Genomic DNA, 288,358 nt, shown 5'->3' with positions numbered 1-288,358 from the left:
AAATAAAAATGCAAGCCTAACACTAGAGAATTCTTGCCTCTCACTTTTATTGTCACATTGTATTTGGAACTTATCAAAATCAGGGATGATTCCTATCTCTAGGCAAGACTTAATTCTGTTTAGATAAATTAAGTTTGCTTGTTTGTTTTGGTGATATGCAATGAAGCTAAAATGTTTAGGAAAATTATTTAGATCACATCTAGTGACATTTACAAAAAAAACTTGATGGAAATTAAAGAGATATATTTAACTTTAGGGTACTTAAAGAATTAAATGTAAAAGATTAAAATTAAGCTAAAGAGAATGGCATTAATGAACAGAAGAATTAGAAAAAGTTACATCATTGGTTCAAAAATATATTGACCAAAGGAATAAAACATATATAACTTTGACTATTATGAAATAAATGAAATGAAATGGAATCTAACAGATGGTAAATAAGGACTAATACCAACATTATACAGATTATTATATCAATCATACAAAAAAAAAGATTCAAATAGTTAAAAGAACAAAGAACATTAAAGTCTATTCAAAAGAAGGGGAAATCCAATTTTAAGTAAATATTTAAGGAAATGTATAACCACATGTTGACTAAAATAATTAAAGTTTATTTATTATCTGATAAGTTACTAAAAGTTAGTGATAATATCTCATACTAACCAGGATGTCATGTCATCACCAAGATGTGACTGAACTTGGTTATATTTGCAATGTACAGTGTGAAAAAAACTTTACATTGGTACTTTTTTGAAAACAAAATGACAGTATTTACCCAGAATCACAACCAAGTGTTTACTCTTTGACCTAATAATCCTAAGGAAATCATAGTTTTTTAAAAAATTTATTATATACATTCATTTTAAAAAATTTTAGATTGCACATATAAGTGATAACATAGAGTTGTCTTTCTCTGACTTATTTCACTAAGCATAAAGTCTCTAGGTCCTAAGACATATAAACTACTATGTATAAAATAGATGAGAACAAGGATCTATATTGTATACCACAGGGAAATACAGCCAGTATTTTGTATTATATTTAGGTTAGATGTCACATTAAAAGGGAAAAAAAAAACCTATCCTAAAAATTAAAAAAATACATACAGAGAGGTAAATTATGAAGTAGACCAATGAACAGCCATGCAACAATTTTAAATATTGAAAATAGTGACACAGAAAATAAAATCCAAGGTCAGCATATACATATGTATGCATATATGCATGTATGCATATATATTCAAGCAACAGAGGGAAACATGATAAGATTAAAAGCAGTTTTTTTAATTAGGTGAAATGTAGAGAGAAAATTTTTATAGTCTCTTTATTTTTATAATAGTCATATGAGAAAAAAAGTATTTTTAGGGAAGAAGAGGGCATACTGAATAAGGCACAGGTATATCTCCTGCTTTCTTAAGTTATGTCATTTCACTGTTGACAGATCCCATTATCTTCATCAATTAAAAGAAAAAGAAAGCTATACTATTTGCTCCAAATCTTTACTTTCTTTACCTAATAGAGAAAACATTCTAAACAATAACAATTTCTTGGAAGTAAGGTTTCTGCCAGCAATAGAGAGAGATACAGCCCTGGTTAAGCATCAACACCAACACTGAAAATGAAAATAATTTATTCTAAGGTGAATTGAGACTTGCCTTGGTATTACTAACTCACCTTTTTGAGTTACAAATGTTAACAGATTTTCTAATGTTTCACTTGTTTATATATTGAAGTTATATTATTTGCACCCAGCAAACTGAGTTATAAGTGTTTCACATTTTTTTCCTATACAATATTATTTGAATTTTTCATTTTGGTCATTCTGATAGGTTTCTAGTGGTATAACATTGTGGCACCAGGTATTATTTTAGGTGCTTTTTTGGTAATACCTACTGAATCTCTAATAAACCCATATGGAAACTGAGGCATTAAGAAATGTCCAACTAGCATTAGAAGGTGAGGTGTCAGACTGCAGAGCCTAGGCTCCTGACCTTTGTGATAGGACTACCTCTACAAGCACCACATCAATTCTCTACTTGATAATTTTGCAGGTTGTTGCACCAGCATGGTTGTTTTAGTGAAGGAGATTAAAATCAATCATTATTTTCCCATTAGCTCCAAATATTAATCAAACTGATGTTGCATTTTCCACCTTTAACCTATGACATTCATACAGCTGTCTTTTGAGCACTAAGAAATCAGCATCCAAGCTGAAATATCAGTTAACATGACTGATAAAGCAAACAAAGAGAAATTCTAGAGCTGTCACCCAACTATAATTATATACAATTTAAAGTTTTAAATCATAACTGTGTGATGAATGCCCTCCTTAACACACCTAAAAATATGATTGTGGTAAAGCTGAGAATTTAACCAGTCTTTATGGCATATTAACATCTTTTAGGTGTTCTCTATAGAATCAGTCTTAAAGTTGCAGTTTTATTAGGGGCAGTGTACGTAAATGCAGTCAATTAACTCCTTCCCCTGACTTCTTACTGATTTCTCTTTTTCCATTAAATGAAACTGAAAAGGTTAAAATTTTCAAACTTTATAATGAATTATTAATATATTAAACACAGTTTCTTTTAACCTTTAGGTATCTTCTCCTAACTACTAATGACTTGTTGCTTTTTTCTGCCATTTAAGTAAGTCTACCACACCAGATAGTAGTTGGAGTCTAAGGAACATGTTTCAGTTTACATTCTAGAGGTTAAAAATTAATTTCGTATCTAATTTATAATCTACAGACAGAGCAAAATGTAATAATTTATTTTGCAATTTCTATTTTGAATTTTGGTTGGCAGGGTCAGGTTTGGGAGGAAGTGGTATTCAAGAATGCAGAGTTCTACAAATATGTTTAAGTAAAAGTAAGGGGAAGGGAGGTATGGAAGCAAGCAATTCAAGGAAAATAATTTAATTTGGGAAAGGAAAACATTTTCATTAAGTCTTAAAACTCATATATCAAAAACACTGCAGTATTTTTACTGCACATTATTCCAAGTACACATATATTAATAGAATTTTCCTTTGTAAGCAATAAACATTTGTGAAAAGTTTATCTCTATTGCACAACACTGTGACTCTTTTCATGACTTAGTCAAAAAACTGACCTTGTACATGAGCTTGAATAGATATCTTCATGAGCTGCTTAAGGTGATGAATAATAATATTCATGTAGCTCATTTCCCCCATGCTAGTTTCACAAAGCTCTAAGTGTTACTAAGAGTAGTACCTCAAACAAAGAAATTACAAGCTAAAATTAACATGATTTTAATGAAGAATACTGTATTTGTTCTCTAAGTGCAATGAAAAATATTGGTATTTTGCAGTGTTGAAAATCTAGAGAAAGACAGGGAAAGCTAAGTTTCATTACAGAAACATTAGTCTAAAATGGTCTGATATGATGTTGAGATCACCATAAACAGAATAGATTATTTAAATTGAATTTTCAAGGCTCTATTTCGGGTTTTGTTTTCTGCTTTATTTCATAGGAAACTTATATGGGCAATTGAACCTAATTTCCTAACTTGTTCCACAGTTACATATTGAATGGGAAATTTTGTACACTAAAGTCTTCTATAATATTTTTTCATGTTTGCAAAAAATTGAACTATCAAAACTAAACTCTAATGTTTGCAGAGCTTTCAGAAATTGGTCCTCAATCAATCTGATTGCTATCAAGTAGAAATAATCCTAATGCTATGATGTTAAACAAAATTATTGCTAAGTTTTAGAGAAATGCAGATCAAAACTACAATGGGATATCATCTCACGCTGATCAGAATGGCCATCATTAAAAAACCTACAAGTGACAAATGCTGGAGAAGGTGTGGAGAAAAGGGAACCCTCCTACACTGTTGGTAGGAATGTAAACTGGTGCAGGCACTATGATAAACAGTGTGGAGGTTCCTTTAAAATTAAAAATACAGTTGCCATATGATCCAATAGTCCAACTCTTGGGCATCTATCTGAAGAAAACTCTGATTCGAAAAGATACATGCACCCTAATGTTCACAGCAGCATTGTTTACAATAACCAAGACACGGGAGCAACCTAAATGACCAATAACAGAGGAATGGATAAAGAAGTTTCTTAACACAGGCTTCCCTGGTGGCTCAGACTGTAAAGAATCTGCCCGCAATGCAGGACACCTGGGTTCGATCCCTGAGTTGAGAAGATCCCCTAGAGAAGGGAATGGCAACCCACTACAGTATTCTTGCCTGGAGAATTCTATGGACAGAGGAGCCTGGCAGGCTACAGTCCATGGGGTCGCAAAGAGTCAGACATGACTGAGCAACTAACACTTTCACTTGTAATACTGTTCAGCTATAAAAAAAAAAAAATGAAATAATGCCATTTGCAACAACATGGGTGGACCTAGAGATTATCATACTAAGTGAAGTAAATCAGAAAGACAGCCGTTGTATGATATCATTTATATTTGGAATCTAAAATATGATACAAATGAACTTATTTACAAGACAGAATCAGACTCATAGACATAGAAAACAAACTTATGGTTACCAAAGGAGAAGAGGGTAGGGGAAGGATAAATTCAGATTTGGGATTAGCAGACACTAACTACTGTATATAAAATAGATAAACAACAAGGTCCTGTACAGCATAGGGAACTATACCCAGTACTGTGTAAAAACCCATAAGGGAAAATAATCTGAGTAAGAGTATATATATATACATATATGTGTGTGTGTGTGTGTGTGTGTGTGTGCATATATATATGTATAACTGAATCATTGTGCTGTACAACTGAAGCTTACACAATATTATAAATCAACTATACTTCAATTTAAAAGTTTAAAAATAGATTTTAAAAACCCTGACCTCTAAAACAAACAGAAAATATAAAATTTTTCTAGAAATTTTCATTTAACAGAGGAGAGTTTTAGGAGTAAAAAGAACATTTTGGACTGAATTAGGTGAGCATTTTCAAGTGAGATGTAAAATGAGAAAAAAATGATTTCCCACCAGAGCTTAAATCATAAATCATTTTCAAGGAAATCAATGTACATTTTCTTCTGTCTGGGATTTCAGTCCCTTATATAATGCATCTTTCTAAAACAAATGGAACTCTTTCATACCCTTGCTAATAGAAAACTAATAGTAGGCTATACATCAGATACTTCATTTATAATAATTTTATGCTTATCATTTTATATCTCTATAAAGCTTCATTTTTATGTTCCACTGGGTAATTTTTAGGAAAGAAATCTGCTTTATATCATTAGCTTGTGCATTAGAAAACATACATTTACTGTATATGATGGCATGTTTTTAAAGTCAAATAAAATCAGTCAGTAAAGTATTGCATTAGATTTGCAATACCTGAACTAGTCTTTAATAATAATCTTTAAAAATCATTCACATAGATCTAAGCAGCTTTCATAACTTCTTTCAGGGTTGGAGTTATCTAGAAAGAGAAATAACAGGATAGGATTAGATGACTATTGTACTTTCATCTTTAGCTTTCAACATGAATAAACTAATCATGTTATTTATATTAACAAGTGGGATTATGCTTTATCAAGTGGGATTATGCAGTATCAAGACACTGACGTCAAAAAGCCTAGAATCTAAGAGTAAAGATAAAATGTCATCAAATAACTCCAACACAAGATAAAAGTTAAAAGCAGCCATAAATTGGGAATCCTGTGAAGAGCAATGAAGGCGCAGGGGCTCCTTTCTGCTTGGGAGGGGCAGGGGCCGGAAAGATAGCCCTGAAGGAAGTGACATTTGAGCTAAACCTTGAAGGATAAGTACAAGAACAGAGTGTCAAAGAGCATGGAACTATCCTTTCATAGTACACTCATTAATTCCTAGTAGCATTTTTGGAATAGAGTACCGAGGAAGATCAGCTTGGGAAATGCGTGTGTGCGTGCTAAGTCGCTTCAGTCATGTCCAACTTTTTGTGACACTGTGGACTGTAGCCCGTCATGCTCCTCTGTCCATGAGATTCTCCAGGCAAGAATACTGGAGTGGGTTGTCATACCCTCCTACTGAGGATCTTCCTAATCCAGGGATCAAACCTGCATCTCTTATGTCTCCTGCATTGGCAGGTGGGTTCTCTACCCCTAGGGCCACCTGGGAAGCCCATCTTGGGAAATATCACTGTACAAAACTGGTAGCTGTGATCTCTGTGAAGCAAGTAGGGGCCATACTCTGAACAGTGTTCTCTTATTTTAATACCAATTTAATTATATGATACCGATATAGTCATTAATTAATATGGTAATATTTAACTCTTGTTTGCAATCTAGGATAAACCATATTTGTCTATGATATGTTATTTATATATTTAAACCATTCCCTAAAATGCTTTTTGACATTTTTACATCTATATTGAAAAGTAAGATGGATATGACTTACTATTTTGTGACATCTTTACCAGATTGGGTTTCAGGGTTGGGTTAACTCTGTGAAACAAGATGGGAGCATACTCCACCTACACACAGACTGGGAATGTTAGATGCACATACAAATTACCTAGGGCAAAAAGTTCAAGAGTTCACCAATTCGATATTCTGATTACAGAATATTCAGCAGTGTTTCTTGATGATTTTTCAAGTTTTACCTATTACTTTCTACTACCTATGTAAGAAAATTCTGGAACGTATATATACATACATGTATGTTACAGGTAAAGAGTCTGCCTGCCAATGCAGAAGACGTGGGTTTGATCCCTGGGTCAGGAAGGTCCCCTGGAGAAGGAAATGGCAACCCACTCCAGTATTCTTGCCTGGGAAATCCCATGGACAAAGGAGCCTGGTGGGCTACAGTCTATTGAGTTGCAAAGAGCTGGACATGACTTTGCATGTCAGAGCAACTGAGCACACATGCACATGTAGGCTAAGGCTAAGATATAAAACATATAGATATTTTCTAAGTATACTAACACAAAACATAGCCTATTCAGTGTAGCTTGGTGTTAAGAGCATATCTGAGTCATGTACCTGGGTTTGAATCCCAGAACTTCAATTCCAGCTCTACCACTGAACATGCATGATTTAGCAAGTAAGTTTACTTCTTTATGCATCAGGTTTTCTAGCAGTAAGAGAGGGTAAGTAATAGTACACATCTTTTTGGTTTGTTCTGAGTGATTTGACACATACAAAGCATATGTGGAATTGAAACACAGTATTCAATATTTCAACTTCCTTTTGGCTAAAATGAAAAGAAAACCACCCCATGAGTTATAGACCTTTTTCTATAATGATTGAGATTGGTTTTATTTAAATTTCTGGTTTATGCTTACACATAAAGGAACTGTGGAATCCTTCAGCTTTTTGAGTCTCTCTCTGCAAGAATTTAATGATATGTAACTAACACTTGATCAGGTGCTACACAAAAGGAACCTATGATAATTTTGTGGTGTGAGGAATTCACTGTTGATGTGAATGGTTTTACCTGCTAATATATATGTTAATCAGAAAAGTGTTTAAGTTGCATTAAGCATTCTGTTTGATAATATGATCAGCAGCCTACGGGGTTCACCACATCTGTATTTTCCGGAGAACAATCCGCATATCTTAAACATCAATAATTTCACAAATGAAAATGATTTCTCACACCCCTTTTTAGTGATTAGCAAACTATCTAGTTCTAACAAAAGATAGTTGATTTACTTGTAACTATTGCCTTTGGAGTCATGCGTGTGCTAAGTTACTTCAGTCGTGTCCAACTCTGTGGGACCCTATGGAATGTAGCCTGCCAGGTTCCTCTGCCCATGTGATTTCCCAGGCCAGAATATTGGAGTGGGTTGCCATTTCCTCCTCCAGGGGATCTTTCTGACCCAGGGATCAAACTCATGTCTCTTATATCTCCTGCATTGGCAGGCAGGTTCTTTAAAACTAGCACCACCTGGGAAGCCCTTGGAGTCATGAATGATGACTTTAAAGGAAGTCTTTCAAATTATGATTACTCTCCTACCCACTCACCCACCCACCTCATGTTAGCCATTTTGGGGTGTATATAAATCAAAGCTCACATACACAACAGTTTTAATACTGGAACATTTTAAAGTAAATTAAAGAAATGTATTGTATTTGCTGGCTTCCCAGGTGGCGCTTGTGGTAAAGAATCTGCCTGCCGGTGCAGGAGACATGAGAGACAAGAGTTCAACCCCTGGGTCAGGAAGACCCCCCCTGAGGAGGGCATGGCAACCCACTCCAGTATTCTTGCCTGGAGAATTCCATGGACAGAGGAGCCTGGCGGGCTACAGTCCATGGGGTTGCAAAGAGTCAGACATGACTGAAGCGACTTAGCATTATATTTGCTGTATGCAGGTCAGGAAGCAACAGTTAGAACTGGACATGGAACAACAGACTGGTTCCAAATAGAAAAAGGAGTACGTCAAGGCTGTATATTGTCACCCTGCTTATTTAACTTATATGCAGAGTACATCATGAGAAACGCTGGGCTAGAAGAAACAAGCTGGAATCAAGATTGCCGGGAGAAATATCAATAACCTCAGATATGTGGATGACACCACCCTTATGGCAGAAAGTGAAGAAGAACTAAAGAGCCTCTTGATGAAGGTGAAAGAGGAGAGTGAAAAAGTTGGCTTAAAGCTCAACGTTCAGAAAACTAAGATCATGGCGTCCCATCACTTCATGGGAAATAGATGGGGAAACAGTGGAAACAGTGTCAGACTTTATTTTTTTGGGCTCCAGAATCACTGCTGATGGTGATTGCAGCCATGAAATTAAAAGACGCTTACTCCTTGGAAGGAAGGTTATGGCCAACCTAGATAGCATATTTAAAAGCAGAGACATTACTTTGCCAACAAAAGTCCGTCTAGTCAAGGCTATGGTTTTTCCAGTGGTCGTGTATGGTTGTGAGAGTTGGACGGTGAAGAAAGCTGAGCGCCGAAGAATTGATGCTTTTGAACTGTGGTGTTGGAGAAGACTCTTGAGAGTCCCTTGGACTGCAAGGAGATCCAATCAGTCCATCCTAAAAGAGATCAATCCTGGGTGTTCATTGGAAGGTCTGATGTTGAAGCTGAAACTCCAATACTTTGGCCACCTCATGCGAAGGGTTGACTCATTGGAAAAGACCCTAATGCTGGGTAGGATTGGGGGCGGGAGGAGAAGGGGACGACAGAGGATGAGATGGTTGGATGGCATCACCGACTCGATGGACATGGGTTTGGGTGGACTCCGGGAGTTGGTGATGGACAGAGAGGCCTGGTGTGCTGCAATTCATGGGGTCGCAGAGAGTCAGACACGACTGAGCGACTGAACTGAACTGAACTGAACTGATTTTACATTTAACTCTTTGCATCCTAGAAATATTTATATACCCTCTCTGTGCCTCAGTTTACATCTATAAAATGAAAACAATGGTAGCAATTTCCTTACAGGACTGATATGAATTATAAATAAGTTAATACTTATTAAGCATCTAGAACAGTGTCTGGCATACACTGAAGTTCAATAGATTCTGATAGCAGCTGCTGCTACTACTGCTATTACCATTTTATAGTGATTACTATTTACTGGTATTATAAGCAGATTTAAACAAATTCTTTGACTTCTAGTTTGTAGTTCTTTGGGGCATAATTTTTTTTTCTGAGTTCTCAGAATCCTGCTCCAGTTTTGTTTGTGGAGGTTTTGTTTGTTTTGTTTATATCAATTCTTTCTTGGTTCCTATATTTATTTTTCCCATTTACCCATTTATGAGTAAAAAGAAATCTCTCTGGAGAATATGGTCCACATGTGTGGGTAACCAGCAGCTTCCCCACAAGTCCTTCTTGGACTGCTCAGGCAAGTCCTCAGGAAACTAGGGATTCTTTGCTGCTGCTGCTAAGTCACTTCAGTCATGTCCAACTCTGTGCGACCCCAGAGAAAGCAGCCCACCAGGCTCCCCTGTCTCTGGAATTATCCAGGCAAGAATACTGGAGTGGGTTGCCATTTCCTTCTCCAGTGCGTGAAAGTGAAGTCGCTGAGTCGTTTCCAACTCTTAGCGACCCAATGGACTGCAGCCTACTAGGCTCCTCCGTCCATGGGATTCTCCAGGCAAGGGATTCTTTAGGAAGTCAAATTTCCCCTCTCAGAATGGAAGCAAGAGTGAGGGTTGGTATGTACTGTTCTTTGCCTGACTTCTGGTTCCTCTGAATCAATGAACAGATGCCAACTGCCCTTATAGGTGTGAGACCAGGTTTTGAGCCTCCAGAACAAAAGCTCCCAACTCACAGCCCCTAGGCTAGATTTAGATATCAGAAGTAATTGCTTGTCATATACAGTGCTTTTGTCGTTGCTCTTATTTGCCTTGTTTTATAGAATTTAAGTCAACATTTTAAAATTGAGAGATATTCCATTAAAACCCACATTTCAGTGAACTATCCTAAGATAAGGCAACAAACAAACAAATAAAAAACTGTGTAGAACCAAGTAGCAGCTGCCCCCACACCAAGGGCATGTCCTTTCTGTTTGTCCACAAGCTTCCACTGTACATGGACTCCCCACCACAAGGTCAAGGGGTTCACATCTATGGCTCTGTTCTTTTACTTTTTTTAATACAGATATATTTCCTGTACTTGATCTACCTGTATCTGTGCCCATGTTTTCTGCCTTCCTTAGTGTTAAAAGGGATAAAATGTGAGGCTTCCAATGGTCAACCCATCACTTGTGCTCTGAATCCCATTCTCTTTTTGTATATTCAAAGATTTTGCACTCTCAGTTTTTCCTTCTCAACTGGCTTATTCTTATCACATTGCAAAAATGCAGTGATATCTTCTATCTTTAAAATACTCCATTATTTTCACATCCCATATCAAACCACTGCCTCATTTCCCTTTCATAACAAAATTGCAACTAGTTGATGCATGAGTTGTATCTCCTCCCTCTCTTACTCTGTTCAAAGCCACTTAAATCGGGCATTTATTACCTCTACACCTCTGAAACATCACTTGTCAAAGTCATCAGTAACCTCCATCTTCCTAAATCCCAAAACCAACTCTTTGTTGTTACCTTAATTAGATATCTCATTGGGATTTGAAAAGTTCTCCCAAAATCCTTGTTTAAATACTTTTATCTGTTGGTTGCCATAACACTACACTGTCATGCTTTCCTCCTGACTCACTTATGCTTTTCAGGCTTCCTTGAAGGGTTCTCTTCAGCTTATTTGTACCCTATTGCTTATATTTAATGTCCTACATCTAATTCTTCACATATCTTCTCTTCCTTGACCTTACTCATGTTGTAGGCTTTAACTATTTCTCTATATACTGATGACTCTAAGAATTCTCTAGTTACAATCATGACCCAGACCAATTTAATATCTCCACTTGAATAAAGATTAGGCTCTCAAGCATACATGTCTGAACCCAAACTCTTGAATTTTTTCTTCAAAGCTGCTCTTGCCTCAACTTTCCCCACCTTAGTAAAAGGAACCACAATTATCCAATTGTTCATGCTTATCTCATCTCTTTCCTTCTCACCTGGTATGTAATCTATCAACGTCTACTCACATTTCTTTCAAGATATTTGTCCGAATCTGACCTCATCTCACTGTGGATCATCACTAAAACTTTAGTAAAGACTACAGTCATCTTTCACTTAGATTATAGCAATTATTACCTGCTTCTACTCTCACCTTTCTAGTCAGTTCTTCACCATAGTGATCTTTATAACAGTTAAGTCATGTCACGTTATGGCCCTTGCTTAAAAACACCAGATTATTTCCCATCACTAGCTTGACCAGATCATTTTCATTTACCTGGGCCACTCTTAGATTTAAGATGAAATTCCTATGTCCCAGGAACTCCCTTGGTCCTAGGAAATTTGAGGTAGCAGGTCATCCTATTATATACAGAATAAAATAAAATCAGATAAAATTAAAATCCCTACTATGCAGTAGGTCAACTATACAATATTGCCTCTACCATCATCTCCCATTACTCTTAACCTTAATCTTTCTACTCTAGCCACATTGGCCTTCTGTTCTCATTTAAAAATGTGAAGCTTCAATGCTATTCTCCCAGAACGTCCCACCCTCACCCTCTCCCTCAGAGTCCATAAAATTGTTCCATGCATCTGTGTCTCTTATTCTGTCTCGCATATAGGGTTATCGTTACCATCTTTCAAATTCCATATATATGCATTAGTATACTGTATTGTTGTTTTTCTTTCTGGCCTACTTCACTCTGTATAATGGGCTCCAGTTTCATCCATCTCAGTAGAACCGATTCAAATGTATTTTTTTTAATGGCTGAGTAATATTCCATTGTGTATATGTACCACAGCTTCCTTATCCATTCGTCTGCTGATGGACATCTAGGTTGCTTCCATGTCCTGGCTATTGTAAACAGTGCTGCGATGAACATTGAGGTACACGCGTCTCTTTCAATAGCATTGAAACATGTATATTATCATATGTGAAACAGAACACCATTCCATGTTCGATGCATGAGACAAGGGCTCAGGGCCGGGGCAATGGGATGACGCAGAGGGATGGGATGGGGAGGGAGGTGGGTGGGGGGTCCAGGAAGGGGAACACATGTAAACCCATGGCTGATTCATGTCAATGTATGGCAAAAACTATTACAATATTGTAAAGTAATTAGCCCCCAACTAAAATTAAAAAAAAAAAAATGTGAAGCTTGTTTCTGCCTTAAATATTTGTTGAATGATCAATATAAAGTAGAAAAGCAAAAGAAAATAATGATCCTGATATATTTTAAGAAAATAAGGTATATATTTCTTTAAAGTAAATGAGAATTATTTCTATTCACTTGATATTGAAATGTCTATCTTCTTTGTTAATTTATATTACCAGTATAGACCCAGTAGCATCTGATTTTTAAGCTTCTGCTCTAAGCCATTCTGGAGAAGGCAATGGCACCCCACTCCAGTACTCTTGCCTGGAAAATCCCATGGACAGAGGAGCCTGGTAGGCTGTAGTCCATGGGGTCGCTAAGAGTCAGACACGACTGAGTGACTTCATTTTCACTTTTCACTTTCATGCATTGGAGAAGGAAATGGCAACCCACTCCAGTGTCCTTGCCTGGAGAATCCCAGGGACGGTGGATCCTGGTGGGCTGTCGTCGATGGGATCGCACAGATTCGGACACGGCTGAAGTGATTTAGCAGCAGTAGCAGCTAAGCCATTCTAAGGAGTTCAGGCCATGGAGACATGCTGTATTAGGTAGATTAAGTTAAGGAAGCTATGAGGCTTCATCTGTGCCTAGCATCCGGGTACTAAGCAGTTGATGGACACTCTTAATCAGCTAGGGAGTATGATCAGAAAGAAAACTTCAGTTCAGTTCAGTCACTCAGAGGTGTCCAACTCATTGCGACCCCATGGACTGCAGCACACCAGGCTTCCCTGTCCATCATCAACTCCCGGAAGAAAGAAAACTAGATTGTCTATCAAGAAATATGGGTCCTTGTCTTGGCTTTACCAGTCTAATCATATGACCTTCAATGAGTCACTTATTCTCAGGCATTAGGTTTTTGGATTTTTTTCTGTTGTTTTTGTGGTTGTTGTCGTTTATTTGGTTGGTTGGTTAGGTTGTTCTTTAATGCAAAATGACAAGTTGAGTTGTAAATTTGTCTCTTTAGGCTTTTCCAGCTCTGTAATTTTTAAATGATTGACTCTTTTTGGCTATTCCCTATGTGCCATACATTCATATTTCCAGATACAATAGTAATAAGTGCACAATATATGTGATCCTAATCTATTAAGGATGCAATAAATTAGAGAAAAATAATGCTAGCTACATGGTGCCTCTTCCACGAAGCCTAGACAGCTATTTTTTGCATGATTTTCAAAAAGATTATTCAATGAAATGCAGACATTGCAATTATTCACATCATCAAGGTTTTAACACATCTTTGGGGCTCTGTTTCCCTATCATTGTTGAGCAATTTTTTGGATAGTAATATAAAATGACTTTGCTTAATTTCCTCATATTTCTTTTCATTTTTCTCTTTCAGATCAGACATCATTCTCCTTCCCCTTTTGGTGCTTACAACCTTCAAATATTTTGTAGTAATGTACCATGCCCTAGTAGCTTTCTAAGCTAATTTCAAATACCTGGAGTATCTTGAAAATTCAGTTGCTTCCATTTTTCCATAAAGGTAGACTGTAAACCAGGTTATTAATATTTCAAATCTCACTTCATGATCCCATATTTAAAATTCTATTTTTGTTTCAAATAGAATAAATTTCCTCACATATTCCTTTCCTAAATGGCAAAAATCCTAGGGGAAGTGAAAAGTTGTATCTCCTGCTGTGTCATTTTCACTGCAGAATGGAAAGGAACTGTCACCTAGCTGTTTCATAGTTTGATGCTTCAGAAAACCTACTCCAACTTAAATTTTCTTTCTATTCTATTTCCCATTATGCATGCTCTCCTAACTTCCCCTTAACTATGAAACTTGCTTATTTTTATGCTCCCTGAAATATAATTTTCCTTGCTATTTAATGTTAATATACTCCTTTCTCCTCCTAGGTGTTTCGCTCTTCATGGATATTTCATTACATTTTACTCATTTTATAAACTCTGCTCATTCATCTGTATGAGACTCACTTTTCTTCTCCTTCCAGTGAAGAATAGATGATAGTTGTCTGTCACCAGTAAACTTTATGAATTTATGTCTTATCTGTTTTGTTTTTTAGGAAGACATTTAATAATTCTCAGTATCACTGCAGCATTTATCATCTTACAACTCTGTATTTTAAAATTTATAAAATAGGCATTTCTATAGTAACTATTGGAAGTAACTAAATGTTGGTGCACAATTTGCAAATATTTAGAAATTGGGATTGTAAATAATTATATGCAGCAATTGAAGTTAATCATTCTCCTTCCTTGAAATGGTTAATCTGGTTATGGCATGGCCCACTCATCAGTATCTCACCATTTGGTCTGCCTTTGTTGTTATTGGATGGAAGGGATCTTCAAATTGGCTTACTTTTCATTCAGCTTCCTTTTAGGACAGAGGTGGGTTCAAGTGTATCTGAAACGTGGAGTGTGTGCTCAGTCATGTCCAACTCTTTGAGATTTCATGGACTATAGCCTGCTAGACTCCCCTATCCCTGGAATTTTTCAGGTAAGAATACTGGAGTGGGTTGCCATTTCCTCTTCCAGGGGATCTTCCTGACCCTGGGAATCCAATCCAAGTCTTTTGCATCTCCTGCATTGGCAGGCAGATTCTTTACTCTGAGACACCAGGGAAGCCCTATCTGAAAATATTATAAATATTAGTTTCCCATCTATTCTGAACAGAAACTGAATTGCATTCTATCCCCTAGGACTGACTCTTTTGGGTAGAATTATAAAAATCATATACAACTTTATAGGTCATAGGATGAAGATAAATTTCTCATACGATGCCACTGTGTGTAATTATCGATGATGCTCATTCTGTTTGTGTTCAGTCAAATGAGGGAAAAAAACATATACACAAATGATTACCATCCAGTGGGAATATTGGTTCTAAAAGTATGAGTGAATGAGTGAAGTGCAGTGAAATCGCTAGAGATAAAATCATAAATTGTGCCTTGGGAATTCAATATTTACACAAAAGGCCAAGAATTGATCACTATAGTTTGAATCCCAGAGAAAGAAAACAGTGAGTAAAATCAGTTCTGAACTACTGAAGCATAAGATTTTAGTAAAGTCAAGAATTGTTAGCAGCAAAAAAAGAAAAAGAAAGAAAGAAAATGAAAGTATCTTAAGTTAATACACGCAAACTACAATAATCATACATATGCTACTAAACCTAAGGAAAACCTAAACATCTAGAACATAAAAACATGTGGAAACTAGAGAGGACTGATGGTTCTTAGGAGTCAAAGGAGTTTTTTTTTTCCCCCATGGTTTTGAGAACAGAGGGATATAAAAAAGCCTCTGAGGTCTCAGGGGGAAATGATTAGCATTTTAAAAGCCTATAGGAAAAGTATGTAAAGTACTTCAATCAAGTAAATAAATCTAGTCTGCTGAAGCATTCAGAGATAAATCAGTGAGTTCTAGTTGAAGGAAACTATGGTTTAGAAAGTGGGAAAGACATGATACACACCTTTGAGATGGATTTTATACAGCATATGGATTAGACCCAAAGCCTTAAACCCAGACTTAGAAAGAGACCTAGAACTTGGCTTTTCAGGATTTTTTTTTTAACTTAAGGCTACCCAAGAATTGCCAACATCCGCTGGATCATCAAAAAAGCAAAAGAGTATCAGAAAAACATCTATTTCTTCCTTATTGACTATGTCAAACCTTTGACTGTGTGGATCAAAATAAACTGTGGAAAATTCTGAAAGAGATGGGAATACCAGACCATCTTACCTGTCTCTTGAGAAACCTGTATGCAGGTCAGGAAGCAACAGTTAGAACTGGACGTGGAACAACAGACTGGTTCTAAATAGGAAAAGGAGTATGTCAAGGCTGTATATTGTCACCCTGCTTGTTTAACTTCTATGCAGAGTACATCATGAGAAATGCTGGGCTGGAAGAAACACAAGCTGGAATCAAGATTGCCGGGAGAAATATCAATAACCTCAGATATGCAGATGACACCACCCTTATGGCAGAAAGTGAAGAAGGACTAAAGAGCCTCTTGATGAAAGTGAAAGAGGAGAGTGAAAAAGTTGGCTTAAAGCTCAATGTTCAGAAAACTAAGATCATGGCATCTGGTCCCATCACTTTATGGCAAATAGATGGGGAAACAGTGGAAAGAGTGTCAGACTTTATTTTTTTGGGCTCCAGAATCACTGCTGATGGTGATTGCAGCCATGAAATTAAAAGACGTTTACTCCTTGGAAGGAAGGTTATGACCAACCTAGATAGCATATTTAAAAGCAGAGACATTACTTTGCCAACAAAGGTCCGTCTAGTCAAGACTATGGTTTTTCCAGTGGTCATGTATGGATGTGAGAGTTGGACGGTGAAGAAAGCTGAGCACCGAAGAATTGATGCTTTTGAACTGTGGTGTTGGAGAAGACTCTTGAGAGTCCCTTGGCCTGCAAGGAGATCCAACCAGTCCATCCTAAAGGAGATCAATCCTGGGTGTTCATTGGAAGGACTGATGTTGAAGCTGACACTCCAATACTTTGGCCACCTAATGTTAAGAGTTGACTCATTGGAAAAGACCCTAATGCTGGGAAGGATTGGGGGCAGGAGGAGAAGGGGACGACAGAGGATGAGATGGTTGGATGGCATCACCGACTCGATGGACATGGGTTTGGGTAAACTCCAGGAGTTGGTGATGGACAGGGAGGCCTGGCGTGCTGCAATTCATGGGGTCCCAAAGAGTCGGACACGACTGAGTGACTGAACTGAGCTGATACAAGAATTTTTCCACCCTTAGGTAATGGAAAGGGAAATATTCTGTGTTCATGAATTGGAAGTTTCAATATTGTTAAGATGTCAAGTCTTCCCAACTTGATCTATAGATTAAATGTAATCCCACTCAAAATCCCAGCAAGCCATCTTGTAAATACAGAGAAAGTGATTCTGATTCTAGCATTCATATAGAAAGGCAAAACCCTTAGAATAGCTAATACTGAAGAAGCAAAAAAAAGAAAAAATATGTAGAACTCACCCTACTTCAAGATTTACTATAAATCTACAGCAATCAAGGCACAGTATTAGCTGACTCCTCTGGTGTTGCAGTGGATAAGAATCCGCCTGCCAATGCAGGGGACATGGGCTTGATCCCTGGTCTGGGAGGATTCCACTTGCTACTAAGCCGTTTAGCCACAGCTACTGAGCCCACACTCTAGAGCCTGGGAACAACTATTGAGCCCGCATGCCATTACTACTGAAGCCTGCGCCCTCTAGGGTCCATGAGCCGCAACTGCCGAAGCCCGCCACCTACATACAGCCCATGCTCTGCAGCAAGAGAAGCCCCTGCAAAGAGAAGCTCCCACACTGCAAGGAAGAGTAGCCCCGACTTGCCGCAACTAGAGAAAGCCTGTGCAAAGCAATGAAGAATCAGTACAACCAAAAATAAAAGTAAAGAATTTTTTGAAAGATGCAGTATTAGCTAAAGGACAGACACACAGATCAGTGGGATAGAAAAGAGTGACAAAAAGTAGATCTACAAATATAGTAAATTTCTTTTCAACAAAGGTACAAAAGCATTTCAATGGACAAAGAATGGTATTTTCAACAAACAGTGAGGGAACACTTGAATGTTTGTATGCATGGGGATGAGACCCAAATTCACAAGATCCCTGAGGTACAGAAACCTCACCTAAGAACTGCTATATAAGCATAGTCCTCAACTGGTGACCCAATAGGCCCTGGTTAACATTGAAAGTGCAACATAGAGACTCTTGAAAAAATCTAAGAAATGTCCAGGCCTTTTAGAGAGAAAATAAAAGGAAAAAACTCCCACTGGAGACAAGTTCAGGAAAAGCCGTAATGGGATCATTCATACTAAGGAAATAGAGATCAACGAAATTAGATGTTTTAAAATAAGCATATTTTGAATATTCAGAGAGATCAAGGCAGCAAAAGAATTCACAAGGAATAAAGATTTTATAAAGAAAAAACTCAGATGTTTTTGAAAAGGAACAAAATAGAGATTTTGGAAATAAGATAGTCTTGAAAAGTTAAAAATAAATACATAAGTATGTTAAACATCAGGCTACTGAAAATTAAACCATTTAAGAACTGAAAATGTCTGCTTCATTAATCCAGCAAAAAAAAAAGGATGACTGCTTGAATAGGGTTTTAGCAATAGGAGTAGAAAGTGGAGAAACTTAAGAAGTATTTAGAAAGTAGAATTAGCAACATTTGGTACATAAGCCTCCAACAAATACATCCCTGACCCTAAAGAGAGGCACTGTGGCTGTGATTTAAGCTGACATATGGTAGCTTCTTCACAATTCCTTTCCCATTGTAAACGCTCAACAGATTCTTGTATTGTTCTTGTCCTATTATTAATGTTGATGAACAAGGCTGAAAGGTAAAGAAGGAGGTGGTGGGCCTCATAGGAAACAGGGATCCTATCTTTTGTCATCTTCCAATGTCAAGCTATTTTATGGACAGCTTGGCACACCAGAGCTGCCTTATTTCAGTCACATTACCCTCTAAAATAGACTGAAATATTTATATTTCAGATAGTTCAGAAAACATATATCAATGTATGTAATAATGTACTAAATGATTAAGGAAGCAACTCAAATTAGCATTGGAGAGACAGGATAGTTAAATCAATGATGCTGGCCCAGCAGTAGCAACAAGGAGCAACAATGTACTATTATTACCTCATGCTGATGTGATTCAAAAAGCACACAGAAAAAATTTTTATTAAATTAAAGAGATGTAGTTCTAAAGATTTCTTATAAAAATACACAGATGTTATTTTTGTGGACAACTCTCCTCAAAATAAGAAATAATTTTTATGGGACTATGCAATGCTCAATGGTATGCAGTAAAATAAGCACATTCTTTCATTGCTTGTGAAAGAATAATATGTATGGATTTAAAACACTGCTAGCAAGTTTTAAAAGGCCTAAAGACGTTTGTACTTTTTAATGTAATAATTCAACACCCAAGAATTTCTCTAAGAAAATTATAGAAGTAAAGAAATATATGAATTGCTATGTTGTTTATAGTAGCAAAAACACCTGATACAATCTAAGTAGTTAATCAAAAGGTAGTAGTTGTAACACATGGTATGATTATATTGGAATATTATGTGGCCATAAAAATCTATTAACAAGAAATTTTTAACACTGGTATGCTGATTATTGTCCACTTGGCTCCCTACTCTGCCAGATCCATTCTCTTCCATTTTGTTCCCTGATCTGTCTTTGAGAGATCAACTGTTAAAGACTGCATCACACAGTTAACTTAAGTTCCCACTGGGCTCCAGAAAAAACATGTCTTTATTCTGCCCATTGAGCCCCATAACTTCCTTTATTGCAAGTGTCTGATGATCCAGCATCACCTGTTTTGTTTCTAATTCTTAATTTGTTGCTTCATAAAAGTCTCTTCATTTAAACCTTCTTGCACGCATGCTAAGTTACCTCATTCGTGTCCCATTCTTTGTGACCCTATGGACTGTAGCCCTCCAGGCTCCACTGTTCATGAGATTCTCCAGGCAAGAATATTGGAGTGATTGCCACGTCCTCCTCCAGGGGATCTTCCTGACCCAGGGATTGAACTTGGGTCTCCTGTATTGCAGGCAGATTCTTTACTGACCAAACCACCTCCATAGCCAGAGATGCTTATGAATTTATTACATCATAAAACTGCATAGTCTACATGATCTAATGAGAAAACATAGAGAAAAACTTGTAATGAAACACATAAACATGAAGAGTAATTGCTTTTGAGAAGTATCAATAAGATCCTTTTCCTTCCATTTTCGATTTTCTAAATAATTTACAGTAAACGTAATTCCTAACAACTCTAAAAATTAGATGAATGTATTTTAAATATACCCCTCCTTTTAAAATATAAATTAAGTTGCATTTTTTTACAACTTTCAATTGATTTTCAGTAGTTCAATATTTTTTTCACGGAAAATTTCCTAGACCTATTGTCTACATCAAAATAAATATCTGGCCAGAAATTTCTACAACTTTTCACTTTCAATTGAGGTCTTTTTCTTGAAAGACCTCAAGAATATTTTATCCCTCCTTTTTTTGAGATAGGAATGTAAGTATATTGTCACTAAAGACATCTTCACGTTTATTGGGCAAGCTTCCATCTACTCTTAGTTTTCCTTGTGTTGAGATAGATCAACTAATATACTTTTGGAACGTTTGTACTTGTTAGTCACTTTCTTCTTTGGAAGATGGAGTGCTTTTTCTGCATGAAAACATAGAAACAATAACTAGACATGCTCCACCCTCCAGTTTTCTCTTGAAGCCAGCTTCACACAGAGACTATTGGTTTGCACTTTCGCACTAGAAGTCAGGTAGGAGCTGGGTCTGGGGAGTGTCATGAAAGAAGACCTTCCTCAGTCCATGCTTGCTGTAAGTGAGTGAAGTCCCCTAATTCTAGGATCCCAGTATCAGGCCCATTTGACTAATGGACCTAATGCCATAATTTGCATCTTTATCTCAAAAAATGATAAACGTGCTATTTCAGCTCACATATTTGTTTGTTTGTTTTATTTCTCACATCGTTTAGTGATCATGTAGAAAAGATGTATGTATGTCCATAATAAAGAATATCATCCTCAAAAATTTCATCAATGAAGTTGCAGTGATAAGTGCACATGTTTAACATTTACATAACAAGACAGATGTTCTGTTTGGTTCAAGTTTTGCTCTATGTTGTCACAATTTTGTATACCAGGGCCTCATATCATTCTTAAACTGGCCATGGTAATCTCTTGAGAATGCAGCAAGTCTAACAGCAAAGGAAGCAGAGTGGAGATCATTTGGGGAGCTGGTTCCTCCCATACATCAGGACTATGAAAGCAGTTACTGAGCTATATATTGGTTTTCTCTTTCCTCTTATCCTTTTAGTCCTGGAGTTCCAAAAATGCTGGCAAAATAACTATTCAGGACCTAAATTATTCTCCCTAAAACTTTATTTTTTTATATGAATCAATAATGCATCATTTAAGAGTTAGGCAATGAGGCTGCCTTAATCTAACAGATATTTCTTCTAAATATCAAGATAGTAAATTAGATCACTATTGCCTTTTTAGTTTCCCTTATCTTAAGCATTAGTCATTTAAATAATTTTGAAATCTTTTATTAGTAATTCTATTAATTCCACTTGAATAGATCTTCATTCAATGAGTCACTGTACACTTTTATTTTCCTCTAAATGAAATATTTTAATGCAATCATTCTGTGCAAATTTATACTTTGTTATTAATAATGCTATATTTTAAAGTTATATTCATTATGTGATCTATTAATAAAATCTGATGAAAGTAACCCATTAATTCATTTCCTTCAGACTTTATGAAAAATGTATTATGTAGACTATGTAGCAACAAGAGATTATTGATCATGGGACATACTTCATACCATATAACAAAGTATGATTATTGTACTTGTGTGAGATCAATGAAAGATTGTTCATTAATCAAACAAAAGTGTATTGAGTACTTAGCATGTATCAGATACTGTACTAGTTAATGGGGATATATTGTCTCTGTCTTAATGGGCCTCTGTCTAATGAGACTTCCCTGGTGGCTCAGATGGTAAAACATCTGCCTACAACGCGGGAGGCTACAGTCCATGGGGTCGCAAAAAGTTGGACACGACTGAGCGACTTCACTTCACTAATGGGCCAAAAAGGATAATGATACAAGTGACAGACATTAATGGCATGACCACACCAATAATTATGAAAAACTATGAAAAATGCCAAACATAAAAATGTATAATATGACCAGAGTTGGCAGAGAAATGTAGGAAAACTTGGTAGATATCTTAAGGATCCCATTGTTGTTCAGTCACTGAGTTGTGTCTGACTCTTTGAGGCCCCGTGGACTGCAGCACGCCAGTCTTCCCTGTCTTTTACTATCTCACAGAGTCTGCTCAAACTCACATCCATTGATGCTATCTGACTATCTCATCCTCTGTCACTCCCTTCTCCTTTTGCCTCTTTCCTAACATTAGGGTCTTTTCTGATTAGTCAGCTCTTTGTATCAGTTGGCCTAAGTAATGGAGCTTCAGGTTCAGCTTCAGCACCAGTCCTTCCAATGAATATTCAGGGCTGATTTCCTTTAGGATTGATTGGTTTGATCTCCTTACTATCCAAGGGACTCTCAAGAGTCTTCTCCAACACCACAGTTCAAAAGCATCAATCCTTTGGCACTCAGCCTTCTTTATGGTCCAACTCTCTTATCCATACATGACTACTGGAAAAAACCATAGCTTTGACTATACAGACGTTTGTTGGCAAAGTGATGTCCCTGTTTTTTAGTATGCTGTCTAGGTTGGTCATAACTTTTCTTCCAAGGAGCAAGCATTTTTTAATTTCATGGCTGCAGTTACTATCCACAGTGATTTTGGAGCCCAAGAAAATAAAATCTATCACTGTTTCCATTGTTTCCCCATCTATTTGCCATGAAGTGTGGGATTGTATGTCATGATGTTAGTTTTTTGAATGTTGAGGTTTAAGCCAACTTTCTCACTTTCCTCTTTTATACTCACCAAGAGGCTTTTTAGTTCCTCTTCACTTTTTGCCATTAGAGTGGCATCATCTGCATACCTGAGGTTGTTGATATTTCCCTCAGCAGATTTGATTCCAGCTTGAGCTTCATCCAGCCTGGCATTTCACATGATGTACTCTACATAGAAGTTAAATAAACAGGGTGATAATAGGCAGCCTTGTCGTACTCCTTTCACAGTTTTGAACCAGTCTGTTGTTCCATGTCCAGTTCTAACTTTTTCTCCTTGACCTGCATACAAGTTTCTCAGGAGACAGGTAAGGTAGTCTGGTATTCCTGTCTCTTGAAGAATTTTCCACAGTTTGTTGTGATGCACACAGTCAAAAGCTTTAGTATAGTTAATGAAGCAGAAGGAAATGTTTGTCTGGAATTCCTTTGCTTTTTCTATGTCCAACAGATGTTGGCCATTTGATCCTGATTCCTCTGCCTTTTCTAAACCCAGCTTGTACATCTGGAAGTTCTCGGTTCACATACTGCTGAACCCTAGCTTGAAGGATTTTGAACAGAACCTTATTAGCATGAGAAATGAGCGCAATTATTTGACAGTTTGAACATTTTTTTGGCATGGCCCTTCTTTGGGATTGGAGTGAAAACTGACATTTTCCTGTACTGTGGCCTCTGCTGAGTTTTCCAAATGTGCTGACATATTGAGTGCAGCACTTTAACAGCATCATCTTTTAGGAGGAGCATCATCCAGCTCAGCTGGATCCCACTGGCCTACAGTTACTCAAAATTTTCACCCTCTAAAATTTACCTCTTGTCTCTAAGTTGAATCACCACAGAAATTTGCAATATTTATAATTAATTTTTCCTTAAAATTCATCCAAAGACAATTATATGGAGAAACATTTTTTTCAAAGTTAAAAGGTTGTGATCCACATGTCAGAGCTCCTGACCTCAACATCTGACCCTTCCCAAACTCCAGTGGGAGCCCTAGGAAAGTAATTTTGCATCTGTGGACTCCAGTTGCTTGGCTTGCAAAATGAAGTTGTTTGCCAGGTCATCTCAAGGCCTACACCAGTCTACATAGTCTATAGTCTATAACTTAAAAGAAATAGTCTCCATTACTAGAATAAGCTTGTTCCTATAGAGGTTACTTTTCATCTAGAAGCCACAAGTATATTGATCTTAGTGAAAATACAGAACTGGATCCTTTTAGTCCTTCATTAAAATAATTCATAATTATGCAGAACTACTATATGAGGTAAAAGGGACAACAACTTTCTGTTGTGAATATTGCATCTGATTTTTCTGGAAAATTGTTTCCGAAAGATGCATCTGTTCCCTAGCAGCAGTTGCTGTGGGATATACTAAGTAATGCTGCCACTGCTGCTGCTAAGTCGCTTCAGTCATGTCTGACTCTGTACGACCCCACAGATGGCAGCCACCAGGCTCCCCCGTCCCTGGGATTCTCCAGGCAAGAACACTGGAGTGGGTTGCCATTTCCTTCTCCAATGCATGAAAGTGAAAAGTGAAAGTGAAGTTGCTTAGTCATGTCCGACCCTTGGCGACCCCATGGACTGCAGCCTACCAGGCTCCTCCCGCCATGGATTCTCCAGGCAAGAATACTGGAGTGGGTTGCCAGTGACTTCTCCGACTAAGTAATGACTAGACGCTAAATTAAATTGAATTATATATAAGTAGTAGCCACCCCAGAAGATATTCCTTTTCCCCAGAATAATGTAAGTCCACTTACTATACACATGTGTAGGAACACTCCATTTTCCCAAAACACAAAAAACATTGATAACTATCTGTTCGGCGATATCTTTCTTTCCCAGTAGACATAATACCTACATCATTTAATTTTTGCTGCATTGACAACCAAATTTAGAGTATTAGAACAACAAATCTATTTCTTCTTTATGATTTTGTGATGGCAGCTTGGCCCAACTGGACTCTTCTGAGCTTGCCTATGCATAACTCTAGGCTGCTGTCTGGGTTTGTATCTGCTCCATTTCTTATTCTGTAACCAAAATCAGAACCAGGAAACAGTGACTACATGGGGCATGTATGTCAAATGTCAATAGGGCAAAAGGAAACAGAAACTATGATCCTTAAGCCTCATATTGCACTGGTCAAAGCAATCACAGGGACAGGACCAAAATCAATGGAATGGGGAGGTATAGGCTGCCGATGTGTTGGGGGAGAGGACAATGAATAACCAAACAGTAATAAATTTTACAACAGCTGCCCTACATTCACTGCATAACACAGTCAATGGCACATAGTAGATGTTTAGGTGTGGGTTTTTTTTTTGAGGAATTCATAGAATTTGATAACATGTCATTCATCTTCCCCAAACAGTCCATGTTCTCTTGTTTATCTTTGCAATACAAATGTTCTTTTCCCTCTGTAGGATAATACTACCTTAATACTTTAATTTTCACCAATTCATGGGCCAGGAATGCTTCACCATCCTAGCCCTAGTTCTGAGTTCAGTGACTTTTACATAGTCAATTCTCAATAACCATTTTTAGATAAATGAAAAAATAAATTAATGAATCCATAAAACAAATATTATAGAGTTATTTTGTTTCCTTGTTTTTGAAGTGCTTTTTTTTTGTTTTTTACAAACAGTAAAGCTAAGGTTGACCTAGTAACTGGTAAATCCTAAGGTGCTCTAATATCTCTTTTTATATAAATTAAGAACCTAATTACTCTCTTTTATAAACTCAATTAAATCTATAGTATGCTGGTTGGAAATAGTTTTGAAAGGCAAATATACACTATTGAAATTATATGGGCACCATGGAAATATTCTAATAGAGCAGTGAATTTCAACCCTCATGCTTTAAGGGTGATCATCATTGTCTTAAAAATTAATATTTACTATCTCCAAGACAGTATCTTATTTTGATATAGTAGCCATTATTTTATATTAAAAATATTTCCCATGTACCTATTAGATCCAAGCCTCAGTTTGAAATACAAAGATACATAAGAAAGAGTTTCCTTTGTTCAGGATTTGCTTTCTGGTTGAGTAGATATGCTATGTTCCAAAATAGCTCCAGTAATATCTGTGAGCATCAAATGAATAAAACATAAACCTATAGAAATTCAGATAAAAGAGATAACTTCATATGAAAATGATGGAAAAATCTCATGGAAGAGAAAGAATTTAATGGAAACTTAAAGAATGAGTAGGATTTTCATAACTGAATTAGAGAGGGAGAGTATTTCAGGGAGAATGTGTGTGTGTGTCAGTTATGTCCAACTCTTTGCTACTCCATGGACTATAGCCTGCCAGGCTCCTCTGTCCATGGAATTTTCCAGGCAGGAATACTGAAGTAGGTTACCATTTCCTTCTCCAGGAGATCTTCCTTACCCAGGGATCAAACCCACATCTCTTGCATCTCCTGCACTGGCAGTTGGATTCTTCGCCACTGTGCCACCTGGGAGAAAGAATCCAATAAATTAGAAAGTAAAAAGTCTCATCCAGCTTTCTCATCCAATATCAAGAAAGTGATACTAAAAGCTATACATAGGAAAATAACTAGAGACAAGGCTGGAAAAATACAGAATAGATTGTGGATGAAGGCATAAAATGATGAACTAAGGAATATCAATTTGATTTTGTAAGCATTGTAGAGTCACTGAAGTTTTTCATTAGGAAATGTATCACAGAGAAATACATATTTAGGACTATTAATTTGGTAATATTATAAACAACCAATTTGAGGAGGAGAACCATAGAGGCAATTTAGAAGAATGTCTCCATTATCAAAGTATGAGGTAATTACACCTAAATGAAGGTAGATAGCTACAACGTGAGAAAGGATTACATAGTGAGTACAAAGTCAGATGCCTTGGGACTAAAACAAAGAGCAGTATGGCCATGGTTTCATTCATGGTCCCAGAATTCAGATCAGAGACCGCTGGGGTCAGAGCACTGAAAGCACAAGTTGTGCTAAGGCTCAGAATCAGAAAATAGAAACAAGGGCAAGGGTTAGTTACTCCAGAGATGGGCATGATTCCTAAAGTAGCAATGTATCCAAGAGACATAGCTCAGGGGCAGGGTATTAGCATCATTAGCCAGAGTTCAAACTGAACTGGGCATCTAGATTTTGGATTTTATAAGAGAGAGGCCATACATTCATTTAAAACTCTAATTTTGGACAGAATTTATTAAGTGAATCAATTGAACTAATGTTGAGTATTCTGACCCAAACCTAAGAGAAATTTCTCTCACTGAGAAATACAATTCAAAATAATACTTGTCAGAGTAACTGAATGGTCATGTTTGTTGTTGTCATTCAGTCCAGCCTGAACAAGGGCAGTTCATGTACCTGGACACAAGGACTAGAAGCAGAAGGGATGAGATGATGGTGATTCCCTTCAGGGAGATGAAACTTACATGGTCCATGTTGAAACTTAATTCATGTATTTTCATCAAGTAAAGAATAACTTGCATGATTTTTACATCCAGTCATTTATTCTTCATCAAACAAAGGCATGTTCCATATTCTAAATCTTATTTGGGTTATGCAATTCTGAGTTTTTTCCTTCTAGTTTTTTCTGTAGTAAGATCTCTAACATAAAGGATTAAGGATGCTAATGAGCCTATATGCACAGAGAAACAAAAAAAGAGTGCTAAGGTGGTACAGGAGAAAGAGAGAGAGGAGAAGAAGGAGAGAGAGAGAGCCTTTGTATTAGGTTAAACAGAAATCATTAATAAAGATATAATAGAAGCACATTTTGTGAATATAAAAATATATCTAAGATATAGTTTCTTCTCAAAAGGAAACTTAAAAATTTTTTCATTGCTTATGGATTAGTATATCACCATGCAGAATATTATCAAGTGATGATTTTCTTCATCCATGAGTGTGTTCATTTGTTGTATGATTCATAACTCCAATATACAGAAGCCTGACTTCTAAGTCACTAAGGGGAGATTTTAGATGCAACACTGTGCCTTTGTTCCTTGAAAACTGTCAGCAGATAGTGAAGAAAATAATATATTCTCTACTTACCTCCAGGTACCAAGATACCAAAAACAAGATTCCTTTTTCTTTGTGAACTGAAATTTCAATGTGGGAAATGTAACAGCACAGGAGTTCAGTGCCAAGAAAATTCATTGATTACTAACGGATCACAGAGATACCAAAAAAAAAAAAAAAAAACACAAGGTAACTATGGCAGTAGGCTTCAAATATGTGGGCATCAATCATATGTCTAATTCGATCACAAGCAGAACACTACCTTTCTAGTCATCATCAGCACATCTCTGTCTCTTTCTGAACTGAAATTCTTACTTGCCTATCTATTCTTTACACCTATCCAATCTCTATTCACCTTTTACTTGGAATCATCTCTATTGTTTGGAATCTTTTGGTCAAGCTTCTTAATTTTATAAATCTTTTCCACTTTCACCTGTACCTTGGCTTTGCTTTACCAAATGCGTTTGGTGTTGATGTCAACAGAGGATGGAGATATGATACATGTGTTGGGAGGGCCAGGTTGTATGTAAGGATGAAATTTTAAAAAGGTACTAATTTCAAGATTAAATTGTTGCTTTCTTTGCCTCTCCATCCCAATGTCAAAATCCACAAGCTTCAGCATTATTGTTCAGTAAATAGGAGTTAACAGCAAAAAACATACTGAGTATGAATTGATAAATTAAAGGAAAAGAATCTGTCTTGTTGAAACTGTCTTCTCCTAAAATAGTCACATGAGTCAGAATCTCCTGTAGAGTTTCTCAAAAATGCAGATTCCTCAGAATCTACTCCCACAGAGATCCTGATTAAATGAGTCTGGTGTAAAGGCCATAAATATAAATTTTCAACACGCTCTCCAGGTGATTCTGATGCATGGCCCTGCACTCATTATTCTAGAAATTAAAGAAATAAATACTTCTCTGTTCTAATCTGACTAAGAGCAAGTGATAGCAGAATTGATGGTGATGTAGACACAAGGAAAGAAAGTCCAAGTAATCAGAAAGCTCACAGAACCTGAGAGGAAACACAAGGCCAGTCTTACACTTAAGATTGTTTTAGGGGTTGATGCAAATTTAGTGAACATTTGAAAAAATATAGGATAGTCATGAAAATATTCAGGGGAATGTACAATGAAGAAAGAGGTAGATAAGAATGAAAATAAATAAAAGTAATGAGACAGTCAGGAAGACTGTCTCTTCCTTAAGACATTAAGATCTCAGATTTCCTAAAAAGTAAGAGAAGAAAATAAATTAAATCATGTGAGCTAAAACATTTCACATTCCTTTTAGGTTGCTGCTGTGTAACTAAAACACATTAGACCCCACTCATTCCCATTTTCATCCCACAACTGCCTACTTTTCCAGTTCCTTCACCACTTTTACCATTTACTTCTTTACCATCTCTTTAAAACTCAATTTTTAGCCCTTTTCTCCATGTCTGTAGGCCTCTACTAGCCTTACTGTTTTCCCTAAACTTCCAGTTCCAGAGACCTTCATTTCACAAAGCCTACTGTCAATGCTTTTAAGCATGTTTCACTGTTGCTCATACCACTTGTTTTATTAAATCCCTAAGTTAAAATGACCCCAGTCCTACTTCTGCTTCTACCACTGAACACCACTGAATAAAAGCCGTACAATGAAACTATTACAATGTATGATCTTTTCTCTCAGCTGGGTGTTTAACCCCACAGCAATCCTTTATATCTATTTCTAGAATTCTGCCTCTATTTCCTCACAGTAGCTATCCTAAATCTTTATTAGTTCATTTGAAGACCCTATTAATTTTCCCAACACAAAAAATAAAATCCATCACATAGGAACTACTTTAACTTCCCATCTCCCTGCACATAAATGCCCATGACTGTACCACTAGTCAAATACCTAGATCTACATCCACAGCTGCCTTCACATTTCCCAGAAAAATAAGTGTTTCTGTACAAAGCTAACAGATCTATCCCATCTTCTCCAAGACTGTCTCATTACTTTCATTTATTTTCATTCTTATCTACCTCTTTCTTCATTGTACATTCCCCTGAATATTTTCATGACTATCCTATATTTTTTCAAATGTTCACTAAATTTGCATCAACCCCTAAAACAATTTTCTTTATTTTCTTACTTTTTGTTGGAAATTCAATAAATGGGGATTTAACTCTCTATTTTTTTTACATCTTCCATTCATTCTTTAACTCCCAATATCCTTACTACTCCCATCTGCTCACTCAAGTTGATCTTGCTCAGATCAACAATGACCTCCTCATTTACAAATCAGGGAACACTTCTCACAACCTAGCTCACTTAATTCTGAGGAACTGACGTCGTCTGCTCCTGATGTGCTCTCTTCCTGTAGGCTCTATGAAAGCAGTCTCCCTGGCTTTCCTTTTATTTGACTGCCTCTTTCATGCATTGTGGACATATGCTGTTTCCAGCACTTACCAACTATGCAACTTCTCTGATTCTAGTTCCCTCCTCACATAAAAGGGAGGTGATAATTATATATATTTCATTAGGTGGTTGTGAGACTCAAGTGACAAAATATGTCATCAGTGCTTAACACACAATACCTGACAAATGGTAAGGTGGTGCAGTAACTGGGAGGCAGTGTGGTATTGATCCATATGTTGTATAGTTGTTGTATTATTATTATTATCACTATTACTATTATTATCTTAACTGTTCCTTATCTCAAAATGTTTTCAAATGAATGCTTTTTTGTGTGTTTCTTAAAATACATATTCCTGGGTCTTACCCCAAACCTAACAAAATGGACCCTTTGAAGTTTATCTCAGTAATATGTATTTTAAAGAGTCCCTTGGGTAACTTTTCTGCTCATTAAAGTTGGAGATCCACTATCTCATCCTCTTCTATTAGACCTTGGAATCAGAAAGGCTTCAGATCAAGTTTAAGGATAATGACAGCTTAGTTTTAGCTTTCTTAGCTTTAGCTGTCATATCTATGAATATTGTTTAGTAGCACTGACTACATAGGCTTGTTAAGAAGATAAAATTAGGTGGTATATATAAAGGGTCTAACATAATGTTCTTCATATAAGCCACTCAACAATATTTATAATATATTTCATTTCCATTCTCAGTCAAAAGATGAAAAATAGTATGAATGCAGTAGAGAGAGCAAGTTTTATCCCACCCTGTGTACCTTGCCTCCAAGATATATCTAAATCTTCTCCAAAGATACAGCTTTAGTTGCCGTACTTAGTAAGAAGTCCAGTAAGTGTCATAGTAAATTGGAAAGCAAGATACCAGGAAAAAAAAACTTTTAGGTATGCAGTAATTTAGAACCAATAGTCCAGGAAAAAATGGAATGAAGTTAGAGTGTCATGTATTGCAAAATAAGTATAAAGTGAACCAGGCTATTTTGGCAGGTAGGTCTCATTTAACAATGAATACTGTTCACATGATAAAAATGTCCAGTATGATTATCACTATGCTTGCTAATGTGAGAAATTCAAAGGAAGTTCCAGATTTGACCTCTGCCCTGAAAGGTTTAGTATCTAATGGGTTGAAAGACTAAAACACATGAAAAATTAAGATACAAATTTAAATTGTATTTTTCTATTGAATTAAAACATCATCAGCACTTGCTAAATGAAAAGTCATACTATTTAGACAGTGATTCAGTTGCTTAAATATCCTACAAACAAGTAGCCAAGAATGATATCTGCATAAATAACACAGGGGTAACCCTGGAAGGAGAAAAATGAAATTTCAAAGGGTTAATTAATATGGAAATAGTCATTCTAAAGTTTCCATGTCAGAATTTCTGTAGTGCCCTACTTTTAAATTCTCTTCCAGTTTCACTGTTCTGGGCAAGGGGGTTTCTTTGTATGATTAAGTTGTATGATTGTTAAATTCAGTGTATTACTTTCTCTTTTCAATAGTAAAAGAGAAGAAATGTTGCAGAAGTTATCACAGAGTGCTCTATGGAGAATTTAGGAACTGAGATGGAACTTTAAATAAGGTTTTTGTCACAAAGAAGACAAGACTGTGCTCAGACAGAGAAAACATTAGTGGAAGGATGGGGTAAGATTGCATATGGTTTGTCCATGGAATAATGAGAAGGCCTATATGGCTTCAGCAGCTACCTAAAGTTACGTTAGATAGAGAGGATGTGATTGTGCTTGCAGAGACTGAGAAGCCTCATAAGCAATGTAGATTTGCTTCTACGGAAATAGGATAGTTCTTTTTTTAAAAAGAATCATAACAAAACAATGGATAATATTAGTCTGTTAGTCATATTCATGTAGTCAACAACTAGCTACAGGCAGCTAACAAAGCAAATGCTAGGCATTGTAGGAAATAAAATTGAGTAAGATATAGTACACTGCTCTGAAATATATTTAAAAATTAGGACATAAAATCATGACAAAAATCATTAGAATCACAGCAGAATATAAGTGCTACCAGATAGATACATGACAGTACTGTGAGAAGAAGTAGGTAGCTTATGAATTGTGGTAACATGATATTTGGATAGGACCTTGGAGGGTAGATATGGGTAAAGATAAGAGAGGATAAGAGATACAGGTAAACATAATGAGTATCTTTTGGAGAAAACAGTATGAGTAGAAGCAGTTTATTTCAACAACAGTTGCATACCCACTATGTGCCAGGTCCTGGATTGATGAGGTATAAAAACTCATCACAGCCTCTGCCCTTAATTGCTTAACACAGGTGAGCAGAACACTTGTTCTCAGGGACATTTGCGAATTGCATTCAGGCAGAGCATTTCTATATGAGAAAGAAATAGAATGAAGCTGGGAAGATAAATTGAACCAATAGATTAATGAGAGCTTTAAATGCCAGGCTAATTTATATTCAATTCTACTGGGTATAGGTTCATTGAAATCTGTTGCCATAGTTCTTAGCAGGGGAGTGAAATTATGACAATTGTGTTTTAGGCAGTTTAAACTGGAAGAAACGTATAGAATGGACTTTAAGAAAGAGACTTGAAAATGAAGAGGTTATTGTTACACTAATAAAGAATAGGGTGACAATAGAGTCAGATAGCTGGTGACAGTAAAAGCTGACACATACCAGGAATATGTTAATGCTCTAGTCATTTGTTCAGGGCTTAAGTGAGTTACAGCATTTAATCTTCACAATATCCCTATGTGATGGGTGCTGTTATTATTCCCAAGTGACAGATCAGTAAACTGAGCACAAAGACGTTAAGGAGCACGCCCATGACCCATAACTAGCAAATTATGAGGCAAATCGAAGCATAGGCCATCTCTAGAAAATGTACTTTTTAACCGCTGGCTATAGAGTTGAAAAAAGACATAAATTTTGAAGTTGCATGTCTGAGTTAAAAAATAGCTCAATTAACAAATACAAGGAAGTTTAAATACTTTTTTCACTTAACTTTACCAGCTTAAAAAAAAGTTATATCATCCCTTTCCTAAATCAGACTCACTGAAAAGGTTAGTGGTTTTCAAATTCAATAATAGAATTTTAATAGCAGAATATATCTCAGAGAATAGTTGCTCCCACCTTACAACTTTATGGAAGAGGGAGCTGAGACCAAGATTAAGGGAATTGCCCAAAGTCAAAAAGCTAGCTAGGGATTGAACTCAGATTAAAATCCATACTTCCTGTTTTCTGGCCTACTGTAATATAGTACTTTTATTTTATTATATAAAAAAGGACATAACTCTTTATTAGGTCTTCCATAGCAAACATGAGAGATCATAATATTGAGTCATAGAGAGAGAACAGTTTTTACTTATAAATTCTGGAAATATATGTGATTGGTTGCATACCTACTAACTCAAAATCAAAACCGTAAGAATATTAACCACTTAGCCCATTTATCATTTTAGTAGTTTTAACAGATAAGTTTATCAGCAACAGTGGATTTTCAGGCAATGATGTTCAGCAAGTCGACTTCCATATTATACCAAATTCTTAGTGAACAAGTAAATCAAACTCCTTGTACTGCTTGTTACCTCATGATGATAAATGAGTAACAGAATATTTTTTATGGGGGTAGGGGTCACCAAAATGTGCCCAAGTTTGAAATGCATCGCTCTCTTGAGTGTACATCTTCCTAGGAGTACTTGGGCCTTTTTCTGGTCATATTACCAGGTTTTTCTCCCCTTGCAGCAGCAGAGTCATCACTTATAGTAAAAGCATATCCAGATCAATTCACTCTCATTTATTCCATGAATCATTGCCAGACTCAGAGATAAAAAACAAAAGGAAGCACATCTTTTTCATGCCTTTTTCAGTTGAATGGCACTCAATGAAATATCTTTATAATATTAAGTCCATAAGAGAATGTCTCACATTAATGTAGGACCAAAATACTTGGACAGCTCCGTGGGTTCAAGGCTACTGGAAGGTGCCAAGAAGGCCACCATACAAACAGAGAGGCCACACTGTGAGGCTCAAAGAGCAATGGTTCAGGTTTCTCTGTCAGGAACAAGACAAGTCCAAACAACAACTGGGAATACTTTGTCAGCTCTTTCCCCTTAAGTCTCCCCAGCCACAGATATAATAGTAATAGTAATAATAATAATAAAAGGAGTTCAGAAGCAAGAAGAAAATATAAACCAGTGAGTTTGTAAAGAAAAGCTTGATTTGCTTCAAATGTATGGGATTAGCAATTGATTAAAGATGAACGCATTAATAACACAGAGTTCATGTTACTGGAGAGCATAAGAGAGAGATAAAAGAAGCATGTTGCAGTGGGGTGGAGTGAAGAAAAAAAGAGAGGAAAGCCAATGAAAAATATTTAAAGCAAAAGAAGAGGAGAAGAAAGAAAATGAAAGAAATTAAGCTGACAAGAAGGAACATATGAGATGCAGCTGTGATGCTCGTGTGCTCTTCTTTTAAAATGTAAATTACTTCTGATTTTGAAGTCAAGATCTTGATATTTTCCTGTAGAAATATAGCCATATACACTTTAAATAATCTCTTCTACAAAGGAGAGAAAATGAGAAAAGATAAAGTAGTTTTACTGTAAGGAATTAAAAAATAGTCCTAAAAACCTAAAGGCATTTCAGTGTAACTTGTCTGCAGCAGACAACCGCTTTGAAAACCTCCAAATTTCCTAGCCTGATGTAGGCACAAAGAGAGCCTGAGACTTGGTTGCCTGGCAACCGCGCTCATCACAGCCAGCTGGGGTAAAAGGAACCGGCTGGTGCCAAATGGCCTTTCACCTGCTTCGTTAAAGCGAAATCAGTGAAAGAGTTACCTCGAAAGTCCCAAAGTCCCCCTTGAGAAACAGAGGCTTGAGAAACCTTTCTGTAGCTTCACTTTCTTTGCCAAATCACTTGAAGTGGGGTTTCTAATGCCTAAGTAATCAGGGGCGCTTTTTTCTCTCCTCCCTCTCCTCTGGGTGCCATTCTGGATAGAGCAGGCTGCAAGCTTGGTATTCAGACTTAGTATGCAAGGGATAGGAAATCACTTTTTTCTTCATTCCACCCCTACTTCGATGTAGAAACAGAATATTTTTATATTTATTCCTAAATTCTGTATAAACTTATATAAACTTATTAATCCTAGTTTTATCAGAAAGCAAATCTAATGGAAATAAATGAAGAGATGTTCACGAAATACAGTAGAGTGTGTGTTCTCAATCCTGTCCAACTCTTTGCAACCCTATGGACTATAGCCCGCCAGGCTCCTCTGTCCTTGGGATTCTCCAGGCAAGAATACTGGAGTGGGTTACCATTTCCTCTTCCAGGGGATCTTCCTGACGCAGGAATTGAACTCACATCCTGCACTGCACGCAGATTTTCTATCGCTAAGCCAGGGAAGCTCTGTGTATATGTGTGTGTGTGTGTGTGTGTGTGTGTGTGTGTGTGTACACACTTCCCCCATTCCACCTCCAGAGTTAAAGATGAAATACATTTTTGTTCTCAACATGACTTCCACAAGGCAGTCTTTTGTGATTGTCAGTAGCTATAGCATCATCCAGAAGACTGGTCAATGAAGGTGAAGAAGTGTCAAATAGCTAAAAAGAAACATGAAACAGCTTATAAACACTCCTAATACTTCTCCCAGAGGTCAAATCAATTACTAAAGACTTGGGTCAAAGAAGATAGAAGAAATGTAATTTTGCTTTAAGTTGAAAATATATCTGACCCCAAGTTTATGGCTTTCACCTTCTCAGGAATGGTTGTGAGGATTTTCACTGACATTATGCATCTAACCTTATCTTAGAAGTAAAACTTCCCAGAAAATGTATTATGTGTCAAAATGTGATGTATTTGGTCAACCAGCTGTTCCTAAGTAATTAAATGTTTAAGCAGATTCTTTGCTCTTCCAGGACAGTTGAGTGTTTCTGTAATTATATATTATTAAATAGCTTTTTTAAAGTAGTCTTCATTTACAAAGCTAAAAATGGAAGACGGCTTTTTTCTTTAAAAAGCTGGCAATATAATTCTTTTGGTGAAAAGCAATTTAGGATTGAAAGTGAGACCTTGAGGCCATAGGTTAGCACACAAGTCCTTAACCTTGGCTGTACATTAGAAGTACCTGGGCAACTTTTTTAAATCACTGATTTACTACTCAAACCTCCCTTCTCCATCAGGGCTGTAATCTTGATTTCACATCTGAGTCAATTATGTATGAGACAGCATCAATATGTGCCCATGAATTAAGTTAACTTAGATTTTTAAAAGTTTTAGAACTGTCTTACTGTCTTATTTTCTGGGAGACTGACTTTAAAAGACTAGTTAAAATACTGTGGAAAAAATAAGGAGTGGTTTTTGTTGTTGTTGTTGTTGTTTTTGGCTGGGTTTGGATCTTCGTTGGTATGTATGGGTTTTCTCTAGTTGCAATGAGCAGGGGCTACTCTTTGTTGTGGTGCTCAGGCTTCTCATTGCTGTGGCTTCTCTTGTTGCAGAGCACAGGCTCTAGGCGTGTGGGCTTCAGCATTTGCAGCACTTAGACTCAGTAATTGCAGCTCCTGGGCCCTAGAGCACTGGCTCAGTAGTTGCGGCACACTAGCTTAGCTGCTCCACAGCAAGTGGAATCTTCCTGGACTAGGGATCAAACAAGTGTCTCCTGCATTGGCAGGCTGATTCTTATCCACTGCACCACTAGCGAAGCCCAAGCACAGGATTTAATGTTATTTATGCCTAATTGCTTTTCCCAATACCTGTGTCTCTCTAGTTACATGCTACTGTACCCTTCCATTCTATGCTGTACCTTAATAATGTACTAAAAAAGCTGAAGAGGCAATTAATGTTCATAAAAATATTCTACATTTTGTGGAAGTATAAGTAGTAAAGCAAATGGTAGCTCTTACTATTAGCATCCAGCCAGGTTATGCTTTGGTCGCAGAGGGCCATAACCACTAGCCTTCCACTGTACAACTCCAAGTTGTGTGTGTATATGTATATAAATATAAATATATATATACATATATATAGAGAGAGAGTGGAATATATATATATACACATGTGTGTGTGTGTGTTAGTTGTTCAGTCGTGTCCAACTCTTTGTGACCTCATGAACTCTAGCTCACCAGGCTCCTCTGTCCATGGAATTCTCTAGATAAGAATACTGGAGTGGTTTGCCGTTCCCTTCTCCAGGGCATCTTCCCAACCCAGGGATCAAACTTGGGTCTCCAGTATTGAAGGCAGATTCTTTACCATCTGAGCCACCAGTCAATCATAGGCTGAGCTATATTTTCCCGAAGACCAATATATATTTTCTTAACATGTAGCATTGTTTTCTGATAGAATTATTAGAGTGTTTGTAATATTATACTATCCTATGAAAGAAATAGATCCATATTGTTAATAATTCTCTACTTCTAATATTAATGATGAAAACAGTGATTTGTGGGTAAGAATTAGGATCCATCTTTTGTCATTTTCAGATCTTGTTTTATAAATTCTGTTCTCCACTAAAGTGAACCAGGAATCCTAGGAGAAATAGACAATACCACTGCTAAGACATGGAAAGTACAAGACAAGCCTGTTGTGACAAAAAGTAAGGAGTAAAGAATAAAGGGACATGTCAAACAAACACAAAATTCAGCTCAAAAAGACTCCCCCTGGCTAAATCTGGGACAATTTTACCACCAAAATAAATATTGGTAGTAATGGATTATAAGCTGGTGAGTGAAATCAGTTCAATTCAGTTCAGTCCAGTTCAGTCACTCAGTAGTGTCCGACTCTTTGCGACCCATGAATCGCAGCGCGCCAGGCCTCCCTGTCCATCACCAGCTCCCGGAGTCTACCCAAACTCATGTCCATCGAGTCGGTGATGCCATCCAGCCATCTCATCCTCTGTCGTCCCCTTCTTCTCCTGCCCCCAATCCTTCCCAGCATGAGGGTCGTTTCCAATGAGTCAACTCTTTGCATGAGGTGGCCAAAGTATTGGAGTTTCAGCTTCAGCATCAGTTCTTCCAATGAATATTCAGGAATGATTTCCTTTAGAATGGACTGGTTGGATCTCCTTGCAGTCCAAAAGACTCTCAAGAATCTTCTCCAGCACCACAGTTCAAAAGCATCAATTCTTCAGCGCTCAGCTTTCTTTATAGTCCAGCTCTCATATCCATACATGACTACTGGAAAAACCATAGCTTTGACTACATGGACTTTTGTTGGCAAAGTAATGTCTCTCCTTTTTTAATATGCTGTTTAGGTTGGTCATAACTTTCCTTCCAAGGAGCAAGCATCTTTTAATTTCATGATTGCAGTCACCATCTGCAGTGATTTTGGAGCCCAAGAAAATAACACTATTTCCACTGTTTCGTCATCTATTTACCATGAAGTGATGGGACCAGATGCCATGATCTTGGTTTTCTGAATGCTGAGTTTTAAGCTAACTTTTTCACTCCTCTCTTTCACTTTCATCAAGAAGCTTTTTAGTTCTTTGTTTCCTGCCATAATGGTGGTATCATCAGCATATCTGAGGTTATTGATATTTCTCCTGGCAATCTTGATTCCAGCTTGTGCTTCATCCAGCCCAGCATTTCACATGATATACTCTGCATATAAGTGAAATAAACAGGGTGACCATATACAGCCTTGATGTACTCCTTTTCCGATTTGGAACCAGTCTGTTGTTCCATGTCCAGTTTTAACTGTTGCTTCCTTACCTGCATATATATTTCTCAGGAGGCAGGTCAGGTGGCCTGGTATTCCCATCTCTTTAAGAATTTTCCACAGTATTTTGTGGTCCACACAGTCAAAGACTTTGGCATGGTCAATAAAGCAGAAGTAGATGTTTTTCTGTAACTCTTGCTGTTTCAATGATCCAGTGGATGTTGGCCATTTGATCTCTGGTTCCTCTGTCTTTTCTAAATCCACCTTGAACATCTAGAAATTCACGGTTCACATATTGTTGAAGTCTTTAAGTGTCTCCTGTGGAGGTACAGGTCAGCAGTGGACTGCTGTGGGGGCAGGGGCTCTGGGTGCAGCAGACTTAGGTTGGGCATAAGCCTTCTTGGAGGAGGTTGCCATTAACCCCACCATACAGCCACCAGAACTTACACAGGACTGGGAAACAGACTCTTGGTGGGCACAAATAGAAACTTGTGCGCACCAGGACCCAGGAGAAAGGAGCAGTGACACAGGCTTGTCCGTAAGTGTCTAGGAGTCTCCGGCGAAGGCATTGGTCGCTGATGGCCTGCTGCAGGGCTAGGGGCACTGAGTGTAGCAGTGCATGCATGGGACCTTTTGAAGGAGGTCGCCATTATCTTCGTTACCTCCACCATAGTTTGGCCCAGATAAATAACAGGGAGGGAACACAGCCCCACCCATCAACAGAAAATTGTAGTAAAGATTTACTGAACATGGCCCCTCCCATCAGAACAAGACCCAATTTCCCCCTCAGTCTGTCTCTCCCATCAGAAACTTTCATAAGCCTCTTATCCTTCTCCATCAGAGGGCAGACAGACTGAAAAGCACAATCACAGAAAACTAACCATTCTGATCAAATGGATCACAGCCTGTCTAACTCAATGAAACTATGAGCCATGCCATGTAGGGCCACCCAAAGCGGACGGGTCATGGTGGAGAGTTCTTACAAAATATGGTCCACTGGAGAAGGGAATGGCAAACCACTTCAGTATTCTTGCCTTGAGAACCCTGTGGTGATTGAAATAAACATCTATAACTCCACACTGATATAAATAAATGAATAAATTAAAAATAAAATAAATGAAGGGGAAAGGAAATGAACTTTTTATGGTAGAATGGAGATCAATAAATGAAGAAAGAATGATGGAGTTAGAAAAACCATGAGCAGACAGCAAATCTAGTGGATAAAAGTTTGGTTAACAGGATATTTACTTAATCTCAAAGTACTTCTTTGCAATTACCTATTGATTGGGAAAGGAAAATAGTGACTTTATCATGGAGAAAGCTCTTTGACACCACTTTACCCAAGCAATCAAAACTAATATCACTAATATTAGTGCAGTCTGAATCATGTGCACCAATACGATTCACTAAGAAGGGTAAAATATCATTTCAGTGGATTTCCAGACAAAAACGTATAACCTGAAACTAACAACAATGAATCATCAGATAAATTCAAATTGAGGGGTATTCTGCGAAAAAAAAAAAAAAAACTGATATGTACCATTAAAATATTTAAGGCAAAAACTATTATGTATGGCTGAGGATCTGTCCCAAATGGTGGCTCATATGATCAACAATCTGCCTGCAATTCAAGAGAGCTGGATTAGATCCCTGGGTCAGGAAGATCCCCTGGAGAAAAGAATGGCTACCCACTCCAGTATTCTTGTTTGGAGAATTCCATGGTCAGAGGAGCCTGGCACCCTACAATCCGTGGGGTCGCTACAATCCATGGGGTCACAAAGAGTCGGACACAACTGAGCGAATAACATTTTTATTTTCAAAGAAACATAAAACTATAAATATGATCCATATTCCTGGTGAACATTGAACAGTGAGAGACTTTATTTTTTTAGGCTCCAAAATCACTGCAGATGGACTGTAGCCATGAAATTAAAAGACACTTGCTCCTTGGAAGAAAAGCTATTACCAACCTAGACAGCATATTAAAAAGCAGAGATATTACTTTGCCAAAAAAAGTCCATCTAGTCAAAGCTCTGTTTTTTCCAGTAGTCATGTATGGATGTGAGAGCTGGACTATAAAGAAAGCTGAACACTAAAGAATCGATTCTTTTGAACTGTGGTGTTGGAGAAGACTCTTGAGAGTCCCTTGGACTGCAAGGAGATCCAACCAGTTCATCCTAAAGGAAATCATTCGTAAATATTCATTGGAAGGACTGATGCTGAAGTTGAAATTTCAATACTTTGGCCACTTCATGTGAAGAATTGACTCATTTGAAAAGACCCTGATGCTGGGAAAGATTGAAGGCAGGAGGAGAAGGGGACGACAGAGGATGAGATGGCTGGATGGCATCACTGACTGGATGGACATGAGTAATCTCCAGGAGTTGGTGATGGACAGGGAAGCCTGGCATGCTGCAGTCCATGGAGTCACAAAGAGTCAGACATGACTGAGGGACTGAAATGAACTGATGTTCCTGGTTTGGTTCTTGAAGAGAGAAACTATAAGAAAATATCTTCATTTTGATAACTATGTTAACTATAGGTAAGAGAATAAACATGTTCTTAGGAAACAGTGCATTATTTAGGGGTTAAAATTCATCTTTCTGGTTTACCTTCAAATGATTCACAAAAATAATAATATGCAAGTATATATAGAGAAACCAATGGGACAAAATGTAAAGAGTTGAATCCGGGTATAATATAGGTTATGTGGGTATTCCTAGTTCCTTGTACTATTCCTGAAAACCTTCTGTGAGTTTAAAAGCATAACAAAATAGAAAGTTACAAACAAATTGATAAATATATATAAGGCCCTCTTCCCACTCTTCCTCCAAAAAAGTTGTCCCCTGGAGAGTATTGAGTCAAAAAAAAATACTGCAAAATTCCAGTGTTTCTAGCTCCAGGGTCTTTGAAGTATAGCTCCAAAACACAGGTTGGAGAAAAGCTCCAATCTCACTCTACTAGGAAAAGTTCCCAAAGGTAATACACGACTTCATCTCAAGTCTGGTTCTCTCGTTTGATTGTAAGAATAGGAGTAAGGAAGCAAGAATCACACTGATTATTCTTTTACCTTAGGGAAAAAAAATCTTTTATTGTTGGTGAAAGATTTTTGATGCATTTTTTATAAATGATAAAGAAAACTTTTTCTAAAGTAGCTGGATATTTGTAAGCCTACAGCTATTCTGAAGACTCGAAACACACACAGCAGTTTGAGCACTGTCTATCACTATCTGTGTGAGGTTTAAACATTCTGTTTAATGAGATCAAGATTCTTTTTGTTTGAGAAGAAAACGGACTGAGTTTTCTAGGAGTGCAATCCCAGGACATTTGCATCCTTTTCCTTGCTAGAAAGTTTCTTCTATTTATTTATATCTTGTAGTCTACAGCCTTTATCTGTTAAATTACAGCAAATTTTTCACTCACTAATTAACTCTGATTAGAATTCAATCCTTGAAGGTAATATTTATGACAGCCACATTAAAAAGGATATATATTTCAGATAAACTCTCAGTAACTCTTAGAAAAAAATCCAAAATAATAAATTATCCATTCTTTTCCAAATTTTCAATGTTTATTAGAAGTGACACTTTCTGTCATTCATTAGATATAAATTGCCTGAGATATAAACTTATCATAAGAAAATATTCACATACTCTTGACATTAGCTCAGGCTTGTCTAGTGGAATGAAACACACCCTCACTCATATGAGTCTATTTTCTTATAGTTAATTAAACTTTTTTGAAGTTAAATACAATTTTCACTGAAATCATTATACCATCCTTTATTATCTCTCTGATGGTCGGCTTTCTCATGTGTAAAGTGAAAATTATGAATGCTACATGAAATAAAGTGCTTAGTACAATGTCTGCTACCTAAGTGCTCAGTAAATGATGTCCATATATATATAGTTTATCTTATATAAGACAGCTTCAAGTTGAGAATACCATATTGAACACATGTTTATCAGCTCCAAGATTAAAAAACAAGAGATCTCAGAAAAATTTTAGGAGTTAGAGCAGCAAAATGACATTGGTAGTTAGAATCTCAGGCTCCTGCCATGCAGAGGGAGATGTTGATAAAAAGTGAGCTGGTCTCCACACCAGTCATTTCAGTATCCCAGCAGAGGTCAAGATTTGGGAGGATTTGATAGAGGAGGACAGAAAATTATGGAGAAGAAAAGAGGTGTGTGGAGGGAGTGGGTGGAGAAGGGAGATGGAAGGTAGTTTGAAAGTCGATGTTCAGCACCTTCACTTCTCCTCCGCCACTCCCACACACTGAACGCAAGTAATCTCTGAGGCCAGAAACTGAACATTGAATCACTGATAACAGGTGAAGATAAAGTCACTGGAACAAAAGGCACATAGTAGAGCAAGAAAGAGGCGCATACTTGAAAGTAAGAGTAATTGTTGACCCACAGTAGACATGACAGTGTGACTCTAAGACCTGTCCCCCCACCCACTACACAGATTACTAGAAACCAATGGTCAGGCTCCAGGTAGAATATCAGAGAATTTTTTTCTGTAGAAAAAGATTTGCAAGATAGAATTTCCTGCATTGAAATTTGGGGGCTGACTGGCCGTCATTCAGGCCCATTCCACAAGAGTGAGGAGTGCTTTACAACCACAGATATTATAGAGCTTTCAATCAAAATTTGAAAGCCTTGTTGCTAATTAAGAATGGTCACCAACCAATCAAAAAAATGGGCCAAAGAACAGATATTTCTCCAAAGAAGACATACAGATGGCTAACAAACACATGAAAAGATGCTCAACATCACTCATTATCAGAGAAATGCAAATCAAAACCACAATGAGATATCATCTCACACCAGTCAGAATGGCTGCTATCCAAAAGTCTACAAACAATAAATGCTGGAGAAGGTGTGGAGAAAAGAGAACCCTCTTACACTGTTGGTGGGAATGCAAACTAGTACAGCCACTATGGAGAACGGTGTGGAGATTCCTTTAAAAACTGGAAATAGAACTGCCATACGACCCAGCAATCCCACTGCTGGGCATAAACACCGAGGAAACCAGAATTGAAAGAGACACATGTACCCCAATGTTCATCGCAGCACTATTTACAATAGTCAGGACATGGAAGCAACCTAGATGTCCATCAGCAGAAGAATGGGTAAGAAAGCTGTGGTACATATACACAATAGAATATTACTCAGCTATTAAAAAGAATGCATTTGAATCAGTTCTAATGAGATGGACAGAACTGAGCCTATTATACAGAGCAAAGTAAGTCAGAAAGAAAAATACCAATATAGTATATTAATGCATATATATTGAATTTAGAAAGATGGTGATGATAATCCTATATGCGAGACAGTGAAAGAGACACAGATGTAAAGAACAGACTTTTGGACTTTATGGGAGAAGGCAGGGTGGGATTATTTGAGAGAATAGCATTGAAACATGTATACTATCATATGTGAAATAGATCTCCAGTCCAGGTTCGATGCATGAGACAAGGTGCTCAGGGCTGGTGCACTGGGATGACCCTGAGGGATGGCATGAGGAGGGAGGTATGAGGGAGGATCAGGGTAGGGAACACATGTACACCCATGGCTGATTCATGTGAATGTATGGCAAAAACCACCACAATACTGTAAAGTAATTAGCCTCCAATTAAAAAAAAAAAAAAAGAATGGTCACCAAGAATCATGAAAATATGCAGAAAGCCACAAGATGGAGGCCAAGTAAGCAAATCCAAAAAAGAAATTCAGAGGAAAGATAATGCAGGAAATGCAAGAATTTCTCAAAATTAAACAAAAATTCAAATTAATACATCAGATAGATAAAAGGTTTTGCGTCAATAAAAAAAGGATGATATTTAGAAGGAAGAACTCTTTGTTAAGATAGGATTGTTGAAGCAAAATTTCTACAGAAACTTAAAAGTAAACAAAAATGTCAAGAAGATGGAAAATGTGAGAGAAAAGCTAAGAACTAACAGCATCAAACCAAGATCTCAAATAACCAATTAATAAAAGTTTCATAAGAGAATAGGAGGAAGATCATGAACATAAAAAATATTTTTTTACCAAGAAAGTTTTTCCAAACTAAAGACTGTGCTTTTCCAAATTGAAAAAATTACCAGTACACTTAATTTCTTTAAACATTCAAAACAAAGTATAGTTTGTCATGACATTTAGAATGCTATGTTAAAGAGGCAATCTTAAACAATTAATAATAAAGAGATCACATCCAAAGATGGAGAATCAGAAATACTTCAAGATTTTCAAAACCAACACCCGATGATTCAGAGAGGAAATGATTTTCAACCTAGATTTTTTTTTCATTTAAGTATAAAGGTGAAATAAAGATATTTGCAGTCATGCAAAGATTTACAAAATTTCCCTTCGTTTCTTAGGCAGCTGTTGGAAAGGAGTACATAATGAAAAATAAAATTCTATACAAGTATTCATACCAAATTTTGACAAATAAACTGTTTCCTTGTAATTTAAGTAATAGATCATCTGTATAGAAAGGAGAAAGGGAGGCAGTCTATAAAAGATAAATCAACAAATTTTAAGTATTATTATTTAAAATTATACAGCAATAAATAAGTAAAATAAAAAGGGATAAAATTATATTGAAAGCAGGAAAAGAGAAGGAGATTGGTATAAGTGAAATGAAATTTTATCACTGAGAAAGGTCATAGATCATATTTGAAATCAATACTCAAAAACAGTTTTATAAACATATCTTCTTATGCTTACACCTGAAATTTGGATCTATAATGATGTACTCGAAGAAACTGCTCGTTTCCCATTTTCTCATGGAAGCAAAGTTCTAAGAGATGAGTAGATTAAGAGAGATGTTTCAAGTTACACTGACTTGTCAGAGGGTGTCCATTAAGTGTCACGTCTTAAATATTAGGAGCAAGGTTCCAGGGGCAATGGAAGCCTGCACTTGACATAGACCATTCTGAATCTCTGGCTGCCAACACTGGTAGCATCTTGGGCAGGATATGGAAGAGAATACAGTATACCCATTGACTCTAGAGTATTGTGAGCAAAGCAGAACTAGAGTAAATATCAAGAAAATGCTAACACTTAAGAGCATATGATACTAAGTATGATTCAGCTCAACCCCATGCGTAGCCCAGTGGAGCATCCACAGGGATAGAGCAGCCATGTCTTTCTCTTCCAGAGGCATGAATCACTAGCTGGGTCAAAGGAGAGCTGATCGTGATTATAGGTGTCATGTCCAGCACTTCGCAGTCAAATCTCTTTTGGAAAACCTGAGATATATAGGAAGCGGTGTGTGCTGAGAGCTTGCCAGTCAGTTAGATGAAGCTATTTGCTCTGTAGGCCTAGACACAATCTGTTAAACAAGTCTTCCTGATAAATCCTCCAATTCAAAAGATGAAATGGTAGGTAATTTCAAAGAGGGCTGATGGGACCAAATCCAGTTGCTCTTAAGGCTATGCCCAAAGAATTAGTTCACCATTGGATGTAATAGTCATTTGATAGTGCTATGTATTCCTGATGGAGATTTGCAGTACGAAAAGGCAAAAAGATGGAGGTAAAAGCCACCCATATCCCTGATTGGTGATGTGGGAAAGTAAAAATAAATGTAAATGTCTTCCAAGTTAAAAAAAAGAAAAAAAAAAGACCTAAGGGAATATTTTTCTATCTAAGATTATCACTCACCATATTCCTGAAACAGTTCTCTTAACAGTCCCTGATGGAACTGTGAGAATTCTCTGAATCCCACCTTGAATGACAATTGCAGAAAGCTCTTTGCTGTTATCAGCCAAGCCACAGATAACTGTGGAAGCATGCCTTTTTTGTAGGTGACACACCTTGCAAACTCCAAGCTTTGTGAGTGAGAAGCATCTCAGCAGGGACGGCTGCAGTCAGTGGTCTCAGATAGCACATGACAGTGCACTTTCCTTGGGTGACATTACACACACATCCCACCCACACCGTCCTGTAACATCTATATGAATCAGAGAAAGAAGAAAACGCTATAATCAAATATGAAATATGAGGTATATAATTTGTGATTCATAAATCTAAGTCCTGTTTGTCCTGCAACAGTAAACATTTTTAAATAGAGGATATTGTGGCAAGATCTATCATGAACATAGTGAATTTTACTTCCCTTATTGTGATTCCTCGAATCTGCGGTAACCTGTGAGGAGGAGGAGATCCTGTGACAGGCTCCACTCTGAGTGCCAAGGTTTTTTCTGGTTTCAGATGATGTTCTTGTGGTCCTTGTTTCCAGTTTAAACACTGACCCCTGAGTGAGATTATGCTTTATATTTCTCTTTTTATTTATCTCACTCTCTTTCCCTTTGTCTCTTCCTGATTGTGTCCCCAGATGTTGACCTGCCTGCATGGCAAGGGTATCCTTCCCTTCCATATTCCAATCCTTTCCAGCTTGCCCTCCACATGGCTCAATTGTATAGCTGTTTCAGAGTCTGGTTGTGATATTTATCTATTGCTGTGTAACAAATAATCTATAATTTGGTGGCTTAAAATTACAATAGCAATTAACTCACAATTTCTATGGATCATGAGTGCAGGTATGGCTTAACTTTCATGCTCATCTGGAAGGATTATTTTTAAAGCTTACTCCTGGTATTGTTGGAAAGATTCAGATCTACACAGAGCCTGGACTGAGGTCCTTCTGCCTACTGAGCTGTTGGCTGAAAGGCCTCCCTTGATTCTCACTATGTGGACCTCGCCATAGAGCATCTCACAGCACAACACTGCAGCTCATCATAACAGTTCAGTTCAATCCAGTCGCTCAGTCATGTCCAACTCTTTGGGACACCAGGGACTGCAGCACGCCAGGCTTCACTGTCCATTACCAACTCCCAGAGCTTGCTCGAACTCATGTCCATTGAGTCGGTGATGCCATCCAACCATCTCATCCTCTGTTGCCCCTTTCTCCTCCTGCCTTCAATCTTTCCCAGCATCAGGATCTTTTCAAATGAGTCAGCCCTTCTCATCAGATGTTCAAAGTGTTGGAGCTTCAGTTTCAGCATCAGTCCTCCAGTGAATATTCAAGAATTATTTCCTTTATGATAGACTGGTTGGATCTCCTTGCAGTCCAAGGGACTCTCAAAAGTCTTCTCTAGCAACACATTTCAATAGCATCAATCCTTCAGTGTTCAGCTTTCTTTATAGTCCAACCCTCACACCTATACACAGACTGCTGGAAAAACCATAGCTTTGATGAGTTGGACCTTTGTTGGCAAGGTAACGTCTCTGCTTTTAATATGTTGTCTAGGTTGTTCGTAGCTTTTCTTCCAAGGAGCAAGCGTATTAATTTCATAGCTGCAGTCACCATCTGCAGTGATTTTGGAGCCCAAGAAAATAAAGTCCCTCACTGTTTCCATTGTTTCCCCATCTATTTCCCATGAAGTGGTAGGACTAGATGCCATGATCTTCATTTTTTGAATGTTGAGTTTTAAGCCAGCTTTTTCACTCTCCTCTTTCACTTTCATCAAGAGGCTCTTTAGTTCCTCTTCACTTTCTGCCAGAGGGGTGGTGTCATCTGAATATCCAAGGTTATTGATATTTGTCCTGGCAATCTTGATTCCAGCTTGTGCTTCATTCAGCCCAGCATTTCACATGATGTACTAGCATATAAGTTAAATAAGCAGGGTGACAATATATAGCCTCGACATACTCCTTTCCCAATTTGGAACCAGTCTGTTGTTCCATGTCCAGTTTTAACTGTTGCTTCTGTACATGCAAATAGATTTCTCAGGAGGCAGTAAGGTGGTCTGGTATTCCCATCTCTTTAAGAATTTTCCACAGTTTGTTGTGATCCACACAGTCAAAGGCTTTGGCGTAGTCAATAAAGCAGATGTTTTTCTGGAACTCTCTTGCTTTTCTATGATCCAATGGATGTTTGCAATTTAATCTCTGGTTCCTCTGCCTTTTCTAAAACCAGCTTGAACATCTGGAAGTTCTCAGTTCACCAATTGTCAAAGCCTTATTGGAAAATTTTGAGCATTATTTTGCTCGTGTGTGAGATGAGTGTAATTGTGCAGTGGTTTGAACATTTTTGGCATTGCCTTTCTTAGGGATTGGAATGAAAACTGACCTTTTCTAGTCCTGTGGCCACTGCTGAGTTTTCCAAATTTGCTGACATATTGAATGCAGCACTTTCACAGCATCATCTTTTAGGATTTGAACTAGCTCACTGGAATTCCATCACCTCCACTAGCTTTGTTCACAGTGATGCTTCCTAAGGCCCACTTGACTTCGCATTCCAGGATGTCTGGCTCTAGGTGAGTGATCTCACCATCGTGATTATCTGGGTCATGAAGATCTTTTTTGTATAGTCCTTCTGTGTATTCTTGCCACCTCTTCTTAATATCTTCTGTTTCTGTTAGGTCCATACCATTTCTGTCCTTTATTGAGCCCATCTTTGCATGAAATGTTTCCTTGGTATCTCTAATTTTCTTGAAGAGATCTCTAGTCTTTCCCATTCTGCTGTTTTCCTCTATTTCTTTGCACTGATCACTGAGGAAGGCTTTCTTATCTCTCCTTGCTATTCTTTGGAACTCTGCATTCAGATGGGCATATCTTTCCTCTTCTTTGTCTTTAGCGTCTCTTCTTTTCTCAGCTATTTGTAAGGCCTCCTCAGACAACCACTTTGGCTTTTTGCATTTCTTTTTCTTGGGGATAGTCTTGATCACTGTCTCCTGTACAATGTCACGAACCTCCATTAATAGTTCTTCAGGCACTCTGTCTATCAGATCTAATCTCTCGAATCTATTTGTCACTTCACTGTATAATCATAAAGGATTTGATTTAGGTCATACCTGAATGGTCTAGTGGTTTTCCCTACTTCAAGTCTGAATTTTGCAATAAGGAGCTCATGATCTGAGCCAAAGTCAGCTCCCCATCTTGTTTTTGCTGACTGGATAGAGCTTCTCCATATTTGGCTGCAAAGAATATAATCAATCTGATATCAGTATTGAACATCTAGTGATGTCCATGTGTAGAGTTGTCTCTTGGACAACTGTTGTTGGAAGTGGGTGTTTTCTATGACCAGTTTGTTCTCTTGGCAAAACTCTATTAGTCTTTGCCCTGCTTCATTTTGTATTCCAAAGCCAAACTTGCCTGTTACTCCAGATATCTCTTGACTTCCTACTTATGCATTCCAGTCCCCTATGATGAAAAGGACATCTTTTTGGTGTTAGTTCTAGAAGGTCTTCTAGGTCTTCATAGAACCGTTCTACTTCAGCTTCTTCAGCATTACTGGTTGGGGCATAGACTTGATATTGGATGGTTTGCCTTGGAAGCACACCAAGATCATTCCTTTGTTTTTGAGATTGCACCCAAGTACTGAATTTTGGACTCTTTTGTTGACTATGAGGCCTACTCCATTTCTTCTAAGGGATTCTTGCCCACAGTAGTAGATGTAATGGTCATCTGAATTAAATTGACCCATTCCAGTCCATTTTAGTTCACTGGTTCCTAAAATTTCAGTGTTCACTTTTGCCACCTCCTGTTTGACCACTTCCAATTTGCCTTGATTCATGGACCTAACATTCCAGGTTCCTATGCAATATTGTTCTTTACAGCATTGGACTTTACTTCTATCGGCCGTCACATCCACAACTGGGTGCTTTTTTTCCTTTGGCTCCATCTCTTCATTCTTTCTGAAGTTATTTCTCCACTCTTCTCCAGTAGCATATTGGGCACCTATGGGCCTAGGGAGTTCTTCTCTCAGTGCCATACTTTTTTGCCTTTTCATACTGTTCACGGGGTTCTCAAGGCAAGAATACTGAAGTGGTTTACCATTTCCTTCTCCAGTGGACCATGTTTTATCAGAACTGTCCACCATAACCGTCCGTCTTGGGTGGCCCTACAGGGCATGGCTCATAGTTTCATTGAGTAAGACAGGGCTGTGGTCCATGTAATAAGCTTGGTTAGTTTTCTGTGATTGTGGTTTTCATTCTACCTACCCTCTGATGGATAAGGGTAAGAGGCTTATGGAAGCTTCCTGATGGGAGCAGACTGACTGTGAGGGAAACTGGATCTTGTTCTGATGGGCAGGGCAATGCTCAGTAAATCTATAATACAATTTTCTGTTGATGGGTGGGGCTGTGTTCCCTCCCTGTTGTTTGACCTGAGACCAAACTATGCTAGAAGTAATTAAGATAATGGTTACCTCTTTCAAAAGGACTTGAAGTATTCGGTGCCCCAGAACCTGCAGCAGGACACTGTTGACCCACGCCACCACTGGAGACTTCTGGACACTCACAGGCAAGTCTGGGTCATTCTCTTCTGGGGTCACTGCTCCTTTCTCCTGGGTCCTGGTGCACGCAAGATTTTGTTTATGTCCTCCTAGAGTCTGCTTCCCCATTCCTCTGTCAGTTCTGTAATCAAATCCCACTGGCCTCCAAATCAAATTCCCTGAGGGTTTTAGTCCCTTTGCCAGATCCCCAGGTTGGGAAATCTGTGGTAGGTCCTAGAATTTTCGTAACAGTGAGCAAGCTAAAAAATGAGAAAGTGCTGGTAAGATGAATGTCACTGTCTTTTGGAATCAAATCACAGAAGTCATAACCAATTAATTTTGCTGTATTCAATTCATCAGTTGCCAGTCACTAAATGCATTAGAGAAGAAGATGAATACCAACAGGTGGGGATCATCATCATTGGGGGTCATTACAGAGACTGCCTATCACTCATGCTTATGATGAGAGGACGGGAAGTGTTTTCAGAGGTTGGAGGAGAGAACCAAAGACTGGAATACATGTCACAGCTGCCTGACTCTATGGCTCACCCACTGTAAATCCACATCTGTTCTTTTCTGTCTCTTTTTATCCAATATTCTAGATTCTCACTTTGTCCTAAGAAGGACAAAGTATAGGTTCTATACTCATTGAACTCTTGGGCTTTAACCATTGGCCTGACTGTCTAATTTTCTGTCGAGACCAATAGCACAAACTAACATTTATATCTTGTATGTGTACAGATTACAAAGCATTTCCCTGTAAGGAACTGGGTTTCAGGAAGAACCATAACCAAAAGGCAGAAAAGTGGTGGTCAGAGAAGTAGGAGCTTCCAGGTAGTGTATGATAATAGCAATGAATAGTTTCAAGCATTCAGTGGTAACCCTTGTTTTTCCCTCTTAAAATTAGAGCCACCAAATCAACACTGAAGATCCAGACTGTTATTTGCAAAATGCAAAGTTTTATCATTTTGTTCTTTTACTAAGTACAATAAATTTGATATAGTTGATTACTATAATAAACAGAGAGTTGTGAGAGTTGTAAATTTTAAATAGGAAAATGCCACATTTGCTTTTAATATAACCATAGAAACTGAATTAATATCAGTCTTCTTTGCTTATTAAGGTCAGGTTCTGACAGTGGTTGCTATGGTTATATTTGATGGTTTTCATTGACTGCATAACAATTAGAAACATTGTTTTCTCAAAACTGATTTTTCTAGTAATAGGGAACTGAAGTGAATTCAGGGTCCAGCCACATTTTGTGCTTTGATTCAGCACTTCTTTCACAGTCATAGTCATAGCAACACATGAAATCAATCAGCAGAAAATGCTTATTTATATCACATATGGATTTTCTAACAAATAGCTTATAAAAACACCTTTCATGTAAATAATAACTAAGAATAAAAGTGGACTGTCTGATTCCCAGGAATTACAGCCTGATGTTGCTTTAATCATGAATAACTAGTCTATCTTTAAGAAACTAACAAGTGCAAAGCAAGTCAGGACACCAATTGTGGCTCACATGACAAGATAAATAGGAAAAAGAAGAGAGAGTTATTTAATTCTGTTTTGTGTATTTCCCCATCCACCATACCATACTGTATTGATCTGGATGTCTTTTCATTTCGATAAAAGTATTTAAGTGACAGCTGATGAACAGTGTTTGTATTCCATGAGCACCCTCTCACAGATTTGGATTACATGCAGATGAAAAATAGCCCATATGGCTTTTGAACAAAATGAATGGCTGCAAGCCCTGAAAAAATCCAGTGGAAAGGTTAGCATGCTAAAAGGTTAATTAAAATTTGACTCTGCAGAATGGATACTTTTATTTATAGAACCTTCAGCTAATTTTCAGCAGCCATGTTTTCTTCTAATTCAAATAATATGAACAGCTAATAGCAATCAGCTTTAAAGAACTGAATATTTCAGAGAACGGGATGATTAATAGGCTTTTCAATAACCATTTTATAGTAGGTGTCTCCACTAAAGAGCACATAAAACATTTGTATTCAGCCATTGTCTGGTTCAAATGTCAGGAAATATTAAGTTGGAAAAAATGAGAAGCAAATTATTTAAAGCTGTCTAAAATTAGTCATTGATATTACCATGTAAATTTGGTATTTCCCTAAAGGTTTTGGAATCATTCTCTGACATGACATAACTCATAAACTATGAGAAAGTGGGACATTCGAAGCATTATTTTTTAGTGGGAATTTCCTTATATATTCACATACATAAACATATGCCAGGAAAGCAGCAGCAGTTTGTCATGGAAACATTATGAACACATTCAGACAGATATAGAGATAAGTAGATAAACAACAAAAACCATTTCATCATTATAACTTCTATAGGATTAAGCAATCTTTTCCTCAAACCATTAAGAATGACTCAAGAACTAGATAAAAATATGAAGTGGAAAAATGGAAAACGTCTTTTAAAACTATATGCAAGGGAAGTAAAGCTTTGAAAAGAAAGAAAAGGAACATATCAGAAATAAGTTTCCCAGATAAGTGTCCACTCCCATTGTGGCAGAAGAAACAACTCCATCCCCAACTCCTCACCCAATTTCTCTTTTCCTCTTCTTCCTCAATGATAAAACCCTTGAATTTGAGTTGGGTATGTTACCTTTTTCAATTAAAACCACATATTGCCACCTTCCAGGGAGCTAACAATCACCAATAGCTTGGTCCTGGCCAATGGCATGCAAGTGGCCATGTGTCTGTTTCTCCTGTGCCCAGTCCATTCTCGCCTTTCTGCTGACTGGAATGCAGAGGTATGTGCTCTGGCTGCAGCAAACCTCAGAGGAAATGAGTCAATCTGGGGATGCATGCTTATAAGACTGAGCAATAAAATAAAAGGATCCCTGGGCTCTAATATCATGGAAAGTCAATTTAGGTCTGAATTGTTCTAACTTGTAGTTAAAGAGAGAAAGCAGTTTCTCCCTTTTAAATTCACTGTTGTTTTTGTTGTTGTCTCTTTAGGGTGAACCAAATCCTAATTAAATCACTCTAAGATGTGAATTTATTCTAGAAAAACAAGTCCAGCAACATTTCCACAGTGTAAGATATACTATCAAACTTAAAAAAAAAAACCCAAACATATAGTCTCCATGGAGATACAGAAGTGCACTTAATCAATTATTCTCACTTTTCATATACATCAGAATCTCCTGGAAGGCTTGTTAAAGTACAGATTTCTGGACCCTCACCCCTAAAGATCTGATTCAATAGGTTAGGGTGGGGCTAAGAATTTACATTCTTAATCATGTCCCAAGTGATGCTGATGCTGCCAAACTAAAGGACATATCCTGGGTCTTATTGCTCCAGAATACACCTCCACTTCTAATATATGCAAGAGACAACTGTGCCTTACCCTATCAGGCTATTCTAATTTCTAAATGTCATGCAAGGCCACTTCCAACCTCCAGGAATACCTTACCATTCACCTAACAAGCCCCACATCTTCATTATTTTAAATTGATACAGCTTATAAAAATAGTGAAATGAATATAATGCAATATCATGTCTTTATTCCTTATTTACTTTAATAGATTTAAGTTCCACTTCAGAAATCAGGTAAAATATAAACAAATTATAGAAAGGGAGGGGTTTGGAGCTGCTGCTGCTGCTGCTAAGTCGCTTCAGTCATGTCCGACTGTGAGACCCCATAGACGGCAGCCCACCAGGCTCCGCTGTCCCTGGGATTCTCCAGGCAAGAATACTGGAGTGGGTTGCCATTTCCTTCTGCAGTGCATGAAAGGGAAAAGTGAAAGTAAAGTCGCTCAGTCATGTCCGACTCTTAGCGACCCCATGGACTGTAGCCTACCAGGCTCCTCCGTCCATGGGATTTTCCAGGCAAGAGTATGGAGTTGGGTGCCATTGCCTTCTCCAGGGGTTTGGAGGGAGGTAGTATAATTACCAGACCATTTGTTTCTGAATCACCTAGAGCATTTATTAAAAATGGAGGTTCTGGGTCCCATCTTGTAACGACTGAGACAGAGTATCTGACAGTAGGATATAGGAATATTTTATTTAACAAGCTCCCCAGGGGATTCTTACGAACCCAAATGCTTTCCAATTGTTGATCTTGTTGAAAGGTCGCCAGAGATACTAACTCAGACTCGTGGAGGAAATTTTTTAGCCTGACTGAGCATGAAACCACAGCCAGAATGACTTCCATAATGCTGCAGGCAAAAAGCTTGAGACCCATTTGTAACCAGAGGGTAGTTGGCATGAGATTGCAAGCAATCACCAAAAGAAAATCATCAAAATAATAGAATCCTTCTAGTGAATGCTTGTTTGAAAAATATTCTTCCTACTCAAATTTATACAAATAATATGAAATCTACCCATCTTGTCACAAAAGGTATTCTTCTATAGAACTTTTGCAGAAGCCACTAGCAGAGATGTTCATATTGAGAAGAAAGCAGAGAAACTCTCATTCCCATCTTTTCAACATTCAGTTCAGTTCAGTTGCTCAGTTGTGTCCAACTCTCTGCGACCCTACGGACTGCAGCACGCCAGGCCTCCCTAGCCATCGCCAACTCCCAGAGCTTGCTCAAACTCATGTCCATCAAGTTGGCGATGCCATCCAACCATCTTATCCTCTGTTATCCCCTTCTCCTCCTGCCTTCAATCTTTCCCAGCATCAGGGTCTTTTCCAATGAGTCAGTTCTTCACATGAGGTGGCCAAAGTATTGGAGTTTCAGTATCAGTACTTCCAATGAATATTCAGGTGCAGAGACCTAAATAGATAAGAAACAAGACATATAAATGGCTAACAGGTAGGAATCTGATCATGATTTCCACCACTTAAAATCTTTTTGGGCTCCCCATGCTCATGGGGGGGGGGGAGTTCAAGTTCCCTGGTAGAGCCAGAAAGGACTCTTCATGACCCTTCCCTTTATCATGCTTCCAACTTCATCTTTCACCGCCCTCCTTCTCTCATTAGCAACATATCAAACTACTTGCAGTTTCCTCTAATGTGCCCTATTCTCTCATCTCCAGGCTTTCTCCTCTGCTTGGGAAGTCCTCTCTGCAAATCTCTACCTGCCCACAGCTTTTGTCCCTGAATGACTCCCACTCAGCTGTCAGGACTCATGTCAGTACACCGTTTTGTGGAAGTCTCATCTAAAACCTCCACCCTCCTTCTCTCATTCTTTTTTTTTTTAATTGTAGTACGATTAAAATGTTGTGTTAGTTTTTGCTGTACAACAAAATGAATCAGCTATGTGTACTCATATATGCCTCTCTCTTAACCTTCCCTCCCACCAACCCCATCCCACCTCTCTATGTCACCACAGAGAACTGAGCTGAGCTCCCTGTACTATACAGCAGCTTCACACTCGCTATTTTACACATGGTGGTGTATTTATATCAAACCTAATCTCCCAATTCATCCCCCCACCCCCCAACCTCGCTGGGTCTACATGTCCATTCTCTATGTCTGTGTCTCTATTCCTGCCCTGGAACCAGGTTCATTTATACCCGTTTTTCTAGATTCTACATACATACATTAATATAAGATATTTGTTTTTCTCTTTACTAATGAATAAAACTATTTCCTAGCTCAAAATTATAAACTGTAACTCCTAGCAATGAGAAACATTTCTGAACAATAATTCATCCTTGATATACTTTTCCACCCTATCATGTGGAGTATTAAACAGTGAGTGATATCCTGAGGAAAACTTTAAGGAACAAGGACTTTTCATTGCTGCTCACTCCATCCTGCTTTCCGGAGTGGGAGAAAGTCATTCTTGGAGACTTTGTCACAGACATCTTGGATCCACCCTATCAATCTTTTTGTGGCTCTACTAAGGGTCCAGAAGAACCTGGCTTAGGGACTTTTTGTGGGTAGTGGGCCAGAATGTATAACCAAGTTGGTATGGATTGAGAAGGTATTTGCTGCCTGGAGCCTCAAAAAGGGGCGCGGTGGGGGGGGAGGCTTTACTCAACCAGAATGCTGATATTGCCACGAGACACTAACAGGACTTCATATTCTAGGTGTTTCCTATTGAGCTCTACTTGATTTCAATTCCCTTCAAAGCTTGTCTATTCTAAAGCCAATCTCAAATTCCCTACTGAAAAAAATTGTTCATGCAGATATCAGGAAGCAGCCAGATGAACATGTCATATGGACTTCAGAATCAGAGGCACCAGCAGAGAACAACTTAAACCAGAGGATTCAGGCAGAAAGAGCTGTCCCAGAGGTGTTACTGGACCCAGTTCTATTTATAGTCTCAGCAGTATTCTTGTGTCCAAGTGCCAGTTGGCACCTTCCTGTGCCAGGCATCCGGCCAGCCTACTATAAACAGCCTCAGGCCAGGGAGAGATGCACTTTACCTAACTAACTTAGATGACCTAGCCCCTCTACCTCCTCTAGCTCACCTGCTTTCCGGGGTTCTGTTTTGACAAAGGTGCTGCTCTGGCTTAGCTCTCCATTAAACATTCAATCCTGGTGTGCAGTCTTGGCTCTTTTCTGTGCATAAATACCCTAGGTCTCACATTTGCTACCTGGCTTCCTTGTCTTCCCTCCATTTCCATGACTTCAGAATTTTTATATCTCCTGTCATGCCATGATGAGGGTACCCCAGTTGAAGAGTTTTTTCCTCCTACAACCCTTCTCAGTAGAAGGGTCTGTTCTATGACCATGCCATATTTTCGTTTTGGGTCACCTCTATACATTTCATGCCATTTTGTGGACTCTGTGCCTCTCTAAATGTTCCAGGTTGAAAAAATAACTTCAGGTGCTGAGGAGTAGCAATACCAGAACTGACCAGATGAAACCATCAGATGGAAGAACCCCATAATGTGGGGACTTGGGTAAGGTTCTTCCTGGGATATTATCTCATAAATACCTCATGAATTTCTTGGTCCTCCTGTCATCTCCCCCACTAGGGCCTCTTATATTGTTCTGGCAATATTCATATGATGATATTGATATTACTTATGGTCTTAAATTTCTTTAAGCATTTGATCAATTTGATTTTGAGCTGCTTTTTATTATTATCTGTATTCATTACTTTATAATTATAAAATTCAACTTTGCATTTATTACTGAGATTTATTTCACTGATCCTTGTGCAGAAAGAGTGCTTTTCTCTTTCCTAATCCCACTAGGTAAAATATAAACCTACATGATGAATGAAAATGTTTCTCTCAGCATACTGGTCACCCTCTTAGAAACTTTCATCTCTTTATAGTCTATACTTTGAAAAATCTCTTTGTTTTACAGTTCAAAGTAAATTCATCACAGAGGATGCCAGCTTAGAGCAAAGGGCAATAAATGCTTCTTTATCCAAAGACCAGGAAAGGCATTAATTATAACAGAATGGTGCAAACCTCCCTACTCTGTTTCAGAAATATCTCTCAGTTCTTTTCCATTGGGATACAATCTAATGTTATGCATTCATATTTCGGCCCCACTGTTGAAAAGAAGATGGTAATAGCCAGTGATATTCCTCAGGCTAAATCTATCAAAAGTTTATGCTAGCAGACTTGACATGTGATAGATTTAACTAGCAATACACCCACCTTTCTTTCTGTCTCTCTCTCTTTCTCCCCATCCTCCACCCTGCATCCACCCATCTCCTCTGTCTCTCTCACAAACACACACACACATACACAAAGTAACTATCCAGATCCAAAAGAATATTAAATAATATTAAAATAGATATATATTTTTTTTAATAAATTTATTTATTTTAGTTGGGGGCTAATTACTTTACACTATTGTAATAGTTTTTGCCATACATTGACATGAATCAGCCATGGGTTTACATGTGTTCCCCTTCCTGGACCCCCCACCCACCTCCCTCCCCATCCCATCCCTCTGCGTCATCCCATTGCCCCGGCCCTGAGCCCTTGTCTCATGCATCGAACATGGAATGGTGTTCTGTTTCACATACGATAATATACATGTTTCAATGCTATTCTCCCAAAACGTCCCACCCTCACCTTCTCCCTCAGAGTCCATAAAATTGTTCCATGCATCTGTGTCTCTTATTCTGACTCGCATATAGGGTTATCGCTACCATCTTTCAAATTCCATATATATGCATTAGTATACTGTATTGTTGTTTTTCTTTCTGGCTTACTTCACTCTGTATAATGGGCTCCAGTTTCATCCATCTCAGTAGAACCGATTCAAATGTATTTTTTTTAGTGGCTGAGTAATATTCCATTGTGTATATGTACCACAGCTTCCTTATCCATTCGTCTGCTGATGGACATCTAGGTTGCTTCCATGTCCTGGCTATTGTAAACAGTGCTGCGATGAACACTGGGGTACACGCGTCTCTTTCAATTCTGGTTTCTTCGGTGTGTATGCCCAGCAGTGGGATTGCTGGATCATATGGCAGTTCTATTCCCAGTTTTTTAAGGAATCTCCACACTGTTCTCCATAGTGGCTGTACTAGTTTGCATTCCCACCAACAGTGTAAGAGGGTTCCCTTTTCTCCACACCCTCTCCGCATTTATTGCTTGTAGACTTTTGGATAGTAGCCATTCTGACTGGTGTGAAATGATACCTCATTGAGGTTTTGATTTGCATTTCTCTAATAATGAGTGATGTTGAGCATCTTTTCATGTGTTTGTTAGCCATCTGTATGTCTTCTTTGGAGAAATGTCTGTTTAGTTCTTTGGCCCATTTTTTGATTGGGTCGTTTATTTTTCTGGAATTCAGCTGCAGAAGTTGCTTGTATATTTTTGAGATTAATTGTTTGTCTGTTGCTTCATTTGCTATTATTTTCTCCCATTCTGAAGGCTGTCTTTTCACCTTGCTTATAGTTTCCTTTGTTGTGCAAAAGCTTTTAATTTTAACTAGGTCCCATTTGTTTATTTTTGCTTTTATTTCCAATATTCTCGCAGGTGGGTCATGGAGGATCCTGCTGTGATTTATGTCGGAGAGTGTTTTGCCTATGTTTTCCTCTAGGAGTTTTATAGTTTCTGGTCTTACGTTTAGATCTTTAATCCATTTTGAGTTTATTTTTGTGTACGGTGTTAGGAAGTGTTCTAGATTCATTCTTTTACAAGTGGTTGACCAGTTTTCCCAGCACCACTTGTTAAAGAGATTGTCTTTTCTCCATTGTATATTCTTGCCTCCTTTGTCGAAGATAAGGTGTCCATATATGCGTGGGTTTATCTCTGGGCTTTCTATTTTGTTCCATTGATCTATATTTCTATCTTTGTGCCAGTACCATACTGTCTTGATGACTGTGGCTTTGTAGTAGAGCCTGAAGTCAGGCAGGTTGATTCCTCCAGTTCCATTCTTCTTCCTCAAGATTGCTTTGGCTATTCGAGGTTTCTTATATTTCCATACAAATTGTGAGATGATTTGTTCTAGTTCTGTGAAAAATACCATTGGTAGCTTGATAGGGATTGCATTGAATCTATAGATTGCTTTGGGTAGTATACTCATTTTCACTATATTAATTCTTCCAATCCATGAACACGGTATATTTCTCCATCTGTTTGTGTCCTCTTTGATTTCTTTCATCAGTGTTTTATAGTTTTCTATATATAAGTCTTTTGTTTCTTTAGGTAGATATATTCCTAAGTATTTTATTCTTTTTGTTGCAATGGTGAATGGTATTGTTTCCTTAATTTCTCTTTCTGTTTTCTCATTATTGGAGTATAGGAATGCAAGGGATTTCTGTGTGTTAATTTTATATCCTGCAACTTTACTATATTCATTGATCAACTCTAGTAATTTTCTAGTAGAGTCTTTAGGGTTTTCTATGTAGAGGATCATGTCATCTGCAAACAGTGAGAGTTTTACTTCTTCTTTTCCTATCTGTATTCCTTTTATTTCTTTTTCAGCTCTGATTGCTGTGGCCAAAACTTCCAAAACTATGTTGAATAGTAGTGGTGAAAGTGGGCATCCTTGCCTTGTTCCTGACTTTAGGGGAAATGCTTTCAATTTTTCACCATTGAGGATAATGTTTGCTGTGGGTTTGTCATATATAGCTTTTATTATGTTGAGATACGTTCCTTCTATTCCTGCTTTCTGGAGGGTTTTTATCATAAATGGATGCTGAATTTTGTCAAAGGCTTTTTCTGCATCTATTGAGATAACCATATGGTTTTTTTCTTTCAATTTGTTAATGTGGTGTATTACATTGATTGATTTGCGGATGTTAAAAAAACCTTGCATTCCTGGGATAAAGCCCACTTGGTCATGATGTATGATCTTTTTAATATGATGTTGGATTCTGTTTGCTCGAATTTTATTAAGGATTTTTGCATCTATGTTCATCAGTGATATTGGCCTGTAGTTTTCCTTTTTTGTGACATCTTTGTCTGGTTTTGGAATTAGGGTGATGGTGGCCTCATAGAATGAGTTTGGAAGTTTACCATCTTCTGCAATTTTCTGGAAGAGTTTGAGTAGGATAGGTGTTAGCTCTTCTCTAAATTTTTGGTAGAATTCCGCTGTGAAGCCGTCTGGTCCTGGGCTTTTGTTTGCTGGAAGATTTCTGATTACAGTTTCGATTTCCGTGCTTGTGATGGGTCTGTTAAGATCTTCTATTTCTTCATGGTTCAGTTTTGGAAAGTTATACTTTTCTAAGAATTTGTCCATTTCTTCCAAGTTGTCCATTTTATTGGCATATAGCTGTTGGTAGTAGTCTCTTATGATCCTTTGTATTTCTGTGGAGTCTGTTGTGATCTCTCCATTTTCATTTCTAATTTTGTTGATCTGATTCTTCTCCCGTTGTTTCTTGATGAGTCTGGCTAATGGCTTGTCAATTTTGTTTACCTTCTCGAAAAACCAGCTTTTAGTTTTGTTGATTTTTGCTATGGTCTCTTTTGTTTCTTTTGCATTTATTTCTGCCCTAATTTTTAAGATTTCTTTCCTTCTACTGACCCTGGGGTTTTTCATTTCTTCCTTCTCTAGTTGCTTTAGGTGTAGAGTTAGTTGATTTATTTGATTTTTTTCTTGTTTCTTGAGGTACGCCTGTATTGCTATGAACCTTCCCCTTAGTATTGCTTTTACAGTGTCCCATAGGTTTTGGGTTGTTGTGTTTTCATTTTCATTCGTTTCTATGCATAATTTTATTTCTTTTTTGATTTCTTCTGTGATTTGTTGGTTATTCAGAAGCGTGTTGTTTAGCCTCCATATGTTGGAATTTTTAATAGTTTTTCTCCTGTAATTGAGGTCTAATCTTACTGCATTGTGGTCAGAGAAGATGGCTGGGATGATTTCAATTTTTTTGAATTTACCAAGGCTAGATTTATGGCCCAGGATGTGATCTATCCTGGAGAAAGTTCCATGTGCACTTGAGAAAAAGGTAAAATTGATTGTTTTGGGGTGGAAAGTCCTGTAAATATCAATTAAATCTAATTTGTCTATTGTATCATTTAAAGTTTGTGTTTCCTTGTTAATTTTCTGTTTAGTTGATCTATCCATATGCGTGAGTGGAGTATTAAAGTCTCCCACTATTATTGTGTTATTGTTAATTTCCCCTTTCATACTTGTTAGTATTTGCCTTATATATTGTGGTGCTCCTATGTTGGGTGCATATATATTTATGATTGTTACGTCTTCTTCTTGGATTGAACCTTTGATCTTTATGTAGTGTCCTTCTTTGTCCCTTTTCACATCCTTTATTTTAAAGTCTATTTTATCTGAAATGAGTATTGCGACTCCTGCTTTCTTTTGGTCTCCGTTTGCATGAAATATGTTTTTCCATCCCTTCACTTTCAGCCTGTGTGTGTCCCTAGTTTTGAGGTGGGTCTCTTGTAGACAGCATATATAGGGGTCTTGTTTTTGTATCCATTCAGCAAGCCTTTGTCTTTTGGTTGGGGCATTCAACCCATTTACATTTAAGGTAATTATTGATAAGTATGATCCCGTTGCCATTTACTTTGTTGTTTTGAGTTCGTGTTGAAACATCCTTTCTGTGTTTCCTGTTTAGAGAAGATCCTTTAGCATTTGTTGGAGAGCTGGTTTGGTGGTGCTGAATTCCCTCAGCTCTTGCTTGTCTGTAAAGCTTTTGAATTCTCCTTCATATCTGAATGAGATCCTTGCTGGGTACAGTAATCTGGGTTGTAGATTATTCTCTTTCATTACTTTAAGTATGTCCTGCCATTCCCTTCTAGCCTGAAGGGTTTCTATTGAAAGATCAGCTGTTATCCTTATGGGGATCCCCTTGTGTGTTATTTGTTGTTTTTCCCTTGCTGCTTTTAATATTTGTTCTTTGTGTTTGATCTTTGTTAATTTGATTAATATGTGTCTTGGGGTGTTTCGCCTTGGGTTTATCCTGTTTGGAACTCTCTGGGTTTCTTGGACTTCTGTGACTATTTCTTTCCTCATTTTAGGGAACTTTTCAACTATTATCTCCTCGAGTATTTTTTCATGGCCTTTCCTTTTATCTTCTTCTTCTGGGACTCCTATGATTCGAATGTTGGGGCGTTTCATATTGTCCCAGAGGTCCCGGAGGTTTTCCTCATTTCTTTTGATTCTTTTTTCTTTTTTCCTCTCTGCTTCGTTTATTTCCATCATTCTATCTTCTACCTCACTTATCCTATCTTCTGCCTCCGTTATTCTACTGTTGGTTCCCTCCAGAGTGTCTTTTATCTCCTTTATTTCATTATTCATTCTATATTGACTCCTTTTTATTTCTTCTAAGTCCTTGATAAACATTTCTTGCATCTTCTCAATCTTTGTCTCCAGGCTATTTATCTGTAACTCCACTTTGCTTTCAAGATTTTGGATCATTCTTATTATCATTATTCTAAATTCTTTTTCAGATAGATTCCCTATCTCCTCCTCTTTTGTTTGGCTTTGTGGGCATTTCTCATTTTCCTTTACTTGCTGAGTATATCTCTGCCTTTTCATCTTGTTTAGATTGCTGTGTTAGGCGTGGCCCTTCTGTATTCTGGTAGTATGAAGTTCCTCTTTATTGTGGAGGTTTCTCACTGCGGTTGGGGTTGGACAGGTGGCTTGTCAAGGCTTCCTGGTTGGGGGAGCTTGTGTCGGTGTTCTGGTGGGTGGAGCTGGATTTCTGCTCTTTAGAGTGCAATGGAGTGACCAGTATTAATTTTTGAGATGTCTATGGATTTGGTGTGCCTCTGGGCAGCCTGTATATTGATGCTCAGGGCTATGTTCCTGCGTTGCTGGAGAATTTGCGTGGTATGTCTTGCTCTGGAACTTATTGGCTCTTGGGTGGAGCTTGGTTTCAGTGTATATATGGAGGCTATTGGATGGTCTCTTATTAATTAATGTTTCCCCTGGCTTTCAGTCTTATTCTTGCAGTAGCCTCTAGACTTCTCCTTCCATACAGCCTCAATAATAAAACTTTTAGGTTAATGGTGAAAAGATTCTCCACAGTGAGGGATACCCAGAAGGGTTCACTGAGTTACATGGAGAGATGAGGTGGTGGGGGGGGTTTGGGGTGACCAGGAGGGGAAGAGGGGAATTCAAATGTGGAGAGAGCAATCTAGCCAGTAAGCACTTCCCTCTGTGCTTTCCACAGTTTGGAACCCTCAGAGTGGTTCACAGAGATACATAGAGAGGGGGGAGGAAGGTAATAGAGGTGAGCATGAGTAGAAAGGGAGGAATCAAGAGGGGAGAGAGAGATCTGGGCAGTATCCTGTTCCTGAAGTGTTCTCCGGTACCCAGAACACCCTCAGAGATTCACAGAATTGGGTTGAGAAGAGAAGGAGGAGGGTGGGAGATAGAGGTTCCCTGGGGGAGAAGAAAGAGCATCAATAGGGGGAGAGAGTGATCAGGCCAGTGATCACACTCCTGAGTAAAAATGGGTCCTAAAGATTGGGTTCTTAAATGTACAAAATTGATATCAGATATGTAAAACAAAGATTAAAAATCTAGAGTAGAGGTTAGACTCTTATAAAACTTACAATATAAAAAAAAAGAAAAAAGGAAACAGTGTAAAAAGAAAAAAAAACAGTAAAACAGTAAAAAAAGAAACAGTAAAAAAAAGTAAAACAGGAAAAAAAACATTAAAAAAAGAAAACACAAAAGGTATAAGATATATGTATGTAGTTTGCTTCAAAAATAGGGTGTTTTTTTTTTGCAAGTTAATAGTGGGTTATAAAAATGAAATTTAAAGGTGTAATAGAGGACTTGAAGAAAGGAAAGAAGAGAAAAAAAATTTTTATTTTTTTTTAAATTAAAAAAAAAAATTAAAAAAAAAAAATAATAATAGTAAAAAATATATATATCCCGGACTTTCTCTGGAGCTGTTGTGAGCAGTGTGGGATCTGCTCAGTTTCAGATAGATCCTTATTCCTGCTTATACTTTTCAAGATCTATAGGTCCTTTTCAATGCAGTCGGTATTAACTACAGGGATTTTAATCTGTTTGCCTGTCCCTTCCAAAGCGCTTCCCTCTGTTTATTTGGCTTCTGTTTGGAGATCTCTTCAGTATCTAATTTCCGCCCTGCAACAAAGCGGTGGAGGTGATCTCTTTAGGTTCGCTTGTTCAATCGTGCTGTGGGGAGGAAGTAACACTGCAAATCTGGGGTGTGTGTGGTAAGCTCGCAGTGTCTCGGCCGCACTGGGTTCGCCCCCGCTCACAGCGTGTGTGCTTTCCCCGTCTACCCTGCTCAGGCTTCAGGTTACTCGGCCGGGGAGCGGGCCCTGAGCTGCGTGCACTTCCCAGGTCTAAGCCGCTCAGGTTCAGGCTCCCGGTTACTCCACAAAGGCGCAGACTCGGTTTCGCCCGCGGCTTGTGCCGTTCCCGGTCGGAGCTGCCCCGGCGGCCAGGAGTTTGGCGAGCGCGCTCTCCCCTGTTGGGGCGGTGCGGCTTATCACCTCCCTGGTCCCCGCCTCGGTTTACGGGCGCGCCCGGCTCCGGTGTGCTTTGTGTCGGTTCTGGGGAGCTGGTCTCTGGCTGCGACCCTTCCGGCGGCTGTCGACCCTCCGGGATCTCAGGCAGTCTTTGCTTAGAAACTGGGAGCCTGTTTGCAGTTTGGTAGGGGGTGCCCCCTCTGGAGCCGAGTTTGCCCCTTTCCGGCTCTGGCGGGCCCCGCCTGCCCGCTGTGTCCGGCGGGGGATGGGGCAGTCCGCAGCCGGCTAGCTCTCCTCTGGTATCGCTCAGTCCTTTGTTCTGTGAGCGGGCCGGCAGTGCCTTAGAGTTGGGCTTTTCGCGGGATAGTTCTCTCTCTCTGGCTGTCCCACAGTTTAGGTTACTATCTCACGTTAGCTCCTTCAGATTGCCCTCGGGGCACTCGGGCCCGGTCCTTACCCTAGGCAGTGCCGCCCGCTCCTCTCCGTTCAGCCCCCACTTGCTGGTGGCGGATGATGCGAGCGTCTGGGGTTCTTTGCTGGGAGTTGCTTTAGGCACGTAATCTGTGGATTTTATTTATTTTTTCCTCCCAGTTACGTTGCCCTCCGAGATAAGACATCTTCCCCCACACCCGCCGGTGGGAGGGTTTCCTGGTGCTTGGAAATTCCTCCTCTTTTACGACTCCCTCCCCAGGACGGGTCTCCGTCCCTAGCTCTTTTGTCTCTCTTTTTATCTTTTATAATTTCTCCTACCTGCTTTTGAAGATAATGCGCTGTCTTTGTGGAAGCCTGACGTCCTCTGCCAGCCTTCAGAAGTAGTTTTGTGAAGTTTGGTCAGCGTTCAGATGTTCTTTCGATAAATTTGTGGAGGAGAGAGTGGTCTCCCCGTCCTATTCCTCTGCCATCTTAGCCGGTTTCACCTAAAATAGATATTTAGATGACCCATGTGTGCTTGCATGCTAAGTCGCTTCAGTCATGTCCAACTCATTTTGACCCCATGGACTGCAGCCTGCCAGGCTCCTCTGTCTATGGAATTCTCCGGGCAAGAATACTGGAGTGGGTTGCCATGCCCTCTTCCAGGGAATCTTCCTAACCCAGGGACTGAACCCATGCCTCTCTTTTCTCCTGCATTGGCAGGTGGATTCTTTACCACTGGGCCACCTGGGAAGCTCCAGAATCAAATAATAAAGAAACTCCACTTTCTTCTTAGAATCTAAAAATTTTAAACTTAGAAAATTTAACTTGCTAAAACAATCTAAGTTTCCCGGTGGCATTTTTCCCTTTTCATCTTATTTTTGACACTCAAAATTCCAAGGTAAAAGAAATAAGGCAAAATTCTTAATGGCTCCTTTCTGATATTTGAGAAAGTAGTTTTTAAAACCCAGTTGTCATCCAGCAGTGCAGTGTTCCAATGCTGTCTGTATGTCAGACCAGTTTGATAGTTACTAGTAAAAACTGTTCCTCACTTTTTTTTTTAGCCCTTCTTGTATTTGGAATTATATTGAGTCTTGTTGATTGATAAAGCAAATATTTTTGGCTATATTTCACTAGGAAAAACATAAGCTTATATTGAATTATTGAATCAAAACATGAATTTAAATGATTATTTTCTTACTTTCTCTTCACCTTTATGATTAGAACTACCATCCCTTATGTTTCTCAATCCCACAAATAATCTTGTTTTGTTAATATTTCTTTTTTTCTGCATTTCTGTTAGATTTGCACAAGTTATTTTCAAATTTCAAAATAAATATATGCCTATAAAATCTATGAAAATGAAAAAATGTTTTCAATAATGCCCCTGCTCTGAATATGCTAGTTTAAAAATGTCAAGTCACTTAATCCAAGTCCAAGAAGAAATTTTCTGTTCCGATTTTTAAGTCTTATAGTGAATCCAAGTTTGTGTGAGTTAATTGATATGGGCTGGTAAAGAATCTGCCTGCGATGTGGGAGACCTGGGTTTGATCCCTGGGTTGGGAAGATCCCCTTGAGGAGGGCATGGCAACCCACTGCAGTATTCTTGCCTGGAGAATCCCATGGACAGAGGAGTCTGGCGGGCTACAGTCCATGAGGTCTCAAAGAGTCGGACACAACTGAGCAATTAAGCACAGCACAAAACTCCACAGTCATCAGGGATCATTTGACTAGAATAGAAAGAAAAATCAATCCAGAATAATTAATCAGTGACAATTTTCTAACCAAGGATGACAGGTTATATTTATGTTAAAGCTTTTAGGAAATCTCTTTGCTGTTTTATAATGATGAGATAAGATTGTGAACCTATCTTTTCCTTCCTCCTCATATCTTCTCATTTCCAAGATCAGTTGGTAAATGAGCTCCCATCCTTTGTGTCTGAGGTTACATCTTTGAGTCCTGTATGACAGAATCAGAAAACTTGTGCAAAATAATTACACTCAAAGAGCACTGTCATGATCAATAAATAGACACAGCAAAATTAATCAGTCACACCATGGCAGCAAATTCACCTTAGTTATTTGACTAAGTCAGAGTCATTTATTTAACAAACGTTTGTAGAAGCCCTATTTCATGCCAAGCTATTTGCTAGCTCCTAAGGCTACAAAATCTGATAAGTTTCTTGCCACCATTGAATTTTCCATATATTGGGAGACACAAATGACTTGTCTGACCATCAGGGTCACCCTGTTATCCCTATTGAGTAGTGGGAAAGATGACACTTCTGAAGTCAGATGGAATTAGGTTCAAATTTCCTCTGCCACTCACTGACTGTGTTACTTTCAGAAAGTCACATAGCCATTTTGAGCTTTTCCTTTTAACAACAGTAAGATATGGATAATAAAACCCTTTAGGAGTCTATTTAGTCAGTAAATGTTTCTTGACATGACTACATGCTAGTCACTTTTCTAGGTTCTTGGACTATGTTATAAACATAGCAGGGACTTCCCAGGTGGCTCAGTGGTAAAGAATTTGCAGGAAATGTGGGTTTGATCACTGGGTGGGGAAGATCCCCTGGAAGAGGAAATGGCATCCCCCTCCAGTATTCTTGCTGGGATAATCCCGTGAACAGAGAAGCCTGGCAAGCTATAGTCCCTGGGGTGGCAAAGAGTCAGCCTGAGCACAAGCATATAAACAAAGCAAAAAAGCCCTGATTTTGTGAAACATATTTCAAGAATATCGCCTGCCACTGTTCAATAATAATAGCTGTTGCCTTCACTGTTATAATATATTTAATAAATGTAATTCTAAGAGAATTACCAAGAAAAAAAATTTGCTCTCTCAGATTTTACAGTGAACAATGCATTAGACCGCACAGAATGAAAATAGGGCACCTAAAAATGCAAAACAGAGCAAGCAATATTTCCAAAGTTGAAACGTATCCATTTCAAATAAATGCTAGGGGTATGAATTTGAGTGGAGTGCTAGGATTAATATTCAATTATGAGAGAATAACCAGAAGAATTCACTCTGAGCTTTTCATTCTGCTGTGAAAGGAAAGTTCCCATTGCACTAATCAGCCTGGAAAGGCCAATCAGACCATGGTCCAATCTGTACCAGAGCCTGCATGTGGATTTCAAAGTGCAGGCTCCCTCTCGCCTTGCTGATTTAGCTACTGCCACAGCTGAAAGTCTATCTGGTCCACCGTGGAGACTAAGTCCTCAAAGTGATAGCACCCTTCTGGGAGACAAAATCAGCCACTTTGATAGAAAATTGGTTATTTCAGATCTTTTCAACTCCAGAAGGGCAGCAATTCATTCTTTAATAGAATTGGTACTTATTCTGGGTATAGATTTGTCCTTGTGTGAAGGTCCTTGACTAGCACCACTCTGAAAGAACTTACAGAGTGTCTGATTTGTTATCACGGGATCCATCATAACATCACCACAGGCTAAGGGACCCACAGGAAGAGTGGTGCAATGAAGAGCACACACACAGATGCCCCTGCTCCTACGAAAACATCATCACTCAAAAGTTGCCTTCCTGATTTCATGTTGTAATGGCCCATTAATAGTACAACTGAGATCCTAGATTACATGTGCAGTGCTGTCCTTCAAAGTACGGTATATACATTAAACCAATGGTTATTTCATAGTGTTATATCTCTGATAGCAGGGGCTGGGAACCAAAGGATAGAAACAGGAGTGGTTTATCTAAATGCCACTCTTAATAACCCACTTGGAAAACTTATGCTTCCTCTTCCCATGACTTTTGGCTTTGCTGGTCTAGAGTTTCTGGTTCCTGGGAGTGGAGGAGGAGATGCTGCCATTGGAACACAGTGGAGGGTCCATTAAATCTAAATTTATGTTTTACATCTGGCAGTTTTAAAGTTCCTCATGTCAGAAAAATAAAAGCCAAAAAAAAATGCTGCATGTATACATACTATGCCAGGAGTAATTGAGTTTGATTACCTTAAGGAGATACAGCTGCTATTACATAATGGGCAGAATGTCTGGGACTGGACAAATTCATTGGCTTATCTCTGAGTACTTCCACATTTGTGACTACTCTTAAGGGGCAGTTGTAGCAACCATTGCCTAACAAGGGTACAGAAACCAGGGTCTCATCCCTCAGGAGTAAAGCTCTGGAAAAAGCAAAGCAGATCAACAGAAATGTTGGCTGAGAGTGAGGAATATGTAGAAATGAATGATGAATGTATCAGTTGTGATCTCAGCATCAGCAGCATCAGAGAGTATAGCTTGTCCTACAAACATTTCCACTGTAAATCATTTCTAATAGAAATTTTGAGTGACAATGCCATTTTGAAGAATCTCTGTCAAGACAGAGCAAAACTTAATAGGAGCAAGAGTGGATCTAAATGATGAAGAGTATTGAGTGTAGAGTATGTGTTGTTAAATATATCTCCTAGCCTAGTTCCCAACATATAAATACTAATCAGTTAATGTTTGTCAAATAATAATCTACTTTCTACAGGCAGAATTGTGTAAAGGGTTGTTTCAAGAGGCAGCTATTGTAAGCTCCTGGGGGTCCAAGGCAGCCATGTCTTATTCATAGTCTCTAGAGCCTGTGTGTTCCATATCCATCATCCAAGACACCCAGAGGCAAATTGTTAGTGCCATCACAGAAATTAAATCCCCTTTCCCAGATTCCCATGGAATAAGCCAGAGTGTATAAAGTTTGGAGAAATTCTGTGGGATGCTCTCCATTTATCAATATTTATTGGAATTTCTGATGGAGAAAAGAATGACCTAGAAAGGTGAGTATACGTAGGAATTAAATGAAATAGACCCTAGAAACCACCAGTAACAACCCCTGACTTACAGGACTGAGAACATGCATTGGAGCAGACAGACCCAGCTGACAGGGAGCTGAAGTAATGAGGATTCTGCTGGTGTTGCACTCACTAGGAATCTGAAATAACCTAAATCAAAACAGCAGGAATTCCTCCCAGAACCTGTAGCCAAAAAAGAAACAGAGACACAGCATGTCTGAGTTTTCCTTCCAGTTTGACAAAGCCAAAGCCACCTGACCTGTTAATACTACATGCTGCATGGCTCCTTTTCATTTGTCTAGCATTAATTTTACTATCTCATATATTCCTTGTATCTCCCCTACAAGAGAAATATTATTATAGTTACATAGAGATGAGGAACACGGGTACTTCAACCAAGAAACCCACTTGGCCTTGGGCCACTCAAATAGTAAGTGGTGGGTCCAGCTTCTAGTCACAGGAGTTTCTAAAGCTTACTCTCTGAAGCCCCTTGTTATGCTGCTCACAGGAGACTGGCTGAACGAATAGGAGCAGTAGCCTCCCAAGTCGTGGGCTGACCGTATTCCCCTACAAGATACAGGCACTCCTTCCCCCAGCTGCTGGGAATGTTGGCTGCTGATAACTCACAGCTCAGTCCTGCCTCCAAAATTCTCCTCCAATGAAGAGAGCTGTGTAGCCTAATATCACGCTACCTTCTCAGAGTCTGCCACCCTTCCCCCAACTCTCCACCCCAGTTGCCAGCATCTGAAATAAAGCAAACTTTCCTTTCCACCAACCTGCCTGTGTACTGGCTTTTGAGCAGCAAGCAGCCAGAACCCCGCCACACACGTTCTTTCAGTAACAGATTTTTGGCGCCCAACGTGGGGTTGGCTACCACTGGCTCCTGTGGTTTCATGGCACCTGGCTCTCCTGGGTTTTCCAGGCCATGACAGTGTTTGAGCCTGCTGCTAGCCCCGAGTAGAGGATCTGAGGGACATTCCTAGCAGCTGCCAAAACCATTTGTTTTGAGGATCCTCCCTGTTTCTCCCCTGCTCAGCACTGGCTGCCAACTTACGCTTTTCTTTGGTGGAATGGAATCTTGCATTTGGGACAAGCTGACAAGCTCAAGTATTCTTGCCTGGAGAATCCCATGGACAGAGGAGCCTGCTGGGCTACAATACATGGGGTAGCAAAGAGATGGACATGACTGAGGCAACTTAGCACAACAAGCTTCAAGACCAGGTAAGTCCACCTGTGTGCACACGGGCAACTTTACCATTTGTAAGTGCTAGTGCTATTTGGGCATTCTTGCCAGTTGGTCCTGATGTCCGTGTTGCTGAGAACTGTTTTTGAGCACTAGTGCTATTTGGGCATTCTTGGCAGTGGTTCCAATGTGTGTCTGATATTGAGAATTTGGGGGGACATGAGGTGCTGTTTGAGCATTTTTGCCAATTGTTTCTGAGGTCTGTCTGCCACTGAGGACCGTTTGTGAGCATGCAATGCTGTTTGGGAATTCTTGACAATTGGTTCTAACATCTGTCTACTGTTGAGGACCATTTGTGAGCACTGAGTGTCATTTGGGCCTTTTGCCAACTGGTTCTGATGTCTGACTACCACTGAAGTTCATTTGTTTTGGGAAAGTGTTTGGGACTCCATACCGATCACCCTCAGAGAGGGTTTATGACAGATCTATCATTTGGTGTGTGAGCATGTATTCCATTTGTATGATTGGTACTCTTGTTGCCTTATGTAAAATGGGAAATTCAGGTTCCATTCTTTAAGAAAAATTTTAGCTGTGAAACTATGACTAAGAAAAAGATTTTTTTTTCAGACAATTTATGGCAACAGTATTGTTTAGACATGAGGAAAATTAGTTAAGATGAAACTTGAAATTAAAAAAAAAAAAACAGTTCTTTTTGCACATGCAGTTAGGGAAAGCCAGCTTGATAAAACACTTTCTTCGGATCCTGACGAAACAAAAATATGCCTAGGAGAAAACTTGACGTTAACTCTTATCGGGACCTTGAAATAAAAATGCAGCCCACTTTGTCTGGGCCATCACCCTTTGGTTGATTAGTAAAAGTTCAAGTCAAAGGAAAAAAAAAAGAAAAGAGGGAAGCCTTTTAAGATTGAGTATGTAATTTTGGCTCTTCTGACTATTATCCATAAACTGATAAGGTTAGTTGCAATGCCTAATTCATGAAATGTAAAAAGATGAAACAATGAGATCTCTGTTTGTCTGGATGTTTGTATGTCTCAATATGTGTTTTTGTCTTTGAATAATATTGCTGAGGTTAATATGTAAAGGAGCTCTACTTAATTGGCCTTAAAAAAATACAAGCGCTTACAAATCACACAAATGTAAATTTACCTACTTTTGTCTTCTTATAAGACCAAGAGGGAAACTAAAGATGTTTTGGTTTATCGAATATGCATGTTGTACCACTGAAGAAAAATTACACTATGAAAAAAATGTATGTTTTTATAGGTTATGGAATATGTTCTTAAGTTTACCAATCAGAAAATGCTGGTGTAACATTTCACTTAGTTTTGTTAAGGTTTTAAGGGTTAAAAATTGTGATATGTAAAAATGATAACAGAAACATTTCTATATGTAAAATAAGTAGGATATGTGCTGTTGGTGAAGAGAAAGAATAAAAACAGAGATATTTTTATTGAAGAAAAATGATGATAATTTTGTCCTACAGTTATATGTTTCTGGATAGGGAAATACAGGAAAATTTGTTTGGATCCATAAAGTGATAAAAGGTTTATGAAAAAGGAACTTTGAGAAAAGGATTTTGTATATTGTCAGGATTAAGATTAAACTAAATTAATTTAGGTATATGAATGCTTTTATTAACAGTAAACTGATTGTAAGATTGAATTTTTTTTTCTCTGTTAAGAAAGCAAAGTTCTTCTGGAATATTGATCTGATTTTAGTAACGGAGACTTCTAATGAAAAGTAATTGTTTTGTTTCTAATCATATTTTTGACTCTAACAAGATGGAAAAATTGTCCAGTAAAGTTGTCACAGAGTATAACTACTCATGGTGTGTGGCACTGCTGGCTTCAAGTTAACCGCTTAAAGCACATGTACAATGGTTGTATGGCAATTAGGTTGTTGTTTAGTCATGCAGTTGTGTCCAATTCTTTGCAACCCCATGGACTGCATCACACCAGGGTTTCCTGTTCTTCACTATCTCCTGGAGTTTGCTCAGACTCATGTCCATTGAGTCAGTGATACCATCCAACCGTCTCATCCTCCATTGCACCCTTCTCCACCTGCCCTCAATGAGCGAGCTCTTCACATCAGGCAGCCAAAGGATTGGAGCTTCAGCTTCAGCATCAGTCCTTCCAATAAATATTCAGGGTTGATTTCCTTTAGGATTGATTGGTTTGATCTCCTTGCTATCCAAGGGACTTCAAGAGTCTTCTCCAGCACCACAGTTCAAAAGCATCAATTCTTCGGCACTTATCCTTCTTTATGGTCCAACCCTCACATCCATATATAACTACTGGAAAACCATAGCTTTGACTAGATGGACTTTGTTGGCAAAGTGATGTCTCTGTTTTTTAATACTCTCTAGGTTTGACATAACTCTCCTTCCAAGGAGCAAGTGTCTTTTAATTTCATGGCTGCAGTCACTGTCCACAGTTATTTTGAAGCCCAAGATAATATATCACTGTTTCTATTTTTTCCCATCTATTTGCCATAAAGTGATAGAACTGGATGCCATGATCTTAGTTTTCTGAATGTTGAGTTTAAGCCAGCCTTTTCACTCCTCTTTCACCTTCATCATGAGGCTCTTTAGTTCCTCTTCACTTCCTGCCACAAGGGTGGTGTCATCTGCATATCTGAGGTTATTGATATTTCTTCTGGAAATCTTGATTCCAGTTTGAACTTCCTCCAGCCTGGCATTTTGCATGATGTACTCTGTACAGAAGTTAAATAAGCAGAGTGACAATATACAGCCTTGACGTACTCCTTTCCCCTTTTGGAACCAGTCTGTTGTTCCATATCCAGTTCTAACTGTTGCTTCTTGACATGCATACAGGTTTCTCAGGAGTCAGGTAAGGTGGCCTGGTATTTCCATCTCTTGAAGAATTTTCCACAGTTTGTTGTGATCTACACAGTCAAAGGCTTTAGCTTCATCAATGAAGCAGAAGTAGATGTTTTTCTGGAATTCTCTTGCTTTTTCTATTATCCAACAGACGTTGGCAATTTGATCTCTGGTTCCTCTGCCTTTTCTAAATCCAGCTTGAACATCTGGAAGCTCTTGGTTCACATACTGTTGAAGCCTCTCTTGAAGGACTTTGAGCATTACTTTGCTAGCATGTGAAAGAGTTTAATTGTGTGGTAGTCTGAACATTCTTTGGCATTGCCTTTCTTTGGGATTGGAATGAAAACTGACCTTTTCCAGTCCTGTGGCCGCTGCTGAGTTTTCCAAGTTTGCTGGCATATTGAGTGCCACACTTTAACAGCATCATCTTTTAAGATTTGAAATAGCTCAGCTGGAATTCCATCACCTCCACTAGCTTTGTTCGTAGTGATGCTTCCTAAGTCCCACTTGACTTCACAGTCCAGGATGTCTGGCTCTAGGTGAGTGATCACACCATTGTGGTTATCCAGGTCATGACGACCTTTTTTATACAGTTCTTCTGTGTATTCTTGCCATCTCTTCTTAATCTCTTCTGCTTCTGTTAGGTCTCTACCATTTCTGTCCTTTATTGTGCCTATCTTTGCATGAATGTTCCCTTGGTATCTCTAATTTGACAATTAGGTATAAATGATAAAATGTATGGCCTATAAAGCATTTCCCTATTAACAAAGGGAGCTGTGTTATCCTCAGAGCCTGTTCATGATATATGATTAGTTTTCCCCCAGCGTGGACAACTAGGCACATATATAAACAAAGAAGCCTAGCACCAAGGGACATGGATGGACCCAGAGCAGGCAAGTGAACCACTCTGGCGACATTGGAAAAATATATTGATTATCAATGCTTTCTGTGAAAGGAATTACAATTAAAAGAGGAAAATGATGGACGAAATTTTCACATATTGAGGTATGAGAAAGTCATTCTGGCCTATACATGATTTAATTTGAACTTCAGGCTAACCAAAACAGCCTGTTTGTGGCTTAATACATACACTGTACTTTGCTTTAATCATTAAAACACAGAATAATACAAAATGCATTTTTATTCTTTTCCTCATTATAATGTGTCTAATAAATTTCAAATGTTGTCCAGGTACTATGAAAGTTATGCTTTCTTGTTCTGTACCTGTCCCTCCTCAAGATTGAAGAGCATCAAAGAAAAGCGGGGATTGAAATGGAGTAGGACTCTATGGTCCTTGCCCCCTACCATGTCCTCCGCCTACCTTTTGTCTGTGGAAAACTTTAGTCAAAGAATAAGTTTAATCAGAGAAGTAAGAAATGGGGGAACTAACAAAAACACTCAAAGAAGACCAAATAATAATAAAAATGTAGTCATTAAGCATAGTCAAGGACCTTTAGTTCTTTTTCAAGGGCTATAGATAATATTCTGAGCCATATCCTGTGAGCTGTCTTATAGATATTAAAACACTAGGTGGAGAAGTTAACTACATGATGACTACACTTTACCCAGGACATGAGCTGTCACAATTCTGAGGATTGGCTGCAAAGAAATGGGAATAAATGGACCCTGGAAGTAAAGATTAACTGTACCTAAAACAACCGAGACGATGCTGGTCAGAACAGCAATCACCAATTTGAAGATGACTCTTCGAGATGACTGTGCTCGTTCTGCATGTAGCCCATCTCCCCACACTCTGTCTATAAAAGTTCTCACCCCCTGCTTGGGGGGGAGGGGGATGAGAGTCAGCTTTTGGACAAATGTTTGCCACCCTCCCCCATCCCCAGTTGCCAGCATCTGAAATAAAGCAAACTTTCCTTTCCACCAACCTGGCCTGTTTATTGGCTTTTGAGCAGCGAGCAGCCAGATCCCACACACATACTAGGTAACAGGCGTTGTCATGGAGAAGAATTGGGCCCTTTCTGATGTTTATCCTTTCTGATTACTTCATCCCTCTTTACTTCCATTCTATCATCATTTTCCTTTAGCCTGATAATCTCCCTTTGGAATTTCCTGTACTGTAGGTTTATTGCTGATTAATTTTCAGTTTTTGTTTCTATTAAAATGCCTTTGTCTTCCCTTCTGAAGAATATTTCCATTGACTATAGTATTCTATGTTTGTAATTATTTTTTGGCAGCACTTTGAAGATATTATTCCCTTGTATTCTGCAAAGTCAGCTGTCATTTCATTGCTGCTCTTTGAAGTGATACAACTTTTTTTCTAGTTTCTCCTAAGATTTTATCTTTGTCTTGTTTTCAAGTGTTTTATTGTGTGGAATTCTCTTTGTACTTATCCTGTTGGATGGTTATACACATTTACATCTGTGGCTTAATATCGTCTATTAATTTGGGGAACATTTTAGCCATATCTCTTCCAAGATTTCTTCTGTACCAACTGCTGTTCTCTCCTTCAAGGATTCCAGATGCAGACATTTTTTAACTGCAAGTCATGTTCCTCATATGTTCTTTTCCATCCTTTTGTCTCAGTTACTTCAGTCTGGATATTTTTTCAGACCTATCTTCCAGTTCACTATTTTTTTCACAACTGCATCCAATCTCTTGTTAAAGTCTAATTAAATACTTAATTTTATTAATTTTGTTTATTATTTTAAATATATTTATTTAAGCTTTTAGTTTTAATTTAAATGGAAATTTGAATTCTTTTTATAATTACTTCTTTAGTTAAAAATGTCAACTTGCAATTGAATGTCTTACATATATTATCACAGTAATTTTAAAGAGTGTATCTGCTACCTTTAATACCTATATCTCTTTAAAATATGTTGTTTTTCATGTTTTTTAATCAATTAGTATAACTTTTTGTTTTGTTATTTTTCACTGAGTCTTGAATATTACATGCAGAAATATCTAGGGATCATTTGAAGATATAATTTATTTCTTCATCCAAATATATTTGCTCTGCTTCTGCCAAGAATAAGTCTAAAATCTATTTCCTTAATCCAACAGTGAATAAGTGAATGGTGAATTTGAAGCTAGATGGTTAGAATAGGAAAAAGGAGTCCAAAATGGCTATTGCTAAAAGACCAAGAAGGGGAAAGCCTGCAAAAATAGAACAAAGGAAGGTGTGAGGACCAGAGTGAGAACCTCAGGTGAAACAAACAGTCCTCCTGGCTAGCATAACTTCCATAGGGTAGGCTCAGTGGGAGGAGAAAAAAACATATAAAAAGAGGAACCAAAATTGAGCCAGGGGCTTCTCTTCTCTTTTAGATCAGCCCACCCTCACACCTCGAGGATGTATTTTCCTTTACATTCTAAGTAAAACTGAGCTGTAACATGGAGCTGTAACACTGGTCCGTCCGAGGAAACTACATGGGGCTGTAACACTGCTCCACCCATCACTTCAAATTTTTGTTGCAATCAGACAGAACAAAGGAAATTACAAACTCCCCCGACATATATGGTCCCATTTCTCAGATTTAACCTGGCTGAAGCAAACTCAGCTCTGCCCCTGCGAGGCAGAGGCCAAAAACAGCAGAAGCCCAACTCAGCAAAAGCTCCTGTGGTGGAAGCTGAACGCAAAGAAAACCCCGTGCAGTGGAAGTGACAAGAAGACCAGCACGCTGGAAACTGGGACAGTGAAAAACAAACTCAACAGAAAGCTCCCGCGGCTCAGTCTCAGAAGACCTCTGGTTAAGGTAGGAGTTCCTCGCTCCTATGGCTGCAAGGACATATGCCTAACAAAATCTTAATTCCTTTGCAACCTCTCGTTTCTTGTTTCCTTGAACTGGCCATGAACAGGTGCAATTGCAGTGGGTGCAATTGAGGGACTCTGGAGAGACTACTCCCCAGTGTGTCCTGAAGGCTCCACTATCCTCTGCGCTCTAGTTGCTGTTGCCCAGGTGGGTGCGGGTTCTTCTGTCCTTAATCTTCTTTGTGCCAAGGATCAGGCCAATGAAAACTGTGAGCACAGTCAGATATTTAGCAGATTTTCTGGCAGATTATGAAGGTGATTTCTCTGTACGTTTTCCGCATTGCTTTTTCCTCCCGTCCTTCAGCTCGTCTCTCCATTTATGCCACTGCTTACAAAGTATTGGGCAGGTAATCATCTTTCCATTTCTGAATGTTGTGTTTGAAACCATTTACCTAAGATTGGGACTCAAACCCACATGGCAGGAACTCTGTGCTATGCTTAGTCACTTAGACATATCCGACTGGGACCTGAGCCTGACCAAAACCCATGGTGCCTGGCTTCAGGACCTAATGAAGCTCAGGCTCTGATGCCTCATTGCAAAAATAGTCAGTGAGAAACACAGCGATTGGTAAAAGGTGGATTTGTTCAGATTCAGAGAGAAGCACACTCCACAGGGTGTGGAGCCATTGCAGAGGGCTCCAGTATCAACCATAGATTGTGGTGTGGTTAGTTTTTGCCAGCTAGGTGATTTCATATGCTAATTAGTGGAAGGATCATCCCAACAATTAAGGAACCACCCACTCCTTGGTCTTTTGATAGTGCCTTGGAACTGTCATGGCACCTCTGGTATGTCATTTAACTTGCAGATTGAGGATCAAGGTTTAGTTGAATTTGACTTGTAATCTTGGACCCACTTGATTTTAATCGGTTTATGTTATTCCCTTGGGCTATGTCATTCTTTCAAAAATTGTGCCCTGCCCCCTTCCCTCCTATTTCATGCTCTTTTCCTGAGCCCTGTCTGGGCCCACAATGTTGCCTCTACAATCTTCTGGAGGAACAACCAGAAAATAGCTGGGAGAGAAATACTGTATAATATCCAATCCCTCTAGATATTCAGGCCTTCATCTTCCATGTTTCCTACAACATGTGCAACAACAGCATCTCTCAGTGAACCTGCTAGAGCAGGTAACAGGCACACAATATCTGCTAGAAATCCATCTGTTGGTGGCATCCCTTCAAGGGCAACTGGGCTTTCAGGGACAATGTTTGCCACTTTGGGAATTAGCCCTGCTGGCTCTTTGGGCCCAAACCCTTACCACCCTTCTCCTAAAGTTACAATCATATCCCCAGATCAGATCTCCACTCCACTTTTATGGAACATCTTATCAATTTGTTCTTAAGTCACTTACTAACTCCTACAACCAGGACCCTGCCCCCTTGTAGACAACACTGCTCCACCCAGCCCATTAATAAAATACTCTTAATGCCTCTAACAGGACCAGATAACCTGCTCCTTAGTCATTACTTCTCCTATTACCTAAAGTGGGTCTATGACAATGAAATGTTTACCACTGGAGACACCCTAACCTGCTCTTATGGAGGACTAGAAAGAAAATTAATGACTTACATTCCCTCAGAGCAGTAAGAGGATAAGGCTTATGGCTACTTCACCAGGTTCCCAGTCTCAGGGCACAGGCTTGGATTGCTTTACACCATGGTATCTATTCCCATCCACAGTGGACAAACCAGCAATGAGTTAAGATTACAACCCCTTAATCCTATCCAGCACCGGTCCTTGGGGATACACAACTCCAGTCCTGGGGTCCCAGGAGGTCGACCTGTCTTGACCTGCATAGGTATCTGGTCCCTGGGAGGTTTCCATGCCTCAACCTGCTCAGAGATCCACCAGCCCGGGGTCCCAGGAGGTTGACCTGCCTTGACCTGCCTGGAGATTCTATCTCCAGGAGGTTTTCATGCCTTAGCCTGCCTGGGGATCTGCACCCTGACCCAAGGACACCTAACTCTCAGGTCGCAACAGTACTGGGTAGGGTAAGCTTCAGAAAGACTCATCCCTAAGGAAGTACACCCATGGAAATAGAAGGAAGCCTATTAGTTGTAGGACTGTGCCTGGTCTCAGCAATAACTCAAGAGTCCAACGAGAATGCCATTGCCTTTCTGGAAAGTCTAAAAGAGGCTCTCCAAAAGTTTACCAATCTGGACTTAGACTCTTACGAGGGACAGGTGATTTTAAAGGACAAATTCCTATCCCAATGTGCATCAGACATCAGGATAAAGTTACAATAGCTACAGTAGCAGGACCCTGTTGCCTCTTTAGATGAGATGGTCCAGAAAGCCACCAATACCTTTTATAACAGAACAGGAGAGGGAGGCCAAGGTCCAGGAAAGGGAGAAAAGGAAAGAGATAAGGCATGCCCAGATGCTCACTGCCCTCCAAGGAAGCTCTATCGCAAACTCCAAGTCCTTAAAGAACAAGGCACCAGGCAAATGCCTAATCTATAAACAGGCAGGATATTGGGCCAAAGAATGTCCAAACCATGACAAGTCTCCTAAAATAGCTTGCTACAAATGCCATCAATTGGAACACTGGGCGGCACTCTGCCCTCAGGACCCAAGAGCCTCAAGGTCAGGCACAAAGCCTTCCCTCATGATGGTTCAACAGGACTGAAGTGGCCCACTCCAGCCAGCTCGCCTGTCACAGACAACCATCATGGGGCTGGAGCCAAGGATACAAATGGATGTGGCTGGTAGGTCCGAGAATTTCTTGGTTGACAAAGGGGCTACCTGCTCTGTCCTGACCTCTTGCTCCAGAGCTTTCTCCCCTCAAAACTGTACCATTTTGGCTGCTACAGGAAAAACAATTAACAAAAAGATTCATCTAAGCATTTTTCTGTTGCTGGGATGGATAAACATTTTCCCATCAGTTTCCGGTGGTCCCTGAGTGTCCAACTCCCTTATTGGGAAGAGAACTTGCCCTGCCTTTGAAATCTTGCAGCTATTGCAGATCTGATGGAAGATGCTTTAAAACACTCTCTTGGAGGCAGACTAACTATTTTTACCAGCCATCAAGTGAAACAATTCCTGAAGGTATACTGACTCCAAGTATACCTTTCTGGTGCTACAGGCACATGCTGCTATTTGGAAAGAAAGAGGCCACTTGAACACTCAAGGGTCCGCAATCAAATAAGGTGATCAAATTCTTAGGCTCTTGGAGGCAGTGCATCTGCCTGCTGAGGTTTCAGTCTTCCACTGTAAAGGACACCAAAAAGGGAGCTCACAAGTGGCACGAGGGAACCAAGCAGCCAGTCAGGCAGCTAAGAGAGCAGCATTAGAGAACAATGACCTAATAGGGGTTGCCACCTTAGTTCCACACACTAATTTGCCAGAATGTCCTTCATATACTGAGGGTGAGACTCTTAAAGCTAAGAGTGAGGGCTTTCAAGATCATATGGGGTGGTTCCAAAAGGAGGGACTCCTTGTTCTGCCTGGGAACCTCCAATGGAAGTTAATTAACTCCTTACATGCCACTATTCATTTAGAGGAGAAGACTCTCCAAAGATTACTAGAAAGATCCTTCAGAGGAACAGGCCTCCAAATGACTATAAGGCAAGTGCTCTCCTCTTGTCCCACTTACCAGTTAAACAACCCCCAAGGAGCTAAAAGACCCCAGCTGTCTCAGCCTGTCCAACGACATGGGACCTACCCAGGAGAGGACTGGCAGATGGACTTCACACAGATGTCAGTTTTTCGAGGGCATAAATGCCTATTAGTCACGATAGATACATTCACAGAATGGATTGAAGGCTTTCCCACCCGGACTGAGAAGGCTGAGAAGGTGGTAAAAAAAAAAAAACTGCTCCATGAAATCATTCTGAGATTTGGTCTGCTCAGGTCATTACAAAATGACAATGGGACACCATTTACTTCTAAGGTCCAACCAAGGGGTCTCTGAAGCACTAGGGATTACTTATTATCTCCATTGTGCCTGGAGGCCTCGATCTTCAGGAAAAGTAGAAAGAGCCAACCAATTCTTAAAATCAGTGATAAAAAATATAACCCAGAAGACCTCCCTGGAATGGAAGGAGGCTCTCCTCCACACCCGTATTGCCCCTAAGGAACAGGTTGGTCTTAGCCCTTATGAGATGTTATATGGGAGACCTTTTGTTTATGTCAATGACCTCTTCCTAGATCCAGAGGCTCAGACCCTCTGGTCTTATACCATGGCCACTGGGCAATTCCAACAGGATATACACTTGTGGGGTGTCAACCAGGACCCAAAAGATTCTAAAGAGTCACCACTATAAGCTCCAGGGACTCAAGTCCTAATTAAAGTCTGGAAAGATGGGTCCCCAAAGGCTCAACTCCAGCCCACATGGAAGGGCCCCTACCCTGTAATACTTTCTACCCCCACAGCAGTCAAGGTACCAGAACACAACTCCTGGATTCACTACTCATGAGTCAAGCCATGGAAGAAAACAGAAGAGAACACTCAATACACCGGTGAGCCCTCCTGGAGATCTCAGCGACCTATTCAGAACTACAAATGAGTGCTATTCTTATGAACACCCTCAAAATTAAGTTTCTGGAGATAATATTTCTCAGGCTATCTCTAAAGAGCCAACACAGCTTGGCAAGTGTTGTACTCCAAAATAGACAGGAGATAGATCTCCTGATCCCTGAGCAAGGAAGGACTTCAGCCATCTTGAATGAGACATGTTGTTTCTGGGTAAACACCTCCAACTAAGTTAAAAAAATCTCATAGTCCTCAAGAAAAACATTCTAGATCCTACAGGACCCCAAAGAACAAGCTGGAGAGTTCTTGGGGTGGCTACAATCTCTCAGGGGATCCTTCTCCTGACAATGGGGAATTTGGAGTTGGCTAATACCCCTACTAATCCCTGTTATCACCATATTGATGCTGCTTGTGATTGCTCCATGTATTATCAATAGTCTAACCCATTTCGTCTCTGCCCAGGTCAACAAGCTACAACATGCAGTGCCAGTTAAACAAGGATATATAAAACTACAGCCAACCATGGAAAATCTCACTCACCCTTAGATAGACACACCTATAAGGACTCTGAGGCTTGAGACTAGCAAGAGGGGGAGGCCCAATGCCCCTCACCATCCCAGCTCAGCAGGAAGTAGCCAGAGAGATCTCAATGCCCCTATTCCCAAAGAATTGGGCCTCCTATCTCTTGAAGGGGGAAGGTTAGGTAGTTAGAATAGGAAAAAGGAGTCCAAAATGGTGGTGGCTAAAAGACAAAGAAGGGAAAAGCTCACAAAAATAGAACAAAGGAAGGTCCGAGGACCCGAGTGAGGACCTCAGGTGAAACAAACAGCCACTCTGGCTAGCCCAGTTTCCATAGGGTAGGCTCAGTGGGAGGAGAAAAAAAAACATTTAAAAAGAGGAGCCAAAATTGAGCCAGGGGCTTCTCTTCTCTTCACGTCTTTTGGGTCAGCTCACCCTCATCCCTCAAGGATGGATTTCTAAATAAAACTGAGTTGTAACATGGAGCTGTAACACTGGTGTCTGAGGAAATTACACAGGGCTGTAACACTGGTCCACTCATTGCTTCAAATTTTTGTTGTGATGAGACAGATCTGAGGAAATTACAAACTCCCCCGACTAAGCTAAGGGCAGGCCTTGCAAGAGTTAGTTTATGTTTCTTTTACTCTTGCTCCTAAGGGTAAAACTTCCAACTGAAATCCTAGTGTACTGGTTTACTAGTACTTCCTGTTGCCCCAGTTCCAGCGTTTGTCCTGCCACTGCCATGAGGCTGCTGGAAATCCTGCATAGCCTCCCAGCCTCAGTCACTGCTTTCAAATCAGTGAATGCATTAAGGGGAAAAGACAGAAACAAATGTCTGGCACATAACCTCCCTGGTCTTCCCTTCTCTTCATGTCTCAGTCTTACAAGTGTTATTTACCAGGGAATCCTCCAGTGCCCTCAACCAGACTTTTTTGGTTCATAGTTTTCCAACTCTTGGTTTGTTTTACAATGGTTTAGTTGTTTTTCAATTGTTTAAAGAAGCTATACCCACCATTTCTGGAAGCAGAACACATCAAACAGCATATTGCTAAAACATAAATAAAGAAAAAAATTGTTTTAGAGCCCCAAAATAGCGGAAAGTGTTGTCTAAGGAGACCTGAATATCTTAAGTAGAAGACAAAGTTAGGAAAATCACCTAAAGAAGAAGAAAATTTTAAGAGATGCAAATGACAATTCCTAAAAGACAAATATGCAGAGTACATCATGCAAAATGCCAGGCTGGATGAAGCACAAGCTGAATCAAGATTGCTGGGAGAAATATCAATAACCTCAGATATGCAGATGATACCACCCTTATGCAGAAAGTGAAGAAGAACTAAAGAGCCTCTTGATGAAAGTGAAAGAGAAGAGTGAAAAAATTGACTTAAAGCTCAACATTCAGAAAACTAAGATCATGGCATCTAGTCCCATCACTTCATGGCAAATAGATGGGGAAACAATGGAAACAGTGACAGACTTTATTTTCTTGGGCTCCAAAATCACTGCAGATGGTGAGTGCAATCATGAAATTAAAAGACGCTTGCTCCTTGGAAGAAAAGCTATGACCAACCTAAACAGCATATTAGAAAGCAGAGACATTACTTTTCCAACAAAGGTCCATCTATCAAAGTTATGGTTTTTCCAGTTGTCATGTATAGATGTGAGAGTTGGACTATAAAGAAAGCTGAGCACCGAAGGATTGATGCTCTTGAACCGTGGTGTTGGAGAAGACTCTTGAGAGTCTCTTGGACTGCAAGGAGATCCAACCAGTCCATCCTAAAGGAAATCAGTCCTGAATATTCATTGGAAGAACTGATGTTGAAGCTGAAACTCCAATTCTTGGGCCACCTGATGCAAAGAACTGACTTATTGGAAAAGACACTAATGCTGGGAAAGATTGAAGGTGGGAAGAGAAGGGGACGACAGAGGATGAGATGGGAGGATGAGATGGTTGGATGGCATCATCGACTCAATGGGCATGAGTTTGAGTAAGCTCTGGGAGTTGATGATGGACAGGGAAGCATGGTGTGCTGCAGTCCATGGGGTCACAATGAGTCAGACACGACTGAACAACTGAACTGAACTGAAAAGACAAATGTAAATATTCAACCTACATATGACAGGAATTCCAAGATAAGATGAACAGAAGAAAAGAAACAGTTAAAAAGTTAAAAGCTAATCAAGAAAAGCTCTTATTTACTGAAAAAACAAAACAAACAAACAAACAAAAAACACGAGTTTGCAAATCAAAAATTAAAAAGTTCAAAGTTTTGGGAATAATTAATGAGAAAATGTATATTTAAATGTATTCTGATGAAATTTTGAAGTTTGGGGAAAATAGAGAAACCTTACATGCATGAAAATAAAAAATGCAGCTTTTGTGACTGGCATGGAAAGAATGGTTATTTTGTGAAGTTATTACTCATTGTTTTCTTACATAAAAGGCTCCAAAATCTAGGTTCGTTTGCATTTCTGCAGTAACAAAAGCTTATACTTTTAAACTGGCTTCAAAGTACACAGAAGCTTCTTCCGATTGATAATTCTGCTTGATGTCAATTTAGTGGCTGTAGTTGGGAGAGCTTTCAACTTCTTTGTTGTCAAGTTCATTGTGGGCAGCTTAGGAATAATGCCTTCATTACCATAATCTATGATGATTTCGTATTGTTCTCAATTTCCTTATCACGATTTGTACTTTCTGTTCACGACTGGGCATCACAGATCCAGGTTTCAAACAAAGATATATACCTAAGATAAATGAGCACATTTGAGTAATATATATAATATATATATAATATATATAATATATATATTTGTAATATATATATAATATATATTATATATATATTAGTAATATATATAGTAATATATATAATATATATATTAGTAATATATATAGTAATATATATAGTAATATATATAATATATATATATTAGTAATATATATAGTAATATATATATAGGCAAAATAATAAAAGGTAATAACTGAGGTTATTTGTGAAAAGGGACTTCACTTTGGTTGGAAACAGAAAGAAGCAAATTTATAAAGTTTTAAATGAAAAGTGAATAAAGCACAATTTCAGCACGTATTTGAATTAATTTGACTGATGGAGCTGAGTTTTACTTGACTGATAATTAAATTTGGAAAAGAAGCAATGTTCTATAAAGTGGTGAATTTTATTTTTTTTATAAAACAGCTATATGGACCTCTACTGACTGAGTAAACTATCACACATCCCTGCTCCTGTCTGACAGATTTGCAGTAGCCATGGGAGTGAATGACACAAACATACATTTTCAACACCATGGCAGACCCTACCCTGATTCATCCAATAACAACCTAATACCACTTGTCTCTTGGAGTACAAAAAATACAATATTTTCTGTATACACTGCATATTTTCTTTTTTCTAGGTAATCTCTCTCACACATATACTGCACACAGAAGATATACAAAGAACTGGAATTCTTCTGATTCCCTTGTAAATATATATGACACCAAATTTTCAACAATACTTTCCCAAGTCTTCAGATAATCAGCATTCTAGTTAAACAAACCAGCCTTTACTGGCTAAGATAAATGTAGCAAGGAATACACCAGGAGTGTATAATCCAACTTTAAGAACTCTTGCTCTCAATGAAGAAAGTGAAAGTTACTCAGTCATGTCTGACTCTGTGACCCCATGGACTATACAGTCCATGGAATTCTCCAGGCCATAATACTGGAGTGGGTAGCCTTTCCCTTCTCCAGGGGATCTTCCCAACCCAGGGATCGAACCCAGGTCTCCTGTGTTGCAGGCAGATTCTTTACCAGCTGAGTCACAAGGGAAGCCAAATAATTTTTGTTAAAAAGGCTAGGAAATAATGCTAAAAATAAAAGCTAAGGGAGAAGAGGATTGAAACATCATAGTGTAGGTTTAAGAGCTTAATAATTAAGAACAACAATGCAGGAATGAAACTGCTTAGGTTTGCATTTCAGCTGTGCAATGAACATTTTCTCATTTTTGACATTGATCAATAGAGTGAAAGACCTTCCAATATGGTATAAAACATCAAAAATAACCATTAGTACAATAAAAATAGAATGTAGACTTTCCAATTCACCAGAGGCAAAAACAAGCCAACACACTGAGTCCAAATAGGAATTCAGGAAAGAAAAAAAGAGAAACTGGCAAGTCTGAAAAATCCAAAAGCAAGTCACAAGTAAAACAGAAAGAAGCCTTTTCCTCATTCTCCTCCCACTTCCCCCACTTTCCATTCCTGATTCCTAGAAAATGCCAGTTCCCTTCCTGCTTCTTATCACATATCTCAGCAAGACGAAAAGTCGACATTTGGTATCGCATCTAAAACTAGAGATAGAAACCATGGTGCTCTTAGCACAATAGTGCACAGGACATATGCATTGGAATATGTCTGAGTAATAAGTCTTATTGCTTTTCGGCTTCCCTTCCTACAGAATCCAAAATACAACCACCCCCACACAATCCCAACTCTATCTAAAGTAGAAACAGATGGGACTAAAGAATAATTCCCCTGAGGCTGAGGAGAAAACAGGCCAGTGGTAGCTGGGAGGTGTGAAGAGAAAGCAGAAATCAGAAATAACAGGTTTTGAATTTACTAGTAACTGTGAGAGAGGAAGTTCATAAAGCAGCACAAGACTTGAACTTGAAAAGTTGAACATGCAAGAAGTAGGACAGAGAAGCCGCCCCTAAATTCTACTGGGTTCTGTGTTGGTTGAGGTGTCTGCCTGGAGACCGAAATGCTATTCTTTGTGTTCCTCTGAATCCTGTGAGCATTTGATCATCTAAGAGAGCTAAGAGTAAGGACATTTAAGTTCCACCCCTCTTGACTACTAGTAAGGGGAAAAAAGAGTATCTTTTTTCATTTACCTGTGGGACTTATGCCTTCCTGGTAACCATGTGCCCCGATATTAACACATAGTATATTCTTCGACTACTTATTCATATGTTCAACAATTTATTAATCAACTACACTGAGTAGGTAGTCTTCCAGTGACTAGGAAAACCAGCTCAGAGAGTCCATATTTCTGAGTATTAAATGGTCTGCTATCCATCTTGTGACTCTCCTTTGGATCAGCTTGACTTGTGCTAAATTCCTGATACTTCTTTTCTGTGTTAGCAACAAATCAGAAGGCACAACTAACCATGATAACAATACCTTCATGTCTTAGTTTTCTCCACTTTTATTGCACTCCACAGTGTCAGGGCAACCAACAGGAAGTGCTTTCTTATATGTGATGTAGTCTGTGGCTCTAATGGTAAGTCTCTGCAGAAAAAGAAGCATCAGTTGTCCCTATGAATCACAGCATCCAATCCTAGGCACAACTACAGCTTCCTCTAGAGTTGTCAAATCAAATGTCTTTTGAATCTATGTTATTTTTTAAAATCTATTTGTCATGACTTGATATTTGATATTCTTGTTTGGGTCCTGAAACAGAAAGATAACACTTAAGCGAAAAGTTGGAGAAATCTGAATGAAGTCTAAATTCAGTTAAAGTGAAGTACCAGTGTTTTGACAAATGAACCATGATGAAACCAGGTATAAGATTTAGGGGAGGTTGAGTTTATGGTATTCAGGAACTCTCTGCATTATCTTTGTATTTCATTCTTCCGTAAATCTAAAATTATTCCCAATTAAAAATTTCTTTTAAAAAATCTCAGACTTCCCTGGTGGCACAGTAGGTAGGAATTACCCTGCCAATGCAGAACACATGGATTTGATCCCTGGTCCAGGAAGATTCCACATGCCATGGAGCAACTAAGCCTCTGCACAACTACTGAGCCCATGAGCCTAGAGCCTGTGTTCCACAACAAGAGAAGCTACCACAGTGAGAAGCCCAAGCACTGCAACTGGAGAGTAGTTCACTCACTGCAACTGGAGAAAAGCCCATACAGCAATGAAGACTCAGCACAGCCAAAAAAATAAATAATTTTTTTAAATGGCAGTGCAGATGTTCAGACTATATAAACCTGTAAAGATAGTTATTCACTTATTTAATAAATGTTTATTGAGCATCTGTATTAGGCATGGAGGTACATGAATGACTGACAGCCCTAGTTGTTGCACAGCAATAAAATACTAATAGGAAACCAGTGCTAGGAAAGGCAACTGACAAAATCAATAATTGATATGGAATCCACTCCAGATGAATTCCATCTCATTTTTTAAAATATAACAAAAACTTTAAATATATTGCAAATATTCAATGAGATGAAAGTATAACTTTAATTTTTTTAAAAAGATAATAAAAAGAATGAGAAGTAAACAGAAATAAAGATACGTAAATTTTAAAATTAAGATGTTGGAGATATAAATAAAGCGAAAAGAATGGAAAATGCAAAGAGAGGATAAACTTTATAGCGTAGACCGTCAAATTGAGAAATAATAGGTAGGAAGACAGCATTAAGAAACTCACCAGAGTGCAGAGCAGACTCAAAGAAATTTATAAAAACATGAAACAAAATTAAAAATTATTTGTGAGTTTATAATTGAAGGTTATACTCAAAAACTTAAAACAACATTAATGTATGGTAACGAATATTTAACACATAATTAAAGCATAATGAGGTCCTTGTAGTCAAGTATGAATTAATGAATAGATGGGATTCTAGCTAATAAAACATAAATCTTAAACCATAAGAATAACACATTTCTTGCAATCCAGCAAACTATATAACCAGAAAAAAATTCCAAATATAAAACACTTAGAAATGATGAATAAAATTTAAAGTATGAACTCATTAGTGGCCTCCGGACAATAAAGATAGGATACCAGACTGGCTTAGAATAGAGGAAGAACTACAAAGACTCAGGGAGATAATATTGGATTAAAACCAGAAGGATATCTCTTTTACCAAAGTATTAAGGAGTACATTGGTGTGGGGAAGACCAACATTCTCTAAAAGCTTTGTAGTGGCTGTTCTCTGTAGACTAGAGATGATGGTGGCAGATGCCATCATAAAATCAGGCTCCCTGGTTCCATTTCCATATGGATAGAAAACAGGTGCCACTGTTGAATCATTAGAGACTTGCTGTGTGCAATTACCGTAATAAGCCAATGAGGTGGGGCAGTAATCAAAGTCTTTTATCCTAAAATGATCTCTGGTGGTAGTTAATTGAGTATGAAAATCCCTAGGAATAAAATAGATAAGCAGCCATTAAAATACTGCTTGATGTGTACAAATGGAAAAAAATCTTAGGTCTAGTAATGGAAACTTGACTGTAATGGGGATTAAAAACCACTTGAAAAGTGAAAGTGTTAGTCACTCAATGTGTCCAACTCTTTGGGACCCATGGACTGTAGCCAGCCAGGCATCTGTCCATGGACTTCTCCAGGCAAGATTACTGGAATGGGTTAGACATTCCCTTCTCCAGGTTATCTTCCTGACCCAGGGATCAAACCTGGGTCTTCCACATTGCAGGCAGATTCTTTACTATGTGAGCTACCAGGGAAGTCCCAAGAATACTGAAGTGGTAGCTTCCATAAGCCTCTTATCCTTATCCATCAGAGGGTAGACAGAATGAGAACCACAATCACAGAAAACTAACCAATCTGATCACATGGACCACAGCCATGTATAACTCAGTGAAACTATGAGCCATGCTGTGTAGGGCCATTCAAGATGGACAGGTCATGGTGGAGAGTTCTGACAAAAGGTGGTCCACTGGAGAAGGGAATGGCAATTCACTTCAGTATTCTTGCCTTCAGAACTCCATGAACAGTATGAAAAGTCAAAAAGATATGACACTACATCACTGGCTATCACAGAAATTTTTGTTGTTTAGTCACTCAGTCATGTCCAGTCCAACTCTCTGCAACCCCATGCACTGCAGCACACCAGGCTTCCCTGTTCTTCACTATCTCCTGGAGTTTGCTCAAATTCATGTCCATTGAGTCAATGATGCCATTCATCCATCTCATCCTCTGTTACTCCCTTCTCCTCCAACCTTCAATCTTTCCCAGCATCAAGGTCTTTTCTAATGAGTCGGCTCTTCGCGTCAGGTGGCCAGAGGGTTGGAGCTTCAGCTTCAGCTTCAGCATCAGTCCTTCCAATGAATATTCAGGACTGATTCCCTTTAGGATTGACTGGTTTGATCTCCTTGAAGTCCAAGGGACTCTCAAAAGGCTTCTCCAGCATGACAGTTCAAAGGTATCAATTCTTCGGCACTCAGCCATCTTTATGATCCAACTCTCACACTCATACATGACTACTGGAAAAACCATAGCTTTGACTATAAAGGTCTTTGTCAGCAAAGTAATGTCTCTGTTTTTTAATACACTGTCTAGGTTGGTCATAGCTTTCCTTCCAAGGAGCAAGCGTCTTCTAATTTCATGACTGCAGTCACCATCCACAGCGATTTTGGAACCCAAGAAAATAAAGTCTGTCACTGTTTCCACTGTTTCCCCATCTATTTGCCATGAAGTGATGGGACCAGATGCCACAATCTTCATTTTCTAAATGTTGAATTTTAAGCCAGATTTTTCACTCTCCTCTTTCATCTTCATCAAGAGGTTCTTTAGTTCCTCTTCACTTTCTGCCATAAGGGTGATGGCATCTGCATATCTGAGGTTGTTGATATTTCTCCTGGCAGTGTTGATTTCAGCTTGAGTTTCATCCAGCCTGGCATTTCTCATGATGTACTCTGCATAGAAGTTAAATAATCAGGGTGACAATATGCAGCTTTGACATACTCCTTTCTCAATTTTGAACCAGTCTGTTGTTCCATGTCTGGTTCTAACTGTTGCTTCTTGACCTGCATAGAGGTTTCTCAGGGGAAATTAGTGCTGCCATCAAAGACATGAAACATGCAGTGGTAACAATTCCTATAATCTCTTTTTACTCCCCTATTTAGTTAGTGCAAATTCCAGATATATACTCAGGGATACCTCTGTATGATGATAAAGTTAATCAGGTTGTGACACCAATTGTAGCTGCTATTCCCAATGTGGTATCATCACTGGAGCACACTATCACAGCCCTTGGCACCTTTCAGGCAGTCACTGATTCAGCAAACATTTATTTTCTATACCAGGTAATAGAGAAAATTAGAAGGCAATAGCAGCAACTGCCCTGGTGTCTGATTCCCCAACTCACGTGATTCAGTTGTGCTTTCTGGACCACCTTGAACCTGGTCATGAGTGTACCACTTCAATTTAAGAGTGAAATGCTGCTGCACACCTCCAACTTCATAATTTAGCACATCAAATAAGTCTCATTTCACAAAGGAGAGTCCTAGACACAGCCACATAGAGTCTCATGTCTTCGGTGGACCCAGTTCAAGGCCACTTTTCAAATTCACCCTTGCTCTTTTACCTCAGGGCTATGTCAGCTCTTGGTTCTTGGTCCCATAATATCCTAGGGGGACCTTGATTGCCTTGATATTCCACAGAGTATCACACTGGTTCATTACATTGATGACAGCATACTAAGTAGACCTGGTGATCAGGAAGTAGGAGAAGTAGATGCTTTTGAAAGGCCCACCATGCATGCCAGGCAGAAGTGACATAAAACTCATGAGAGTTCAGAGACCAGCCACATAGATAAGTTTCTAAAGGAGCAGTGGGCTGTAGCAGGTGAGGATAACTTCTCTTAAGTGAGAAAAGTTGGCTGCACTTGGCACTGCCACTGAGAAGAAAGAGGCGTAGCACTTGATTGAACTTTTTAGACTTTCGAAAGAATGTATACCTTATTTGGAAGTGCTGTCCCAATCCAATTACAAGGTAACATATAAAGCTGCCACTTTTAAGCTGGCTCCAGAGTAAGAGAAGCCTCAGTGTTGGGTATGAGCTGTGGGGTAAATGGTCCTACAATTTAGGCTTTATGACCAAGCAGATTCAATGATACCTGAAGTGCCTCTGGCCAACAGAGGCTCAACAGAAGCATCACAACACAGATCTTAGAATCTGGGAATACGGACATGCTATATACTTCCAACAACTACCCTTCATTTGAAAAGTGGCCTTGAACTGGGTCCACCAAAGACATGAGACTCTATGTGGCTGTGTCTAGGACTCTCCTTTGTGAAATGAGACTTATTTGATGTGCTAGATTATGAAGTTGGAGGTGTGCAGCAGCATTTCACTCTTAAATTGAAGTGGTACACTCAAGACCAGGTTCAAGGTGGTCCAGAAAGCACAACTGAATCACGTGAGTTGGGGAATCAGACACCAGGGCAGTTGCTGCTATTGCCTTTATGCCTCCCCCTCACCAACATCTATGAACTCATATGCAGAGGCTGATGACTAGCTTATAGAGGAGGAAAAAGCACAGGCCTTTTTAAGAGTTAAATCTACAAGGTATTGTGTCTTCAGCCAAGAATAATCACTGCTTTATTACAGTCCCACTTTTAGATGTCCGTAAATGACAGTAGGAGAGGGAACTTCCCCTGCTGAGCAGATCTTCAGGCAATAATTTGTGCTCCACTTTTTGTAGAAGGAGAGGTAGATGGGTACAAATCTAAACTAATCATTGATTAATGCCTCATGAGTTATCTAGCTAGCCAGGGACCTTAGAAATGTGAAGATTTATGATAGCATGAACTGAGAAAAAGTAACATGGATGGACGTATTGACTATGAAAATGCCTTGCTCAGCTCCCCAGCTCCATGGAGCATAACTGATGGATTGAGCTATTGCTCTTCTGGATCCACCACCACAGTCCTGTCCAGGCCTCACTTCCCATGTGTTGCCCTGAGCCAGTGACTTTGCACAAAGGCTTACAGATGCAGACCCATTCCTGCAGGCACAGGAATTTTAAACGAAGTACTTTGGTTCAAGGACTCCCTGTAACCTAGGCAAACTTTTCTAGAATTCCACTGAGGCCTGATACACTCTGTACATGTTGCCCCTTCCTTTCCACTCCTTTTCAGAGATGTCAGAACTGCATTTCCCCACTGCCTCTACATATTCCTTCCTTTTTGCCTTTACAGGTATTTCCTCAATAATCTATTGCATGTTGCAGGGGGACTATTTTTTAATATTTTAATATCCAAAGATAACAGGTCAAAATCCTGAAATCTTTGAATGTACCTTATTTGGAAAAGGTTTCTTTGCAACTGTGGTTAGTTAAGGATTTTTGATCTGAGGAGAATATCCTCGATTACCCAGATGGGCCTGAAACACCATCATAATGCCCTTAAAGTGAGACTTGACATAAACACAAGCAGAGGGAAAGGCAACAGTGAGAGATTTGAAGATACTGGTAATGGAAGGCAGCCACCAAAAGCTGGAAGAAGCCAGGAGCAGATGCTCCCCTAGAGCCTCCAGAGTAAGTGTGCTTCTGCCCACAGCTTGATTTCAACCGAGAGAACTGATTCTCGAACTAAGTTCCAGCCTCCAGAACTGTGGAAGAATAGATGTGTGATGTGAGCTGTTTGAAACTATTCAATTGACAGTAATTTGTTAAGGCAGCCACAGGAAATTAATACACATGTCTAATTCTGTCTCAGTGTCCCACTTCTTGAGGATCTGAACTAATACAAATGATACCACTTGTAGTTCAAGAAAAAAGGCAATGAGTTTTGGGCGCAGGTTCATTCACTGCCCAGTAGCCTAAGACGCTATCATACTGAATGGTATGTGGGGCCTGGACACTCCTTGGCCCGAGGCAGCCCAAGGATAATGGCTACTGCAGATGACATGGAAGGCATTTGGAATATCAAGAGAAACAATACCTACAAAGCAGCAGAGGTGGTTGGTTACTGATAAATTGTATTGCTAACTGCAAAGGAATAATAAGAAACTGAGCGTTGCTAAAAGACAGTCAAGGACTAAGTGAGAGAGCCATTGACCTGTTTAATCTCTTACAAATAGAAAAGAAGACAGAGCTGAGCAGCAAATTGAAGCTCTGAAAGTTAAAGATGCGGGGCTCCATAGATGATTAAATAGTTGAGGAAGGTCTGTGGTGGAAAACCAGAGTAGCCTGACACAAAGGTCCCTGCACTAGAAGGTGTAACATATGTAAAGCAATGGGTGCCCCTTTTGGAAGCTGCTTGCACTTCCTCTCCTGGTTACCAGTCTGATGACCAGGGTTAAATCCCAATATAACCTGCACAAGGCCAAGCTGGGTGCAGCAAGGGAGGAAGGAAACTAAGCCCCCCAGGATAAGCAACACCAGTGGGAGCCAGGAGAATGCATCTGGCATTGGACTTAGAAGGTGCTTAACCAAAGTGTCGGAATATAAGACTAGATAAACTAGGGATTTATTGATTTGGATCACTTTCACAGGGCATAAGGTCTAACAACCTGGCAGGAAACTCAGGGAGTGGGTGCATTTGTTACCAGAATGGCTCTTGGAAGTCTGAGAAATTGATGTCCCACACTAACAGGTGGTAAAGAATACACGGGCTGAGAGAAGTGATATGCTGGAATAAATGTAAGGCTAGAATATTCATCAGAGGATTAATGTTCCAGTGGAAGAATGGGACACCGAGTAAAGAACTATTTAGCAAGGCCACGAGGCATGTACTGGTCTGGGCACCAGCATCACTAAGTAGTTTGGTGGTGGCCTTCTCTGCAGTGCAGGCCTGAGTGTGGCAGAGGAGGCTGCAGAGTTGGGTTTGTTTCTATCCATAGAGATGAGCCTGGGATGTGGGGCTTAGCAGCAGATGCCAGGAGGCCACAATTACTTGGACAATTGGCAAGGCCAGAGAAGCAGCCCAGAGGCTTTGACCAGCCAGGAGTTGTTAGCAGAGCTTCATCTCTCTAGAGCAGTGGTCCCCAACCTTTTCAGCACCAGGGACTGGCTTTGTGGAAGACAATTTTTCCATAGACCAGGGGTAAGGGGGATGGTTTCAGGATGATTCAGAGCATTATATTTGTTGCGTACTTTATTTCTATTATTATTATATCAGTTCCACCTTAGATCATCAGGCATTAGATCCCAGAGGTTGGGGACCCCTATGCTAGAGATAAGGTAGACATGCAGTCAATGGTGGTGTTACCCAATGTCTGTTGTTGCTGTTGTTCAGTCATTAAGTCATGTCCTACTCTTTGCTACCCCCATGGACTGCAGCATGCCAGGCTCCTCTGTCCTTCACTATCTCCCAGAGTTTGCTCAGATTTGTGTCCATTGAGTCAGTGATGTTAGCTAATCATCTCATCCTCTGCCACTTCCTTCTCCTTTTGCCTTTAAGCTTTCCCAGTATTAGGGTCTTTTCCAATGAGTCCATTCTTCACATTAGGTGGCCAAAGTACTAGAGCTTCAGCCTCAGCCTCAGTCCTTCCAATGAATATTCAGAACTGATTCCTTTCAGATTGATTGATTTGATTTCCTTGCTGTCCCAGGGACTCTTCTCCAGCACCATAAGTATCAGTTATTTGGTGCTCAGTCTTCTTTATGGTCCAACTCTCATGTACCTACATGACTACTGGAAAAACCATAGCTTTGACACACAGAAATTTGTTGGCAAAGTAATATCTCTGCTTTTTAATACAGACAGTCAGTCATAGCTTTCCTTCCAAGGAGCAAGAGCCTTTTAATTTCATGGCTGCAGTCACCATCCGCAGTGATTTCAGAGCCCAAGAAAATAAAGTCTGCCACTGCTTCCACTTTTCTCCTTCTATTTGCCTTGAAGTGATGAGACCTGCTGCCATGATCTTAGTTTTCTTTAACGTGAGTTTCAATTTCTAAAACGGCAAGAGCAGGAAGAGCAGGATGGTCTCAACAATAAAAAGTCACAATCTTAGTTCCTAAATCTTAGCAAGTTCTCAGATCCAGAAAACATTAATTGAAGAGATGGGCTATATCAGTCTCACTTCCATTTAAAGAAACTGAGGCACAGGCAAGGTAAACAGCTGGCCAAGATCGCAAAGCTAGTGTGTCAAGTAATAAGCTGAGGAAAATATAACTGCAAACTCAGGACTAAATGTTAATATGTGAAGGTATCAATAAAGTAGATGAATACTCACAAAAATGTGCAAAGGAATACAAGTGATAAATATGTGGCAAAATTTTAGTAAACAAAGAACATAAAACAATGTACTATCATATTAAACTTGATTAATAAGAATTTTAAATATGCTGAGCTAAAATTCAGGAATATATAAACTGGCACATTATTTCTGGAAGTAATTTTCACTGAAACACCTAAATTTGGGGAATTTTTTGACCCATAAATGGTACACTTAGGAATTTATTATATACAAATCATTAAACATTTGCATAAGAGTTCATTTACAAAGGCAATGATTAGCATAAAATATAACAGGAAAATTAGAAAAAAATACCCTAATGTCTTAAAAAAGATTGATAGGAACATTATATAATCATCTAATATAATACTACAAACCATTAAAGATCATAATATTAGATAATATTCAATGCCATAGAAATGTTCACAAAACATTGTTAGATGTGAAATGGTGAATTAAAAAGAATTTTTGTATTACTGTGTAAGAGTTCTTATCCAAAGATTAAGTGAAAATTTAATATTCATATAATGGGGGGATAGACCTCAGAGATCAATTATAGCAACAGTCTCATTTTCTGATGAATCTAATGAAACACATAGAAGTTAATATTTTAAAGTATAAACAAAACAAATAGACTGAGAGCAATCTCGTATCCAAAAATGTACGTGTGTATGTGTGTGTGTGTGTGTGCTGCTGCTGCTGCTGCTAAGTCGCTTCAGTCGTGTCCGACTCTGTGCGACCCCATAGACGGCAGCCCACCAGGCTCTGCGGTCCCCAGGATTCTCCAGGCAAGAACACTGGAGTGGGTTGCCATTTCCTTCTCCAATGCATGAAAGTGAAAAGTGAAAGTGAAGTCGCTCAGTCGTGTCCGACTCTTTGCAACCCCATGGACTGCAGCCTACCAGGCTCCTCCGTCCATGGGATTTTCCAGGCAAGAGGACTGGAGTGGGGTGCCATCCCTTTGTGTGTGTATGTGTATATGAAAGAATTATAAGAGTTCATGTCACAATGTCACTGGTGCCTGTCAATCTGCAGTGCAAATAATTATTTAATGTATTAAGTTTTCTCTATTTCCATTACTTTTGCAATGAACATGTATGAAAAACCAAGAAATGTTATTTTTTTAATTTGTTCAATAAATTAGCATGCAATTAAAAGCCCTCTGTTCCAACATCTCAAGATTTGCCTGTACATACCTAACAGTCCTCAGGTGGCATTCATTAGCATTCACATAAATCCTTTAAGCTCAAAATTACCTTCGTTAGGATGCAATCTAATTTTATTTTTAAGATCTGAAACAATAATCCTATTGCTTGAGTATGGGACTAGATTATATGAATACTGATAAGTATGTGAGTAAATACGAATATTGGTGTCAATAAAATAAAATTCATATGGAATTTTTAGCTTTTTACCTAATTGTTATTTTACTTCTCAATAAATAAATGTAAGCTAAAATTAGGTCACAGAAGTACTATAGTTTTTATAATTAGTAGTACTATAATAAGTATAAATTCAAAATTTTCCTCCTTACATTGTATCTATTATAAGCACAGATTTCCAGTTTTCCCCAGTGGCATTTACTGTTTAGTTCTCTTTACCACCATCAGTAAACATCATCATCACCCACTGCAATTTTACTGTGCTGACGCATTAGAAAAACCAGCACCACTGACTCCACCTCTCCGCCGGCACTGGTATCATATATGCTCAGATCCGTCAGTGCTCTCCATGACACTTTACCACAGTCAGAAGTCTTTGTGCACCTAATAACTGGACCACCCCAACATATCAAGGATCTCTGGGTAACAGAGGACTTAAGACCCTCAGAACTTTGGAAAATTAGGCCATGGTTTATCCAGAGTGTTAGGTTTAACAAGTACAGGCAGGTATGAATGATAGGAGATGGTAGATTGAGTAACGGTTCTACATCTCTGGTACTTGAGAATTTAAGAACTGAGACCTCAGAAAAGAAAGACATGCAGTAAAGAACATGGAAGACAGAAAGGAGCCCAGGGACCTCGCTTCTAATCCAGACTCTGTATGTGCATGTGTGTTAGTCACTGAGTTATGTGCAACTCTTTGCGACCTCATGGACCATAGCCCACCAGTCTCCTCTGTCCATGGGATTCTCCAGGCAAAGAATACTGCAGTGGGTTGCCATTGCCTTCTCCAGGGGATCTTCCCAACCCAGGTCTCCTGCATTGCAGGTGGATTCTTTACTGTCTGAGCCACCAGGGAAGCTCATAGGCATTCTAAAAGACTACAATGGTTTTACCTCTGGGGTTAGTCATCAGGCCAATTTAATTCAGAGATAAAGAGGACACTTGCCAAAAAAAAAAAATTCTAACCATTCATGCCTAAAATTATTTTACAGACACAAAGAAAGTCTTTATTCCCCAAAGAGAGAAACACAATAAAATACTAATACCAGGAAGAGTTCATCTGAAGAGTAAGTGGAAATTTTAATTGTATACAGATTAAGAAAATTCTAGGGCTGGACCTGAGAGATCAATTACAGCAACATTCTCATTTTATGATGAGCCCACTGAAACCCAGAAAGCTATATTATAAAGAGCATAAGTAGATTGTGTGATAATTTTCTAAATCCCAAAACACTAGGATGAGAAGTGAGCTTAAAATTTTAGACATTGTTTTAGGACAAAAATAAATGCAAATTTTCTGTACTTATATGTTAGCTTAAGCCTGTAACCTTGCAAATGTCATTGAAAAACAAGGGTTCAGATAACTATAACATGGTAGACCACAGTAGATTATCAGAGAAATTTGGTGCTATGCGAGACTGATATTATGATATAGTCTAGACAAGAGTTAAAAGGACCCACTGTATAGTCCTTGACAAAATAATGGAACTTTTAGGGATTCCTCCAGTACCTTGGGTGGAAGATATAGAGCTTGATCTTCAATGATCAAATTCCACAAAATTCTATAAAAATCACACTTTCTGCAAATTTCATGAGGTCTCTGTCCACAAATACTTGATTGTCTGCACCTTTGATCTTATCCACTGAGAACCTCTGATTCTTGCAAAAACAACAAAACGTAGATCATTCAATCAATGAATCAATACTATTACTTTTATCGTAATTGCCTTAGATATCATATGGAAGACCCTAAAATGAGGCATACTGTAAATATCTGCTGCCAACTTAAATACTATAGAGTGATAAAAATCGAATAAAAATGATGAAATATGTCCCACAAGAGGCAGCAGAAAAAATACAATAACCATTTATCCCCATGAATGATGAGTTTGTAAATTACAGACCTGTCCTGGCAATGCCTATGAAAATTTTTATAACTAAAGATTAAAAAACAAAAATTGAAAAAAACTCCCTCTGTAATTATAACCGATTCAAAAGGCTTCTAATCAACACTGATCAACTACAAGCAAGATTCTCTATGCTGGCTCTTTAAATACCTACTCAGTTAAAACATTATTTTAATAAATCATAACTTCTGCTTATATTTTATAACCATAGTAGTGTGCTCAGTTGTATCTGACTCTTTGCGACTCTATGGGCCTGCCAGGCTCCTCTGTCTATGTAATTTCCAGGCAAGAATACTGGAGTGGGTTGCCATTTCCTACTCCAACTTTATAACCATATCAGAACTTATAAGATGATTTTTAATTCTTCTCTTGAGCCTCTGTGACAAAAATTCTTTAAAAATTGTTCTCAGAGACCTGACCTTGCCAAATGTTCCACTGTTCATTCCTCACCCCCTTTCTAACAATCAGGGAGACTCAAAATGATTGGTGAATATTAACTTCCTACTTCAGAAAAAAAGAGCACACAAATGTTAACCTCTGATCCACAGGTTAAGTTTAGGTCTAAAAGGAAAGGAGTTTTTTTCTAAGAATATTGGAAAGAAAAACACCTAATCTTATACCATTTATTCAAAGAGTGAGTAGTAGTCATTAAAATACTTAACTGAAAAAAAATTGAAGAAATTCTAATGGTCTTAAGCAAATCATTTCAAGTTAAAAAAAAAATGAATGGGATTCTCTCTTGTTAATATATCCAGCAATATTAGGGTCTCAAGAACATTAATTTCCATCAAACACCTGGTCTCCCTGAAAACTGGTACATTCCCATACATTTATCAAGAAATAGTTCCGATTTCTCAGCTTTCCTCATTTACAGTTTCTGGGAAAGAGCCTGACATCGATTTTTGCACATGACTCTGATTGAGTCCAGCAGGAATCCTGCACGCAATTCGGCAGTACAAAATGACCCCTCACCTAGCAGACTATGCCCCTCTTACATATTTTATAGTTTCCAATTCCCAACTTTTTATTTTCTAAATCGGTTGCTCAGTTATTCTGAGATTTCTCCCTATATTCCCTAATATTTTAAAGCACGGAGTTTAAAATTTGGAAAAATCATTTTTAGTTTAATATTGACTTAATATCTTTAGCACACAGTCACTATAGCCTCCGGTGCCTTAAAGTTCTAAACAGTGTTACTGGCACTGAATTTCCAACAGAAAAATTATAAATTATAATAGTCTCAAGATTAATATAGTTTATAGCAAGTGTTAATAAGAGCAAGTAGTTGTATACTTTTATTCTGTTGCCAACAGGAATAAACATAATTTGTTCTTTCCACAAGAATTTTTCATTTAGGAGGAGTGCTACTTCAAGTAACAAAATATGTGAATGAAAGGGGATTTAACATTAAAGATATTTTAGTAACTCACTTATCCTGACTTTTTGAAGTAGAAGTTTTAGAATTGGTTACTTCAGCTGCTCAGAAATATCAGGACGCTGGGTGGGTTTCCCTGCTACTTTGTTGGCTCTACCCTCATGGTCACAAAATGACTATAACACCTCCAAGCCTCTTACTCTCAGGCTATATCTCCTAGGGCATGAAAGAAGAATGTGGGCTTCAGTTTACAGTTTATTCCTTGGAGGGAGGAGACATGAGTGGAACTCCACCTTATCTGCTCACATTTCACTCATATAGCTGAAGAAAATCAAGGTTTCGTTCACAATGAAGTGGAGTTGGTAGTGTCTACATCTGGAACTCCTTGCTTGACTACAGCAGAAGCCACATTTATTGGATATTTTGTGTGACCACTTTTGGGGTAGCTACATATGTACAGAAAGTTCCCAACAAATATCCACAGTAGGTATGAGAAGGAGGGTAGGGCCCTGGCACTCAACATGTTTTTCTCCAAAATAACTCCCATTTTTAAATAAGGCACCATAGTCAGAGATGTTGAGATGACTTAGGGAATACCTCAAACACATCTAATTATCTTCACTTTATCATTAACCCTAGCTCAGTTGGTGAAGAATCCACCTGCAATGCGGGAGACCCCTGTTCAATTCCTGGGTCGGGAAGAAGGGCTAGGCTACCCACTCCAGTATTCTTGGGCTTCCCTTGTGGCTCAGCTGGCAAAGAATCCACCTGCAATATGGGAGACCTGGGTTTGATCCCTAGCTTGGGAAGATCCCTTGGAGAGGGGAAAGGCTACTCACTCCAGTATTCTGACCTGGAGAATTCCATGGACTGTATAGTCCATGGGGTCACAAAGAGTCAGACACAACTGAGTGACCTGCACTTTCACTTCATCATTAACCCTACTATCAGTATATATTTTATTTAACTATACACTGATTCACATGAATGCCAGTGGTATAGACTTTAATATTCAGTATGCTTACAATGAGTGAATTTTCTAATATGTGCATTCAGTTCAGTTCAGTCAATCAGTCATGTCCAACTCTTTGCAACCCCATGAACTGCAGCACTCCAGGCCTCCCTATCCATCACCAACTCCCAGAGTTTACTCAAACTCACATCCATTGAGTCAGCGATGCCATCCAACCATCTCATCCTCTATCATACCCTTCTCCTCCTGCCCTCAATCTTTCCCAGCATCAGGGTCTTTTCAGATGAGTCAGTTCTTTGCATCAGGTGGCCAAAGTATTGGAGTTTCAGCTTCAACATCAGTCCTTCCAATAAATATTCAGGATTGATTTCCTTTAGGATGGACTGGTTGGTTCTCCTTGCAGTCCAAGGGACTCTCAAGAGTCTTATCCAACATCACAGTTCAAAAGTATCAATTCTTTGGTGCTCAGCTTTTTTCATAGTCCAAACCTCACATCCATACATGACTACTAGAAAAACCATAGCCTTGACTAGACGGACATTTGTTGGCAAAGTAATGTCTCTGCTTTTTAATATGCTGTCTAGTTTGGTCATAACTTTTCTTCCAAGGAGCAAGCGTCTTTTAATTTCATGGCTGCAGTCACCATTTGCAGTGATTTTGGAGCCCAAAAAAATAAAGTTTGTCACTGTTTCCACTGTTTCCCCATCTATTTGCCATGAAGTAATGGGCCCAGATGCCATGATCTTAGTTTTCTGAATGTTGAGTTTTAAGCCAACTTTTTCACTCTCCTCTTTCACTTTCATCAAGAGGCCTTTTAGTTCTTCTTCACTTTCTGCCATAAGAGTGCATTATGTCTTAATAAGGCTGTACCACCACTGCCCACCCTCCACTCCCCCCCCCCCCAATAAAAGGTAGTGTGGTTTCTGCATTGGTGCACTCTCTTGGAATATTTGCCCTTGGAACTTATGTTATGAGGAAAACTCAGGACTGATGAACAGGCTCCATACAGATGCTCCAACCAAAGCCACAGTAGACACTCGTTTGACAGCAAGCATCACCTGCCAGACAGGAGAGTGAGCAAGCCTCTAAATGATTCCAGCTTCAAGTAAGGCTCCAGAGATCATAGAGCAGAAACAAGCCATCCCTGTTGTGTCCTCTCTGAATTCCTGACCCACAGGAACCATGAGAAATAATAAGTGATGGTTGTTGTTTTAGGCCACATAGTTTTGGAGTAATTTATTATATCAATCGATAACTAACACTAATGCAATTGCAACACAAATTTAAAATGAAATGTAAAATGAAAAGGTCTCTGGAACAGTAAGTATCTAATTGGGGGATGAATTTATTTCTTACAATAAATCCACAAAAATTCAGGAAATCAGGAAAGGCTTATAGCTGTGATATGCTAAATTTGTGAGCACTAACTGCAATCAATAAATAAAGTGGGGGACTTCCCTGGTAGTCCAGTGGTTAAGACTCCTCACTTGCAATGCAGGGCACTCAGGTTCCATCCCTGGTCAGGGAAATAAGATCAGCACGTTTCAAGACACAGCTAGAAAAGTAATTAATTAACTAATTAAAAATTATCTTAATAATAATAAATAAAGTGACTTTGTTAGAGAGAATAGGAGGGTAGCCATGGGCATAGACTGGTTAGATAAATCTCCCAGTTTGGGAGTCCCCCTCTGCCACAATTATCTATGTAACCTTGAACACCCAGGCAGCACTAGTGGTAAAGAACCCACCTGCTAATCCAGGAGCCACAAGAGACAAGGGTTTGATTACTGGAAGATCCCTTGGAGGAGGGCATGGAAGTCCACTCCACTATTCTTGCTTAGAGAATCCCATGGACAGAATAGCCTGGCAGGGACAGAAGAGTCCATCGGATTGCAAAGAGTAAGACACAACTGAAGTAATTTCACACACACATACACAAAACACACACACAACCTCGAACAAATAACCTCTATGAGTCTGTTTTCTTAGATGAAAAAGATATATTTGGGAGAATTAAATGAGGTGATTCATGTAAAATACTTAGCCTAAGGCCTGACCTGATTAGTGCTGTAGCTATCATGAAATACTTGGAGAGCCAACAGCATGGCCATAAATTATCTCCATCTATAAAGCTGCTGCATAACCCATAGATTTTAGAGACATAGAAATAGTAAGTCCTTTCTACAAATATGCTATCTGTGAAGTTAAAGCATCTTCTTTCACATTTTCTAATTCCTAATTAATTGCTCAAAATCACTTGTTGAAAATAATCATAGAATCAAGAAGTGCAGTTGCTGCTAAACAGATGAAGAATGAGATTTCCATTTATTTATTATTTTATGGAATTTACGGAATTTGATGGTAGTAAATATTCTTTCAGATGATGCCTCGGTTGCTAGAGAGGCAGTATCACCTTGCCATTTTTGCATGACTATCAGATGATGGCTTTTTCTACATGCTAGTTGCTATTTTAGAGAACAAGTAAAGTCAGAAGTCAAAAAAAAAAAAAAAGATCTAAAATATAGGGATGGAAGAAGAAAGTTGGCTCTTATTCTTCTGTTTCAGTTATTGCATATCTGTGGTCTAAGCTCAGTAAGCCAGCAGGTTAATAAACAGCTTTAGGCAGTCATGGCCTGCTACTGATGGCCAGAGAGGATCCTAGGAATTGGATTCATCTGATACAAACATCTTCAGTTGCACTTCCTTGAATGATTTGAGATGTGAACAAAAACGGAGGTTGACCTATAGTAAGAAACAGGCACACATTTGGAACCGTACATTTTCACTATATCATTCTGTTACCTTAAGGGCATCAGGAAAGAATGCCATCTGAGGATATTTATAAAATAAAGAACATCTTTCCAAGATTTAATGCAGATTCTTATCTGTGTCTTACCTGTCTTGTTGTTCCTAGCACATTACATGATTCCTAGATCACAAGAGGCACTCAATAAAGGTATGCTGAACTGAATTTAAGTACCAGGTCAGAAAGTAGTCTCAAGACCTTCAGAAGAATACTCTACAGGCCATTGAGCATAAAGAAGTGATGTTTCTCCCCTAAGCCCAATAATGCTTCACCATTCCTTCTGTTGTACTTTTCTCACTCCCTCCAGGCCTTTTCCAGCTAAGATGGCACAGTGTAGCTTGGTGTGTGCATGCTCAGTTGCTCAGTGGTGTCCAACTCTTTGCAACTCTGTGGACTGTAGTTCACCAGGCTCCTCTGTCCACAGAATTTCCCAGGCAAGAATACTGGAGCAGGCTGCCATTTCCTCCTCCAGGGGATATTCCTAATCCAGGGATTGAACCCACATCTCCTGTATTGCAGGTGGATTCTTTACTGTTGAGCCACCAGGAGAGCCCATAGCTTGGTAGATAAGTGGAAAATCTCTGCAGCATGATGGTCAAGTTCAAATCCCAGCTCTACCACTTTTCTAGATGTGTTATCTTGCGCAAGGTTACTTCTCAGCACCTTAGTACATCATTTGCAAATGGAGAATAGCAATGCCTACCTGTTGGAGTTATTGTAAGGAATAAATCCATAAGAATTTGCCAAGTAAACAGATTGAAGCAAGCATAGGATAAACCGGCAATAAATGACAATTGTAATGATAGGCATCTGATCTGTTATTGTCCGAGGCATGCAGCCCAGGCAAGGTCCTAGTTCCCCTCTCCTTTGCCACTCTGGTTAAGAAGCCACACAGATGTTACAGCAGAGAATGCTCTTTGCACTCACACGCTCTAAGAAGGATGACTGGAGAGGATTTTCTTTCCACCAGAACTCTAATCAGCATGGTGGATGGAGAATCACACTGATGGTCCTTGGAAGGCCCAGCTGTGAACAAAAACAGACTTATTTTATTTCATGGGCAGTTATTTTCCTGCCACTTTGGATTTGATTAATGCCAAATATGCCCCGAAAATTCAACAAGTCCTTGATTTTTGTCAGCAAATTAGGTTATCTTACCAGGCTTCCCCCAAATCATCACTAGCCACACTCAGGAACACCTCCTTTTATATGTTTTTATATAATGTATTAGAAAGGCTTGAAATGCTGCCACCTAGAGACAAGTATTTAGTAAACATTACAAAGGCAGTGATGGTGAAAGACTGTAAAAATAGAACTTAGACATGCATTCCAAATGTCATTTTAAAATTCTATAAAGTAAATTGGTTATTTATCTATTTTATATAAAATAAATAGGATCAAGCAAAAAAGGTGAAAGTAATTCAAAGTAGAAATAAATAGCATCCTTCATAATTAATATTTTTAAAGCAGTTGTCTATCACGGGCAATGCACTAGAATAATCCTTCACTCAGAACACAATGGGAATGAACAAGAGTCAGAACATCTTGCCTTTCAGCCTATCGCCCATGCCGGGGGGTCCGAGTCCCACCTGCCATGCCCAGATAAGCCATGTACTTCTTCAGGAGAAGAGAGACCAGATGATGTATGCATGAGGTAGTTCCAAGAGCCTCAGCACCTCTCTCCGTCCCTCTCTGTGCACATACCTTTGGGTAAACTATTGTTAGCATTCAAGGATTGACATTACACAGTGGAGGATAGGACATAAGCAACTAGTTACATTCGTTGGTTATAATTAGAAATTTCATGAGGAACAGAAGAAAAAGTTTTTTGTTATTTTCATCCCACAGGAAAGACTGTTTCCTAATACTATCCCTTAGGTAAAGAGAAAAACTCCACCCATAAATATATCAAAGTTTTCTACATTTTCCATTATTTTGTGACCAGTGCTTCCTTTCCAACCTTCAAATCTCTCTTGCTGACATGTTGCTTTTGGCAACTGTTACTGTTTTTGATTCTTGTTAATGGTATGGACCTAACAGAAGTAGAAGATATTAAGAAGAGGTGGCAAGAATACACAGAAAAACTATACAAAAAAAATCTTCATGACCTGGGTAATCACAATGATGTGATCACTCACCTAGAGCCAGACATCCTGGAAGGCAAAGTCAAGTGGGACTTAGGAAGTATCACTACGAACAAAGGTAGTGGAGGTGATGGAATTCCAGTTGAGCTAGTTCAAATCCTAAAAAATGATGCTGTGAAACTGCTGCACACAATATGCCAGCAAATTTGGAAAACTCAGCAGTGGCCACAGGACTGAAAAAGGTCCATTTTCATTCCAATCCCAAAGAAAGGCAATGCCAAAGAATGCTCATACTACTGCACAATTGCATTCATCTCACATGCTAGCAAAGTAATGCTCAAAATCCTGTAAGCCAGGCTTCAACAATATGTGAACTGTGAAATTCCAGATGTTCAAGCTGGTTTTAGAAAAGGCAGAGGAACCAGACATCAAATTGCCAACATCCATTGGATCATCGAAAAAGCAAGAGTTCCAGAAAAACTTCTGCTTTGTTGAATATATCAAAGCCTTTGATTGTGTGGATCACAACAAACCATGGAAAATTCTTAAAGAGAAGGGAATGCCAGACCACCTGACCTGCCTCCCAAGAAATCTGTATGCAGGTCAAGAAGCAATAGTTAGAAATGGACACGGAACAACACACTGGTTCCAAAATGTGAAAGGAGTACATCAAGGCTGTATATTGTCACCCTGCTAATTGAACTTATATGCAGAGTACGTCATAAGAAATGCTGGACTGGATGAAGCACAAGCTGAAATCAAGAGAGAAATATCAATAGCCTCAGATATGCAGATGACACCACTCTTATGACAGAAAGTGAAGAACTAAAGAGCCTCTTGATGAAAGTGAAAGAGGAGAGTGAAAAAGTTGGCTTAAAGCTCAACATTCAGAAAACTAAGATCATGGCATCCGGTCCCATCACTTCATGGCAGATAGATGGGAAAACAGTGGAAACAGTGACAGACTATATTTTCTTGGGCTCCGAAATCACTGCAAGTGGTGACTGAAGCCATGAAATTAAAAGATGCTTGCTCCTTGGAAGAAAAGTTATGACCAACCTAAACACCATATTAAAAAGCAGAGACATTATTTTGCCCACAAAGGTCTGTCTAGTCAAAGCTAAGATTTTTCCAGTAGTCAGGTATGGATGTGAGAGTTGGACTTTAAAAAAAGCTGAGCACCAAAGAATTGATGCTTTTGAACTGTGGTGTTGGAGAAGACTCTTGAGAGTCTCTTGGACTGCAAGGAGATCCAACCAGTCCATCCTAAAAGAAATAAATCCTGAATATTCATTGGAAGGACTGATGCTGAAGCTGAAACTCCAATACTTTGGCCACCTGATGCAAAGAACTGACTCATTTGAAAAGACCCCGATGCTGGGAAAGATTGAAGGTGGGAGGAGAAGGGGACGACAGAGGATGAGATGGTTGGATGGCATCACTAACTCAATGGACATGAGTTTGAGTGGACTCCAGGAATTGGTGGTGGACAGGGAAGCCTGGTGTGCTGCAGTCCATGGGGTCATAAACAGTCAGACACAACTGATCCACTGAACTGACTGACTGACTGATACAAATTTAAAAAGATGTTTCTCTTAAAATTCTGTGTTGCCATGACGACACCTATTTCCACCTGAACTTAACTGTTCTCAAACCTTGAGCTAACCAATGTGTTTTTCTTATGGAAATGTTTTCCTTCAGCTATGTTAATTGAACTACCCTAGACTCTTTCTTCCAATAGGTTCTGCTTAAGACTCAGAACTGATAAGGGCTCAACAAACCTGTATGTTTTACTCATACATTGTTTTCCTAATCTATGTTAATGAATCTGTACACTTATGCGGAAACCTGTCTTTCTTCGAGATTCATGTCAATCATTTTATGGCCTGGTGTGACTCACCTGTTGCCAATATTATCTCAAAATGCATGTTGTGGGTGAGGGGCTGGTGCCACTGAGTTTTAGGACATCTCCTTTCTCTAATTAACAGTTTGCTGATAGGTATATAACATTGCTAAAGGCTAGCAGGGGGGCACTCTTTCTGCCCCCTTCTGATGTCTATGTCAGAAGCTTTCTCTATCTCTTTTAATCTTTAATAAAACTTTACTACACAAAAGTTTTGAACGATCAAGCCTCATCTCTGGCCTCAGATTGAATTCTTCTCTTCCGGAGGCCAAGAATCCTGGGGTATTTCATGGCTCAGCAACAACCTTTCAGTAGGACATCTCTAAAGCATTGAGAGATGCAGATAAAAGTCAACATGTGAATATTTGCATATTCATCCTTCACATTGATAGGTGGGAAGCTTTCATTTCATGGAAATTAAAATTTTATTCACGTGAAATCTCAGAACAAGAAGAAGATGGATGATAGAATAAGCCATTTCATCTCTGAATGGCTACTCTCTTACTCTCATACTCTGAATGGCTATTCTTAAATAGTTAAGAATATTTATCTTAGAATTATCTATGGTAGTAATGGCCTGGCCAAGAACATGTCCGGATTCTAACATGCAGGATACTTTTTGCAAGAGAATTTTCCCTGATTTCTTTTTATGTTTCTTCTAAAGCAATGTAAGAGCAGAAAGTAATTCAAAAATTATGTCTTAGAAATGACTAAACTTTGCATATAAAATTATCTTGATGCACACCATTCATTCATCTAAGGTCAGTAATTCTAACCATCTACAATGTTTCTAAATAATATTAGGTTTGTAGAATTCTGGATAATAGTAAATGATCTCTTCATTCACCAAATCCTAGTAACCTCATGTGATTCAAAACAATATGTAAATGCTAAAAATTAAAAGAAATCAAAAAAAAAAAAGAAAAAGAAATCAGAATTGAATGGATTCCTAGAGTTTTCATTCATAACTGTATAATAAATCATATCTAGTCTAATGATTACCAAATTTTTCCATGAAATGCTCTAACATATAGTATGATCATATCATTGCACTGCAAAGTCCTATCCATACTGCTCCCAGGACTTCCTTTGATAGATAGAGCTTCCTTCATATATCAGGATGATATATACAAGGTAGAGTAGAATTCATAGAAAATTTCATTGACTAAGATGTCCTTTAGCATCGTGGAAGCAGGTGATACATCACAAGGAAAGCTCAAAAGAATAAATTTTTCTCTAAAATTTTTTTACATTAAAATATCTTCTTAAATTCTCTCCCAGTCTGGCCCCTAACTCCACTTCCAATATTTCATAGTAAACAATTTAGCCACTATCAAAAAAGAGTTTTTGATACTTCTTTTTTTTAAGAGTTCCATCTTATTTGCTTATCTGGAAGGGTATCATATTGCCAGTTAGTACTATAAAGTTTCCAGGTTTATGCAGGTGTTCTAGATATTTTGGTACCTGAATTCCATAAATCTTTCACAGCAAATATGATAAAAATGTTTTCCCACTTTATCACAAAGATGATTGAAATAAGCCTGAAGTCAAAATGAAATACAGAATGAATGTCTCTATGGAGGCATTAAAAATTTATTTTTATTAAAAAAAATTAAGTTTTTATGGATAGCTTCTATCCCCCATGAACAAAGGAGAGCTAATAAAGACACACCAATGAAGACTTTAAAATTCCAAGCCCTTTCTCCTAGGGACCCAGTGCAGTTCATCCAAAAGGAGTTCTAGGCTGTTAGAGGATGCTGCAGCTGCTGCTAAGTCGCTTCAGTCGTGTCCGACTCTGTGCGATCCCATAGACGGCAGCCCACCAGGCTCCCCCATCCCTGGGATTCTCCAGGCAAGAACACTGGAGTGGGTTGCCGTTTCCTTCTCCAAGGCATGAAAGTGAAAAGTGAAAGTGAAGTTGCTCAGTCGTGTCCAACTCTCAGCGACCCCATGGACTGCAGCCTACCAGGTTCCTCCGTCCATGGGATTTTCCAGGCAAGAGTACTGGAGTGGGGTGCCATCACCTTCTCCGTGTTAGAGGATACAACTATATGATTACTAATAGATCATAACTGAGGTCACATAAATTTTCTCAACAAAAATTAAAAGATACTCAACAATGTGTAATATTCTTATTGAAACAGTTCCACAATTAATATTAGCATTTCCTTATTGGCTTATTAAAGGTAGACTATAGTAAATGTACTTACTCTTTCCACAGACATCTTTGCTTTATTCAACTCCTCCTCTGAGTATACTAAGGGCAAAATAAGAGGAATCTTCTCCCCTCCTGTCCTTGTGACTCTTCACACTCAGATTAATCTGTTTTCATGAACTATGTCTGCCATGTGACTTTTCCCCTCAAACACGACCAGTGGCTTCCTGGTGAAAGCTGAAGCAACCTATCCTACCTTCAATGCCTCCTATAGGTTTTGTCCAGCCTGCATTTCCTTCCTTAAAGCCTGGTGCGTGGCCACTCAAAGTCTCTCTTCTAGTTGGGCTTGTCTGGCCTTTCAAGCACAACATGTGATTCACTGTGGCACAGTATTGTTCCCCAATTTTCTTCACTTGGAATGAGTTTTCATCCTTTTCCCTACCATCTGAAACTTACCCATGATTTCAGTTCAGAGAAAGTCACATGTTTTCTCTGAAGTTCTTCCTTATCAGCCCATTTCACAGTCCCTATACTTACTAGTGATTTGTATTGTGTTTATTATCTTTGCTAGCCAATTAATATTTATCCTATTCCTTGTATTTTTAATTAACTACTTGAATATTTATATATCTTTCTCCACATAAATTTGACTTTAATAAGGATAGAGACACTCTTTTAATATTGCTTTTGACTTTAATTGTCCTTCCCCAGTGTATAGTGCATAGCAGGTGTTCAACAAATTCTTAATTCATTCAAAATAAACTCAAAGAGCAGCATGAGGGATTCATGCTACATATAAAGCATCCCTTTACAGAGAAGCCTGCTAAGCATTGCTCTAAGTTTCCAAGAGGAATATTATCCCCTGGGTGTCATTAAAAATAGATACATGCTATTTTGTGCCGGATGATATAAAGGAAAGTAATAACTCAGGAGAGAAATAACCAGGGGTGCATTGGCCCCAGTTCTCTTGTTTCATTATTCTTTAGCTATTTCAATGCTTTCCAGACTGTAAACATCCAAAAGAAAGATAATTTAGTACCTGGATGTGTGCTTTCATTTCCAGTGTGCACAGAATGAAGTAAACCAACAACAATAGGGCGTTCTACTTGTAGTTTAAAGTTAAGCCTGACAAAGCAGTCAAAGCTCTAATATATACAATACAGCAATATCACATTACATCAGATAATCTTCACACTATACACCTTCTCCTGAACAACAATAGCAAGCACCTACTACCATTTCATTTCTCCCTTTCATCCTTTTAATTCCATCTTTACTCTCATCAACTTTGCCTTTTGATTGGTCCAGTAGACCATTTAAATTTAATGCAGTTAAATTAAATGATGAATAAATAAATAACGAATCTTCTATTCATGACAGCATGGGTGCTGTGTGTGTGCATATGTGTGTGCGAGCATGTGTGTGTGCATTCATGCCTTAACTCGGGTTACTGCTCAACTTTAGTTCTTGACCTAGTCTGCCCCATCATCTAGACTGTATTGCACATCTCAATCTGAACTTCATCCTGGCAAAAACAAAGTTGCCAGCACAACAGTTAGAGAACGCATTCCTCCAGCAGAGTGTTGGATCAGGTTAACCCTGAGCCTTCTTTGGACTTTATTTGGAACTAGGTATGGAAAGCAAAAGTAGACTGTCCCAAGGAAAGATATCAACAAGGAAGAGGAGAAAGCCAAGTGCTAGCATGTCTTTGGCCTCTGTGTATCTGTGCACACTGTACATCATTCATAATAGCTTATCTACAACTTGACTAAGTTGGAGTTCTGCTAATAGTGGCAATCTTGACATTTCTTGGTCAGAATTTAGAGAGATGTAAGATTTCCAATTAATGTCTTACTTACTTCCTTATGTTGATTAGCCTTTGAGACATGTGCTGAATCAGAAACCTAAATAAAGATAATTTTTTAAAATGAAAAAAAATACTAATGCAATTATTGATATGGTTGATTGTGATTATACCACTTTACTACTTGGTTTCTATTTGCCCTGGTTTGTTTCTTTGTTTTGTTTTGTTTTTTGATTCTCTGCTCCTCCTTTCTTGCCTATCTTGGGAGGAAGGGTTAATCAAATATTTTTTATTATTTTATTTTAACTTATATATTGACCCTTTAGTTAGAACTACCATTTGTATTATTTGGTTGTGGTTATCCTAGGGATTAATTACCACACTCTACTTATACTTAATAGTGTGTTAATTAATATAAAATTAGGAATCTTATAGGTGTAAAATTCCATTTAACTATCTCCTCTTTTGTGCTATTTTTATTATTTTTTACTTGTATTATAAATGTTTCACAAACCTCAGTCAATTGTATTATAAAGGAAATGAAAGGGGAAAGAAATTGTCTTTTATATTTATGTGTATATTTCCCATTTCTTGTTCTCTTCTCCCCTGCAGTAGATTCAGTTTTCATCAGGTCTTATTTCCCTCTGGCCTGAAGGATGTTCTTTAGTATTTCTTGAAAGAACAGACCTGATGATAACCAATTCTGTCAGCTTTCATTTATCTGAAAACATCTATATTTTGCTTTTATTTTAGAAGAATATTTTCACTGGATATAGAACCATAGATGGTAGAGGTATACATATATTATTTCACTACTTTAAAAATGTCATTCTACTGTCCTCAGTCCTCCAATGTTTCTGGTGAGAAGACAGCCACCATTCACATCATTATTCCTGTGTATGTAATGTGTCCTGTTTCTCTGACCACTTCCAAAATTTAAACTTACGTTGGCTTTTCCAAAACTTTGACTATGATGTACCTAAAGTTTGGTTCTCTTTGATTTGTCCTGTTTAGAGTATTCTGAGCTTCCTATCTGTAAATTTATATTTTTCACTCAATTTGGGTCATTAATTTTTCAAACATTTTCTTTCCTTTCTATGTCGTTTCCTTTTTCAGAATTCATACTAGACATACATTGGATCACTCAATATTATCCCAGAGGCCATTGCTGCTACTGCTGCTAAGTCGCTTCAGTCGTGTCTGACTCTGTGTGACCCCATAGACGGCAGCCCACCAGGCTCCTCCGGCCCTGGGATTTTCCAGGCAAGAACACTGGAGTGGGTTGCCATTTCCTTCTCCAGCGCATGAAAGTGAAAAGTGAAAGTGAAGTCGCTCAGTCGTGTCTGACTCTTAGCGACCCCATGGACTGCAGCCTACCAGGCTCCTCTGTCCATGGGATTTTCCAGACAAGAGTACTGGAGTGGGGTGCCATTGCCTTCTTCCAGAGGCCATTGAAGATGTGATAATTTTCCCAGTCTTTGCTTTTCTTCTCATCTTCAGATTGGATAATTTTTATTGACTTGTCTTCTCATTACTGACTTTATTCTGCATCATCCAACATGTTGTTAAGCCAATTCAGTGATTTTTTTTTCATTTCAGAAACTGTACTTTTCAAATCTAAAATTTCTTTTTTGAATAGATTTTCTTTCTTTACTGAGATTTCTCATGTACACTCTTTATAACCACCATTTTCTTTGGGTCATTGTTTATAAAATCAAGTTTAAAGTCCTCATATGCTAATTTTTACTCCTGATTCATGTTGTTGTTGTTTTTTCCCCCTTGATTAAAAGTCACATTCTTCTGCTTTGCATGTTTATAGCTTTTATCTCACATCAGGTATTATGTTCCGTTGTAAAATACTGTAACCTATTTTCTTTACTGGAAGATTGTTGATTTTTGTTCTCAGTTCAGTTCAGTCGCTCAGTCGTGTCTGACTCTTTGCGACCCCATGAACCGCAGCACACCAGGCCTCCCTGTCCATCACCAACTCCATGAGTCCACTCAAACCCATGTCCATCAAGTCAGTGATACCATCCAGCCATCTCATCCTCTGTCGTCCCCTTCTCCTCCTGCCCTCAATCTTTCCCAGCATCAGGGTCTTTTCCAATGAGTCAGCTCTTCGCATGAGGTGCCCAAAGTATTGGAGTTTCAGCTTCAACATCAGTCCTTCCAATGAATACCCAGGACTGATCTCCTTTAGGATGGCCTGGTTGGATCTCCTTGCAGTCCAAGAGACTCTCAAGAGTCTTCTCCAACACCACAGTTCAAAAACATGAATTCTTCAGTGCTCAGCTTTCTTTATAGTCCAACTCTCACATCCATACATTACTACTGGAAAAACCATAGCCTTGACTAGACGGACATTTGTTGGCAAAGTAATGTCTCTGCTTTTTAATATGCTGTCTAGGTTGGTCATAACTTTCCTTCCAAGGAGTAAGCGTCTTTTAATTTCATGGCTTCAATCACCATCTGCAGTGATCTTGGAGCCCAGAAGAATAAAGTCAGCCACTGTTGCCACTGTTTCCCCATCTATCTGTCATGAAGTGATGGGACTGGATGCCATGATCTTAGTTTTCTGAATGTTAAGCTTTAAGCCAACTTTTTCACTCTCCTCTTTCACTTTCATCAAGAGGCTCTTTAGTTCTTCTTCACTTTCTGCCATAAGGGTGGTGTCATCTGCATATCTGAGGTTATTGATATTTCTCCTGGCAATCTTCATTCCAGCTTGTGCTTCCTCCAGCCCAGCGTTTCTCATGATGTACTCTGCATATAAGTTAAATAAGTAGGGTGACAATATACAGCCTTGACGTACTCCTTTTCCTATTTGGAACCAGTCTGTTGTTCCATGTCCAGTTCTAACTGTTGCTTCCTGACCTGCATACAGGTTTCTCAAGAGGCAGGTCAGGTGGTCTGGTATTCCCATCTCTTTCAGAATTTTCCGCAGTTTATTGTGATCCACACAGTCAAGGCTTTGGCATAGTCAATAAAGCAGAAGATGTTTTTCTGGTACTCTCTTACTTTTTTGATGATCCATCGGATGTTGGCAGTTTGATCTCTGGTTCCTCTGCCTTTTCTAAATCCAGCTTGAACATCTGGAAGTTCACGGTTCATGTATTGCTGAAGCCTGGCTTGGAGAATTTTAAGCATTAGTGAGTTAAATTACTGGATGATCACCTAGAATTTGTGGAGGCTTATTGTTATGATTTGCTAGGGTAGGTAGTTAAAAAACCCTGGGAGTTTATCAAAATCTTAATTTGAAAGAACTCAAACTCAAAACTCTTGTCTTTTCTGCTTTGAGAAGCATCTAATATCTCTACTCACTTTTTCATCCTTTCAGCTACTACTTTCTAAATGGGTTTCTTGGAGTCTCCTTCATACTTACATAGTCTAGAAGTCAGCCAAGTATTTGAATAGAGTTCATCTTCATTCCTCCTTGTCTAGGAATTCCTCTTATAGTGTGTCCTCCCAAATTTTCAGCCAGTCTGGCATCCTTGAACACCAACTTTTAGTTTCTCAAGTATTCTGGCTTTCTGCTTAATTCTAGATATTCTATATTATGCAAACAGCAGAGAGACTTGTGTAAAAAAAAGGGGGTCATATAAATGTGAATATCTCCTATGCATATGAGTGTCTTCTTTTAAGGGTTAAATCCTAACTCTCTCTGCTTCTAGTTGTTATTCAATGCCTTCAAATTATATACACACAAACATACACACACGTATGTGTTACAGTTTTTACTATGAAAAGGTCAGTCCAATTATCTGCAACAACTGAGATTACTCTTCTAACACCCTTGTATGGCTCTCATTACACCTAGAATTGTAACCAGAATTCTAGATATGGCCTTCAATATCCTACATAATCTTCCCCTGTCTATTTCTTCCACTCCATCTTACCTGCTCTTTTATTTTGTTTCAGATATTGTATTCCACTGCAGAATAAAACTAGTTCCTCTGTGTTGAATTAAATCAATAAGTAGATTATTAGTTTCATTAAAAGATTCTTAGTAGAGATAAGATTTAGGTCATATGCATTGTACTTTAGAGTTAAGTTTGGTAAGGGCTGTGTTTCAAACATGCAAGACACATTAAAAATAAGCCTGGCTTGAAAAGTGAAAGTGTTAGTCTCAGATCTGTCCAACCCTTTCTGACCCCATAAACCATAGCCCACCAGGCTCTTCTGTCCATGGGATTCTCCAGGCAAGAATACTTTAGTGGGTAGCCATTCCCTTCTCCAGGGGATCTTCCTGACTCAGGGATGAAACCCAGGTCTCTTGCAATGCACACAGATTCTTGACCATCTGAGCCATGAGAGAAGCCCAAAGTCTGGCTTAAGAAGCTAATAAGAAGATATTGATTTTCTATTGGAAGTCACTATTTTGATTATGGTTGAGTTGTTTTTGATCTATGTAGTTGTGAATATTTTGTTATAGATTTCACAGTTTAGGTCATTCAAGACAGAGCTGACACACTTCAGGGAAAAATGGTGAAATATTTTCCATTCCAATTACCTCTAAAAAGTAACACTGTTAGCATCACAGCTGAGACATTTTTCGAGTCTCTCAGGGTATATCACACATCTGGTTCAATGGAAAAAATCTAGATTTCCTGATAACTCTAATTAATTTCCATTCATTTATTTATTCAACAAATATTTCTCATGTTGCTGCTGTATGGTAGGCATACACTAGGCATTGGAAATCCAAAAACTGAATGAGATCAATACAGCCTCTATCCTCACGGAGCTTGATAGTGGATTTCTCAGTTATCTAGATTTACATATTCCATATACCACTTGTAAGTTGAAACAGTAGATAAATCAGGCACGTAGAAGTGTTACACAAAATACACAAAATAGCTCTGGATGAGGACCTGAGGGGATTTCCTGTAAAATAAATCCTATGGGCTTTATGATGTGACATTTAAACATCCCCATTCTTATTTTTCTCTCACTTCAGATGCTCTGTTTTTATGGTATATCACCACCATTTTGTGAGAAGCAGTCAGTTTGTCACATTCATGAACAAAAATCTTCCTTCTTTTAAGCATGTTTTCAGTGAGTGTACTTCTGTGGATTTTCAGTTATCCCCCACTAGGTGCTTCCTTCTCCTAAGGCAGAAGCTGAAGCAGAGCGCAGAGGAACCGAAGCAGCATGCTGTCCAGGGATTAAACAAACGAGTGGTTTGGAAATAGTAGCTTCCTTGAGCTTCCTAGCTTGAGTCAAAATAATGAGTCCAAGAGATTTGGGGTGAGAAGTTTCTTGGCGCTGATAATATTTTAGTCAGACTTAAAATATACCTCATTCTAATTAATTCTCACTGTCCTTCAAAATTAACATCACAATGGTATCAAATAACAAAAAGAAAATGTTGGCAACCAACTGGATGTCCCAACTAAGTTAAACAAGGCTCTAGATTACCTAGTGTTCTGCATAAACTCCCCCTGAAGGGCCCTAAGCAGTTAGCAGCCTCCAGAGGAGGCGTGCTTGCCAAAGAGCTGTGTGAGATGCCAACTGGAATCAGATCAAGTTGCTGCTTTCTTAGACTCTGGGCACTTACCAAATTGAATTCTCTCACCAAACCATTACTGGAGATACTCTTCCTTCTTATAATCTCTGGATTTCACAATTGTTTAAAACTGTCAGACCTTGTTTACTTTTTCAGCTTATTTTTTCTCTTATCATTTAAGATCCTCCTCATTTCTCCTTATTTTCTCTTTTGCTTCAGGATCTCCTGAACCAAAGTTTTGTGTGTGTGTGTGTTTTCTCTCATGCAGCCTGCTGGGAATGAAATCAGCAAGGATCTCTCATCCATACTTAATTTTCTTCACAGCAGGTGCTGTAGTGCAGCAGGGATTCTGGACAGAAATACAGTAGGGCTTTTGTTGAAGCTGCCATGCTAGTTACCGGAAGATCAATAAATGATTAGAACACCTAACACAGTGAATGATTCCAGTGGAGTTGAAATGAAGATATTGGAAACCACTTAAAATTCATACACACATTCTTTGGCTATCAAGACTTCAAACTTAACATGCATAGTACCTAGCCACTTTCTGAATATATTGTTTGAAAGAGACTTAAGATTGATTTTTTTTCTTAATGTTTTGCTAAATATACACTGAGAAAGAGGAAAAAAAACAATTTAAAAAATTGATTTTGGCAATCAATTTAATCAGGTAAAAAGTAAAGAAATTCAGTAAGAGTTCATTTGTCCGGTATTTGTAGATGTAAGGAAATTTTCGTGATAGTTTACTTTTTCTAGCATGAAACCTTTAAATTTATAATAATATGTAATAATATTATATTTATAATAGAATATATATAATTATATTTATAATACAATAATCTTCAACCAAACACTTCAAAATTCCTATAATAATTTCTTGCTTTCTTAAAATCTGAACACTAAATAGAACTTCATCTTTTTCTTGATACAAAAATTCTGGTTACTCATTTGCCTTTGCTCTAAATGTGCCTTTAATTATAATTGTGGTTTTTACAGCTTCTCCACATTTCCATGGTTGATACGTCACAACATCACAAAATGAGTATATTTCAAATTTCCATGTCCATACTCAGGTTGTCAACACCGATCAGCAGCCCTTCTCTTTTCCTTGTTCATCTCTCTTTCTCTTTCATGCAGTATCTGAACTTTTACCTAGCTCCACAGGCTTCCAACTCCACTACCCACTCTCACCTTCTTTGTCTTCCTATTACCTGAGAAAATTGAACCATGAATCTGTCAAGGACTTGTCCATTCCTAACTCAACATGTCAACATCAGCTTCCCTTCCTCAGGGGATGAATGGGCCCTCTCCCTTCAACCTCTGCTCTTCATCTCTCTTCCAATGTACTGGCAGAATTTCCATCAATTATTTCCCCTGACTCTCCCATCTAAAATCTGTTTTTCCTCTTGACCTAGAAATAGACTTAAGTCTATTCCACCTTAAAAACAAAACAAAACAAAGCAAAACAAAAATTCCCATTGATGCTGCACCATATTTCAAACTCCATTGTTGTTCATATTGATTCTCATTTGTGATGATTTACTTCTTGAGCGTTTTATGATATTGAATTTTAAGCTCAGTTAATCTAAACTTATAATGCGGGGATCTGAGTTAAGTGTGGTTCTTTCTAGAGAGTAATTTTATTTGTTTCTACCAGATACCCACGACCACATTATTTTAATTTCCAGGATTTAGATTATATAAATCCAATTACAGATTCTACATGAAGTTGTGGTTATATTTGGAAATTGTTAAGAAGCACATTCTTTTTGCCCTACCTAGAATCAGAGCCAAGGACAAACAAGTGACCTTGTCATATATCTTTGCTGGTAAGAAGATGTTATTTTCCTAGCCTGTCTTCACTGAGCAAATATCCCTTTGAAGAAACTGACTATAGGGATCACTTTGCATAAGTGAAAGGTATTGAATCATGAAAACACAAGTCTCGAATCAGAAAATACCTGCTTGCAGTCACAAATCTAATATAGACTTACCATGCCAGATTGGTGCTTTTTCTTTTTTGTAAACAATGAGGATTGTCCTTGTGAACTTTAAAATTTTGTTGCATTTTATCCAGTGCATTTGTAGTAGGTGATCTAGCCCTCCATATTGCTGAAAGCAAAAATCCTGAAGTTTCTCTAGCAGTAAAAATGTGAGTTCTGTCTGTCAAGGTAATGTCAAACTGAATCATTGCAGTTATGAGGAGCTCCAAAATACCATGTTTTATTTATCTACAGAATGAAACATTTGTATTATAACTTATTTTCTGGTAGAAAGCAAAAAATCATCCATGATTCCTCACTATTATATTAATAGGTAAATATAAAAATCTACATTGCAACAGCTAACTATGTAAATTATGTTTAACATTATTTCCATTTCAAAAGGTGGAGAAAATCAAGCCTTAAAAGTTTAAGCAGACTGTCTAAAGTCACACAACAATTAAGGGATCAATCTAGTATGTAAATCTAGAAAAGTGAAAGTGAAATTCACTCATGTCTGACTCTTTGTGAGACTCTTTGTGATCACATGGACTGTATAGTCCATGGAATTCTCCAGGCCAGAACACTGGAGGGGGTAGTCTTTCCCTTTTCCTGGGGACATTCCCAACCAAGGGATTGAACCGAGATCTCCAGCATTGGAGGCAGATTCTTTACCATCTGAGCCACAAGAGAAGCCCAAGAATACTGGAGTGGGTAGCCTGTTCCTTCCCCAGCAGATCTTCCCAACCCAGGAATCAAACCGGGGTCTCCTGCATTGCAGGTGGATTCTTTACTAACTGAGCTATCAGAGAAGCCCATGTAAATCTAGAACTCCCTTTAAAAAAAAAAACAAAACACAATAAAAACAGGATTATACCCTCTAATCATGTCTGACTCTTTGCGACCAGGCTCCTCTGTCCATGGAATTCTCCAGGCAAGAATACTGGAGTGGGTTGCTATTACCTTCTTCAGAGGATCTTTCCCACACAGGTTCGAACCTGGGTCTCCTGCATTGTAGGCAAATTCTTTACTGTTTGAGCCACCAGGGAAACCCTTTATACCCTCCAAGAACCTCTAATAATGTAGTTATTGAATAGAGACTACAAAATAACTATCTTTAGAATAAAAATAGACATATAAAAGGAATCTGAAACACACCAGAAGAAGGAGACTTTGTAGAAAAATGTTTTAAAAGTATAAAACGGAACTTATAAAATTCATTTCCAATAATTCTTAGCAAAGTAAATCAGATCCACCTTCAAGCTGCTGCCGCTGCTGCTGCTAAGTTGCTTCAGTCGTGTCAGACTCTGTGCGACTCCATAGACGGCAGCCCACCAGGCTCCGCCCTCCCTGGGATTCTCCAGGCAAGAATACTGGAGTGGGTTGCCATTTCCTTCTCCACACCTTCAAGCTAAGAACTATTAAACTGGCAAAAAAAAATTTTTTTATTAAATCTGCTAGATTCCATTTGAGGATGAAAGAGGCAGGGATTAATTAAAAGAGCAAGATCTAGGAGATGAAATAAAAAAGAAGAGTTATGAATTGGAGGCCACTTTTATGTACATGTTTATATCATAAAGAACATCTGAGAGAATCAGGAACTTAGCAGGATTTTGAACAGATCATTGTGCCAAGGGAACAAATATTGGAGTTCACTGCCTGCCTAGGACAGGGGTAATGATAAATACCTTGGACACTGGTTTGGAACCTCAAAGAAACATATCCTACAAATATGGTTCTATCATTAAAAGACAGGCTTTTATGTGAACTGAAGCCCAGATAAGAAGCATCTCAAACTTTCATTAAATTAAGATGATCTGGAATTTCTAGCTAACTACCAGAAAAAATATAAATCCTCTCTGGTGGAAGATGACATTAATATGCCCCTAAATTATTTCTATTACTTTGCATTAAATGTGATGCTTACATTAAAAAATAAACAAGATAAAGGGAGACAAGGTAGCTTGATCACAACTAAGAGAAAAACAGATAATAGAAACAAAAAATTCAAATAAGATATTATTAGAAATAGATTTGAATATTTTCAAGGCAATAAAAGATAAGATTTAAAACATGGCAGATAACTAAAAGTTGCATAAAAAAGAATCAAATAAAAATTCTAGAGCTGAAAAAACATAATGACCAAATACTAAGAAATCAATATATAGGGTCATAGTAAATTAGTTACAGATGTAAAAGAATAAGCCACCTGGGAAATAGGTCAGAAAATAATGTATAAAATACATTACAGAGAAATAAAAGGAAGGGAAAAAAGAGAAAATTACATAGGAGATTGATAATACAGTAAAAAAGTTTGAAAAGATGTGTAATTGGCAGTTCAGAAGAAGCAGAGAGAAAAATGAGGCTAAAAAATAATTGGAAAGATTATGACTATGGAATTTTCAAAGCCGGCAAAAGAAATCAAGCCACAGATTCAGGTAGCATTAGGAAACCTAGAAGAGATAAATACCAAGAAAGCTATTGAGGAGCTATTAGACGATTACTAGCATAAACTCCGGAGAAGGCAATGGCACCCCACTCCAGTACTCTTGCCTGGAAAATCCCATGGACAGAGGAACCTGGTAGGCTGCAGTCCATGGGGTCGCTAAGAGTCGGACACGACTGAGCGACTTCACTTTCACTTTTCCCTTTCATGCATTGGAGAAAGAAATGGCAACACATTCCATTATTCTTGCCTGGAGAATCCCAGGGACGGCGGAGCCTGGTGGGCTGCCATCTATGGGGTCACACAGAGTCGACACGACAGAAGCGACTTAGCAGCAGCAGCAGCAGCAGCAGCATAAACTCTAATCAAAGATTCAGTACCAAAGTCGCAGTAATTCTCCTGGATTTACTTTGTGGACTCAGTGGCTCCTAAAATTCTTGCTATCATATCCACATTATAGGCATTAAAATACAGGAAGAGGCAAGAGAAACTTCTTCCCAGATTTATCAACTTCAAAGAGCCTTCCCCCAAAGGCAACTCTGGCATCTCCTCGACCCCTTCATTTGCAATAAATGTGAGAAACTGAAATTTTTTCATGCAGTTACTTTGTTACTCTACTGTAGTTAAGATATAACTTTTAACAAAAGTGGAGAGAATGGATCTTTGGGGAGTAATTAGCAATATTTAAGCATAGAAGCAGGACAATCAGTTGGTGAACTCTTTCCATCACCCGTTTGGAGAGGACCAGTATGATGGTGGTGGTAGTTGTGAAAAGTGGTTGGATTTCTGCAGATATTTTGAGGATCTGATGGGATTTACTAATGAATAGTTAAAGGCTATAATAGTTTTACTACTAATAGCTCTTTGAAGAGAGCATTACTAATGGATCTACTTCATAATGAAGTAATTTGAACCAAGAAAGGAATAGATGAAAGATGAAACTCAGAGGAAAGAAAATGTTAAACCTCTGACTAATTTAGAGAATAAAAACAGTAGAATAGAGTTTAAAAATCACATAAGTGGAAAAATTAAAGTTTTCTAAGGTCTGTTGACTTAAAAAAATATTCACAACCTAGAAGTTGAGAGTTATATTTTATTTGGTGGGAATTTTTAGAACTTCAAGCCCAGGAGACAGCATCTCAAGTGAACCTGGGGGAACTGTTCCAAGGAGGGGGGAAGTGAGGGTTGGGGAGGAGTCTGAATATCAAAAGATTATTGTTATTTAAGGAAAACCAGATATCTCAAGTTAAGGGATTTAACACTTTTCTGTGTATGGGGAGATAATGAAATCATTCCTTTCACATGCATCTCAGCTGTCTGGGGCCAACATTCTGAGATTTGATTTTTCACATCCTTATTTCCTCTCTCACCATAGGGAGTGGCATTGATTCCTAGCACTGCCAGATCACAGATATTATTCTCCTTCCTGGTTGCTCTGGAGGACTGGAATTGCTGATGGCTATGACACCCTTGTATATTGATATGGCAGGAAATATTCCATTTCACAGGTCTTTGTAATATTTAAGAGTAGAGCAGATAAAGATTGTTATAGCAAAAATGAGGGAGAAGCCTAGTTTGCCAGGGATGAACAAGAATGGGAAGGGTATTTCAGAAAGGTAAACTGTTATGTGTAAATCTGCAGAGTCTTCCAGGAATCCTGCAGGTACTAAGAGAGTGATAATGTGGCACAAGCCTGGATCCCAGCCTTCTTTAGGCTGCAGCTGGGGCTATTATTTGGGAATAGATTGTGTAGGTTTATTTCAGGGGACTGTTAGGAGTCTTTTTCTTTGACAATAAAGAACCATCAAATGTTTTTAAAAGCACAAGTGGTATGACTTAAGCTGTATTTTAATACAGTTATGTTTTAAATACAGATATGTTGTAGAAATGTAAATTGAAATCAACAAAACACCCTGGAGAAGGAAAGGGCAACCCATTCCAGCATTCTTGCCTGAGAAATCCCATGGACAGAGGAGCCTGGTGGGCTACAGTGCAAGGGTTGCAAAGAGTCAAACACAACTTAGCAACTAAATAACAACAATAAAACATACAAAAACAAACAAAAGCATAAACACATATAAGCCTCAGTGTAAAAAAAATCAACAAAACTGTTCAATAACTGTTTTTATAAATATACAAAAATAACTAATTATAAAATAATTATATATTTAAAATATACATATAATATATATATAAAAATCAAGTTGTTGTTCAGCTGCTAAAAATCAAGTATAAGGTGGATTGCTGGCAGAAATATCAACAACCTCTGATATGCAGATGATACCACTCTAAGTGAAGAGGAACTAAAGAGCCTGTTGATGAGGATGAAAGAGGAGAGTGAAAAAGCTGACTTAAAACTCAACATTCAACCCTGAGGTGTCAACCCTCAACACTAAGACCATGGATTCTGGTTCCATCACTTCTTGAAAATTAGATGGGGGAAAAAATGGAAACAGTGATAGTTTATTTTCTTGGGCTCCAAAATCACTGCAGACAGTGACTGCAGCCATGAAATTCAAAGACATCTGCTTCTTGGAAGGAAGGCTATGACCAACCTAGACAGTATAGTAAAAAGCAGAGATATCACTTTGCTCACAAAAGTCCATCTAGTCAAAGCTATGGTTTTCCCAATAGTCACGTTCAGATGTGAAAATTGGAACATGAACATGAAGGCTGAGTGCTGAGAATTGATGCTTTTGAACTGTGGTCTTGGAGAAGATTCTTGAGAGTCCCTTGGACAGCAAGGGGATCAAACTAGTCAATCCTAAAGGAAATTCCTGAATATTCATTGGAAGGACTGCTGCTGAAGCTGAAGCTCCAATATTTTGGTCATCTGCTGTGAAGAGCCAACTTATTGGAAAAGACCCTAATGCTGGGAAAGACTAAGCACAGGAGAAGGGGATGACAGAGGATAAGATGGTTGGATGACATCAACAACTCAATGGACACGAATTTGAGCAAATTTTGGGAGACAGCAAAGGACAGGGAAACCTGGAGTGCTGCAATTCATGGGGTCGCAAAGAGTCGGACACGACTTAGCAACTGAACAACAACAAGGCACTGTGCTGTGTACATTTGTTGAGTACAAAAATGAATGACTTTGTCCCTAGACGTAGGTAATTTATGAGATAGGCTGCTGGTGGTTGTTAGAATTGGAAAGAAGTGAGGGATGTCAGAGATAAGAGGCAAAGAATCTTTGGGGTTCAAGAAGTACCGAAAGATGTTTCCTGTGGTTGCTTTTCCTGCACCTCCTGTTCCCCTCACTAACACCCAGGCACATACAGTGTCCTTTTCCATTTTTTGGCTTGTATGTTGTTGAAAAAATGTTTTTAGGAAGAGAAAACATTTTTGGATTTAGAATATTATTTCATACTGTATATTTAAATTAGAGCATTTCTTCTCCACTTAAGATGGCAATATATCAAATTTCTGAAAGCCCATAAATAATTAGTAATACTTTGTGAACTTCTAAACATATTTCTTATTCATATTGTTTCTCTCTACCAAATTACCCAAAAGAAAGCTATCATAAACAGAATTAAAATGTGTGAAACCTCCATATGGTTATTGTGGCTTTTCATGGTATAGCTATAGAGTTGAATCTCAATTCTGCCTCTAGTGTAAGAATCAGTTTCAAGTAGAACTACTGAATATTTTTCCCTCTGTATCCCAATCTATTCTAGCATGTATCGTTTGCTTGATAGATGAATGTCTTATATTGCAAGGAGCACAGATGTGTCTTTTTCTCAGCTATAATGATGAAAAACTCCAGTAAGCAATTATTTTGTGAATGGATTTTACAGAATGCCAACTCATGCTGCAGAACTAATTCATCCTTCTGTTAACAACAAACATTCACCCAAATGTTCCCCCACCTGCCACAATAAGTGTGATAACAAATACAAGATTTTAGAAAAACCATGTATTTACCAAGTGCTGAAGCAGAGTTCAATCATAGTAATATTACAGATTTTTATGAGGAAAAATCAATAGATTTTTAACATATTGCAGTATATCATAATCTAGAACATTGTAATGTTAACAGTATTTCAAAGAAGCAATCTTGTTATGAAATTTGCTTCAACCTCAGGGAAAGCAATTGAAAATTTCTAACAACTTATGAAAAATACACACCTTGAGGAGTTGGGTATTTTCTTACTGACCCATTGTTTACCCTCTAATGTTTTATTTATAACTAAAGACTTAAAGAAGCAAATTAAGAAGCTTCACTGTTGGTATTAAAAGTTTTTTAAAAATGTAAAGGAAACTCAACGCTTTCTATTATATTTGGGGTCCAGTCTAAACTCTGGGTTTTCTACCTAATTAAAAAATCAGAAAAGTCCTTGAGGTTCATTATTTACAAAATGGAGAGTCTCCAATTACTCTACTGCATTGCCACCACCTCCAAGATAATCATTGTATAACCATACTTACTTTTGTACTTCAGGTCTAAAAGGAAAAAATGTTGCCTCTGATATGCAAGCTTAGTCCTCTTTGGTTTTCTGTCGTTACTGAAACAAATCACCGCATACTTAAATAACAGAAGTTTCCTAGCCTCTTCCAGCTTTGGGCAGCTCCAGATGTTCTTTGACTGGAGGCTGCATCACTTTATCTTCCGCTCTTCTGGTGCCTGTCTTAAAATTCTTGCTACCTATCTCTTATAAGGATGTATGTGATTGCATTTAGGGCCCACTCAGATAATCCAAGTGGGTTTCCCTGGTGGCTCAGCGGTACATAATCCACCTGCATTGCAGGAGACAGGTTTGATCCCTGGGTCAGGAAGATTCCCCTGGGGAAGGAAACGGCAACCCACTTCTGTATTCTTGCCTGGGAAATTCCATGGACAGAGGAGCCAGATGGACTATAGTCCATGAGGTCTTAAAAGAGCTGGACACGACTTAGCAACTAAACAACAACAGATAATCCAAAATAAAACTTTCCTCTCAAGAGCCTTAACTTTACCATTTCTTTTATCATATATTATTCACAGATTTTAGGGAATTAACAGGAATATCCTTTTCAACCTACCATACCATCTGTCTGTGGTTTTATCCCATACTTTCCTACCTCTGCTGAGATTTTCTTCCTCGGATTCCCCTCTTCCTCCCTTCCCCTCATACCTTTGACTCCTCCTTGTCAATGGTTTCCTTCCCTCATCATATATTCACAGTCTGTTTTGGCTACCATAATGAAGTATCACAGTTTGGGAGGTTTAAACAACATAAACTTATTTTCTCACAATTCTGGAGGCTAAAAGTCTGAGATCAAAGTGTTGTTAGGATTAATTTCCTTTGAGACCTGTCTACCTGGCTTAAAGGCAGTCTCTTCTCTCTCTTTTCATATGGTCTTCACTCTGTAAATTTGTCTCCTAATTTCCTCTCCTTACAAGGACATCAATCATATTGGATTAAAGACCACTCTAATGACTTCATTTTAGTGTAATAACCTCTTTAAAGACCCTATCTCCAAATACAGTCACATTGTGATGTAGGGGGAAGGGGGGTTAGGACTTCCACCTATAATTCTGGGGCAAGCACAATTCAGGGCATAACATAAACCATTCTTATCCACTCTGAAAACAACAGTAGCAACAAAAACTTCCCTTCAAAAGAACTATTCCCTCAAAGTTCCTTCTGTATAAGACATTTACTTCCCATCAAATATCCCGTGCTCCTCTACATTTCCTGGCCCTCTTGCTATAAGCTAGAGCCTTGGGACTAATTTTCAATAGGCAGTGTGCAGTTCTAATGGACCAGTAGGGGCTTGTACTATGAAAATGTGAATATAAAAAAGAAAAGTAATTTCATTTTAGAGTCATGGTCTCATAAGACTGGCAACAAATGGATTATAATGTTTGTTTCATAAAAAGTGGTTTCTGTGATATTCTCAGCTGCATTTTGTTCTCATGCCATCAGCTTTCATCACTGCAGGCTTTAAGAAATAGCTATATGAAATCCATTATGACATTTCTGTATGAAATGTCCAAAAATCATCTCCAAAACATCTCCAAAGATCTTTGCTTCCCCAGAGAGGTCCTTTTTACTTTTGTCAATGATAATCTTGTGATTGACATATTTGTTTGTTTGATTTTGGTTTTGGTTTTTTGTTTCATTACTTGAAGTCATATTTAGGATACAAGTGATACAACTAGAAGATAAGCTCAATAAAGGTAACAATTGGGACTGTCTTAGTCACATTCATGCATCCCCTATGCCTGATCGGTTGAGTTCAGTTCAGTCGCTCAGTCCTGTCCAACTCTTTATGACCCCATGGACTTCAGCACACCAGGCATCCCTGTCTATCACCAACTCCTGGAGTTTACCCACCTCATGTCCATTGAATAGGTAATGCCATCCAACCATCTCATCCTTTTTTGTCCCCTTTTCCTCCCGCCTTCAATCTCTGCCAGCATCAGGGTCTTTTCAAATGAGTCAGTTCTTCGCATCAGGTGGCCAAAGTATTGGAGTTTCAGCTTCAACATCAGTCCTTTCAATGAACACTCAGGACTGATCTCCTTTAGGATGGACTGGTTGGATCTCCTTGCAGTCCAAGGAACTCTCAAAAGTTTTCTCCAACACCAGATTTCAAAAGCATCAATTTTTTGGCAGGGTGCTCAATAAACATTTATTAAACAAATGAATGAGCAACTTTACAATGTTACATGGCCTGAATAGCTACACTGTCACTTTAAATTTTCATTTATTTGTTTATTTACCTATTGGCTGTGCTAGATCTTCATAGCTGCATGGGCTTTCTCTAGTTGCAGTGAGCAGAGGCTATTCTCCTGTTGTCATACTCAGGCTTCTCATTGCTGTGCCTTTTCCTGTTGAAGAGCATGGGCTCTAGGGTGCACTGGTTTCATTAGTTGTGGCTTGTAGGCTCAGTAGCTGCAGCTCCCAGGCTCTAGAGCACAGGATCAATAGTTGTAGTGCACAGGCTTAGTAGCTTCACCACACATGGGATCCTCCCAGACCAGGGATCGAACCTGTGTCTCTCGCATGGGCAGGCAGATTCTTCACCACTGAGCCACCAGGGAAACCCTACAGTATCATTTTCTCTTCAGATCTCAACTTGCTAGTTTTTCTGGTATTTCCCTACACCACATTGTTTTTTATTTGAGTGAGTGCTAAGTCATGTCCGACTCCTTGCAACTCCAAGAGACCACCAGGTTCCTAAGTCCATGAAATTTTCCAGGCAAGAATACTAAAGTGGCTGGCCATTTCCTACTCCAAGGGATCTTCCTAACTCAGGGATCAAACCTGTGTCTCTTGCATCTCCTGCTTTGGCAGGAGGATTCTTTACCACTGAGACACCTGGGAAGCCCATTTTTTATTTATCAGTTCAGTTCAGTCATTCAAGTCATGTCCTACTCTTTGCGACCCTATGGACTGCAGCACGCCAGGCTTCCCTGTCCATCATCAACTCCCAGAGCTTGCTCAAACTCATGTCCGTCCAGTCAGTGATATCATTCAACCATCTCATTCTCTGTCATCCCCATCTCCTCCTGCCTTCAATCTTTCTCAGCATAGGGGTCTTATACAATGAGTCAGTCGTCACATCAGGTGGCCAAAGCATTGGAGTTTCAGCTTCAGCAACAGTCCTTCCAACGAACATTTAGGACTGATTTCCTTTACGATGGATTAAAGGATGGTTGTATCTCCCTGCAGTCCAAGGGACTCTCAAGAGTCTTCTACAACACCACAATTCAAAAGAATCAATTCTTCAAGGCTCAGCTTTCTTCATAGAAAGAAAGCTACATCCATACATGACTACTGGAAAAACCATAGCTTTAACTAGACAGACCTTTGTTGGCTGCTGCTGCTGCTGCTAAGTCGCTTCAGTCGTGTCCGACTCTGTGCGACCCCATAGATGGCAGCCCACCAGGCTCCGCCGTCCCTGGGATTCTCCAGGCAAGAATACTGGAGTGGGTTGCCATTTCCTTCTCCAGTGCATGAAAGGGAAAAGTGAAAGTGAAGTCGCTCAGTCGTGTCCGACTCTTAGCGACCCCATGGACTGTAGCCTACCAGGCTCCTTCGTCCATGGGATTTTCCGGGCAAGAGTACTGGAGTGGGGTGCCATTGCCTTCTCCCTTTGTCAGCTAAGTAGTGTTTATTCCTGAATCAATAATTTTGAAAATATCTTCAATAAACATTTAATTGAATAAATTGACTCCGTCAACATATATTGTTTCCACAGGCTTGATACTTTTTGCATGGTAAAAAATGACAAAGACAGTCCTGGTAAGAGACTTTCAGCATTCATTTTACATCAAGTCAGCAGTCTTCCCAGAATGGGTTAAGGAGGCAGGTCTGGGAACATCAGTCAGGAAACTGCTGTCCCCAGAAATTTTTCAAGGGGGGCTCTGCAAGGTCAAAACTATTTTCAAAATAGTACTAAGACATTATTTGTCTTTTTCACACTTATTTTATCAAGAGTATATAGTGAGATTTTCCGGAGACTGCATGATGTGTGGACAGCTTAACAAATTGAATTAAGAAACTAGCTACTTTCTATTAACATTTTAAAAAGACACTAAAACAGAGGGCACAGTTTGAATATACCTCTAGACTAAATGCTTATAGTCTTGTAACCAAAATTTAAACCTGCCTCAATTTCCCTATAATGCTGACTCTGACCTTACAGAAAACTTTAGCTTTCCTCTTATCAGCATCAACTTACAGCTTCCTAACCAATCAAGTGAAAATATATGCAAACAATTCAGATAAGAAATTGCTATTACCCTAAAAAGATTGTAAAATTCTAGTTACCAATCACAATAAGAAACTGTACTTCCTCATTCATGCTTTGTAAACCTGAGCTGTAACTCTGAAAATCAATCTTTAACCACCCTTAGTTTTGAAGTCTCCTTGTTCACAAGTTATTTGTTTCTTGATCAATAAAATATTTGTATCAAGTAAAGTTCTCTGAATTTTCTTTTGGCAAACCCAAATGTTACAATTTACAAAAAGGTGAAACAATACATTCTTCTCAGTACTTTTTTTTGTTCTAGAAGACTGATAATTTTACCACAGATATATATGTTAACAGGCATTTACTGAAGACATTTTCAATGATTATTTTATTTCTGTTTAAATTTTTAACATGATAAATATTGTGAGATATAACCCATATACAAAAGCTCTTTAGGAGATACTCAAAATGTTTAAGACCACAAAATATTCCTGAGAGTAAAAAATGAGAGTCACTAAGCTAAAAAGGACAATAAAAAAGGCAGTTCAGTTCAGTTGCTCAGTCATATTGTTATAGCCACGCATTCCGGGAAACAAGCTCACTCAGAAGGACGATGCAGATAGTGAAGTGCAGTTTATTACACCGGCGGGCCCAAGGCAGAGTCTCCTCTTAGCCAAGGACCCCGACCAGCATTTGTGAAAATCTTTTATACCCCATGTGTACGTGTCTGAACCCACCACCCAATTTCCTTGTGACTTACATAAACAAAGGAAAGGTAAATACAATCACAATAACCCTATCATTCATGTATATTGTGTTCAAACAATCAATAATCAATAAGCCCGAGGTTACATTCCAAACAGTCAATAATCAATAAGCCCGAGGTTACAGAAAAAACCTTCTATTGTCGTTTCCACAGGCACTAAGCACAGAGTTCAGAGTCCATTAGAGAGGTGGCCGAACATAATTAGCACAAACAGGCCTAAGATGGAGTCCAGGCCCTATGAATTCCTTCTTCAATATCTGACTCTTTGTGACCCCATGGACTGCAGCACGCTGGGTTTTCCTGTTCATCACCAACTCCCGGAGTTTACTCAAACTCAGGTCCATTGAGTTGGTGACACCATCCAGTCATCTCATCCTCTGTTGTCCCCTTCTCCTCCTACCTTCAATCTTTTCCATCATCAGGGTCTTTTCAAATGAGTCATTTCTTCGCAACAAGTGGCCAAAGTATTGGAGTTTCCACTTCAGCATAAGTCCTTCCAATGAATATTCAGGACTAATTTTCTTTTAGATGGACTGGTTGGATCTCCTTGCAGTCCAAGGGACTCTCAAAAGTCTTCTCCAACACCACAGTTCAAAAGCATCAATTCTTCGGCGCTCAGCTTTCTTTATAGTCCAACTCTCATATCCATACATGACTACTAGAAAAACCAAAGCTTTGACTAGATGGATCTTTGTTGGCAAAGGAATGTCTCTGCTTTTTAACATGCGTCTAGGTTGGTCATAACTTTTCTTCCAAGGAGCAAGCATCTTTTAATTTCATGGCTGCAGTCACCATCCACAGTGATTTTGGAGCCCCCAAAAATAAAGTCTCTCACTGTTTCCATTGTTTCCCCATCTGTTTGCCATGAATTGATGGAACCAGATGTTATGATCTTAGTCTTCTGAATGTTTTGTTTTAAACCAACTTTTTTACTCTTCTCTTTCACTTTCATCAAGAGGCTCTTTAGTTCTTCTTTGTTTTCTGCCATAAGTGTGGTATTATCTCCATATCTGAGGTTATTTCTCCCAGCAATCTTGATTCCAGCTTGTGCTTCATCCAGTCCAGCATTTCTCATGATGTACTGTGCATATAAGTTAAATAAGCAGGGTGGCAATATACAGCCTTGATGTACTCCTTTCCAGATTTGGAACCAGCATGTTGTTCCATGTCCAGTTCTAACTGTTGCTTCTTGACCTGCAAACAGATTTCTCAGGAAGCAGGTCAGGTGGTCTGGTATTCCCCTCTCTCTAAGAATTTTCCACAGTTTGTTGTGATAAAGAAGGCAGAACACCAAAGAACTGATGCTTTCAAACTGTGGTGCTGGAGACGACTCTTGAGAGTCCCTTGGACAGCAAGGAGATCAAACCAGTCAATCTTAGAGGAAATCAACCCTGAATACTCTTTAGAAGGGGCTTCTTATGTGGCTCAGTGGTAAAGCATCTGCCTGCAATGCAGGAGACTCAGGTTTGATCCCTTGGTCAGGAGGATCCCCTGAGGAAAGAAATGGCAACCCACTCCAGTATTCTTGCTGAGAAAATCCCATGGACAGAGGAGCCTGTTGGGCTGTATACAGTCCATGGGGTAGCAAAGAGTGCGATACAACTTAGCTACCCAACAACAACAATTCTTTGGAAGGACTGATGCTGAAGCTGAAACTCTGATACATTGGCCACCTGATACAAAGAGCTGATTCACTGGAAAAGACCCTGATGCTGGGAAACACTGAGGGAAGGAGGAGAAGAGGGCAACAGGGGATGAGATGGTTGGATGGCATCACTGATTCACTGGACATGAACTTGGGCAAACTCTGGGAGATGATGAGGCACAGGGAAGCCTGGTGTGCTGCAGTCCATGGGGTTGCAGAGTCAGACATGACTTGGCAACTGAACAACAACAAAGGTTAAAAAGAAAGAGCTCCTTCCTCTATGTAGTAGGAACACAAAACCGAAGAAAAAATGTTTTCTCTTTCCTCCTTTGGACTGCTAGTCCCAGGGAACACCTATGATGTCATGATTGGGCAACATCTTGGAACACACACACAAAAAATGCTCAATAGAATGAGAGGAATATGAGTGATGGCTACACAGATAGACAGTATACAGATATAGAGGTACAGCCCCAAAGTTCGTTTTCTCTTTTCACTTCCATCTGACATTTACTCCAAACCAGAATTACCTTTCATCAATTCCTGGCTCCTGAGAAATTAGGATTTCTATCTGATTTTCCTGGCAAAATTCCCCAATCAGAGATTTCTGACATCCTTGATCAATGACCCTTACATTTCTGATACCACTGCCCACAGATCTTTTTACATGAGGTTATTTCTCAGAGATATGGCCTTGCTCTGGAATGGCAAATATATTTCACAGCAAGTGCCAACTCTGATATATTGTTAGTGGTTGGCTGGAACATTGCGAAGAAATCTGAGGTATTTCCAGGCTTAGCAAGACAAATGCCATCATTGATTAGTGGTCTGCCCTGAGTCCTAGATGTATTAGCTTGTATATGTGTGTTTGCTGACCCTATAAAATCGATTAGAATTGCTGCGGTCAAAAGCTATAGAGCAAGACAATAAATGTTTAGTACATGAAAAAATTACCCCCCAAAATAGGTACTATGGTGGATAATAATAGATAACAGCAACAATATCTCCCTCATAAGCAAACTCAATTCATTTAAAATATAAGCATATTTTTTAAGATTCAGAATAACAAATTCATTTAAAAGAGCATAAGATTTGCCTTAAAGATTTGCAGTTGTATAGCCTGTATATCTATATATCTGAAGACATTTTTACCTTTCACACGAACTAGGATAGATGCCAACTACTCTTGATTATGGCATTTTAGGAACTTGGACGAACTTACTTTCAGAAGCCATCTCCTCAGAATGAAATTTAAGAAGGTGAATTTTAAGGATGACAGCTGTGGCTCTTGACAATTCCCAGATGTTGTCACTGCTGCTGCTATAGTGTGGCATCTGCTGCAAGTCCTATTCCTTTACATGTCATCTTGTTGAGGTAATTAATAAATAATACATACAGGAAGAAGGAGGAAACTGAAAGAGGAGGCAGAACAAGAGAGAAAGAAGAAAGAAACCAAACAATGACAAATACTGAATGATATCACTTATATGTTAAATTTTAAAAAAAAATTTTTTTTTAACTCATAGATACAAAGACGAGACTAGTAGTTGCCAGAGGTAAAGGATTAGGAGTGGGTGAAAAAGGTGAATATTGTCAAAGGGTACAAAAAAAGAAGAAGTAAAAGGAGAAGGAAGATGATAATGATGATGGTGATGACAAGGAGAAGAACAAGGGGAGAAAAAGAAAAAGAAAGACACAAGTTGCTCCTGGAGATCTGAGCCAGCCTAACTTTTCCCTTGCTTGGCAGGAAGCACAGATATTAAGTATTTCTTTAGAATGTGTTCCTGTGTCTATCAGCTCTACACACAACTGCCTTAGCACTGATACAAGCTGGCAATGTATTCTTTTAAATCATATTTTGTCGGTGAAATAGAAGAATTTTCAGCTCCTTGGAGAACAAAGCCCAAGCACTGACAAGAGCACTAACTTGTTCCTTTACGAATTTGCCTTTTTGTCATTTTGCCTGGGAGTTACACTGTGGAGAAGTGTATACAGGAAACAAGTGTTGCCTGAGCTAATGCATCTGGCTCTAAATACAATATTGTGAAGGAATTGGGAGAAAAGTGAAACCAGAAAAGACTAATACAGAATTTGTTCCCTTGGAAACAAAAAAATGCTTAGTGCTTTTGGAATAAATAGTAGCATAAAAGGTGTGGCTCTAAAATGAAATTCTGACAATATAATCACAAATAACACTAGTGAGGAATAAATAGGGAGGAAAACATAAAATGTTGTAGTTTACAAGGTATTTACATGCATTTGACTCCATAGGTCAAGACTACAACGATTATATACCAAAGGTAAAGTGATGGGAACCAGAAGTGATGCTGGTTATCGCTTTACTGATGAGGGTAAAAGGTCACAATGAGCAGAAACTTGCTCCCTTACCTCCCCAAAAAACCAACAGATATCAAAAGGGAATTTTAAGCCTTATTTTGGAGTAAGCAGAAAAAGAACAATATGCAAAACAGGACATATTCTAAGATAAATCATTAAGTAAATGACTTCACATGGCTTAAATCTTTAAAATAGTGGTTAGTAGAAAATACTGTGAATTTCTTAAGAGTAAATCTTAAAAATTTACTCCTCCTCAGATTAATAAATTTGAATTATGAAATTCTATAAACCAGGTGACATTCCATGATCTGCCCCTTAAACAAAAGGACTAGCATGGTATGGTGCTAGTGGTAAAGAATCTACCTGCCAATGCAGACTTAAGAGATGTGAGTTCAATTCCCGGGTCAGGAAGATTCCCTGGAGGGAGCATGGCAACCCACTCCAGTATTCTTGCCTGGAGAATCCCAAGGACAGAGGAGTCTGACAAGCTCCTGGCAAGGTCCATGGGGTCAAAAAGAGTCGGACATGACTAAAGTAACTTAGAACAGACACACACATGGTGTTTAAGACAACTATAGCCATGTTATACTTATGCTAACTCTCTTTTAAAAAAATAAATGAATCACACTATTAGATGCTCCTAAATTTCTTCTGGCTCTAAAATTTTTCAAATCTAAGATGTATGAGTGTCACCAGTTATCACAGATATATATCCTTGATTCACTCTTAGTCAATTTTGTTATTAAGTTGAATACTTAATCACTATAGAAGGCAGCTGATGGCAGAAATAGCAATATTGAATGACACAGTTAATTTTTGAACTAATCTCAGCTAATTAGTTGAGCTTAATAATAGTTTGTTCTTCTTGGTATCCCCAGGGTATACCATAAAGTCTGGCATATAGTAGACCTCAAACACTATTTGTTGAAAGAATAAATGAATGAATGGGTCAAAAATAACAAGGTGAAACTTATCAAATAAAATTAATTTGTTCAGGTACCGAATAGACTGAACTTAGTTTGATAGCAATTTAGATAAATACCAGTCAGATACAGTTCATTACCAGCTCAATTTAAGCCAAGAGTCCAATTAACAGAAGTATAATATCCAGGGAAATTAATCTCACTGTCACCGCTCTAGTCAGACTATATATAAAATACTAAATTCCTTCTGGACCTCACTTTCTAAAGCTGACATTGCCAAACTAGAGTTTAACAAGAGAGGGTAGCCAGGATATTTAGAAATCTGGAGATCTTGTCAGGAGATATAATTGAAGTATCTGAGATGTTTAACTTGGAAAAAGAAAGCAAGAGGGACATGCTTTGAATATCTAAAAAGTTGCCATAGGAAAGATATATTAGAGTCATCTTCTGAGTCACCCAAGGAAAGAATATTGAAGTGACAGGGAAACAGATCTTGCTTTAGTATAAGGAAGGAATTTCTAACAGTTAGATTTGTCCCCAAAAGGATTAATCTGCCCTGCAAAGAAGGGAACACTTCATCATTTTAAGTGTTCAAGCAAAAAGTACCTAATCTGCCAGGGCCTTGCAAAGAAATTATTGCTGTGGATGGGTATTAGCATGGATGATCTGAAGAGCCTTTCCTGCCCTGATACTCTCTGATTCTCTAAGTCCTGAGTGATTTACTGCCTATCTCTTCAACATCATAATAATCTCTGTTTTCATTGACTTTTCTTTTTATTTAATATCCAATTAGTTCTCTTTGCTCTTTCTCCCATTACTCTTATTTGTTCGTGAGGTAGTCCTACAATCAAATATTCATTGAAACCTCAGAAGGGAAAAAAGAAATTGCCTCTTAATAGTCACAACGAGAAATTTCCCTGGCAGTCCCGTGTTTAAGACTCCACTCTTCCAATGCAAGGGGCATGAGTTCTATACCTGGGTGGGGAGCTAAGATCCCACATTCCACACAGCAACCAAATAAAAAAAAAAAAATCTCAACCTCTTTGCCCTAAAAGCAAATGGCCTTCTTCCACCTGTGACTCATAGTAGTTTCCTGAGACATTGATGCTTTCTATGTATAGGATTATAGTGGCATTTTTGATGGTGGGATGGAGGTAATTGTTAAATCCCAAAGGGCAATAAGATAATGTTAGCTATGTAATTAACAATATCTTTGTAATTTCTGTACAGTAACAAATAGCAAATACTGACTTGCCTGAAAATACCCATTTTGCCATTGTTTCATTTCATTTCCCTAGTTGAGTTGGAGAAAGTTTATCTTGGAGGAACTTTACAGGATCACATCCCCTGCCATCTCAGTGAAGCCAACAACCCACATTACGAATGTTAGAATATCTAGCTAGCCTTAGATGAATCTAAGGATGGTGCCACAACCACATACTGCTGCTGCTGCTAAGTCGCTTCAGTCGTGTCCGACTCTGTGCGATCGATCCCACAGACGGCAGCCCACCAGGCTCCCCTGTCCCTGGGATTCTCCAGGCAAGAACACCGGAGTGGGTTGCCATTTCCTTCTCCAATGCATGAAAGTGAAAATTGAAAGGGAAGTCGCTCAGTCGTGTCTGACTCTCAGCGACCCCATGGACTGCAGCCTACCAGGCTCCTCCGTCCATGGGCTTTTCCAGGCAAGAGTACTGGAGTGGGGTGCCATTGCCTTCTCCACAACCACATACTAGTGTAGTTGAAAAGACCTTGAGTCCTTTCCACATAATGAACGTGTCAAAATCTGACTTAGGTTTGTAAACACAAACTGTTAGAAAATATTCTAGAGAATTGAAATACTATTTTTCAAATATACACAAGCTTGTTCTTAAAAGGAATCTCTCATCTCTTATTCAGTAGCCACTTGTGCTATTTACCATTATCCTATCAGGTAATCTATCAGATATTGGCCAACACTGAACTATTTCCCATTCAAATTCTTATGCCTCATTCAAAATGACTGAAATTATAGTTATGATACGTGGCTGCTAACTGGAGGTGGTTGCTTTGAATCTCATGATCTCAGAGTCTGAACAAATGTGTGCCCTTATCGATGGTCTAAACCAGAGCCATCCAATAGAACTTTTGGTGAGGATAAAATTGGTTTTCTATACTGTCTCATCGGAGAAGGCAATGGCAACCCACTCCAGTATTCTTGCCTGGAAAAATCCCATGGACAGAGGAGCCTGGTAGGCTGCAGTCCATGGGGTCGCTAAGAGTCGGACACGACTGAGTGACTTCACTTTCACTTTTCACTTTCATGCATTGGAGAAGGAAATGGCAACCCACTCCAGTGTTCTTGCCTGGAGAATCCCTGGGACGGCGGAGCCTGGTGGGCTGCCATCTATGGGGTCGCACAGAGTCGGACACGACTGAAGCGACTTAGCAGCAGCAGCAACAGCATACTGTCCCATAAGATAGCCATGAGCCACATGTGGCTATTGAGCACTTGAAAGGTAGCTATTGTGACTAAACAACTAATATTAAATAATATCTGTATTTTTAAAAACTACTTTTAGAGCAGTTTTAACTTCACAGAAAAACTGTGAGGAAGACGCAGAGACTTCCTATATACCCCATTCCCCCACACACATATAGCCTCTTCATTATCAATATCCCCCACCAGTGTGGTACATTTGCTATTAATACAATCGATATGCTTACATTTATTTATACATCAGGAGAAGGCAATGGCACCCCACTCCAGTACTCTTGCCTGGAAAATCCCATGGATGGAGGAGCCTGGTAGGCTACCGTTTATGGGGTCGCACAGAGTCGGACACGACTGAAGCGATTTAGCAGCAGCAGCATTTATACATCAAAACCATCCAAAAGCCCATAGTTATGTAATGGCTCATTCTTGATGTTGCACATTCAATTTATGTGAACAAATGTGTAATAACAAGTGTCTCTCATTATAGTATCATATAGAGTATTTTCATTGTCTTAAAAAGCCTCTGTGTTCCAACTGTTCATCCTCTTCTCTTCCCAAACGCTGCCAACCATTTATTTTTTACAATCTCCATAGTTTTGCTTTTTCCTTAATGTCATGAAGTTGGAATTATACAGTATGTAGGCTTTTCAGATTGGCTTCCTTCACTTAGTAATATGCATTTAAGTTTTCAGCAGGTCTTTTCATGACTTGATAACTCATTTTCATTTTAGCATTGAATAATATTCCATTGTCTGTATGTACCACAGTTCATTTATCCATTCAATCTTTGAAAGAAATATTAGTTGCTTCCAAGTTTGGGCAATTACAAATAAAGATGCTATAAACATCTGTGTGCAGGTTTAATGTGGACATAATTTTTCAATTCCTTTGAGTGAAATCCAAGGAGTGTGATTACTAAATCATATGTTAAGAGCATGTTTAGCTTTGTAAGAAAGTGACAAACTGTCTCCAAGATAGCTGTACTATTTTGCATTTCCATCCATGAATGAGGATTCTCTTGCTGCACATCCTAGCCAGCATATGGTGTTGTCAGCATTCCAGATTTTAGCCATTCTGATAGGTGTGTAGTGGCATCTCATTGGTTAAATTTGTATTTCTTTGATGACATGTGATATGGAGCATCTTTTCATATGCCTCTTTGTCATCTGTATATCTACTTTGGTGAGCTATCTGTTAAGGTTTTTGGTCCATTTTTCATCTTTTTTTTTATTGTTGAATGTCGCAACTTCTTTATATCTTTTGAAAAACAGTTCTTTATCAGATGTGTCTTTTGCAAATATTTACTACCATGCTGTGGCTTGTCTTCTGTTCTCTTGACATGGGCTTTTGCAGAGCAATTTTTAATTTTAATGAAGTCCATCTTATCAATGATTTATTTTATCTGTTGTGCCTTTGGTGTTGTATCTAAAAAGTTACTGACATACTAGAAGTCATCTAAATTTCCTCCCGTTATTTCCCAGGTGTTTCATAGTTTCATTTTTCATTTAGGTCTGTGATCTATTTTCAGTTAATTTATATGATGAGTGTAAGGTCTATGTCTAGATTCTTCTTTTCTTTCTTGCATGTGAATGTCTAGTTGTTTCCATACCATTTACTTAAAAGACTATCTTTGCTCCATTGTATTGATTTTGTTCCTTGTCAAAGATTATTTGATTATATTTATGTGGGTTTGTTTTTGGGCTCTCTATTCTGTTTCATTGATATATTTGTCTATTCTTTCACCATTACCACACAGTCTCGATTACTGTAGCTTTGTAATTAGTCTTAAATTCGAGCGGTGTCTGTCCTTCAACTTTGTTTTTCTTCAACACCATATTGGCAATTCTGGGTCTTTTGATTCTCCATATAAACTTTAGAAAGAGCTTGTTGATATCCACAAAATAACTTACCTGGATTTTGATTGGGATTGTACTGAAACTACAGATCAAGTTTGGAAGAATTGACATCTTGATAATATTGACTGTCCCTATGCATGAATATTGACTATTTCTCCATTTACTTAGTTTTTCTCTGATTTCATTCATTAGAGTTTGTAGTTTTCCTCGTGTAGATCTTATACATATTTTGTTAGATTTATACCTAAGTATTTCATTTGGGGGGTTGTTACTGAAAACAACATTATGTTTTCAATCTCAACTTGTTTGTTTCTGATATAATCTTAATTTTAATTAATTTAAATAGCTTCATCTGTCTAGTGACTATCCTTTTAGGCAGCACAAGCTGTCCCTACAAAATACAATCTTGAATTGATTTTTTTGAACTGTGGTGTTGGAGAAGACTCTTGAGAATCTTTGAGAGTCCCCTTGAGAGGACTGCAAGGAGATCAAACTAGTCAATTCTAAAGGAAATCAGTCCTGAATATTCACTGGAAGGACGGATGGTGAAGCTGAAGCTCCAATCCTTTGGCCAACTCATGCAAAGAACTGACTCATTGGAAAAGACCCTGGTGCTGGGAAAGACTGAAGGCAGGAGGAGAATGGGATGGCAGAGGATGAGGTGGTTGGATGGCATCACCGACTGGATGGATATGAGTTTGAGCAAGCTCTGGGAGCTGGGGAAGGATAGGGAAGCCTGGCATTCTGCAGTCCGTGGGGTCATAAAGAGTCAGACACGGCTGAGCTACTGAAGTGAAAATATTATTGGGTTAGTCAAAGCCTTCGTTCAGGTTTTCCCGTAAGATGTTAGGGGAAAATCCAAACGAACTCTGTGACCCATAGCATGATTCCCTACACAAATCGAACTGCCCTACGTTAACAGAGAAGAATGTAACTGCAGATTGGGCCGCAGCTCCTCTCCCACACCTCCCCAAAATAAATCAAATAGAGGGCAGGGAAGAAAAAAAATAAAAAACTAAGAGTGGTTAACTTGATTATCACTGTGCCAAAATATTAGGAATAAAGCAAACAAAGACTTGAAGTAACACTTTATTAACTTTGCTTTAAGGCAGACGAGTAGAGACCGGAAGCCTGGCCCTCCGCAACCACGCAGGAATCGCACAGCCCAGGACAAACCTCCCACGAGGGGAGGGCGGGGCTGCGGCTTTTCTGGCCCCGCCCCCGCCGGCGCAGGTCGCGCACGTTCCGTAGTTGCGTCGCGGAGAGTCTCTTGTCCCTCCGCGCGGCCCGTTCCGCCTCGGCTCCCGCGGCCTTTGGGCTGACGTGTCTGCGTTTCGTCGGCGGCTGGCTGAATAGGGCCGAGATGGCGGACGCCTGGGAAGAGATTAGGCGTTTGGCGGCAGATTTTCAGCGGGCGCAGTTCGCAGAGGCCACGCAAAGGTGCCTGACCCTCCTTCTCCGTTTGTGGAGTCCAAAATAGACTCGGGTGGCCACGCCGGGATCTGAGGCTGCAAAGCCCAGGCCTTGGACCCCGGACCTTCCCATCCCCTGTCAGCGTTCTCGCCCCGTCCCTTCCTCCCAGAGCCTGAAGTGCGGCTTCCAAAATAGTTCTCGGTGGGGAAGACCTAGAATATTCCTTCCCACCCCCTCCAAGCCCCAGCCAGGTGCGGGCGAGGCCACCCCACCTCGACAGCTGGGGCTGGTGACTTGGTGACACCCCTAAGACTTCTGATCCTTGCTTAACTGTTAGCAAGTCCCTATAGCATCATTGCCTATTACACACTTCCTGACTTAGAAAGAGCTTGAAAAGAGAGGCTAATCCCAAGGTACAGTATTTTGCAAATACTATGTTGACTCCGTAAACATTTTGCCTTCTTGTTCACCAGTATAGGTGTGCTAGGCCAGAGCCATACTCCCATCTGTCATTTTTAGGGACTCCAGACACTTGATGTTTTGGGGGGTGTGTCCTGAAAAAGCCCCCTAAGTCTGCTTTTTACCTTTACGGAACACATACAATGCTAATAGAATCCTTTTTTATCCGTTGACTACTTCTTGCCTTGTTCCTTCTGAAGCTGAAGACTTTAATCCTCTGATGCTGTGTTTTATATCACTGCTAGCAAACGAGGACGCTTAAGTGTTTGTGTAACTATCAGTTGCAAATTATGGTTTTCCTAGGCCAGGTGTACTGCTCACAAAGCTTATAGATAGGAGTGAGGCAACTATGCGTTTAATAAAAGAAAATTTTGCTTTTTTAAACTGAAGCGAAAGCGAAAATTGAAATAAAAGTAGGATATGTTTTTTCTTCTACTTAAATTACATGTCCTTACTTTTCTATTCAGATTTGAAGATTAGAAGCAGGCCTAAAAGAGCAAACTCGAAATCTACAATAGATTTGTAACAATGAACTACATGATTTAAGTTAATGTAAAACCTGTTTACTCCCTAGAATTTTAAAAATGTGTTGAATTGGTGTTATACGAAAAAAGATGCAGATGCTGTAATATAGACCCTAATGACTCTCCAAACCTTTTAAAAACCCATTGTCATACATCTCCTTAAACATATTGAGCACTGGATGTATCAAATTCATTTTTAAAACTTGTTTCCCTCAGATTGTCAGAGAGGAACTGCATTGAGATTGTGAATAAATTGATTGCTCAGAAACAGCTAGAAGTAGTTCACACACTTGATGGGAAGGAATATATTACTCCAGCCCAAATTAGTAAAGAAATGAGAGATGAGCTACATGTTCGAGGTGGTAAGTAATTCCTTAGTTTTTTCTTCTGGTTCTTTGGAAAGGGGCTGAGCTGTGACCTTTCAAACCATAAATCATAAATGATTTGGAGGTTATTGGACACCCTTCTCTATTGTTAATATGATAATCAGCCTTAATACTTTTAAACAGATTTGGGTGAACATTATATAGTTTAAATGAAGTCAAATATTGTCACTGTACAAAATGGCATTTTTTTATTTTGAGTTATGTGTTATTTGTGAATTAATCAGCTGTTTCTTTTCACAGTTCTTGAGTTTATTGGGTGACTCGGGTGGACTTAGCTGTCTGTTATCAGGTGATAATTATGAAAAGGGAACAGAGGTTTTAAATTACAGATCATTATCATTATTTAAATTACAGAAAATCAAGACTGTACTACCATGTCTTTTTTTAATTTTGTTTGCAAATTACAAAATAATTTAGTATGATGTTGTATTAGATTGTAGGAAAAGCTACTACAAATACAAAAAAGTTTTTGTTTCCATTGCCTTTTTGAAATATGAAGAAATTACTGAGCAGATTTGAATACCGTTTGATTAAATTAGATGCATCTGTGAAAACAACTTGTTAGATGTTATTAGATATACCCTTGAGGTTTGTTTATCTTACCGCATAGTCCTAATAAAATACTAGCTATAATTTGAAATGCTTAACAGATATGCTTTAGCTAATAAGTGATAACCTACCAGTTTCAAATAATTGAAAATAATTTATCTGAATTTTGTTGTTAATGTGTCTTTGGTCACAGTAGATAAATTGTGAAGGGATGAAAAGAACCCTCATAGGTCTGCCCAACTTGGTATCACCTGATGCTGGTTATTGGTTTGATATGACAAATGGAACTTTGAAAATAAGCTATCCTCTATATTTTAGCCATGGATACTTATTATGCTAATAACTTGTCTTTGAAGATATTAATTACTGTGGCCCTGTTGATAAAGAATCCACCTGCAATGCAGGAGACCCTGGTTTGATCCCTGAGTTGGGAAGATCCTCTGGAGAAGGGAACAGCTATCCACTCCAGTATTCTTGGGCTTCCCTGGTGGCTCAGATGGTAAAGAATCTGCCTGTAATGTGGAAGACCTGGGTTTGATCCCTCCTTTGGGAAGATCCCCTAGAGAAGGAAACAGCTACCCACTCCAGTATTCTGGTCTGGAGAGTTCAATGGACAGAGAAGTCTGGCGGGTCACAAAGAGTCAGTTATGACTGAGCGACTCTCACTTTTCACTTTCATTGTGTCCTTTTCAGAAAGATTTATGTTTTGCATGTTGATAATGTCCAAAACATAAATCTGTTGGAATTTGCAGTTTGGGGCTGGTATGTACTTTCTGATAACTTAAATGAATGTCTTTTCTTTAAAGGTCGAGTAAACATCGTTGATCTGCAACAGGTAAATTTCAGCTTTATAACAGTTTTTACTTTGATTTCTCAACTTTTTATGTTACTAATTTTTTCAATGCCTTAATTAGTCACTTGATATTGGTATCATATTGGGTTTGTGAAGACATAATTATATGACCTTCACTGATACATTTAATCAGTTTAACAAGTTTTTCTTTCTCAGTTGACTTGCTTATACTTTATTCTTTACAAAATAAACTCATAGTTACCATTTTATGTAATTATAGAGTTTATGTACTTTTGACTAGAAAAATGGTGACTGGTTTCATGGTGACTTGTTCTTAGTATGTGGAAGTTAAACCTAGAAGATATTTTTAGAAAATACAAGTGTGCATGTCATCAGTAAGGGTTTTGTTGTTGTTCAGTGGCTAAGTCATGTCTGACTCTGCGACCTTATGGACTGCAGCATGCCAGGACTCCCTGTCCCTCAGCATCTCCTGGAGTTCACCCAAGTTCATGTCCATTGAATCAATGATGCCATCCAACTGTCTCATATTCTTCTGCCCTATCTCCTTTTGCCTTCAGTCTCTTCCAGCATCACGGTCTTTTCTAATGAGTCAGTTCTTCCCATCAGGTGGCAGAAGTAGTGGAGATTTAGCTTCAGCATCAGTCCTTCCAAAGAATTTTCACGGTTGATTTCCCTTAGGCTTGACTGGTTTGATCTCCTTGCTGTACAAGGGACTCTCAAGTGTCTTCTCCAGCACCACAATTCAAAAGCATCAATGCTTTGGCATTCAGCCTTCTTTATGGTCCAACTCTCACATCTGTACATGACTACTAAAAGACCATAGTGTTGAGTATACAGACCTTTGTCAGTAAAGTGATGTCTTTGCTTTTTAATACACTGTCTTGGTTTGTCATAGCCTTCCTTCCAAGAAGCAAACATCTTCTACTTTCATGGCTGCAGTCACCATCTGCAGTGATTTTGGAGGCCAGGAAGAAGAAAATCTTTCACTGCTTCCACTTTTTCCCCTTCTATTTGCCAGGAATGGATGGGACCAGATGTCATGACCTTAGTTTTTTTTAATGTTGAGTTTTAAGCCAGTCTTTTCACTCTCCTCCTTCACCCTCATCAAGAGGCTCTTTAGTTCCTTTTTACTTTCTGCCATTAGAGTAATATCATCTGCATATCTGAGGTTATTGATATTTCTCCCAGCAGTCTTGATTCCAGCTTGTGCTTCATCCAGCCCAAATAAGCAAGATGACAATATACAGCCTTGACGTACTCCTTTTCCTATTTGGAACCAGTCTGTTGTTCCATGTCCAGTTCTGACTATTGCTTCCTGACCTGTGTACAGATTTCTCAAGAGGCAGGTGAGGTGGTCTGGTATTCCCATCTCTTTCAGAATTTTCCACAGGTTATTGTGATCCACACAGTCAAAGGCTTTGGCATAGTCAATAAAGCAGAAATAGATGTTTTTCTGGAACTCGCTTGCTTTCTCGATGATCCAGCAGATGTTGGCAATTTGATCTCTGGTTCCTCTGCCTTTTCTAAAACCAGCTTGAACATATGGAATTTCACGGTTCATGTATTGCTAAAGCCTGGCTTGGAGGATTTTGAGCATTACTTTACTAGCGTGTGAGATGAGTGCAATTGTGTGGTAGTTTGAGCATTCTTTGGCATTGCCTTTCTTTGGGGTTGGAACGAAAACTGACCTTTTCCAGTCCTGTGGCCACTGCTGAGTTTTCCAAATTTGCTGGCATATTCAGTGCAGCACTTTCACAGCATCATATTTTAGAATTTGAACTAGCTCAATTGGAATTCCATCACCTCCACTAGCTTTGTTCATAGTGATACTTCGTAAGGCCCACGTGACTTTACATTCCAGGATGTCTGGCTCTACGTGAGTGATCACACCATTATGATTATCTAGGTCATGAAGACCTTTTTTGTACAGTTCTTCTGTGTATTCTTGCTGTCTCTTCTTACTATCTTTTGCTTCTGTTAGGTCCGTACCATTTCTGTCCTTTATTAAGCCCATCTTTGCATGAAATGTTCCCTAGGTATCTCTAATTTTCTTAAAGAGATCTCTAGTCTTTCCCATTCTGTTGTTTTCCTCTATTTCTTTGCACTGATCGCTAAGGAAGGCTTTCTTATCTCTCCTTGCTATTCTTTGGCACTCTGCATTCAAATGGGTGTATCTTTCCTTTTCTCCTTTGCTTTTCACTTGTCTTCTATTTCACTCTTTTTTAATGGCTGAGTAATATTCCACTCTATATATGTACCACATCTTCTTTATCTGTTCCTCTGTCAGTGGACATTTAGGTTATTTCCATGTCTTGTTGTAAATAGTGCCCCAGTGAACATTGGGGTGAATCTGTCTTTTCAAAGTATGCTTTCCTCCAGATGTGTGCCCAGGAGTGAGATTACTGGACCATGTGGTAGTTATATTTTTAGTTTTTTAAGAAACCTTCATACTGTTTGCTGTAATGGTTGTACCAGTTTTACATTCCCACCAACAGTGTTAGGAGGGTTCCCTTTTCTCCGCACTCTGTCCAGTATGTATTGTTTGGAGACTTTTAGATGATGGCTGTTCTGATTGGTGTGAGGTGATAACTGATTGTAGTTTTGATTTGCATTTCTCTAATAATTAGTGATGTTGACCATATTTTCATGTTTTTGGCCATCTGCATTGTTTAATTCAATGAAACCATGAACCATGCCATGTAGCACCATCCAAGATGGACAGGTCATGTTGGAGAGTTCTGAGAAACGTGGTCCACTGGAGAAAGGAATTGTAAACCACTTCAGTATCCTTGCCTTGAGAACCCCATGAACAGTATGAAAAGACAAAAAGATAGGACACTGAAAGATGAACTCCTCAGGTTGGTAGGTGCCCAAAATACTACTGGAGAACAGTGGAGAAATAACTGCAGAAAGAATGAAGAGACGGAGCCAAAGCAGAAAAAAACACCCAGTTGTGGATATGACTGGTGCTGGAAGTAAAGACCAATGCTGTAAAGAGGAGTATTGCATAGGAACCTGAAATGTTAGGTCCATGTATCGAGGTAAATTGGAAGTGGTCAAACAGGAGATGGCAAGAGTGAACGTCAACATCTTAGGAATCAGAATGCTCTCTGTTCATTTCCAAGGCAAACCATTCAGTTTCACAATAATCCAAGTCTATGCCCCAACTAGAAATGCTGAATAAGCTGAAGTGGAATGGTTCTATGAAGATCTACATGACCTTGTAGAACTAACACCAAAAAAGTCCTTTTCATTATAGGGGACTGAAATCCAAAAATAGGAAGTCAAGAGATAGCTGGAGTAACAGGCAAATTTGGCCTTGGAATACAAAATGAAGCAGGGCAAAGGCTAACAGTTTTGCCAAGAGAATGCACTGGTCATAGCAAACACCCTCTTCCAACAACACAAAAGAAGACTCTACGCATGGACATTACCAGATGGTCAATACTGAACTTAGATTTATTGCATTCTTTGCAGCCAAAGATAGAGAAGCTCTGTACAGTCAGCAAAAACAAGACTGGGAGCTGACTGTGGCACAGATCATGAATTCCTTATTGCCAAATTCAGACTGAAATTGAAGAAAGTGGGAAAATCACTAGACCACTCAGGTATGACATAAATCAAATCCCTTAATGATTATACAGTGGAAGTGACAAATAGATTCCAGGGATTAGATCTGATAGAGTGCCTGAAGAACTATGGACAGAGGTTCGTGACATTGTACAGGAGGCAGGGATCAAGACCATCCCCAAGAAAAAGAAATGCAAAAAGGCAAAATGGTTGTGTGAGGAGGCCTTACAAATAGCTGAGAAAAGAGAAGTGAAAGGCAAAAGAGAAAAGAAAAGATATACCTATTTGAATGCAGAGTTCCAAAGAATAGCAAGAAGAGATAAGAAAGCCTTCTTCAGTGATCAGTGCAAAGAAATAGAGGAAAACAACAGAATGGGAAAGACTAGAGATCTCTTTAAGAAAATTAGGAACATTTCATGCAAAGATGGGCTCATTAAAGGACAGAAATGGTATGGACCTAACAGAAGCAGAAGATGTTAAGAAGAGGTGGCAAGAATACACAGAAGAACTATACAAAAAAGATTTTTATGACCCAGATAACCATGATGGTATGATCACTCACCTAGACTTAGACATCCTGGAATGTGAAGTCAAGCGGGCCTTAGGAAGCATCACCGCGAACAAAGCTAGTGGAGGTGATGGAATTCCAGTTGAACTATATCAAATCCTAAACAATGATGCTGTGAAAGTCCTGCACTCAGTGTGTCAGCAATTTTGGAAAACTCAGCAGTGGCCACAGGACTGGAAAAGGTCAGTTTTCATCCCAATCCCAAAGAAAGCCTATGCTAAAGAATTGAAAATACCACACAATTGCATTCATCTCATGCTCTAGGAAGATAATGCTCAAAACCCTCCAACCTAGGCTTCAACAATATGTGAACCGTGAACTTCCAGATGTTCAAGCTGGTTTTAGAAAAGGCAGAGGAACCAGAGATCAAATTTCCAACATCTGCTAGATCATCTAAAAAGGGAGTTCTAGAAAAACATCTACTTCTGCTTTATTGACTATACCAAAGCTTTTGACTATGTGGATCACAACAAACTGTGGAGTATGCTCAAAGAGATGGGAATACCAGACCACCTGACCTGTCTCCTGAGATATCTGTATGCAGGTCAAGAAGCAACAGTTAGAACTGGACATGGTTCCAAATCAGGAAAGGAGTACATCAAGGCTTTATATTGTCACTCTGCTTATTTAACTTATATGCAGAGAACATCATGTGAAATGCTGGGCTGGATGAAACACAAGCTGGAATCAAGATTGCCTGCAGAAATATCAGTAACCTCAGATATGCAGATGACACCACCCTATGGCAGAAAGTGAAGAACTAAAGAGCCTCTTGATGAAAGTGAAAGAGGAGAGTGAAAAAGTTGGCTTAAAGCTAAACATTCAGAAAACTAAAATCATGGCATCCAGTCCCATCACTTCATGGCAAATAGATGGGGAAACAGTGGCTGACTTTATTTTTTTGGGCTCCAAAATCACTGCAGATTGTGACTAAGCCATGAAATTAAAAGACGCTAGCTCCTTGGAAGAAAAGTTATAACCAACCTAGACATATTAAAAAGCAAAGACGTTACTTTGCCAACAAAGGTCCATCTAGTCAAGGCTAACTGTTGCTTCCTGACCTGCATACAGATTTCTCAAGAGGCAGGTCAGGTGGTCTGGTATTCCCATCTGTTAAGAATTTTCCACAGTTTGTTGTGATCCACACAGTGAAAGGCTTTGACATAGTCAATAAAGCAGAAATAGATATTTTTCTAGAACTCTCTTGTTTTTTCAATGATCCAACAAATGTTGGCAATTTGACCTCTGGTTCCTGTGGGCTGTATGGTAACAATGGTGAACTACAAGGGAGACCTTCCCAGCCTGATGCTGCCAAGGCTCTGGTCCCTGTGGTGAGTCCCTGCCAACCCATGCCCCCACAGGAGACCACCCAACACTAGCAGGTAGTTTTGGTTCAGTCACCTGTTGGGTTACTGCTACTTTCCTCTGGGTCTTGGTGCCTGCAAGATTTTGTTTGTGCCCTCCAAGGTTAGAGTCTCTTTCCCCCAGTCCTGTGGAAGTTGTGCAAACAAATTCCACTGGCCTTCAAGGCCAGATTCCCTGGGGGTTCCCAGTCCTTTTGTCAGATCCCCAGGCTGGGAAGCCTGATGTGTGGTTCAGAAGCTTCACAACAATGAGAGTACTTCTTTGATATTATTGTTTTCCGGTTTATGGGTCACCCACCCGGTGGAAATGGAATTTGATTTTACTGTGAATGCACCCCCGCCTACCATCTCACTGTGGCTTCTTCTTTGTCTTTGGACATGGGGTATCTTAGTTGCTGGGTTCTAGCATCCTCCTGTCGATGGTTGATCAACAGCTAGTTGCAGTTTTTGTGGTGTTGCAGGAGGAGATGAGCAGACATCATGCTACTCCACCATCTTGAACTGAACAGCACTGATCTTAGTTTTTTGAATGTTGAGTTTTAAGCCAGGTTTTTCACTTTCCTCTTTCACCTTCATCAAGAGGCTCTTTAGTACCTCTTCACTTTCTGCCATTAGGGTGGTATCATCTGCATGTCTGTGGTTGTTGATATTTCTCCCAGAAATATTGACTCCTACTTGTGATTCATCTAGCTCGGCATTTTACATGGTGTACTCTGCATATAAATTAAATAAGCAGGATGACTATATACAACCTTGATGTACTTTTTTCCCAATTTTGAACCAGTCACTTGTTCCATATAAGGTTCTAACTGTCGACCTGCATACAGGTGTCTCAGGAGGCAGGTAAGGTGGTCTGGTATTCGCATCTCTTTCAAGAATTTGCCGCAATTTGTTGTAATCCACATGGATTAACTTCAGCAATATTATCTAAAGACAAAGACACGTACTGGAGACATACATAAATCCAGACTAACAGAGATCTCACAGTTTCTGCTCAAGGTTTAAAATGCCTCTTTGCATTTTTTTTTTCTTTTTTAACCTTGGCTTGAAGTTCTACTAATTAATCCAAGGGCAAAGTCTCAGAAAAAGTGGGCTGTGTTTGTATCTCAAGGACATAATAAGAGTTAGCTTCAAGCTTTCTTTTAGGCGTGTTTTCCCTCAAGGTCAGAATTCCGAAGGAAAAAAAAAGTATTTTAACAAGCTAACTTTCTCTAATTGCCTATACAAAAGAACCAGTTTTTTTGAGAAGTGTCTTCCACCCACTTTTTCATTGAGTTTTTCATTTTTCTTAAGTAAGCTGCATGAGTTGCTTTTATATTTTGGAACTTTAACCCTAAGAAAACCATAATTCAAAAAGACACGTGTACCTCAGTGTTTATTGCAGCACTATTTACAGTAGCTAGGACCTGGAAGCAACCTAGATGTCCATCGACAGATGAATGGATAAAGAAGTTTTGGTGCATATAAACAATGGATTGTTACTCAGCCATAAAAAGGAATGCATTTGAGTCATTTATAGTGAGGTGGATATACCTGTAGCCTGTTATACAGAGTGAAGTATGTTATTAATGCATATATGTGGAATCTAGAAAAGTGGTACTGATGAAACTATTTGCAGGGCAGGAATAGAGATGCAGACATAGAGAAAAGACCTGTGGACAGAGTTGGGGAAGGAGAGGTGGGACAGATGGAGACAGTGGCATGAAACATATACATTACCATGTGTAAAATAGATAGCTAATGGGAAGTTGCTGTAAAACACAGGGAACTCGAAGTGGTACTCTATGACAACCTGGAGGGATGGGATGGAGTTGGGGGAGGTTCAAGAGGGAGGGGAACATATGTATATTTATGACTGATTTATGTGTTGTATAGCAGAAGCCAACACAATATTGTAGCGCAATTATCCTCCAATTAACAAATTTAAAAAAGAACCAATTTTGCAATTTCAAAAGAGTTTTAACCAGTTTTCTCTGAAATCTAAAGAATATTGTGGTCTCACAGTGTCAGAAAAGATTATCTATTTTTGTATTCATAGTTTTATAGCTAAAATTTAGACCAAATAGTGCTTAAATTGACACTAATAAGAGGGGAAGACTGGCTGATGAAATGTTGTCCCAGGGGTACCGTCCATGGTGTTTATAACTGAAAGTGGACAGAAAGAACAAAAAAACTTAGTGCCCTAGGAGCGTTTTCAAGGGGTGTTTCTTTGGGTTTAGAAGGAGATCCTCCCATGTTGAATAACATGCAACCGAGAACAGCACTCCTAGAAATGAAGTCCAGCATCCTGGAAACGTTACTAGGAGGCACCTGTAAGGGATTCAGAACATCCTCTGAATTACCTTTGATCTTTATGCTGATAGGCTTTGGAGCATCCTCTACTCCCTCACTGATTTCTAACCAGACATCTCTGGTCAGCTTTGGTTCCTTTCAAGGTGCTCTCCCTCCCTGCCTAGGGTGGACATATGAACCACTGCAAAGCAGTTGCCAGATTTTCCCTTAAGCCTTTATAGACAGCAGGTCTCCCCTGTGTCCTATAACAAGATTTCCTACACTGGGGTGTACTCCTCAGGATTGAGCATTTATAAAATTTATGTTGTGATCTACTGAGAATTGGCCAGCTCAGTAGGCTGTCTGTAGCAGTGTATGGGCTGCCAAAGCCTGCGGGCGGGGTGAGGGGGGCAGCTGAGAAGTAAAAGGAAAAACTCTTGGAGGAATTGGAATTGAGAAGCATAATTATTTCAGATGTGTGTGTTTTGTAACAAAGATAAGACCTCAGGGAGCCTGTGCACTCAGCCTGATGAAGACAGCACTGGCAGTTTAGAAATAAAAAGCAAAAGATCTTTTCCCAGGAGGATGTTGAACATATGTAGTGAAAAACAGGTCCTTCTGTGCAAGATAAGTAGGAAACAAAGACACAATCCAAAGGAGAAGCAAGGAAGATAGTGCATGCAGAGATCTCTTGCCATAGTTGAGTGAGACCTGCAAATTACCTTGGCAGCAATCTGAACCATGGCACCAGATGATGTTGGCAAGTGAGAGGACCTTGGTTCTTTTCTTCTTGAGAGAAAGAATTCCACAAAGAGACATTTTAAAGCAGACATGGAATTTATTGGAAGCACAGTACATGCAAAGAGAACAAAGAAGCAGTCTATTTAAAACAAAGCAGAAATACCCAGGGAAGAGTGTGGGTGTCCTCCCTAATGAGGAGCATCCCAGAGAGGTGATTTAAATCACTTACATGGAAGCAGTTTTTCCTGGGTTTTATATTTCCTCTGGCCAGTCATCTTTCTTCATTTCCCACCTCAGACTTGACCCAAGGCTCTTCCTGATATACTTATGCATCTTTTTGCCAAGATGGATTCCAGCGTGGAAGCCTATAGGAGATTGACAGCACCTATTATGGGATAGTGCCCCTCCCTTTTTGACCCCCAAGTCTTTCTATACATTTGCAGTCCTGGAGATCTCCTTGACCTCAGGAGTGATAGATGCAGTCATCTTATTTCTTGACTCCAGCAGTGCTCAGCTTCTGCTATTAACTTTATCCTTGAAGTGTCTAGGGGAAACAAAGCTCCAGTTTACTCTGCTTGACAAACTCCAGCTGTTCAGCTCAGGGGACCCATCTACCTCCTACCTCAGAACCACCAGCCAGGATCTGCTGAGAAACCTCATTCACGAAGCTGACAGTGGGTTTGGCTGACTTCTTTGCAAGCCCATGGATCACACCATGGGCTGAGATGTATCAGCAGGCTTGACCCCCTGAAGACTGGCCTGCAGAGCCTCTCTTGAGTGAACAAGTCAGGGCTGGGATGGTCCTTGGGCTGGGAGGCTCCCTATGGGCCAGCAGTCCAGCGATTGCTCAGAGGCAGTGGGCAGTTGGGGTCATAGACTCACAGACTCACTGCATGATGTCGGCAGGTCAGGACCTGCCTGTTGCACTGCTTCAGGCCCGCCCTCTCACTCCTGTCTGCCTCCGTGGGGTCTAGGTGGGACTCTGGAGGAGAAAAGACCTTTGAAGTTGTGTGATTTTGTAGTGCAAGCTTTCTTAGCGAGTGAAAGTGTACAGGTTCAGAAATGAAAGTGAATAAGCAATAAGCCCCTAATTGTTTGAGATTTTTTATAATACTTCAAATCAATTTGAAATTCACCTAAGGGAAAAAATTTCCATTTTTTTAAACTTCTAAAATACATAATTTCAAATTTAAAAACAATATGAACTTATCACTAATAGAATGTATACTTATTTTCCAGGTAATTAATGTGGATCTGACTCATATTGAAAATAGAATTGGTGACATTGTTAAATCAGAAAAACATGTTCAACTAGTATTGGGACAACTGATAGATGAGTAAGTACAATAATTAAGAATACCTTTTTGTGTTTCTTTTTTGTAAGTTTATACTTAAATTTAGAATAATTGTGGCACTACAGCATTTTTTAGAACTCTTCTAGTACTGATTTTCATTATTGTACTTAAAAAGTAAGTGCTTACTTGTGTGGAATACTTGGGAATAATAAAAACTTTTAATGTTTTCTGTTGTTTTAAAGTAACACAAAACAATTTTTATCATCTTTCCTATGTGAGCTTAACTCTGAGAGCAGAATTGTTTCAAAAGTCTTAATGAAAATAACTGTAGAATTTTAATTGTTGAAAACAATTTCAGCATTTATTTGATTAACCTTCCATTTAGTTACATTGATAAGAAAAATTTCAGAATATGATTAACGAATAGTGTTTACCTAAACATACCATATTAATTACTTTTGGGGAATGCCTTATTGCAGCAGAAATTAAACATAAAAAGATAGAGGAAAATTATTATTCCTAATTGAGTTTTTCCTTTTTTTTTTTTTTTTTTTAATTTAAACTATTAGGAACTATTTGGATCGTTTAGCAGAAGAAGTAAATGATAAATTACAGGAAAGTGGTCAAATAACCATAGCAGAACTGTGTAAAACCTATGATCTTCCTGGAAACTTTCTGACACAGGTATTTTTTTTCCTTAATGGTATAATTTGTCTTTTCAAATAAATGACGAGTTGAGAGGGTGGAAAAAAACTAGACTTACTATTACTTGTTTTTTGCAAGTGTTTTGACTATTTTCTAGTTTTGACTGTGTTCTAAGAGTGTATTTGGGGGATACTTAAACATTGATGCCTCTGATAAAATTGTTTAGAAGTGATTTTAATCTTCCTGAACCCAGAGATACCCTAAACTTGGTAGACTTGAGGTCTCGGCCTGCTTGGATACAGTAGCAAGTATACCAGAAGTGTATATCTTTATTGAATGCTTCTTTAGCAAGGATATCTTCAGTTCTGATTGCTGCTGCTGCTGCTAAGTCGCTTCAGTCGTGTCCAACTCTGTGCGACCCCATAGACAGCAGGCCACCAGGTTCCGCCGTCCCTGGGATTCTCCAGACAAGAATACTGGAGTGGGTTGCCATTTCCTTCTCCAGTGCATGAAAGGGAAAAGTGAAAGTGAAGTCACTCAGTTGTGTCCGACTCTTAGTGACCCCATGGACTGTAGCCTACCAGGCTCCATGCTAGTTATAGTTTAAGAACAACTGATGAAGATTATAATTTATAAGAGGTGCTACTGGCATCTTGTGTGGTAAAGGTCACAGATGCTGCTGAACATCCTGCAGTGCACAGAGCATCCCTTCCCAATAGAAAATATTCTTCCCCACATGTCAATAGTACCAACTTCTTTTTTTTTTTTTTTTTAATTTTATAAATTTATTTATTTTAGTTGGGGGCTAATTACTTTACAATATTGTAATAGTTTTTGCCATACATTGACATGAATCAGCCATGGGTTTACATGTGTTCCCCTTCCTGGACTCCCCACTCACCTCCCTCCCCATCCCATCCCTCTGGGTCATCCCATTGCCCCGGCCCTGAGCCCTGTCTCATGCATCAAACAACTTCTTTTGATGTCACTTTTTTTCCTCCTCTAAACTGAGAGTGTGATAGGGAGAGGAATCAAGGAATGGCTTATAGTCTCTTAATTTTTGGTACTTGTGTCAATACTCAAATCAGATTATCTTTATAAGTTAAATTACAATGGTGCCTGAAAATAGAGACTATTTCCTTGTTTGTTATTTCTGTTTTCTTAAAGTGGTTGAACATTTTAGGAGTCTGTTTGGAACAGTGGAAATTGAACAGACCATGATTTGAATTCTGTCTATGACACTGCTTAGTTACTTAGGGTCAGAAAAATTAATTTTTATGCCTGTTGTGCTTCAAGTTACATATCTGAAAATGGGAATAATTGTCTCATAGATGTCAGTGAAGTGTCATATACATGGTATATCTGGTGAAATGGCTGGCCTAGAGGAAGAACTCAATAAATGATGGTTTTGTTTATATATTTACTGGAACAAATAAGGGAAAAGCCAAATCATTTTAGGTATACTTTGAGAAAATCGAGCTTACAGAAATTACCAAACCATAATTGCATGAGATTAATTATAATGAAACAGATTTACTCACTCATTTTAAGTGGGTGATTTCTCCTCATTGCATCTAAAATACCATTGAGCATATAGACCTGTTTTACAAAGCATTTCAGGAGACTAAGTTCCTGAGCAAGTGTATGTAAATTACAGAAGATAAAATGAGCAAATACATGTAAATCACAGAAGGCAAAAAAAAACATTTTTAGTCAGTTTTACATTAAAGTATCAGAATAGATCAAGTGGTTTCTTATTGTGCTACTGATACATTTTAGAAATATATGTGGTTTCTTTTTTCAGCTTTAATTTTTCTCAGTATCATAGGCAATATTGTAAAAACTCACTAAGAAGTTGTTTGGGGGACTTCCCTGACAGTCCAGTGGATAAGACTCTGAGCTTCCAATGCTAAGGGCACGGGTTTAATCCTGGCTCGCAGAACTAAGATCCCGTATGCCTCATGGTGTGGCAAAAACAATGGATCCTTAAAAAAAAAAGTTGTTTGGAAAGCATTTTTTGTACCATAGAAGTATCAGCCAGGCTGACTTGAATAGATTTAACTTGTCCTGGAAAGGGAAATATGTCCAAACTCATTTCATAAACTTGATCCCAGTCATAGTGTAGCTGTGGAGAAACGCTCTCCTCAGGTTACCAAGAAATCAGGTTGTCTGTAAGTATAGATTTATGGACACATTTTGTTAATATTTGCATCACAGAGTATAACTTTTCAGGTTTTATGTATCTCTAGGTTGCAGAATCTTGGGATATTAATTTCTCTCTGTTAGCATTAGCTGCTCCATACAAGATCCTCTCCAGGATCCTTGTAAATGTCTTGACTGTCTGTGTTTCAGGCTGCCTATATCTGGAAAACTAGTTAATCTCTTTTATTTTACCCTATAAATAGGCCTTATTAGCATGTAGCTGAGTTTTTTAACGTATCAGTTATTAGACTCATTCAATTCTTGTCTTCACCGTAAGATTATGAAGTTTCCTAGATCCTAAGTCTTCATTTTACTTTATATATCTTGTTAATTCATGCTTGCTGAAATTACTCAGTCGTATGATTAATACAACATCAGCATGCAGTATGACTTTAGTAAACCTGTGCAAATGTAAATCTGTAATTTTGTTCTATCATATTAATAAGAATTTTCATCCATCTTTACCCTCAGGCACTAACTCAGCGACTAGGTAGAATTATTAATGGACACATTGATCTTGATAACAGAGGAGTAATATTTACTGAAGCTTTTGTATCTAGACATAAAGCACGCATCCGTGGACTGTTCAGTGCTATTACCCGGTAAGCAAGTTTTAAAGTATGTGTATTTCTACATTTTTACATTTCTTTGATCATTGTTTGCCTTTTTTTTTTCCCCTTAAATCTTATTCAGGACCGTAGTTTATTAAACAGAAGGGGAACTTCCATGAAATAGGAATGGGGATTCCAGACTCTAGAATGTGTCCACAATTCTCTCCAACCCACATCTCTTTCTCCTACCTTCACCACCCTTAAGATCCCAAATGCACTTCTGCAGAATACCCAGATCATATATAAACTCACTCTGGGGTCACGGAAAGAGCATGCAGTCAGGAAACCCCTGGGTCAAAGCTCTATCATATAGTAACCATGTGACCTTGAGCAGGTAAGTTAGTCACCTAACTTCTTTGAGCCTCAGATGGTGCTGGATGACTTTAGAACTCTTTACTAAATAAAATTCTAATAGTCTGATGAATAACGATTGTATTTTCAAAATCACTTTAACTGAATGTTTGGGGCCTCTGTGACAAACTCCAGTGTGGAATTAAGAAAACTTGCATTCTGTTTTCTCTTTTCTCCTGTGCCATCAAATTTATCTCTGGTTTTTTTGGTCCCCCAGCATATAAATGTCCAGATTTCTCCATTGTAAAACAATCAAACCTCTCTTAACCCTGGATTCCATTCCCTCTACCATCTTGTTTATTCCTTTCCTTAAAGGGAACCATCTCAAATTGATGTCTACAGTTATTGTCTCAGTTTTCTTACCTTCTGTCACTTCTCAGCTTACCCATCTGGCTTCTTCCACTTACATAGCAATGATGTCAGTCTCGTTAAATCTAATGGGTATTTCCTATCCTTGTTTTACTTGACTTTGTAGCACCATTTAACTACAATTATGTCTTCTTCTTGAAATGTTCTCTCTCTCTCTCTTTTTTTTTTTTTTAACATCACTCTTTCCTGGTTTCTTCTTACCTCTTTTGGCTGTGCCTTTTAAGTCAGCTTTTCTGGCTCTTCCTCCATTCACTAGCCTTGAAAGTTTTCTTTCAGGCCATCTTCTCTTCTCAGTCCTGCACTACCTGCATAGGTGCTTTTACTTTTAAGTTCCAGACACATACAACTTGTACAGTATCTCTATTGAAGTGTTTTACAAGTGCCTCAGATTCAACATATTTAAAATAACTCACTATCCTGAGCTGTCCCACTCCTCATCTCTTCTGAATTCTTCCACTTATGTTTCCATTGTCAGTAAATGCCATCATCAAGTTGGTTTTGCCAGAAAACTGGGAGTCATCCTTTATGCCATCCTTTCTCTCGCCTCCGTTTCTGTAACACAACATCTTTTGAATTCATATTCTAAATATTATGTAATCTTTACTTCTGACATCACCATTCTCACCAATTCAGGCCATTTTTTACTGGACTGTTGTAGTAGCTTTCTAACAAGTCCCTCTTCTTCTATTCTTACTGTGTTTCAGGATGCTCTTTTGCATGGCAGCCACAGTGATTTCCTTTTGTCATTCAGTAGTAAATCAGAAGCACTCATTAAATACCTGATACATGCAGGGCCCTAGTAGAACAAAACTCTAGAAGGTTGGAAGAGAGAGCTCGCAATCTAACGCAATAGTATTCTTTCTCTCTCTTTTTAATCTCACGCTTATATTAATATAAAACTTGAAAGAGAACCTTTTTTTCAAATTCTGTCCCATTTGAAAGAAAGTAGCTGACATTATGTCCCATAACCAGAAATACTTCAGTCTGTTTCCTACAAACAAGGGCAGTGTCCTATAAAACTATAATACAAACATCAAAATCAGAAAATTAAAATTAGCCTTGATCCATTACTACCATCCAATCTTTGAATCCCATTTGTGATTTACCAGTTGAATCCTAATAGTATTCTATGTAGAAAAAGGATCCAGTTCAGAATCACGTATTGCATTTAATTGTCGAGTCTCCTTGGTCACTTTCAATCTCGAACACCCACCTTACTTTCATGAGAATATTCATTCTTTCCTTTCTGCTACTTTTTTCTACTGATAATTCAGGTTATTCATCATTGGCAGGAATATCACAGAAGTGATTATATGTCTTTGTCATTGAACCCTATCAGGTGGCATGCAATTTAGATTTTTCCAATTACTGATGCTGCTGTGTTGTACTCGGTCATGTCCGACTCTTTGCAACCCCATGGTCTGTAGCCTGCCAGGCTTCTCTGTTCATGGGATTCTCCAGGAAGAATACTGGAGTGGGTTGCCATTTCCTTCTCCAGGAATTACTGATGAGGTGCATTGTAACTTCTTAATAAGAAGGTATGTAGATTTCTCATTAAGGTTTTTTGTTTCCCTTTATAATTATTTGTGGGAAGGGCAATTTGAGATCTTGTGAGTTACCCTGTTTTTCATCAAATTTTCAATTTATTCATTTATTAAATCACTACAGACTTATGGCTTTCTATATTATTCTTTGGATTATAATCCACTGTTATCATTATTTAGATTTTCAAGTTGGCTCTGATTTAGCCTACTGGAGTGCCCTTCAGCCTGGCTTCTTTGTTATTTGACATTTCTTAATCTTTCCAACACTTCTTTTCTTTCTGATACACGAAGGAGTTCCAGGCTCAGTTCATCCTTTGCCTGTCAACCTTAGAATCAGCCATTTCTCCAAGGACCCATAGTTCCTTTCAGTAGAGCATTTAGAAACCAAGCTCTGGACACTAGATTGTTTATTGCTGTTTGGGTTGTTCCTGCTCCCAAGCCCTCAGCAGACAAGCTAAAGGATACACATGGGAGGACAGGGAGACCTGGCGTCCATGGGATCACAAAGAGTTGGACACGACTGAGTGGCACAACGACAACATGTACACCCCATATATATACATATGGGGTTTTTTTGCATTTTTATGTTTGTGTATCAAAAACCATGAGTTCTCTGAAGTAATTAGTTAGAAGAATGAGATATGTAGGTAAAGTAAACTACATTGCAATTCCAAGTTGAAATAAAAATCCAACAGCTAAGTTTCATTGTACTAAAAAAGCTAGAAATTTTGTGCAGTCCAATTTAACTTTTATTGAACACCCATGATAATTTATGCACCCAGTAGTTTTAAGATAAAGTTCTTCAAGGAGCCCTTTGCATGTTTGTAGGAATACGTTCAGGTAGAAACAAAAAACATGAGAAGCTTGTAATAAGATAAACAGAGGAGAGCAAAATTCACAGAGCGTATAGTTGGACCTAATTGGTTTGTTGTTGTTGTACAGTTGCCAAGTCGTGTCCGACTCTGCAGCCCATGGACTGCAGCACACCAGGCCTCCCTGTCCTTTGCCATTTCCTGGAGTTTGCCCAGGTTCATGTCCATTGAATTGGTGAAGCCATCCAACCATCTCATCCTCTTACCCTCTTCTTCTGCCTTCAATCTTTCCCAGCATCAGGGTCTTTTCCAGTGAGTCCGCAGTTCACATCAGGTTAGCCAGAGTATTGGAGCTTCAGCTTCCACATCAGTCCTTCCAATGAGTATTCAGGGTTGATTTCTTTTAGGGTTGACTAGTTTGATCTCCTTGCTGTCCAAGGGACTCTCAAGAGTCTTCTCCAGCACCACAGTTCAAAAGCATCAATTCTTTGGCGCTCAGCCTTCTTTATGGTCCAGCTCTCACATCCATCCATGACTACTGGAAAGACAGTAGCCTTGACTATACAGACCTTTGTCAGCAAAGGGGTGCCTTTGCTTTTTAATGCATTGTCTAGGTTTGTCATAACTTACCTGCCAAAAAGCATTCGTTGGCTGCAGTCAACATCCACAGTGATTTTAGAGCCTAGGAAGAGGAAATCTGTAACTACCACCTTTTTCCTTTCTGTTTACCATGAAGGGATGGAACCAGATGCCATGATCTTAGTTTTTTAATATTGAATTTTAAGCTGGCTTTTTTGCTGTCTTGTTTCACCCTCATCAAGTGGCTGTTTGCTTCCTCTTCGCTTTCTGCCATTAAAGTGGTATCATCTGCATATCTGAGGTTGTTGATATTTCTCCCAGCAATCTTGATTCCAGCTTGTAACTCATCCAGCCCAGCATTTTGCATGATGTGCTCTGCATACAAGTTAAAGAAACAGGGTGATATTAAACAGCCTTGTCGTTTGCCTTTCTCAATTTTGAACTAGTCAGTTGTTCCATACAAGGTTCTAACTATTGCTTCTTGACCCGCCTACAGGTTTCTCAGGAAACAGATAATACGGTCTGGTATTCCCATCTCTTTAAGAGTTTTCCACAGTTTGTTATGATCCACCAGTCAAAGGCTTTAATATAGTCAGTCAAACAGAGGTAGATATTTTTCTGGAATTCCCTTGCTTTCTCTGTGATCCAGTGAATGTTGGCAGTTTGATCTCTGGTTTTTCTGCCTTTTCTAAACCCAGTTTGAATATCTATAAGTTCTCAGTTCACACACCACTGAAGGCTAGCTTGAAGAATTTTGAGTGTAACCGTACTAGCATGGGAAATGAATATAATTGTCCGATAGTTCGGACATCTTTATTTATTTATTTTTTTAATAAATTTATTTATTTTAGTTGGGGGCTAATTACTTTACAGTATTGTAGTAGTTTTTGCCATACATTGACATGAATCAGCCATGGGTTTACATGTGTTCCCCTTCCTGGACCTGCCTCCCACCTTCCTCCCCATCCCATCCCTCTGGGTCATCCCATTGCCCCAGCCCTGAGCATTTGTCTCATGCAGCATACATGGAATGGTGTTCTGTTTCACATATGATAATATACATGTTTCAATGCTATTGTCCCAGAACGTCCCACCCTCATCTTCTCCCTCAGAGTCCATAAGACTGTTCTATGCATCTGTGTCTCTTATTCTGTCTCGCATATAGGGTTATCGTTACCATCTTTCAAATTCCATATATATGCATTAGTATACTGTATTGGTGTTTTTCTTTCTGGCTTACTTCACTCTGTATAATGGGCTCCAGTTTCATCCATCTCAATAGAACTGATTCAAATGTATTTTTTTTAATGGCTGAGTAATATTCCATTGTGTATATGTACCACAGCTTCCTTATCCATTCGTCTGCTGATGGACATCTAGGTTGCTTCCATGTCGGACATCTTTAGTATTACCCTTGGGATTTGGGATGAAGATTGAAGTTTTCTAGTCCTGGGGCCACTGCTAGATATTCCACATTTGCTGACATATTGAGTGCAGTACTTTAATAGCATCATCATTTAGGATTTTAAATAGCTATGCTGGGATTCCATCATCTCCACTAGTGTTACTGACAGCAATGCTTCCTAAGGCCCAGTTGACTGCACACTTCCAGAATGTCTGGCTCTGGATGAGTGATGACACCAATGTGGTTATCTGGGTCATGAAGATCTTTTTTGTACAGTTCTTCTGTGTATTCTTGCCATCTCTTCTATATCACTTCTGCTTCTGTTAGGTCCATACAGTTTCTATCCTTTATTGTGCTCTTCTTTGGATGAAATGTTCCTTTGATATATCCAGTTTTCTGGAAGAGATCTCTAGTCTTTCCATTCTGTTGTTTTCCTCTGTTTCTTTGCACTGTTCATTGAAGAAGGCCTTCTCCTCTGACCTTGCATTTCTCTCAAACTCTGCATTCAGTTGAGTATACCTTTCCCTTTTTCCCTTGCTTTTCAATTCTCTTCTTTCCTCAGACACCCACTTTGTAAAGCTTGCTCAGACACTTTGCCTTCTTGCATTTCTTTTCATTTGGGATGGTTTTGCTCACTGCCTCCTGTACAATATTATGAACCTCTGTCCATAGTTCTTCAGGCACTTTATTTACTAGATCTAATCCCTTGAATCTATTCGTCACCTCCACTGTATAATCATAAGGGATTTGATTTAGGTTGTACCTGATTGGCCTAGTGGTCTTCCCCACTTTCTTTAGTTTAAGCGTGAATTTTGCTATAAGGAGCTGATGACCTGAGGCACAGTCAACTCCAGGTCTTGTTTTTGCTGACTGTATACAGCTTTTCCATCTTCAGCTACAAAGAATGTAATCGGTCTGATTTTGGTATTGACCATCTAGTGATGTCCATGTGTAAAGTCGTCTCTTGTTTTGTTGAAAAAGGGTGTTTGCTTTGACCAGTGTTTTCTCTTGGCAGAATTCTTTCTGTTAGCCTTTGCCCTGCTTCGTTTTGTACACCAAGGCCAAACTTGCCTGTTACTCCAGGTATTTTGACTTCCTACTTTTGCATTCCAGTCTCCTCGGTTAAATAGGACACCTTCTTTTAATTCTAGGAGGTCTTGTAGGTCTTCGTATAACTGATCAACTTCAGCTTTTTCCACATCTGTTGGGGCATAGACTTGGATTACTCTAATGTTGAATGGCTTGTCTTGGAAATGAACCGAGATCATTTTGTCATTTTTGAGGTTGCACCCAAGTGTACTGCATTTTAGACTCTTTTGTTGATTATAAGGACTGCTCCATTTCTTCTATGGGATTCTTGCCCACAGTAGTAGATATAATGGTCATCTTAATTAAATTCACTCATTCCCATCCATTTTAGTTCACTGATTGCTAAGATGTCAGTGTTTTCTCTTGCCATCTCCTGCTTGACCACATCCCATATACCTTGATTGTGGACCTAACATTCCAGGTTCCTATGTAATACTTTTCTTAATAGTATTGGATTTTACATTCATCACCAGACACATCCACAACCAAGTGTCACTGCCGCTTTGGACCAGCCACATCACTGTTTCTGGAGCTATTATTAGTAGTTGTCCTCTGCTCTTCTCCAGTAGTATATTGGACACCATCCAATCTGTGGGCCTCATCTTTCAGTGTCATATCTTTTTGCCTTTTTATACAGTTCATTGGGTTCTCATGGCAGGAATCCTGGAGTAGTGTGCCATTCCTTCCTCCAGTGGACCATGTTTTGTTAGAGCACTTTGCTTCACCTGTCTGTGTTTTGTGGCCCTACATGGCATGGCTCATAGCTTCACTGAGTTTGACACACCCCTTCACCACCACAAGACAGTGATCCATGAAGGGGCTAATTGGTTTCAGGAACTGTAGATAATTTAGCTGAATATTTTAGGTAAAATAATAAAACCAAATTGGCCTATATAGAAATTTGGTAAAAATAATAATTTAGTCAAAAATCCCCATAGAGAGGTTTTAAATATTAAGTCATATTTTGAATTAATATTTTCTGCTCTCCTAGGTCTGTCATATGGAAAAATTATAATGTCTTAAATAGTCAACAAGAGAGGGTCAAGTAGTTTGAATAACTTAAAAGTCTGTTAGTCATATTTTTGTTGTTCAGTTGCTCAGTCATGTCCCACTCTTTGTGACCCCATGGACTGCAGCACGCTAGGCTTCCCTGTCCTTCATATCTCCCGGAGTTTGCTCAGACTCGTGTCCATTGAATTGGTGATGCCATCCAATCATCTCATCCTTCTACTCCTGTCCTCAATCTTTCCCACCATCAGGGTCGTTTCCAATGAGTCAGCTATTTGCATCAGGTGGGCAAAGTGTTGGAGCTTCAGCATCAGTCCTTCCAATGAATATTTAGAGTAGAATTCCTTTAGGATTGACTGGTTTGATCTCCTTGCTGTCCAAGAGACTCTGAAGACTCTTCTCTAGCACAATTAGAAAGCATCAATTCTTCAGCACTCAGTCTTCTTTATGGTCAAACTTTCATATCCATACATGACTACTGGAAAAACCATAGATTTGACTAGATGGCCCTTTTTTGGGAAAATGATATCTCTACTTTATAATACACTGTTTAGATTTGTCATAGCTTTTCTTCCAAGAAGCAAGTGTCTTTTAATTTCATGGTTGCAGTCACTGTCCACAGTGATTTTGGAGCCCAAAAATATAGTATTTGCCATTGTTTCCATTTTTTCCCCATGATGTGATGGGACCAGATACCATGATCTTAGTATTTTGAATGTTGAGTTTTAAGCCAGCTACTTCACTCTCCTCTTTCACCCTCATCAAGAAGCTCTTTAGTTCCTCTTCGTTGTCTGCCTTTAGAGTGGTGTCATCTGCATATCTGAAGTTATTGATATTTCTCCCAGCAACGTTGATTCCAGCTTGTGCTTCATCTAGCCCAGCATTTCACATGATGTACTCTGCATATAATTTAAATAAGCAGGGGACAGTTTACAGCCTTGATGTGCTCCTTGAACCAGTCCATTTTTCCATGTTCAGTTCTGTTACTTCTTGACCTGCATTCAGGTTTCTCAGAAGACAGGTAAGGTGGTCTGATATTCCCATCTCTTTAAGAATTTTCCATTTTGTTGTGATCCATGTAGTCAAGATTTTAGCGTCATCAATGAAGCAGATGTTGATGTTTTCTGGATTTCCTTCGTTTTTCTATGGTCCAGTGGTTGTTTGCAATTTGACCTCTGGTTCCTCTGCTTTTTCTTAATCCAGCTTGAACATCTGTAAGTTCTTGGTTCACATACTGTTGAAGCCTCGGTTGAAGGATTTTGAGCACTACCTTGAAAGAGTGCAATTGTGTGGTAGTTTGAACATTCTTTGTCATTACCTTTCTTTGGGATTGGAATGAAAACTGACCTTTTCCAGTCCTGTGGCCACTGCTGAGTTTTCCAAATTTGCTGACATATTGAATGCAGCACTTTCATAGCATCATCTTTTAGGATTTGAAATAGCTCAACTGGAATTCCATCACCTCCACTAGCTTTGCTCGTAGTGATGCTTCCTAACGACAGCTTGATTTCACATTCCAGGATGTCTGGCTTTAGGTGAGTGATCACACCATTGTAGTTATCTGGGTCATGAAGATGTTTTTTGTATCTTCTGTGTATTCTTGCCACCTCTTCTTCCTATCTTCTGCTTCTGTTGGGTCCATACCATTTCTGTCCTTTATTGAGCCATCTTTGCATGAAATGTTCCCTTGGTATCTCTAATTTTCTTTAAGAGATCTCTAGTCTTTCCTATTCTATTGTTTTCCTCTATTTCTTTGCACTGAGGAAGGCTTTCTTCTCTCTCTTTGCTATTCTTTGGAACTCTGCATTCAGATGGGTATATCTTTCATTTCTCCTTTGTCTTTTGCTTCTCTTCTTTTCTTAGCTGTTTGTAAGGCCTCCTCAAACAACCATTTTGCCTTTTGTATTTCTTTTTCTTGGGGATGGTTTTGTCACCGTCTCTTGTACAGTGTTATGAACCTCTGTCTACAGTGTTTCAGGCACTCTATCAGATCTAATCCCTTGAATCTGTTTTCTCTACTGTATAATCAAAAGGGATTTGATTTAGGTCATACCTGAGGGCCTAATGGTTTTCCCTACTTTTTTCTATGTAAGTCTGAATTTTGCAATAAGGAGTTCAAGATCTGAGTCACCGTCAGCTCCTGGTCTTGCTTTTGTTGATAGTATACAGATTCTCCATCTTCAGCTGCAAAGAATATTATCAACCTGACTTCAGTATGGAACATCTGATGATCCATGTATAGAGTCATCTCTTGTGTTGTTGGAAGAGGGTGTTTGCTATGACCAGTGCATTCTTTTGGCAAAACTCTATTAGCCTTTGCCATGCTTCATTTTGTACTCCAAGGCCAAACTTGCCTGTTACTCCAGGTTATCTCTTGACTTCCTACTTTTGCATTCTAGTACCCTGTTATGAAAAGGACATCTATTTTTGATGTTAGTTTTAGAAGGTCTTGTAGGTCTTCACAGAACCATTCTTCATCTTCTTCAGCATTAGTGGTTGGGGTATAGGCTTGAATTACTATGATGTTGAATGGTTTGCCTTGGAAACAAACGGAGATCATTCTGTCGTTTTTGAGATTGCACCCTTGTACTGCATTTTGGACTCTTGTTGACTGTGAGGCCTAGTCCATTTCTTCCAAGGATTCTTGCCCACAGTAATAGATATAATGGTAATCTGAATTAAATTCACCCATTTCCATCCATTTTAATTCACTGATTCCTAAAATGTCAGTGTTCACTCTTGCCAGCTCCTGTTTGACCACTTCCAATTACCCTGATTCATGGACCTAACATTCTAGGTTCTTATACAATAAGTACTGTTCCTTACAGCTTCGGACTGTACTTTCATCACCAGATACAAACCACAACTGGGCGTCATTTCCACGTTGACTCAGCCTCTTCATTCTTTCTGGAGCATTTCCCCACTCTTCTCCAATAGCGTATTGACCTGGTTAGTTCATCTTTCAGTGTCATATGTGTTTGCCTTTTCATGCTGTTCATGGGGTTCTCAAGGCAAAAGTGCTGAAGTAGTTTGCTGTTCCCTCCTCCAGTGGACCACGTTTTGTCAGGACTCTCCACCATGACCCGTCCATTTTGGGTGGCCCTACATGGCATGACTCACAGTTACTGAGTTACACAAGCCTGTGATCCATGGGATCATATGGTTAGCTTTCTGTAATTGTGGTTTTCATTCTCTCTGCCCACTGATGGGTAAGAATAAGAGGCTAGTGCAAGCTTCCTGTTGGGAGAGACTGGCTGTGGCGAAAACTCAGTTTCACTTTGGTGGGCAGGGCCATGCTCAGTAAATGTTTAATCCAATTATCTGCTAATGGCTGGGACTGTGCTCCCTCCCTGTAGTTTGACCTGAGGTGGCCCAGTCCTGGAGTCTTGTAGTCTCTATGGAAGGGGTATAGTCTCTGTTAGGCCTAATGACAACCTCCTCCAAGAGGATTTATGCCAACAAGCTGCACCTCCTAGGACTGCTGGCAACAGTGTCCCTGTCCCCATGGCAGGTCACTGCTGACCTTACCTCTCCAGTAGATCCTCAAACACTGAGGCAGGTCTGGCTCAGTCTCATGTGGTGGTTACTGCTCCTTTTTTCCCCTGGATCCTGGTGAGCACGAGCACAGGGTTTTGTTTGTGCCCTGCAAGAGTCTCTGGCTAGTGCATAAGAACAAAAATACAGACTAAACCTAAACCAGAGAACTGGTATAATTGGCTTAAAATAAATAGGGAAGAAAAGAATTGGAGTCAGAAAAAAATCTGGATTTTTTTTTTTAAATAATTTACTAAATTATAATTACTAGAAAAGCATTCACAAGACTCTCTCCAAAAGAAATTAAAGCATATCTCCAAACAAAGACATGAAAGCAAATCTTCATAGCAGCATTAGTCGTAATAGCCCCAAACTGGAAATAAACCAAGTGTCCATCAACTGATAATGGATACAAACAACAAAATGTGGTATATCCATATACCAGAATACTCTTTAGCAATAAAAAGGAATGAATGCTGACCCCTGCTTTATTATTCATGAACCTCAAAAACATGCTAAGTAAAGGAAGCCAGATGCACGAGACACATAGTGACTCCATTTATGAGAAATCTCTAAAAAGGCACATTTGTAGAGGCAGAAATCCAGGCAATGGTTCTCTGGGTTACAAGTGGCAACAGGAATTAACTGCAGACATCTAGGAAGAAACTTTGGGTGATGGAAACCTTCTAAAACTGGATTGTGGTGTTGGTTGCTCAGCTCTATTAATTTATTGAGGTCATTGAATTCTTTATTTAGAATTGGTTAGATTTATATGTAAGTTTTGTATATCTTATTAAAGCTGTTTTTAAAAATATGTGTAGTCATTAGAGAAAATACTGATAAACAAAAGAGTTTAATTAAAGTGGATCTCTCCCAGTCAAATTCTTTAACTGGAATACAGCATTCCAGTTTCCTTTCAGTTTGTGTATGATCTCATTTTTCTTCAAAAATACAATCATATAAGATTCAGTGACTTCCCAGGTGAGGACAGTCTCTCAGACAGAAAGAATAGAATAAACAAAAACTTACTGTATAATAAAGGGCAAGGCAGATAGTCAAGATCACTAAGTTCAGTTAAGTCGTTCAGTCATGTCCGACTCTGCGACCCCATGAACCACAGCACACCAGGCCTCCCTGTCCATCACCAACTGCTGGAGTCCACCCAAACCCATGTCCATTGAGTCGGTGATGCCATCCAACCATCTCATCCTCTGTTGTTCCCTTCTCCTGCCCTCAATCTTTCCCAGCATCAGGGTCTTTTCAAATGAGTCAGCTCTTTGCATCAGGTGGCCAAAGTATTGGTGTTTCAGTTTCAACCTCAGTCCTTCCAATGAACACCCAGGATCAAGATCACTAAATCTGAAGTTAAATTTTGGTTGGAAAGGAAATTGATCCTGGACTAGGAAGACAGATCAATTACCTGGTATTTCAGTAGCATAATTCTGCTTAAGGATGTAAAGTTTGGTGCAGTTTCTTTTTTTTTTTTAAGTTAATTTACAGTACTATGTTCATTTCTCATGTAAAGCATGTAATTCAGGTGTAAGTATATATGTATATATTTTTCATGTTCTTTTCCATTATAGTTTATTACAGGGTATTGAATATAGTTCCTTGTGCTATACGGTAGAACCTTATTTATCTATAGTAATTAGTGTCTCCTAATGCCAGACTTCTAATTTATCCCTCTCCTACCCCTTTTCTCCTTTGTAACCATCAGTTTGTTTTCTGTGTCTGAGTCTTTCTGTTTTTTAAATAAGAGCATTTGTATCATATTTTAGATTTCACATCCAAGTGATACTATATGATATCTATCTTTCTGTGTTTGACTTAACTTCACTTAGTATGATAATCTCTGCTGCTGCTAAGTCACTTCAGTCGTGTCCGACTCTGTGCGACCCCACATACGGCAGCCCACCAGGCTCCCTCGTCCCTGGGATTCTCCAAGCAAGAACACTGGAGTGGGTTGCCATTTCCTTCTCCAATGCATGAAAGGGAAAAGTGAAAGTGAAGTCGCTCAGTCGTGTCCAACCCTTAGCAAACCCATGGACTGCAGCCTACCAGGCTCCTCTGTCCATAGGATTTTCCAGGCAAGAGTACTGGAGTGGGTTGCCATTTCCTTCTCCAGTGATAATCTCTAGGTCTATCCATATTGCTGCAAATGGCATTATTTTATCCTTTTTTTATGGCTGAGTAGTAATCCATTGTATATATGTACCACATCTTTATCCATTCCTCTGTTGGTGGACACTTAGGTTGCTTCCATGTCTTACCTGTTGTAAACAGTGCTGCTTTGACCATTGGGTGCATACATCTTTTTGAATCGTAGTTTTGACCAGTTTATATACCCAGAAGCAGGATTGCTGGATCATATGGCAACTTTATTTTTAGTTTTTTAAGGAGCCTCCATACTGTTTTCCATAGTGGCTTTACCAATTTACATTCCCATCAACAGTGTAGGAGGGGTCCCTTTTCTCCACATCCTCTCCAGTATTTATTATTTGATGATGGCTATTCTGACCCATGTGAGGGTGATACCTTATTGAAGTTTTAATTTGCATTTCTCTAGTTACATTGAGCATCTTTTTATGTGCGTATTGGCTGTCTGTATGTCTTTTCTGAAGAAATGTCTGTTTGGGTCTTCTGCACATTTTTTGATTGGGTTTTTTTTTTATTATTGAGATATGTAAGCTGTTTGTATCTTTTGGAAATTAATCCCTTGTTGGTCACATCATTTGCAGATATTTTTTCCCAATATGTAGGCTGTCCTTTCATTTTGTTTATGGTTTTCTTTGCTGTGTAAAAACTGGTAAGTTTGAATAGGTCCTGTTTGTTTATTTTTGCTTTTATTTCTGTTGCCTCAGGAGCCTGACCTAAGAAAACATTGCTACAATTTACATCAGATGGTATTTTGCCTGTGTTCTCTTCTAGGGGTTTTACGGTGTCATGTCCTACATTAAAGTCTTTAAGCCATTTTGAGGGGTTTTTTTTGTGTGTACAGCGTGAGGGAGTGTTCTGATTTCATTGATTTACATATGGCTCTCCAGTTTTCCAAACACGACTTCCTGAAGAGACTCTTCTCTGTGTATATTCTTGCCTCATTTGTCAAAGATAAATTGACTGTGGGTGGTGGGTTTATTCTAAGCTCTCTCTGTATTTTGTTTTGGGGGGATTTTTTTTTTTGCCATGTGGCTTGCAGGATGTTAATTCCCCGATCAGGGATTGAACCAGTGCCATCAGCAGTGGAAATGCAGAGTCCTAACCACTGGACCACCAGGGAATCCCTTGGGCTCTCTTTTCTGTTCCGTTGATCTAGATGTCTGTTTTTGTGCCAATACCATGCTGTTTTGATTACTATAGCTTTAAAATATTGTCTGAATTCTGGAAGGATTGAGCTTCCTGCTTTGTTCTTTTTCCTCAGGATTGCTTTGGCAATTCTGGGTCTTTTATGGTTTCATATAAATTTTAGGATTTTTCTGGTCCTGTGAAAAATGTCGTGAGTAATTTGATACAGATCACATTAAATCTGTAGATTGCTTTGCATACTGTGGTCATTTTAGCAATATTAATTCTTCCAGTCCAAAAGCATGAGATATCTTTCCATTTGTTTGCATCATCTTTGGTTTCCTTTGTTAATGTTTTGTACTTCTGAGCATATAAGTCTTTCACCTCTTTGATGAGATTTATTCCTAAGTATTTTTTGATGCGACTTTAAAAAGGATTGCTTTTTTACATCTGTTTCAGATACCTTTCACTATTAGTGTAAAGAAATGAAAGCGATTTCTATATGTTAATCTTGTATCATGCTACCTTAATTCATTTATCAGTTTTAGTAGTTTTTGTGTGGAGTCTTTTGTTGTTGTTCAGTCACTAAGTCATGTCTGACTCTTTGCAGCCCCATGGACTGCTACATGCCAGGCTCCCCTGTCCTTCAGTATCTCTTGGAATTTGCCCAAATTCATGTCCATTGAGTTGGTGATGCTATCCAGTCGTGTCATCCTCTGCCACCCCTGCCTCCTTTTGCCTTCATTCTTTGCCAGCATCAAGATCTTTCCCAGTAAGTGGCCTCTTTGCATCAGGAGGCCGAAGTATTAGAGCTTTAGCTTCAGCGATAGTCCTTCCAATTAATATTCAGAGTTTCTTTCCCTTAGGATTGATTGGTTTGATCTCCTTGCTGTCCAAGGGATTTGCAAGAGTCTTATCCAGCATCATAATTCATAAGCATCAGTTCTTCAGTGCTCAGCCTTCTTTATGATCCAACTCTCAAATCCACATATGATTACTAAAAAAATCATAGCTTTGACTATACAGACCTTTGTCGGCAAAGAGATGTCTCTACTTTTTAATATGCTTTCTAGGTTTGTCATAACTTTCCTTCCAAGGAGCAAGTGTCTTTGATGGCTGCAGTGCTTGTCTGCAGTGATTTTGGAGCCCAAGAAAAGAAAATCTGTCACCATGTCGACTCTTTTAGCTTCTATTTGCCATGAAATGGGGGGGCCAGATGCCATGATCTTAGTTTCTGAATGTTGAGTTTTAAGCCAGCTTTTTCACTCTCCTCTTTCACCCTCATCAAGAGGGGCTTTAGTTCCTCTTCACTTTCTGCCATTAGAGTGGTGTCATCTACATATCTGAGGTTGTTGATATTTCTCCCAGCAGTCTGGATTCCAGCTTGTAATTCATTCAGTCCAGCATTTCACATGATGTACTCTGCATAGAAGTTAAATAAGCAGGGTGACAATATACAGTCTTGTACTCCTTTCCCAATTTGGAACCAGTCCATTATTCCATGTCCAGTTCTAACTATTGCTTCTTGACCTGCATACAGGTTTCTCAGGAGACGGGTAAGGTGGTCTGGTGTTTCCATCTCTTTAAGAGTTTTCCACGGTTTGTTGGATCCACACAGTCAAAGGCTTTAGTGTAGTCACTGAAGCAGAAGCATATGTCTTTGTGGAATTCTCTTGCTTTTTCTGTAATCCAGTGAATGTTGGCGAGAGATCTCTGGTTCCTTTACCTTTTCTGAAACCAGCTTGTACATCTGGAAGTTCTTGGTTCACGTAACTACTAAAGCCTAGCATGTAGCATGCTGCTGCTGCTGCTGTGAAGTCACTTCAGTCATGTTCGACCCTGTGCGACCCCATAGACAGCAGCCCACTAGGCTCCTCTGTCCCTGGGATTCTCCAGACAAGAACGCTGGAGTGGGTTGCCATTTCCCTCTCCAGTGCATGAAAGTGAAAAGTGAAAGTGAAGTCGCTCAGTTGTGTCTGACTCTTCGTGACCCCATGGACTCCAGCCCACCAGGCTCCTCTGTCCATGGGATTCTCCAGGCAAGAGTACTGGAATGGGGTGCCATCACCTTCTCCAAGCACGTAGCATAAGCTTGCACAATTGTACAGTAGTTTGAACATTCTCTGTCATTGCCCCTCTTTGGGATTGGAATGAAAACTGACCTTTTCTAGTCCTGTGACCACTGCTGAGTTTTCCAAATTTGCTGACATACAGAGTGCAGTAGTTAACAACATCATCTTTTAGGATTTTAAATAGCTCAGCTGGAATTCCATCACCTCCACTAGCTTTGTTCATAGAAATGCTTCCTAAGGCCCACTTGACTTCACACTCCAGGATATCTTGCTCTAAGTGAGTGACCACACTCATGGTTATCCAGGCCATTGAGACTTTTTTTGTATAATTCTTCTGTGTATTCTTGCTATCTTAATCTTTTCTGCTTCTCTTAGGTCCTTACCGTTTCTGTCCTTTATCATGTCCATCCTTGCATGAAATGTTCCCTTAATATGTCCAGTTTTCTTGAAGAGATCTCTAGTCTTCCCCATTCTGTTGTTTTCCTCTGTTTCTTTTCATTGTTCACTTAAGGCTGTCTTGTCTCTCCTTGCTCTTCTCTGAAACTACACATTCAGTTGGGTATATCTTTCCCTTTCTCCCTTGCCTTTAGCTTCTTTTCTCAGCTATTTGTAAAGCCTACTCAGACAACCATTTTGACTTCTTGCATTTCTTTTTCTTTGGGATGGTTTTGGTCACCCCCTCCTGTAAAATGTTATGAACCTCCATCTGTAGTTCTTCTGGCACTCTGTCTACCAGATGTAATCACTTGAAACTATTCACCTCCACTGTATAATCATAAGGTATTTGATTTAGATCATACCTGGCCTAGTGGTTTGCCCTACTTTCTTCAGTTTAAGCCTGAATTTTGCAATAAGGAGCTCATGATCTGAGCCACAGTCAGCTCCTAGTCTTGTTTTTACTGACTGTATGGAGCGTCTCCCATCTTTGGCTGCAAAGAATATTAACCATCTGGTGATGTCCATGTGTAGAATCATCTCTTGGAATCTTTTGAGTTTTTTATATATGGTATCATGTCATCTGCTTATAATGAAAATTTTACCTCTTCCCTTCCATTTTGGATGCCTTTTATTGCTTTTTCTTGTCTGATTCCTGCAGCTAGGAGTTCCAATACTGTGTTGAATGGAAGTGGTGAGAGTGGGCACGCTTGTCTTTTTCCATAATTTTATTAGGAAGGTTTTCAGCTTTTCACCGTTGAGTATTACCTTATCTGTGGATTTGTCATACATAGCTTTTATTATGTTGAGATATGTTCTGTCTTACCGACTTTGGTAAGAACTTTTATCATGAATGGGTGTTGATATATGGTATTGTGTCATCTGCTTATAATGAAAGTCTGTCAAATGTTTTTCTGCATCTGTTGAGATCATGTGATTTTGTCTATCATTTCTTTATATGTTTCATCACATTCATTTGCGTATGTTGAACCATTCTTGTGAACTTAGGATAAATTCCACTTGGTCATGGTGTGTGGTCTTTTTTATGTGTTGTTTGATGCAGTTTGCTAATTTGTTGATATTTTTTGCGTCTATATTCATCAAACATACCGACCTGTAATTTTCTTTTCTTTTTTTTTCTGATGGTATGTTTGGTTTTGGTATCAGGGTGATTGTGGCTTCATAGAATGTCTTTCAGAGTGTTTCCTACCCTTCAGTCTTTTGGAAGATTTTGAGAAGGATCAGTATGATCCTTTATATGGTTGGTAGAATTTGCCTATGAAGCCATCAAGTCCTGGACTTTAGTTGTAGAAAGCTTTTAAACTACAGATTCTATTTTACTTCTAGGAATAGGTCTGTTCAAATTATGTAGTTCTTCTTGATTCAGTTTTGGTGGGCTGATTTTTTTTTTCTATTGTTTTAAATTGAAGTATAGTTGTTTATAGTGTTGTGCTACTTTCAGGTGTATCTTTGTCTAATATTTGTATGGCTGATGGTAGCTTCGTAGAATTTTTGGAGTATTTCCTCCTCTTCAGTGTTTTGGAAGAGTTTGTGAAGGATCATTGTAAGTTCTGTGTATGCCTGGTAGAATTCCTCATTGAAGCCATCCAGCCCTGTACTTTTGTTTGCAGAGAGTTTTTTATCATTATTATTATCACAGATTCTATTTCACTTATGGTGATCAGCCTGTTCAAATTATCTATGCTTAATTCAGTTTTGGTGGACAGTATATTTCTAGAAACTTGTCCATTTCTTCTGGGTTGTCTAATTTGACAGCATGTAATTATTCAAAGTATTCTCTTATAACAGATATTTTGTATTTCTGTGATATTGGTTGTTATTTCTTCTCTTTCATTTCTTGTTTTATTTGGTTCTCTCTTCTTCTTGGTGAGCCTGGCTAGAGATCTGCTAATTTTCTTCACCCTTTCAAAGAACCAACTCTTGGTTTTATTGATTTTCTTTTTCTGTTTTTTTAAAATTGCAGTATAGTTAATTTACAGTGTTGTGTTTCAGGTGTACAACAAAGCAATTCAGTTATATTTATATATGTATATGTGTGTGTATATATATTCTTTTTCAGATTCTTTTCCCTTATAGATTATTACAAAATATTGAGTACAACTCACTATGCTATACAGTGGCTCAGTTCAGTCGCTCAGTCGTGTCCAACTCTTTGCGACCCCATGAACCACAGCACACCAGGCCTCCCTGTCCATCACCAACTCCTGGAGTTTACCCAAACTCTTGTCCATTGAGTCGGTGATGCCATCCAACCATCTCATCCTCTGTTGTCCCCTTCTCCTCCCGCCCTCAATCTTTCCCAGCATCAGGGTCTTTTCCAATGAGTCAGCTCTTTGTATCAGGTGGCCAAAGTATTGGCGTTTCACCTTCAACATCAGTCCTTCCAATGAACACCCAGGACCGATCTCCTATAGGATGGACTGGTTGGATCTCCTTGCATTCCAAGGGACTCTCAAGAGTCTTCTCCAACACCACAGTTCTAAGGAATCAATTCTTTGGCACTCAGCTTTCTTTACAGTTCAACTCTCACATCCATACATGACTACTGGAAAAACCATAGCCTTGACTAGACGGACTTTTGTTGGTAAAGTAATATCTCTGCTTTTTAATATGCTGTCTAGGTTGGTCATAACTTTCCTTCCAAGGAGTAAGCGTCTTTTAATTTCATGGCTTCAATCACCGTCTGCAGTGATTTTGGAGCCCCAAAAAATAAAGTCTGACACTGTTTCCACTGTTTCCCCTTCTATTTGCCATGAAGTGATGGGCCCAGATACCATGATCTTAGTTTTCTGAATATTGAGTTTTAAGCCAGTTTTTTCAGTCTCCTCTTTCACTTTCATCAAGAGGCTCTTTAGTTCCTCTTCTCTTTCTGCCATAAGGGTGGTGTCATCTGCATATCTGAGGTTATTGATATTTCTCTCGGCAATCTTGATTGCAGCTGGTGCTTCATCCAGCCCAGCGTTTCTCATGATGTACTCTGCATATAAGTTAAATAAGCAGGGTGACAATATACAGCCTTGACGTACTCCTTTTCCTATTTGGAACTAGTCTGTTGTTCTGTGTCCAGTTCTGACTGTTACTTCCTGACCTGCATACAGCTTTCTCAAGAGGCAGATTAGGTGGTCTGGTATTCCCATCTCTTCCAGAATTTTCCAGTTTATTGTGATCCACACAGTCAAAGGCTTTGGCATAGTCAATAAAGCAGAAATAGATGTTTTTCTGGAACTCTCTTGCTTTTTCGATGATCCAGCAGATGTTGGCAATTTGATCTCTGGTTCCTCTGCCTTTTCTAAAACCAGCTTGAACATCTGGAAGTTCACAGTTCACATATAGCTGAAGCCTGGCTTGGGTGGCGGTTTAATCACTAAGTTGTGTTCAACTCTTGTGACCCCATGGACTGTAGGCCACCAGGCTCCTCTGTCCATGGGATTTTCCAGGAAAGAATGCTAGAGTGGGTTGCTATTTCCGTCTCCAGGGGAACTTCCTGACCCAGGGATTGAACCTGTGTCTCCTGCACTACAGGTTCTCTCCTGCAGGCAGATTCTTTACCAACTGAGCCACCAGGGAAGCCCATTCTATACAGTAGGTTCTTATTTATCTGTTTTATGTATAGCAGTGGTGGTTTAGTCACTAAGTCGTGTCCAACTCTTGTGACTGCATGGATGACAGCCCACCAGGCTCCTCTGTACATGGGATTTCCTAGGCATGAATACCAGAGTGGGTTGGCATTTCCTTCTCCAGGGGATCTTCCCCACACAGAAATTGAACCAAGGTCTCCCAGATTGCAAGCAGATTTTTTACCATCTGAGCCACCAGGTAAGCCCCATATATAGTAGTGTATATGTATTAATCCCAAGCTTTTCATTTATCCCTCCTCTGTTTCTGCCCCCACTTTCCCCTTGGGTAACTAAATTTATTTTCTATCCCTGTGGTTCTGTTTCTGTTTTGTAAATAAGTTTATTCATATCATTTTCTAAAATTTCACATGTAAGCAATATCATATGCTATTTGGCTTACTTCTGTTAGTATGATAGTCTCTACTTCCATTCATGTTTCTGCAGAAGATAGCATTTTTCTTATGGCTGGGTAATACCCCACTGTGTGTGGGGGGAGGTGTATCATCTTTTTTATCCAGTCATCTGTCACTGAACATTCAGGTTACTAAATGGACATTACGTTGCTGTGCTGCAATGAATATTGGGATGCATGTTTTTTTCAAATTATAGTTTTGTCTAGCTGTATGCCCAGGAGTGCAGTTACAGGATCACATGGTAGCTCTGTTTTTAGTTTTTTAAGGAACCTCCATATTGTTCTCCATAGTCCCTGTACAGATTCACATTCTTACCAACAATGTAGGAGGAGTCCTTTTTCTCTACATCCTCTCTGGCACTTATTTGTAGACTTTGATGATGGTCATTCTGACTGGTGTTAGGTAATACCTCATTGTAGTTTTAATTTGCAGTTCTCTAATAATTAGCAATGTTGAACATTATTTCATGGGCCTATTGGCCATCTGTATGTCTTTTTTGGAATGTATGTCTTAAGTATTCTGCCCATTTTTTCATTGGATTATTTCTATTTTTTTAATCTCTATTTTATTTGTCCTTCTCTGAGCTTCATTATTTCCTTCCTTCTGTTCATTGTAGGTTTTATTTTTTCTTCTTTTTCTAGTTTTTTTTAAGTGTTAGGTTAGGTTGTTTAATTCAGATTTTTCTTGTTTTTGGAGGATGGCCTGTATCATTATGAGCTTCCCTAGGAGGGAATTGCTTTTGCTGCATCCCAGAGATTTTGTATGGTTGTGCTTTCATTGTCAGTTATCCCAAAGTGTTTTCAGAGTTCCTCTTTGATTTCATCATGACCCATTATTTTTTTAGTAGCATGTTGTGTAGTCTCCACTAATAGTTTGTTTTCTTGTTCTGTTTCTGTGGTCGATTTCTAGTTTCATACTGTTGTGGTCAAAAAAGATACTTGAAATAATTTCGACCCTCGTCAATTTGTTGAGGTTTGTTTTATAGCCTCATCTGTGGTCACTCCTTGAGAATGTTCCATGTGCACTTGGAAACTATGTGTATTCTTGGATCTTTTTAATATAGTGTCCTGAAAGTATCAATTAAATCTGTTCTAGTGTGTCATTGATTTTCTGTCTGCAGGATCTCTCCATTGATGTGAATATGGTGCTAAAGTCTCCTACTATTATTGTATTCCCATCAATTTCTCCCTTTATGTCTGTTAGTATTTGTTTTATGTATCAGATGCTCCTATGTTGGGTGTATATATGTTAACAAGTGTAATATCCTCTTGTATTGATCCTTTCATCATTATTTAGTGTCCTAGTTTATCTTTTTTTATAGTCTCTATTTCAAAGTTTATTTTTCCTCATATGAGTATTGCTAGCCTCTCTTTCTTGCCACTGCTATTTGCATGATATACTTTTATCCATCCCCTCACTTTTAATCCATATGTGTCATTTGCCCCCTAAAGTGGATCTTTTGTAGGCAGCATATTGTAGTCCTTATTTTTTTTTCATCCAGTCTGCCACTCTTTGACTCTGAATTGGAGCATTTAGTCTATTGACCTTTAAGGTAATTATTGGTATATATTTCCATTTTAAACCTTGATTTCCAGTTGTTTTGTATTTCTTAATGGTTCCTTTTTCTTTTTGTCTTTCCTTTTGTGGTTTGATGGTTTTCTTTTGTATTATGCTTTTGTTCTCTTTTGGGTTTTGTGAATCTATTGTGTGTTTTTGATTTGTGATTACCCTATTTTTCAGATGTTTTAACACATTCCAAACCCTTGCTTCAAACTGGTAATCATATATGCTCAAACATACTCTTTAAAATCTATATTTTATTGATCTTCTCCCCCATATTTTATGATTTTGATGTCCTCTTTCACACCTTCATGTTTATCCTTTTGCTGATCATTGTAGTTATTGTCACTTTCTTTCACAATATTTTTTTAATCTGTGTAGTGGCCTGTTTAAATGATTTACTTTCCAGCTGTGATTTTTTTTTCCCCGTACAGATTCTTCCTTCTTTTCTATTTAGAGAAGACCTTTCAATATTTCTGTTAGGATAGGTTTAGTTTAAGTTTATCTCTCCTATTTTAAATGACAGTATTGCTGGGTAGAGTTTGTTAAGTTGTAGGTTTCCCTTTCAAGACATCAAATGTCACTTTCTTCTGGCCTGAAACCTTTTTGTAGAGAAATCAGATGATAGGCTTAAGTGGGTTCCCTTCGTAACTCTGTTTTTACTTTTGCTGCCTAGAAATCTTTCTCTAACTTTGCTATTTTAATTATAGTATGTCTTATTGTGGGTTTGTTTGGGTTCATCTTTTTTGGGGGGGGAGCTTCTGTGCTTCCTTTACCTGGATATCTGTTTCCTTCCTTAGATTTGGGAGATTTTCAGCCATAATTTCTTCCACTGTTTTTAATCCCCTTTTTGTTTCTCCTCCTGAGATCCCGTTATGCATAGATTGGCACACTTTATACTATCCCATAGGTCTCATATATTGCTTTCATTTTTTTTTCATTTGTCTTTTTGTCTGCTGCTCTTATTGGGTGATTTCCATTATTCTACCTTCTGGATTATTTATTCATTTTCTGTATCATTCAGTTTGCCTTTAACTTGGCTTTAATCTTAGCAAATGAGTTTTCTAGTTTTTCTTGATTCCTCTTTATAGTTACTAGTTACTTGTTACAGAGATCTGCATTTCTGTTGATAACCTTTCTTAATTCTTCAGTAGTTTTATTACCTCCTTTTTGAACTCGGGGTCTAGTAGACTTGAGAAGTTTGTTTCTTTTTTTTTTTTCTTTTCCTTACAGGGGAATTGTCTTGATCTTTTAAATGGGTATGGTCCCTCTTCATTTTACTTACATTTTTCTGACTCTGTTAATTTAGGAGAAATAGCTATCTACTGTAGTCTTGGAGGACTGATTTTATGTAGGAGCATCCTTGTGTAGCCTGCATGAATCTAATATTTGGTGCGAGGGCTCTTTTTAGTACGGGTGCCTGTCAAGTCTTTCCTCAGTATGTGCTGGCCATTATCCCCTTAATGGGGGTGTGACTGGTATTGTGACCAGAGCTTCCAGTGGATATTGAGCAGGGCCTCCTCTTTGCTCTGTGGTTCTCAGAGCCCTGTTGGGAACAGAGCTGCTCCCCAGTTGTTGGAGTAGAAGTCCTCAGATCCATTTAAAAGCTGTGGTATAAGAAAGACAGGACTGGAGTGCTCCCACTGGGAGAGAAACCACTGCATAATTCCTCCGCAGAAGCTATCCACTGGGAGTGCGCTTTGTGGTGTTGCCTGTCAGTCATCGTCTGGGCTCATAAAGTACATTGTTGGAATGGCCCTTGACCCCTTCTCAACCAATTGGCCTGGGTTACCCTCAAGCACCGTGTTCACAAAACCACTAGCACGGATCTACAGGCTCAGGTCTCCTGGAGTTAGGCACCTAAACTGTCATGGTCACACACCTGGACCTGCCATGAGAGCTACAGACCCCAGTCCCACCTATATATATGCATGCCCCCAAAGCTTGCAACTGTTCATGCCAGACCTGCCCCAGCCACAGGAGTGCCAGTAATCTACTTGTATGTCCCACAGGTGCTGAGCTTGCAAAACCACCAGCATGGCATAAATCCATAGATCGATCAGCCACTGAGACATAGCTCAGATTTCAGCCCCACCTCCAAACATGGGCATCACTCCAACTCTTGCATCCTCCCAGAGCTCATAAAGGCAGAGCCACACTGCTATGAGCACACAGAGATTAAAGATGCTTTGGTGGGGCCCTGCCCTTCCCTTCTCTCGAGGGTTACCGTATTAACAACGGGGCTTCTAGCAACCCAGGTTCAATCCTGTGTACACCTCCGAAGCACACTCCACCTCCTTCAGGCTGTTTCTGCACAGCCAATCCCTGTCCTGTCCCCAGGTCTGTCCCCTACCTAGACCCCAGGTTTTAGCACCCAGCCTGCGATGTCCACTAGCAGACGTTTGTCCTTGGCTGGGGGTTGCAGCAAAGTGGTCAGGACCGTTAGTGCCGATCTCTCTCTGTTCTGCCTGTGGCAGACCAGTTACTGCATTCTCCTTTGAGTCTCTGAAGCTCTCTTTCCACCCTGGTTGACATTTCAGCCAGTGAAAGGGGTTCCCAGGGTGAAGGAACCTTTCCTGTTTCACAGGTCCTTCCTGAGGGCATAGATCCTGTCCCAACTCTTTTTTTTTCTTCCTACGCAGTTTCTTGGTGATCTTTCTTGCAACTGTGGTTGTATGAGGTCTGTCAGCTTTCAGAAGGTATTCTGTGAGAATTACTCCACATGTAGATGTGAAGTGTTTTTGATGTATTTGTGGGAGGAGGTGAACTCCACATCTTTCTTTTCCACCATCTTGATCTCTGGTACAATTTTTGCCTTCATTTTTTTTCTTCTAAATTAATTTATGTTTTCATAAACTAATCATCCTAGTTTATTTAATTCCTAACTATGTGCAACTCTATAATCAGTAAAAATGTTTTTGTTTTGTTTCCTCTACATAAAGGCCTACAGCAGTGAATTCTTTGATTTCAAGATACGGATTTCAAGAACAGCTTCTTTACTGTGAGTTTGATTTAAATTACATTTCACTTAATTAGCTTTTGAATAGACTAAATATAAAACTTAACTAATTATAATATTTTTACCTCTTTTAATCTTAAAACTTATTAAAATATCTCCTGTTGCGAAGTTTCTCTATACCATTTTTCATGTATGTGTCTTTATCTGTTATATCCACCATTTAGTGTTAGGTACGTCAAGAGGAATGGAATTTTTTGAAAAATTGTGTATGTGTATAAAATATTCTGTTGTGTGTATGCACATATAGAGAGATTTAAAATTTTAGGATTAAGAATAATTTTCACTTTGTTTCTTACCAATTTTTACTAAGTTTTTTTATGAAAGTAAGTGTATGGGGGCTTCCCTGGTGCCTCAGATGGTAAAGAATCTGCCTGCAATACAGGAGACCCCTGGATCAGGAAGATCCTCTGGAGTAGGAAATAGCAACCCACTCCAGTATTCTTGCCTGGAAAATGCCATGGACAGAGGAGCTGGTGGGCTATATAGTCCCTCGGGTGTTTGGCTAAAAAAATTTTACAAAAAGCTTATAGCATTTAAAGTATATTCTTAGCATTTAAAAAATACAGTAATTTCTCTAAAATAATGTTGGTCCATTGCCTATTTTGTGTGTTTGTGAAACTTTTTTTCAAACTTTAGACGTTTTATTTTGTATTGGTGTACAGCCAGTTAGCAATGTGGTAGTTTATATGTATGGCTGAGTTCTTTGGCTGTTCATCTGTGAAACTCTTAAGAGGTTTTGAAGGGGTTTTTTTTTTTCTAAGCTTGGTAGGAGTAATTTTTAAAAGCAGTGGCTTAATTTTTCAACTCAGGTATCTGTGCAAGTATAAGAATTAAATAATAGAAAAGAAATTCAAATACAGAACCAAAAATTTAATTTTTGCTCACTGTATTTTTCAGAATGTGGAGATAAATTTTTTAAGACAAATTTAAAATTAAAAATGTGATGTATTTTGGAATCTGCTTAATTGGGTTTGGTGAAATTTCATTATAATGTAAACTTCTTTAAGTAATAACTGATAACTTGATAATTTTGGTCTGAGTTTAGCTTAGATTTGTGTTGTACAGTCACAAAATTTTAAATTATGTGTTTGAAATCTAGACCTTTCTGCTGTATTCTAATTTACTCAGCATTGGAATTCTGAAATTCATTTGTAAACTAATTTTTATTTCTGTTAAAGACTAAGTTTCCTGAATCGTTTTGTCCTAGACATCTTTTGAATGTTCTTGTTGGTACACTTAGAAATAACTCCTTCCTATCTGCTTTATCTTTTTTTTAGGGGATTGATATTTAAAACAACAAAGTATGTAGTTAAATGTTACAGTTTAAATAAAAAGCATAAATTTGGTGTTAATGGCAGCACCAGTAGGGGGCAGGGTTGAAGTTTGGACTTAGGGTATCTGGGTCCATACCCATCCTGTTAACCATGGCATTATACTTCTGTTATAGGTAGGGTTTAAATGTGTTGCTTCAGTTTAAACAGTGGAAGTGTAATAATTTATACAGATTTTCATGGCTTCATTTTACACTGTTGATTCGAATAGGATCCAGGTGTCTTGATTTTCTAAATATGAGAATATTGAACTTGGTTACACCAGTGATTGTATATTATCTATTCTAAAAGTGTATAGTCATCTACTTTTAATCATGAGATAGATAATGGAATGTTTTTCCAAAATAACTCAGACTAAACAGTTCAACATTAATATTAACTAGTTTGAATTACAGTTCAGCATCTTTAGCTAGTTGACACATTTTCCTGAATTTATGACATGAGTATTCTCATAAATGGCAGGAAAGTTTTGTCTAAAATATAATGTCTTTATTTAGTATTCAACTTAAATTTTAAATTGCTTTTTTAAAGGATAATAAATGATGAAATTATAAAGTGCTTTACTTGCTGAGATTTTTACTTGCTCTGTTTCTATTTGTTTGCTTTTCTTTTAAGCTGTTCTTGAAGAACTTGTTAATAATGGACGCTTACGAGGCACTGTGGTTGGTGGGAGACAGGATAAGGCAGTGTTTATCCCTGACATTTACTCCAGAACACAGAGTACTTGGGTGGATTCTTTTCTCAGGCAGAATGGCTATCTGGGTAACTTTTTTTTTTTTTCTTTAAACAAAAAATCATTTCTAATGTTAAACACATTCTTAGAAAGACTGTATTAACTCTGGAAGTGAGTACACATGTACTTTACTGTTGGCCAGTAGACTAGAGTGGTTCTCTTTGAATATGAAAGTAGTCACATTGAAGGTTTTTGTGAGCCATGTAACTGAGTTTAATTCCATAGTCACTGAACAGTTGTAATGTAGAAAGGCCAAAGCTGGTATTGATTGTTACCAGCCTTCCAGTAATGTGATACTATATATAAAATACTTCAAGTTCTTTTTAATTCATAAAAAGTAATTGTTTTTATAACAAGTAATGCGTGTGTGTGTGTATTAGTCAGTCATGTCTGACTCTTTGCTACCCCATGCACTGTAGATGACCAGGCTCCTCTGTCCATGGAATTCTCCAGGCAGAAATACTGGAGTGGGTTGCCATTCCCTTCTCCAGGGGAATCTTCCCGACCCAGAGATCAAATCCAGGTCTCCTGCATTGCAGGCAGATTCTTGACTGCCTGAGCCACTAGAGAAACCCAAGAGATAAGTTACCTAAAAATAAATAAACCTATAAGTCATTAGCATTCAGTTTAAATGTGTGCTAGAATGAATACTGGCTTGTCTTATGTTTTCTTGACTTGACGGTCTATAATGTGCCTTTGCAGTTTCTTCAGCCAAGGACTTGAATTAAACTTTTGTTGTAATTAATTTTCTTAAATATTATTATTTGAGGACAGAGAGAAGTTGGTAGCTATCTCCAGTAACTTAATGGCTGCAAATTTAAGTCTTAAATATTTTACTTTTTATGTACTAGATCTTTTACTAGTATAAATTAGACTAGAGAATTGCTGTCGTCAGTTGTCTGATAAAACATCTGAAAAATAAATTCCATTCCTTTAGCTAACTGATAAGCAAAATTTCAATTTTTGTTCCTCTAATCATTACATTCCTTTATCCTCATTTCTATTTTTATTGCCCTTTTGTCTTTTGTCCTCATGCTTCCCTTCGACTCCTCAGTTGGAGAGTAAAAGACAAAGCAGGATTAATGAAGTACTTGAACCAATTTATCTACAAATATGTTTAGTAATAAAAATTTGGGAGTATAACATAGGGCCCCAGTGGCTCAGCAGTAAAGAATCTGCCTGCAGTGCAGGAGATGCGGCAGGAGCCAAGGGTTTGATCCCTAGGTTGGGAAGATCCCCTGGGAAGGAAATGGCAACCCTCTCCAATATTCTTGCTTGAAAAATTCCATGGACAGAGAAGCCTGACAGGCGCATTACAGTCCAGGGGCTCTCAAAGAGTCGGACACGATTGAGCACGCATACAAACAACGGCACAAGGTAACATAACCAGGAAAGAGGCTATGATATGTTTTATTCTATTAAAATACAATGCATTCCCAAAGAATAGATTTTGATAGAACTTAACATTTTCTAGAATTCTAAGAGTGGTTAACAGTTCTATTCCAATCTTGTAATGTATTTCTAGAATTTGATGCTTTGTCCAGACTTGGAATCCCAGATGCTATGAGCTACATAAAGAAAAGATATAAGACTACACAACTCTTGTTTTTGAAAGCAGCTTGTGTTGGCCAAGGACTAGTGGATCAGGTGGAAGCATCAGTAGAGGAAGCCATCAGCTCTGGAACATGGGTTGATATTGCAGTATGTTTTATCTTTTTTGTCTTAATTTTCCTTTAAGCCAAGGACAGCTGGTATTTCACTAGTATATGACCATTTTAAGAATTAGGATACAGCTCTCAGGAGGAATACTTTCATGTTTGGGGGAGGAAAGGGGTATTAATGAAAATGATAATTTCAGATAGTAGGAAGAGCTAAGAAGAAATGTATTTTGGAGGCAAAGGTATCAAGAATTGAAGTTAGATTGTGAGTTTATGAGAGGAACGAAGTGTGACTTGTAGGTTTAGGGCTTGATCAACAGAAGGGAAAGTGGGTCCATTGGTTAAGATGGGGGAACAATGGGGAAGAGAAGATGGGAACTGGGTTCTGGGCATACCTGGAGGCACAAACCAAGTTGTTTTGAACAGGACATGTTAAAGTTTGAGATGCCTGTTTTTAGGTGTGAGTCGAGGTAGGTTAGGGAAGCAGTAGGATACGTGATTTCAGAGTTCAGAGTCGTGATAAAATTAGAAAAATATAATTTGGGAGGTTGTTCAGCATATAGATGGTTCCAAAACCATTGAACTTAATAAGATCACTTAGGGAGAGCATATATATAACAAATGGATGGTTGATCTGTATCATATTGCATTTATACATTGTTTTCATTTTGTTTGTAATTCTAGCCTCTGCTACCCAGTTCCTTATCAGTTGAAGATGCTGCAATATTGCTTCAACATATAATGAGAGCACTCAGCAAACAGGCTTCAGCTGTAGTCTTTAGCGATACTATTGTAGTCAGTGAAAAATTTATAAATGATTGTACAGACCTGTTCAGTGAACTGATGCACCAGAAAGCTGAAAAGGTATGCCAGATTTCCTTTCACCTACTGATTAACAATATTTTCACATTACAGTCATCTGATGACTTTTGAAAATAAGATAAGCAGCATACCCAAAATGAACACTGTTTCATACATTATTTTCCTTCAGTGCATCATTCCTTTTTGTTTCCTCTCCTGGATTTGTTTTTCTCCTCCTTCATTCCCGTCAGAACACAGAAGTTAGAACATAGGAAGCTGATTCTATTAATCGAAATCTTATCAATGAAATTATACACTTATCACCTGAGAGTATTGGTCCAACATTAAAATCCGTAAAAATGATACCAGTGGATTATATGCATAATATAGAGTGTATCTATCTATCAGTACACATTATATTTACTATATCTAGCAGAGCCTCATAATTTTACCTGTTTAGTAGTTACCAGCCAGATAACTTACTGAGGAAAGAAATTGTTACTATCCAAATTGATTGGTTCCTTAGAGCAACTGCTGTGGAAGTGTTTAGAAGCAGAGGTCATACCATGTCTGCTTTAATGACTGTTGAATTCATGTTTCTGGTTAACAGCACCCCCATTATAAGCCTGCTCAAAAATAGGTAGAAAAAGCCCATTTATATCTCAGACTGTTAATAAATTCATGAGGGCTTATTAAGTATATAATTTGTATTTATCTGTATTCCTTTTAAGCTCCTTAACAGTCTTAAAAATGACATAACTTTTCTATATTTGGCCTGCAAACCAGCAGAGAGGAGTAAAAAGTACACTGGATTGATATCTGTAAACCTGAGTTCTGATTTCAGCTTGTTTACCCTGTAGGTGTTTGACAAATAGACCTCCAGTTTTCCCATCTTCAAAGAAAAGGATGGTGATGCCTATTCTTACAAGGATAAATGTGAATTAAGGCGTGATGTAAATAAAATGTCTGATACTAAATGTTAGCTACCAGTCAGTAAATGACTACATTATTATTTTCATTTGTGACCTTTTACTAAACTACAGTTTAACACTATCATTTTTTTTCTTGTTCTCCTCCCTCCAACCACAAAAATTAATTCAGGGGAAAAAAAATTCCTTTGTTTGAACTGTCATTTCAAATAAAATGACACTCAAACAAAATGATGTAACATTTCATTAGAAAACTGAAAAGGAAATATTTTCAGCAAGAAAATGTTTTTCACTATAGATTTAGAGCCATTTTCTGAACTTTGAAATAATTCATTGTTTCTAACATAAATTTATAAAAAAGCAGAGATCAAGAATGAGTCCAGAGTAGAGAAAAGTTTACATGACTAAGTATGCAACTCATATGTGATCATTATTGTGGGAATGGAGATTTCATTATCTTTCTAGTAATCTCAGATATCCAAGTGGTTACTGGACCATGGGAGTCTTGAAAAGAGAGGGAGAAAGGGTCACCTGTTAGGCAGTGGCAAAATTAGCCAATAACATTTAAGAGGATTACATCCAGTACTGTGTGACCAGTTGTTAAGTGATCCGGCATAGGATTTCTCATTACCTGGTGATAAATAGAAAAAGTCCAGGACAACAAGGAAGGAGATTGATTTGGGGCAAGGACTGACAGTCTGCATGGCAGCTGAGACAAAGCTCTATAATTCTTAGCAGTGAAACCAAACAGAAAACAATTAGGATATGAGTATATAAACAAGTTTTATTTTATGCATTTTGTAATATTTTGTATTTTTGCCTACAAAAAATAAGCATGTTTTATTTCAGGAAATGAAAAATAATCCTGTTCATTTAATCACTGAAGAAGATCTGAAACAAATCTCCATTTTAGAAAGCATTAATACAAGTAAAAAGGATAAAAAGGATGAACGAAGGAGGAAGGCAACAGGTAACAAATTATTAATAACATGGAAGATTCAAGATGAACTTTTTATTCATTGCAATGAACTTTGTATTTATCACATCTTTAGGAATGCCTTTTGTTTGTTTAATTCACCTGCTGAAATTAACCAGATCTTTTGCTAATGAATTAACTTGATTATGAAAATGAAAATATTGATGGTTACTCTTTTGTGAGAATTAAGCTAATTTCATGACCTCCTATTCCCATTGCTCTTTAATGTTCCAGCCCTAGTAGCTTTCTTTTTTCTTTCTTGATTCTCAGACTTTTGCAACATTATGTTCACTTTTACCTGGAATGGTCTCATGAACTTCAAGTAGCTGTTTCCTTCTTATCATCAAGAGCTCCCCTTGAAAAGTCAGTTCCTCACAGAGGCCTCCCCAACCACCACCCAGAATAGTAGACAACACTGTCAGTCTCCATATATTATTCTCCTAGTTTTTTACATCACTTTTATCACTGTGATGTCATTTATCATTTTGGAATCTTCTCCATCTCATTTATTGTTTCCCTAATACTTAGAGCACTACTTGGCATATTTTAAGTGCTCCATAAATATTTATTGAGTGAATGAATTTCCCAAGGGCCTGTTTTTATGTACTCTTTTAATTTAGAATCACTGGAAATTATCCTAGGTATCACTGGTATACTAATAACTTGCATTGGGAAATTAACACGTATTTTCTATACTTTTTGTAGTATGAAAAATTTTATTAGTGCTATATCAAGGTTAAAGAAATTAGATATTCAACATGTTTAATCAATAAACACTATATTGAACATGCATTATAAAAAGCTTATTTGCTGTGGAAGTTCACTACTTCAAGATTATTTTTCTCTTCAAAAATCTTTTTCTACAGAATCAATAATGGTATTTTGAAATTTCTCTATTCTAGGAAAACTATATGATAAATTACTGTAATCATAATTTTCATAGCAATGTGTATTTTGTTAATTGAAGATTTAAATCCACTTAATCAGTTGGTTGTACTTATAGCAATATAACTAGTCTGTTTTATATCCTTCTTAAAGTTCAGGGTCATCTGGTGTTTGTTCTGATAGTGCTGTTATAACAGTTTAATTATAGTTCATGGAATAATGTCAAACATATTTACCATAAGAAACTTATTACCAAATGTAAAAAACACATTCACCTTAAACTTTTGAAAGTTGTGTTTTTCTATCATAAAAGCAATAGAACTTATAGAATATGATGAAATTTAGGTGGCTCAGCTGATAAAGAATCTGCTTGCAATGTGGGAGACCTGGGTTCGATCCCTGGGTTGGGAATATCCCCTGGAGAAGGAAACGGCTACTCACTCCAGTATTCTGGCCTGGAGAATTCCATGGGGCTGTAAAGAGTCGGACACAACTGAATGACTTTCAGTTCACTTTGACTTTAAGGGAATTCTACTTAGAGTTTAGAAAAAAAAATATCTTTGTTTGTATATATCATTCTATTTAAAAAAATGAATCTTTTATGAAGAAATATATTTTTCAATATTTTTCAATGTTTTAATCCCATTATTTTATTTTGCTGAATATTTTAAATGTAGATATATAATAGAGAAATACCTCTAATTTTTACTTTTATTTATAGTGTTTTAGTCTGTTTCTTGGTTTGTATTTTTTTTAGTCTTCATTTAGCCAGTAGGTGATTGATGTTTTTCCACTTAACCAATTTATGGTCAACATTTATTGAGCACCTGTTATCTGTCCAGCATTGCCTTAACCCCAAGGATGTGAACATTAGTGAGAGAGGCTCCCTACTGTCAAGAAGTTCATTGTCTTTTTTAGGGTGGTGGGAGAGTCAGCATGTCTCCTGTAAACCTGGAGAATAATCTTTCAATCAAGAAGACAAAACCAAATTTGTGAGGTACTGGAATAGGGGCTGTTAGTGAGGCTGTGGTAACAAGAGATAAGCAACTTAGGGCACTTTTGAGGAAGATAGAAGGAAGGTAAAGGGATGGGATTGGCCAGGAAAAAGTCAAAGCTTCAGAAAATAGATGTTATTATAGAGAAATTGCATTTAGAGTAGATAGGCTATCTAAGTGAGTTGCTTTAATTCAAATATTTCATCTTATTATTTATTAATTTTTAATGTTTGAATTTACAAAATATTTTAATAAACCACAACATTAAAAAGTGGCTAAAAGTTAAGTTCATTTGGCTGTTCTTTTTCTACTCTAAATATGACAATATAGTGTCATTATTTCTAAAAACATTATTAGGTAATACTAACTAATGTCATTTTCCCACCAGAGGGCAGTGGAAGTGTGAGAGGAGGAGGTGGCAGCAATGCCAGAGAATACAAAATTAAAAAAACCAAGAAGAAAGGAAGAAAAGATGACGATAGTGACGATGAGTCATCTCACACAGGTGTGTACCTCATTTCACTTCTCCTTTGTATGTGCGTGGTTTTTTTTAACTTACTTTCTTAAGATGCATGCAGTTAGGTGTCTGTGATTATGCAGGAAGTCCTTGCTTTGCAGAGTTTCAGTGGGCACAGTTTCACAGTTAAATAACACCAGTACGCCAACAATGCAGTTCATATTTCAGTTACCAGGGTAGTGTACTGAGTAATGGCATAAAGTACAGACTTTGCTGCTGGCTCCTTAGTCCACAGATCACATAAATAACAGATGTGCATCATGATCTGTGACAGTCACATCACTTATTTCCAAGTTTGTCAGAGACTGATCGCTGTGCGTTTCTTAACTTGCTTTATGCACTGAAAACACAGCATGTAATTGTGTTACCTCCTTGTCCCCTGGTGATAAATCCATGTGACATTTTACAAAAATGGATAATCAAAAGAGGAAATTGGCCAACAAAGATGAATGTGTGGCAAAGAAAAGTGAAACACTGGAAATATGAATCAAGAATAAGTGGAGTTGTAGAAGAAATACCTGACTGTGGGAATGTTGAAGTTGCCTCTGTTCAAGAAACTCTAGCTGCGCAGAGGAGCTTGGTAAAGGCACACTTGACGTAAATAAGTGAAATGATTATGACAAAAAGGGTAAAGATGTCTTTAGGGCGTGAAATTGACAAGCTTCACCTTAAAGGAATTCTCAGAAGTGTTTCACAATGTTGAGAGGGCAAAGAATAAAATGTTGGAAGCTGAATGAGAGTTAAAAAAGGAATATGACAGCTTGCTCAGGCATAGAAAAGATGCTTGCTCTGTATTTTAAGTTACAGGATGAGAAGAAGGCAAGCAGTGTTCAAATTATTCTTGATAAGTTTTTTTTTACAAAGAAAACATTTTCATTCTCAGTGTTTCTGATGCACTAAATTACAGTGTACTAAATTAGAATTTAGTCTTATTTTTCATTTCCATATACATTCATAACCAGCAATAAGAACTTTGAATGTTTTCACAAACATTTTTAAAAGGTTACAGAACAATCATAAATTTTCCCATTGTTTATTAGAAACACTTTTCAGTTTCAGCTTGCATAGATTTTTATGGTCTCTCAGCTTCCTTGCAAAGCAAATTAGAACATTTTATGAAAAGTAACTTTCTGCAAATTTAAGTTAAAAATAATTTTATCCATGTTTAATTTTTATGGTACCCCCTAATTGGTTGGTTGCTTCTATCTGAGCAGGGGAACTAGATATATGCATCTTTCTTTGTCTAGACTTTAGTTAGTATTTGGTATGGTTAAGTTAGCAAGACACACCTTACTTTGGTTTTCTAAATAAAAATGTGATTTTTTTTTATGTTTGTTTTAAAAATTAATGAAACCATGATACCTTCCCTTCTCCCCAGCACAAAGAGAAACTTGAAATGTTTTACCTCTTCCACAGAATTTATTATTTATCGGCTTGGGAAATATGAATATCAAGTGACAAGGCTTCAGATGTTAATATACTACTACTTGTAATAGAACAATTGCTTAAGATCCGTCTGAAGTATTCTAAAATAAGTCAAAATAGGTACTGTTCTCAACATACATAAAGCAATATTAATTAACAGAAAAGTATCTTAGAAACTGTGAACTCAACCCTTATTTTTAATTAGCATTAAGACTATTCTGTGTGAGTTCCTCAGAGGTTAAACAAGGAGTTAGGAGTGAAGGGGCATTTAAGAAAATACTGCTCTAAAATCTGTAGTCTTAAGTAATTGAGGCATTGTGATACTCCTTTTGTGTATAGTTTAGTAGGAGAGGAGCTATAAAAGAATAAAAAAAAAAGGCAATTTCAGTGCTTTTGAAAAACTGTTTTGTTGTAATCTCAGAAATGGGGGATGCAGTTTGATTCTCAGCTAAAATACACGATCAGCTCTGTGTAAAAGATTCCTAGAAGGAAATAATACTATTTAATAACTAGTCAAATACCATTACATACAAATTTTCCTTGGCATAGAATTATTTTTGTGAGAGCAAAAATAATTATGGCTATAAAATGTCATCCATGCCTGTTCAAAAAGAGTTTTTAGCTTCATTCTACTAGAACTGTGGTTTACTTGATTATAAGGATGATTTGATTTTTAGTAAATATTTATAAAGAAGGACAGTCTGCTCTGTATCCATTGTTCAAAAAAAAAATTATCCTAAGATTTTAACAATCCACTTGATTGTTTTGATTTCCAGATATTTGCATTAGGAGGAGAATCATCATTGCTATTTTTGATTGACATGTAGAAAACAAGTTAAAATATTATTACTCAAAATGCCACTATATATTCTATTTTAACAGTGTTTTCATTGCTTATTGCTATTTGACATGGGCAATTTTGGTGACAAAAGTTAACATTAGAAACTTTATGATCAGCGATGAATAAATTACTATCTTATTAAATATATTATTTGCTTGTAGGTTGCTTATTTTTGTTGTTTTTTCCTGTGGCTCATTTTTATTACAGGAAAGAAGAAACCAGAGATTACTTTTATGTTCCAGGATGAGATTGAGGATTTTTTAAGAAAACACTTACAGGATGCCCCTGAGGAGTTTATTTCTGAGCTTGCAGAGTATTTAATAAAGCAAGTATATGTTTTTTGTTTTATGGTAGAAATTTAGTGAGTTATTAAAATTTTCACAACCTCATAGAAAACATATAATATAGGTGTTTTCTTTTCAAAACTTCAAATTTAACAGTCACTAAATTCCAGATTTTGTTTGCTTATAGACATAGTTCAACAAATATTTAAGTGTGCTGGGCAAGGCAGTGCCGAAAATACAGGGCAGGAATGTGGAGGCAGTCTCATCTCCTTCTCTCTTCGAGTCCTAGCTGGAAGAAAACCAACATTTCATGAAAAGTAACATCTAAAATGAAAAGATTATTCTCTGTCAAACAGAAGATAAACAGTGCACTTTTAGAGAGAAAATAAAGTAACAAACTGCCCTCAAAGAGAATAAATTTAGACAGCACTACCTTATAAATGAGCCAGGCTAAATTTATTTTTATACAGAAATAAATTGTATATAACGACTATCCCTAACTACCATGAAGTTTTCCCACAAGTTAGTCTGTGTGTGTAAGCTTCTCTAAACGCAATCCAGGAGCCTAGTGCATCTAACTTTTTGAATTTAGAAATAGAGCTTTTGTAGTCAAATTTTTAAAAAATTTATATATGAAAAATATAATTATGTAATGTATTTATGCACAAGAGCGTTCATTTAAAAAGTCGAAATAGTTACTATTAATCATTTGCCACTACATTTTAAAAGTATGTTCTGTGTTTAGCATAAGGATTTTTTAAAATATGGATCTTTTTATAGTACTTTAGAAATTGAGAGTTTAAGTTATAAGTTATTATTCCTGAGAATGGGAAACAGATTTATAATCTGCTGTATTTATACCAGATTACCTAATTTAAAAAGCTGCTCTGAACTGAATTTGAACTGAAGCTTTTGTTAAAACTGTTTTTCTTGTTGTCTTTAGTGCAATAAATTTGATTACTTTATAACTTCAAATTAATTATTCTCAACTTTAATTTCTGGAATTTGAGGAAAAATTCTTGTGAACCATTCTCCAAATCTTTTTTTTTTTAAATAGAGATCATTTTAAAGCCTTATTTCCATAGAAGCAAAATTTCTTATCTACATAAAGCCAGTACATTTTAATGAACCAAATATATTTATCTTATTCGTAGACCTTTAAATAAAACTTACTTCGAAGTGGTACACTCAGTTTACATGTCTTCAACTTCTTCGGCCTCTGGAACTGGTAGAAAGCGCACTATCAAGGACTTGCAAGAAGAGGTTTCAAATCTTTACAATAATATTCGATTATTTGAAAAAGGGATAAAGTTCTTCACAGGTATTATACTTTAACAGTATTTTTTCATTGATTCTCAGTTGTTCTTGAACATTCATTTTAATAAAGCATCTTTATTTTCCAGATGATACCCAGGCTGCTCTTACCAAACACTTGCTGAAAACAGTGTGTACTGATATCACCAATCTCATTTTCAACTTCTTAGCTTCGGACTTAATGATGGCAGTAGATGATCCTGCAACCATTACCAGTGAAGTAAGTTAGTGTTTTTCTTGCCACTTTTGATGTGTTTTGCTTTGAAGTCCAAGCACATTTTATTTTCTCACATCCTAAAATGTAAATGAAATTCAGGAAGGAGCTTTTAGAAATCTGTCAGATTTTTAGTTCAAGTTTAGTACACTGTATATACAGTTGCTACCAGGATTGGTAATATGACCAGTCTATTAACAGTAATAATAAAAGGAAATACTAGTCATTGTGTCTGGAAATGCCTGTAATAAATATGAGAGCATGCATGCTTGGCCTTCTACTTCCTATTAGCATATAGAAAGCAACAGGAGAACATCATCTCTTTAAAAAAGATAGATAAATAAGCTCTTGGGCTTCCCAGGTGGCACAGTGGTAAAGAATCCACCCGCCAGTGCAGGATACACAGGTTCAATCCCATGGACAGAGAAGCATGGCGGTCTACATGTAGTCCAGGGGGCCACAAAGAGTTTGACTTGACTAAGCATGCACACACAAATAAGCTCAGTAGCATACAAAATCTTCTTTTAAGCTCATCGGATGACCCAGATTGGATTTAATTTCACCAGATAACCTTGCAGAGAGTGAAGGTGACCATCCAAAGAGGTAGGATAGATAGACTGACTTAAGTTCTAATCTCAAATTCAAAGCTCCTCTCTTCCCTTTTTGCAGTGTAAGGTGGAGCTATGGCTCCCATTTGCCTAGAGGAAGAAAAGTATGGTCCTCCTCTCCTTCCACACCCTAGATCTACTTGAGGTTGGAGATTAGGAAGAATGAAAGAGACAAAAGTGCCTTTATAAGACTGACTGCATATCACTGGCATTGATCCAGGGCAAACCAAATCAGCCTAATGCTTGTGACCTTTCCTGATGTGACATTTGTCACATAAGTGGGATAGGCTGTTTGAGGGAAATGTTTTTATTATCATGCAACTCCTTCTCATAGCAAGGACTCTCCCTAAACCTCCAAACAGAGGTCCATTTATCTCTTCCTCCTACCCTAGAAACGCACTGTTTCCCTTCCATTCTTCAGCTCGAACAGTGAGTGCCAACTGTGTGGACTGTTTCATGTACCTGCTTGCATGCCAACCTCTGCCTTGGGAAATACGTGGGTTCTGTCCCATGCCCTTCAAGGGCCACAGGAAGATTGGTGTAACACGGACGGCAGGAGTCAGTAGGTTGTCCAGTCTTCCAAGACACTGTAATTCTAGAGTCTGCTGCCTACACCATTCCAGTAAGGCCTCCTCTAGAACTTTTGCACTAGGAGGAGCCATAAGACTGTCCACAAATGCCACCAAACTTTACAAAGCATATCTGGGGCAGAGTGCGGTAACGTTCCACACACCAGACAGTATAGCATCCGTCTATCCATGGCTCAAGTCCCCTTACTTATAGATATGCTTGATCTTTATGAGTGGGGCTCCCTCATCTGGCCTTAGGGAAAAACACTCTTCCCACCACAATGGAAAAGAGAAGAAGCAGCCTCTTACCCCATATTCTCTTTTTCTTGCAAGATGAACAGTGGTATATGCTCATTCACTCACGTGCTCTCTGATACTCCTCTTTTACTGCAGGAGCAAATGGGATGAGTGTGGGCTACATCTAGCCTCTTTGGCTGTCTGTTAACTAGCATTCTGATGTTAAAGTGTTTTGGCGTATTTTATCCCTAGTTTGCAGTCTGACATTTAAGAACAAGGGTAATACACATTTTTTGTTTTGGTTTGTTTGAACGTATATTCAGTTCAGTTCAGTCGCTTAGTCGTGTCCAACTCTTTGCGACCCCAGGGACTGCAGCACACCAGGCCTCCCTGTCCATCACCAACTCCCAGAGTTTACTCAAACTCATGTCCATTGAGTCGGTGATGCCAACCAACCATCTCATCCTCTGTCATCCACTTCTCCTCCTGCCTTCAGTCTTTCCCAGCATCAGGGTCTTTTGAAATGAGTCAGCTCTTCGCATCAGGTGGCCAAAGGATTGGAGTTTCAGTTTCAACATCAGTCCTTCCAGTGAACATTCAGGACTGATTTCCTTTAGGATGGACTGGTTGGATCTCCTTGCATTCCAAGAGACTCTCAAGAGTCTTCTCCAACACCTCAGTTCAAAAGCATCAATTCTTTGGCGCTCAGCTTTCTTTATAGTCCAACTCTCTCTCACATCCATACGTGACTACTGGAAAAACCATAGCCTTGACTAGATGGACCTTTGTTGGCAAAGTAATGTCTCTCCTTTTTAATATGCTGTCTAGGTTGGTCATAACTTTTCTTCCAAGGAGTAAGCGTCTTTTTATTTCATGGCTGCAGTCACCATCTGCAGTGACTTTGGAGCCCCCAAAAATAAAGTCTGCCACTGTTTCTCCATTTGCCATGAAGTGATGGGACCAGATGCCATGATCTTAGTTTTCTGAATGTTGAGCTTTAAGCCAACTTTTTCACTCTCCTGTTTCACTTTCATCAACAGGCTCTTTAGTTCTTCTTTGTTTTCTGCCATAAGTGTGGTGCCATCTGCATATCTGAGGTTATTGATATTTCTCCCGGCAATCTTGATTCCAGCTTGTGCTTCATCCAGCCCAGCGTTTCTCATGATGTACTCTGCATATTCACTACATGTCAAAGATAGAATCACAAAGGATTTTTTTTTTTCGCCCTATAGGTAAGAAAAAAAATTCTAAGTAAATTATCAGAAGAAACAAAAGTGGCTCTCACAAAACTCCACAACTCTCTGAATGAAAAGGTAAATAAAGTTTTACTGTATTTAGATATTTGAACTAGAATATGTGATCTTTGAATAGATTTTTATCAAAATAACTGAAAACTAAATTTAAAACTATTAATCCTACACTCAAGACATCTCTTTGGAGGGTGAAGAAAGAGACGAAGCTGGGGACACTTTACTGTCTATAGTCCTAAATCACAGTTTCAAACCTAATGACAAAATGACCTTTTTAAAAAATGTATTCAGGGTATAAAATTATAAAACAGTATTAAATGTCTGCTTTTGTTTAGGCGACTGTTTATAAAAGTAAATAATGGTTTAAACATCTTTCCAGAGCATAGAAGACTTTCTTGCTTATCTGGATTCTGCAGCAGAAGCTTGTGATATTATGTTGAAGAAGGGAGACAAAAAAAGAGAAAGGTAACACTGGAGTCTGACTGTCTGAATCCTGCAAAGAGAACTGTTGTATCTAAATGGCTATAGACCTTCAAACGTAGTCAGTCTTCATATCCTTAGGTGTCCCTCTCTGACCCAATGGAATAGGTATCTGAGTTAAGATCCCATAGCTGATCAAGCTTAGGAATTAATAATTCTTATTAGCCTTAAGAGCTTCTTTATAGGAAGCCTTATTTAAACCAGTGCACTTCTGTTTGATACCTAACAATTCAAAATAAAAAGCATACTTTGAGAATCCCTGGTGTATAGTTTTTCTATCATTTTTTAGCATATTAGTTTATCCATGCTGTTCAGAACTATGTGTCTGTTGCATAAAAGGTCCCTTAAATTGTTTATGAAACTAGATAAACTGGGAAAGCTAAAAATGAATACAGAAGGGAAGAACTGAAATTGGTGAGAACTTGTTAGAATATGATAACGTGCTTATGTTACTTTCTTTTTGTTTAGGCAGGTACTGTTTCAGCATCGACAAGCACTGGTTGAACAGCTAAAAGTCACAGAAGACCCTGCTCTTACTCTGCATCTCACGTCGGTTCTGTTGTTTCAGTTCTCAACCCATAGCATGCTCCATGCACCTGGAAGATGTGTCCCCCAGATCATTGCTTTTCTGAATAGTAAAATTCCAGAGGTATTATATTTTCATTATACTTGAAACTTTTAAAACTTTTAGATTCTGAATATTTTGAGTAGATAGATATGAATCTAATACACAGAACATATTAACATCATGTTTCTGCTTCCTGGAATGGGAACAGTGAAGGAGTAGATTGATTTTTAAAACTCAGCCTAGTTCAGGAATCTTTCAGGGTCCTTTAAGATCTATGGTAAAGAATATTCTGAATTTAGAAATTAAGCTTTTGGAAGTGATATAATAATAATAATGTTCAGTCTTCCGTTTCAGTTTATGCAGGTTTAACCTGTCCTTCGAGGATCAGCTCAAAAAGTCTTACCCAACACACACTCTTCTGAGGGATTTCTCAGCTAAAAGTAAACTGGCTTCTTTGAACTTTCACGTCACTTTATCTTTGGTGATAGAACCCAGCTCCATCACCTTACGTTAAAATGATCTGTATTCATGTTTTATCTCCCCCAAACTAACCTCCTTGAGAGCAAGGAACCTCCTTAAGAGCAAGGACCTTGCTAGATTCAGCTTTCTACTTCTTTGACCAGTAATTTGTAAAGATGAAGACCTGCAGTATATAATGGTTGAATAAATCTTACTTTGTCCCACAGAAAATTAAATCATGTTTGTTAACTTTCCTCTCCTTTCTCTTTTCACAGGATCAACATACTCTTTTAGTAAAGTATCAAAGTTTGGTTGTAAAGCATTTAGTCAGTCAAAATAAGAAGACTGGGCAGGGAGAAGATCCCTTGAGTGATGAATTAGACAAAGAACAAGAGGATATCATCAATACAACTCGTAAAGAACTTCAGGAGCTTTCTCCGTCCATTAAAGACCTTGTTCTCAAATCTAGGAAGTCATCAGTGACAGAAGAGTGATGATTTTAATTACTTAATGTTATCATACAGTAAATAGTTTTCCCCCAAAGTTAAAGGTGAGTGGTTACCAAAAAAAAAATACTCATTTCACAGTCCAGAACCCCCCAATAGCACTTACCATACCCACAATTCAGTTAAAACAGTAGCATTGTATTCACTGTAAGTTTAAAAAAAATGTAAATTTTTGTAAATTGGGTTCTCCTTGGAAGGTTTCTTTTTCACATTATTCTAAAAATTATACATTTCAAGTTTATTTTCTTCCTAGAAGCTGAATGAAAAATAAATTTTCTGATATCTTTTATCTCTAGGAAAGGACTCATTTGTTATGTTACTAGATTTCAGGTGACATGTGTAAATATAATTTACATAGAAACTTAAAATGTGGTCAGTGTTTTTTAAAGAAAGGAGAAACTTTTGGTGTCAAAATGAAAATAGTGTATTTTTCTTTAATAGAGAATGCTTCAAACCTAAAATATAGAAGTTTGCCAACTATTGTTTTTGTTTTATTACTAAGCCCTTGCTCTTATTCCTGGCAGATAGAGGGCCTCTCATTTCCCCCACAAGAGTGAACTTCTGTGTGACTGGGGGCTTCAGGGATGTGTTTACAGATATAGAAGAATACTTGAGGGTCCCATGCATTTCTGTGCTCTATTCTATAATAAGATGCTAACAAGGGTGAGAGAAAAAGTATAATTTACTACTTATAGGTGTTAAATCACATTTACTAAAAATGTAATACAAATAGTTTTCTATAACCCAGTTTGCATTTCTGAATTTCATTTTTCATATCAGTAGACACTGTCACCTAATACTTTGTTGTAGGGGATCTATAATGCATTTAAATCATTGGAACTTTTTTTTCAAAAATAGAAACTTATTAAGAAATAGGTATTCTTAATTTGTAAAGATTAGTAATTAAAAGACTAAAATAGTTCCTTGGAGTAATAATTTTAGTCAAATGATTTTTAAGCAACAACTTATTATATATAAAAAGAATTTAATTATTTAAAATATAATAGTAAATTAAATCTCAAATATTTTAAAAAATACTATTTTATATTATTCCTTATATGGCATTTAAAACGATGTTTTTTAGAATGTTTGAATACAAAGATCTGTCTACCTCTACCCTAATTCCAGACAAAGTATTAACATTGATTGAAAGAAATTAATATAATTTGCTAAGCAGTGTCAAAGTTGATAGGAATATAACAAATTTTAAAATATTTTCCATTGGTAATTTTCTATGAATGTATTTTCATAAGGGCAAAGGAAGAAAAATGACAAATCCTCTGTGACCACAAACTCCACTTAGTTGTGTTGATTCAGCTTCCAGAATACACCCAACCTAATTTTTTATTCAGTGCTTGTGTAAGGATCTTATTACTTAGGTTTCAAGAGATATTAAAGTAATCCACATTTAAGTCAAAGTATCAGACAATGAAACAAAAAGCCATTCTTATTATTTTGTTGCATTAAACTTTCATTAAATTTTTTTCTTTTATCAAAATGGTTATTTTTCCACAGTAAATTAGCAGTTCATTATTTTTGTAAATAAAATCACTTAGCTGATTTTGTATGTAAAAATCTAATTTCATTAATAAAATAAAAACTGTTAAATTTTTACTATGCTCTTAATGGGCAGATTTAAGAACGTTATTTAGAATAAAGTTTTCTTTCTATTAAATTTATGTACTTTGAATCTTCTATTATTTTAATTACTAGGATTGATGTATATGTGTAATGTATTTACATTTTTAAATTTGTATTCTGAATATTTTTAGAGGATTTTATTATGTTTGTACACAAAAGTAGTTCCATAATCCTCTGTGTCTTTCATTCCTTGCAAGTTTGCCATTCATGAACCATTTCACCTTAATAAATCATTTTCAGTTACCTGGATTTCTGCAAATGTATAGCTAAACTTTTATCTGCTATTAGTACTTCTTACTATTGCACATAATGGCAGGGATATTTGAATAATATGCTCAGGTGTTTATATTCATATGTTCTATCTCCAGACCATTTGTTTTTGAATAGTCAAAGGAAACTCATTTCTGACCATCAGAAAGAATCAGTGAACAGTGGCATATCTTAACCAAAAATCACAGTGTATTTCCCAAAAAGACTTTAACACAAAATTAGAAAAATAAATGTAGAAGTTGCTTAAGCTGAATGTAGACCCATCTTGAACTTTTTGGAGAATGTACTTTAGTCAGACCATGAAGCACCAAGGGTGAAGTCACAGTGCAGCAGTATAGTAGTGTGTCTATAGAGTGAAAAAAAGAAACAGTTCATTCCTTCCTCAGAAATGCCACTTGACCCACAGCCAAATGGGATTTGTTTTTCTATCAAGAACCATCTTATGTGAGTTGGGTAGGGGTGGGGACAATGGAAGTTTTGCTGTCTTTGACTAATACCAGTGAAGCCTTTGACCACAGTGTATACGGTATATAAGGAAAATGAAAGAAACACATTTATAAATTCTGGCATGTACATTTTCCACAAAATCTGGGAGCACTATTAAAGTTATGGCTATTAAAATAACCTACAGATTCACTCAAGTTGTTTCCCTGTGAAAGCCACACTAAGCAAACAGGAGAATAAATAGAACCCAGGACTCCGCAGCAATGGAAGAAAAAGAAATAAAAGGAATCCAAATTGGAAAAGAAGTAAAACTGTCCCTATTTGCAGATGACATGATACTTTACATAGAAAATCCTGAGGATACTACCAGAAAACTACTAGAGCTCACCAATGAATTCAGTCAAGTTGCAGGATACAAAATAAATACACAGAAATCCATTACATTTCTATACACTAACAATGAAATTTTAGAAATAAATTAAGGAAACCCATATAAAGAAGAATAATATACCTAGGAATAAACTTAACTGCAAAAGACCTGTACTCAGAAAACTCTTTAAGATGCTGATAAAAGAAATTGAAGCCCACACAAACAGATGGAAAGAGATTACCATGTGCTTGGATTAAAAGAATCAATATTGTTAAAATAACCATACTACTCAAGGCATTTTACAGATTCAGTGTAATCCCTATGAAATTACCAATTTATTTTTCTCAGAACTGGAACCAAAAAAATTTTAATTGTATGGAAACCCAAAAGACCTCAAATAGCCAAAACAGTCTTGAGAAAGAGCTGGAAGAGTCCTGCTCCCTGACTTAAGAATATAAAGCTACAGTAATCAAAGTATGATACTGACGCAAAAACATACACACAGATCAGTGGAACAGAATAGAGCCCAGAAATAAGCCCATGTGTTTAAGATCAATTATCTACAGCAAAGAAGGAAAAAATATACAATGGAAAAAAGACAGTCTTCAACAAGTGGTGCTGGAAGAACTGGACAGTTGCATGTAAAAGAATGAAATTACAATGTTCTCTAACACCATATAAAAAAAATAGACTCAATATGAGTTAAAGACCTAAATGTAAGACTGGATACTATAAAACTTGCAGAGGAAAACACACAGAAAACGTTTACATAAAGCGTGACTTTTTTTTTTTATCTGTCTGCTAGAGTAATGTAAAGAGAAACAAGTTTTAAAATGGGACCTAGTTAAACTTAAGAGCCTTTGCACAGCAAGAGAAACCGCAAAGGAAAGGGAAAGACAACCCTCAAAAGGTAGAATGTATTTACAAATGATGTGACTGATAAGGGATTAATTTCCAAAATATACAAACAGCTCATACAACTCAATAACAAAAAAGCAATTAAAAATGGGGACTACATCTAAATAGACATTTCTCCAAAGAAAACATGCAGATAGTCAATGGGTATTTGAAAAGATGCTCAACATCATAATTATTAGAAAAATGCAAATCAAAACTACAGTGAGGTGTATCACCTCACACTGATCAGAATGGCCATCAAAAAGTCTATCAACAATGCTCAAGAGGGTATGGAGAAAAAGAAAACCTCCTGCACTCTTTGTGGGAATATAAATTGGTGCAGCCACTATTAAGCACAGTATGGAGGTTCCTTAAATACTAAAGATGGAGTTGCCATGTGATCTAGCAATCTACTCCTGGGCACGTACCCTGAAAAGACAAAAACTAATCTGAAAGGATACATGCACCCCAATGTTCACAGCAGCACTACTTACAGCAGCCAGGACATAAAAGATGCCTGTAAATGTCCTTCAAAAGATACATGGAAAGAGAAGATGTAGCATATATATTATACATAGATATATAGTATATTGGACTTCCCTTGTGCCTCAGCTGGTAAAGAACCCACCTGCAATGCGGGAGACCTGGGTTCAATCCCTGGGTCGGGAAGATCCCCTGGAGAAAGGAAAGGCTACCCACTCCAGTATTCTGGCCTAGAGAATTCCACGGACTGTATAATCCATGGGGTTGCAAAGAGTCAGACACCACAGACCAACTTTCACTTTTCATTTAGTATATTACTCAACCATTAAAAAGGAATGAAATAATGCCATTTGCAACAACACGGATGGACCTCGAGTTTCATACTAAGTGAATCAAGTCAGAGAGACACAGTATCATATAGAATCTCAAAAATGCACGTGTACTATGTCACTTCAGTCGTGTCTGACTCTGTGACCCTATGGATTGTAGCCCCCTAGACTCCTCTGTCCATGGGATTCCAAGTGTGTTGCCATTTCCTCCTCCAGGGGATCTTCCCAATCCAGGGATCAAACCCGAGTCTCATGTCTCCTGCGTTGGCAGTTGGGTTCTTTACCACTAGTACCACCCGGAAAACCTATATAAATGAACTTATTTACAAAACAGAAATAGACTCACAGACATAGAAAACAAACTTATGGTTACCAAAGGGGATAGCAGTGGGTAGCGGGGAGATAGGAGTTTGGGATAAAATAGATAATAAGGACCTACTGTATAGCACAGGGAACTATATTCAATATCTTATAATAACCAATAACGGGGAAAAATCTGAAAAGTATATATGTATATGTATGTGTGTGTGTGTTTTAGTGTTAGTCGCTCAGTTGTGTCACCCCATGGACCGTAGCCTGCCAGGCTTCTCTGTCCATGAGATTTTCCAGGCAAGGATACTGGAGTGGGTCACCATTTCCTTCTCTAGGGGATCTTCCTGACCCAGGGATCGAACCTGGGTTTCTTGCATTGCAGGCAGATTCTGTACCATCTGAGCCACCAGACAAGTGTCTGTGTGTGTGTGTATACACACATACATGTGTGTATATATATATATACATATATATGTGTGTGTGTGTGTATATATATATATATATATCATTAAAAAGTCACTTTGCTACATATCTGAAACATGGTAAATCAACTATAAATAAATTAAAAAAAAAATAGAACCCAGGTCAGACTTTTTCTTAAGAAAGCAAGCCTGACTTTTCGACCTTCAAAACCTGTTTATTCCATTTACATCACACACAAAAAGAAGGAACAACTACATTAAACAGGTATTAAATTTTTTAAAGTTCCCAATGTTGTGTTTTATCTGTTTTACCAGGCTTGTCTCTATTTGCACCTCTGTTCCTCTTCAATAATTATTAGTAAGATTTAAACTGGATGTGTGTTTGAAGAGCAGGAAGGAAGGGATTATATTGGGGTGTGATGGAGGAAAGGGAGGACATGGTGAGTTTCAATCCTTGGCTCAGTAATCTGGATCCTGTAAGACAACTAAGTACAAAGAATAAGAATACAAATCTTAAAAATGTGTCTTGCTTTCAAGATGATGGCAAGAATCAACAGTTATAGTTCAATGCAGTGTTTGGAGAGCAGCAAGCAAAGGATGTAATGGGAGAAGAAAGTCAAACTGTCTTGCACTGCAGGGAGGGGAACTGAACCAGCTGGAGGTGACCCTTAAGAAAAGTAGGACTAGCCTGGTAAGGGCATTTCTGGGCAGAGAAAAGGAGATTCCAGACTGCTAAGATAATACGAAATGAGAAGTTTGGGAATCCCTAAAGTATGAGAAATATGAAAAATGATTTGGGGAAGTAGTGTAAGATGAAGCTGGAGAGACGAGAGGAGGAATCACAAAATGGCTTACATGCTAAATTAACTTCTCTTAACATGAGAAGTTAGCCATTCTCCTAAAAGCAAGAGGTTGCCTTTAAAGATTAACCAGGGAGGTGAGGTGATTGTATCTTAAAAAGATCATCCATTCTGAAAGGCAATTTGACAGTTTGCCAAAATCCTTTAAAATGTATGTATTATTTGTGAGATCAATGTCTCCTGAGAAGTAAAATGTGCATTTAAAAACATGTACAAATCTTTTCCCCAGCCTCTGATAGAAGAGAAATGTGGATGATATAGCTCTCAAGGAAAGGAGGCAGTCTTCCACCAAAGAAATGTCCTTTCTCTGACTAGTCAAGCTAAGACAAAATCCCCACAGGTTTTCCTCCTGTGTTTATTATTCATTATAAAGAACAAAAAATCATTTTAGCAAATTGTTTTCCTACTGAACTGTCTTTACTTACTAGTAAAGTGCAGCCTTAAACTAAATGTTTAAGTTTAAATTAATGAACTTAGAGTGTTCTATTTTTTTTTCTTCCCTCTTTCCCACCAGAATCTAAGTCTTGTGAGTCACAAATTACAAATGCTCAGGCTAAGTTTTGGTGTTGAAGAAAACAGATCATAGAGAAAAAAGAGGAAGCATTATTCCATCACATACTTCATTATGTTGCAGCCATTATTTGCAACCACTTCAAAAATATTTGATTTGGAAAATCATTCACAGTATATTAAGTAAAAAAAATAAATGCAGTGTGGTTTTTATTTTCTTATTAAAACATATTTAACTGTAGCTGTGTAAGCACTTGCATGAAGATATTTACATAAACATTTCCTTGTATAGCTAGCTATATGTATGCATACAGAATATTTCAAAGATATTTGAGTGATGAATTGTGACTGTCTCTTGTATTGCAAGTCATTTTAAACAAGTTTTTTCATTATTTCAGAATTTCTGCAAGAAGTGTGTATTTTATAATTCAATAAACATATCTTTAAATGTTGTTTTATAGTGATACAAAGAAATTATAAAAGGGGGCTACACTAAGGCAGATGACAAATGTTTTATGACTGATAACAACAATCTAAGTGAGAAATGTGAGGGCCAGAATGCAGGGATAATGACAAATCTCGGAAATATTTAACAAAGTAGAACCACCAGAGGTTGAGGATGGGGATGAATGACGGGGATGGTGGAGACTAAGTGAGGAAAGTGAGAAGTCCAAGGTATGATGGGTTAGGTGATTGTGCCATGTCCTGAGACAGGAAATACAGCAGACCTCATCTGTACAGTGGGAGGTGGGGAAAAGATGAAGGTGTTTATTTTGGACTACCGAGTTTGGGATGCCGAGGGACCTCTGTGCAAAGACAGCGAACAGACAACAGGATACAGGCCTAGAACCTTAGCGAGCAACACCAGCAGAGAATACAGGTTTAGGAGTCAAAATATATTGTTGATTGTTTTCATGAGAAAACCCATGGGGAGTGTAGACAAGCATTCTGAACTGAGAATGAAGTTCTAGGGAAGGGTGAGGTGAATAAAGGGAGAGGAGGTTGAAGATGCTAAGCCCAAGGAGAAAATTAGGAGAGAATGACTTAGTGAAACCAAGGGAAGAGAGTTTCAAAAAGAAATGGACATGGCAGAGATGAGAAATTTCAGGTAAGATTAAAGACAGTACTCTTTGGAGTGTCAACTAAGATATCTTATGAGCTTAATGGAGCTATGTGGAGTAGTTTGAGAAGGGAGCAGGAGGATCTTAGGTTGGATGAGTGAATGAAGATTACCCTCTCAGGAAAACATGGAGGCAATAAAGAGGGTTCCATAGCTACATGGGGACATAGGCGACTTTATATCTCCTAGATTCTACTCCTCACCTTTAAAAGGAGAAAAATAATGCCGGTCTATCCGTGGCATCATGAGAATTAAAAGCTATTACTAATAATAGATTTTATGTTAGATTGAATGTTTTATAATAGTTTGAATGTTATCATGTCCTTTCACTGAATCAATTTGTTGCTGCTCATCACAATGTTTTCGTTTTCATAATATCTTTATCAAAGTCAGGTGAATAACAAGGCACTGAGTTGATTGCCTTTAAATATTTCCCTAGCTCAAGTTTCTTGATTGTATGTAACTGAGTTTGACCTCAGAAAACATTAACATATTTCTTTGGCACTTGGAACAAGGACAGTTCAAGTCTGGTCTGGGAATAGATGGAGTCAGAGCAGAACATTTCCTTCCTCACCCACCTTTACAAACTGAAGAAATGGCCTTAAACAGAGAGTTTAAAAGTAAATGTCACTTGCTTTATAGATAAATATGACCCACTGAGAACTCCTGTTGTAGATTAGTTCAGTATTCAAACATTTCTTCAGATCCAACTCCTGAAATATCTGGCCACTTTTTAAGTTTTGACTCCAGATTTCAAAAGACTGAGTCTGTGCTTAAGTGAAGTCATACAGCTGTGGACGTGACATAACAATTGTTGCCAGCTCATAGGGAAAGAGGCAGCAACAGGGAATGCCAGGTTCACAGTACAGGTGCAGGAAGCAGGTAACTACTTTGAGTCATCCTAGTCAAATCCAAGGCTCAAAGTTCACCAGTTTCCCAGGAAGGCAGTGATAGAGGCCACACCCCACAATTCACCTCTCAAGCTACCAGAAACGCTACAGGTGAGAACATCAGGCCTCATCTCTTTCCAGATATTTCAACAGAAAAGCTCTGTAGTTTGTCCATTTCTAACCTATAAGAAGATCTGATTTTAGCTCAGTTGGTCAAGTATCCGCCTGCAATGCAGGAGACTCCAGTTCAATTCCTGAGATGGGAAGAACTCCTGGAGAATGGATAGGCTACCCACTCCAGTTTTTTGGGGCTTCCCTGGTGCCTCAGACAGTAAAGAATCTGCCTGCAATGCAGGAGACCTGGGTTGGGAATATCCTCTGAAGGAGGGCATGGCAACCCACTGCAGTATTCTTGCCTGGAGAGAATCCCTGTGGAGAGAGGAGCCTGGCAGGCTACAGTCCATGGGGTCGCAGAGTCGGCCATGACTGAGCGACTAAGCACAGCACACAGCAACCCATAAGAAGGATTTTGTTACTGAAATAACAGCAACAACAACAAAAAAGGAAATACATCATCCTTTACAGAAAAAGTTTTTAATTTAAATATACCCCCAATTTAGCCTAGGCAGTGGGAATTTCTTGAGTGTACGTGAATGTCTGTTTGTGCACTTTATATTTTAAACTTTCTGGAGATTATCTAGACGTTTCATGTACTAATTCTGGCAGGATTTCCCTTTAAGAATGTCCTGCAGAGAATTTGCTACTCATAATTTTAAGTAAAAATTGACGAGTGCTTTTTCAGCCCAGTAGGAGTCAGCTATGTACATGTCACAAGACTTGGAGGAAACCCACACACCCTCCTATTTTCTTCCTCAAAGTTAAAAAGGTTGCAGATGGGAGAGACCCTCAGATAGTTTTGGTGGCCCATTCTGTTCCTCTTGGAGGTAACATATGAATGTGTTGGAGGGGAAAGTAAATCATCATATATTCTACTTTCATCCTGTTTAAACTGTTGGAAGAAGCGGCTTTAAGAAAAAGTAAGTTTTGTTTTCTTCTCCTTGATGTTGTCTTTGCATTTCTAATGTTTGTTTTTTTTTTTAAGTGCAGGAGATTCTTATAAACTTTCTCATAGCTACTTAAAGGAAACTTTGTGGTGACTTGGTTTTACTTGGCAAGCAAGTATATATCTTAAAGTTTCTTAGAAACTTTTTAAAAGGCATTTGAGCCAGCAGTTATCAAACTTTATATGCTGAGCTTTTCAGATTTCTCAATTTGATGCCATGTGTATAAAGGCAACATAGTAGCCAGATAACTCTTTTGAGTTGTCTCCTGTGTTCTGAAAATTGTCTATAATTGGAGATACAGCTTCATTGTATTCATAAAAAAAGGAATGACTTGATTCTGAAGTTTTAATTGGCTTAATTTATTTGAATGACTAACTTTATCACTAAGGATATTTTATGGCTGGATTTATATATCCAGAGCAAATTTAAAGTCATTTACAGATTTTGAGTTAGTGAGATTCCTGCTATTAAAAAAAGAAAAACTGCCTATTTTTCACAAGCAGGCATAAAGACAATTCCTAATCTTAGGCTTTCTAAGATTGAATTAAAATGTCTGTGTCTGACCCATGTGTAATATGCCGAATGAATCTAAAGCTTTGCTTCTTGAAACTGAGATAGTATTATGAAAGCAGAAGTATGCTTTCGGTATGTGTTTATACTTTTTCCCTCTCTACTTTAATCAGATTCTTTTTGGTGTCTGTCATCCATTTGAAAATGAAATGCAACTCCTCAACTTGTCAATTTGGGTTTTGGAAATGTGGGAACCGAAAATAATCATTAATAAAATGTGTAATTCTTATAAATAAAATGTAACAAGTCATTTTAGCTGTCATTTCACATTCACAATATTATCATGTGTAGGTTCTAGGATTTTTATTAGCAACATATATGGGTTAAAATTTAGCACAATTGCAAATATACACATCGCACAGGATATTTCTTAACATATTTGTTATGTTGTGTGCCTAAAGCCATAATCCAAACTGCTTGGTGGGAAAGGTAAACTCTGACATCTGTTTTCTACACTTGTTCTATTTATTCCCATGTGTTGTCATTAGTTGCCAATTCCGGGACTGTTCTACCTAAACAAGAGCGCAGATTTGTGATTTAATATAACATCACCTCAGTGACAAGTCTACCTCTTATTTTTGTTTTATTTGCCAACAACATTCTGAGTAAAGTTGGATTAATTTGGGTTCCTTAAGCAAGGCTAGCAACTTTCTACTATAACACGCTGCATAAGCTTAGATTTGTTTTTTCACATTTTCAATCTAGGAAATGATCTCTTTAGAATTGAAAACCAAATACTCGGGTTCACATGGAAAGTTCTGACTCAGATGTCAGTTAAACAACCTTACATTTCCATGTTCTTTTAATTCTCTTTATTCTTTCTGATTGTCATCATTTTTCTTGGTTACCTTTTGGCCCCCTGGAAGGAACTGTGAATAGGAGGGGAAAGAGAAGGCGAAGGAGGAAAGGGGAACCCCCTTGCCATAACATCTCGAATCCATCCAAAATTATCAGCTTGAGCACTATCTCCACATTAGACTTGGGATCACAGATTCTCTTAACAATCTGAGAATCAATGGACATGTCTCAGAAGAAAAAAGGCACATTGTATATAGATTTCTTTTTCCTTAACATTTCTGAGGTTGATATATTCTTGAAACCTGTCCTTGGGTATTATTGAGGGGTCCTGATTGTGAACTACTATTCTCCACGAAACCAGACATAACCTGGAATTGGTAGGTTTATGCAATCTTTAAACGGATTAAGGTGGAAGTATGTCTGTCTCTCTCAACTTACCCGAGGACAGGTAAGGTTAAGGCAAAGATTTTAGCTGAAGATGACATTTAAGGATTAATTTTCAAAGCAGATACATAGTTAATCCATAGTCATACTTGTTCTGGGCAGCATGTCTACTGATATAAAAGTGGAAGATTCAAATATCAAAACAGTTTCTTCTGTGGAGATTAAGGCTTAGAATGGAAAGGTGATAGGACTAAGCCTCTAGAGACCCCAGAATGCTGAACAGGTGACTGCAGGGGGATGTACCTATTCTCTGGCCATCCTCCCAAATCCCCATACCGACCTATTGGTAGATTGAGGCATAAAAGGAAAGATCTAAACCAGTGCCCATTATCTCATATCCTCTACTTCAGGGATCACGGACTTTAATCTTTCCTTCTTTATTGGCTCCTCTCATCAGCATTTAAGCATGTTCAAATCTCCCATCTTGAAAAGCTTCTGCTTCATTACCAAGCTTTTCCAGTTACCCTCATTCCTAAGCTTTATAGATCAATATCCTGAAAGTATTGTCTACACTCTGTAAAGAATCCCCAATTTTTTAGCCCTCACTTCTCAATCTATTGCTGTCTGGCTTTGATCCTCATCAGTTTTTCCCTGCTCTCACTGAGGTGATCAATTGCTAGTATATTGCTAAATCCAGCAGAAATTTCTTATTCTCTTCTTACTGTTTCAGAACCATTTTACCTTAGTCTCCCCTTTCCCCATCTTGAAACACTCTTTACCCAGAGCTTCCGTGATGTCCAACTCCTAGTTTTCCTCCCACCTCTAAGACCACTATGCTCAGTCAGTTTCACAGATTCCTCTTCCTCTTCCCTATATCCTAGACTCCTTTTCTCTTTCTGAGCAATGTCACAGCTTCTGTTACAGTCTATTCTATATGCTTAGGAGTCCGAATCTTTATGTCCAGCTAAGATATCTTTCCTGAGCAACAAACCTCTGTCTGATTGTCTGCTGAATATAGGACTTCCCAGAGCAGGTGTAGACCTTAGTGAATACAATGGGGTAAGTGGAGGGACATGAAGGGCAAGCCAGGTAGAAATTTTGACCTAGAATTTGCCCTGGGACCCCTTTCAAAATGTCCAAGGAATTTACGTGGTTTCCCCACACTCGCTCTTCGGACCTGACTGAATAGCTCTCCTTGACTTTCTCACAGTCCTCTCAAGTCTCATTTTAATCTAAAAGTAAACTCATCAACCGCCTCTCATACTTTCCACCATGCTCCCCGCAAATATCCTCGTACATAAAATGACACCATGATACAACCAGTTGCTCAAGCCAGAAACTGGAGGTGAACTAACTCCACCTCTCCCTCAATTTATATGCCCAAAGAATCTCCAAATTCTGTCCACACTGCCTCATCCACTCACCAGCTTCCCTCCTTTGTCACTGCCATCACCCTATCTCAGGCTGCCATCCTCCTTTATTTGGTGAATAGTGCCTAGAGAATCCCAGGGATGGCGGAGCCCGGTGGGCTGCCATCTATGGGGTCGCACAGAGTTGGACAGGACTGAAGCGACTTAGCAGCAGCAGCAGCAGCAGCAGCAGTCTTTTCATGGGTCTCCCTGCCTCCAGAATTGCCTTCTTCGGCTGCACTCCCCATACTGAAGCCAGAGTGATTGACGTGAAACTATTGGTCTAAAAATAGATTTTGATTTTGTCCATCTCTTACTTCAAGCCTTTTTCTGACTCTCCACTGGCCTTAGGATAATGTCCAGAGTCCTTCTCAAAGTTGAAGAGAAGCAGTAGGGTTCAGTGGGTTACAGCAGATGTTCCCAAACTTTAAAGTGCTCAGGAACCAACTTGTTAAAATGTATATTCTGATTCTGTAGGTCTGGGTTGGTGCCTCAGTTTTTGCATTTTTAGCAAGTTCCCAGGTGATGCTGATAATACTGGTTCATGGACCACACTTTTTATGCTAGATTGGCTGGAGCTCAAGTCTCTGTTGTATTCTTCACTAAATCTGATAACTTAGAAGAGTCACTTAGTGCACACACGTGTGTGTGTGTGTTATTGTCCTTGTATATGAAATGAATATCATGACAGTATAACTTTTTCTTAGGTTTAAAACGAGGAATAAGTTTGTTATATTAAAATTACAACAGTGTCTGGCACAGAATAAGTATTAAGCACAAGTTGTTTTTCTTACTAGTTAAGACTCTGAATTGGAGAAGGAAATGGCAACCCACTCCAGTATTCTTGCCTGGAAAATCCCATGGACAGAGGAATCTGGAGGGCTACAGTTCATGGAGTTGCAAAGAATTGGATGCAGCTGAGCAACTGAGCCCTGAGCACAAGACCTTGAATAATTTAGCCTCTGTAGTCTTCTCCAAAAAACAGTTTTTACTGTTGCACTGATGGGCACACCCAGGCACGCACACATGTGTGCACACACACACACATAACACACACACACACAACACACTCTACATCTCAGTCACAGCAAATGACCTTCAGCAAAGTAGGAACTGAGCAAAGGCCTCTGTTCTGCCAGGCCTCCATGGGCACTTCACAGAGCTCTCTGCCCACAGACCTAACTCACCTTAGTCATATTCAGGTGCTCCTTTCTCTGGAAAGAACCTACAGACCACCCTCTACCCAAATCTATGTTTGGTACCACTTCTTCATATTCTCAAACTGCCAATGTACCCTCTTGGGTTCACATTATAGTCTCATTTATTTATCTTCTATAAGACTGTATGCTCCATTAGAGCAAGGGACTATGGCAATTACTGCTGAATTTCTAGCATCCTACACACTATTGCAAGTTTAAGATGATCAGTAAGAAAGAATGCATTTTATGGACACATTTCCAAAGACCATAAAATGAGACATGGAGATGGAACAAAGATTAAGATCTGATGTAATAGAATGAGCTTCTCTACAAATGCTGCCTCTGGGTTGCACTGTTAACCCACTGGAAAGGGGAAAAAAAATTTAAATTCATTAAATAAATATGCAAGGCTAAAAAGTCAGTGCAAGAGTGATAGTGTGATACAGAGGAAAGAGTCAAAGCTTTGAAGTCTGGTCCATGTTGAGTCCTCTGTGAACTTGAGCAAATTAGTTTGCCTCACTTCCTTAAAGATGGAATAAAAACACCCATCTTATAGAATTTTGTTTTAGAATAATGCTACCAGTAGTCATTTTTACTTTTATATCTTCTCATATTCTGCTTATACAATTCTACTGCTATTGGACCTTAAATCCATCTAACTTGATTATTGGCAAAGATTTGAGATTTTCCTTTGCTTATTCATTTTGCCAGAGCAGAATTATCAATGGACCCTGAGTTTTATTTTGCAGTAGACCATTTGGATCTATCAGGTTCTCCCCTCTCATTATTTAAGAATACACTTTGGGTTTTATTTTCAATTTAATTGCAATGATAACATGCACTGAAGATGATGGGGAAATGGGCTTCTGGGACTCTTGCCTTCCAGCTTGATTCTGTTCTCTTTAAAGATCTTTTATATTTAATGATTCTTGCTGTTCTTAAGACAATTTAAGTAAGATGCCATTATCATGCAATTCCTACTACTTTTTAAAAGTCTGTTAATAGCTGTCCTGGTCAAGGTATCAAACTATTTATCATTTTCCTGACAGAGTCAAAAAGTCATGTTCATTCCTTCATATATTCACTCATTCATTCAAGTAGATAAAGTCAGTATAGTATTAATATCTATAGAAATATTCATCAAGGTGTTCAATTTTTCTTATATCATGAATCTCTCCACTGTGCTGATAACAATTTCATAGGTGAACAAGGAGATGCCTATGATAAATTTTGACCAAGGCTTCTCAGTATAGAACAATGCTTTGACTTTATATAAAAATTTTTTCTTCACATTAAATTCAGCATTTCTTTAGCAGTTCACAGATATAATTTGCATGCAGGGAGAAAAAATGCATCTGACACCAAGCTATCATGTCACCTAAATGAAGTAAGGTGTAAAAATTATTTCTGGTCTTGTAATTACATTCATTCTATTAATTTGATCCCTTGAACATTTCTACACTTACACTATTACAGAAGATTCTAATCACTGAGAGTTTTAATAAACTGTATCACTACAATCTAATTTTGTTCAATATTTTTCCTTATTTTCAAAGTGATAATATTATGCAATGTACAATTTAAAAAATAATGAACAGTAAAAAATCTTTTTAAAAATCTATAACCTTAATCAATAATTTTAACATTTGAGCATATTTTCCTCTAAACTTGTTTTCTACTCTTCAAAAATATTTATGTGGTCAAGATCACACTGATTATTTAATTCGTACTTTTTTTCTACTTAAAGCAATATTAGGAGCATTTTGCCATGTCTTTAATTTTCCAAACACCATATTAATAATTTCTAGTGTCATTTTAAAAGTCCTTTAGTAAATAATTTTATATTTTTTAAGCAGTGTGCAGAAGTTCTTTTCAAATCCTGCTGCTGCTGCTGCTGCTAAGTCGCTTCAGTCGTGTCCGACTCTGTGCGACCCCATAGACGGCAGCCCACCAGGCTCCACCATCCCTGGGATTCTCCAGGCAAGAACACTGGAGTGGGTTGCCATTTCCTTCTCCAATGCATGAAAGTGAAAAGTGAAAGTGAAGTTGCTCAGTCATGTCCGACTCAGCGACCCCATAGACTGCAGCCTACCAGGCTCCTCTGTCCATGGGATTTTCCAGGCAAGAGTACTGGAGTGGGGTGCCATTGCCTTCTCCACCTAGTTAAGTATAATTTAATAAACACTCAACAAAATATAACTAAAAAACACAAAATGTATTTTATGTTTTCTGTAAATGGAAAAGACAGTAAATATTTTAGATTTCAAAAACTATTCAACTCTTCAGTGATAGTTCAAAAGTAGTCACAGGCTATAAATGAAAGAGGCTGTGTTTCAATAAAACTTTATAGACACTGAAAATTGAATGTCATATAATTTCACGTGTCAAAAAAACTATCCTTCTTTTGATTTTCTTTGATCACTTAAAAATGTAAAAGCTATGTTTAGGCCTCAAGCCATGCAAACACAGATTGTGGCTGGATTTTTGTTCTTGAGATGTAGTTGGCAACCTCCACTCAGCAGCCTAGTTCCAAGAACCTTGGCTTCACCAAGTTTGAAAAAGTTCCATGAACATAGAAATGTGAATATATTCTTAAGGAGAGGTAAATAACTTTCATTAGGTGCTAAGAAATTCTTAAGCTAAAAATGTTTAAGAATTATTGTTCTAGATAATAGACCTGAAAGCACTTTGTAAACCATGTGTATGTGTTAGTTGCTCAGTCGTGTCTGACTCTTTGTGACCCCATGGGCTGTAGCCCGCCAGGTTCCTCTGTCCATGGGATTTCCCAGGCAAGAATACTGGAGTGGGTTGCCACTCCCTTCTCCAGGAGATCTTCCCAACCCAGGGATCAAACCTGGGTCTCCCGTATTGTGGGCAGATTCTTTACTGTCTGAGCCACCAGGGAAGCCCTTGTAAACCATAAATCATTATTAAAATACCTATTAGGACTTTGCTGATACTCCTTACTCAGACACCAAGTGATCTGAAAAAAATTGATTAGTGAAAATAAATGTAGGCATTATCAGAATTCTATCTGAAAAACTGATACTCAAAATTCAAAAATCTTACAAACTGTAATCTAAAGAGGGACTAGAAAACAAGTTAAATTACTAAAGACATTTAAAATACAATTAATGGTTATTATGATCAAGGTAGTTAAAGTATTTATTGTTTGTTTGTTTTTTGACTGAGCCAAGAGCTTAGAAATAACGCTATTCATTCCTTCACTTTGTTTTTGTTAAGTTTTAAACTACAAACTTAAAATAATCAGAGAATCCTAATTTACCATTCTGATTAATAAAAACTAGTATGTATATATATATATACATATGTATATATATATATATATAATTCTGTCTTTTCTCCCCTCTTGCCACATACATATGCACACAGCACAGCAAAAGGACTTAGGAATAAAGCCTTCTTTATTGGAATGTTATGTATGGATTTGAAAGTCCCACTTACTCATGAACCCCTCCTTTCAGAGTTCTAGGACAATTGTGAAATAAACACAGTGTCATATATGAATCAATTTATCATCAATGTTTTTATTGTTAAGGCTGGGTTGGAAAACAGAGCTTTTCCCTGAGACTGTGCCTCCCAGCCTGAACTGAGCTTATTTGCAGAGAGGTAGAAAACTTGGACTCAGTGCTCCTTCCTGTGGCCAGGTGGCTGTAGTGGGCTCCCTCCAGGAGAGCAGAGTTTAGGTCTCTGCCTTGGCAAATCCCATTGGAGAGAAGTGGGAGACACTTGAGTGGGGTCCTTTGCTCAGTTGCTTCTCAGTTAAGTGGCACCCCAGGTAGAACAGAATCAGTAAGTGAAAGGACAAACATTTCACCTCCAAAACTTTCCAAAGACAGAAATTCCTTTACATGGCCAGTATAGAAATCTGAGAGAAATGAGAGATTCTTTAATATGATTCTTAATTCAAAAAATATTCTTGCTTCTTTGTATAAATGTAAGCTCTGCTGGAATTCCAATAGAGCTATTCAAAACCATAAAGGATGATGCTATTAAAGTGTTGCAGTCAATATGTCAGTAAATCTGGAAGACCCAGAAGTGGCCACAGGACTGGAAACGGTCAATCCTCATCCCAGTTCCCAAGAAGGACAGTACTAAAGAATGTTCAAACCCTAGGACAGTTGTACTCATCTCTCATGCTAGTAAGGTCATGCTTAAAATCTTGCATGCTAGGCTTCAGCATTACTCAAACCAAGAACTTCTAGATGTCCAAGTTGAGTTTAGAAAAGGAAGAGGAATCAGAGATCAAATTGCCAACATTCTCTGGATCATAGAGAAAGAAAGAGAATTTCAGAAAAACATCTACCTCTGTTTCATCGACTACACTAAAGCCTTTGACTGGGGATCATAACAAACTGTGGAAAACTCTTAAAGAGATGGGACTACCAGACCATCTTACCTGTCTCCTGAGAAAGCTGTATGCGGGTCAAGAAGCAAGTTAGAATGCTGTATGGAAAAACTGATTGGTTCAGGATTGAGAAAGGAGTATGACAGTGCTGTCTGCTGTCATTCTGCTTATACCTATATGCTAAGCACATCATGAGAAATGCCAGGCAGGATGAGTTACAAGCTGGAATCAAGATAGCTGCAAGAAACATCAACAACCTCAGATACGTGGATGATACCACTCTAATGGTAGAAAGTGAAGAGGAACTAAAGAGCCTCTTGATGAGGGTGAAGGAGGAGAGTGAAAGAGCTGGCTTAAAACTAAATATTAAAAAACTAAGATCATGGCATCTAGCCCCATTACTTCAAGGCAAATAGAAGGAGAAAAGGTGGAAGTAGTGACAGATTTCCTCTTCATGGGCTCCAAAATCACTGTGGGTGGTGACTGTAGCCATGAAATCAGAAGACGATTGCTTCTTGGCAGGAAAGTTATGACAAACTCAGACAGTGTGGTAAAAAGCAGAGACATTACTCTGCTGACAAAGGTCCATGTAGTCAAGGCTGTGGTCTTTCCAGTGGTTATGTATTGGTGTGAGAGCTGGACTGCAAAGAAGGCTGAGAGCCAAAGAATTGATGCCTTCAAACTGTGGTGTTGAGAAGACTCCTGAGAGTCCCTTGGACTGCAAGGAGATCAAGCCAATCAATCTTAAGGGAAATCAACTCTGAATACTCCTTGGAAGGACTGATGCTGAAGCTGAAGCGCCAGTACTTTGGTCACCTCATGCAAACAGCTGACTCATTGGAAAAGTCCCTGATGCTGGAAAAGATTGAGGGCAGACGGAGAAGAGGGCATTAGAGGTTGAGATGACTGGATGGCATCACTGATGCAATGAACATGAACTTGGGCAAACTTTGGGAGATAGTAGGGGACAGGGAGGCCTGGCCTACTGCAGTCCATGGGGTTGCAAAGAGTCGGACACAACTTGGTGACTGAACAACAACAACAACTGTAATTTTAGTTTGGTATAAATTTAAGTCATCAATGTAAATTGTTGAAATGCCAAATAAGAGAGATTTTCAGTTGACGGTATATGTCCCAGGCCTGCTTAACAGTATGGTCTTCAGCCGACCAAGAACAAAACAGTAGGCTAAAATTATTCATAGCGACGTGTAGTTGAGTTTTGAAAGTTCTGACATGTAAGAGTAAGTGACCTTTCACCTATCCAGGTATGGACCACCCTCCAAGTGTGGTCCCTCTAGCAGCTGTAGCAATGATCTCTGGCCTAGTCCACATCTCCACCTACTGCTTCCCACACAGCTGTGTGGAGCCCTTGCTGCTTTTCCCCACCTTTACTTAGAGACTCGCTTTTATTCCACCTTCAAGCTACAGATCTAAACATGCACATGGGTGCCCAGTTGTGTCCGACTCTTTGCAACCCCATGGACAGTAGCCTGCCAGGCTCCTCTGTCCATTGGATTCTCCAGGCAAGAATACTGAAATGGGTTGTCATTTCCTCCTCCAGGGAATTTTCCCTACCCAGGGATGGAACCTGCATCTCCTGCATTGAAGGCAGATTCTTTACCGTTGAGTTACAGCTCTGGAAGAAACTTTACCTGACATTTTCTAGAAATTTCCTAAAATTTCAGGGCATCCTGTGCCTACATCCAAGTATGTCCAGATGCCCTCTCCTTTCTCCCCTCACTCCCTCTCATCCACAATATTTAGTGAATGCCCAGCATGTGTTGATAATATGCTACACACGAGCTAGTCTGGGGCCAACATAGCATCTGTCCTGCCTGAAGCTCCCTGTTAGGCAGGAAGGACGGTTAACTAGGGCTGTGGTGCAGTGTGTGCTGACATACGGAGAGCCATGGAGCTTTAGAGCCAGGGCTGGTGGCAGAGTGATGGAGTCAAGTGCTTTTTTGTAAGTCTCTCCCATGTCAGAGTAGAAGTTTTTCACAAGGAGAGACCCAGTTTTACCTTCACTGCCAAGCACTATGCTAGGCACTCAAGAGCTCTTTGTGAAAACTACAGAAATAAAGTTCACCGTGTTCAGAGAACGGTTTGATGTTGTTGGGTTTAAAATTGAAGAAACCAGGTCAACGCAGATGCCAGATTTTGAAAGGTCTGAAACTCTATGCTAAAGAACTTAGACCAGGAATAGATCACAGAAAGCAATGTGATTCAAAGACAGTCATTTAAAGGCTCTGGATCAGTCCTGTTTCTAAAGTGGGAGGGGAGTGGCAGTTTGGCCCTAAATCATTAAGATCCTATGGCCAAAGCTTCAACTTTCTTCCTGCATTCATTCAACACATACTTAGGCCAGGCTGTCTTCCAGGTGCCAGGGACACAGCCCTGAACAAGGCAGAGGGCTCTGCTACTGCTAGTGTGACAAGTTGGTAGGCCTTAAAAATTCACACATTGAGTGAGGCCTGGGGTGAAAACGAAAATAACACTAAATCGTAACCAGTATTTGTCAACTAATACTGTGAATATTTGGTTTCCAAAGGAATGACAACAGATTTTCCCCTTTGCTTTATACACAGAATTAGCATAAGCAACCTGAGATCCACACATTGTATTGCCAAAGCTGTAACCCACAAGTGCTGAGTGAAGGCCATGAATACTTTGGGTCCAATCACTTTCCTTTGACAGATACCAAGAATCGACTCTGGTTAAATCTCTGAGACTGAGAACAGATAAAAATTAAAGCTGATTTTAAAGATTACCCTATAATTATTTCAGTGGCCACCCACTCCATCACCAACAAATTTGAAACTGTCAAGAGAGTAGCTTGTAATTATTGATTAGTGTCTTCAACAAAGTACAGGATATAACCCTGCCTTGTATCTTTTTAAATCACATTCTGGGTAGGAAGATTATTTTGCTTTAGGTATAAATACTAGGAAAATTAGCTAACCTTAACCTCCACCCCTTCTCCAACCCAAACCCAAACCCCCTCTTCATGGCACATAAACTCACACATACATACACACAAACACATACACCACACATGCACACACATCACTACCTCAATTTTTTAGGTGAGGATGCAGAAGATAAAGCTTTTCTTCCCAACTGCACAGTTAATCAGTAATAACTATAACAAAGGGCTTCCCTGGCAGCTCAGAAGGTAAGGAATCTGCCTGCAGTGTGGGAGATCTAGGTTTGATCCCTGGGTTGGAAAGAGCCCCTGGAGGAGGGCATGGCAACCCACTCCAGTATTCTTGCCTGGGAAAATCCCATGGACAGATGAGCCTGACTGGCTATAGTCCATGGGGATGCAAAGAGTTAGACACGCTGAGCAACTAACACACACACACACAACTATAGCAAAAACCAATAGAAATTGAATTGTCTCGAATGTTGGGGAGAACGTGTACTTGCTTTTGAGGCTAATGACATAGTTTTGTACAGCTAGTGGCAGCTTGCCTTCAGGCATGAAATGATCATCTCTCTTCATGCATGTGAGACTGTAACCTGGACACAGTGAAAAGGTAGAGTGCCGGATACAGATAGTGCCAGCACTAAAGAGCCTCTTGATGAAAGTGAAAGAGGCGAGTGAAAAAGCTGGCTTAAAACTAAACATTCAGAAAACTAAGATCATGGCATCTGGTCCCACCACCTCATGGCAAATAGATGGGGAAACAGTGGAAACAGTGACAGACTTTACTTTCTTGGGCTCCAAAATCACTGCAGATAGTGACTACAGCCATGAAATTAAAAGACACTTGCTCCTTAGAAGAAAAGCTATGACAAACCTAGCATATTAAAAAGCAGAGACATTACTTTACCAACAAAGTTCCATCTACTCAAAGCTATGGTTTTCCAGTAGTCATGTGTGGATATGAGAGTTGGACTATAAAGAAAGCTGAGCACTGAAGGATTGATGCCCTTGAACTGTGGTGTTGGAGAAGACTCCTGAGAGTCACTTGGACTGCAGAGATCCAACTAGTCCATCCTAAAGGAAATCAGTCCTGAATATTCATTGGAAGGACTGGATGCTAATGCTCCAATACTTTGGCCACCTGATGCGAAGAGCTGACTCATTGGAAAAGACCCTGATGCTGGGAAAGATTGAAGGCAGGAGAAGGGGACGACAGAGGATGAGATGGCTGGATGGCATCACCAACTCAATGGACATGAGTTTGAGCAAGCTCTGAGAGTTGGTGATGGACAGGGAAGCCTGGCGTGCTGCAGTCCATGGGGTCGCAAAAAGTTGGACGTGACTGAGCAACTGAACTGAACTGAACTTCACCTTTTCTCTTTTTAAAAAAATCACAGTGGTAACCAAAGCTATCATTTCATACGAAGTTTTTGCCTGTGTTTGTATGAAAACAGCCATAGCAAATGGCTTCTATAAGGAGCCTGGAGATCTGAATTCTGGATGAAGTTTTTTCAACGACCACTCTGTAAGCTTAAAAAAAGTCAATTTGCCTTCCTGGACTTCAGTTTCTCTCACTTGATAGATGAGAGGAATAAACTAAAGGATTTCAAAAATCCCTCTCAGCTCCTAGATCTAGTGGTACTGTGCAAATGGGCTGAAATCAGAAGCATTTTTTAAAGAGAACGAAAAATATCAAAATGACTGCAGCACTAGAGGCTTTCTCTCTAAATATCTTGTTGTATCTATAGGGGATTCCTTTTCCCAAGTTTCTCTATAATTCTGTCTCCACATCTTCCTCCCTCCCTTTCCCTATTTCTCATCCTTATCGTAATAAATGAGATTTAATTATTTTAGTAAACTATTGAAGATTGGTTGGTTGTACAACTAATATATTGGAAAGTGGAAGTCAATCCTTTCTTTTTCCTTTAGAGAAATGAGATCATGCAGAGCAAAACTGAGAAACTAATTGTGTGAAATTGCCAAAACGGTGGTACATGTAAGACTCTTTAAATGGGTCACTAAACTGGCATTAAATTTTGGCTGATTTTAAAGAAAATCTCATTTCTATTTAACAATTTGGTCCTAAAGTTCAATCTTTACTAACTGGTAATCTAGTCTGAAAAGAAGTTTTATTAAAATTCATTCTGATTAGCAATGTGGGTATTTCCTTTTAAGTATTTACAAAATTTTATTTGGAAGATATATTCCATTTTTCTGGAAAAAAAATACTAGATCTATAAATATCCTCTTTGGAGTTTCATTTCTATCCCTGTAAAATAAGGAGCTAAAATTGATCTATCTCTTCTAGTCCATATGTTCTATCATCAAGAACAAGTGATTTCTAGGTTGCTTCCATGTCCTGGCTATTGTAAACAGTGCTGCGATGAACATTGGGGTACACGCGTCTCTTTCAATTCTGGTTTCCTCGGTGTATATGCCCAGCAGTGGGATTGCTGGGTCATATGGCAGTTCTATTCCCAGTTTTTTAAGGAATCTCCACACTGTTCTCCATAGTGGCTGTACTAGTTTGCATTCCCACCAACAGTGTAAGAGGGTTCCCTTTTCTCCACACCCTCTCCTAGGGGGCCAATCACTTCACAACATTGCAATAGTTTTTGCCATACATTGACATGAATCAGCCATGGGTTTACATGTGTTCCCCCTCCTGGACCCCCCACCCACCTCCCTCCCCATCCCATCCTTCTGGATCATCCCATTGCCCCGGCCCTGAGCCCTTGTCTCATGCATCGAACATGGAATGGTGTTCTGTTTCACATATGATAATATACATGTTTCAATGCTATTCTCCCAGAACGTCCCACCCTCACCTTCTCCCTCAGAGTCCATAAAATTGTTCCATGCATCTGTGTCTCTTATTCTGTCTCGCATATAGGGTTATCATTACCATCTTTCAAATTCCATATATATGCATTAGTATACTGTATTGTTGTTTTTCTTTCTGGCTTACTTCACTCTGTATAATGGGCTCCAGTTTCATCCATCTCAGTAGAACCGATTCAAATGTATTTTTTTTAATGGCTGAGTAATATTCCATTGTGTATATGTACCACAGCTTCCTTATCCATTCGTCTGCTGATGGGTATGGCAAAAACTATTGCAATGTTGTGAAGTGATTGGCCCCCAACTAAAATAAATAAATTTATAAAAAAAAAAAAAAAAAAAGAACAAGTGATTTAAAATAAGTAAGTTTAGTCTTTTGATTTGTGTTAAGATTTCATTTAGTTTTTAAAATAGGTCACTTGGTACAAAATTCAAAAGGTACAAAAGACTATATACAAGCAGAAAATAAATCTCCCTACCTTCCCAGTCTCTTATTGCTGTTTTGAGTTTCTTCAAGAATGACTAGGTATTTTTAAGTTAAATGTTGATTAATGAGAAGGTAAGCTTTTTTTGATCAGTACCAAATGTTATAGCACTATTAGGATAACAAATTATATATATTCTTAAAATTTTCTACCTACCATTAATTCCTATATATTGCAGCAAGGTTTATTTTTCCATAACTCATAATTGTTTTAAGGTATTTTGATATATATTATCTAATTTGCTCCAAAGCACCATCTATGGGTATGATTTACAATATTCTACCTTATAAGGCAGAATACAAATGTCATTTTTTTTTTTGCCATATATGTGTTTAGATGCTGCCAAAATGCCAAGTGGAATGCTGCTTAGAGTAGTTTTATAAACTGGTTCTTTGACTTGTCCCTGCAAAAGTCATGAAAATGATCAACTGAGAGTTAAGAATTTCGAGAATGAGTGGAAATTGTGTTCCTATGAAAAGGGGCCCTTATGCCTTATGGTCAGCCCTCAGTGACAGACTGCTGGGATTGCCACCCTCACCCCTGGTCTGTGAAGGACCAAGGAGAATCCCTACTAGAGGTTCACAGGAGTATAAAGGCTGCAGTGGCTATTCCTGTTGAAAACAGAATAAAAAGGTCCAAAGAGACATCTACTCCAAACCTGTATCCATCTATTAAACTGTTGCTAGACTTGCAAAGACATAAAACATTTGTTACCCTCTGACTTGCCCTACCAGTTCAGAAGAAAAGAAAGAGTATCTGGTGTCTCCTCCCTAGAAATGAAGGGAAGATAGTTTCTACCTGGCATGCTTCTAGTCACTAGAGATTCATAAGGATGCCTTCCAACAGAATATTCAAGATGGGAGGTACTTCAGCTTATTTTCTTGATCTTGAGTCATCATCACTTTCAGTAAAAAATGACTATCAGTTCTATCTGAGACATTTTAAAAGATCATCCAGTAAGTGCTGGACACTTCCAGGGTCCACGTAGAGTACAGAAATGAGTAAAATACAGAGTTAAGTGGGTCTTTGGAAGCATTACTAAGAACAAAACTAGTGAAGGTGATGGAATTCCAGCTGAGCTCATTCAAATCATAAACGATGATGCTGATAAAGTGCTGCACTCAATATGCCAGCAAATCTGGGAAACTCAGCAGTGGCCACAGGAGTGGAAAGGATCAGTGTTCATTTCAATCCCAAAGAAGGGCAATGTCAAGGAATGTTCAAACTACTGTAAGATTGTGCCTCATTTCACATGCTAGCAAGATTATGCTCAAAATCCTTCAAGCTAGCCTTCAGCAGTACTTGAATTGAGAACTTCCAGATGTACAAGCTGTGCTTAGAAAGGGCAGAGGAACCAGAAATCAAATTGTTGACATTCACTGGATTATAGAGAAAGCAAGGGAACTCCACAGAAACATCTAATTCTACTTTATTTACTATGCTAAAGCCTTTGACTGTGTGAATCACAACAAACTGTGGGAAATTCTTAAAAAGATGGGAATGCCAGACCATCTCACCTGCCTCCTGAGAAATCTGTGTGCAAGTCAAGAAGCAACAGTTAGAACCAACCACGGAACAACAGACTCGTTCCAAATTGGGAAAAGAGTACATCAGGGTGTATACCGTCACCCACTTATTTAACTTATATGCAGAGTACATCATGTGAAATGCCAGGCTGCATGAATCACTAAGCTGGAATCAAGATTGCCAGGAGAAATATCAACAATTTCAGATATGCCACCCTAGAGGCAGAAAGTGAAGAGGAAGTAAAGAACCTCTTGATGAAGGTGAAAGAGGAAAGTGAAATAGTTGGTTTAAAACTCAACATTCAAAAAACTAAGATCATGGCATCTTGTCCCATCACTTCATGGCAAATACAAGGGGAAAAAATGAAAACAGTAACATATTTTCTTTTCTTTGGCTCCAAAATCATTGTGGACAGTACTGCAGCCATGAAATTCAAAGACACTTGCTTCTTGGAAGGAAAGCTATGACAAACCTAGACAGCATATTAAAAAGCAGAGACATCACATTGCCAACAAAGTCCATCTAATCAAATCTATAGTTTTTCCAGTAGTCATGAACGGATGTGAGAGTTGGACCAGAAAGAAGGCTGAGCACCAGAGAATTGATGCTTTCCAACTGTGATGCTACAGAAGACTTTTGAGAGTCCCTTGGACTGCAAGAAGATAAAACCAGTCAATTCTAAAGGAAATCAACCCTGAATATTCACTGGAAGGACTGATTTTGAAGCTCCAACACTTTGGCCACCTGATGTGAAGAGCTGATTCATTAGAAAAGAACTCGGTGCTGGGAAAGAGTGAAAGCAAAAGGAGAAAGGGGCAACAGAGGATGAGATGGTTAGATAACATCACCAACTCAATGGGCATGAATTTGAGCAAACTCTGGGAGATAGTGAAGGACAGGTAAACCTGGCGTGCTGCAGTCCATGGGGTTGCAAAGAGTCAGATACAACTTAGTGATGGAACAACAACAAAGATACAGTGGTTGCCCTCAGTGAGCCTACATTATGGCCATAAGGAGTACAATAACCTCCTCTTCCGCCATAATTTATAATAGAAGTTAGAATATAAAAATTATCTAAGAGAAACACAAAGGGCCTTCATTGAACATATTGTAATACAACTTGTAAATGTAACTCATGTACTTTATATATACATTATAATATAAATTCATATACCTTAAAATGCAAAATGTCTGCAGCTTTAAGTTAATACTTGAAATAGAACTTGTTGATAGATTCTCTTTATTTCAGAAGGCCCAGGAAAGAGCTCGTCTTCCATCATTCTGTTTTATGAATTAGAAGAAGGTCATAAACCAAAAGAATCTATAATACACATTAATGCCAGGATACATAAAAACCAGTATATTATATGGTTAGACTTGTTTTATTCTCAGGAAAGAACTGTGTGATTGATTGTGAACTCTCATTTAGTGCCCTTAGTTAAATGACTGAAAGTTCTTCCTAATTTGTTTAACTGGAGTTGTCATTTTTAAGCCATTTTTCGACTTAGAAAACTACTTTATAGGGTCTATTAGATAAAGAATACATTTATCATTTTATATTGGCCACCTTCCAAATAAAGCATACTCTTCACTTCATTGGAGAGATTCTAATGTTATTTTTCATCAGAATAGAAGTGGTTTCTCATATTTAAAAACATATTTATTGGAAGGAAAATCATGGAAAGCATTTTTTGCTTGATTCTTCTATATTCTGAGTAGCATTACTTTTAGGTTTTCAAGATTACATGGAGTTAAGATGCATCGACCAGACTGTAGTGATTAGAGCACTCAGCTCATCTTTCCTAAATTCCTCGGTCCATGGTTATTACCCTAACCTGCTCTCAAGCCACTGTGTAAAGTGAATACTTTTATGATCTTAAGGTGAATTAATTAAGGATAGAGTTTTCTCATTACTAACTATGGAAGGAAATTAGAGTTTATTTTAAAACACCAAGAAAAGAAAATAGCTGTCTTGGTTTTATAGTGATCAAGTCACACTGTCTTTATAACACATGACATTGAACTCAAAAATTGAAGGAAAAAAGGTACAAAAGGCATTGCATTTCCTGTCTGATGAAGCCCATTCCACTAGGCCATAGCAAAATTCTCCTGTGATCTTGTGAACTCAAATACCTGGTCCTGTAGGGAATTCAGCTGACTAGCATGTGTTAGAGATTCAGTCCTTCTAGAGTAGACTTAGTTTCTACAGGGGCAGGTCACACTTCTTGCTAAATATACTTGTATTTGTCAATAGATGCAAGAAGAAGCAGATAGAAACAGTGTTAAATAGATGAATCAATGAGCTCCCTCCCCAATGTTGAGAAAACTACTCCGGCTCAGATGGGGTTTCCCTGGTGGTGTTAGTGGTAAAAAATGCACCTGCCAGTGCAGGAGACATGAAAGATGTGGTTTCAGTCCCTGGGTCAGGAAGATGCCCTGGAATAGGAAATGTCAATCACTCCAGTATTTTTGCCTGGAAAATCCCAGGGACAGAAGAGCCTGGCCAGCGATGGTCCATGGGGTCTCAAAGAGTCAGACATGACTGAAGCAACTCAGCACAGCATGGCACACAGGGCTCAGATACTGACAGTGGTTGGTGAGCATGATGAAGGTGACCTCAAATAGAAAAGAAGACCAACAAAACAGAACAGAACCAAAAAACTATCGCAACTACTATCTTCAGTATTCCATACAGTACTTGAATTTTTCAAAAAGCTTAGAAATGGGTGAAGGAAATATTCTCTAATATTTATATCAGATCTGCAGTTATGTTTAGATTAGAATCCACTTCCAGGAAATGAGGTTGATTTGGGGGATTCACAGGCAGGAAATACTCTGCGGCTACCATGTGCGGACTCTAAGTGAAACACATTTACATAAATCACCACATTTAGTTCAGTCCTTGTATATACCAAACCCCAGCACTTAAATGAGAACTCAAGACTTCGAGGAGATCCTCAGGCAACCTAGGAACAGTATTTGCTCTTCCAGAACAACTTTTACAGAAATAGTAGCAAGTTGACAGGAAGTAGAAGGGAAGACAACTTATACCTGTTGAAATGATAGTGGTTCCTTCAGGATAAAAGCTGAGACAAGCCTAATGATGGATTTAAAAGCAGGAAGTTTGGTATTTGAATAGGTGGAGGCCTAGATAATGCAGTTACACCTTAAAGGTGGTATTCTTTATGTGTTGAAATTTTTCTTATATCCCAGTGAGGAAAAGAATCAAGGATGGTATTAAAACCATGTATTTTTAAGAGTCCTACTTATTCTATTTTGTAAAGAATATAACATTTGATAAAATATGGTTATTCTTATATAGTACCATGAACTACATTTTACCTCTGTATCAGTAATAGCTGCCATAACTACATGATTCTGAATGTAATCCCTCCAAGAAAATCATACAAAGCAGTTGTTTTCTTTGTTAGTATCCACAGAACAAATTAACCAGATGGAAAGCTCTTGTCAGCTGTTTTGTTTCATGGGAGAGCAGTGCCATCAGCTCTCAGGAGAATTCTCATTTGACCTCTCTACACAAAACATTCAGCTTCCAACAAACTGAGCTTGTGAATACATCCCTAGAGACTAATATCAAACATTCCACCACAATTCTATGATGCTTGTTTTAGGTTATTTTTGATTAATGGCCTGAAGTTATGGCTTTAGTTATTTTTAAAATTGTTTGTTGAGTTTTCAAAAGCAGTGTTTGAGGGGTTAGGAAAATAGCCTCCTTCTTCAAAATGGGAACTACAGTTATAATTGCACATTTTCCATCAAGTCAAGTACACCTACAGCCAACTCACTCATGCCTTTTCCAACCCAATCTCACTTGATACTTGAGTGGGATCATATGCTGCTAATGATGTCCTCATTTCATAGTTAAGGCAAGTAAGTGCCAGAAAGATTAAATTGTTTCCATAGCACTCATTTCTATGCTAGGGCTAAAGCAACTATTGCGACAAACTATAGCCTCTGCTTTCCAACCCAGTATTCTCTGTATATTATGTGTTGGGTTATAAGCAAAAACCAGATAATAAAGTACACACAGGTCTACTCAACTCCACCATCAGAACTGGGAAAAGAAACAAAGGAAAAACCTAAGAGTATAACTTTACTAGTTATTCTAACTCCTTAGTATTTTCAAACCTGAGAATTTAAATTTTTCTACTGTTCAGTTCAGTCACGCAGTTGTGTCTGACTCTTTGCAACCCCATGGACTGCAGCACACCAGGCTTCCCTGTCCATCACTAACTCCCAGAGCTTGCTCAAACTCATGTCCATAGAGTCGGTGATGCCATCCAACCATCTCATCCTCTGTCGTCCCCTTCTCCTCCTGCCTTCAATCTTTCCCAACATCAGGGTCTTTTCCAGTGAGTCAGTTCTTCGCATGAGGTGGCCAAAGGATTGGAGTTTCAGCTTTAGTATCAGTCCTTCCGATGAATATTCAGGACTGATTTTCTTTAGGATGGACTGGTTGGATCTCCTTGCAGTCCAAGGGACACTCAAGAGTCTTCAGCATCACAGTTCAAAAGCATCAATTCTGCAGCACTCAGCCTTCTCTGTACTCCAACTCTCACATCCATACGTGACTACTGGAAAAACCATAGCTTTGACTAGATGGACCTTTGTTGGCAAAGTAATGTCTCTGCTTTTTAATACGCTGTCTAGGTTTGTCTATGACAAATCTTCAAAGGAGCAAGTGTCTTTTAATTTCACGGCTGCAGTCACCATCTGCAGTGATTTTGGAGCCCTCTCAAAATAAAGTTTCTACTGTAGAACATATATTAATACTTATTTCATCTGCCCTAGTTTACACAGACTATGGAGGATATATTTCTTCATATATCTCACTTAACTCCGCCCAAGTTCTATCAAATTCAGTCACTCAGATAACATTTCAGTGAAACAATACTTCAGTTAACATCACAGATTTCAGAAGACAATGACTTTGAAATCTTGGTAAAGACATGATTTGTCTCTGAAAATCATATTCACAGATACAGAAAGGTTGGTGCAGCTTCCAACAGAGAATTGAAGTATCTGATCATAACAGTTCAAAAACAGTTAATAGAAGCTTACTAGTACCCACAGTTTAGAGAGAAACCCTTTAATAATATCAATAGATTAGCCACTTTCTGCTGTTTCCTTGATGCCTTCCTCAGCTGGGATTTAAAGGGCATTCTAGCTGACCTCTTCAGGGAAAGTGAAAGGACCCTCCTTGCCATAGACAAGAAGCTTCCTTGGAGCTTCACCTTCTGTTCCCTAATCTCTATCTCAGTCCTTGGATATATTTGCCAAAGATATAATAGATTTGAATTAATTTACTATTGAAATCAACATATGCAAATTCTTAACTTTTTTATTCTTGAGCCTTTATCTTTTATGCTGTTGATAGAATCCTCTGTGTTTTCATTAGTACTTGTCTTGGATTCCAAGCTCATGGGAAATAGGAAGTTTTCCATTCATTCATTTCTTCAGTCATAAAGCATGTACTGAAGCCCTGCTGTGCTCAGACATGAGACACACAGAAGTAGGCATCATCCTTCCCTTGAAGGGCTTAGAAGTGAGAAAGACACACAATACAAATGTGGTGAAAACCCACATATGTATGAACTAATGAGAGCAACTTCTATGTCTTCAGAGATCTGAGAAAGCTATAGAGAAGGATTTTTAGCTGGACCTTGAACCATGAGGAGGTGGACAAGGTAGGGGGTGAGAAGGAGAAGGTCATTAAAGATAGAAGAAAAGTCATGTGTGAAGACTCAAAGGTGTAAAAAGACATAGTGCATTTGAAGAATAGGCAGTCATGCATGCATACTAAGTCGCTTCAGTCGTGTCCAACTTTTTGTGACCCTATGAACTGTAGTCTGCCAGGCTCTTCTGTCCAAGTGATTCTCTAGGCAAAAAGAATGGAGTGGGTTGCCATGCCTTCCTTCAGGGGATCTTCCCAACTCAGGGATCGAACCCAAGGCTCTCATATTTCCCGCATTGGCAGGCAGGTTCTTTACCACTGGGCCATGTGAAATGGCTAAAGCATAGGTGAAGGGTTGGTGTGTGTGTGTAGTGTGTGATGTGCAGTGTGTGTGTGTGTGTGTACTACATGGCCCAAGGTTAGGGAAGGGATAAAGAGATAGTGAGAAATGTAGACAAAGTAGTAAATGGTCTCTATGCTAAGTAAGGGACTTGATTTTATAGTCAAAGAAGAGTTGTCACATTTTTCTTCAGGGAAAGGAGATGATCATGAGTCTGAGAAAGAATTTTCTTGAACATTGTGAAGGATGTTCTGGAATTCCCAGGGAAACTGATCTTATTTAGAGAGCAAAAGTCACCTAGTAGAAATGTGCTTGGTTCCACTCAATAGAATGAGAAATTTTTAATAACATCTTCAATTCTATGTAAGCCCTTATTGTCCATCAGAGATATAAGGGGGGAGGGGTACACAATGATTTAAGGAATGCCTCTGAAGTGGAATCAGTAAGATACGGTATGGCTTCCCTGGTGGCTCAGTGGTAAAGAATACGCCTACCAATGCAGGAGATGCAGGTTAGATCTCTGGGTCAGGAAGATCCCTTAGAGAAGGAAATGGCAACCCACTCTAGTATTCTTGCCTGGAAAAATCCTATAGACAGAGGAGCCTGGCAGGCTACAGTCTCTGGGGTCACAAAAGAGTCAGACATGGCTTAGCAACTAAACAGCACCACCATAATAAAGATAAGTAGGGGGGAACAGGCAGGGAGGGAGGAGAGAACAACTGAAACAAGTGTGTTGGCAGACTAGCTGCCAAGGTTATACATGTATCACCATGGTTTCTGTAACTCCTTATAGAGCATAGAAAAATATACTTCGCTCAATGAGGCTTTCAAAATGCTCTGTACTGACCATCAGCCCCCTACCTGCCCTCAGAGCAACAATTCAAATTAAAATACTAAATGGGAAAATTAAGCCCAAGTAAATTCATCTCAGCATAGTTTAAATTAAGATTCTTCATCCACTTTTAGTCTTTATCCAAGCTCTGTATATCAATCACACGTTTCAAAGACTTCAATGTTTTGAACTAACATTTTTCAAGAGCATTTTAATAGTCCTTATGCCCTTTGGATTAAAATTCTTTCAACTTCTTTCCTAAAGAAAAGCAGAAACAGATCTACTTTACAGAATCAGTGAAAGACCAGAATGAGCAATTGAAGCAGTCACGCAGCACTCCCAGATGAGTAGAGATGTATTAACACAGGCTGAATAAGGCTACTATGAATAACCAGATGAAGATTAAGCTAGAAAGTCCAGCAAACTTTGAATTAAAGAACAGTGCACTTTGTGGATGAACCTAGAATCTGTCATACAGACTGAAGTAAGTCAGAAAGAGAAAAAACAAATATCGTATATTAATGTATATATATGGAATCTAGAAAAATGGTGCTGATGAACCTATTTTCAAGGCAGGAGTAGAGACGCAGCGGTAGAGAACAGACACAGGCATAGATAACACAGTGGGGAAGGAGAGGGTGTGATGAACTGAGAGTGTAGCATTGCTATATGTGCACTACCAGCCCCCTTGGTGGCTCAGATGGGAAAGAATCTGCCTGCAATGCAGGAGACCAGGGTTTGATCCCTGGGCTGGGAAGATCCCCTGGAGAAGGGAATGGCAACCCACTCCAGTGTCATTGCCTGGAGAATCGCATGGACAGAGGAGCCTGGTGGGCTACAGTCCATGGGGTCGCAAAGAGTCAGACACAACTGAGTGACTAACACACACACATGTGTAAAATAGATAGCTAGTGGAAAGCTACTGTATAGCACAGGGAGCTCAGCTCAGTGCTCTGTGATGACCGGGTTGGAAGGGAAGGGATACAGGTATACATCTAGCTGATTCACATTGTTGTACAGCAGAAACTAACATAATATCATAAAGCAATTATACTCCAATTAAAAAATTAATTAGACTAGTACCCTTTTCAGTTCGGTTCAGGACTCTCTATGACCCCATAGACTGCAGCATGCCAGGCTTCTCTGTCCATCACCAACTCGCAGAGCTTACTCAAACTCATGTCCGTTGTGTTGGTGATGCCATCCAATCATCTCATCCTCTGTCATCCCCTTCTCCTCCTGCCTTCAATCATTCCCAGCATCAGGGTCTTTTCAAATGAGTCAGTCTTCACATGATGTGGCCAAAGTATTGGAGTTTCAGCTTCAGTATCAGTCCTTCCATGATTGTGGCATTATTTTCATCTATTTAGCAAAATTTACAAATCATGTAGTAGAGATGGAAGTAATCTTAAATACCGTTTACTGTATATCTTCTTATCAAGACACGTAATCAACTTCATGAATTTATGTAGTACTTCCTGCCTCCATATGGAACTAAAAAGCTGTAATCAAATCAATCTAACAACTTATATTTGATATTTAGACTAAAGGATACAGGTAATTCAACTCCCTTAACCAAATAAAATTCCTGAAAACCACACCAACATACAGACATTGTTGGAAACCAAAAGACCCAAATTATGTCCTAGTACATTTCAACTTGTAGGATATAATTTGGAGAAGGGAATAGCTACCCGCTGCAGTATTCTTGCCTGGAGAATTCCATGGGCAGAAGAGCCTGGCAGGCTACAGTCCATGGGATCACCAAGAGGTATACACGATTGAGAGACTAAAACTAACACATTTCAACTTCATCATAAAAAACAAAGGCCCTCTTACTTTTGAAGCTTGTAATCTCTGACAGGAAAGTAATAAGACAAAGCTCATGTCTTACTGTAAAGTAATAAGATGAATCTCGTGCACATTGGAACCACGTTCTGGCTTTGCACAATTCATGGTAATGAGCATTGAGAGAGAGAAAACTTTGCCTCCATCTCTTCCCTTTTGCCTCTAAATGTCACTCCCAACTTAGTAGGGGGTTATGGTGATTTGATGACCACTTTGTACATGCTTATTTAGTCTATGTATTCCTAGTGAACTTTATGTAAAGTATCAGTACAGCATTTGGATGTACAACCCTCTGTCTTGAAAATGTATATAACTGCATATTAGACTTGTAACAAGTGGGACATTTCTCAGAGTTTCCTGACAGTTTACCTCCTAGGTTATCATTCTCAGGTTGGCTTAAATACAATTTCATTTTTCTTCTTGAAAAATAAATAAATTAAATAAAATGATCACCCTGAGCAACCGCCCTTTGAATCAGCCCTCAACTATCCTCATATTTTCCTTGTTTGGACAATAAATTCTATAACCACCATGAGCATGCAAAAATATTCTCAAGATATTGCTACATGCATCTGGATTACTTCTCTGTTGACAAACATAACAAAAGAATGGTTTAATATATTATAATACTTCTGCACATTTAACACTCATTTTTTAACTATTAAAAATAAAACATATATATAAAAGAATTCAAGGGCTCAGCGCCTGGGCAATGGGATGACCCAGAGGGATGGGATGGGGAGGGAGGTGGGTGGGGGGTCCAGGAAGGGGAACACATGTAAACCCATGGCTGATTCATGTCAATGTATGGCAAAAACTATTACAATATTGTAAAGTAATTAGCCCCCAACTAAAATAAATAAATTTATTAAAAAAAAGAATATTTCTAGTATATGCAAAGTATAAGAAATAATTTTGCTTAAAGAAATCAAGTATTTTCTATATATTTGAAACCCTTTGCCACTTACCAATTCCAATCTAACTCCAGAAGTTAATCTTAAACTGAATCCTGATTTTTGTTTTTATCATCTCTGTGCTTTAATAGCCTTAATAATGTTTATTATGTTTAATAACATAACATATATTTATTATAATTCCAAATAATCAATTTGGGCTGCTTTTTAACTTTATAAAAATGCAATCCTGGTGTATGTACTGTTTTATAACTTGTGTCACTCAATATTGTGAAGTTTATCTGTATTAAGGAGGGCACTTGTAATTCATCTGTTTTTATTGATGTATAGCAGTATGTCATATGACCATATATCTATTAATACTCATTTATCCACTTTTCCTTTGATAGAGTTTCAGAGTTTCCTGCTGTTAGGGCTACTATAAACTGCGCCATGAGCATTCTTTCAGGTCATCCCTGCAAGATTTATGCTTCACACACTTAGGCGAGAAATCACTGAGTCATTTGAAAGATACATGTTCAACTTTACAATCCAATGAAAAAAATTGCTTTTCAAAGTAGTTTTGTCCATCCATATTTCAGTCTTATTTCAGTGTGTGAGTTCTCATTGCTCCTTATTCTCACTAACATTTCGTATTTTCAGACTTGATAGCTTTTTCTGACCTCATGAGTATATGTCTCATCGTTTGCTGAACAGGTCAATTCAAATTTCACTGAGTCGATTGAGCTTCCTTTAAAATATTTTAGAAAGAAGAATTTTTGCTTATGTCTTTTGCTGATTTTTCTATTGGTTTACCTTTAATTCTTGTTGATTCATGAGAATGTTTTATATATCCTGCATTGTAATTCTTTGTCAGTTATATATGTGGCAAATATCCATTAATCTGTTATTCTGTGGCTTGTCTTTTCATTATTAATAGTATCCTTCAATGAGAAATTTTTAAAATTATCAATCTTTTTATCTGTATCTTGTGCTTTTGCATCTTTTTAAAAAACTTTCCCTAACCTGATCATAGAAATTTACTTCTATATTTTAAGCTTTGCTTTTATGTTGATTATAGAATTGTTTTCAATATGGTGTAAGGTAGAATCCAATTTAGTTTTTTGACATGTGAATAACCAATTACTTCAGTACCATTTACTGAATACTTTTTCTTTTACTGAACTATTATTATATGTGTGTAAATGTTTGATTTGATTTTCTATTACATTGCACAGATCTTTTGGTTTATCAAGTTCTAGTACTTTGCCTTAACTACTTAAAGTTTTGGTTTTCATGACAAGCCCTCCTACTATCAAAGTTTTTAGATACATTGCACTACATTTAGTACAAGTATAATTTTGATTATTTTAAACCTTTTTAACATTGTATTTCTGGGGTATAGAAATTCTGTGAGATTCATATATTGGTTTTGTATCAAAGAACTTGCTAAACTCTCAGTGACTGTTAATGAGACTGAGCACAAGTTCATGTTTATCAGTTATTCGAATATCCTCTTTGGTATAGTATCTATTTGAGCTTTTCTCTCCTTTATTGGATTGTCTAGGTTTTTTTCTTATTGATTTGTAGAATTTTTATGTGTTCTGGATATGATTCTTTAGTTGATTTTTGCATTGAATACCTTCTCTGACACTTTGGCTGTCATTTTCACTCTCTGTGTCTTTTGAAAAATTTGTTGTTGTTCAGTCACTAAGTTGTGTCTGACTCTTTGGGACCCAAAGGACCATAGCCCACCAGGTTCCTTTGTCCATGGGGTTCTCCTGGCAAGAATTCTGGAGTGGGTTGCCATTTCCTTCTCCAGAGCATCTTCCCAGACCAGGGATTAAACTCACATCTCCTGCATTGGCACATGGATTATTTACCACTGAGCCACCAAGAAAGCCCTTTGAAAAATAGTGGTTCTTAATTTTAATTTAGTCTAATTTATTAAAATTCCCCTATTTAGCTAGTACTCTCTCCACCTTGTTTAAGAACTCTTTCCTTGTTACAAGTTAATGAAAACATGTTCCTATATATTTTGAAAGGGCTAAAAGATGAATAACACCATCACAAAAGTAAATTTTGAAGTCCATCAATATAGTATATCTTTACACTTCTTTGAGGTTTCTTTATGTTCCTTCAAAGTATTCTATATAGAGGTTTCACACATTCTTATTAGATTAAAATGCATTTGAGGGTCTTTTAATTACATTATAAATTATATATTTTTTAAAATTTCATTTTCTCTGTTTTGCTATAAGAATGCAATTGATTTTTATACATTTTATCCAGCAACTGATAACTCCCTTGTAAATTCTAATAATATAGAATTACTTGGATGTTCTTTGCACAAAAATCAGTCACCAGTAAATGAGAGTGTATTTGCTCCTTTTCAATTCTTATATTTTTTCTCATCTTAGTGCATAGTGTATAACTTTCAGTATAAAACTGAACAGAAATGATAATCAAGGACATTCTTTTCCTTTTTATGATCTCAGTAAAAACTACCAACATTCGCCAGTAAGGATAATACTTGCTGTATTTTTTACTGCATTGAGAAAATTCCTCTAATCTTAGTTTTCTAAGCTTTTAATCATGAATTGAAGTAAAATTTTTTATCAAATGTCTTTTTGCATCTGCTACGAATATGGCTTTCTCTTTTATTTGGTAAATGTGGTAAAATACAATGATTATTTTAATTTTAAACTAAAATTCCATTCCTGGGATAAACTCAACTTATATTAACTTTTTCATATATCACTGGATTCAGTTAGTTACTATATGTGCTAACTTTCTTGTAATTACTGCAAATTTTATTACTATGAGTATGATTGGCCTAAACATTTTTTCTCATAATGTTTTTAGATTTTGATATCAAAGCTTTGGGCTTCCTTGGTGGCTCAGCGGTAAAAAAAAAAAATCTGCCTGCCAATGCAGAAGATGGGTGTTCAATCCCTGGGTTGGGAAGATCCCCCGGAGAAGGAAATAGCAACCCATTCTAGTATTCTTGCCTGGGAAATCCCAAGGACAGAGGAACCTGTTGGGCCACAGTCCATGGGGTCACAAGAGTCAGATGACTTAATGACAAAAGACAACATCATCAAAATTTTAATGGGTTCAAAATTAAATGGATCGTGTTTTTTGTTTTTAGTTATTTGTTATAGTTTGCTAATATTATTGTTATTTCTTCCTAAAAGATTGGTAAAATCCACTGGAGAAGCCATGTGAACTTGTATTTTACCTTGTATGTAGGCTTTTAATTTCAAATTCAGTTTCTGCAATAGTTACCAACCAGTTGAAATTTTATGTTTCTTCTTGTTAAGTCTTAACGTTTTACTTATCTTAGAAGTTTCCCGTTTTGCCTAAATTTTCAAATTCTTTAAAGTTGTTCCGTGTTAATATTTATTCAGATTCATCTACATATTTATAATTTTGGTTGTTTTTCACCCATCTATCTCTGAGCTTCAGTCTGAGCTCAATATTCTTTCCCATGAAGAATACTGTTTAGTATTTACTTTAATAAGGATATGCTATTGATATATTCAGTTTCTGATTGTCTGAAAAAAATCTTTTTTTTCACATTTATTATCAAAAGATAAAGTATAGACTTCTAGGTAGGCTCCCATTTTTTTTCCAGCCATTTTATTTTTCCATAATCTACTTTCCATTTTTTCTGTTGAGAAGTAGGTAACTTCTCAATTTATTGTTACTCTGAAAGTAATACTTTTGACCTATTTTTAAGATCTTATTTTTCTTTAATTTTTAATAGCTTTACCCAGAGAAGCCTAGGTTGTGTGTCTTCAGTCTGGGTGAGGTTCATAGTTTTTGGTTTGTTTTTTAAATTTGTAACGTGATGAATTTGTTAGCTTTAATAGACTGGCCATTATTTCCTCAACAAAAATTTTCCCTCATATTCCCACCAAAATACATAAAACAACTCCTTTTACATGAAGATAATAATATAATTTGTAGATTAAATGGAATATTGAAAAACAGACTCCTAATCAGTTTCCTGTCTGTGGTGTATCTACCTTCCAATCCCTTCTATCACTATTCCTAGATTAATTTTCACAGATCTCAGTTCAAAACACTTCACTCATCTATTCTCAATCATCAATGCTTGTATCTTTTCTATACAAAAAAGTACATTCATCTCTACTTTGAAGCTTAAGCCATTGATGATCTTACCCAGGCTACCTTTTCAAACTTGTCCTCCAATTTGTACCTGTTCATGCCCTACCAACCACTTCAAATAACTTACTTGCTGTTTTCCATGCAGGCTTCACATATGAAGTATAAACATCTTTCCTCCTAATTATGTTGGTCAGTCTCAATGCCCTTCCCCTCATCTTCAGGAAAGGAGAGATTTATGCAGGCTCAGATCCTGGGCTTCACTTTCTGACAGGTGTAGGTTTAAATCTTAGATTCAACATTTTCAAGTGGTCTTGGCCTCTCCAAGCTTTGGTTTTTTCACCTGCCAAATGGGGACAACAATAATGGGCCCATCCTACAGGACTGTTGTGAGGGTTAATAGAGAATCTGCATAAAGTGGTTAACACAGGCTCTCAGGAAATGCCCAGGAACATTAGCTCTCGTTGTTAGTATCTGAACAGTTCCTCCAAGGGTGGCAGAGGCTGCTCTCTGCCCACTTCAGTACCCAGTCTGCCCTGTAATCCAGAGGTCAGGAACTTGCTGCTGCCACCAATATCACTGCCAAAACTGTCTCTCACAGCCCCAATCCAAGTCCCTGGCCCCTGGAAAACCTGAATCCCAAGCATTCTGAATGGTGGAAACCACACACCACTCTATGGCTCAGCCCACCAGCAGCAACAGCAGCCGGAACATGTCCTTCACTTCGCTTCCGCCTGCCCATGTACACACCTGTTTGGAGTTAACAGCTAAATTTGTACCCTGAATATTAGCTGTAAGAGGGTCCAAGAGAAATCTCTAGAAGGATGATAGAACAACGATTGGGAGAACAAGTCCATAATACCTACCACACGATCCATTCAAATGCCATTTTCTGTAAGTTGTTCCTGAATTTTTCCAAGCTAAAAGATCCATTCAAATGCCATTTTCTCTAAGTTGTTCCTGAATTTTTCCAAGCTAAAAGTAATCCCTTTTCTCAACTGGGGCTTTTTTTTATTCTCACTGGACTTTAGAACTTCCTGGGAGATTAAAGATACTTGTTCTCCTTCTCTACCCTCCAAGAAATTCTGATTTAATTAGTTTGGAATATAGATGCACTTTGGGGGAAATTTTTAAAATTCTAATGTGCATCGTGTTTAGAACCATTGCTCTAAATTATTATAAATTTTCATTTCCCCTTATCAGTCCCAAATTTTTGTTTGGTTATAAAATGTCCTTACTCTTCCTACTAGATTATAAGCTCTCTGAGGATAGAATTTGAGTCTAGTCTATTTTCACATCCTTCATGGATTTCTAGCTGATTACTTCGCAAGTAAAAAAGGTTTGCCTGTTTATATAATGAATGAGTGAATGGTGTGTGATGCCCTGCAACCACAAGCATGTTAAAGATGACCTGCATGGCCTCAAGTCCCTGCCTCTCTTCTGCTTGATGTTCTCTGAAGTACACTTCTTGTGAATTTATTAATTCTGCTCAGCATAATAAAAATATGAGTATATTGCCCACAGCATTTGCCTTCTAATCATTAACTTACCATATAACATTACTTGACACAAAATTATTCCTGGTTTTAAAAATAACATGTGTCCAACAGCATTCTCACCCATGAAAGCTATGACCATAGACTCACATCCTTTTAGGCAAAAATCTAAAATCTAAAGCAGAGAATTGGAAGAAGAAAGCCAAGTCCATCCATGACATTGAACTTCTGAGCTATTTATCTTATCTTCATAGGTTCTTAGATGTATCAGTGTACCTCTAAATCAGTCTTCTAAAACCTCAGTATACAGTGATAAAAATTCTGTACTTAAACTGTTGTGTAACTGCAGAATGACTTTGAAGGAAGTTTGACAAGGATATATCTAATCTTATCCCATTGAAAAGCTTGACACGAGTGTCTAATTGATATTGATACTAACATTTCTAAGTTCATGCCTAGAAAAGTTAAATGCTATCCAGTTGGGATCTACTGTTAATATTAAGATTTCCTATGATTCATAAATCAGCTCTGTTCAAGGATTTTAAATATTTGGAAGCAAACATTTTTAAATATCTTTGCCAAATTAATCCTCAGGTGGGGGCTGCTGGATAAGAATCACATGGTCCCTATTCCCTTTCCTACAGTTTTCCTTGTTAGAAAATGATTGAAAACAAGCCATTTGGTCTGTTCTTGTGGTTACAAATTATTCCCTGATTATTCAGAAATATTAATGAAAGGGATAAAGAGGAGGAAAAAAGATGAAAAAAACAAAACTACAGAATTATGTTTAGGAGAGAATAAAGCAGTAAAATGTGACCCAGTTGGAAAAATTCATACACTTGCATTTTTGCCTACCCACAATCCCATTTAGAACTGTTTGTATCAAAGGTTCAAATAGCTTTAAATAGTTGGAAGGTCTTTTATCCTGAATATACCTGGGTGAAAATCTGTTGGCAAGACTCACCATTCCCCAACTTTGGATGTAATCCCGTGTCTTCTCTCATTGTCCTTCTCTCCTTCCTTGCCTGCTAATCAAGATCCTTGTTCTCTTCCTTCCTTCCTAATAGATTTGCAAAACGTTAACTTCTTTAAAATCTTCCTAGGAAGGTCTTCCTGTGCTGTAGCTCCTCACTCCTTTCTATTAGTCACTAAGAATTCTATGGTTCTAGTGGAATGTGTATCATATTCCATATGGTTATAACACTCCTGTTTAAGAAACTCTATGTGGATGTATTCCTATAACCATAATTAAATGACAGACTTCATGAAAATGAGGACTGAATTTCCTAGTGTACTCTTCCCAACCAAGAATAAGAGGGTGAACATTCAGTTTGTTCTATCTCAAATTATATTCACTATAACCAAGGTAAGAGCTAAGAGGATCCAGACTTCTTGAGGGCAGAGAGTTCAGCTATTACTGAGTAGATATTTCAATACACATTGACCTGGACCAAATGCCTACTCCCACTGTATCATTCTATAAAATGCAAAATTATACAGTTTCAAGATATTGGACTGACTTTTTCACCCTCCCCAGCTTCTTGACATTGCTTTAAAAAAACAGGTGGAATGAGATGTACTTTCTCTCTAAAAAGAAACTGAAGAAAATATGGTCCATTTTGTTAGGAATTTTTATGGAGCAAGACCTATTATGTAATTATAATGGAGATGGAGCAGAAACATATCTTCCTGTACTTACATTTAGATAAGTATTTATATTCATTGATATATACTTCTATATCAATATTTATAAAATATTTAGAGATTTAGATTTTATCTTTAGACAACTGATCACCAAATGAGGTACAAGTATTATTGTATTTAAAGTGTGGTTTAAAATAAAAACTTGAAAATCTGCCAATTTTGTGATCCTTTTGTTTGTTTCTTCATTTTATAGTATACTAAAAGGCTCACAAAATGGAAGTAGCCTGGGATTTTCTAAGTCCTGAGAAGCTATGCTTCATGGTGCTATTATACACATCTAAGACTAAAGAAATACATGACTAATGAAAATGGCATTTTTCATATGAAGTGATGAAAGTTAAAAGTATATATTTTATTTCACTATTAAGAGATAAAACACTTGATCACTGTAAACATGAACAAAATTTGAGTTTTAAAATCCTTCAAGGGGACTCACATTTATTTTCCTCCTGTTCCCAAGCCCTCAGCAACCCTTTTAGTGTGTGTTGTATTTGATAAAAAGGGACATTTGTGTGGAATTAAGCAAATAGGGGATTCAATATTCTTCACAGATAATTTTTGCATGTTCCATTGGGAACTCCAAGTCTGAATTTTCATCCTTCCTTGGAAAAGACACCCATGTTCCAAATCTTGTCTTTTCTCTGTTACTGAAGATCTGCTATATACAGAATTAATGACAGTGCACATTTAGCAAGACATTCAGCTGAAAATGTTACCATTAAAATAAAAGAAGGCAAAATACGTGGCAATGCAATTTAAATATAGTAAATAAAAACTAGCACTAAAAATTCTGTAAAAAGCATCACAATAGTGGATTTTCTCATTTTGCTAAAATTGAAAAAAAAAACCAAATTTCTGAGATGGAGAATTAGAAAATATCTATAGTTCATAATATATTTATTTTCCAAGAAAATCAGTGGTGCTGCTTTTGGTGACAACAAAAAACTCATGTTTAATCCCTAATTAATTGCCAACACCTGTTGGATCATAGAAAAAGCAAGAAAATTCTAGAGAAACATCTACTTCTGCTTCACTGACTATGCTAAAGCCTTTGTGTGGATCACAACAAACTGTGGAAAATTCTTAGAGATAGGAATAACAGAGCACCTTACCTGTTTCCTGAGAAACCTATATGTAGGTCAAGAAACAATAGCTAGAACCAGACATGAAACAACAGAGTGGAACACTTTCACTTTTCATGTCAAGGTTGTATATTATCACCCTGCTTATTTAACTTACATACAGAGTACATCATGTGAAATGCTGAGCTGGATGAATCACTAAGCTAGAATTAAGATTGCTGGGAGAAATATCAATAACCTCAGATACACAGATGACCCCACCTTATGGCAGAAAACAAAGAGGAATTAAAAGAGCCTCTAGATCAAGGTGAAAAATAAGAGTGAAAAAAACTGGATTAAAACTCAACACTGAGAAAACTAAGATCATGGCATCCAGTCCCATCACTTCATGGCAAATAGAGGGGGAAACAATGGAAACAGTGACAGACTTTGTTTTCTTGGACTCCAGTATCACTGCAGATGGTGACTGCAGCCATGAAATCAAAAGATGCTTGCTCTTTGGAAGAAAAGCAATGACAAACCTAGACAGTGTATTAAAAAGCAGAGACATAATAATTTGCAGACAAAGGTCTGTATAGTCAAAGCTACGGTTTTTCCAGTAGTCATGTATGGATGTGAGAGCTGGATAATAAAAAAAAAAAGGCTGAGTGCCAAAGAATTGATGCCTTTGAACTGTGGGGCTGGAGAAAACTCTTGAAAGTCCCTTGGACAGCAAGATCAAACTAGTCAATCCTAAAGGAAATCAACCCTGAATATTCATTGGAAAGACTGATGCTGAAGCTCCAATTCTTTGGCCACCTGATGCAAAGATCTGACTCATTGGAAAAGACCCTGATGCTGGGAAAGATTGAAGCCAGGAGGAGAAAGGGGATGACAGAAGATGAGATGATTGGATGGCATCACTGACTCAATGGACATGAGTTTGAGAAACTCTGGGAGATGGTGAAGGACGGGGAAGTCTGGAGTGTTGCAGTTCATCGGGTTGCAAAAAGTCAGACACAACTGAACAACTGAACAAAAACCTTTTGAAATCCATGTATTTTGTTTAATGGTTTTCCTAAATTTACAAAATAACTATAATTCTTCTCTTAACCTTGGCTTTATATTTTTCATTCTATAAAATGCTGCCATTTTTCCTTCTGTGTACATGTTAGTTTAGCCCTAAAACCTTAAGAAGCCTATAGCTCTTTTCTACCACTGATGATTTTAACTGCATGTCTACATATGGGATGTTGCTCAATGGCAAGTACAACAGTGTAGTTGGGGAGGGTGAAGCCACAGGTAAGGAGGATGTCTCAAGGGACCTTAGAACTAACTAATGTGTGGAAATCAAACCCGCATCTCTTAAGTCTCCCTGCATTGGCAGGCAGGTTCTTTACCACTAGCACCACCTGGGAAGGCCAAAGATTTGGGAAATAAAAGAATGGCATAGAAAATGACAATGTACTTAATTAGTAATTTATATTTCAGTTAGAAAAAAAAAAAGTCTTATTTCCATGGAACTCCACCTCCAGATCTCTTCAGCAAGCTCAGTAAGTGATGACAGTTAGTGAAAGCTCTATCAACAGTTCATATTTATATCCTTGAGGTGAAACCATCCTATTTCAACAAATGTCACTTCTTCATTGAATTCCACATGAGTGAATGATGAATACAAGATGTTTTTTCACACTCTGGCTGCTGGCTTGACGCGTTTTGCTAACAAAATACACAGGAACTGCCAAGATGGGAGAGTAGCATTTCCTAAATCCCTCCAAGTGCCACCATGACTACAGCGTATTTCCTAAACTGGTGGGTGTTCATATAAGAAAATACAAATCCATTCAAGTGCTTGACTCATGCTGTATTGAGGCTTTATAATTTATCAAAAATTTTGCCTTTATGTATGTGAATTATTTTTCTATTCACAGGATTAAGGCAAAATGACAACTGCTCAATTTTATTGCCAATACTGCATGGCATCACTTCTCGGGAAGAAGTATGTACTAAAGGATAACAATCCATACTGTGTTTCTTGTTACGATTGCATCTTTTCTAACTATTGTGAGGAGTGCAAAGAACCGATCGCATCGGGTTCCAAGGTAGGTTTAATTCACAGAATTATTGCAAAATTGTTCACAGAATAATCAGCAGAAAAATGCGTTGTGATGCCTCTTTTTCTTTAATAATCTAATGCTCTGCTACTAGATATAAGGATTTTCAAAGCTATCATCAATCAAGTTGTTGTTCAAGGCACTATGCTCAGCACTGTGAAACATAACACATGCTTTAATCCTTACAGTGATCTTAGGAGACAGTTTAGGACACCAAAGATTAAAGAAGTTATTTGACCAAAGTTACACAACTAAAATGATTTTTCTAGAATGACAAGAGTATAAATGACTATGTAAACAATTGAAAGTATAAAGATTCAAAAACCTTTATTTCCTAACTTCGAATCAGTTTCATCTTCATTAAAGACATTGTGCCCTGACACCTCTCATACATATAGCCCATTCCTACCAGAATGCACATTATTGTATATTTTCTCTTTTTTTTAATCTTTGCTTTAGTTAAGTAGTGTTGAGATTTTGTTTACTTAAATCTTAAACAGTAATAGGATGTTATCATCTAAAAATACAAATCATCTCAGGAAACTGGAAGAAATAGGAGAGTCCCCTTACTTTCCATCTGTCTTTTGTGACCAACCAAGGAAGCCCCAGGCTCTAGCTCTTAATTGCCGCAGAGAGCCTCCTCTTTCCAGGTAGTAGTATCAACAACATCAGGTCCTCAAGCTTCCAGCACAACCTACTAGCACCAGAGCCCCAGAGTGTTTAGTATTGTCTTACAAAATGGGCCGTTTGATCACAAACACATTTAATTAACTTTTATTCACTGTCTCGAAGGATCTTTGTTACAAAGGCCGTCACTGGCATGAAGGATGCTTTAATTGCACCAAATGCAATCACTCTTTGGTGGAAAAGCCTTTTGCTGCCAAGGATGAGCGCCTGCTCTGCTCGGAGTGCTATTCTAACGAGTGCTCTTCCAAGTGCTTTCACTGCAAGAAGACCATCATGCCTGGTAAGATCTCAAGGCCTTTTGGTCTATAACTGAAGCTACAATGCTTTAAATTAAATCCAAGCACAGGAAGAGTGTAGTGCATTAGTATCCCCATTCTCCTTCCATGGTTTCACTTTTCATGGCTGTAGTTACTCAAGGTTAAAAATGTTAAGTGTGAAAATATTAACTGGAAAATACCTGCAATAAGAGTTCCTTAAGTTTTCCATTGTGTACTGTTCTGAGTAGTGTGATGAAACCCCTCTGCATCTGTTCCATGACGTGACTCATCTCTTTGTCCAGAGCATCCTGGCCAGTAGTCACTTAATAACCATCTCAGTTACCAGATCAGACGGTTGCTGTACCACAGTGCTTATGTTCAGGAAACCTTTATTTTAGTTAGTAATGGCCGCAAAGTGCAAGAGTAGTGACGCTGGCAGTTCAGGTATGCCGAAGAAAAGCCATAAAGTGCTTCCTTCAAATGAAAAGACAGTTTTTGATTTAATAAGGAAATAAATTGCATGCTGAGGTTACTAAGACCTAATGTAAGAACAAATTCCCCATCCATGAAATCATGAAGAAGGAAAAAGAAATTTATGCTAGTTTTGCTGTCATGCCTCAAACTGCAAAAGTTACAACCACAGTGCATGGTAAGTACTTAGATAAGATGGAAAAGGCATTAAATTCGTACAGAAAGATATTTTCAGAGAGAGAGACCACATTCACATAATGTTTATTACAGTATATTTTTATAATTGTTCTATTTTATTGTTATTAATCTCTTGCAATACCTAATTTATAAACTCTAACATAGGTCTGTATGTATAGGGAAAAAAACATGGTGTACACACACACACACACACACACACACACACACACACACACACACACACACATAAGGTTTGGTATTATCTGCAGTGTCACACATCCACTGGGGATCTTGGAATGTATCCCCCACAGATAAAGGGGACTATTACACAAAATCCTGCTTTTCAGAAAGACATCTTTCTTACTATCTCTTTATCTCATTTAGTGTACTTTGAAAAGATTATACTTTCTGTTTCCAATGGGCAAAGTGTACTGTCTTTTATATATTGTCATAAATATAATTCATAGAAACATTCTGAACCAGAAACTGAACCAGGGAATAAAATCTACACCAATAAATAATGCTAAAACTGTATTAAACACCCTGTCCTAGGCAGAACCAATAGCATCAAAAAGCACAGCCCATCATAGGAGAATGGAATCAAGTATCATTTGTATCTTAACAAACACTAGTCTAAGGGTCAGTCATCTTTCTTTTCTCTCAGGGAAAACAAGGATCCATGTAAACTGTTACACCTCTAGGCAAGTAATAATCCTCTTCATTGATCCTCTTCTCCATACCTATGGACAGCAACATAAGAACAATTCTCTCTCATTTTCTTATTATACATTCAAAGATTTTTCTAAGAGACTGCAACTGCACAACATCAATCTCAGGAGTCTGTGCCCTGGGCATTCCTAATATCCTTGTAATTCTTATTATGACCCGATTTATCTAAACCATGTGCAGCCTTTCAGAGTCTACTCTTATAGTCCTTTCACATCATAAAATTATGAAACAGCACAAGAATTTTCAGTTAAAGAGTGATTCACCATCATTGTGGCTGAACTCTATTGACCTCTTTTTTTCAGATAAATGTTTTGGAAATCAAACACTTTTTTTTTTCTATGTGGCTGATTAGTTTATCACCTTAACATATAGTTTAAGTGATTTGATGTATTACTGCTTAAAAGAAAACAATGAAACTTGATTTGTACTAATAGACTCTTACTTTTGGGGTCCAGGTTCCCGCAAAATGGAATTTAAGGGTAACTACTGGCATGAAACCTGCTTTGTGTGTGAGCACTGCCGACAGCCAATAGGAACTAAACCTTTGATTTCCAAAGAGAGTGGCAATTACTGTGTGCCGTGTTTTGAAAAGGAGTTTGCTCACTACTGCAGCTTTTGTAAGAAGGTAAATATCTATAAGCATGAAGCTTATGAAATCTTCCAAGCCATTGCTTTTTAGCAACATTATATATTTGTAATGAACTGATACTATCATATTATAGCCATCTTTGCACACTCACATTAGTATTGAATTCCAACCAGTTCAAAAGCACTACCTGTCACAGTGAGGAAGCCCATCTATTTTTATCACCATAAAATGCCACCCAGAACAGGAATTTAATGTTCCAAAAGCTCAAGTGATTTGATATTCCAGTTCCATTCACTGCTGTTCATGCAAGATTTCACGTATTCTGGTGAAGGACCCACATCTCTCTTTGAATACAAATATTTCTTAGGAAATTTTTGATCCATATAATTTCAGAGGGAGATGGATTTGTCTCACAGAGTGACTGAGGGAACCAATTTAAACAGGATATTTCACTCCTCACTTTATATCCAAGCAATGTAAATGTCTTCTTGGCTTGAAGCTTTATATTTCTAGCAGTAGAGAGATAAGAGAATGACACTCAAGAGTGACAAGATCATTAGGGAAATTCATTCATTAGACAGAAAGAAGGCAAGAACTGCAAGCGGTCTCCTTTGCCTCCAGTTGCAAAGCTTCATGTAGGGCCTTTTAACTTGGATATCCATTCAAACTTTTTTTTTCCAATAGGAAGAAAAGTCACCTTTTTCAAGTAAACTTGGTACAATTCTTTTTTTTATCTTCTAAGTTTTTATATGAAAAAGTCACTCATCTCTTTCACCTTGATAACATGTCTGTAATCCATTAACATATATTGATGTTCTCAAAGAAATCCTTGACCTGTGAGGTATTTTAAGTTTCAAATACCCCTGTAAGTTGTGATCAGAAAGCCTGAATCATGGAAACATGTACTAATTCAGTACAGTGGTTTCTAAACACTTTTGATCTACAGGCTGCTCCAGCAGATCTCTTAAAACTATCTGCATATTTGCTTCTGGGCAGCTAGCATGTCATTACCACTTTCTACAAATTAACACACACAGTGAGTTTCTTCATATATTTAAAATACTGATACTGCATTTGAGGAGGCATCAATAAACTCCTAAGTTACAATTATTAAATTACACGATAGTTCAGTCATTCAGTCATGCCCGACCCTTTGTGACTCCATGGACTGCAGCACACCAGGCTTCCCTGTCCTTCACCAACCCCTGGAGCTTGCTCAAACTCATGTCCATTGAGTCGGTGATGCCATCCAACCATCTCATCCTCTGTCTTCCCCTTCTCCTTCTGCCCTCAATCTTTCACAGCATCAGGGTCTTTTCCAATGAATCAGTTCACATCAGGTGGCCCAAGTATTGGAGTTTCGGCTTCAGCATCAGTCCTTCCAATGAATATTCAGGACTGATTTCCTTTAGGATTGTGGTGGCTGAAAATTACAACTGAAAGTAACATGACACAAAACCATCTCAACCGTGGAGACTTCCATTACTCTATCAGAAATACTGACTTAGAAAATGACTTTACAAGAAACAATTAGACCCTATAACCCTGAGACAGATGAACATGAAGCTGTGCAAAAGTATGAGTCAATGAAATGCATTTAGAAAAAGATGTTGGAAATAAAATGGATAGATTGACCTGATTGTTTTGAGGGACAACTAAGTTGGCCATTTTTAGGCTGTGTTTCTTAAGGACTTACACTAAAATGAGACTTGTGGGAGTCATCTTAAAATCATCTGTTGGGCACACGATGTAAAGTTTCCTTCAATGCTATAAAGATTCAAGAGATCTTCTCTAGTATGTCAGAGCTGAGCACTGTCTGGGGCCAAAGCCCTGGTGTTTCCCAGGTTAGAGGAGCCTGCCCTATATTTAGGACATGATTTTAAGTCCCCAGAAATTTATGAAATGTTTGTATTGGGTAGTAGAGAGATCACAACATGCCAGATTATTTTCTATTTAATTTTTTAAAACCGCAAGTCCTTTAAGGAAAACTGGATATAAATATTTCTAATCAAGATGATCCAAGCTGAAGAAAAACAATTTGTTTCAACCCAAGCCAAAGACCAAATATAAAACAAAAGAAAATAAGCAAAAACTACTTGACAACCAGCCCATAGAATTTTTTCATAGATTTTATTTTGTGAAACTAAAATGTATTTTCTACTAGAAAGTAAGTAACCTCAAACAATAGTCCTTTGAATTCAAACTCCACAAGTTTCACGTGTTCTAAAATTGATCAGCTGTCATCCACTGAGTGCAAAATCATTGTTGCCTCCACTTTGCCAGAGAAGAAACTTGTTCTAAATCCTGGGATCAATCAGTATCAAAAAACCAGGCCTGGATATTAGACTTCATCTTAGCCTGTCTGCCTCTTCAAAAGGAATATAATCACAAGCAAGCTATTTTTAATGTTCCAGAGTTTCTTCTCCCTAATGAAACAATCTTTAGTGTGTACATCAAGTTTCATTTTGCTGTGAATACAGTTTTCAAGTTTTGAATCTTTTAAGCCTTGCTTGCTAATCATTTGACCAAACAAATCAAAAGAATCCTGAATTCTGCTGTGCCTGTTGTAAGGCATTTGAAGTCAGTAGGGGGTATTTTAAATTGATTTAGTTCACACACACCATTATGTTTCCCATTTACTTATTTAGAATAGTATATATTTTTTTCTCCTTTACAAAAAATAACTTTCTATCAAATATCTTTAATTATTAAGGTAGTCACTGGAAAATTTTTAAATATTTTTAGGATAATCTTTTCAAAAGCCTAGAGCATAGACAGTTATTTAATTTGTCACAATAGAACAACTTAGAATTGACTTTTTCTATATCTAGTTAATTTGCATTCAAAGACTACAGGCGCCATCTCAGATATCACATTGCTTCAGTCATTAGAAGACATGTCTATGAACACTTGCCAGGTTCCCCAGCCACCCGCAAGAGCTCAATGGCCATGGATTTGAAAGATGCTAGGACTTAAAAATTGCTACACAAGTAAAGTTGTCTAATATTTTTCCATCTGATTTTTTAAATAGAGATATCTCAGTCTTTTAAAAGGTAGAATCCATGGATTAAACTGGGTTAGAAAATATTTTATGGAGGAATAACAAGCATCTCCGCAAAACTGTAACACATCACACATTAAGGTTCAATGTACAGCACTGATGACTGAATCCTAGTGCAGAAAACTCACACAGTTGCCCACAGTCATCTCATTTGTGCTAGGTACAATACTAGAATTGCTTTCCATACATTTTTTCCCTTGGTGTTTCTTCATTCATTCAACAAAGATTTGTCAGTGGCTTATCAGTGCAAAGTAATCTCTTCTCGGTACTGTGTTCACGGTTAGGCACACAGACTGTGGAATCAGACTGCAGGTTTGAATTCTCGCTTGTGTGTCCCTAGCAAGTGATGTAACTGCTCTAACTCTCTGGAGTGGTTCATCTCTAAAGAGGGAAGATACTGTGTCAGGATGTTGAGAATGTTAAGAAGAGGTTAAGCACAGAACTAAAGACTGAAAAAACACTCTAGAAATATTAGTCATTATTAGCAGATGATGCACGCCATGCCAAGTCCCTTCAGTCATGTCCAACTCTTTGCAACCCCTTGCACTGTAGCCCACCAGGCTCCTCTGTCCATGGGAATTCTCCAGGCAAGAATACTGGAGTGGGTTACCATTTCTTCCTCCAGGGGATCTTCCCAACCCAGGGACTGAACCTGAGTCTCCTGCAGCTAGCACCATCTGGGAATGGTGTTGAGGAAATCCTTTCAGGGTTGCTACTGCTGAATAAAGCATTCAGGAAAAATTAGCTTTTTTTTAGGATTCTTAGAAGTTATGTATGAACATAAGAACATAGCATAGAAAGCATCTTAAGTCTAATGGCGGATCTTTGAAGACCAACAAGAAAGAGAAAGATGAGCAAAGAAATCAAGGGCCTATATCTTTTTCATCTTCCTGAGTTCATCATGACCCTGTTTCTTTCCGATATCACTGTAGGAGAAAAATTAGGATAATTCTCATCGGTTTCATTTGATCGAGATAGCCTTTTGTTTTACTTTGGTTCAAAAAAATCACGGGAAAAAGACATCCTGACACAAGGTGGACAAAGAGGAGAATCACAAAAGACATTCCATGGTCATCGCCTTTTTTGTGATCATTTGTCAGGTGATAACTTCAGGTGGGATAACGTTTCATGACCAGCCATGGCATAAGGAGTGTTTTCTGTGCAGCGGCTGTAGGAAAGAGCTCTGTGAGGAAGAGTTTATGTCCAGAGATGACTATCCATTCTGCCTGGACTGCTACAACCATCTTTATGCCAAAAAGTGTGCCGCCTGCACCAAGCCTATTACTGGTAAGTTTGATATAGTCCTAGCGTGAAAAAATTATGGCTCTGAAAATGCTATATAGTTTATTTAGGAAACGTCATTTTAAAAAGGATGATCTTTCCCTTATGTTTCCTTTTGAAACAAACAGAGCACTTATATATAAATATGTATATTACACAGAACCCTCAAGGCAAGTATAGAGTATAATTAAGGCAGCTAGGCTCTGTAGAGGGTCATTAATACTAAACTTCATGGTACTGCCTCAAAGTAAAGTAATAGTTCAGGAAAGAAGGAGAGTAAGATGAACAGGGAAGACCTTCACAAGGAGGCCTGACTTGAGGTAGAACTTTAAGAAATTGAGTGGGAGAAAGGGATACTTATAAATCAAAATGCTGCTCAATTCTAAACACGTGTAAATGGGCCTTAAAATAGAAAAAGTTTTAATTAAATGCAAGTACTGTGCAGAAATCAGAAGTTATAATAATTATGATAGCATAGGTGAGGAATTAATTAAACCTCAATTTAAGATGATTCTAAAATGTATTCTCTTTTCATTCTGTTCACTTACAGTAAGTTTTAATTATGAATAGATAAAACAAGATAGCATTCTGTTGAACAAAATATGTGTGATATGATTTGAAAATAACATAAATGGTAAATCTATCTGTGCTAAAGGAGTTTTCAAGGTAAAAAGCACATTGTATTTTCCTCAGCTGCTAAGTCACTTCAGTCGTGTCTGACTCTGTGCGACCCCTTAGACGGCAGCCCACCAGGCTCCTCCATCCCCGGGATTCTCCAGGCAAGAACACTCACTTCTAAAATGCTAATCCTGTCATAAGAGAACTGACACTCATCCCTGAGAAACCCAATTGCTATTCTTTTTTTCTCTCCTTTTTTAAATTTATTTTTAATTGAAGGATAATTGCTTTACAGTATTGTGTTGGTTTCTGCTAAACATCAACATCAATCAGCCATAGAAATGTCTATGTCCCCTCCCTCTTGAAGCTCCCTCCCACCTCCATCGCCATCCCACCCCTCTAGGTTGTTATAGAGCCCCGATCTGAGTTCCCTGAGTCATACAGCAAATTCCCATTGGCTATCTATTTTACATATGGTAATGTATATTTCCATGTCACTCTCTCCATATGTCCCTTCTCTCCCTCCTTCCCCCGCTCCTGAATCCATAAGTCTGTTCTCTGTGTCTATGCCTTCATTGCTGCCCTGCAAATAATTTCATCAGTGCCATCTTTCTAGATTCCATATACATGCATTAATATATGGTATTTATTTTTTCTTTCTGACTTACTTCACTCTGTATAGCAGGCTCTAGTTTCATCCACCTCATTAGAACTAACTCAAATAAGTTCTCTTTTATGGCTGAGTAATATTCCATTCCAATAGCTATTCTTTTAGGTATGGTCACCAAATAACATGGCAGAACTGTATTTCTGTTCTCCATTCCTAGTACTCTTAGATCATATTTCACTTCTAGCTCAGTTTATATAACATAGGATTATTACAGATTATTTTAACCCTTTTCTCCTCCTCTATCTTCAGATATATCACAAGTAAAATTGAATATTTATTTATCTTCAAGTAAAAAGTTTTGCTGCAAGCCCAGTTTGATAGACTTTCACTTTCTTGCAAGGGAGGAAGTTTCCTAGATAAACAGAGCATGGTCTTGTTTCTCCATACAAGGCACCATAATTTTTAGAATCTCACACTGGCCCATGGGCTACATCTGACCAGCAAGCATGTTTTGTTTGGCCTGCATAAACTTGGAAACAACTAATGTAAAATCCATCTCTTTAGCCAAAAAGTAAATGAAGAGCCTGCCCGGGGTGGGCATACTGCCCTCACACTCCTAGTCAGGTCACTGTCGCAGGGAGCTGAGTGACTGGCCCACTGTGTAGGGCATGCCCCCTTTGTTCCTCCCACAGTCATTCAGCTATGCCACCTCTGCAGCCCTTTCAGGGATGTACACTGGCAATTTTAGACCATAGGGCTCCAAAGCTTGGCCTGTTAATCACTCTGCTCTCCTGCTTCTACGTATCTGGCAACTCCTGCAGCCAAGGGAATAAACCACCCTCTTTACTGGTTCTAGTTAGAAATGAAACTTCCAAAAATGTAACAGTAACTGGAGCTCCAAAAACTTAGTAGAATATGCAATCACAGCTTGATGGACTCAGACAATTTATTCTACAACACTTTTCTTGAATTAGCCAGAAAAGGCGGGGCAGGGAGGGGGCTGGAGGTGGATTTCCATGAAGAAATGAGGAATTTTAACAACTTAAAAATATTTGACAACTTTCCAGGGACTCAAATGGCTAGTATGGATCTGAAAGAGCCTATACAAGCTTTGAACTTGATGAGTTTCCATTCTGATCCATCACCACAGATGCATGTGTCTAAGCGATTTTTCTGATGGACTGCTGCAGGTCAATTACTGAACTCAGCTTTTTAAAATCAGACAGAAAAACCACATTTTCCACATGAAACATACGGATGATCAGGAACCAAAGATTTGTCCCAAAAGTAATCCAAATGCAGGATATATATTTAGAATAATCAGTCTGTTGATCATCATCTTAATCTTCTTTTGGTTCTGTGATTGAGACACACCAGAAACTAAATGCCTGCAAAAACCTCTGACTCACTTTAGTATGTTTTGATCTGATTTTAAATATATATGGGCTTCCCAGGTAACTCAAACGGTAAACAATCTGCCTGCAATGTGAGAGAACTGGGGTCGATCCCTGGGTCAGGAAGATCCCCTGCAGAAGGGCATGGCAACCCACTCCAGTATTCTCGCCTAGAGAATCCCATGGACAGAGGAGTCTGGCAGGCTACAGTCCATGGGGTCATAGAGTCAGACATGAACTGAGCGACTAACACTTTTAAATATATATATACATATATATACATATTCTCTGTAGTAGTGCTTCTTTAAAGTTGAGGTATTTGAATTAATGTACCACAGGAAACTATACTCTTAATACCATACATTTATCTTCTGAAAGGTGTACATTCAGGCAAACAATATGTCATTCCCAGAAACTATGTTAGAATTGTTTTTAAAACATCACTTTAAATTAACTAGATCTATAAGGAACAAACTCAAGATGTAACTACAATTTTTTTTCTCCTCCTCTAAGATAGGATTTACCTTTCTAAGGGGATAAATGAAGCAGTTTGACCTAGTGGGAAGAGCACTGATCTAGGGAGTAAAAGACCATGGCCTTGTCTCTGGTCCTGATTACTGTGTGACTATAGGTATACAACTCACCTCCAAGGTCCTTATTTGTCTTCTTTGCAAAATGAGGAATTAAATAAGATCACATCTTTGCTGTTTTCTATTTCTGTTTATTTTCAGTAAAGTGAGTTTCAAATGTTGACTTCTTTGGACAGGGATGCTAATATTTCTGGTTATGTTCTTTAAGAAAGAAAATTCAGACTTAATTTGGTGCAGTTGGAAGCACAGACTCTGAAACAGATGGCTTAGGATTGAATCCCAGATCTGCCACTTAGCAGCTGGGTGATTTGGCCAAGAGGCTAACCTCTCTGATTGACAGTTACTGTCTGCAAACTCAGGTTGATGGTAATAACTACCCCATGGAGTGAGGTGAGAGCTGTATGAAGTAAAGGGCTCGGAATAGAGACTGGTTCTTCTTTAGGAGCTCAACAAAGGCCAGCTCCTATTTTACTGAATTTTCAGGAATAAATTCAGCCAGATAAAACAGGTGTCAGAGTCCTGTTTCCTGTTTGACTTTCTTATTGAAAATGACCCTTATGATCTGAGGGAGTAAACACATCCAAAATCAAAATAATTTATAACCATCTCACATGTTAAGTCAAGACTTTCTTATATCCCTGCTACCAGATGCTTCCTTTTTATTCTTCTTTGTAAAATTCTAGAAGAATTATTTTTACATTTGCCACCTGTACAAAGCTTAATAACAAAATCAAGAAAATTTCATGTGAATCAAATGCTAGATGTGTAATAATTAAATTCATGAACAGAGGTGGTTTATGTATATATAGAACATTATTCTTGCAATCAGCTTATTAACGTCTTGAATACCATTAAGGGGATTAATTGGTACGTTATTGATTTACTCTCATTAGAAAGTAGTGATGGCATAATAAATAAGCTATAAATTTAATCAAGAAAAGTACAAGAATTTGATGTAAATGTATCCCTGAACTAGTAAATTATATGTGAAGACATCGAAAAACATTTTCAGGAAGGAAACAAAAGTTCCTTATCTAAGGAGAATTTACCTGAAATAAAATATTTATTCACCTTTTTTGCTTTACCATCCCAAATGGAATAGTTGGAAATTATATGTGAATCGGCACATGAACTATTTTAGCCTCACTAAAACAGTGTGATAAGCAAACCACAAGAATTTCATAACACTAAGATCACTTGGAGAAAACCTGGCAAATGAAGATTCAAGTCTAGGGCATCCCAAACCCTCACCAGACCTTAGACCTTTTCTCCTTTTTTACAACTCTTCAAAATCAGTTCCTTGTATGTACCCTGGATTCATATTTGTGATATAGAGATAGTGTCTCATCAAAGACTCAAATCCTCATACCTTTCTTATTAATAGAAACCCTATGGCTTAACTAAGGCCCAAGTTGAAATGGGGGAGCTGATGTCATTGGGTAACATCGCTTCAGTGGCCACAGAAATCAGATTCACACATCTTTGTTGCAAGCCTACACTGCAGTCAACTCTGGGCAAGGTAACAAGGTTATCATATGAGGCTAGCTAAGGACAGTTTGTATGAAATTCTCTATTGGAGGCTTTTGGAAATTGTGTCTCAAGCCACAATATAACCGTGGGACTTTATCTTGAATAAAATTAAACATGGGAAAAAAGAGAAGAGAACTAAAAGTCATTAAAATATCAGATACCAGGCTGGGAAGTATTCATTTATTTTACCTTAACTTTGCTTCAAAGTGAACAGGGTCATGAGGAAGGAAAAAATATTCTTAGATAAGTAAGTAACTTACTTAGATAAGTAAGATAAGTAACTTACTTTGAAGTCTGACTTCAAAACTTATTCCTTCTTCCCATTGCACTACCCTGTATTTTTTTTATGTTTTGTGAAAATCACTCAGCCATGTACAACTTTGTGACCCATGGACTAATAGAGTCCATGGAATTCTCCAGGCCAGAATACTGGAGTGGGTAGCCTTTCCCTTCTCCAGGGGATCTCCCCAACCCAGGGATCAACCCCAGGTCTCCTGCATTGCAGGCAGATTCTGAGCCACAAGGGAAGCCTTATGCAAGAGGCAATTGGGAACTGTCTCCAAAAATATGCGCTTTGTATACTCAAATTCAACCTACTTATGTAGATTATGGGACAAAATTGACTGGGTATCCGGCTGGATTTCAAAGGAAGAAACTGTGGGTGTCATTCCTGAATGGACACAGGCCATTTGGGGGTGGCATCATTTCTCGGTTACTTTCTTGGTGTGGTCTTACTCACTGTTTTATCTCCAGCTCCCGGAAGTGTACCTGATAGAATGCTCCATCTCCTTGTTGAAAGAATGGACTACTCTTTTTCTCTAATTGCTTTACAGGTCTCAGAGGTGCCAAGTTTATCTGCTTTCAAGGCCGCCAGTGGCACAGTGAATGCTTTACCTGTGGGAAGTGCTCAGTCTCCTTGGTGGGGGAAGGCTTCCTGACTCACAACAAGGAAATCTTCTGCCGCAAATGTGGCTCTGGGGTGGACACCGACAGCTAGAAGGAGACAGTCTCTCTCACCGGAAATCCACCTTGCTTTTGTTCTCACTAAATCCAAAACTCAACCGACATTGCACTTCTGACTTCATTTTTAGAAAAAATTCACGTAGAGTTTATAGCACAAGTGTTTTTGCACACATTCTAATTGAACTATAAGGGCTCAGACAAAGCACAGTCTAACAGAAATGAATATACTCTAAATCACAAAGACACTTTCCTTGCAAAACACTGCACTCTGCTGTTAGAAAATATGGGAAAATATTTCTTTATTGTAATCTAATGTATAACCTATACCTAGAAGTCATGGATTTTATTGCTGAAAACTGATGTTTTTCAAAACTGCAGAGTAAGAAGGATACCAAAAGATCAAATTGAAAGACAAATACATGAGACTAATGTTTGCATTCCTCACTAGTTACACGTAACATGCTTGGCTGTGAATGGCAGAAGAACAAAAATGGTCGGGGAAAACATTAGTAATCATCATGTTTAGGTATTTTGTCATTATATCATTCTTTTATTGTTCACAAGTACTAACTTTGGAGTTGAAAAACAAAGCTGCAACTTGCCCTCATCCTCCCCACTTCCACAACTAGCTGGTTACCGTATTCAATCAAAGGAATTTGAGGATTCTGGGCACCATGCCTCTCATTCTCTGCAGAGATGCCAAGGTGTCCTTTCCCCCCAGGGATAGTCAAAGCATAGGTTTCAACACATTTTGTGTTAAAAGCATTTCAAAGTCCACAATGAAATTTTTTTTCTAAATATTTACATAATCCCTGAAAGAAAAGTCTATTCTTTAAAAAGAGCAAACCAGGATAATCATTGTCCCCAAAGGCAAACCTTTAAAGTAAATTGATCATTAAATCATCACTTGTAGAAATGAGTTTTAGGGAAGGGATTGTGTGTTGGAACATGACTTTCATCCAGATATCTAAAGGCATAGTAGAATGCATAATTAGCTCTGAGCCTCATGCATTTTGCCTTCCAACATTTGATGGTTAATGAGAAGACATAAAAGTGAGTTTTAAAGAAATCTAGTAATAATAATAACCGAAAAAGAATAACTCACTGCTGATAATTCAGGACCTGTGAAGAAGCACAGGTGAGCAATAAGATCTGTAAATGAGGCTTCCTCCACACCTGGGCTACCCACATCACCTGTGCTACTTACGTCACTCATGCTACTTACATCACCGTGCCCAGAGCTTCAGTCTCTTACATTGACTCTGAAGGGCACTTTCAACCTTCAGGCGCCATTCTACAAATAAACCAGTGTGTTTATTGGTCATGGCCTTAATGAAAACCTATAACTATGTGTTTATCTTTATACCACACATCTATTGATGATAACCCTAACTAGCTGCCCCTGGACAAAATTTTCCACATTATGTGGAATAAATGGAAATCAACCTCTGCTCTCGTTCAATTATGACCCTTGGTTATAGCGTCACGGTGCAGCAGAGAGACGTCAGGAGAAGAAATCCAGACTGACACAACATTTTTGTAAGTGTCTATTGTCACTAAGAGTAGGACACGACTGAGTGACTTCACTTTCACGTTCACTTTCATGCATTGGAGAAGGAAATGGCAACCCACTCCAGTGTTCTTGCCTGGAGAATCCCAGGGACGGCAGGGCCTGGTGGGCTGCCATCTATGGGGTCGAACAGAGTCGGACAGGACTGAGGTGACTTAGCATTCTCACATTAGTGCACTAAAGGTTCTGACTGAAGTCTAATTACATGCTGTGGTTGATGACAATGATTAAAATAGTATCACAGAAGATCCAATTAAAATTGTTATAGAAACACAGTTTTTGAAAAAGTTTAAAATGCAAGAACATTTGGAGATGTCAGCAATTTAGAGATACAAATAAAAGGTCAGGTTTAATAGGCTATTTGAAAGATATAATTGTACTTTTTTGGTATTAACAATGCCAAGATATTTTCTCATATTAACATTTAAATGTAGGCAAAAATATCAAAATTCTTCTTGCATTGTTTGAAATTGCACATGTAGAACTGAATATGCCAGTTGTTCAATGCTTTAGAATATAATAACAGTGACCCATATATTTAGAAAGCCAAGCCATTCTGAATCTGTGTAGATATACAATATGTAATACTGTCTCAGTTAATCAATTAGAAGGAAACATACAAAATGGTTTTTCTTAAACAATTGGTATCGTTTGGGCATTTTGCTGTGTGAGACTGGGGGGATGTGAGTATGCACATGATCAGGCATTTTTACTTAATTCACAGAATCATTTCCAAGACAGAGATTTTGTCATCCTTTGATAAGTATAGCTAAATATATATACTATCATATCACTAAGCTACCTTCTAAATGTGGAATTATCTCTATTTTTAGAAGATATTTCTTCCACATTTAGTGGGTAGCTTAGTCATCAAACACATATTAAACAAGGCAGAAAGTGAAGAGGAACTAAGAAGCCTCTTGATGAAAGTGAAAGAGGAGAGTGAAAAAGTTGGCTTAAAGCTCAACATTCAGAAAACTAAGATCGTGGCATCCAGTCCCATCACTTCATGGCAAATAGATGGGGAAACAGTGGAAACAATGGCTGACTTTATTTTTGGGGGGTCCAAAATCACTGCAAATGGTGACTGCAGCCATGAAATTAAAAGACGCTTACTCCTTGGAAGGAAAGTTATGACCAACCTAGATAGCATATTAAAAAGCAGAGACATTACTTTGCCAACAAAGGTCCATCTAGTCAAGGCTGTGGTTTTACCAGTAGTCAGATATGGATGTGAGAGTTGGACTGTAAAGAAAGATGAGCATCGAAGAATTGATGCTTTTGAACTGTGGTGTTGGAGAAGACTCTTGAGAGTCCCTTGGACTGCTAGGAGATCCAACCAATTCATCCTATAGGAAATCAGTCCTGGGTGTTCATTGGAAGGACTGGTGTTGAAGCTGAAACTCCAATACTTTGGCCACCTCATGCAAAGTGTTGACTCATTGGAAAAGACCCTGATGCTGGGAAAGATTGAGGGCAGGAGGAGAAGGGGACGACAGAGGATGAGATGGCTGGATGGCATCACCAACTTGATGGACATGAGTTTGGGTAAACTCCGGGAGTTGGTGATGGACAGGGAGGCCTGGTATGCTGCGATTCATGGGGTCGCAAAGAGTCGGACACGACTGAGCGACTGAAATGAACTGAACTGATGCACAGTTAGAGCTCAAGCTGCTATGATTCTGGGGTGGTGGGGAAGTAGATCAGGGTATGGAAGCATTGGAGTGCCAGATGCAGAGAGCTCATAAAAAGTGCCACTATAGACATAACACACACAGAGCAACAACAACTGAGAAAAGACACGATTAGACTGAGAAAAGACACAGTTAGACTGACATATAAAGATAAAAGTAAAAATCATATGTAGTATGTGATAGGTGGTTTAGGTCAATAAAAAGAAAACCCCTCTAAACTGACTTATCACAAGATGGAATGGACTGTCTCAGAAAGCAGTGGGCTCCCAAGATTCAGGGCATGACATCTGCACAAATAAAAAGCAGTTAGAAGCCAATCCTGTGTGCTGACAACAACCCAATGGCTTGGAAGTAGCAGAGCAACTGTGCCAAAGAGGAGGAAGAAATGGGATTGCTGAAGAAAAGGGTCAGGTGAAGGGAGAATATGAACTCAGGATTAAAGGGTTATACTTAATAGGAAAGAAAAAACTAGTTACTGTTCCTAAAAAGAGGAGAAAAACGTGTAAAGAACATTGTGCTAAGCATTATGACAATGTGTAAAGAACATTTGCTAATGATTGCATGTGGCCTAGAACAGAAGAGGGAAAGTTTCTGAAGGTGAAGATATCTGACCCCAGTGATACCTTTGATTAGTGGCTGCAGATGTGAAGGAAGGGGCAGAAATAGGTAACGCAAACCAAGAGCTGGATTTGATGACATAGATGTGTGAACAAGTCAATGAATCAAATATTTTATGCTGTCATGTTGCAGTTAGAGATGAAAAAGAAAAATGCAGAAAAGAATTTCTCTTTTCATCATAAGAGGAAGGGTGCCCAAGTCTTCATTTTTCACTCAACAAAACCGTAACACATTATACTGGAAAAATCTAGGGCCTGCTGGTTAAGTGAAGTGTAATGGCGCTACAATCATGGGTTGAAAACTTATTAAAAAAAAAAAAGCAATATTAAATTGTACTTTGGAAGCAAAGATTCCTCAACCATGGTGAAAATGAATCACACTGTCAAAAAAGACCTTGGTTAAATATCACTGCAAAATTTAGTCCTACAAATGAAAAATTAACCTAAAAACATATGTCTGTTGTTAGTATTAATAACATCATTGTTTAAGAAAAAATTACTTTTTAACCTACTTTTGGTATATTGATAGCAATTCATGTTTTAAATAGGAAAAGATGGTTATATTATGCTTGAGGTGTATTTCACTGAGCACAGAAATTATTCTCAAATACAATCATAGATGTTCATTATTACAATAATATCATTTTTCCTTGTTTTACAAATTCTGGTTTTCAAAATTTTCTTATGCTAAATAAGCTTTCATAGTACATATTTCTCAAACTGTATTTAGAGATTTATTTTTTACATTAACTGTACAGTAAGCAAGATAGATATGAAGTAACTTTATAGTGTTTATATGTCTATTACATAAGTAGTTATGAATTTTATCTTCACTTTTACAACACCTAAATTAACTATCTGTTCAAATATCATTTCAGAGTAGTAAAACAGGAATAGCATAATTCAATTCTGTGTGACCCAAACAGTAATATCTCCGTATCTATGTTCTGTCCTACAATGATCAAATTTTAAAATATTCTAAACTAAGAATTATTTTAATTACTATATCTGTGATTCTATAAATATTCTATCAGAGATATCTCACTTCAGTTGAATTTTCTTATTTCTTATTTTGAGGTAGTCTTCTGCTAATTTCTTTTCATTTATATACTGGAGGAATTGTTAAGACTCTTATTGCTTTTAATCTCTTATTGATTTTGTCTAAAGTAAAATCTGCATCTGTAATAGACTTCATGTAATTTCAGTTAATCCATACTACAAGCATCAATTAAATTCTCTCTAGAGTTACATTAGATGATTCATTTAACGTCAGAATGTATTCTGCAAAGAAACATTCAGAAAAATATCTCTCACCAAACATTTCTAGTGCATTTTTTTAAGCTTTGAAATATGATGAAATTCTTATGGGTACTCAATAAACATTTACATCTTGGAATGGTGTCTCTTCAATGAAATGGTGAGAATATTACTAGAAATTATACTTGCTGGGATATACTTTTATCATGAAGCTCTTCTCTCAGAACTATCAGATCTTCAGATCTTCACTGTCCTACCAGAAACATTCCAAAAGTCAGTTGGGATAACTGTAAAGAAATGTTTGGGGAACTTTGTGGTCCTCTTTCTAAGAAGTAAAGGAGATCGATCGTGCTTCCCTGGTGACTCAGCGGTAAAGAATCTGCCTGCCAATGCAGGAGATGTAGGTTTGACCCCTGGATCTGGAAGATCCCTGGAGAAGGAAATGGCAACTCAGTCCAGTACTCTTGCCTACAGAATCCCATGAACAGAGGAGCCTGGCAGGCTACAGTCCGTGGGGTCGCAAAGAGTCAGATACGACTGAGCACGCCCACACACACCTGTTAAATGTCGGGTTGGAGGAGATATTTCTCAAATTGAGAATCAAAAAGGAGGGGAAAGGAGTGGAAATGATTCATGCTCAAGTTTCAGTTTATACAGGAAATAACAGAGTTTATGTGTATTCAGAATGCCTGGATTGTATATCGCTGTGGTTGAGAAAGGAAACAGCTCACTGTGATAGAATTATGATCCATGTCACAGAGAAGCAAAGAGTATTTGGGTCAAATATTTTCCCACAAATGGTAATAAACTTATGGAGTGGATGTCCATAAAGGGTTCTCTGAATGAGGAACATTAATGAGCTCAACAGACATCCATTCAATGACTCAAACAGTGACATTAAATGCTATTCCCATCACATCTAAAAACAAAAATTAGGTTTAACATTTATGGAAGTCAACACACCGAATCCCAAAGGCTTATTCTTTATTTATACAAGTGACAACCTACTCCTGATTTGCCTCTGTAGCATCATTTATGAAGCTGTTTATCTGAGAACTCTAACCAAAGGAAATAAATGAGGGAGTACGAATAAAGAAGAAATGAAGAAAAAAAGAGTGGTGATAAAAAACTAACATTCCTGAAAAAAATAGAAAATTTAATTGATTTTAAAGACATTTTTCCCTATGATATAATGAAACATTTTCAAAACCGCAAGGCATTTGAAGAAAGCAAAATAAATGGGCAAAGGAAAAGAAAATTTTATAAAATTTGACATGAGAACTACAATTTGATATCTGTCATTCAGGTGGCTCTAGTAGTAAAGAATCCGCCTGCCAATGCAGGCGATATAAGAGATGCGGGTTCGATCCCTGGGTGGGGAAGATCCCCTGGAGGAGGGCATGGCAACCCACTCCAGTATTCTTGCCTGGAGAATCTTATGGACAGAGGAGCCTGGCGGGCTATAGTCCATAGGGTCACAAAGAGTCGGACATGACTGAAGCGACTTAGCATGCATGCATAACCTCTCTCAAGGGAAAATTACTCTCAAATACTACCAACAGATACATAGTCACCAAAGTCAATAATATTCACAGTTCCAATGCTCTTGCGAGGTATTTGCTACTGTTGGTCTTCCACTGATCCTTCAAAATCTGACTAGAGAAATCTTTTCACTATATATATATATATGTGTGTGTGTGTGTGTGTGTGTATTGATATAGAGAGATGTTGATTTTTATATGTATCTATCAAATTACCATGTAGTACACCTTAAATAATTTTAAAAATTAAACACAAAATTCTCCAGTTAGTTGCCATCAATAGGTGCTCATGGCAATCTTGGAAATGGATCTCCTAAAAGAATAATGATGTTAAATATTTTCCTTATGTCTATGAGATACTCTTTTCATGTTTGATACATTTGGATCATTATTTTCGTACACTGCTGGGGAGAGAAAGGTACTTCTGGAAAGAACTTTGGCAATGTATATAAAAAGAGTCTTAATTTTTTTTTATATGCTTTTAACAAGAAATTCCAATTTCTAAGAATTTATACTGGGAAAATCACTGGAGAGCCACACAAATATTTTGTACTGAAAGGTTTACTTCAGTATTCTTTAATAAGGTCCAAAATAAGAGAATAAATCAATTATGGTATCTATTTATAATTAAATACTTTAAATTAGCCATTAAAAAATAAGACTAGTGACATGAAAATGTTCATGACTCAAGGTTGAGTGGAAAAAAAATATTATTAACTATGTATGATATGTCCATGTTACTAAGTTTATTAATTTATGTGTGAAGAAAAACACTGCAAGGAAGTATAATAAAATATGAACATTAGCAAAATTTAAAAATTGTCTTCCAGTGGCATCCACGGCATTTGTCTCTCTTATGTCTCCTAAAGTCGTACCTCCCTTTATCCATTTCTTTAAAATAGATATTCCTACATTTTCTTTGTCAATGAACTCATCTAGTTTCTTGACTTCAATTGCCTTTTCTGTGTAACTGAGCCCAAATGTACGTGTCTTGCCTTCAATTCTCTTTTGAGTTCCAGCCCTGAGTTTTTCTCTGCCTTCTGAACATCTGCAACTCAGTATCATGTGAACAGCTCACAACTTTATTATTCTTCCTACAAATTCCACTTATTATGTTCTGCATCTTAGTTAAATGTATCATCCAAACAGCATCTTTAGATTTTGTATCTTGGGCATGTGTAAAGATACTCAACACCATTAGTCATTATGAAAATGCAAATTGAAACCACAAGGTACCATTTCACATGGACTAGAATGACTGTGATCTCTAAGTCAGGCAATGAGTGCTGTTAAGATGTAGAGAAACAGGAACACTCATACGCTGCTGGCAGGAATGTAAAATGATGCAGCCACTTTGGAAAATAGCTTGTCAGTTTCTCAAAGGGTTAAATATAAAACTATCTAACAGCCCAGCAATTCTACTTCCAGTTATCTACCTGAGAGCTATGAAAACATACATCCACATAAATGTTCATAGTAGCATTATTCCTAATAGCCAAAGAAGTGGAACAACCCAAGCCTTCAATTGATGAATGGATAAACAAGCATAGCATAATATAATGTTAGTCAACCATAAAAAAAGAATGAAGTGCTGACACATGCCACAACATGTATTTTGAAAACGTCATTCTAAATGAAAGAAACCAGACAAAAAAGATAATATATGTATGATTCCATTTATAAGAAATGTCAGAAAATGCAAATTTATAGGCAGAAAGTAGAGCCATGGTTTCCTAAGGCAGAGAGAAGGAATGGGGTTATACTATAAATGGGTATAAGGGATCTTTGTTGAGGGGAATGAAAATATTCTAAAACTGATTTTTGATGATGATGGCACCACCACTTGGTAAAATTACTAAAAAAATTATTAAATTGTATCCTTGAAATCAGTGAATGATCTGATACCTAAAGTACATCTCATAAAGCTTTTTTTTTTTTAAATCTGCCTTGGATCCTGCCTCCTCCCCAATCCCTTATACCTAATTCTCATAAGAAAAGCCACAATTTAAAAATTTTCCCTTGCAAGCTTTTGTCATTCTCCACAAGCTTCATTCCTTTACACTTCCTACGCCTAGGAGTCTCCTGCCTGTCAAAATGTTGATCAACCTCCAAAGCCCAAAGTTATCGCCTATGTCAAATCTTTACTGACATCCCTTAGAAAAAAATTCACCATTTTCCTCAATTTCTTTAACAATTTTGTGAGCAGTTTAAATAACTTGATTTACATTACAGTCAGAAATGGGAGAAAATCTAACTAAAAGATGATGGTCTTTGAAGCCAGACATACCAGGCACAGGTCTCAGACTTGCCACTTCCCTTGGTGTGTGACACTTGGTATTTACTAACCTCTCTGAGTCTTGATTTTCCCATCTTGAATTGGGGATCTATAATATAAACTTCAAAAAGCTGCTCTGAATATTAAATAAAATAGATCCAAGCTGCTTCACATCTACCTAAAACATTTCACTTACTAAAAAATTAAATGTCAGTTATTGTCACCTTCCTTTCTATCCTTGCTCTACCCCTAGATAATGCTTTTATTCATCGTTAATAAACCCAGAGCTTAACAAAATGTCTGGCACTTGGTAGAAGAGCAATAAATACTCACTGAATTAAATTTTAGTTGTGAAAGAGTTATTATAATAATATTTGATGTTATCAGTAACCATGATAAATATGTAAATCCTTTTTGCTTCTCATCTTGATTGTGTGAAAAGAAGTTGCCCATGTGAGAAGCAGCTAGACTACAAATCAGCACCTGCAACTTCAAGCATCTGCTCTGAATTTTCTATCTTGATATCACTGTTTCCTTTGTCCAGAGACTACTGATCTGTAGGATGCACTTGTTTCAACCAGAATTCACGAGGGTGTCTTCAGACACTTAATCTTCAGGTGCCCTGGAGAATAACTCTTTACTTGAAGTTTCCTCTTGGTTCCTCAAAATAGATTTTGCATGCAGAGTAGCTTTTATGTCAAGCCAGACCATCCCAAATACGCCTGCCAAATATAGAGTCAAGCCGGCCAGCAAGTTTTGGATCGTGTACTTACAGTTAGAAATGTAATTGTACTTACTTTGCTTAAACTCCAGAGTGCATTCTCTGTGTCTCTCAAAAGTGCAGAGGATTTTACTTTAACCTATTGCTGACTACAGACAGCTCTGAGCATCCTATATTCTCTTATCATACCATAACATCATGCGTGGGCTGCCCTGGTCCTCCAGAGGTCCCCATTTCTCTATTTCAGTGTTCTCTTTCTGTTGATGGGCATTACTTCCCTCTGGACATAGATTCAGACTATTCACTTAATTACTTTGGAAGGAATTCCAGAAAACAGACATCTAAGCACACTTTTTGTATACAAATCCGTATTAATAAAGATTATTAATTAACAGCAGCTTTATTATTATAATAACAGGCTTCCTTGGTAGCTCAGGTGGTAAAGAACCTGCCTGCAATGCAGGAGATGGAGGTGCAACAACTATTTATAAATGGGTAATTGGATAAAAATCCAGGGTGCATCCATACAGTGAGATACTACCCAAGAATAAAAAGTAAGAGACTACTAATGCATGGAAAAACATGTATAAAAATGAAAAAATCAGACAGCAGTGACTATAAACTGGATGATCACATTTAGTTGAACTTCTGAGGAAGTAAAAACTATAGAGACAGAAATCAGTGGTGTTAGAGGCTGGGGGTGAGGGTATGAATTGAGAGGGTTACAAGTGAAATTTGAGGAGTGATGGTGGTGGTTACATAACTATCACTTTTGTCAATATGGTGTCTTTTTAAAAAATCTGTGCTGTGTTAAGTCACTTCAGTCATGTCCAACTCTGTGCAACCCTATGGACTGTAGCCCACCAGGCTCCTCTGTCCATGGGTTTCTCCAGGCAAGAATACTGGAGAGAGTTCCCATTCCCTTCACCAGGGGATCTTCCCAACCCAGGAATTGAACCTGGGTCTCTGGCACCCCACTCCAGTCCTCTTGCCTGGAAAATCCCATGGATGGAGGAGCCTGGTAGGCTGCAGTCCATGGGTCGTGAAGAGTCAGACTCGACTGAGTGACTTCACTTTCACTTTTCACTTTCATGCACTGGAGAAGGAAATGGCAACCCACTCCAGTGTTCTTGCCTGGAGAATCCCAAGGATGGTGGAGCCTGGTGGGCTGCCATCTATGGGGTCGCATAGAGTCTACCACGACTGAGGCAATTTAGCAGCAGCAGCTCCTGCATTGCAGGCAAATTCTTTACCGTTGAGCCACCAGGGAATCCTAATTGTTCCTAGTACCTAAAAATGCTATTGATTTTTATATATTTATCTTAGATCCAGGAAACTTGCTGAAATTTCCTACTAGTGTTAATGATTTTAATCTAGATTAGGTATACTTCTTGATCCATATTGTCTGGTCCTTAACAAGCACCCACAATTCTGCTACCTGATATTATATGCAGCTTCTAAAGACAAGATAATACAAGTGTTCAGCTGGCAAATGTTCAGAGACAGATCCTGAGACTGAAAACACTCTGGCTATTGAAATTTTAGTCCAATTCCCATTCTTAGGTTTTTTCATGAAATTTCTCTTCCTTAAATGAGGTATGTTTCTAGCTGCTGTAAATGAGGCCTATGCCAGTTTATGAGGAGAGTTATCACCAAAATTCATAGTTGCTAGGATTCCCAAAAGCAAAATAAGGCCCTTTCATTTGCTGTTCATTCTCTAACATGGAATAACTGTTGAAAACTTCTTGGCTAATTACCTTTTTTTGTGAACAATTGTCAGCATTAAGGTGAGAGCAACCTCCCCTACAAGTCCACGCATGTGTGCTAAGTCACTTCAGTTGTGTCTGACTCTTTGCAACCCTATGGACTGTAGTCTGCTAGGCTCCTCTGTCCATGGGACTCTCCAGGCAAGAATACTGGAGTGGGTTGCGATTTCCTCCTCCAGGGGATCTTCCTGACCCAAGGATCAAACCCATTATCTCTTACGTCTCCCGCATAGCAGGTGGATTCTTTACCACTAGTGCCACCTGGGAAGCCCTCCTACAAGCAAATCTGATGCTAAATACAGGCAAGTGAGGGTGACTCTGCTTAGCCTTCTTAACATTCCCCAAGAACAGCCTCCAGGGCCATGCCCTCACCATGTCTGCAATGAGATGCGGAAGTACCTGTGTTTATTTCCTACAACAATCCTATAAAGTGGTACTTTTAATTATTCCAATTGGGCTGATGAGATAAAGGTTAAGAGAGATAAAACAATTGGCTTGAGGCATTATGATACAGGTAGGTCTGACTCCAGATTCTATGCTGCCAGTGAGGCTGACAATACACTACATAATTCTGCCTCCTCTCTCTTCAGCAAGCCATCTTGCATGATTTTTCATATGCTTTCTTTCTGCTGGTCCAAGTCCTGCTCCACCTGTTGGATGTCTTCTGAGTCTGTTTTCTCCTTTTTGCTTCCACAGTTCACAACTTCATGACCTCTTGCCTGGACTTTTTAAATTGCCTCCTACTGAAATATATTTCTGTGCCCCTATGGCCTCATCCCTACATCTATTATGCATACTTCCATCACCAGGTAACTATTTCTCAGGTAGCACCTGATTGTGGCTCCATCTTACTCAGCAGCCTTTGTTGGCTCTTCATTAGATCTCCTCCCAAAACTAGTCCCACCCTCTCTTCCCAGACATCTCAGGATTCTTTTTGCAATGAAATATGCCTTCTTAAGGACAGAGTCTTTGTCTACATCATACACATACCTAGAACAGAGCCTGGCACAGAGTAGATGCTCAAATTAGTATTTGGTGAAAGAATGAAGAAACCTTCTGCTTTAACTGAATCTTATTACTCATTGAATCCAAAATAAATGTCTTATTTTTTCCCAACTTGATTCCTTTGCTTAACATATGTATCTGTGTTGTAAATAAGTTCATACACACTGTTATATTTAAAATAAAATGCCTTTCCATTTCCATTAAAAGAAAATATACTTAGAGAAAAATTTAAAAGATTAAAAAATGTGCCCATGGAGTCCACTCTACCATCTCCACTTAGGCAATTTAATTTCCATTAAAATTTATCCATTATTTAAGCTACAGCTCATAAGTCAACTTATCCAGCTGGAAACACCCTCTCTCACCTCTGTACTTTATGATAACTCTAGTCTCACACTCAATATACTTGCTCTGAATTATAGTTAATTCTCCCCCATTAATTTATGAGAACATTGACTCAAAAACAGGGAAATGTCTGATTCAGCTTTGTATTCCCCCTAATGTTGAGTATAAAATAAGCCTAAACAAATGCTTGTTAATTTTTTAAAGTGAATTTGGTCTCAGAACAAACCACTTCTGAATTTCTTCCCCATAAATACTGATACACATGTAAACAACAACATTTTTAAATAGTTAAATGTTTTAACATTGTTTTTGACATTTTTAACAATGTTAAATAGTTAAAGTAACAACAATGTTAAATTAGCAAAATTACTAATGCCATTGACACTAAGGACTTTGACTGAATTTCACCTTCTCAGCAGCCCTCTGAGGTATGATACTTATCACATGGGAAATCCCAGGCACAAAGAGGTAAGTTTTCCAAGTACCACAGTTAGTGCAAGGGAGAGCCTGAACTTTAAGTCAGGAGGTTTGGCTTTCACGGTCATGCTCTTAAGCTTTAACACTACCACCCCCAATAATGAAAAGTTCAACTTTTTTTAAGTAAAGCAATGTTATTTATTATTTTGAACATTACTTTGTTACTGAGCTTTTATTGAGCCTTATTTATACTTTTACTGGTAGCTAATTGCCTGGGCTGCAGAATAGTTATTTGTCTGGCAATGGGTATTTTGATGGTTATTTTAAGCATACAGATCCTATTTAAGTTTTGTTAGATTTATACCTAAATATTTCAGTTATTTTGGAGCTTGTGTATAGGTTTTATTTTTTAAAACTTGGATTCACCATTATTCATTATTTGTTTGCAGAAATACAGTTGATTTTTATGAAGACCTTGTATCTGCAACTTTGCTAAACCCACTTATTGGTCCTAAGAATGTTTTTGTAGATAGCTTCTAGAGTATAGACAATATTTTAATTTCTTCTAGTATGGAAAAATTTTATAAGAGCCAAATACAAATACATCCATCTATATCACAGACCTGTAAGTATGTAAACTTTCGGAATTGAGCGTTCAGTTCAGTCCAGTCCCTCAGCCATGTCCGACTCTTTGCGACCCCTGGACTGCAGCATGGCAGGCCTCCCTGTCCATCACCAATTTCCAGAGCTTACTCAAACTCATGTCCATCGAGTTGGCAATGCCATCCAACCATCTCATCCTCTGTTGTCCCCTTCTCTTCCAACCTTCAATCTTTCCCAGCATTAGGGTCTTTTCCAGTGAGTCAGTTCATCAGGTGGCCAAAGTATTGGAGTTTCAGCTTCAACATCAGTCTTTCCAAAGAACAGCCAGGACTGATCTCCTTTAGGATGGACTGGTTGGATCTCCTTGCAGTCCAAGGGACTCTCAAGAGTCTTCTCCAACACCACAGTTCAAAAGCAACAATTCTTTGGCACTCAGCTTTCTTTATCCAACTCTCACATCCATGGGCTTCTATTGTGGCTCAGCTGGTAATAAATCCACTTGCAATGCAGGAGACCTGGGTTCAATCCCTGGGTTGGGAAGATCCCCTGGAGAAGGGAAAGGCTACCCACTCCAGTATTCTGGCCTGGAGAATTCCAAGGGGTCCAAGGGGTCGCAAAGAGACAGACACGACTGAGCAACTTTCACTTCACTTCACTTCACTCACATCCATACATGACTACTAGAAAAACCATAGCTTTGACTAAACGGACCTTTGTTAGCAAAGTAATGTCTCTGTTTTTTAATATGCTGTCTAGGTTGGTCATAGCTTTTCTTCCAAGGAGCAAGCGTCTTTGAATTTCATGGCTGCAGTCACCATCTACGGTGATTTTGGAGCCCCCAAAATAAAGTCTCTCACTGTTTCCGTTGTTTCCCCATCTATTTGCCATGAAGTGATGGGACCAGATGCCATGATCTTAGTTTTCTGAACGTTGAGCTTTAAGCCAACTTTTTCACTCTCCTCTTTCACTTTCATCAAGAGGCTCTTTAGTTCTTCTTTGCTTTCTGCCATAAGGGTGGTAAGCATAAAGGAACTGAGCATATTTGGATTTCTATTTTGTGTATCTACAATTTTTTTTAGCAACATTAAAAGACAATGAATTTTCTTTACAATGAAAAAATGTCAATATATCAATAAAAATGGAAGACTACCTTTGAGACAATTTGTGGAAAATTATTTGTCTAACTAACACTAAACCTTTCCTTCCCATGGCAGGACATTCAGAAGTCATAGCTTTGTGACAATATTGATTTTTTAAAAAATAAAGACGGGTTTATTCTTTGAATTATCCACTAGGTGGCAGAAAACTGTTACCGTCTAAAGTGACATTTCTAGATTAGTCCAAGCTCTTTGCTAAACTTCAGTTTTAGGCAAACTTCTTTCACCTCTATGCTTTGCAATGCTGGCCTTTTCGCACATGGCATATTAAAGCAAACAACTATTTTTAAGCTGGGAAAGAAAAATCAGAGAGTTTCACAGTAATAAATCCTAGGTATGAGCATGCTAATTATATGTTTGTGTTGCTTCCCTTTAACATAGTGGAAACAGATGCACAGACATTGGGTGAAGGGCTGAAAGCCTCCATAGAATGTTCCATCCAGATGTCAGAGAGTATAGTTAAGCAGAAAGACCTGCAATAGGACAGTTTTCTGTAACTTTCAAGGCAACTTTCTCACCTCTGGTTGCACACTAGACACTCAAGGGCCCTACCCCAGCATTCCGAGGGTGGAACCTGAGCATGGGTATTCATTCAACCCTCCTCAGCTATGAGAGGATTAGACTAGACATTTTAGTCTTTCAGGTTCCAATATTCTAGAACTGATATCTAATGGGCTCCTGCTCAGTCGTGTCTGACTCTCTGCGACCCTACGGATTATAGCTCTCCAGGCTCCTCTGTCCATGGGATTCTCCAGGCAAGAGTACTGGTATGGGTTGCCATTTCCCCCTCATCTAATAGTGTATCTATTATTATAAGCTCTGTGACTGCAGGAGCTAACTCTGTTCCGGAGCCTTTATGAATATTAACTTAGTTAATCCCCTGCACTATGGAAGAGTTAGAGGAAAATGAGACATGAAAAGGTTTCAAAACCTGCCCAAGGCCACACAGAAAGAGAATGTTGAGATTCTTCCTGGCAGTTTGGCTTCAGAGCCTGAGCTTGTACCATTATAGCATAATTCCCTCATAAATGGTTGATTAATCCATCTCTCTTTCTGCCTATATGTAAAAGTGCACCTGCACCAACAATAGTTTCGAACATTGTTTTTTAACCTATAGCTGCTGATCTCATTGGAAAATTGGCACACTCTGTCTGGGAACTGTGCCTTGGCAGTGACTAAAAAACAGTTAGTACATTGGGAGTGCTGCTGTTTTTCTGGAAGAAATTATAATTGAATTCAGTAATCCCTGGTATTTTGCAAAAGAGAATTTCAAATGCACTTCTTAGAATTTTCAAGAGAATCCTAATTGAATAAATTCTATAAACATCCATGACATGAATTTGATGTCAAGCCTCAAAGAGACTAATAAAAACTACATTCTATTCACACTGTTCTCTCTTTCTAGAACCTCACTTTTTTCTGCAATCTGAACACAGAGCTCTCTTGACCTGTGAGAATGCTTCTGTAGAAATGCAGGTGGATATGGATTCTTCCACATGTGGCTTAATCAGGCTGAATTCTTTGCAGCTTTCTCCTGAAAAATATATCTTTTTGCCAACATTTCTTTCTAAATAAATACCCAGGGACAGTGTTAAGTAGTAAGTATGCTGTATGGTTGCTATGAAGTTTTGGATCATCTGTCTTTGAGGAAGACAGTCATATTCACGAGAATTAAATGCCTCTAAGAGTGACCATTATGTGCTATTATTTTTTAGCTTTTCATGCTGGAAAACATATGTAAAAGTACAGTGAGAAGTACAATAAACACATGTACTCATCACCTAAATTCAATTAATTTTTAACTCTGGGCCAATCTCTTTCCCTATACCTCTACTTATTCCCTTCCCATCAAACACAGGTTACTGTAAGCAAATCCCAGACGCCAAACTACCTCAACTGCAAATATTTTAGTATGACACTCTAAAGAGGCTCTTTTTAAGAAAATATAACATTTATCTGATAAAGTAAAAATTAAATTTTTAGAACATATTTTATCTAGGTCCCATTTATTGTTGAATGCCCTGTTCTTAAGAAGCATAGGTTATTGTTGAGGAATTACAGTTTACTTCCAGAAAGTAATTTATCAGGCAAATTTTAATCAGGAGGAATACAAAGGGCCTCAGCAGTATATCACAATTTATATTGTTTTTCTCCCTTGCACTTTCTTCAAACCTTAGACTATGTTTGGTTCTTGTCAAATAGTTGTAATCTCCTTAGTAATCATTTACTTTTAGAAAAAAGTTTCTTCTGGGTCAAATGTCAGTAGCACATGTTGTGTGAAATAGCAGACTACAGCGATTTAGCAAAACACAGAAGTTTACTGTACACCCTCCAGACTGTGGCTTGGGTAATAATTTTTAAACTGCACAGAAACTCCCATTGCAACTGGACAATGCAACGGAAGGAAGCTGACTTTAAAGGCAGGACTCTCAATGAGGAGTAATCTTGAGAGCATCTCTATGGGCTCAGACTTTCCCTCTTGAAGATCACTGGGTTAACATGGAGGCTCTCTCCCCAGGTAGAGCTTCCTTATATGTTGTCACCTGGTCCATGAAATCCTGGAGGGGTGGGCTACAGCAAGGCAAAATGCCCCGAAAACTCCCATGCTATGTGCAAAGTCCCTGAAATCAGTGAGAGAGGCTTTTTCTAAACTATTGTCCCATGAGGACTGGCAGCCACTCAACAATCATCTGAGAGAGTCAGGCGTATATTCTGGCCTCACCAAGTGAAGAGTTGCAGGAGGAAAAGGAGACAATTTAAGACCACAGTCTTTCTATCCTTGAGGTTCCCAAAGGGCCAGTGTGGTAAATTTCAGAGTTGGAATGGGACTTGGCACTTGGTTATGGCACTGGTCCCTGGGTTGCACTTTGAGGAAAAGAAATTCAAACACAAGGAGAAGGGAGATACAGTAGGCTTCACAAAAGTGATATTTCTACCAGCCTAAAATTAACTAAAAATTATACCCTATATTGTTCAGCACAGTGAAACATTCTATCTTCATCAGATATATAAAATATATCTGATTCTTTTCTTTCAAAAGTTTATTTCAGATCTATCACTCTATCATTGAAATGATTCATGGTCTCTCTCTTTCCTCCCCTTTTTCTCTAATGTAAGAGTTTCATTTTCTTCATCTTTGTTCTGGCCCTATTCTTTTCTTTCCAAGTATGTAGGGGGCTTCCCTGGTGGTTCAGATGGTAAAGAATCTGCCTGCAATGCAGAAGACCCAGGTTGGATCCCTGGGTCGGAAAGATCCCCTGGAAAAGGAAATGGCAACCTGCTCCAGTATTATTGCCTGGGAAATCCCATGAACAGAGGAGCCTGGTGGTCTACAGTCCATGGGTCATGAAGAGTCAGACGTGACTAAAACTTTCACTTTTTTTTTTTTCCCCTTTACATGTCATCATAGAAGCTTACCCAGCCTAACTGCCTTGAGTCACGACCTCCTCATACCCTTCACATCACCAGTCCCTGCCCTTGTGTCCAAGAACCAATCCTCACCCTCATCCCTTGACTATTAATAACATTCTATACATAGAGCAGAACTGGGCCATAGAAGCATTCCTTCTCGTTTTTAATTAAACAACTCTACTACCAGTTTTCACTAGTAAAAGACACCATCATGTTCTTATCCCCAATACAGAATATCAAATGTCTTGTTCTTTTCTCCCATGTTCAATTTTCTGACAAAATGTTTCATTTTCTCTATAAAATACACATTTCCTTCATGATGACCCAAGCATCCATGATATTCTCAGGCATTTCATTATACAGACCACTATAACCCGGTCAAGGAGTTTCCCAGTTCTCACCTCTGTCCCCCTTAACTCTGCTGGAGCTGAGCTGCACAGCATCACCTCTGCTCTGCTCACATGATAGCTCCTCAGTCAGATAAGCAGCGCAGCAAGGAGCAAACACTTTGGTGTCAGAGTTGGACTTCAGTCTTGGCTCCATTCCTTACTAGGTATGTAAGATTGGGGAAGTTGTACACCTCACTCATTTTGAAGATGAGAAGAATAAAGCTGAGTATGACAATAATACAACCTTCATCACAGCATTGCTATAAGGATTACATTAACAAATGTATAAAGTACTTACTTGGTGCCAGGCATCTAACTGTTTAAAATGAGTGGCCTCTTTGGGATAGAAAGTGAACTGAGAAATGACTAGAAACCCAAAGACAAAACTGTAGGATATGCAGTTTCTCCTTCTTTCTTACTATTTCTCCATCTCTCTCTCTCTGTCTCTCTTGCTCTCTCTCTCTCTCACACATACACACACTCAAGCAGTAACAAGATAAGAGTTGAGTCAATGAAGCAAATAGACTAAATGAACACAGATTGAAGAATTAGGAAGTTCAGTTAACCAATAGCCAGAGCTGACAGCTTCATAATGATGAGCTCATAACAAAGAAAATAATGATGCAAAAAATTATATTTGTAAGTGTTCACAAGTATGTCTATTTCTCATATGTCTTACTATCTTCTATTTTATCACTCAACTTCCAGCTTTATTTAATCCATTATCCATGTTCTATATTTTTATTCAACTAGATTTGTCCTCTTGGCCAATCTTCTAACTACATTTATAAACCAGTTACCAAACATTAAACAAATTACTAAATAACTGATTGCAAGGAGAAGTGTGCAGGTCTGTGTCAAGAAAACACGTATACTTGAACTTTGGGAGTTTAGAACCTAAAACAGAAGCATATAGAAATTGGAAGTTTAAAAGAATATATAGTGTGAGAGCAACCTAAATGTCCATTAACAAATGAATGGCTAAAGATGCTGTGGTACACATTAAGATATACAATGGAATATTACTGAGCCATAAAAGGAATTTTCATAAAAGAAAATTCTTTTCTGTAATTTTTTCTATCATCATTTTCTAGGGCTTCCCTGATAGCTCAGTTGGTAGAGAATCTGCTGGCAAGGCAGGAGACACTGTTTCAATTCCTGAGTGGGGAAGATCCGTTGGAGAAGGGACAGGCTACCCACACCAGTATTCTTGGGCTTCCCTTGTGGCTCAGCTGGTAAAGAATCCACCTGCAATGTGGGAGACCTGGGTTCAATCCTTGGGTTAGGAATATCCCCTGGAGAAGAGAAAAGCTACCCATGCCAGTATTCTGGCCTGGAGAATTCCATGGACTGTATAGTCCATGGGGTTGCAAAGAGTTGGACACGACTGAGTGACTTTCACTAGTAAAAGGAATACATTTGAGTCAGTTCTAATGAGGTAGATGAACTTAGAGCCTATTATACAAAGTAAGTCAGAAAGATAAAAACAAATAACAAGTATTAATGCATATATATAGAATCTATGTGAAAAATCTAGTGAAAAAGGTGGCTTAAAACTCAGCATTCAAAAAACTAAGAACATGGCATCTGGTCCCATAACTTCATGGCAAATAGATGGGGAAAAAATAGAAACAGTGACAGATTTTATTTTCTTGAGCTCCAAAATCACTGTGGACAGTGACTGCAGCCATAAAATTAAAAGATGCTTACTCCTTGTAAGAAAAGCTATGACAAACCTAGACGGCGTATTAAAAAAGCAGAGACATCACTTTGCCAACAAAGGTCTGTACAGTCAAAGCTATGGTTTTTCCAGTAATCATATACAGATGTGAGAATTGCACCATAAAGAAGGCTGAGCACTGAAGTTCAATGCATGATACAGGGTGCTCGGGGCTGGTGCACCGGGATGACCCAGAGGGATGGGATGGGGAAGGAGGTGGAAGCGGGGTTCTGGAAAGGGAAAACATGTACACCCATGGTGGATTCATGTCAGGGTATGGCAAAACAAATACAATATTGTAAAGTTAAAAAATAGAAAATAAACTAATTAAAAAAAAAAAAAGAATTGATACTTTCGAAATGTGGTGCTGGAAAAGCCTCTTGAGAGTCCCTTGGACTGCAAGGAGATCAAACCAGTCAATCCTAAAGGAAATCAACCCTGAGTACTCATTGGAAAGACTGCTGCTGAAGCTGAAGCTCCAATATTTTGGCCACCTGATGTGAAGAGAGGACTCATTGGAAAAGACCCTGATGCTAGGAAAGGTGAGGGCAGGAGGAGAAAGGGGTGACAGGGGATGAGATGGTTGGATGGCATCATCAACTCAAAGCACGTGAGTTTGAGCAAACGTCAGGAGATAGCAAAGGACAGGGAAGCCTGGCATGCTACAGTTCATGGGGTCACAAAGAGTCAGACATGACTGAGCAACTGAACAACAATGCAATCTACAAAGATGCTACTGATGAACCTATTCCCAGGGCAGCAATGGAGACGCAGACATGCAGAGCAGACTTGTGGACACAGTGGGGGAAGGGGAGGGTGGGACAAATTGAGAGAGTACTATGGAAATATATGTATTACCATGTGTAAAACAGAAAGCCAGTGGGAATTTGCTGTATGACTCAGGGTGCTCAAACAGGTGCTCTGTGACAACCTAGAGGGGTGGGATAGGGTGAGAGATAGGAAGGAGGGAACATATCTATACCTATGGCTGATTCATGTTGATGTATGGCAGTAACCAATACAATACGGTAAAGCAATTGTCCTCCAATTACAAATAAATAAAATTTTAAAAAGGAATATGTAATGAAGATTATCCTTTCTATTTGTGTCCCTCATCTTCCCTCCATCCTCTATCCTACATTTCAGTTTCTTAATCTTTCTAAAGTCATGAAGTCGCTCAGTCATGTCTGACTCTTTGCAACCCCATGGACTATAGCCCACCAGGCTCCTCCATCCATGGAATTTTCCAGGCAAGAGTACTGGAGTGGGTGGTCATTTCCTTCTCCATCTTTTTAGCATTCCATTATAGATTGTTTCTCACACCTTTATATATAAAGGAGCCAATTACACATGCTAATCTGTACATGGACTCTTGTTAAACATTTTATTTTGAGGCAATTGCAGAGCCACATGCAGTTGTAAGCAATAACTTCAGAGAGATCCTGTGTCCTTTACCCAGTTTCCCCTGATGGTAAAATCCTGAAACCTGCAGCACAATACAACAGCCAGACGTTGGCAGTGATCCAGTCTGGACACAGAACATTTCCATCATCACAAGGATCCTTCATGTTGTCCTCTTGGCAGCACCTGTTTTTCTATACAATGCATTTGTTATCAATCAGTTCAGTCGCTCAGTCGTGTCCGACTCTTTGCGACCCCATGAATTGCAGCACGCCAGGCCTCTCTGTCCATCACCAACTCCCGGGGTCTTTTCCAATGAGTCAACCCTATGCATGAGGTGGCCAAAGTATTGGAGTTTCAGCTTCAACATCAGACCTTCCAATGAACACCCAGGACTGATCTCTTTTAGGATGGATTGATTGGATCTCCTTGCAGTCCAAGGGACTCTCAAGAGTCTTCTCCAACACCACAGTTCAAAAGCATCAATTCTTTGGCACTCAGCTTTCTTCACTGTCCAACTCTCACATTCACACATGACCACTGGAAAAATCATAGCCTTGACTAGACGGACATCTCTTGGCAAAGTAATGTCTCTGCTTTTTAATATACTGTCTAGGTTGGTCATAACTTTCCTTCCAAGGAGTAAGCATCTTTTAATTTCATGGCTGCAGTCACCATCTGCAGTGATTCTGGAGCCCCAAAAAATAAAGTCTGACACTGTTTCCACTGTTTCCCCATCTATTTCCCATGAAGTGATGGAACCACATGCCATGATCTTAGTTTTCTGAACGTTGAGCTTTAAGCCAACTTTTTCACTCTCCTCTTTCACCTTCATCAAGAGGCTCTTTAGTTCTTCTTCACTTTCTGCCATAAGGGTGATGTCATCTGCATATCTGAGGTTATTGATATTTCTCCCGGCAATCTTGATTCCAGCTTGTGTTTCTTCCAGCCCAGCGTTTCTCATGATATACTCTGCATATAAGTTAAATAAGCAGGGTGACAATATACAGCCTTGACGTACTCCTTTTCCTATTTGGAACCAGTCTGTTGTTCCATGTCCAGTTCTAACTGTTGCTTCCTGACCTGCATACCGGTTTCTCAAGAGACAGGTCAGATGGTCTGGTATTCCCATCTCTTTCAGAATCTTCCACAGTTTACTGTGATCCCCATAGCCAAAGGCTTTGGCATAGTCAATAAAGCAGAAATAGATGTTTTCCTGGAACTCTCCTGCTTTTTCGATGATCCAGCAGATATTGGCAATTTGATCTCTGGTTCCTCTACCTTTTCTAAAACCAGCTTGAACATCTGGAAGTTCACGGTTCACATATTGCTGAAGCCTGGCTTGGAGAATTTTGAGCATTACTTTACTAGCATGTGAGATGAGTGCAATTGTGTGGTAGTTTGAGCATTCTTTGGCATTGCCTTTCTTTGGGATTGGAACGAAAACTGACCTTTTCCAGTCCTGTGGCCACTGCTGAGTTTTCCAAATTTGCTGGCATATCGAGTGCAGCACTTTCACAGCATCACCTTTGAGGATTTGAAATAGCTCAACTGGAATTCCATCATCTCCACTAGCTTTGTTCGTAGTGATGCTTCCTAAGGCCCACTTGACTTCACATTCCAGGATGTCTGGCTCTAAGTGAGTGATCACACCATCGTGATTATCTGGGTGGTGAAGATATTTTTTGTACAGTTCTTCTGTGTATTCTTGCCACCTCTTCTTAATAACTTCTGCCTCTGTTAGGTCCATACCATTTCTGTCCTTTATCGGGACTATCTTTGCATGAAATGTTCCTTTGGTATCCCTAATTTTCTTGAAGAGATCTCTAGTCTTTCCCAATCTGTTGTTTTCCTCTATTTCTTTGCACTGATCACTGAGGAAGGCTTTCTTATCTCTCCTTGCTGTTCTTTGGAACTCTGCATTCAGATGGGAATATCTTTCCTTTTCTCCTTTGCTTTTCGCTTCTCTTCTCTTCCCAGCTATCTGTAAGGCCTCCTCAGACAGCCATTTTGCTTTTTTGCATTTCTTTTCCTTGGGGATTTTCTTGATCCCTGTCTACTGTACAATGTCACCAACCTCTGTCCATAGTTCATCAGGCACTCTGTCTATCAGGTCTAGTCCCTTAAATCTATTTGTCACTTCCACTGTATACTCATAAGGGATTTGATCTAGGTCATACCTGAATGGACTAGTGGTTTTCCCTCCTCAATTAAAAAAAAAAAACTAGCCTCGTTATTTTAAATTGCCTTTCCTTATTTTGAGAGGAGTCTAACATCTGTATATTTTCTTCATAGTAATTTGTATTTCCTTTTCTGTCAATTGATTTTTCATATCCTTTGAAGAACATTCTATCAGTTCAGTTCAGTTCAATCGCTCAGTCGTGTCCGACTCTTTGCGACCCCATGAGTCACAGCACGCCAGGCCTCCCTGTCCATCACCAACTCCCGGAGTTTACCCAAACTCATGTCCATCGAGCCGGTGATGCCATCCAGCCATTTCATCCTCTGTCGTCCCCTTCTCCTCCTGCCCCCACTCCTTCCCAGCAGTTAGTTTGGGCTTTATATTAATTTCCAGGACTGCTTTATAAATTAGAAGCCAGGTATGATGTAAATATATTAAAATTCATCCATTTTGAATATTCAGTCTGCTGTGTTTTGAAAAATATATTCACTTGTATAACTATCAGCAGAATCAAAATATTAATATAAGACATTTCTATGACCCAAAAAGTTCCCTTGGGCCCACTTGTAATCAACTGCCCCTCTCACAAGCATTCTCAAGTATCATCTTAATAAAAAGCTGAATTAAGAATAACTAGGGAAGATATTTTTTCACTACAGTCTTATTGTCACTCTCCTTTGCATCCAACGGGTAAGGAAGGAAGAGGCTGAACTTCTGACTATCTTTTTTCTGAGATTATGAGCTGTGAGATGACAGTAAATACAACTTTTTTAGGTTTTATACTGCATTTACCATTTGCATGTGCTTAATAGATATTATCAGTGAACATTTGCTTCTAACTTGAAACTTGTCATTAGGTCATAAAAATGAGGAAATAATTGAGTCACAGTCTATGATATAAAAACAGTTTCCCTGCAGATGTACAGAGCAGACTTGTGGACACAGTGTGGGAAGGAGAGGGTGGGATGAATTGAGAGTAGCGTTGACATATACACACTACCATGTGTAAAACAGACAGCTAGTGGGAAGCAGATATATAGTACAAGGAACTCAGCTCACTGCTCTGTGATGACCTCGAGTGTTGGGATGGAGGGGTGGGGTTGGAGGGAGGCTTATGAGGGAGGGGATATATGTATACTTATAGCTGATTCACATTGCTATACAGCAAAAACTAACGCAACATTGTAAAGCAATTATCTTCCAATTAAAAAAAAATTTAAAGACATGCCTACGCACAAGAAAGTATAATTGCTTATACAACTGTTGGTAGAACTTTTAAAAAAATAATAAAATCACTTTTAAAAACAAATGCATTCCCCTGGTTATCTGATGCTTTGTTCCTGACTAACCAATTGTAAGAGTCGGACACGACTGAAGTGACTTAGCATGCATGCATGATTGGAGAAGGAAATGGCAACCCACTCCAGTATTTTTGCCTGGAGAATCCCAGGACAGGGGAGCCTGGTGGGCTGCCATCTGTGGGGTCGCACAGAGTCGGACACCACTGGAGCGACTTAGCAGCAGCAGCAGCAACCAATTATAAGTAAATGCTTATATTCTTGTGAAGAAAAATGGTAGACAGCAATAGTATATGGGCAATGATTAAAATGAGTGTGAGCCATCATATGCCCCTGAATTTGGATAGATTCTTCACCCTCATCCTGAAGCTCTCTGCCTCAGAGCTGGTGTGTAATCACTGAACTGCAGCCAGCTTTGCAGGGTTGAATGGGAAAGCCATTATGCACCCACAGACCAGAGTGGCAGCTTTCAATGACTACAGTTTGACTTATTTTTTAGGTTGTTTGTATCTGTGTGGGAAGAATGGAAGCAGAGCATCTGGAGATAGAATACGGCCGTCTGAACTCATTTTCTGTGTACTGCTGTAGGAAGCACAGAGGTATTTAAGCTTCTGCATCAGTCATTCTAGAAAATAAATGTGAACTTGCTATAGAGCTCTGTGTTTCCAACACCAGTTCCATTTCA

General features: G+C 38.3%; 2 protein-coding genes and 1 long non-coding RNA gene across 19 annotated transcripts; 2 read left to right on the top strand and 1 right to left on the bottom strand.

Moving 5' to 3' along the window:
* Nucleotides 1–55,319: 55,319 nt before the first annotated feature.
* Nucleotides 55,320–77,198, bottom strand: LOC145520413 (uncharacterized). Its single transcript, XR_014064453.1, has 5 exons — nucleotides 76,955–77,198; nucleotides 72,317–72,413; nucleotides 71,313–71,445; nucleotides 66,810–66,976; nucleotides 55,320–56,053 (listed from the first exon to the last, which is right to left on the bottom strand). It is a non-coding gene; the product is annotated as an uncharacterized LOC145520413 (long non-coding RNA).
* A 67,152-nt stretch (nucleotides 77,199–144,350) lies between these two features.
* Nucleotides 144,351–203,593, top strand: UFL1 (UFM1 specific ligase 1). 2 transcript variants are annotated; one of them, XM_081529766.1, is made up of 19 exons: nucleotides 144,351–144,451; nucleotides 145,624–145,769; nucleotides 147,149–147,177; nucleotides 156,910–157,007; nucleotides 157,535–157,649; nucleotides 160,284–160,414; nucleotides 185,457–185,515; nucleotides 187,480–187,626; nucleotides 189,123–189,298; nucleotides 189,940–190,119; nucleotides 191,835–191,955; nucleotides 194,230–194,346; nucleotides 196,832–196,949; nucleotides 198,063–198,229; nucleotides 198,312–198,442; nucleotides 201,083–201,163; nucleotides 201,480–201,565; nucleotides 202,049–202,229; nucleotides 202,883–203,593. In XM_081529766.1, the coding sequence occupies exons 1-19, from the start codon at nucleotides 144,375–144,377 to the stop codon at nucleotides 203,099–203,101; spliced, it is 2,379 nt and encodes a 792-aa protein (XP_081385892.1). In that variant the 5' UTR covers nucleotides 144,351–144,374; the 3' UTR covers nucleotides 203,102–203,593. The 2 variants fall into 2 exon arrangements, with proteins under 2 accessions (XP_081385892.1, XP_081385893.1); XM_081529767.1 differs by lacking the exon at nucleotides 147,149–147,177 and having other exon boundaries at nucleotides 145,624–145,773; nucleotides 156,890–157,007.
* Nucleotides 203,594–211,595: 8,002 nt separating this feature from the next.
* FHL5 (four and a half LIM domains 5) lies at nucleotides 211,596–262,408 on the top strand. 16 transcript variants are annotated; one of them, XM_081529756.1, is made up of 8 exons: nucleotides 211,596–211,772; nucleotides 212,540–212,698; nucleotides 236,365–236,584; nucleotides 249,165–249,335; nucleotides 250,140–250,314; nucleotides 252,124–252,293; nucleotides 256,419–256,605; nucleotides 262,175–262,408. In XM_081529756.1, exons 4-8 carry the CDS (start codon nucleotides 249,177–249,179, stop codon nucleotides 262,336–262,338), a joined length of 855 nt encoding a protein of 284 aa, XP_081385882.1. In that variant the 5' UTR covers nucleotides 211,596–211,772; nucleotides 212,540–212,698; nucleotides 236,365–236,584; nucleotides 249,165–249,176; the 3' UTR covers nucleotides 262,339–262,408. The 16 variants fall into 16 exon arrangements, with proteins under 16 accessions (XP_081385882.1, XP_081385880.1, XP_081385884.1 ...); XM_081529754.1 differs by having other exon boundaries at nucleotides 212,472–212,698; XM_081529758.1 differs by having other exon boundaries at nucleotides 212,469–212,698.
* The last annotated feature ends 25,950 nt before the right edge of the window (nucleotides 262,409–288,358 follow it).

The sequence above is a fragment of the Giraffa tippelskirchi genome, chromosome 9, assembly GCF_054371585.1.
Source record: "Giraffa tippelskirchi isolate mGirTip1 chromosome 9, T2T-mGirTip1v1.2.pri, whole genome shotgun sequence".
Lineage (NCBI taxonomy): Eukaryota > Metazoa > Chordata > Mammalia > Artiodactyla > Giraffidae > Giraffa > Giraffa tippelskirchi.
The sequence above is the reverse complement of the archived record's forward strand: the minus strand, read 5'-3'. Positions and strand labels throughout refer to the sequence as shown.

Coding starts and splice junctions, on each gene's coding strand:
- UFL1 (XM_081529766.1), top strand. CDS start 144,375: ATGGCGGACGCCTGGGAAGAGATTAGGCGTTTGGCGGCAGATTTTCAG. Junction 198,230..198,311: donor AGGGATAAAGTTCTTCACAG/GTATTATACTTT, acceptor TTTATTTTCCAG/ATGATACCCAGGCTGCTCTT. Junction 201,566..202,048: donor GGAGACAAAAAAAGAGAAAG/GTAACACTGGAG, acceptor CTTTTTGTTTAG/GCAGGTACTGTTTCAGCATC.
- FHL5 (XM_081529751.1), top strand. CDS start 249,177: ATGACAACTGCTCAATTTTATTGCCAATACTGCATGGCATCACTTCTC. Junction 249,336..250,139: donor CGATCGCATCGGGTTCCAAG/GTAGGTTTAATT, acceptor ACTGTCTCGAAG/GATCTTTGTTACAAAGGCCG. Junction 256,606..262,174: donor CTGCACCAAGCCTATTACTG/GTAAGTTTGATA, acceptor ATTGCTTTACAG/GTCTCAGAGGTGCCAAGTTT.